The 234,676-nt window shown below is 38.5% G+C and overlaps 7 protein-coding genes across 7 annotated transcripts; 4 read left to right on the plus strand and 3 right to left on the minus strand.

Moving 5' to 3' along the window:
- Positions 1-5,674: 5,674 nt before the first annotated feature.
- Positions 5,675-9,306, minus strand: LOC139724929 (dual specificity tyrosine-phosphorylation-regulated kinase 2-like). Its single transcript, XM_071636050.1, has one exon. It carries the CDS (start codon positions 9,172-9,174, stop codon positions 7,471-7,473), a length of 1,704 nt encoding a protein of 567 aa, XP_071492151.1. The 5' UTR covers positions 9,175-9,306; the 3' UTR covers positions 5,675-7,470.
- Positions 9,307-23,157: 13,851 nt separating this feature from the next.
- On the minus strand, positions 23,158-51,282 carry LOC139724927 (glutamine--tRNA ligase-like). Its single transcript, XM_071636048.1, has 20 exons — positions 51,135-51,282; positions 46,722-46,872; positions 45,633-45,742; positions 44,728-44,803; positions 44,099-44,217; positions 43,456-43,624; positions 42,775-42,860; positions 41,612-41,698; positions 40,245-40,423; positions 39,173-39,281; positions 37,237-37,367; positions 36,539-36,631; positions 32,767-32,904; positions 32,029-32,116; positions 31,444-31,584; positions 29,408-29,512; positions 27,911-28,131; positions 26,449-26,515; positions 24,606-24,731; positions 23,158-23,208 (listed from the first exon to the last, which is right to left on the minus strand). The coding sequence occupies exons 1-20, from the start codon at positions 51,246-51,248 to the stop codon at positions 23,158-23,160; spliced, it is 2,361 nt and encodes a 786-aa protein (XP_071492149.1). The 5' UTR covers positions 51,249-51,282.
- Positions 51,283-62,116: 10,834 nt separating this feature from the next.
- LOC139724933 (ras-related protein Rap-1b) lies at positions 62,117-105,237 on the plus strand. The gene is made up of 7 exons (XM_071636053.1): positions 62,117-62,224; positions 76,318-76,414; positions 87,300-87,368; positions 96,413-96,469; positions 97,479-97,619; positions 98,310-98,407; positions 104,351-105,237. Exons 2-7 carry the CDS (start codon positions 76,358-76,360, stop codon positions 104,499-104,501), a joined length of 573 nt encoding a protein of 190 aa, XP_071492154.1. The 5' UTR covers positions 62,117-62,224; positions 76,318-76,357; the 3' UTR covers positions 104,502-105,237.
- On the plus strand, positions 99,533-102,924 carry LOC139724921 (uncharacterized). Its single transcript, XM_071636042.1, has 2 exons — positions 99,533-100,869; positions 102,789-102,924. The coding sequence occupies exon 1, from the start codon at positions 99,533-99,535 to the stop codon at positions 100,862-100,864; it is 1,332 nt and encodes a 443-aa protein (XP_071492143.1). The 3' UTR covers positions 100,865-100,869; positions 102,789-102,924.
- Positions 102,116-104,191, plus strand: LOC139724931 (uncharacterized). Its single transcript, XM_071636052.1, has one exon. The coding sequence runs from the start codon at positions 102,780-102,782 to the stop codon at positions 103,788-103,790; it is 1,011 nt and encodes a 336-aa protein (XP_071492153.1). The 5' UTR covers positions 102,116-102,779; the 3' UTR covers positions 103,791-104,191.
- Positions 105,238-118,295: 13,058 nt separating the features above from the next.
- LOC139724923 (intraflagellar transport protein 122 homolog) lies at positions 118,296-161,279 on the minus strand. The gene is made up of 25 exons (XM_071636043.1): positions 161,207-161,279; positions 158,573-158,639; positions 156,753-156,916; positions 155,878-155,954; positions 153,327-153,460; positions 151,705-151,784; positions 141,456-141,531; positions 140,371-140,562; positions 138,791-138,988; positions 137,562-137,705; positions 136,584-136,721; positions 134,380-134,544; positions 133,786-134,024; positions 130,160-130,313; positions 129,187-129,348; positions 128,839-129,005; positions 127,406-127,613; positions 126,416-126,482; positions 125,552-125,692; positions 123,318-123,516; positions 122,518-122,683; positions 121,353-121,464; positions 120,425-120,645; positions 118,761-118,925; positions 118,296-118,524 (listed from the first exon to the last, which is right to left on the minus strand). The coding sequence occupies exons 1-25, from the start codon at positions 161,263-161,265 to the stop codon at positions 118,441-118,443; spliced, it is 3,579 nt and encodes a 1,192-aa protein (XP_071492144.1). The 5' UTR covers positions 161,266-161,279; the 3' UTR covers positions 118,296-118,440.
- Positions 161,280-170,659: 9,380 nt separating this feature from the next.
- LOC139724924 (protein phosphatase 1H-like) lies at positions 170,660-207,786 on the plus strand. Its single transcript, XM_071636044.1, has 9 exons — positions 170,660-170,743; positions 194,855-195,226; positions 197,028-197,151; positions 198,511-198,777; positions 199,463-199,575; positions 201,089-201,292; positions 202,580-202,751; positions 204,931-205,082; positions 205,395-207,786. Exons 2-9 carry the CDS (start codon positions 194,979-194,981, stop codon positions 205,591-205,593), a joined length of 1,479 nt encoding a protein of 492 aa, XP_071492145.1. The 5' UTR covers positions 170,660-170,743; positions 194,855-194,978; the 3' UTR covers positions 205,594-207,786.
- The last annotated feature ends 26,890 nt before the right edge of the window (positions 207,787-234,676 follow it).

The raw sequence follows: 234,676 nt of genomic DNA on the forward strand, positions 1-234,676 counted from the left end.
AAACATGTCAAATCTAAAACACAATATCTAGTTGAATATTCTCTGTCTGATTTTGATGAAACTTCTACCCTGTTTGTCTGATTTTACTATTCCTATTCAAGTCAACAGGAAGAATGTGAAATTGCAGTTTAAAGGACAAGTTCACCTTCAAAGACATGTGGGTGGAGTGAATGCAGCAATATTAGTAGAACACATCTGTGATAGTTTGAGGAAAATCGGACAATCCTTTCAAAAGTTATGAATTTTTGAAGTTTCTGCTCACTCAAGGCTGGATGAAAAGACTACTATAGCTTGTGATGTCACATGTGTATACAACGATATAAAGAAAGGATAAAGAAAATTCAACATATTTTCACTTTTCTCGCGTAACAAGAGAACACTTGACTTCTCTCTTTCAGAAGGCAGGGGGAATAATATCACCCTTAACATAATATGTCAGTAACAAGTCGAAGAAATGTGTACTTTATTCAAAAAGTGAAATTTTGTGAAATTCTCTTTTTATTTTCTTTATATCGTTGTACGCATATGACATCATACACTGTAGTAGTCTTCTCATCCAACAGTGACTGCGCAGATACTTTAAAAATTCATAACTTTTGAACGGATTGTCCGATTTTCCCCAAACTTTCACCGATGTGTTCTACCAATATTGTTGCATTCACACAATCCACATGTATATGAAGGTGGACTTGTCCTTTAAGATTACAGCGAGTTCTTGTTTCTACACAGTGTACTAATTTAAGTATTTTGTACCAGGTAAAAAAAAATCTAATAAAAATTGTACTTGCGCCTTCTTGCACTCCCAGCCTCTTGTTTTCAGCACATGATACAAAGGATATCGCTTGTTACAAAAATGGGCTCCAGAATCTCTGCAATCTGATTGGTCAATTGTCATGCATTGATTTTTACTGATCTACACTGAGCCATGCATCCGGTAAAATATGAACGCATGGCTCAAGTCTTGTATAGTGCCGTAGGTGTACCGGATGCATAATGGGGAAAATGGTTGCATTTCATTAATTTATGGGCCCATTTTATACCACAAATGATCAACAGGACTATTTCGTGGATCAGTGAGAATTGGATGCTCTCGTTTAACTTTGGAACAGTCTAAAACCCACGAGCTGCGCTTGTGGGTTTAAACAGTTCCAAAGTTAAACTTGCGCATCCAATTCTCACCAATCCACTGTGTCCTGTGCATCATTTATATACTATACCTCCCATCTCTTCCTCTCTGTCAACATCAAATGTGACATGTCCCATCACGTCAGCTTTGTCAACATGTGTCTCCACTCAGTCTTCCATGCAAGACAATGTGACCAAAATCCCCTACACACACATATACACATCATGTACAATATACACTCTCTAAAGCTAATCAAACATTTTGCAGGAATCACACACAAAATGATTACAATGCACAGTTTCTTATTTAGTGACATTTTTTTTCTCCTTTTAATATTGAAGATCTTCAAAAGATCTGGAGTCCAAACAAGAGTGCAGGAGCTGCATATAGATATCAGAGCGGCACCTGCAAGTCCATTCTTTCAGTACAAAATAAGTTTTATAGAAGTCACAACAATGCTCTTTACAATAGTGATATAATGGGTGTGTAAGGATTAAAAGATGTACTGTCAACACAGTAATCAGTTTACTTTGCATGAATACACACGACACTGAAATTATGACACTCTGCTTCATATACACACGTAATGTTCCATACTGTACAAAGGCCACTAATTCAATGTAAAACGAGGATCTGTACAATTCACTGTAAGTGGGTCTCGATCACTAGAAAATGCTGAAATATTCTTTGGATTTGCATGCATGCAAATAACAATGCTTGTTTGAAATCAAACTCGTCTTTCTACATTCTGAACTCCAGCCAGCTACATGTTTACCAAAGTCATGCCACATGTGGGTAAATTAATTCACCTTACATTAAATAAAAATAGCAAATAAATATGATGATACTCATCCAATCAAGTGCTCTATGATATTAAAAGAGAAGGGCTGCCATGTTGCTCATATCAGCTAAAATTGGACTAGATGTGGTTATTCCAAATAGTGTGTACACAATGTGTGCTTGATACAGAGTGTGGTGTAGTGAAATAATTAACCGGGGCACATATTATTCACCCCATTGCTGACAGATCACAGACAGGTGCACAAGTGAATGAGTACACTACAACCAGCAGGGACTGCTTTGTGCACAATGATCACTATTGTTTTGCCACTTACTTCTTAACCATACATTACTGCACCAAGGCAACTGGCCCTTACACATTTGGTTCAAGTATAAATGCCAATTACAGTGTACCCACATAATATGCACATACAATGTACATGTATGATGTAGAAACACTTATGAATGTCAGGCACAAATCACTTGATGTGGATGCAAATATAGCTTTTCCCTACTGTATTAAACTCACACACACACACACACACACACATACACACACAACACACACACTATCTGATGCAACAGTTTGGGGGTTCCTATCGACAGAATAGCTCTACATGTACAAGAATCTGTACACTACTGTACTCTGAAATCATCTAATTAACTATGCCTCCTCCACTGTGTGGTAACACTAGATAATGGCATGAAGATTTCAGGACACTCTTACATGTTAAGTTTGCTGTGATATTCAGCCATTGTAATCTTTGTTTTCTCAACTATACCACAGAAAATGACATGTGTAAGGCAATGCATATGAAGGCAGCAGACAATGTCACATGTTGATACTGGAATAATACTAGTAAACCATGGCAAGTCCTGATTAACTGCACAATACATGACTCAGGACATATATTTTACATACACTTCCTCAAACAGAGTTCACTTCAAATGGCAGTTCTAACAAAAGTGTTGTGGGTGATGTAGTTTCCCACTCTGTGATCCCTGAAACTGGATACCATTATCAATGGCAAATAGCGCATGATGCCTTATGTTCGGTACAACAGAATCTAGGACTGAAATCCAAACTAATAAAAATATTGTGCCTTAGTATACAAGTGATATTTCATAGGAACATCACATTGTGTGAAAATGCATGTGGTGCCTGTACTTGTACAATACAAATTTTGCTTGGAAATGGTGTTGTCCCTTATAAAAAATGATTGGCTGTCCAGCAGCTGCCTTTACATTGCTCATTTCCATAAAAATTTAAATGAGTGAGTCTATTCCTCTTTCTACAATTCACTAAAACAGCACAGTATAAAAGATTAAAAACATAATGTGTTGCCCAATACAAACAAGTATCAGAAGCATGTCAATAAAGCACACATTGACAGTTCATTCACATGTTGTCTCAGACCTGACTGCTTGCAGCTCAAATGGATGCCATTTCACATACTTGCACCCATGCAAAACAGCTATAAAATTTATGAAACTGCACCTTCATTTAAAAAAAAAAAGATAATACTTACAACTACAAGAATGACATTGAACATTAACATATACTTCAAGGTGACCATAGTGACAGTATCATACATTGTACATACTTGTTTCAATGGAAATTAAAGTGAAGGGTGATGATACAATTCTGCAGAAGCATGAAGCTACGGAATTTCATCTTCATACAAATACCAAGACCACAGCAGATAATTTCTACATGTATGGATGAAATGAATCACAATGAATAAGCACACCTGTGATATATGCATACATATGTAACTCCATCACAGGGTTCACATATTAGGAGCAAATATGGAGCTCATTACAGTGTCACACATGTGAAGTGCATGACTCGCCTTCATACATTTACTCACACAGAGGACCACACTCCTCACGTACAGCACACGTACATATGTATGCTCATTAAGCCAGCAAATGTGGAGCCACTGGAATCCTCCAAGCTAATATCATTCACCGAGAATGCCAGAAAGTGATGTCACACACTGAACACACTGTGACTTATCTGTGGCAGATGCATTATCTCCTCCAGGCGAATAAAAATGTGTCATCAATGACTTGTTCCAAAGTCTTAGGCAGAGTTATCCAACCTTCGATACATTTCGTTTATATCTAAGTAATATGTCCATTACATTTACCAGGTACACTGTACATGTATTGGAAACATCATTTGCTGAATAACTTGTGATGTACAGGACGTATGGTTCAATTTGTAGACTATTAAAATTCACATCAGGAAATTTCTATACTTTCGTTATAAATTCACCTGTGATCCACATGTTCGGCATCATAATTTATGTATGCTATCTATTTAATATTCAAGACAATTTGTTGCTTTTCCTCTCCATTTTGGACAAGTACCTAGCTGTAGTGTACTTTGTTGACATCAATGAAAGTATTGTGTTACCACATGGAGCAGAGCCAGAATATTGTAGGCAAATTCTGGCCAATTGCTTCTCTGGCACACGTTAGTTGACAAACCACAAATGTGGAGAAGTGCATTGTATCAAACACTCATATCAAAGACTTGTCTTGCACTGAGGTCACATTTTGTGCATACAATAGAGATTTCAAGGGGAAAAGGATACTTGTGGGGCCAAACACTGGAATACTCTTTCACTTTTTGTGCAATGGGTATGGCACTGCCTGTTCACAGGCTACATGTAATTTAACATGCTTGGTCGATAATGTCCTTCAGTATCTAGATGGATATGTTTATTGTTATACAGTACTAGTATACAGGGACTTGTTAAGCCAGTACAGAAAACCAAATACAGCTTGAAACTGCTTATACACTGTAAATTTGCACCTTAGACTTACATTGTTAATCAGCACTGTGTAGGCTCTTTACAACAGTAAACTTACAGAGTACATTAATATGGGGAAACACTGGGAATACAATTCATTTTAACTCAGAAACAGCCCAGTGCCAAAATATTACACTTGATTCAGTGAGTTCTCTACAGCTGCACATGCACATTGTAGTTTACATTCTAAAGCCCCTGTCACTCTTTGCCAGATAGGCCCACTGTAAAAGAAACAGGTGAGGTTTTGCTCATTGGTTGTTCAAATCGTCAATCCGGTGGACAAAACGTAAATTTTCCATTTTAGAGTGAGCGTACACACACGGTCTAGCAGCCGAACAAAACGCACCTTGAGCGAATGTGTACAGGATAGTGGAACACGCGCAAACGCATGAGAAACGAATAAGAACTGCATGCCAACAGGACAGAATGCACGAGAAACAAATGAGTGACGCATGAGACATACATCGAACGTCAGAGAACAATGCGTACACATTTGATGTGCCCTTCCATCCATTCCTAGCAGATGGAAACGCGTGGAAAACAAAAAAGTACCAGTACAGTACAGATACAGGAGAAAACGTACAACTATCGGACAAAGGTCAGATCGCGCTATCCATCTTTGGCGAGAAAAAAACTGCGTGCATGCAAAAAGATTTCTGGCCGCTCTGACAGAAATCACCAGAAGATAAACGTCCATCCAAAGGATAAAAAGGACATGAAACGCATCTGAACGGATATCAACGGATGCCAAAAGTCGATATTTGTTTTTAATGCGTTTGCCATATCCGGCAAAGTGTGATAGGGGCATTAGGGATGTACTGGAACTCCATGGGACATAACCTACACATAATGCATTACCAAGGCTCAAAGGAGTCACTATATATCATTCAACTGTATTATTAAAAAAAAAAAAAAAAAAAAAAAAATCATAGGAAAGGCTGACAGACATGGTTTTCTTACTCATGTAAGGAAAGGGGGTAGGGATTAAAGTTGGCTTGAGTCAGTTCAAAACAGCCTGATAGCATACATCAATATTAAAACCAGGATCTACACTCTAGCCAGTACTGTTAGCCAGTACTTAAATACATACCACCTAATTGTAGAATGACACCAGCAGCAACAGGCATAATTTTGGCTTCTTTACTTATGGAAGAAAATTAAGGTTAAAGATTTGGAAGATGATTCACTTCAGGGAGTACATGTAGTACCGTTGGAAAATTTCAAAGAAAAAATCTGGACAAAAGCATTCATGTGTATGTGTATCTTGTCAAGTGAGCTTTGCAAGGCTGGATAGGGACATTCTTCTTCCTGAAGTACATCCATCTCAGAAGAATATTAATCAGACCTGAATCAAATCTAATTCAGTTACCAAACGATAAAAAAAGAATACTTGTATAAACGTCTATGTTATCTCTCAGCATGTCTTGCCTTTCCATATTAACTAATAAACAATCTTGTCAAAGCATAGGGAGTAACTAGCCTACTTAAAAGGTTAAATCAGTTTGCATAACACCCTACACAACAGATTACAAGCAGGTATCAAATTACAATCATATACCTGAATATCAATGAAATGGTTTGACATTTTGACAGAAAACAGTTGAACTATTCCATGCATTCGGATACTTGCCCCCTTGAGCGAAGAACTACAATGCATACTTTAACATTGGTTACAGCACTGCTGATATTACAGGCAGTTGCATATACTGTAACAATTACTTTGACAAGGAATTTCTTATTGATCTTATTGTGATGCATATCTTTTTTTGATGTTGTATATGTATGTAGGCCTAATGTATTTGTAACCTCAAAATCAAGCAACTTGTAGAAGCATACATTGATGTATTTATCTGCAAAGTAACAGTATGCATAATACAGTGTCTCAACTATCAAGCCATGTAATAAGGATAATACACTGCAACCAAAGCACTGAATATCATAAAGTAATAAACTCAAGGCAAGTACACTGTATGCATTATACATCATTCATATAATATACATGCGCATTTTGCATTGAAGTCAGGTGAGCAGAACCAGCATGAAGAGATTCAGACTGTGCAATGTCCAGTTCAAACATGTGTATGGTGTGCCACAAATAACTATAAATGGACGGATATGTTGTGACTCTGCTTCACTCTTGACATGAATGTACATTTTAATTACCAACTGCACAGTATACACTATGTTGAGAAAGGAAAAAACAAAAGTGGAATGCATGGAATGCATGCTCATACCCAAATCAACATACATGTACCAACCAGTACACACACATCCAAACTGGTGCAGAGATTGAAATTGATAAACTGGATTGAGGTAACGACTGGATAGAACTACAAATACAAGTGTATGCGACTGTTGGGCTCCCTGTTTACTTTCAATGTACATTTTTGAAAAACCGAACATTCCACAATACAGGAATAATGTAATGTGAGAATAAGCAGTTTGGCACCATATCTGTCATCTAAAAAATAGATCTATTTCACCACATTGCTTATCAAATATGGTAAATTCTAGCTATGATTTCCGAATAATCTCATATGATCAGTCTTTACAAAGTGTAAATACTGAAACTTTGCAATGTGACACATGTGATGGATGCACTTTGACTGATGTGGCACTGTGGTAATACACACACTTCATTGATATACCAGAATTCATCATCTTAAATTGAAAATAAAGCCCATACTAGGCCTTCCCTTTCATCAAAATTGCTCTAGTACTTCAATGCTGACAAACAATGATTTATGTCACAATTTTTGGTAGTACAGTGCGTTGTGACACATCCTGTCGTCCCTTTTCATTTCCCGTTGGGGGGAGCTTAGAAACAGCAGATGAACCATGGCGTTTGTTCTTTGCAGAGGTGGTGTTGCCATGGCTGTCAGAAGGTGGTTTTGGGAGACGGCGACGCAGCCAGGAATGACGAAGAGCTTGACTGGGAGACATGCGACTAGATGGGTCCCACTCCAAACACCGCTTCAGGAAATCAAGAAAGTGTGGGTCATCACAGCCTTTCAGAGCTTTAACAAGATCCTTGCTCCCAGGTGGGCCACGCACTTTCCCTCTTCGAGATCGACCACCATTGAGCACAGTTGTTCCATCTGGAAGTGTAGTCACTGTACAGTACCGTGGCTGGCCTTTGGAGTTGATAAAATTCTTGGACCGCTTTGAAGTATCAATCAGATTCTGAGGAGGCATGCCCATCAGCTCAATCATGCAAGCCAGTTGGTCACCTTCATCTTCCCCAGGGAGGAGAGGGTAACCTGTCAGTAGCTCTGCAAGAATACATCCCAAGCTCCACATGTCAATGGGCATGCCATACTTCCCTCCGAGGATTACTTCTGGTGCTCGGTAGAAACGGCTTTGGATATAGGTGTAGATTCGCTGGTGCTCGTAACAACTGGAACCAAAGTCGATCACTTTGATGCCACTCCTACCCTGTTGTTTCAGGAGGATATTCTCTGGCTTCAGATCACAATGGATTATCTTGTTTCGATGCAACGAATCCAGGCACTGTAATAGTGAATGTGCGAACTTCCTCACAAGCTGCAAGCTGAAGCCCTGGAATTTGTTTTTCTTGATGAGCTCATACAAATTCATGCTCAGCAGTTCAAAGGTGATGCATATGTGATTCCGAAATGTGAAACTCTCAAACATGTGAATGAGGTTCATGTTGTTGTCTTTGTCCTGCTTTCGTAAGTGTTCCAAGATTCGGATCTCTTCCTGAGCTTGACGATGAAAGCGCTTCTCATTACGCACCATTTTCACTGCAACATGCTGATTCGTTTTGTGATCATACACCTTTACAACTTGCCCAAAGCTGCCTTTTCCTAGAATTTTCAACACTTCATATCTGTAGCCTATGTGATCATGCTGAACATGAATGTATGATCCTTGATCATCATCATAGCCACAATTGTTAGGTCCACCAATCACGCCTTGTCGCTTCTTAGCATTCGGTCCTACAAAATATATATGAGGATAGTTGAATATTTCATGATGCTCGTATGAAGTGAGTTTATGCATGTAGAGTTTCATGCTTTCTTCAGGGGTCATTGGCAAATTACGTCCTTTTGCAGATCCGTTTTTCGATCCATCACTCGACGGTCTCCTCACATCCGGCAAGGCATTTCCATCATGAGATAAATGGCCATTGGCGATTACCTTATTTTGCACCTGCCTCTTGTAATTGTGGTTATCATCCGTTTCAAACAGCTGCGTAACCTGCAATCCGGTGGGAACATTTTCGTTGGTTTTCTTCGTAGCCCCAATCGCGTGGTTCTTGATCGGGGGCAGCTCGACATGCGAGCCATGGTTGGCCCGTGCTGTCGAGTCCGAAAGGTGTGGGTACAGCGTCGTAGTAGGTGCATCTCCCTGCGTGAGAGATCGCGTACGAGACGCCTGTAGATTAGGCTTTCTTGCAATTGCGTCCACCATCTGATCAATCATTTCGCTATATCTTGAGAGAAATGCAAAATATTACTTCACTGCTAGCATAAAATCCATCCTTCTTATTTTTTGTGAGGCGGCAGCTTTCCTTTCGTGCTAATTCCAATATGGCTGCACCGCGGCTCTGCAATCTGCACCATGGAATTCGCCCTTTGTTGCTATAGTGACACGCTGGAGGTGAGCTTGTTTACAACGTCATTGATATGACGTTTCTTACCAACTACAGTAGACACGTGACCTCAAGCAGCCAATAAGAGAGCCCGCCTCCAGCAATTTTGCATCACAAAAGAACATTGCAGCCAGCTTTTCTGTTGGTAGATACCGCTAAGTACAAGTGGAGATGAGAAAGTTCATGTCAGCCTTGGGCGTCTTTGAAAGCATACCCATCAAGAACTCATACTGAATTTTTAAAGAAAGAAGCTTCAAGGGCTAAGGCGATTCTGACTTAAATGAATACTGTAAAAACAACAGAGATGTTTAAATTAAGAAAACAGATATCCACAGTGTATATCACACTGCAAAGTCGAAATACGAGAGAGTGTGTACTGTATATGTATTAGACATAATGGGCCTAGAAGAGAGAAAGAGATGTGCGAATGTTAAGCGCTATTTTTGTATATATAAATATTTTATGATAATTTGAATATAGTATATGGTTATATTATTCAGAGATCCGATCTAATGTGTTGTGTGCAGATTGAATGTGTTTTGATAAGAAAGTTAATGTTTATTTAATAAGAGAAGATGGTTAGAATATACTGTATATACATGTATATATATATATATATATATATATATATATATATATATATATATATATATATATAAGTAACAAAGCTGCAACAAAGTTCATGCTGTATTCACCAACGGTTTATTTCTTCACACAAATTTTCGAGCAGCCCTTTCTCAACACTTGAGAAAGGGCGGCGAGACGCTCGAAAATTTGTGTGAAGAAATAAACCGTTGGTGAATACAGCATGAACTTTGTTGCAGCTTTGTTACTTATCTTTTTATCTTGCCAACACGTGGACTACCTTATCAACATATATATATATATATATATATATATATAATCAAACTAATTATTTTTGTAAAATCATTGTGCTGATTTGAGGAAGTGACTGGCATACACAACTCCCACATACTCAACTTATTCATAATAATGAGAATCGTGGTATTAGAAATTGTGATTTCAATAGTTGTGTTTGTTTTGTCATGCAGGTTAATTTCATTGTGCAATAGTCAAAATGAATATTTCATTTTTTATTTTTTCATTATTCCATCACTATGTATTTTTTCCTTCTTTTACATATTTTAATGTATTCATAGTCTTTTTTGTACAATGTCGGCAATTCAGTCTGCGGGCTGCGATAGATATTACTCAATAAAATACCTTTTAAATTCAATTAAAAATAACCCTGTCAAAAGTGATAACAGTGATTTCTTATACTGGAAGTTTGCATTATGTATATGGCGAAAGAAGAACAAATTATTTTTTTTCCAGCAACTTTTTATTCTTTAGTTTGAACGAAACATACATCAGTTGGCGTTGACGTTGCATTTCATTTGTACAGTGATACCAAAAAAGGATGCAATTTTCATTTTCCATGCTATCATGTTTGGTGTTTGCTACGTTCCATATACTGCATAAGCTTAAGAGCATTAATGATGCCTTCATTTCATGAACTAAAAGAGAGGGAGAGAGAGAAAAAAAGAAAGAAAGAAAGAGAGAAAAAGACAGAAGAATTTAGCTCCAAGAAAGGCATTACAGCTTTATCATTAGAGAAATATCGGCATCTGCTTCTTTGAGGTATATGCATAACGTTTTGGGCTGTTCCTGCTCGTAACCTGCATGATCAAAGCTTTGTAGTGCCGCGGTCAGGAATGAAAATTAATTTCATATAATAATTATATGTGCCAGTTGACTACATCATTGAAGCTGTTACATCTACTCTTTCCCATAAGCAACTCCCAAAACTTAATTGATTGTAGCACTTTGTTTTGTCTTTGATAACTTGGACGTATTCAGTCATCAACCGCACCTCATTTACTTTATACAAGGTAAACTGTTTGTCTTGCTATTTCTTCCTCATTGCTTAGAGGTATGTGGCTGGTTACTAAGTTTAACGCTGATTAGAGGTAAAATATTATCGGCAATATAGGCCTAAATGCTATGCTTACCTACCCGTATTCAAGAATCCGTGTCTGTTTCATCTTAAAAACAAACAAACTATACATTCAATCATAAAACTAACTTGAAAGATACAGTAAAATGAGCGGGGGACTTTCATGTTTGTATACCTCAGTCGTAAAAACAACAACAACAACAACAAATCTCTTCCACAGCATATCAGCTAGTGTTGTTTGTGCATGTTCTCGATCGACTGCCTACAAACTTTCTGCAGCCGTACGCACCATATCTGTGTTGTCCAATAGCTTTCTTTTGAGGGGATCAATATCGAGCAACAGTGCTGCCCACTTTCACACAATGTCACGATTTTACGCACCAGCGGACGATGGTAATAGCAACAACTTGACTTCGCACCTTGCGTGGCATGAATTAAACAGACTATAGGTGTAAAGCGCTTGAGTCTATTGTTTGAGCATTAATAAAGGAGTCCGTCTTAGTTCTACCACATCCGGTATCTACTGTTTTGAAATAAGTGCTTAGCAAAGGTACTAAATGAAGGAGGTATTAGCTTAGTACCTCCATGCCGATACACGGTCACCTCGAAAATGGACAGGTGGCCCCCTATACACTGCAGCTGGATGCCCGGTTCGATTAAATGTCATTAAAGGGATGGTACAGTATTGGTGGAGATGAGAATTGGACTTTTAACTTTTTGCGAGATACCAAGAAAACACTTATGATATAGTACAGAGCACAGCATTTTAAGAGGAATTCAAAGTATATTTGATGAAAATCGGCGTATCCGGGCAATTACCCCCAGAGGGCAATTACCCCCCGGCCAAATACTGGTTAGTGGTAAGGTTAGAGCATAAAGATTAGGGTTAGGGTTAGGGTTAGGTTTAGGGTTAGGAGTTTGGGTTAGGGTTAGGGTTAGGTTCAGGATTAGGATTAGGATAAGGGCCAGGGGAAGGGTTCGGGGTAATTGCCCAGGGGGTAATTGCCCTAGACCCGAAAATCGGGTTTGGAATGATTGAAACATTCAAAAACAAAGTAAAACAAAGCGATCGTAATAAAGTGTGGGTCTTAGAATCGCTCTTGTTTGGATATCTCAGCCATTTCAAAACCAATTTTCATCAAATAAATGATGGATTCCTCATAGAATTACATGCTCTTTCATATTTCATAAGAGGTTTCTCATTAGCTCACCAAGAAATGTGAGAAACCTAATATCAGGTCTCAACCAAAACTGTACAATCCCTTTAACCTGTCGTTCACCCTTTATCGTGGAGGATTTAATTATTGTGTTGTATTTCAATTGAATAATAACAGACACAGATATCCACTTGTATGAATTTGAGATATTTGAGATTAAAGCTGCTGAAAAAAGAAAATAATTGAAATATGTAATAATAAGGTCTTCTTTACCCAGGGTAGCCTCTTCAGTGTTGCCACTGCTCTACCAGAGGGCCCTGCCATTATTATTACCCTAGCATTGCCAGGCACCCATTAACACCTGGGTCGAGTGGGACATAGTGGGTAAAAACATCTTGTCCAAGGACGTAAGCACTGGGCGGGATTCGAACTCGGGTCCTCCGATCGGGAGTCGGGAGTCGGGAGTCTTATCCACTATGCCACAGCGCCCCTGTGATAGATTTAATATTTTCAAAGTATTTATGTAACGCGTGCAGTATCATTGACAAGATTTTATTTTCCAACATAAATGATAATAATAATAATAATAATGATAATAATAATAATAATAATAATAATAATAATAGTGATAATGATAATAATAATAATAATAATAACAATTGCATATATATATATATATATATATATATATATATTCATATAGTGCGAGAAGAAGCGCAATCGTGGACGTATAGCTAGTGGTCAACGTGCGTGTTTATTGCCGAGCTTTCGGTCCCTTTAGGACCTTCATCAGGGCTGTAATGATACAAAAATGACTCACTCGTATGGTTACACTAATAAATAAATACATATATATATATATATATACTAGTATAAATCTAACTGGCGTGAGTCTATAATGACTATGTAATAAATCAATCCGTAATTATATAACAGAATCCAATAATAATATACATAATCAATTGCATATTATTGAATACATTTCATATCAAACTCGTGTTATTAATTGAGATGAAAGTATATAACAAAAACACCAATTCAATATCTTCATATTGTGTGCTGTATAACAGAAGACTATAATAATATCAAACTAGACATTTTTATGTTGTCGACATAATGTTTATGTTGCTCTTCTTCTCGCACTGAATATAAATAATGAAGGAGCCACACTGGTGCTGTAAATGGTCGAGACCCCTTCTCGCAGTCTCTCTCTCTCTCTCTCTCTCTCTCTCTCTCTCTATATATATATATATATATATATATATATATATATATATATACATAGATATATACATACATACATATATATATAGGGCCTACGTATATACATACATATTGGACATAATTATATGCAACGACTGTGGACAGGTCTCAAGAATAAAGAAACTAAATCACTGCCAGGAATGATGAAAACGAACAGGCAGTCATCACGACGGGAATTAAAGGGTATAGCGTGTATTCAGACATCTCATATAGGCCTACTGAACCAAATTCATAAACTTTGATGCACAACCACACATACAATATTACACACAACTATGCACAGGTACAGTGGTTATACAAGCGCATTCACAGTCACACATACACACACACACACGCGCACACACACACACACACACACACACACACACACACTCACGCACGCATGCACGCACACTCCGACTGGACACTTCAAATTGGCACACGGTCATTTATATTTAAAGGTTTGGACCAATCTCTTTGATTTGGACATTGTGTGCACTATCATCAATTAACTAGAAGCATAGAGCGCCGTCATTTTGTCTGCCACTGTCAAAGTGCTCTGCATACTCTATATTGCTTTGTGGCTGGGTGCCAGGGACATTCTGCTGCAGGATCGAAAATACAATTATTTTAGCAGCTGTACCAACAGAAATAAAAATCCTATTCTTGACGGTCTTTTCAGCTCATCCACCAAAAGTTCTAGGCGGCTGTAGATTCTTGAAAATACTACACACCTCCGTATTTCGAGTTTGAATGAAATCGTCAAGAAACTTGGTAAGTGTTGTACACACAAAACACAACGTTCCAAAGGCGACGGTGGCGTAACATTGCTGAATCCATATCTTCCGGTTATCACAAAGGTTTGTTAAACCGAAAACGAAACAAGGGGCCTGTTGCATAAAATTTACTATTGTGTGGTAACTTTGCCATCCAATGGTAACTACCATGGCAACAATACTCAACAGCCAATCAAAAGCAAGAATTCCATGGAAGTTACCATTGGATGGCGAAGTTACCACAACAGTATAACTTTTATGCAACGAGCCCAAGGTTTGTTATTCCGAAGGTTATGATAAGGTCATATTTATCCAGGGTAGCCTCTTCAGTGTTGCCACTGTCTATCAGAGGGTCCTGTCATTATTATTATTACCCCAGCGTATACTCATTCATGTATGCACCTGGGTCGAGAGGGACATAGTGGGTAAAACATCTTTTCCAAGGACGTAAGCACTGGGCGGGAAGGAATCGAACTCGAATCCTCCGATTGGGAGTTGGGAGTCTTCATCCACTATGCCACAGGGCCCCAAAGGTTCCCAGGTAAATTTGAAAATGATCTAAGGTTCGTTATTCCAAAGGTTATCCATTAATCCGAAATTGAAATAACCTTCATTCAGTGACAAACTATGGTTTTGTAATAAAAAAAAAAAGCATGATATAATGTAAGGAAAATTGAATGAAAATATGCACACACATTGTAAAGTTTGTTGTACTGATAAACGTGCAAGAAATATTTCTTCTCTTCCTCCTCCTCCGTATGCCACCCACCCCCTCTCCTCGATATACATCATCATCAGGATGAGCCATGCACGACGTAAGTAAAAACAGGTCACTCAAAGGCAAGAAAACAAGCAAACAAACAAACACCGAAATACAGTAATCATGCCTGTATACGGATCATCCCCTTTGAAAGGATCCTGACCGGAGATCCTGCGTGCTCCCCTGGCCATGCTATAGATCAGCCCTTTCGCACAATATTAGTACTCGATAGGAACAATATTGATTCCCCCCCCCCCCCCCCCACCTGTCATCGCCACAGATTATTCAGTTTTTGGAATAATGAACCTTATTTCATTTTTCGGATCAACGAACCTTATATACCGTTTTCGGATTGAGACACCCTCGGAATAACGAACATTTAAATAGCGACCCGTAATATTTCATTTTCGGATTAACAAACCTCCGTAAAATGGACCTTTTTCCATTTTCGGTTGAACGGACCTTCGGAAGAATGCCACGGTGTTTGGATTAACGGCCCCTTTTCCATATTTGGATAAATAAACTTCTAGGTTATTGGGAATTTGTGTGTTTTTGTATAACGAACCTTCGGAACAACGAACTTTGCTTTCATTTTTAGATTAACGAACCTTCGGAATAACGAACACCACCCCATACCGGGAGATATAGACAAGTTAGTAAAATTGTAAAGTTTGCAAACATATCATGTAGGAAATGATTGATTTGGCCTGTTATGCTGGGAAATATCAATTTTCACCAAAAAAATGTGGGTTTTCTGCAATTCAGTCAGACATATTATATTCCATTGACAGCATAAACATTGTGCCAACATAAAGAGGCTGCACAACACTATAATTCTATCCTTTATCATTATGGTATGGTGACATGGGGTAACTCTAAAAACGCAGTTAAATTGATGGTTTATTTTTGTTAAAAAAAGAGCTTTAAGAATTATCTGTAATGTTGATTTTAGGGACAACACATCAATAATCTTCCAACAGCAGAAATTGAAAGTGGAAGACTAATTCAATAGTTCACTAATGTACAGGCGGATATTTGCCCGTGGTGCTTTCAAACTATATGTTTACCAAAAATGCCAAATACATCGCTATGCCACCAGAAGTGCGAGTACTCTTCATTTATCTCATGCAAACACACTAATTTGTACAGGACCAACATTTGGGAATTCACTTGACTCTGCGGTTACCGGTTCTTTTAGTATTTCTGTTTTAAGCATAAATTGAAATGGTGTCTCGAACATAAGTATTTAGATTAATAGCGGTTATATTCTTTGTATTCATCAGTGAAATTTCCTATATTTGTTCAAGATTATACCTGCTAGAATTCTCAAAATATATAATTTCGTTGCACTCTGAGTAGTCATCTTGTAAAGCCTTTTTTTCTGTACCCTTTATGCTAACATCCATTCTCTGTCTCTCTTCTTCCGAGCTGTTTTACTATCTAAGTAAATCATGATGCATCATTATTTCACTTGACTGTGTTTCAATAGTTAACAACTCTCAGAATTGCTGGTAGTTGCAGTTAACAATATTTGTTCGTAAGCCATTTTTTTTCCCCTGCGGGACCTTCTTTACAAGCCATGCTTCTCAAGGTCTCTTCATCATCATGTTTGTGTTTTTTTAATGTACTTAACCATGTGATTGTTATACATATTTGTATTTGAGAAAAGGAAGGCAAATAAAGTTTAATTCAAGTTCAATTTCAGTTTCACTGAGAAGACGTCACTTCCTACAGAAACAAGAGACCCGGGGGGTATCGCGCTCACCTGAGTATCCAAAGTTCACCTTCTATGCATTCTTGCAGACTATTGTATACCTGAGAACATAACAAACTTGGGGGCAGGGGGCAGTTTAGAGGGCTTTCATGGGGGCATGGTGTCCATTTGCATATCATTGGTAAACATACATACCAAGTACACAGTATTTAGAAAATTGACTGTGCAGTTAAAAAAAAGAAGAAGAAAAGATAAAAATGCAAAGACTGCATGACCACCATTTTGATCTCCGCCCAACCTCTGGATCTATACCGTAAATAACCTTAGAAGTATATTCACTATGTAGAAGAAGAAGAAGAAGAAGAAGAAGAAGAAGAAGAAGAAGAAGGAGAAGAAGAGGAAGAAGAAAAAGAAGAAGAAGAAGGAGAAGAAGAGGAAGAAGAAGAAGAAGAAGAAGAAGAAGAAGAAGAAGAAGAAGAAGAAGAAGAAGAAGAAAGAAAATGAGTTGACATCCCCCAGCTCTATCCCTGGAACTGCCATGAAGATACTTAAAATGGCAGTTACCAATCTACCTACTCATAGCACTAACTCAGCTTATTGCTTCTGGTTCTGAAAACGAAGACTTCACTTGTAAGTGAAGAATTGTACTCATTTTTACAAAAATATGTTCCACACTCTAGTGATGATACCTGTCAAGTTTTTAGAAAATCCGACCATGTCAAGAAGATGAAGATTATGTGAAAATTGGGCCTCTACTTGAACCCCCCCCCCCCCCCCCAGCCCACCCCTGGATCTGTCATGAACAAACTAGAAACTACTCACCAATCTGTTTACTCAATCACTAACTTAGCTTTATCTCTTCCGGTTCTAGATAGATTTGTAAAGATTTCTCCTTTTTTTTTGGGGGGGGGGGGGGGGGGGGGTGCTGTGCCCCTTGGAGCCCCCAAGTAGTAAGGAATTTGCACAGATACATATTCTATCACCTGAGCAATAATCCCTGGTCTGGGTCTGGGGGAAAAAATGAGAAAAAAATTGGGGGGGGGGGGGGGGATCACATCACACCACCCATATTTTCCGAAGGTTCCGTCCTTCCGTCCTACAAATTTCACGATGAAGTAGGTTTAAATTAGGCTTGACAAAATCCTTCAAGGAATGCAGATGAATGGCGGAGCACAAACAAGAAATAAGATGGTAGTGGCCTTTGGCCCAATGAATGAAATCCATCAAGAAATGTGGCCAGTAAAGTGCATATACAAGGAAACCCTAAAAAAATACTTCGTATAAAAACAAGGGCACTACAAGACAGTTATAACTGTCTTCTTTTGCTTTTGTGTCTGTGTGAATAGAATTAAGATCTAGTTTCATGTTTCTTCATGAAATGCAGCCCATAGGCCACATAAGGTATCAACCAAAATATGACCTTTGATCCTATAAAGGCAGAATACTGGGGGTAGCATCACAAAAAACAAGGATGGGTTTCACCATGATGCTCCTATACAAGTTTTGAAGAAAATTGATCTAAAAATGTATGTGGTAGAGTGCACACAAGAAGTACATTGTATAATATATCTGCCTCTAATTCTTTAAAAGGTAGAACATTGGGAGCAGCACCACTAAAAATAACAGAAGTTCAGATTAACTTTGATAAGACACTGTACAAAAATTGAACAAAATTCAATGAGAAATGTGGCTAGTAGAGGGCACACAAACAGATACTCAACATTTTCATTTATAAAGAGGAACAAGCAAGGGTACTTTCACCAAGAGTTATAGGTGGCTATTTTTTTATATTTTTTTTAAACGATACACCTCCATAATAAATTTGAATAAACTCTGTCCAGAAATGTGACCTGCATTGCGCACACAAAATGTAACAATGCTGTGGCCTAACACTGCTGAATATGAAGTATCCTCCAATATATGCACCAGGGATACACTACAGCAAAATTTGCAAACATATCAAATAGGCAATGGATAATTTGGCATGGGGCAATAATTAACTATTGAAAAAAATGCATGTTTTCTGTAATCATGAATCAGATAACACCTTTCCCACTGACAGCATAAATACCAACATAAGCCACGAAGACATCACTTGGATTTACATGCCCTACTTTATTTTATAAATCTGAAAGTGAAATTGCTCTCATTTCAATCAAATTTGTGCTACATGTATGAAGTGTCAGGCAAGTCACAAGTAACCTCTTATTTTTTTTTTAACAATTTTCCTTACTGAAGCAAGAGTCCTTCTGACTTGTACCCTGCATTACTTTACCTTACAGTACATCCAAAAAACAAAAAAAAACAAAAAAATTACAGTCACATTTTCGCATTCATAACTTTCAAAATGATTAAACAATCTGAATGCTATTTCAGGCAATGAAACTATAACTTCTTACCTACATTTTGCAGAAAACCCCATTCAATTTGGTTAAGTGGTCACAGAGAAACGTGGAAAGTTGTAAAGCATGTCATGGGTCCGTCTCTTCCATGTTCAGCACTTGGATGCTCTTGGAACTGTGAAATCAATGGACGAAACTTGGAGGGAAGGGATTCCTCACATGTTCTTTTTTACCACTGAAGCAGATTGGATGGGGTTTGCTGTAAGATGTGGGTAATAAGTTGTAGTTTCATACCCTAAAATTGTATTTGGATTGATTCACAATTTTTAAAGTTATCGTTGCGGAAGTTCCTGTTGTAAATTTTTTTGGACATACGGTATAAACTGTTATTTTTGCGTACAGATATTTTCGCAAATTAGGAGGTCACAGACATTTTTGCGAGATGTTGTTTTTGCAAATTGACACCGATGCTATCTTAAATACATCATTACACAAGCACATGGCGACATTTTCGTGTTATTAAATTCGCAATTCAACTGTGATTTGTGAAATTAGAGAAAAATAACAGCTTATACAGTATACAGTACCTGTATCACATTTTAATTTACAAATCAACAGTCTTGACACATTCATATTTCATCTTTAGGCAGGGTGGGAGACACTTTCTGTACTCTATATCTAAGCCACAAAGATGACATGACTTCAAACACAAGAATCACACGAACATACTTTCAAGGCTTTTTTTTAAAAAGAATGCATAACCAGTTGTGCTTTATTAATATTCATGATGTGGCATATTACAATGGTACTGCCAAGGTATTGAAACACTCTTTTGTGAAATCATGGCAAACTCCATCCTCTTCATTTCTATGACTGATAAGAAATTATGTGTGATATTTTCAATACATCATATTCCTCTGTATCAAGACATTGACAAGACTACCAAGACATTGACAAGACTACCAAAATAAATGCACACAGTGTAAACATGTCTCATAAGGTTGCTGAGAATGAAAGAAATATCAGGTTTTATATCTATCTGCAGGACTGTCTTCTTTTTTCTTTCGTTCGCAGCTGTATGAAAACATATAAGATCTGGCCTTATATGTTTTCTTCACTAAATACCAGAGCAAGTAAAATGAGAAATGAATACAAAACACAGAAATTAGAATAGGTGGTGTCAAGGTTTGTCTTGATGCATGTAGAGCTCCTTACACAGATCTAGAAACCACACAACTTCAATGGTCTCTGCCAGCTGCTATACATATTACAAGTACCAATTGTGCCAACACAGTGTTCATTATGACAGTCTTTATCAAGACACAAACCTATTATGCAGGGGATTGCAAAGAAAAGAGAACTATTTGCCATACTTAGGCACAGAACTGAAAGTAGCAAAATGCAAACAAATTGAAAATGTACTGCAATATCAGTTAACATAACATCTTTCAAAGATAGAATGAATAAGTCTTTGGGACATGATTTTACTACCTATTGTTTTTTGAAGGACACACATGTACAGCAACAACCAAGCTTGTCTGCAAATGTTGTCTGATTTTACTTCAGCTGTTCAGAAAATTTCATTACATAAGTTGTCGCATATGAGGTACACGTTTTCATTTATTTTCACAAGTGATAATTTTCCAAATGGTCAATGTATATGGTCAATGTATAAATGTGGATAACTCAAATTCACGGCATCAGGCAAGACTAACTTTAATCTGCCAGAAACATGGACATTCTTAGCTAAATTTGCAATATGGCTCCCATACGGTTGGCTTGGCAAATAATCAGAAATATTCTAATGAATCGATAACATATGAAGAGTTTCTTTCTAAAATGTGCTTAAGCCACTTTTGATGGTATGGAAATGGGGGAAATATGGAAAAAACCTGGATTTTTATTTCACATGCTTGTAAGTGTTTTCATGCAATAACTTCATGTCCCATAAGAGTACACCATTATGAGATAAATGAGATAGAGGTAATGTGCCTTGGAAAGGCAAAATCTATGTGTCTAGAATGATCTTTAAAGAATCAATACAGTATTTGAGGGGATTTTGTGGATTTAGCACCTTTAGGAACAAATATTTTAGCACAGTAATGTACAGCATCTAAATATTGTTTTAGTGACAATTTTCTAGGTTGATATGTTATCTCTTCACATTCTCCTCCAGTTTTCTAAATCTCTCTAAATAATCTATAAGTATATGCTTGGAAATGAAACATCTCATATCTGATAATCAAGTAATAAGCTATGCAGCTGGGAGAGCTAGCCAGCCTGGCTTTACTCTGGGGTAAACATGCAGTCAAGCATGCATGCTGGTTTCTGATTGTATCCAGTTGGATTTAGCACCTTTTGGAACAAAAGTCATTTTCATTGCCTGATTTCTTCATTTCCTGACAAAAATTTCAATACATGTACTTTGAAACGTTTGCTGTATGGGAGTAATAAAAATAAATACATTTGTGTACGAAAGTCCAATTTGATGAAAAATGGATTTAGCAGGTTTTGAAAAGGAACTCTTCATATACAAGATGATTGAATCAAATCTACATGATTATTGGAAAAGGCTGTGCAACCTTCTACAACTATACAAGATAGTTTCTGGGTCTTACTACAATGCTTTATAAACGCAGGCTAGTTCCTCAAACAACAAAGCAAAGAAATATTGCGTGAGACGTTGCCTCAACACGAAAATGAAATGTATCCCAAATAGAAATGAGTCATCTATGCTTTTACTTTGGAAGTGATTGAACTAAACAACTGTTTTCATCACTTTTACAGAAAGCAAGAACAGAAAAATGGTGATTAAACTAAACTGGATTGACATGGAAAATATAATGTAAGATTTAATCAAGCAATATGGAGATTACCAATCCACTGATATAAATTCACATGACCATTTCAAATATCCGAATTTCAAATGTCACCACAAATGTACATGTGCCCAATGTTTGGATGCATACCTGCATTTCTTTAGACAATTTAGGGTTTTACTTGCCTATGACAGGGAATGCTGGAAGAATCAGACAGAAAATTATTTACTTGTTTTATTACAAACAAGTAATCAAGGAAACATCTCTTTTTGCATATCAATTGTCGTGTAAATTAAATGCATTTGGTCATCTGAAGACTTACTTTTTTTATGTCAAACACAAATGAGCAATTCGTGGTAAAAACATATTTTTTTCTCCTACCTAACAAATTTTAGAATATGAGCAATTGATGCGTTGGTGAGCCAATATCCCTCGGTAATTACTGAGCACAATACAACAGCACACCAGAAAAAAAAATAAAACAACAAATACCTACACAAGAGGTTAGTCAATGACAATTTAAAGAGAGAAAAAAAAGAAATATTGCCAGCCTGGTTGCTACAGGCATGTCAGCAGCCATTTTGAACTATCCATAGTGCTCTTAAGATCACTCTGCTTTCATCACACAAAATGTGGAACATTCATTCAACAGATACCAGTAATATCTTATGACACAACTTTCATAACTTTTGGCCTCTGGTCACAAGACATTGTCACCATCATCATTCCTACACTATACTCTGCACTGTATGTTTCTCTCAATTTTTAAACATACACAAACTAATCTATTAAAGACCCTAACATCGGCTAAGACAGCTAACAGAAAAATATATGAGCACATCTGCTTAGAAACTGTTAGTAAACATCTCATTACGATGTTCCATAATTTGTAAACGGAAAATGTGACACTTCTAAGTCAGAGAGGTGGATTGAGAAGGAAAATAAAACAACAGTGTATTTTCAGATTATCAAAAAGGGAATATTGTATCTTAAAGAAAAAAACAGCCGACAGCTTCAACATGAATACTTGTATGGCAGCTGTTCATGTCAATTCTTTCCAGAGTCTTCTTTGAGAGCGACAGTCTTATTGAAGACCAGCTGAAAGATACAAAAGACATCATAATCACACTAATGGACCTGAATATGATTTCAAATATCCAAAATCAAAACAATCTACAACCAAAGGCACACATCTGTACCAAGTTTCATGGAAATTGGGCGAAAACTGAGGAAGTAGTTTGCAACACAAAATTTTCCATCATTTTGGCTCATAATATGTGAGCTGTTACCATGGCAACATACTTTTTTGTCACTGTCAAGAAATGTGTCATGCTGACCTATATCCTAAGAAAAACATTCAATATGAATTCCATGAGAATTGGAAGAACACTGATGAAGCAGTTTTGCCATGAAGCATTTTGCCCTATATTTTACCAATAACATGCCGTTACCATGGCAACGCACTTTTTGCCACTGCGGAAATATGTGTCTTGCACATTAACATATTCAGATGAACATCTGTACCTAATTTCATAAAAATTGATCAAAAACTGGGGGAGGAGTTCGCGACGCAAGATTTGTACCCATTTTTGCCCATAATATGCCGTTACCATGGCAACGTACTTTTGGGTACTGTCAAAAAATACGTCTTGCACATCTACAACCCAAGGCACACATCTGTGCCAAGTTTTATGGGAATCGGTTGAAAACTGAGGAAGTAGTTCGCGACGCAAGATTTGCAACGGACCGACCGCCCGACCGCCCGACCGCCCGACCGACCGCCCGACCGACCGTTCGCTGATTCCTATATACCCCCTTCAAACTTCGTTTGGTGGGGGTATAAAAATGCTACAAATCAATGCTACAATTTTTGAAGGTGTTGAACAATCAGATAGGTGCTGATATCACCAATTAATTGCATCACTTTAAATCTGACAGCATCAAGAGTACTCTCTGTTATTCATCTCATCAGTAGATGAGCCTGGTTTGTTGCTATCATACATAGTGTCAAGTAGTAGCCTAGTTTCACAAAATGTTTGTTATGTCAAATCCAGCATTGGCCCTGTATATCTAGTGTTTTTTTTTTCAGTGGTATTGGAATGGCTGGACTTAAACAAAAAGGGTTTATCAGAATAACTTTACAGTACAATTATAAAGGTAGAAGACCTCATTTTCATAGCATAGCGTTTGACCATAAAAGGTTCATAACAGCTCATCAAAACACCTTCTGTAATATCCACATCACAACGTTCTAGCTTACAACATGGCGCATACTTCTTTGATGATTGGTCTTAAAGCATGCGTTCAAGAGGCTTTCTATTTTCGCAGATAACAAAGTCATTGTGTGTTTCTAGCTTTCTGCTCAACCCATTTGAATATTTCCTAGAATACAATCACATGAGACTGTGATATGAAGTGTTATCTACAGATGACATGAAAGGTATTTCACGGGAGCTTCTTAAAGAGAGTTACTACAATTTAAGGCATTTTCTCACCTTTTTGTCTGAGGCATCTGTGTCCACAGAGAAGTAACCAATTCTTTCAAACTGGAACTTGTCAAAGACCTTGGCTCCTGACACTGATTGATCAACTAGGGCACATGGGATCACTGTGAGGGAATTCTGTTAAGAATATAAATATAGATACATGCAAAACCAAAAGAAATAATGTTAAATCATGTTACCCAGGTTATACCCATCACAAAACATATTTCAGGCATCAAGTTTGGTGTACATGCAACAAGTATTATCTGTAATATTCCAATGCATTGTGCATGGCACAACTGTGATGCAGACACACGACTATATAACCCTAACAATGTCAATACCCCAGCAAAACATAGTACGAACTATTCAATTTCACCTCAACAAAAACATGACAAGCTGGGTTATGTACTTTGTGTTTATATATTTGGAGTTCACCTCATCAACAATCCCTACCATTGAGGATCCTCACAATTACTGCATCGAAAATAAACCCGGGAAGTTTGGCTAAAATAAATGACAAGGTTTCCTCCATTGAGGCACCAATAGGTAGGCATTCAAATCAGGGAAAGAAAGAAGATAAAATGTAATTTAAATTCATTCAGATGTATCTCTTTCCTCACAAATATATTTAGCATAATTGATAGTCATCGTAACCCTAACTAGGCCAGGCTATTTAGGTACATGACAAAGCGGGGGGGCTCCCAAGCCCCCATCCAGATCTTGGCCATCACCCGCGCAATCCCAACAAATTGCCTGTGATGCAATTCACAAAACTGTTGAGTTGAATTTTCAAAAAATTATCATTTATGCTAATTTATGCATAATGCATGCATGAAATCACACTTTTTGCTCTAAATCATTGAATAAAGCTCCAAAAAGACGTATTTTGTCTGTACAAATTCTTTCTAGTATTTTTAGCAAATGTAGTGAAAAAACTATGCTGTCAAAAATAATTTCTAAAGCATTTATGGTTTTCTTAATTTCTTGTGTATTTTTTTTTTTTTAGGTTTTTTTTAAATGAAATTTGTCGGCGACACTGCACGAAGCAAGAAAATATGTTAAGTGAATTTAATATAAAAAGGCAAAAATAATCATGCTTTCATGAAATTTGACTAAAAGTACAATATGCATTGAAATTGTATATGAATTCATGCTTTGGAGCAAGTTTTCGTCTGACATGCATGTATCTACCGGTATTTATGTGCAATTTTAAAATCGCATGCCCAGGGATCACAAATTTGGTCTCATGAGATGAGGGAGACTAAAACGTAAAAAGTCCTGAAACATTGCAGTGATAGCTTTTGGCGATAGTGACATATCATGCAGAATATCAAGGGGGACCTCCCAGGCCCCCCTGGCCTAGTTAGAGTTAAAGCTATTTCAAAACTATTCATACATTGAAAACAAATTTTAAAAGATTACAAACAAAAATCATGTACAAGAATTCTGCACTCTTGTATGCAATAGATTTCTGAGTACATAAGACTGATAAATGACTTTACACTGGAAATAAACAGTTAAATTTAATTGCAAACATCTTCAGCTTGCTTATGAGCAGTATCATTTATGAAATTTATAAGATTGTACTTTGAGCAGCGATTTGAGTGTCTTGAATAAAATTAGTAACAGACTGTAACATGCAGAAGCATTCCCCTCAACAGAAGACATACAAGATGTTTGTTGATCACAAATGGAGCCTGTGGTGACACTGAATCTGGGTCATCCATAGCATGAGAGAGATATGTGAATGAGTAAATAACAAATATATGAAAACTATGAAACCTCTTGTTGACATCAATTTGTCAAGACACAGGTGACATATCTCAAGTTATTCCCCACTGTATGACCTTACCTTGTTACAATCTGTGATAAATCCTCCAGGAACTTCTTCAGGGTCTTCTGGGTTCTTGTGCTTGAAGCTGCAAATGGGAAACAACAACAAAATAATAATGATACTAAATGAAGGAATGAATATATACAAAAATGATCAAATCATGACACCGCCCCCAGATTAAAAGGGTCAAAGGGGGATGAAACCCAAATATACATGTGCATTGAATGAAAGCAGTAATATTATTGGAACAGATCAGTGAAAGTTTGACTAAAATGTGATAATCCACTCAAAAGTTATGCATTTTTATAGTTTTTGGTGCAGTCACTGCTGGATGAGAAGACTGATAATTCATAACGTCTTATAAGGAAAAAGATGTAAAGAAAAGGTAATTAAAAATTTCGGAAAAGTTCACATTTTATGAGAAGTTCCAATTTCTTTGACTTGTTGCTGATATCTGTCAAGGGTAATATCATTCCCCCTACTTTTTGTGAAAAAGGTTAGTCAAGTATTCTTTTATCAAGCTAGACACCGAGTAGGTGAAAATACTACCAAAAGTTATAGGCGGCTAGATTTCATCTTACTACAATTGCACCTCCATACTGAATTTGAATGAATTCTGTCAAGAAAAGAGGCCAGAATGTGCACACAAAATGAGACACTGCAGCAGCGTAACACTGCTGAATCCAAAGTATCCTCAAACTGGTGAGTACAATGATATTATTACTTGACATACACTTCTAAATTTCATGGCCAGAAATGACATGCAAAAAATATCTAAGTAACCTTTGACATATCATTACTATCATTTTCATAATTAAATAATAATTGTTATGTCATTTGTACTTTGTCAACCAACTTGACCTGTTGACCTTGATGAAGTTGCCCATAATCTACCCAGTGTATCTACACTTCATGTAGTGTACTTGGGTCAGGTACGAAGAAAGTTCATATGGCAGTTTTTCTGATATTGCTAAAACAACATGTGGGACAGGGGGACACATAATATTGTTGGCACACTTTGGGCAGAGGCACACTAAACACACAAACTAAAAACAAATATACAAGATCTCCTTTCCTCTCGCTTGGCTACATTTAAAATCTATTCTAGTATCCAACCATTTATATGACAAGGAGAATAACAAGAACAAACTAAAAGAATAAAGGAAAGACACTCTTATAACGCTGTTTATCTTGCACAAGTAAGTTCACATGTGTCCTATCATGTCCTTAGTTTTACACTCATTAAATAACTGGGCTAACCAATAACTTTTCACTTGGATGTTGTGATACATTCTACCATTGCTACTAGCATGGTTGTCACTTCACTTTCAAACGGAATCACAGGACTCTTTGGAATATACTGTGTGGCAAACAGAAGCCTGAAATTTTAGTTGGAAGTAGGGAAATGTAGTACAGAAAGATAGAGAGAGAAGTACAGACTCTCATACACAAGTGACCATAGAAACCAATTATAACTCACAGTCTCTCATAGATTCGGACTTCACATTCCAGAGGATCTGATACCCAGTGGATGAATGCCTTTGGCTTGGTTGTCTCTTCCAAAGGTGTAATTCTAGCCTTCAGTTCAGTCACTTGTCCCTTGTTGTCTGTTAAGACTGATTCCACACTGAGAACTTTGCCAGTGTATTTCAAACCAACAGGCTGGGCAGGAGTCAATCTCCTATATCCCTTCTCTGCTTTCTGAGAAGATACAATCACACATACTAATTAATACATGTATATCAAGTGAATACATGCAACTACAGTGTCATCAAATTTCTTAAAAAAGGATATGTATGACACCCAAATTTGTATTAGATTGAGTGAATGCAGAAGTATTAGTCTAACACATGGATGAAATGTGAGGAAAATTGGACAATCCTTTCAGAAGTTATGAATTTTTCAAAGTTTTGGTACTGTAATTGCTGGATAAGAAGACTACAACAAATTGTAATGTCACAGCAGGACAATGATATAAAAAAACATAAAGAAAATCCCACAAAATTTGATATTTTATGAAAAGTAAATATGCCTAATCTCTCACAACAAAACAATTTTCCTTCATTCACACAGTATTTCATAAACACAAACAGAAAAAACCGATGGAATCCCAATTTCTTTGCTCATTTTTCCTCCAATAGTATTTCATAAAGTTAACAAAGCAATGAAAGCACTGATAAAATAGATCTAGGTCAAAATACATACCACTTGGGCAAAGGAAAAGTATTCTTCAAGCAATGCTTGCTTCACTGCTGACAGATACACATTGACTAATGTAGTACAGTTTCAAATTTCCTCCCTATGGGTGCATTCGAGCACTCTCCTAAAGCAAACTGAACTCTACCATACCCACTCCAGAGGAGTGTTTGAATGCTCGTAACGTGTACCGTACCGAGCCAATAGTGGACCACGTCCAATGTGCTCCAAAAGTGTACCAAAACTGTACCAGAAGTTGGCATGTGTAGAATGTGTGTAATATGCACATACGTCATAATGCAAAGAGTTCATTCTCTTTGTTCATAACATCTGTAAGTGGCTTAAGCATGCAAGGTGAATGGCCCTGTTGCTACAAAATGTTTTACTCCTCTAAAGATAACTAATGAGGTGCGCTTTCTCACAAAGCACTAGAACGCTCCAAATCTGGCACTGCACGGTACAGTTCGCTTTGGTTCACTTTTGAGTGCTTGAATGCACCCTATGTGTGAGTATACATGCATAACTAAACCAGGGCTTGTAACAATCCATTTTGAATCCCAGTTGTCTAATCAGGCTACCATAAGATAACCTTTTTGAAATGTGATCTGACATCAATTTTTAGTGGTCCCAGGACACTGGGCCTCCACTATTGTCAAGTCCTGGATAAATATGAATTTCTGTCAACCATGTCACGTTGATATGGCTAGACACTCAATTGTTCTTGCTTTCTGCTACAGACAAAAACCCCATACTGGAAGCACTTGCTGCTCACTAAACTGACCTGCTGGAAGTCGTCTCTCTCGATGTACACCACAGAACCAAAGCCGACGGTGTGCGTGCCCTGCTTGGCATCGTGGGGGATATTGGGCACCTCCAATGTGCAAACCTGTGACATATGATTAGTTCAGCATTAACAATAGTATTCTAACATGAATTTGAAGTCTTTTGTCAGTGTATCCTATTTAGCAACCAGCCATTGATGCCAGCACTCATTTACATTACAATTAGGCCCCCCCCCCCTCAAAAAAAAAAAAAAATTGTTGCATTGGCGTAACCCGCCCGACCCTAAAATTTCCGCCGACCCCATGTTTTTTTTTGGGTTTTTTGCTATCGATATCAAGTATCTTGCTGATTGCAATCGCGATCGCAAAAACCCGGTGGTGGAAACGGCTCTGCCGGGGATGCGTACCTCGAGGGAGAGCTAGCTATAGCGCGTACCCTCGCTTGATCAGTACGTCGTCTGTTTCCAACACGGACGCGTACTCTATCAAGATTTATACAGTGTACATGTATTGCATTTAGACTGCATTGTGTTGTGTACAGTTTTGCCATAGGTTTCTTGTGTGGAAAACGTACATGAATCTGTATATGTGGGACTGTATTACAGATCGCCGTGTGCGATGAAAAGATCGTACACATGCGTCAATTTGCATCTATCATATCTAAGTCAAAATAGTAAAATATGAAGTGAAAACATTCAGGATAGGGATTTCAACATCTTTAAATTCTGTGAAGGGGTATAGTTCCAGTAATATCGGCCTTATAAATGATTTGTAGAATAGATGAACGCAGCACATTCAGTGCAGCAGTTGTACTGTTAAACTGTTTATTGTTTAGCAGTGCAATGAGTCTCTAGTTAGCCAAGGCCGGCCAGCGGGATAGGTGTAAGGATCTACGGAGCAATAGGGTTACAGTAGCCTCCTGCTGGCTGCCTGAAATGAAGCTGTACACAGTCTTGATTTTGGTGTAGTATGTTGACTGTTTATTATTATTACACAGGAACCATCACTAAGCGAAACTTTAAGTCAATGCAGGGTGATCATGGAGTTATCATGTTTAAAAAAAAAATCAAATAAAGAGTCTTCATATGGGATTTCCTGGCATTTGACAATAGAATTTACACATCTTAGAGCTGTTGTAAAAACTACAGTCAACCTTGCCTATTAAAGCCGAATCTTTCATAGGACTGAAGAAATAGCTTAGATTTAAAGAAGATTTGTCTTTAAAACAATAGAATATAAAGAGAAGAGAACTTTATAAGACCTTTGACTTAATAGGCGATTATTCGACTTATGAAGGTTTACTGAACTAGTTTTTTTGTTTGTTTGTTTGTTTTTTGTGTTTTTTTTTTTGGGGGGGGGGGGTGGGTGCAGTCGCTGAAGGGGGGTACTCGATCTGGGGGAAATTTTGGGAGGGATTTTTTTTTTTTTTTAAATCCCTACCTACCTACCCTATTTTTCAGTGACCCGTTACTCCAATGCAACATTTTTTTTTTTTTTTTTTGGCTTAAAACACAGGCAGTAAAAAAAAAAAAAATCCGACCGCCCGACCCTATTTTAAAATCTCATGTTACGCCAATACAACCTTTTTTTTTTTTTTTTGGCCTTACTTGAGGCATCACCTTCATTTTATATTTTTTATTTTCAAAAGATCACATCATAGCCTATTCAAGGTCAACTATGAGAAGGAATTATTGATTAGACTATCTAGCATGACAACTGTCAATGCGGGGAATGTTATACTGTATCTCATATCTACTATCATTTGGGGATTTGGGGATTTTTCACTACAAGCAAAGTTGCTAAAGATCAAATGAAGAAGAAGAAATAAGAAGAAAGAGAGTGAGAAAAAAAACACCAGTCCACTTGCTAAAGATATACCTTAGCTAACATGAAGATGGGTGCATCATAGGCTACACTTTCCTTCTCAAGCTGAAATTACACCACTTGTGCCGCAACAATGAATGAGTAATTAATTAATTGAAAAATACCATAACACCTGGGGTCTTTGTGCATCGAGACAGCACTGGTATCTTACCTTTGACTCAAAGTTGGATATTGAGACCTTGATGGGATCAAGTACAGCCATGACCCGCTTGGCTGTATTGTTGAGGACATCTCGCACACATGACTCCAGCATGGACGGGTCAAAAGCCACTCTGGACATGGTTACACCGATCTGGGCAAGATACATGGAACAATCATTTGATTACATATTTCATAGGATTTCATCTTTTCATCTGGCTTTCCAGGAAAGGAAGCCATTGAATGCTTCACCATATCCCTCATTGGAAAGGCTGGCAATCTTTACTTCCATGAATCTTTGCTTTTAGTCTGTGAAATCAAGATCAGCCTCCCGCTTCAATGCAGTCTGGAGTCTAAGAATTCTACATGAGTTTCTGATGGTACAAAACATGACAGCAATTTACATCAAGCAAGATATACAACAAAGAACTGATTGCATGGGTGGAGAAGTGAAACATTGAAAATGTATTTAGAGTAGTGCTATCTAGAGTGAAGTATACGATGGAAAAAGGATTTTTAATGTCCCTTCCACTCCTTTCCAGCTATGAACGCCACACTTCAAAAGTTCAACACAAGAGCAACACATGCTGGAACTTACCTTTGCACAAAACATGTTGATGGCTTCAGATGGAAAACCTCTTCTTCTCAGGGCTGTCAGTGTAAACAGTCTTGGATCGTCCCAATCCCTGAATAGGAAATCAAACAAAGGTGCTCATATCAGAGACTCCAACCCCGAACACCTTCTGATCTGGAGATTTTCCTGCCTGAAACCCCTAGCAAACAGGAGACTCAAACTTGATGTGGGCAAAGCGCACGTCACGAGCGCAATGCACCAAGTACCTTGCGGCCAGGGTCCATGCAGGGCCTGCTTAAAGGGCCCTGGAAGCTCTAAGGATCTAGATGCTCTCTCGTGCTATCTCGATAAAGACTTATTTTTCAACATACTATGGCAATAAGTAAGAAATCATTTCAAGAGGGAGACACAGAGCCAGGGCAGGAGAAATTAAATCTCAAATGGGAAAACGGGAGATTTTGCAAAAATGGACTTTCAGCGGGAGATCTCACGTCGAAAGCGGGAGAGTTGGAGTCTCTGTCATATCTATGTGTAACTTTGTATCAAAGTTTGAGACAAAGTGAATTAATGAAAATCATGGAGACATAACTTTTCCTTGAGAAAACAAGCGTACACAGGACATTACAATAATTCCAATTTTATCTATAATCTTATATAATACATCTAGCTTCATTTCCAGAGAGATGGATTGAAGAAACTGTTTGCCACTGCCACTGGAAAAGTTATTTTAGTTATTTTAAGCAAGAAGATGACAACACTCACCTGACAATGCCTGCTGTGATAAGTTTGCCTATCTTCCTCTTGGAGACCACTGTGTAGTGCATGTTAAGCCTGCCATACTCCCACTGAACAGGGCAGTACACATCCAATGCATTGCATAGCCAGTAGTAGGAGGACCGTCTGTACCCACACAGGAGAGGACACAAAATAATAGAAAGCACTCGTCAGTTTGGGGTAGTATAATCACCTGACAAATGATTTTTGCCTGGCACATAGAAATGAAATTAAACACAAATGCTTTCAAAAGCCTGCTAAGCATATCAACCTATCACAATCAATTCATACAAAACTTTGGCATTTCAAGAAAGTAGTTGAAAAAGTTTGTTCTGACATTTGTACATCTAGATTGTGTTTTTTGCTTTTGTTTTTTGATGTGTTTGTGAATATACTCCAAGTAATACTGTGATTAGAAGTTTACGAAAATCACATGCAGAGTAGCAAATATTCCTTTAGATCCTAAAGCTTGTAGAGAAATCTGTTTTCAATCAGACATTCTTCCTTTCTTGGGTATAAGACATCAAGATGCATCATGCAGACACACATACAATTTTGGCATCATTATGAGGTTAAAGGAAAGAGCAGACCAAAACCTGACTCTTTTCAGCAAAAATCTGTAATATGGGTATTCGAACAATCATGAAAAGTTGCTATAAACTCAAGAGACCCTAGATTCTAAATGCAAAAAATAAATTATGGCACATTGCAAACAATATGGTCATCACAAGTAAGCTGTAAATTATGCAGATAGATTTGTAAAAGATCCTAACATACCAACTACATACTTGATGGAAAGTAGCTTGAAAAGATGTGCCACGTACAAACTTGGCGTTGTATGAAACAGAAACTGAGATGGCTGTATGTAGAAGGGTACACTCTCAAGCAGTTACCTGCATGTTCAGTTTTGTTTTTGTTTTTGTTGTTGTTCTTGGTAAACAGTATAATTTCTGCGTATGAAACCCTTGATACCCTACTATCATCATCTCATCGTGGGGTGACAAGACCTTTTATCTCACATTTTGGTGAAAATCACTCTTTTGGATTAATTCTCAAATAATATGTAAAGAGAGGTCCTGTCAAAATCCTAGCTGTCTTACCCCAAATATGAAGCCACCAGGGCCTGTCAAAGGAAAGGCAATCCCAACTGGTATAGTTCTTCGGCTGCCATGATTTTTTCACTCTCCTGAACATTTGACATTTTCAAGATACACAAAGTGGCCATTGCTGACATTTTTTGTATTTTGTGTGGGAAGAATCATTTACCTTTTGTTATAAAATATGAAAGATGTATGCACAGGACACAAAAAGGCTGGCATATAGGGTGAGAGTTATTGATAAGCATTGACAGTTAGATACATGAGGAATATCTCATTTCAATATTGCCATGTCTATTCATGATCCAATTGGAACCAGTGCATTTCATTCATTGTCTTGTTTACATCTGTGCAGAGGATTCATATTATTGGCAGTTATAAAATATGCAATGGATAATTCAGGTATATGCAACATTTGCCATAGCCTGTAGCTCGTCACATATTTTCATACTCACTGTTGCCTCTCTGTTAGACTACAATATCTCCCTCTGAGGCATATCTCATTTCAATATTGCCATGGGAACTATTATTATGTTTTTGTTGTTTTTTGTGTTTGTGTTTGTGATGTAATGTATTTTGTAAGGCAGCTCACCACAAGCTCTGCTTTTTTGAGATTCTGCCTTCCTGTACAATAATTTCATGCATGTGATTTCCTACATGAAAAAGATGGAAAATAAATGTTTCACAAACTTGAAAACTTGAACTTGAACTTGAACATGTACCACACTTTGCTGGCCAAGATTGCCTATAGTATGAGCTGCTGTTGATGTTTCTTAGTGATGGCCCATGAGTAACCAATCAGAGGTGACAGTACATAATAGGGACCAAAATCATGGTTAGTAAAGAGAAATACACGTCCTGATACGGTGAGAAAATTTGGTTAAACAACAAGAGACCCGGGGGTCACGCGCTCACCTGAGTATCGCAAGTTCACCTTCCACGCATTCCTGGAGACTCTTACCTGAGAACATTGGAAACTTATTTAATATTCATTGAATTAGGAGGTTTGGACCCCCTGGGGCCCCCAAGGAAAGCATGGTGCCCATTCAAACACTTTGGTAATGCTACTTGATAAGTTTGGTGAAAATCCATTATGTTGTTTTCTGCAAGAAGATGAAAATTTAGGTCCGCATTTGGACCACCCCCCCCCCCCCCATCCCATCCCGCTTCCTTGGGTTCCAAGGGGGTGGGGGGGGGGGCACCCCTGATTCTCCCGTGAACAAACTTGAAACAACAGTCATCAATATACTGACTCATTGTATTAACTTAGCTCAATCACTTCCAGTTCTAGAGAAAATCTGTAAAGATTCCTTACAGGAGGGGGGAGGGGGGTCCCCTGGGGCCCCCCAGGTGGAGCATGGTGCCCATTTGATGGAATTGAGATTCTATCCCCCTAGGGATGCTACCTGCCAAGTTTGGTGAAAATTCATTATGGCATTTTCAAGAAAAAGATGAAAATGTACAATTTGGGCCCCATTAGGACCCCTCTAAACCCCCCTCCCCTGGGTCCCAAGAGGGGCACCTACGATTCCGCCATGAACAAACTTGAAACTACAGTCATCAATGTACTAATTCATAGTATTAACTTAGCTCTATCACTTCTGGTTCTAGAGAAGAAGATTTTTTAAGATTCCTTAATTTTGGGGGGGTTTGGGCCCCTTTGGGGGCCCCCAGGTGGGGTATGGTGCCCACTTGAACAAATTGAGATCCTATCCCCCTAGGGATGCTACCTGCCAAGTTTGGTGAAAATCGGTCAAGGGGTTCTCAAGAAGAAGATGAAAATGTAAAAGTTTATGCACGACGGACGACGGACGCCGGACGAAGAGCGATCGCAATAGCTCACTTGAGCCTTCGGCTCAGGTGAGCTAAAAAAGATAAGCCTGAAAGCAGTAACAAAGCAGTGCTGTCGATATAACAGCAAGGATATTGTCAGTTTATTTTCCCAAACACAGTCAGGAGATTTCTTGAAGCACAAAATGGCCCTAGTTTGAATTCATTCTCCCTGTGTTTGATATGAGACTTTTCATTAACAGCTCAAGCTGTTGCACGGAAACCAAGTACTTCTTGACATCAGGATTCTTGCCACGTAGCTGAGCATTGCCTGCCCTCGACCTCGTGCACCGAGAGCTAAGCCACCAGGGACATTCCCTTGCCTGCGTGAATTTTCCAGGCAACTTGGAGTCCTCCTGGCAGTGAATGGAGGCTTCGCCATGACTTCCCGACAAACTCCACCAAGACTTTTGTGTGGTTTTCAAACGGGTGCTGTTCAAGGTTGCAAAGGTGCTGTACTCCATGACAGCCACTAGCTTAGCTTCATCGTGAAAACCATGGAAAACACCCCAGCTTCAAATATAGTGAGGACAAATCCTGCGGGCTTTGCTTACATGTCTACCATAAAGCAAGCTGGCAACTTTCACCTGAAAATCAACAGGTCCTGTTATAAAATGACCCGTCATCTCAAAGTTCAAAATCTACTGACCTCAATGTAACAAGACACTTCATGTGTAAAACAAAGTACTTCTTTTCTACAAAATATATGAAAAAGTACAAACAAAAAACTATCATAGCTATCATGGAAATCATAAACAAGCTCTATGGATATAAATGTCATTAAATCAACAAAGCAAAATCTTTAGGTATCGCTGGTCAAAGAGTTAACATACCTTGACTGAAACTCCTTGGTACAGAGCGAGTGTGTGATGTGCTCAATAGAATCACAAAGACAGTGTGTGTAGTCATATGTAGGGTAGATACACCTAGACAAGTATGCACAGAAAGAGCACAAATATTGGCAAGGGTAGTGTTAAAATGACATAAGAATAATTCTACTTCTACTAAGAACAAAGTTGCATACATGGAAAATTTATTTTATTTGCAATGTTCTCTACTTAAAACTACAAATCATTTCCATCAATTCTCAAATACAACAACTTTCACTAACTATGCACAATATGAACATGTGAGATCTATTACTGAAACTGCACTAGTCTTACACTCGAGACACAGTGAACAGTTCCAGCACGTTTATTTTCATATTTCACTTCACATCTGTACATGTACTTTAAACGAAAAAGAAACAAAAATACAAACAAGCAGTTAGCAAAATACAAAATATGATATAAAGTTGGTTATGACAAGAAAGTGTGTCAGCATATGTACATAAAAGACAATTCCCTATAACATGTGAAATATGAAGGAACCGCAAAAGCAAAGCTTGTGAAAGCGTGTTCCAATTGTGCTAGCGATTGTAAGAAATCTGGTGTTAAAATATTTCTTGTCAGCATGCACGTTCACAGTTTCTGTTGTAGATCATTGAGAAAAACTGTTGAGGACCTTGAGGCTTAGGTGGCATGGTACATACCATTGGTCCTTGCTGCGGTGGTGGGGGGTATACTTGATGCGGTAGGCTACCGGGTCTTTCTTGCCTTCCTCCAAAGTGGTCTTCATCCTCAATGTGACCTCCCCTTCCTCAAACTTCCCTTTCCTCATATCCTGAGACGGGAGAAACAATAAAACAAAACAAAACAAAACCAGCATAAGCAAGTATTTCATGCTGAAGAAATATTAATCCTGTGAAATTTTACTAGAGCAAACATCTGTAAAAACAAGACTATTTACTGTCATTGCTGTTTTCAGCCTTAGATATAATGATAATAATATATTTTGGTGAAAAGCTTCTTGGACCATACATTCTGGTATGATGGGAATGGTGTAGGCTTATCAGAAGACCTCAAGCTCTCTGGATGGTGTCTCACTGACAGCAATTCTGCAGAACATCTTTGACACGTTTGCCCCAATTCTCCCAAATGTACTTAATGAGCATGTTTTGCCGCAAAGCATGTCGGGCTGACATTCTTTTTGCAAGACAGTTTGCCACACGCGCTGCACATACATGTACATCATGCTGCTTGTACGTACGCTAGCAGGCTTCACTTCCAAAAGCTCATAATAGGGGGTCAAAATCCTAACCCATTTCCATCCTTATAGAGAGTATCTTTAAGCATCTGGAACAAACATTGGTCTATGGTTGACTGCCCAAGTTTTTTTTTTTTTTTTTTTTGGGGGGGGGGTTCATGTCAGCAACTAGGCAGTAATTACGAGTGAATTTACATGCCTTTATACTGTCCAGTATATCAACAACAAAGCACCAATTACTATCTAAAGAGTGAGTAAAGCCTGATGATTTTACAGGAGCCTTATCACTGTAATTCTTATGTGATCTTCATACTTACGTTGTTAAAATAGCTTTAAAAGTGTAATCACAAGAAGACAATATGCAAGGGACACAATATTTAACCCTAAAAAGGCGGGGGGGGGGGGGGGTTGAATCAACCCCCCCTCGACATTTTTCGCGACTACTCCACCGCACGAAATTTTTTGACCGCGCTGTTCGCTGACTTTTTACTTTCAAGTCTCGCGCATCTTTTGACACCATTTTCGCGACAATCGTGCATACCGTTACTACGCTGCATAACGTTTTATACATGCCTGTCAGACCAATAATGGCTCAAAAACGTGATTTTGTGTGTACAGTCTATGCAAATTGAGTTTTCTCTTCTTATTCATAAAGATATGATTATTTTCACTTTTATCGGCTGAAACTAATTAATTTTAGCGTAATTATGCTTGATATAGTTTCTGTCATAAATTTTGCGGTAAAAAAATTGTAAAACAAAAGGTCGAAAAAACAGAGAAATACATAAGAAATTCATAAAACAATAAAATACATAAGAAATTGATTTTGATACCAATTTTTTTTTTCAAGTACATTGTTAGGAAAGCTACAAAGAATGTTTTCACCAAAAATTAGGGTTCTAGGAGCTTTAATTTCTGATTTAGAGCAAAATGTATGATTTTATGCATATATTAACATAATTAATTATTATGACGAAAATTTCCATTTCTTTTTGTATAGCTTGGTAGATTACGCCACAGGTAATGCACGTGCCAAATTTCATGGCGATTGCGCGATCGACGGCCGAGATCTCGGGGGGGGGGGGGGGGGGGGGGTTGAATCATTTTTCAATCAATTTTGACACTTGGTCTGTTTCACTGGGTTACCTAAGTGGACACCTTTCCCTTCTCAGCCTATCCTAACAAGCTCTGATGCACTAACAAAAAATCCCTCCAATTTGCCTCAAATGTACTTCAGAATGACAGGAAATATTCTACTCTATAGTAGGCTTTTAATGCAAAACTCTTTTATTATGAACTCTCAATCATGACTCATTGTTCGACCTTATAACATACAAAGGATCAAGGTACAACGACAATTCCAAGTCAGTGAAGTGGTCTACCTCAAAGAGGCGAAGGCTCTCCTCAATGGGGCGGTCTCTCCAGGGCGAGTCTGGAACATTGAAACCCTTCAGGTCCTCTGACTTCATATGGCAAACATAAGCATGGCCCCTGTTTGAAAGATAATACATACTTCCATTATCACAAACATGTTAGTAATATTGACTCTGTCTTAAGTAAATACTTCTACTATGTATCGTACACTGAAGTCATTTTTTTTTTTTTTTTTTTTTGGTGGGGGGGTAAAACCAGAACTGTTCGCATGCATTCTTATCTTGCAAATTTCCCAGAAGCCAAAATTTGCTAAATTAAAATGCACACAAAAGTTCTTGTCTACACTATATGCATTGAATGCCAGTGGCAATTCACAAAATATTTATGACACAAAAAAATGCTGTTGGCTCTCATTTGCGAAAGTTTCATGCCGTAAACATTTCTTGCTTTACAGTAGGTAAAATCTGCCAAATGGAATGGCAATCTAGGTTTCATTAAAACTTGACCTAATATAAGGAAGTTAGGGAATTTAGAAGTTTCACAAGAGTGATGTTAGGTGCAACTACACAGGTCTCCTATTGACCTGTACACAAACGAATTCCTTGTTTTTTGGCATTTAATCAACATTAGTGAGTTGTAACAATCTTTCACACCAAATCATTGCAGTTTTGTTATAAACTAGTAAGGGTGAATTTCAAGAGGAAAGGGGGTTTAGTTGCTAAATTGTTAACCAAAAACATTTTTATATTTCTGTGTACAAGCCAAGAGGAAATTGTGACGTAATGACATTATCGCCTCTTCTAATTAGTTTGTGCGTGTCATTTAAACCAATATCAATTTTGGGTGAAAATATGTGACATTAAAATTACATACCATTTGTATTTCATATGTATGTGACCTCTATCATTCTGTTTGTTTGATTTATTCCTTTTGTTAAAGTATACTTGAACACTGTACGTAATTTTGATTCAAGTTTTTGGCTCAGGTGAGCTGAAAACAGGAAGAGGAACAATGGTAATACTTGCAGCTGTGCTTTGACTATTAAAATCTATGTGCATAAACCTCACAAGAAGTACTTACCTCTTGATAAGTCTTACAGCCAAGTCATAGAGCTGCTGGAAGTTGTCGGAAGCATGTGTGACCTTATATGGGGTATATCCGAGCCAAGTGACCATGTCATAGATACCCCTGAAGAACTTCTCCTCCTCCTTTTCTGGATTTGTGTCATCGTACCTCAGGAAGGTAATCCCATCCATTGCCTAAAGTATCATTGCACATGATGATGAATTAAAGATATGGAAGAAAATATCACATCAAATTCCTGCGGCAATCAAGTGACTGGGACATACCACAAACATTTACATTTATCTCGAAGCAATTCATGAGTATCTCATTTTCTTCAGTGCTGAATGAGATATTGTATTTTAAGATATACAGTTGAACCTCTCGTATCCGGACAAGTCGGGACCGGGGCTCATCCGGGTAAGGGATTTGGCCGGATACGGGAGACTCAATGCTTTATACATGTAAATATACATACACATGTACTGATGTAGCCCATTGTAGTACCACATGTAGTAATGTGTATACTGCAACCTTTTCATTGTTACATTTGGGGATGTTTGGGGATGTTAAAATGTCTGAGGGTAAGCAATTTGGAAGGAAATTTGATGTAATGTATGTTAATCATGTTGGAAGTAATATGTAATTCATGTGTGTTTGTGTAGGAGTTCTCAAGGAGTTGGGAATCCCCCTTTCCTCCCGTAATTATTTTTAAAAAAAAATCACGGCGAGATTGCGTCCGTATAATAGAGAGATCCGGATAAAGGGAGGCCGGATAATGGAGGTTCAACTGTACATGTATGTATATTTTGTTTTCTTACTCTTGCAATTGAGACAACTTTAAGTTTTGACAACATGAATGATTATAAGCAAGGCTCGTATGAAAGATGCTACCTCTGCTTGGATGACAGCAGATGGAATAGAGACTGACTGAAAACAGTTCTCTTTTAATCAAAATGTCAACTTTATTTGCCTATTTTACCTTGGCAATGACATTCACATTCCTGCTACAAATAAATGTGTTATAAGCAGGTAACAAATAAGCACTGAACTACCTTCACAACACTTTCCTGGTTTGACTTGCTTTAGCAGCAGTCCAGCAGTGATTCACACTTCACAGAAATTTTCCAGTTCTTTCAGGGTTCATTTGGCATTAGGAATGCAGAAAAATTATTTAAAAATCTGAACTTTTATAAATTTCATATACTTAACTACTAAAAGATATTTTCAAAAATCAGAACACACTGAAATTGATGCATTTTCTTTCAGTGAAAAATCTGAATATTCAGACTAAATCTGAACAGTTGGCAGGTATGGGAATGAGCCACCTGAACTGACACATTTCACTGACAAAGAACTTTCTGACTCTACTCATTTAGACTCACCCTTGCATAGCCAAAGTTGAAGTTGATGGCTTTGGCATGACCAATGTGCAAGATGCCATTAGGTTCAGGCGGAAATCGTGTTCGCACCTACATGAACATCAGCAAAGGAAAGATCATGACAACAACACATCGCAATTCAAATCAAAGCTTCATTCACAAATATCTATAAACCTAGATTTATACAAATGCACAAACACGCACAACCAAAAAACATCAGTGCACTGTGCCACTAACATTATGCATGAAGCCAAAGAAACATGTTTTGTTATGCAGCAGATCTTAGAGATAGAATTTTCTCCACAGCCACTATATCGAAATATGGGCCTGTCTACACATCCCTCCAACACTGAAGCACCATGACTGCCTCCTTTTATAAGGTCACAAGAACTGTAACAATATGGAATTTTGCTAGTTTCTTTACACAGATACTGCTATCATTTGGGTATCAGTGCATCAGTATCTTTGTAGCTCATAATGACACAGCAAAGCAGTAATTCATGCAATTCTTCAGCCTGAAGGTGACTATCTTTTAGCCCTTTCAAGGTTCTGCCCATGGAGATGATATTGAAGTCCATGCCAGGACATACTGATGTCATGTGCTATACTGTAAAACATTATATATTCGCGGCATGAATTTTTCGCGAATTGGAGCTGACAGCCTTTTTCGTGGCATGAAATTTTCGCGAAGTGCCACTGGCGTTCAATGCATATGGTGTTAACAAGGACTTTCGCGTGCATTTTAATTTCGCGAATCTTGGCGCTCGCGAAATTCGTGAAATTAAAGTGCAAGCGAAAATTCCTCGTTTTACAGTAAACAAAATTACACAGGTACACCTTGCAAGCTTGCCAGTATTACAAATGAAGAGCTTCATTTGAAACAGAGCTCTGTGCTGGGTTGAGCACCAGCGAGACAGTGTGCTGGTTTGAGCAGTGTGCGGGAAGCACATGGAAGGTAGTTTTCTCCCTTCTTAACACATTTCAACAAGCAGTGTCTACTGTGAAAGTGTTATGATAAAATCATTACCGGTACATTAAATCTTTATCGTGCAGCTGTCTAGTATATAGACTCAACATGAGAATTACCAGTGTTGCATAACTAGTTGCTTTGTGATTTCATGTACAGCAATTCATTAACAAATTGCAAACCGTTCATTCCAAATTACCTGGCCTCCTGTTAATTTCAAATGTTCTTGCAAGAGTTGCATGGTATTCGGGGTAGTGACGTATCCATCAGTCTTGTAGTTTTCTCCTACAAATAATCATGAAAACATTGGAAAGCATGAATAATGTTGATATACCTTTTTTTTTTCAAATGAAGACTTTTATCTGGAAAGTGGAAAGATATATCTTTATCTTTAAAAGTTTTCATATCACATCCTAAAACAAAACTTTACCTGTCACTTTTGGATCAACATCTACTGGCTACTGGAATTTTGGTGGCTTACTCAAATCTGTCGATTTGCAAAATTTAACCATCAAAAAAACTGTCATAATCTACACAAAACTACATTAATCTTGTGGTCAGCTACCAAGTTCAGAACAACAGTGAAGGCCATTTTACAGCCTCCCTAATCCCTAATTCTCACATCTACAAACAACATATTATTAAGATATCACCGCACATTAAGGTTGAATTTGAAATTCAATGAAATGGTTGGTTGGTTGTAACTACATACCACAAATTTTAGGTCTAAATGTTGATCCATGACCCTTCAATCTCATGACTAATATTACACCCACATTTAAAATCTTGGTTTCATTATGTGCCTGCATTGATTCATGCTTCATTTGGATACAACATTCCACTGACTTTATCACTGTTCATCATGACATGTGTAACACACCTGGCTTGTGGAACTTGACTGCTTCCCCCATAAGTTGGTTGATGGACAGTGGTGCCTTAGGTTCTGCTGGTGACTCCAGGTCCTTCTCTGGCTCAGCCCTCTTCAGTTCCTCCTTGGACTGCTTGGACTTGTTCTTGGCTTCACCACTTGACTTTTCCTTCCTGCCATCCTAAAAAGAATGAAGACACCATGCAAAGATGAACATCCAGCTATTCAGCTTTTAACTTTGACCCACAACATTTCAGTTAATCAGCTCCGCTATGCTTCTCATATAAACATGCTAGTTATAAGTCAGGACTCTCTTCAGAAGGCTCCACAGATATCAAGTTTGGGAGGGGGCTGTCTCAGCCAGGTAAGACAGTCTTAATGAATTTTATGCCCCTCATTCTTCATAGCAAATGCATGAAATAGTAGAATACATTAACATATCTAGTTTGAAATGTAAAAAAGAAAAGAAATATAAAATGCAAGAATGCAAGAGGGCAGTGTCTATGTGTGTATTCTATCAGACTGGCAAAAATACCAGCCAGGTTCGCATTGAGGTCAACAAGTCAGCAATGAGCACAACGTCAATATTTATGATTCATTGTTTCAAAACTGTGTACACAAACAGACCAAAGGATGTTCTGCATCCATTCTGTACCTTGCCAGGTTTTGTCATGTCTGCTTCTGTCTTGGGGCCAAGTAAGATGAGAACCTGCATGTCCACCTCATTCTTGATGGCTTTCCCATCGGCCCACTTGAGTTTCTGACGTACTTCACCTGCAAAACAGTGGCCAAATTATCATGAAAATGAACTGGATGACAACATTTGAGAAAATGTTTTCAGTTCATTGTTGAAAACAAACACATAAACTACAAATGGCAGCACATTCTGTAGCGATATCAAAACCAGCTCAACTATACAAGTGTAATACAATTTGTAGAGTATGCTGCAATCTTGCTATGATAGCACTAGTTGAATAAAATGGTAGCATTTTGATTCTTGCATATGATGTCATGTAATATGAATTAGGTAATCATTAAATAAAGTTGCATCCTCATGCCACTCTTTCAACAAGGACTTTGTGAATGACAAAGGAACTAATGAACAACCCCCCCCCCCCCCATGATACAAAGCGAGTTTGTACACCAAAATATTAAAGTTTTAAATGTTAAAGTGCACCTGATCTTTGAAAATGTGGGGTTTCAATATCAAAAATGTTCTCCTCATCCTCAGTTTTGCTTACTAGAAGTGACACAGAACTGATTTCACTGATGTAACATACTTACTGATGAGAAGTCCCATGTTATATTGGTACCTCTTTTCCAGCAGACCATCCTTGTGCTTACTAATTGCCCTCTCCACCTAGGGAAGCATAACAGAAACATTCTAAATTCGAGTACTCTTCCTCATGGATTAAATCTTTACCATGGTGAATAAATAGGACAAATCTATATCATGAAAACTGCATAATAGCACGAATCATGTCTTTAGTTAAAAAACAGAGTACATCTTGTGGCAATTGGGAGTCACAGCGTGAAATCATAGAAAATAACATCAGGAACAATACTGACACAAATGGAGCTGCACAGTTGCAACATTCACGATATCAGGAGTACATCAAGCAGGATGATGAAATATAGCAGAAGGATGATGAAATATAGCAAAATATGCAGGAACCTCCATTGTACTTTAAACCGTATAAACTACAACAAAGAGAAGGCTTAGCATGTTACAGCAAGATACACTAAATCATATGATGCACATACATATGCATGTAAGAGGTGTCTTTTCAATCACTAGATCCTTTGCACAAGTTTCATCTTTTAGTAAGGAAAAATATCAACTGATTTCTAGGTGATTCACAAGAATATATAGGCAAGGCACACTTATTTATTTTTTTTTTTTACAGTATCAATGTAAAGGCAGCATTCAATATCAAGAGATTAGGCCATTATCAAGTATCTAAATTTGACAACATATTTCGTAAATCCTAAGACACAGAAATTGTTATTGGTAATTACAACCTGCAACAGTCAAATTTCCTGCTGTGTGCTATGTTTGGCTTGGGGGGGGGGGCTCTTTAGATTTAAACAAAGATCTCTTTTGGCCACCAAAAATTATTAAACTTCATAGATACTTCAGCTTGGTAAGCATTTGTAAGTTATAAATTGTACATCCTACTCAACCTTACCTCATCTTCAATGTCTTCAGGGTCCACTGATACCCCAATACCACATGCCTTTTCAAATTCTGGCATGCTGATGGGATCTACTGGATGTGACTTGATGTACTCAAGGGCAGCTGTAAAAATGAAGCCCGGACAAACACACAGAAATACATGGATGGAATATGGTATAAACTGAGATGATAGTGTAATGGACCTTGAGACTAGTATAGCTGGCAGCCTCTGCATACAAGTTCAGGTTGCCATTCTGCTGAGCTTGTATATAAAGCATATCCTCTCCCCTTTTTGCTTTTGTTTTGCTCTGTTTGGTTTGGTTTTGTTTTTTACTCACAAGCATTTTTGTTATATAGGATATACAATGTAATGCTCACTGCTACCAACTATTTGATAATCAACTTCTTGGTCTTCCTAAATTTCATGTGTACGCCTTGAATGATCAACTCTTTGTATTACTGTAAAACATTTTCAATATAATTCAGTCAAAAGAGAAAGAAACCCAATTAATTGTCGATTGAGTGAATGCACAGCTCTACATTAGTCGGACAAGTCAATGAAAGTTTGAGAAAAATCAGACAATCTGTTCCAAAGTTATGCATTTTTTTTCAAGTTTTAGTGTTGCCATCGTTGGATGAGAAGACTATGTGTAAGATCATATACGATACAAGGATAATATATGAAGGAAATATTAAGAAAATTCAACACATTTTCATTCTTCGTGCACAATGAAAGAACACTTGCCTTACCTCTTTCAGAAAGCAGGAGGAGTAACATTACTCAGAACATATAATCCATAATGAGTCAAAGGAATGCATACTTTTATACAAATATGAAATTTTGTAGATTATCTTGATTATATAGGTAAAATTAAGTTTTTCAGCTGTGAAATAATCAATAATGGGGTTATTTTGTTCGTCATTCTATTGTTACATCTTGACAAAACATCTACTAGCAAAATAAATCCTAAACACAATCTCCTTTTTCTGGATAGTTGTTGATATCAAGAAAACAGAAAAGGATTGTCCTTAGAACTTGATAATGAAAGTTGCTGGTAACAATGAAATTCACGCTGTCTGCACTCTGATGGTGGGTGCTGACCTGCAAGCTGAGGCTCAGTGGCTATCTTCTTGGAGGTGATATATCTGATGAGAAAGTCTGCTCTTTTCTTGTCCTTCAGTCTGGTGCTGAGATGGTACAGCAAGTTGCCAACAGCCTTGCCAAGATCACCGCCTCCATTGTTTTGCTTTGCCTTCGATAAATATTTTGACATTATCAAGAACTGATATTAGACAGGATTGTAGCTTGCCAGATAAGGCAGGAGATGGCACAGTGACTCAAAATTAATATTAACTAAAGCAGCGTGCCAAAATATTAATATTTCACAAGAAGTACACTTGTGCACTAACAAAGTCTTCTATATTCCTCCTGAACCATGGGACAAAATTGACTTTAGTCAAAGTGTTTAAAATCAAGTAGAAAACTTCAGTTTGGCTTCTGACCTTGGCTCTTGTGGCCCAATTCATTATAGTTTCACATTCATCTCTGTACACTGACCATACTCCCACTAGTACTGTAAAAGTGGAAATTTTTGTGCAAGTAATTTTTTGCACTTGGCCAGGTAAGATGAATTTTGCGTACTTTAATTTAGCAGACCATCACAAACAAGAGACCCGGGGGTCACGCGCTCATCTGAGTATCGCAAGTTCACCTTCCATGCATTCTTGCAGACTCTTACCTGAGAACATTGGAAACTTATGGTGGGGGTAGCTTTGAGAGTGGGGGCATGGTGTCCATTTACATCTTCCATCACACTGGTAAAAAATATCTACCAAGTACACTGTACTTTATAGAATGTTGGATTATGCAGCTTGGGAAAAAAAAAAGACTTAAAGCCCTATCACTTTTGATTAGAATTAGAGAAAAATATTATTGAATATTCATTAATGTAGGAGGTTTGGACCCCCTGGGGCCCCCAGGGAAAGCATGGTGCCCATTCAAACACTTTGAAATCTTATCCCCATGGGAATGCTACTTGACAAGTTTGATGAAAATCCATTATGTTGTTTTCAGCAAGATAAAAATTTAGGCCCGCATTTGGACCCCCCCCCCCCCATCCCATCAACCTTCCTTGGGTCCCAAGGGGGTGGGGGGGGGGGGGGGGAGGGGTAGGGCACCCCTGATTTTTTCCATGAACAAACTTAATATACTTAAAATCAATATACTGACTCATTGTATCAACTTAGCTCAATCACTTCTGGTTCCAGAGAAAATCTGTAAAAGATTGGGAGGGGGGGGGGATTGGGACCCCTGGGGCCCCCAGGTAGGGCATGGTGACCATTTGATGGAATTGAGATTCTATTCCCCTAGGGATGCTACCTGCCAAGTTTGGTGAAAATTTATGATAGGGTTTTCAAGAGAAGATGAAAATTTACAATTTTGGTCCAAATTTAGGCCCCCTGGGGCCCCCAGGTTGGGCATGGTGCCCATTTGATGGGAATGAGATTCTTTCCCCCTAGGGATGCTACCTGCCAACTTCGGTGAAAATTCATAATGGCATTTTCAAGAAAAAGATGAAAATGTACAATTTGGGCCCCATTGGGACCCTTCCCCACCCCCTCCCCTGGGTCCCAAGGGGGGCACCCCTGATTCCGCCATGAACAAACTTGAAACTACAGTCGTCAATGTACTAATTCATAGTATTAACTTAGCTCTATCACTTCTGGTTCTAGAGAAGAAGATTTTTTAAGATTCCTTAATTTTTTGGGGGGGGGTTTGGGCCCCTCTGGGGGCCCCCAGGTGGGGTATGGTGCCCAGTTCAACAAATTCAGATCCTATCCCCCTAGGGATGCTACCTGCCAAGTTTGGTGAAAATCGGTCAAGGGGTTCTCAAGAAGAAGATGAAAATGTAAAAAGTTTACGCACGACGCACGACGCACGACGCACGACGCAAGACACACGACGCACGCCGGACGAAGAGCGATCGCAATAGCTCACTTGAGCCTTCGGCTCAGGTGAGCTAAAAAGCTCACCACTTCAGCTTTGGCAGCACAAAAAGGTAATTGGTCTGCACTACAAACATTTAGCACATTCAATAATATACTACAGGACTAGCAAACAAAGAAAACTACATATAACAGAACAGTGATTCCCCTTCAATATGCCAATCTCGAGATCAAAGATACATAACATTACATATAATATATAACAAGCAAAAGAATAGCTTGTTTCTATTTTTCATGCTAGTTTCATGTTATGAGAAATGTGCAAAAAATTTCCACTTATTCAGTACAAGTTTATACAACAGGATATATGTTGTACTTGTTTTGGGGGCTGATAAGCAATTATTTTGCAAAGATGGAGGCAGTCAAATAATTGGAGTAATGCTTTCTTGTGAATGTCATGTGTACCATTGCTGACTACAGCGAGTCGACCCACACAAAGAACATACGAGTTAACGCAATCAATACAGATGTTCCAACCATCATGGGCAAACAAATAGTCGAATGAACTTTGCTGATTTTGTAAGACATATGCCAAACATTCTCCAAACTGTCTGGATCTATCTCGGGTTCTACTAACATTTTTCAAACATTATGCACATCCTGATACATTTTAGAAAACAAATCATGAGCAAGTCCTGACCCAAGATTCTAGAAACATTCACAAGAAATTAAAAATTGGTTGAAACTCTCACTGAACTCAGGGCTCAAAATAAAATTTTTAAAAGGGCACTTTCAGCTTGGGGCAAAGTGGTCTTGGATACCCCACAATTTCATGAGGCATCAAGGCCATTCGAAAGTGCATTGAGGCCAGTTTTAAAGGGCACCTAATTCTGGTCAAAAGGGCACCAAGGCCACTATTTTTCTAAAATGACAAGTAGCACAATGTAAGGCACTTCGGTACCAGAATGGCAATATAACACACGCACACACACACTATTTCTTTTTTCTTTTTCTTTTTCTTTTGCATTGGTGGATAATTCAGAAAAGAAATATGGACAGGAGCAGTGATCAATGGGGGATAATTCAGAAAAAAATAATATAGAATGGAGGAGAAATAGTTAGAGCAAAATTGGTCACTATGAGTTTGACATCGTTAACTTACTTTTTTATCGGGCAGTGGGAGATAATCCAGAAAAGAAATGAAGAAAAGAGGAGAAATAGCCTTACTTGAGGCCAATTAAATAAAAGCACTATAGAATCATAACATTTGATACCCTGTCAGTGGTCTTGCCCGGAGTCTTCGACTTGAGCTAGCTCAAAACATTCTCTCCCTGTTCATTCCCCAAACCCCAGACGGTTTATGACCTCCAGGAATGTGCCTGTGCACAGTTTCTGGTCTCCTACTTTACCCCCTCCCACTTCCCCAAGTCTGGCACCTTGCCATCATGGGGTTTTTGTTCTTTCTTCTTTTTATTAATTTTTTGTCAAGATGGGTTCACATGCAGTCAAACTACCTTCTTCTGACTGCACTTTTTGTTTAGTTTTGTTTTTTGTGCAGGTTTTTTCTTTTTGTGTGTGTTTTTTCATGAATCCTCACTGTGCTTTACATGTGGAGCACGCACCAGTCACCTGCAGGTAGCTTACAGCAAGCAAAAAATGGCAGACAGTTTTTTCTGCTACAGCTACCTTTACTGCCTAAAATACTTGGCTTTGTCACTATGACACCCCAAAACAAGATAATAAAGAGATCCGCCCCTGGCGGGTTTGTGCGTTTGAGCAGAATATGCGAAGTTGGCGCGCCGTCGACTGAGTCGGACATGCGAACGTGGCACATAAAGAGTTAAAGGGAACGCAAACCCAAAGAGCAAGGTGGATTGAGTGAAAGCAGCAACATTAGTAGAACATATCATTAAAAATTTGAGGAAAATTGGACAATCGATGCAATAGTTATGAATTTTTAAAGTTTTGGTGTTGGAACCGCTGGATGAGGAGACTAGAATTTCTACTAGAGGCTATAGGTATGAGTGGGCAACAATACTAGGACCTAAAGAAAATATAAAGAAAATTCCACAAAAGTTCATTTTTCATGAAAATTACAAATTCTATCAACTTGATACTGACATATGTTAAGGGTAGCAATATTCCCTCTGAAATTTTCTGAAAGCGGTTAGAATCTAACGTTAGTCAAGTGCTCTTTCATAATGCTAGAAAAGTTAATTTTTGTTGAATTTTCTTTATATTTTCTTTGTATTGTTGTCTACAGAGGAGAGTGATAACGTCAAAAAAATAAAAGACTACTCCGGACAGACGGATCTTTCTGTCTAGACCTAGATCTATAACACAACATAAACATGATGCAATAACTGGACACGACAGCAGCCAGATTCGTAACAATACCATAGTACTGTGCGCAGTTTGCAACAAATCATAACTCATTTATAAGGCAATGCCGAATTTCCAGCGGTGCGGGATACTATCGACGACACATGTACAGGTACGTGCGTGCATAAATGCGGTCAAATTTTGGAATTCTCGCACTAAATTAACTCGATCAAATATATAAACGTACCTTTTCAATGACTGTTTTGAAGTTACTGGCTAAAACCTCGTTCTTAGCCGTTTCTTTCGCTTTTTGTTCACTCAGTCCCGCACTAACAAATAAACTTATGAGTGCTTCAGCCATTGTCGCCGTTCTCTTTCAGGAGCATGTGCGGAATAGAACGAATATTTGTACACTGCTGCTACGTTACATACAGTGCAGTGTACATGAATGCTAACTGTGGATGGACCGGAGAGGATGGGGGTGCGCTCGCGCCCTAAGCGATGTCTCGCCAGTGCAGTCCGCGTAACATACATTTTCAACATTCATTCTGAAATCATTCAATTCGGTTTCTTATATCACTCATCAAAAAAGTCCAATAGTGTGAGTTTACATAAAACTGACATAGAAATGAATTCAAAGAGTGAAATTCACAACAGAATTGCAAAGTTATAAAACATATAAAACATATGTACAAATCTATACAATTAGAAATCACATCAAAACACATTAAAAATGAGGCCTATACATTAAAAAGTAGCACCTATAGAGCCTATAATGATAGAAAGGAGACGTTTTACGATGAAAAAAAAATAGCAAAGGAAAAATGAACATAAAGAGGGAGAGGGAGAGATCAGAGAGAGAGAAGGGAGGGGAAAGAAAGTTGGTGCAACAAAAGAAATAAGAGCACTATAAGAATTGTGATAAGATTGCTTTCAAGATTCCTGTGAGTAGGCCTACGGAAAAAACGCTAAATCCATATGCAAAGAGAGAGAGAGAGGAGGGAAGGGAGGGAGATGAAAGAAAAGCAGAGAGAAAATAGAAGAGCAAGGAAGAGGAGCCTTATTAGAGAGAGAGAGGGGGGGGGGGGAAGAGGGTGATCATGTGGAAGAATATCCTGTGTACATGTTGCATGAATTAAGAAAGTGGTTGCACAATAAAGTGTAAATCAATAGTTCATTAACCTTTTGACCTTTGACCTAGTCCGACTTGACCAAAATTCGAACTTGACAGACGTATTTAAGTATTTTGTATAGTTCTAAGCTATGGAAAGTTATTGAAGGTACACAATACGCTTAAATCAGGGATAGTTCATTAACATTTGACCTTTGACCTTGTCGGAATTAACCGATATTCGACCTTGACTGGAATCTGTAGATGATGTTTATAGGCCTACCGGCGGGTGCGAGTGTTTGGTGGTCATTATAGCTCTAAGAAGTTTAAAGGCCTACACCACAACTAACATGCGGCCTAAAGTCTAAATCGGGTAAAGTTCAAAGACCATTTGACCTTTGACCTTTTTGGAATTCACAGACATTCGAACTTGACCGGCATATAGCAGTGATGCATGCAGGACCATGTCTGTGGCATGAATTTGGTCATGGTCATATAGCTCAAAACTGTGGAATGTTATTAAGATTACACCACCGTTAGTAATCCATCGCTGTAAAAGCCAAGAACAGTTCGCCTATACAAGCGTGGGGCATCCGTGTTCAATAATGTTCCCTTGGATAAAATATCCTCACCATCGTGTAATTCATTTACTATAGTCTATAAGGCAATAAATAACTATGTTTTGCACTGGATGTTATGATTATGTGATCGGGTATCCTTATGTAGGCCTACAATGTTATTGTTATATGGGGAGGGTTGTGGGTGGGGAGAGAATATTGGCAATCGGGATGGGAAGGGTAACGTGATTTTTCACGGGCTTCTTGTAATGTTGTTTTAGTTGATGTACCGATGTATCAGGACTGTGTTTGTATGATATCTTGTGTAGGTATAAATGCGTATGTGTGTGTACAGTACCCTGTGTGTATAACTGAACATTTTACATCTACATGAAATTGTGCGCCGTCAATATCTGATGGGAATGGACACTTTCATGTGGAATTTGGATCTCTGCCTCCCACATTGCAGGTGTGCATACTATGGCCAATGGTTTGTCTCGTATATTATAGAAATTAATGAATAGGAAATTCAATCTCAGCCTAGAATATTCGTTGCAATTCAACTTTCAACTTTCAACTTTATTTTCACCTCCATCAAAATGAACAAAGAACTTTGTGTACATTGCGTATACACGGGATATTTGTGATACAGAACAAAACTTGAAAAGGTACATAAGAAAATTATGACAATGAAAAGTAGATGTGATTACATCTTTGTTAAATACATAAAGCGTATAATACAAGTCAACTAAGGATGAGGATGGAAGTGGAGGGTCCCACTAAGAAGCAAAGCTTGTACGATATGGGACCCTCAGAAAAATACACAAAACATCAATATAAAACACAATAAACGAACCGATGTCAACTGACATCAAAATGATTGGTAAGAGGAAAAAGAGAGAAAAGGAAAGGAAAAAGAAGAGGAAAAAAAGAGAGGAAAAAAAGGGAGAAAAAAGAGGGAACTACAGCATGTGCCATCGTGGACGCAAGCAATCTGGATTTCATAATGTAAAATAAGTGATAAAATACAAGCTGGATTGAATGTAATGCAAAACATTTTTTATACGTAGTTATGTTGGTAAGAATGCAGGAGAAAAGAAAAACACATCGTTATATTTAGAACACAGAGAGGGACATAGTTTAATAGGACGACTTATGTAAAAAAAAAATGATGACTTGACTGAGATGATAAAGGGAAACTAACTCTGTTGGATGTTGTAAAGTTTCAATATCATGTCCAGTTGTTATCCATGGACTTATTTGCATCTAATTATAGTGCCCAACTGCACGGCTTCCTTTGCCTTCTGTATACCCCTGACAGGGACAGCTGTTGATGTCTTTGCTATTGCAGGTCAAATTGTATCCCACACATGCATTATTCCCCTATTTTGTCTCATTTATAGATTCCTCAACAAACTATACATAGAGCCGTATACGGTTATCATTGTCCCATTATTATGGCGTATCAAAATAATAACCTTGGTTTCGGGCTACACCCATACGGACCTTGGTTAGTTTCGGGCGTGCTTTAATATCTATCTATGCAGCTCCTCACAGCCACGCCCTCGTACAAACACTGTCTTCTCCCATCGATGACAGGGCCGGTGGAGCGTTTTCAAAAGTGTGTGTGTGTGTGGGGGGGGGGGGGGGGGGCACTTCCGAGTTTCATGAGCTAACAAGCAAAAAAAAAACAAAAAGTCCTCAGCTCATCTCTCCCCTAGTTTGCAGGCACAAACCCTTGTTGGTCGTATAGGAGTCTGCATGCGCCAAGACTAATACACGCACCACTACACTGCAGCCTCTCCCAACAAGGCACAAACCCTTGTTGGTCGTATAGGAGTCTGCATGCGCCAAGACTAATACACGCACCACTACACTGCAGCCTCTCCCAACAAGTTGTTGGGAGAAGCTTCAACACAGGGCCTATGGGACAGTGCCAAAGTGGTGCATGTAGTAGTCTTGGCGCAGACTCCTTTACGACCAACAAGGGTTTGTGCCTGCAAACTATCTCTCCCCTACCATATAGGGTTTCTTCAGCTGACTAGCAAAAAAAAAAAAAAAAAAAAAGGTCTTCACTGGAAAAAAACACACACACAAACATAACCTTACCGCGTTCACACTTCAAGATCTCTATCTATTTCTGGTTAGTGCCACTATTGCGTACTTCGTATTCTTTAAATACGTACCACCAAAACTCGATCCCCAACAAGCATCGACTAATTTCAAGCTCCTCCTCGTCGCCTGTGTCATTTCGTCGAAAGATGGCGCTCAGAAGGTATTTCGGAGGAAACTCCAGGGCTCACACCTGTAAATGTAATAGAATGTCCCTGACCGCATAACAAAAATAAATGGAGAAAAAAATAATTAAAAATCAGAAATGCAGTTTGGCAAAAAAAAAAAAAAACACTGAATAGCTGCAGATATTAAGTATGAATTTCTCTACAAACTGCATTTCGGTTGGAAGGTGAAAGCTTTTGTAATGGAATTTGAAGGGACTATACTTAGTATTTGATTGGGTGCATGTACAGAAAGAGAACTCGTAGTCTGGCTTTGCGAACCCTTGGACAGAGGTTAAGCTGAAGAACCCCCCTTGGAAATTTGATGGATGAAAGGATATATCTCACTTTTTTAAGTTACTGAAGATGAAACACCTCATATTTTTCCAAGCTATTTTACAGAATTTGTTGAATTTTGAATTTTAACACACGTCTCTATGGGGAAATATTTACCCGTTTTTTTTTGTTTTTTTTTGTGAGCGCTATGCCGAACTCCAGGTAGACCTCTCGAGGTCAGAGAGATCTGACCAGTAAACAATATGAATCAGCGTGGTAACACTGGCTTGTTTGCTGCAAAACAATCGGTTAATCCATTATGCACCGTCTTAAATTTTCTAGTTCATGAATCTTCTGTCGCTTAATCTCATTCAAAGATAAACTATTTTGTTCCACACTTACTTGTGCGAAAACATCCTTTCTGTGCATGATATGCCTTAAAGAGGAAATCCACCCTAAAAACGAATAAACCTTAAAAGAAAGAGAAATACATTCCTTACAGAACAATACAAAAATTACAAAAATCGGGCAAGAAATAAGGAAGACATGACATTTTGAAATTTCTTTTTTGGCGGAAAACATGTCTTGACCAGTCCTTATGAATATTCAAATGAGCGAATTGATGATGTCATACCCTCACAATTTTTCATGTATGTTATTAAATATAATTGCCGTATCGAAATTCTGAAGAAATTTTATTTTCAGCTAAAGCAAAAGCATGCAATGTTCTCATATCAAGATATATCAGAGTCTGTTCTTTTTTATATTAGGTTGTTGTTGTTTTTTAAGGCAAGTTTTTATACAGCTGAAATATGAGATTTTTGTCGTTATTTCTGTATTATGAAATGAATAAGAAATTGTGAGAGAATGAAATCGTCAACTTGCTCATTTGAATATTCATAAGGACTGGTCAAGAATGTTTTTCCGAAAAAATGTGAAATTCAAAAATGTCATATCTTCCTTATTTCCCATCCGATTTTGTCACTTGTATCTTTCTGTAGGGAATATTTTCTCTTTCTTTTGAAGTTCATTTATTTTTTGGGGTGGATTTCCTCTTCAAGGGTGAATTGACATCCGCCTATTACATCAAAATATACTGAACCATACATAGGACATTCCATACGCAAGTTTTGAACTATATACATCTTTTCTTCCCTTGGGGAAATCAAGAATAATATGGCCTTAATTCGTTTAAGTCAGAAGCTTAGCAGTGCATGTCTTTGATTGTTATCACGACTGAGCAGTCTCTTAGAGCAGTTTTTAGACCTGTCCGATTGTAATTTCTCGGAAAATACTGTCACCTTTCATTCACTTCCAGAACCCCCTCAAACAGCATCCCCTATAAGGAATTCTTATACACTGAACGCTATTCACTCGGCAAGTATAGTGGCCTGTGTATTATTTATTGTCGTTAACGAGTACGTTATAGTCTCAAACGGCAGTTATCCATGCAGTGAAAAAGGCGAAACCAGGATTTTCATATCCACTGTATGTAGGATACAACCACATGCACTTTGGTCCGCTGGCTAAAAGAAGTTTCAGCAGCATCTGGTATCGATGCTTCAGTCTTTATACAACTCATATAGCTTTTAGGAATATAGCCGTATTCTTATCTGGTGCCTCTATAATATTGTATGACATTTTGCTCTCGATCAACAGGGCTCTCTCTAAAAAAAATCGAGTGAAAATTTTCACTCTTAATGGAGTGAATACAAAAAAGAGTGAATTTAGAGTGAAATTGGAGTGAATTTTGAGTGAAAATGTTCATTTTCACTCGTTTTAGCGTGACATCAGGGATCACTCCAAAATCTTCGAGTGATCCCTGAGGTCACTCCAAAATGAGTGAATATATTAGAACATTTTCACTTGAAATTCACTCCAATTTCACTCTAAATTCACTCTTTTTTTGTATTCACTCCTTTAAGAGTGAATATTTTCACTCGATTTTTTTAGAGAGTATACAATCAATGACAATAAAAACTGGAAACTGGGCTAATACGTGAATGTTGAATTCATAAAGAATTAGAATTAGCCAGTGGCAAACAATAACCTGCCTCTAGTCACGTTCTCAGCTTAATTCGTTAGATTCATTCGATTAATATCGACGCGGCTATTATACAGCCCGATGAAACTGGAAACTCAATTTCAGTGTTCTTGGGGAAAGCGTATCACCTGCATGATAACATAGTGAGATATGAAATGATAATTATGACGATAGTATACCTAATTATACATTACGATCATGTCTTTAATTTTGCAGACACCTGACGGCAATAGGCTTGTCTGAACCGATTGCATGATGACCCCCCCCCCAAAAAAAAAAAAATAAAATAAAATGTATTAATGCCATCTTTTATAGCCATTAGTTTTTGTCTCGTTATAAACGACGTACAGCGGCCATTATCCAAGGAGGCAACATTGATTCGCATGGCCAATATACAATCATGACACGTATAATAGACCCGGATATGATGCGTGGTAATAACTTCGCTAATATAGCTTCCACCGTATTATTTCCTAATAACTTGCTACACGTTTTTGGATAACCGATGTTGGTTAAAGATAAAATTATGAACCTTGTGTTTCAAGTGGTTTGGTATGACACTAACTGAAGATGAAAGTTCTCTCTGACTTATTCCTTCCGTTGAATTTCACTTACCAAGTCGGGTCATTTTATAATGATAATGATGATGATGATGATAATAGTTATAATAATAATAATCATAAATAATAATAATAATAACAATAGTAATAACAATAATAATAATAAAACAATGATAATGATAATAATAGTAATATTTTGAACGGGCAAACCCAAGTTGAGACTTGGAAGAAGGTTAACATAATTAGAATTCCGAAATTATGCATATAGAATTCTATTACAATGTGGATTACATAAGTGGATAAAGGGCCCTTTCAAGTTCCGGTTTCGCTCCCAAAAATACTAAATTGGACATGATGCCTATAGATATAGAAATATCTCTTAATACGCAGGATCTGTGTCGTAGTCCTATTATACCATGAGGTCACTCTAAAACGAGTGAAAATGAACATTTTCACTCAAAATTCACTCCAATTTCACTCTAAATTCGCTCTCTTTTTGTATTCACTCCTTTAAGAGTGAATATTTTCACTCGATTTTTTTTTTAGTGAGTAAATTGCTCGGTAAATATGAGAATTTTGAATACTGGGAGGGGAATAGGCCTACCGAGAAGAACTGCACATGGTACATACATAATTATTTTACACGAACTAACAAGGATAATATAGGATTTCCCGGCCAATTTCGCACTTTTGTCAGTCCAATTCCTAATATTGCTGCATTCAATTTAGCAAAATTTAGCATAGATGACAATCACCATGTTCGGTAGTTCAATTTTATGATCTCTTCATTCAAATTCATTTTGGAGCATTCAAATTACCTTTAGCCTCATTCTAGTTAACACTTTTTCAATTGAAATTCGTAAAACAAGCACCATTTCGTTATTCGTTCATTCAATTTAGAATGATATAGTCTCGTGATCACGGACATGCTGCACTCGTTCATTCAAATTCATTTTTGGGCATCCAATTTAACATCTTTTGCAGTCAATTTAGCACGCATATTTATGCTTTGGTTCTTTCTTAATTTTTTTTTTCTCTTCAACATAGTTATTGTTTTGCAAGCGTCATTACATTTCATATTTTCGTACTCATTTTAGAGATTTTGGCAACAGTTTTTTTTTCTTCAATGTGCTTAGTGAGTCTTCCAATCCGAAGATAGTACATCATGATTATTGTACCACAACTTATCTGGCCGTTGAGTGCTTTATTCCGAGTGTGTCGGCCAGTTCTAGAAAGTCAAGGTTATGATCATCAATGTTCCTATAGTTCTTTTTCTGTCTTCTTGAGAAATACGTCTGTATCTAACTTGTGCTGTCATGACTGTAAAGAAGATGAAGTTAATCTGTAGTATTGGTACATGTAGGCCTAAAAATAAAAATGACATGCGTGAAAGAAAAGGGGCGTTACAGCACAACAAATTCGAGTTTATAGGGTCAAAAATATGATACTTTTGCTGCTTAACAGTGCGTGGATGAAACAAAAAGTCACATAGAAATACGCGTTTAATGTTATCACCTTTTCAAAATAGAAATAACATGACGTTAATTTGAATGAACATGTTTAGAATTTGACTGCCCATACGCGAAATTGAATGACTGAAATACCCCTTTCGGCCAGTGCTGGCGAATTTGAATGACTGAAGAGCACGTGCCAATTTGAATGCCCGTTTTACGAATTCGAAAGGCACAAGTGCAAATTTCATTGATCGAAATGCTAAATTGAACGACCAACTTGCAATTTTGAATGACAGAATGTGCAGTGAGGAGGATTTTCGCCAAATTGAATGAACCTTTTATCAAATGGACTGCATGACAAAAGTGCGAAATTGGCCGGGAAAACCTAATAAGTCTCACCTCCAGTTCCTCCCTCTCTCTCCCTCCTCCCTCTCTCTTACCAAATTGTGTACAATTCAATCATGCTATTTTTTTCATCCCCATATCTGCATGTATCAAATTAGAATTACCCATATTAATCATTCGAATGTTGAAAAATATTTTATATATAATGCTTGACATAATGCAAATGTACATTTTTAACAATACAATAAAATGATAACGTTAAACTTAAAGCGTTATACCTGCAAAACCCACAATAATAATATAAAGTGTTTGAAAATCAATGCTGTCGTCCTGGAAAGTCGATAACATCACGATCTTATCACTTTTCCGCGCAATTCCGACGAATAAAACTCGAAATGGTACAATCTTCAAAAATAGTTATTTACAGATCAATGTGTCATTTAGTGCCCGGACGCCCGCCCTATTAAGATTTTTTTTTTTTTTTTAATGCGCAATTTCTACTCCCACATCCACTTTCTTTACCATTGTATAGACCCTATTGCTCATGAAGGATAGCGAAAAGTAATACCATCACAAAACATTAGTATTATATTATTTTCTTTGAGAGTGGCTGTGGTCATTGTATTGGATCGATGGTTATGCAATGATATGAATCCATTGTCTTCCTATCTGTGGGGCAGATCCACTCTGGTATAGGCCTACATAGGCCGTACACCCGTACTAAATTTTTGAGCGATGGCATCGGACTCTATGGGATCAAAGGATATCGGCTTATAAATACTGACAATATATCTTGAACCAGGGAGGTGTTACAAAAGGAGAGACAACTCCTGCTCTCCTTTGAAGTCATGCGCGGCACCGCCGAGAAGTTATGCGCTTATGTAAACAGGTGCTTTGACAAAAGAGAGCATCAATAATCGGGACTAGCGCTCTCACATCTAGAAATACTTGCCCCTACTGCATTTCGCTCTCTCTATTTCAATGTGATGGCAACAATGAATTTGTGTACCATGAATTGGAGCAGCGAATCGAAATGCAGTGTAAAACTGACAATTTTAACAGCAAATAGTTTAAAAGCACGCTAGTGCACGCTTTAGGGGAGTACTTTATTTGAAAGATCAAAATATCCCAGATTAAAGGATGGAAAACTAACATGCGGAAATGTGCGCATTTTATATAGAAAAAATATTAGGTTTTTAAGATGGCCTAATTTTCATTTCATTTCAATTTGCGCATTACGAAGAAACTAGAAATACATGTTTATAATATTGAATTCTTTCCTAAACTACTCTTAATCAATTCGAGTATTTCATTTAAAATTTCACGGGGAAATACGAAAGCTTGTAATTCAACAAAAGGTGAAATGCGTTCTTCTTCTCCGAACTTCGCCTTGCAACTAGAGCGGTGCAGAGCATGACTTCAAAGCGTATAGTACATGGAATGCTAGACATCCCATTGTAACGCTTTGAACCAAAACATGTGTTTGCATGAATTACGAAGAGTTGCAGGTCTCTCCTTTTCCAACACCTCCCTGCTTGAACCCCCTGGGACATGCAAAACCTTATCGACTTGTAATACTTCATTATGAATAGAATTCCAATCATACTTCATGTTATTCGCATAATCTAGGATTTCATATTCTCTGAATATTCTTTGTTAAAAAGCAATGATGACATTCAAGGGGCCGAGGGTATAATCTGCTATTGGAAATCGTCGACCAAAGTATAGGTAGGCAACCTATATATACCGCAATTCATGACTGTCCCGAGTATATTGAGTCAATCGGAGAATTGCCCGATGATAAAAATGACAGTGGTTGCGATCAATATCACCGATTCTTTAAAATCTAATATGCATGTAATTGAATATTCCAGAACTCGTTTTCGGTCCACTTTCTCTCTTGTTACCGCACGCTGGTAATGATAATCAAAGAGCAGTGCCATGATGAACTTGAGGTCACGTACTGTCATGGTTGTGTGACATTCAGGGGGGCATTTCATCAACAAGTTCGTCGGAGGTTTTCACCGACAAATTTGAAAAGCTACTGAAATCCTTGCGTCTGATTGGCTGATTGCAAATTTGTCGGTGAAAACCTCAGACGAACTCGTTGATGAAACGCCCCCCAGATGAAGAACTTTTCCACTTGCAGTGGCAAAACTGAAGGTCCAACATTTTATGTAATGCACATGGACGAATACTGTCCAGATATTCTAATGATTATTAGAGTCCCGTCAAAGGGACTCTACATGCTATCAAAGTTAGTAGTTTCTTTCTTTTTAATTATCTATCAAATTTAAATCGCCGACAATTTGACTGAGTGATGACGTCATCCCTGTTTCACCGGCCACCAATGTACCAGACCTCGCCCAGACCTTCACGGGGCTTGATGTACGTTTGCGCTTGTGTGGGCGTCGCGGGCGGCGGAAGAGTATGTTGTCCCAAATGGGATGGTGTGTTGTCCAAAATCCGTACTGGTACATGCAGCGTGTGTATGGGATCTACGGATATGCCGGTTGGGTGTACGCACACGCACGCGTACGCGCTACGCAGATGGACCATGTACACCCGGTACCCAACGTACAAGTAGGACGTGCGCGTGCGACAACACAGAAGTAGCTGTATGTTGGTGCCGCGCCGAGTATCACAGGTTGGAGTGGAGATCACCTGAATAATTGGCCGAGTCTTTCACTTCGGAACGTCGTTTTCGGTGACGAGTAAGTATGAAAAAAGATGAATTTCCCCAGTTTACCTATACGCTTCTGCATGATTTGAATTGACACCATGGTGTGGGTATTTTGTCACTGTTGATTGCAATGTAGGACGTCTCCTATTGTCCTCGTAATGTAAGTTGTAATACTAGATGTAACGTCGTAGGCCCTACAATGCAATGTATGCCGATTTTTGGCCGCTCCTTACTGTACTAGACCTGTGCTATGCCTATTCTATTGCCTATAGCGTCCTCCTGTCAGATCCGATCTTCGATCTTTCTCATTGCATTGATGAATGATGGGCAAGCAGTCGAAGTGGAGCTTGTTGGTAGCTGTTGATCTTGCTAGACCGAAAAATCAGTCTGTATCGTCGGGGATATGTTCCGCGGAAACTACGTGACGTCTGCCTTCAAGGAATAAGGATCACCGTCAAAGTATTCAAAAAAAGTGTTGTAAAACTCATCCAAACAGGCGAACTTTTCTGTGTCTCGGTCTAGCTAGACAGACTAACTAAACAGTTAACTGTAGACCCCATAAATTTGTTAGAACCTAGTAGTACTAGTAGGGTGTCTGGAGTATTTTTCTTACTTTCCAAATTCTTTCAAAAGCCGATTATGAACAATTTCATATGAAAGAGAATTCTGTCAGCATTTTTGGTCAGTAGGAGACATATTTCAAATTTCATTGACGAAATGATGTTCCTATCTCAAAAAATTAAGCTTTGAAATCACGCCAATATTACAACGTTTTCTCGCCGAGAACAAGCAAAACACAGTCCAAATCATGTTCGGAATTAGTGCTGAAAAGCTGCATGAGCGTGCGGATCTCCAGCAACCAGTTAATGAGCGCACAGCGGTTAGCTAAAATGCGTAACTAGCGCAGAAGCCACTCCCCCTAATTGTGTTGTCATACCCGTGTGCGCTGCGTGCGTACGTACGTGCTCGCTACTAGACATTCGATTTGCAGTAGTTTGAGCGCCCTACGTAACCTCGCATATCGCAGGCGTAGCCCCCGCCGGTAAAATGGGAGGAGAGGAGAGAGCATCGCGATTGTCAGCCAGGGCAGCCGGTGTGGCAAGCATGGTTCAAAGAAAATGCAGTCGATTGTTGAGAGCAGGTGCAAGTAGCTCGCGTGAAATATGCAAGCTACTAGTAGTACTACTGTAAAAGTGGAAATTTTCGTGGTGGTGAAATTTTCGCACATTTTGCGCAACCAGAAACTACCCGAAAATAAAAGCACGCAAATATTTTTGCTTGTCATATGTTCCAGTAGTTGACGTTTTGATTCCGCGATTAAGAACACGCTAAACTCTTCTAACCCCGCCGAGTGCGAAAAATTGGTCGCACGAAAATATCCTCTTTTACAGTAGTACAACCTCTACAGGCTTGGAATTAATGCACTTGTCAATGTAATGACGCACCCCACTACCCCCGGACATGGATGCGTCATGGTCATTTTTTGACTGACCACACAGGGTTTTTGACGGACACCACAGTCACTTTTTTGACGGACATAACGCTGCAAGTGACGAACACCACAGTCACTTTTTTGACAGACAACACGTTGAAAGTGACGCACACCTCGGTCACTTTTTTGACGGACATCCTCGGTACATTTGACGCACCCCCGTAAATACTGAAACGATTTTTGCATACGTTTTATTCAAGCAATTTCATTTTCTTTTGGTTCGTACACATAATTTGTAAAGGTTTCGGCAAGTTTCCCTTACCATGTAAGCACCGTATTATCATTCACCGTACATCACGCTGCTGCTACGATATTCCGTACAGTAGTATGTATTCTGTGCATGCAATCCATACATGACAATCACATGCGTGCAGAATGCGCTGTGTGTGCGCGGCCATTGCTAGTGCGGTGGATGCATACTACTGCAGCGCAGGTAGGTACACACCACGCCACGGCATTCATATTCCCGCTCGAGTACTGCGTAACTATAGCCTAGTCGCGGTACGTAGAGATTCGCACAGCTAACAGCGTCGCGCGCGCGTCTGGCCAGCTGGTCGGGCTATCCCGCAAGCAGAAAATGGCATGCGGCAGGCAGTTCTTCTGCTGCCGTTTCGACAGGAAAGATTGAACTAAGTTGTTACATCGCTGAGCAGTCCCTGGTTTGAGATTGAGTATGCATGATTTCATGGGTTTGTTGGAGGGAAAATGTAAGGAGAAAGGATGGCTTTTAAATACTTTGCTTGCCAGATTCTGGCAAGCATTTTTTCCTCTTATTCCAAAACGCTTCCCAACTTTGATTTTCACTTGCCGCGGGAAAGCGCTCACTGTAATTTCACTCGCGGTACGTGTATCCGGGACCGGTAGCGTGCAAAAATGCGTGCAGTTTTCCATAGCCAAGTAACGTACCATGACGCACCCCTCGGTTCAAAATAATGCGTGTTATAAAATGGGTTCAAGAATGTAGCCAATTGGAAGCGCTGAAATGAGTCACGTGTGCGTGCATTATTTTCTTCAGGTATGCACTAAGAAGAGTCTCTCTTCCACCTCCCTGGCCTGACGTACGTCACAATGTTTACACTAGCAGTGCGCACTCAATCAGTTGTTACAAGTGCGTCACGCGCTACTATACGCGCTGTCAATCCTGTAAACAACTTCTAGTTCAGGCCGCGGGCTGCCACAACAGCCGGCGGCCTTTCTTGTGCATAACAGTACGTGGCGTACGTATACTCTTATACGTACGTCACGTACAGTACTTATGTGCGGGATTTCCGAGTGCGACGTGCGTAAATGTTTGGGACGAACATCTTCGGACATCTTGACTTTTGAGCGAGTGCAACATGTAGCTGACTGGTATTGACCCACAAAGGTACGTGAATAATTCTGTTAGTTTTCGACCCATTTTATAAAACAAATGATGCACAGGATTATTTCGTGGCGTTAGTGAAGGTGCGGCTCACTCTCGAGTATTGACAACGGTTGCAAACATGCACTCGGCTGCGCCTCGTGCATGTCGCACCATTGTCAATACTCTCAAGCGCCGCACCTTCACTAACACACTCTATCCTGTGCATCATTTGTATATTATTTTCCATAGCCAAGTGACGTACCATGACGCACCCCTCGGTCAAAATTTTGACCGACAATGATGGGATTTTGATGCACCCCTCGGTCAAAAATTTGACGGACAAAGCTGGTAAAATGACGAACACCTGGGTCACAAATTTGACGGACCAAACGAGGAAATGACGCACCCATGTCCGGGGGTAGTGGGGTGAGTCATTACATTGACAAGTGCATAATGCCACATTACCACTATTCGTACGTGCATAAATGACCAAGTAAGAGTCTTCCGAAATTTTCTGCACGCCCTTTTTGTCGATCGGGTATTCGTAATACAAATTTGCAGAAGTACCACAACCACACAGTACGCCTACTTCTTACTTGGCAAGCGGACATTCACAATCGACTTCTCAGTGCCAGTGACTCGAGCATCGCGAGTGCACTTTCGAAATATAAATAAACAACGATAAGATCATTACCAATCCACATGTAAACTAATACTAGTAGATAGAACTTTAGTGGAGTCTAGAGCTAGATGTTCTCCGTTTTCAAACCACGACGTACATGATTTGTGAGCGTGGCTGTATCCAAATTACAGAGTGCTACATACTGTACGTGTGATATGTGTTGTAGAGCTATCGCAAGCGACAGCTCAGTATTCTGCAGCTGCTCACTGATCGGACACACAGACACACACACACACACACACAGATAGCTCGCTGCATTGTTTGCGCTGCATGCACACGTGATCCGCACACCGCAGAGGCCATGTAGACGGCAATGCGTTTTGAATTTACATATATATGCATGAGTGCCTTCGCGTGAAGTTACTTTGGATTCTTGCATATGAAGCCACGCCTAAAACGTTCGCTGTGACCAAAAAATTATTGCAAGGGGTATCTTCAAGGCGATATCCCCACACCAAGACATGGAGCTAGCGAAAAACTAACCGCACCATCGGATTCAGCATATCCTCAACTACTAGCATGTCTCACGGTGATATAAGTACCGAAGCAGACGCTGTATGGGGATAGATGTGCTTCTATCGATGTTTACATCAATTTATCGTCGGATTCATGTACCGCCGTTCTGATAAGATGTGGAGAAAAACTTCCTCTTTCATATGGTACCAAATTTGTCAGGATTCGTTAATGGCATGGTCTGGGGATTTGGCAATAAAGGCGAATTTGGCACAAAAATGCTGGGTCAAAACAGCATAGGCTCGTGGCTCCATTATGTTCTGTGGGACTTGCGTGTTATAAGATAGGGGCATGTTTTGTCTGAAGGTTGGCAGTGTGCGATCAGACACTCTACTAGTAGTAGTAGTACTACTACTACTACTAGTGGAAGTGCAATGCAACCCTTATCCTTCCCACTGCTGCAGTGCACTGCCACTGGCCACTTGCACTGCCACTGGCCACTTGCACTGCCACTGGCCACTTGCACTGCCACTAGTCTTTGCTGGACTTATAGATAGTGCATCCAGTGCACCATAGCAGACTCGGATGTTTACTGTGCAGACAGCAGGCAAGTAATTGTGCAGGCAGTGTTGTCTCAGCTTACACAAGGTTCTAATGTGTATGGAGAGAACTTCATTGCAATCTCTAATTCTATCAAGACCTCTTTTCCCCATACATCAGTCAAACATGAAAGTAAAGGATTCTTTCATTCTTTCATAAATAAACAAAAAAAATTACCACTTTTGTAATAAAGCACTCCCAAGGGTCGAATCCAAATTAACCCAAATTTCCCCTTTGTCCTTGATTCCAGTTGAGCTGGACCAGAGTAGAGGTGATCTGCTGGGCCCCATTTCATAACAGATGTTAGGATAGCAATTCTTGCTGGAATGGCACTTCCAATAGCAACAGCCAATCAGGAAGCTGGATTCTTGCTGTTACCATGACAATTGCCATCCCAGCAAGAAGTGCTATCATATCAACTTTTTATGAAACGGGGCCCTGGTGCAAGCTATATGTGCGGGTGGCGCAACTGGGGTTTGGGGGGGGGGGGGAATGAAAAAAAAGCTCTCACACTAGCTCGCGTATGGCAGCGACTCAACCAGTAAAGGGCTAATTTCACGGAGCACGCAAATGATTTGCAAAGGATGCGAAGGGCAAAATCCAACATTCAGAAAAGTTTTTCTCCTTATGTGTTCCGACAAAGAACTTTAGCCTAGAGACTATGAAAACTGATCAAATTTTATGACTTTTCCCTGCTTACAGAATCACTGCCAGCAATAGTAAGTTCAGGCACATCTCTGTTATGGAAAAACCACTGCTGGAGTGGTGAAACCAAATTACATTACAGAAAAAAGGATTGCATGTGAATCCATACTTCACTTGTAATAGCTTGCTGTGCAACAACTGAGGTGATTTTGTGGTAAGCCGTGCGTAAAAAATAATGGACATGTGCATACTGTATGCTAGTGCTACGCTGGCCATGACTACCTGTATTTACCTACACTGTATATTGTCTTTGCTTGAAAAGTTTGGCCTTTCTTAGACCGAGCTCCACCTTTCAAAAGAGAGCAGAATTCAGAAATTAAAAGTGAATCAGAAGTAATTGATGACACGTGTAGCCCAGTATTGGTTTGCAAGAATCTTTGTGGCATTTACAAAACTTGAATGCATAGACCTGCTTTACAAGAATAAATAGCACTAGAGGAGTAAAGAGGTGGGTAGTGAGATGCTGATTGGTACATTAATGATATTGTAATTCTCAGGCTTTTGGTGGGATGCTGCACATGTTTTTCATGTGACTCAAACACTGAATTAACTAATGTGTAATATTATGCAGCATATATCCACAAGTTCGAACAAAAGGCAAACACGAAAGGTTGAAATGTAGCCTACACTGTATACTTCTCAGGACAGTAGTACATGTACTAGAAAGCTCAGAGAATTCAATACTGATGGTAATCTCAGGGTCTAGGATCCTTTTGACATTTTTGATAGCTATTAATATTTTGAGATTGTAAAATGGTCTTCATAATTTTTTTTTTTTTCACACACGGCTTACCACACAATCACCTCAGTTGTTGCACAGCAAGCTATTACAAATGAAGTGTGGATTCACATCCATTTTTCTGTAATGTAAGGTCAGAGAGCGTCAAGGAGTGAGATTTTGCAACACTATAAAGCTATAAATTGTGCAATCTAGTGCGTACTTAATTTAGAGACATCTGGATATACAGTCTTGGTAGATGTACAGTAATTCTGCGGGTGTGCCACCTTTTGTGTGCTTCCCTACAGTGTATTGAACATGGTCTGGTACAAAGTCTATAAAATGGTTTCTGGTCAAGAAAGGATTTTCTTTGAGTTATGAGGAAAAGCGTGTCAGATGTGTTTATAGTGTGAGAAAAATCCATGGGGCATGACTGTCACCACTATATGATGCTTGGGACACGTTGCGTCCAGTTTCAGCTTCTGTACGATTCAAATGTGATCTTACTTTGGCCATAAATTATGAAATTGAATTTGCCTACGGCCGAAAAAAATTGTACACTGCTCAGTCACTACTTCATGTGTACAAATGTGTATGTTCTCGTAAAATTAGCGTGTGTGGTGACTTGCGGTGACATGAATGTTGGCCTATATAAATCTTGAATGATTCATTAATGCAGGAATTTCACTTACCGTTTTTCTTGTTTGTTCTTGCTCCAAAGGAAAGATATACAGTAGACATTGCTGAAGTCAACTTCGCTTGAGTCAACACAGTGTAAATGTTGTTAGGTGATCCGAGTATCCTTCGGATCACCTTCTGTATCTGTACGGATTCTTTCTTCTTCTTTGTTTCTTTATTTCTCCGCAAAAGTTGTGCAGAGGTTAGCTCAGAAAGTCCGCTGCCTATCAAGTTCAAAATTATACCATGTATGCATCATGTCCCAAAGACGACAAATCTAATGTATCACTGTGATCAGTCGACCGTGACGCCACTATGACGTCATTATATGAAAACACATTCTCAATCATATCTCATTAATGGAATGAAATTTTTCAATGAAATTTACGTCACATATATTTCAAATTATGCGCATTCTACTCATGTTCTCAAAATTCATATTTTCTCTTAAAACGTGCGCGTACGCGCGCGTTGAAATATTTGTATGCTCCAATCGAGCTCAAATTTTTTTTGCACACGTTTCAGACCATTTGGAGCATTTTTTGAAAAATTGAAAAAATCGGACGGACGCGTACGCGCGCGCGCATATACGCACGCACAGCTCATGTGCAATTGAAATTTCCAGTTTTTTCACTTTGATCGGATGTCTGAAATGTTAAGGAATATTTATACCAAGTTTCAAATCAATGCGACTCAATATGACGTCATACGGGCCCGTCAAAGTTGAAATTCCGCGCGCGCGTCAATGGCGATATACAGTGCAACTATGCCAAAAAACTGCTAATTTTAAATTCGATTTTACTCGTCAGGATGGACGGTGACCCCCATTTTTCTTTACATATTTCAAAACCTGATGAGTTGTACATGTCATTTCATGGGGTGGCAATGCTGACAAAATGATCAAAAGATAGCAAATTTCTTAATAAAGTAAAAAAAGTAAATTTTCAAAATGACGTCATCAAATTTCAAGTTCATTCGAGCATATCTCACTAGTCCTTTGTCAATTTTCATCCAGATTTCAGTATGTTGTAGCTTATTTAATGTTCTTTCAAACACAATATTACAAAATTTTGATTGGATAACGGTATCACCTCGTAAAAATGGATTGAAAGTAACCTTGTCAAATTTGACCAGTTTACGTGTTATCTCTATGGGAGTGCAGTTTTTCTGGAAATGAAAATTGACATGACTATCTTTATCGAGCACTAGCTCACTTACCCTTTAGTAAATTTCTCCCAGATTTCGATATGTTGTAGCTGAGACTTTACGGTACCGTAAGTGTGCCCTTCGTTTTTTCATATGATGTCGGGATCACGTCAAAAATTTTGGTTGAAATTCAGGCTTATCTTCGATGTATTGAGATATTTCTTTCTTTCTGCAACTTTCTTTGCAATAACTCAAGAAAAACACGCCCTATCACTTCTATATTTTGCACATGTTTAGTTCATGTCACGTACATTATTTCATAAAATAACAACTACTTGATCGGACAACATCTTGGGTATGTAAATTAGGGTCAAAGGTCATACGTGTTTCATCCTGTATCTTAGTGAATACATGTCCTATCTTTCCCATATTTTGCAAACGCAAAGACCATGTTACAAGGATCATTTCACAAAATAACCACTTTTTACTCAGATGCCATCTTGTCTGTGCAAATTGAGGTTAAAGGTCATATGTACTTCTTTTTGTATCTTCGTTATGACGTGTTATCTCTATGGGAGGGAATTTTTTTAAATGTGAAAATTGACATGATTGTCTTTATCGAGCACTAGCTCACATACCCTTCGGTGAATTTCTCCCAGATTTTAATATGTTGTAGCTGAGACTTTGCGCTATCGTAGAATTAGGTGATCCGAGTATCCTCTCGGATCACCTTCTGTATCTGTACTGATTCTTTATTCTTCTTTCTTTGTTTCTTTCTTTATTTCTCCTCAAAAGTTGTGCAGAGGTTAGCTCAGAAAGTGCTATGCCTATCAAGTTCAAACTTATACCATGTATGTATCGTGTCCCAAAGACGACAGATCAAGTAAAATCATTGTGATCAGTTGACCGTGACGTCACTATGACGTCATTATATGAAAACACATTCTCAATCATATCTCATTAATGGGATGGAATTTTTAAATGAAATTTACGTCACATATATTTCAAGTCAAGCGAATTCTATTCATATTGTCAAAATTTATATTTTCTCTTAAAACGTGCGCGTACGCGCGCGTTGAAATATTTGTATGCTCCAATCAAGCCCAAAATTTTTTTGCACACGTTTCAGACCATTTAGAGCATTTTTTGAAAAAATGAAAAAATCGGACGGACGCGTACGCGCGCGCGCATATACGCACGCACAGCTCATATGCAATCGAAATTTCCCATTTTTTTCACTGTGATCAGATGTCTGAAATGTGAAGGAATATTTCTACCAAGTTTCAAGTCAATCCGACTCAATATGACGTCATACGGGCCCGTCAAAGTTGAAATTCCGCGCGCGCGTCAATGGCGATAGACAGTGCAACTATGCCAAAAAACCGCAAATCTTAAATCCGATTTTACTCGTCAGGATGGACGGTGACCCCCCATTTCCTTTACATATTCTGAAAGCTGATGAGTTGTATATGTCATTTCATGGGTTGGCGATGCTGAAAAAATGATTAAAAGATATCAAATTTCTTAATAAAGTAAAAAAAGTAAATTTTCAAAATGACGTCATCAAATTTCAAGTTTACTCGAGCGTATCTCACTTATCCTTTGCCAATTTTCACCCAAATTTCAATATGTTGTAGCTTATGAAATGCTCTTTCATAAATTAAATACACAATTTTCATTAGATGACGACATCACCTCGAAAAAATGGATTGAAGGTAACCTTGTCAAATTTGACCAGTTTACGTGTAATCTCTATGGGAGTGCAATTTTTATGGAAATGAAAATTGACATGACTATCTTTATCGAGCACTAGCTCACTTATGCTTTAGTGAATTTCTCTAAGATTTTAATATGTTGTAGCTGAGACGTAGGGCTATCGTAAGTGTGCCCTTTGTTTTTTCATACGTTGTCGGGATCACGTGAAAAAACTTGGTTGAAATTAAAGTTTATCTTCGATGTATTGAGATATTCCTTTCTTTTTGCAACTTTATGTGCAATAACTCAAGAAAAACATACCCTATCACCACCATATTTTGCACATGTTTAGTTCATGTCACGAACATTATTTCATAAAATAACAACTACTTGATCAGACGCCATCTTGGGTATGTAAATTAGGGTCAAAGGTCATAAATGTTTCATCCTGTATCTTGGTGAATACATGACCTATCTTTCCCATATTTTGCACACGTAAAATCCATGTTACAGGGATCATTTCATAAAATAACCACTTTTTGCTCAGATGCCATCTTGTCTGTGCAAAGTGGGGTCAAAGGTCATATGTACTTCTTTTTCTATGTTCGCTATGACGTGTTATCTCTATGGGAGGGAATTTTTTAGATGTGAAAATTGACATGACTCTCTTTATCGAGCACTATCTTACTTATGCTTCGGTGAATTTCTCTCAGATTTTGATATGTTGTAGCTGAGACTTTGCAGTATCAGGACTCGAATCATTGATAAAAAAAATCGGATCACCTTAATTTGTCAGTGATGACAAATTACAATCTCTAGTTCTTCTTCTTCTTCTTTCTTTATTTCTCCCCAAAAGTTGTGCAGAGGTTAGCTCAGAAAGTACTCTGCCTATCAATTTCAAACTTATACCATGTATGTATCGTGTCCCAAAGACGGCAATCGAACTAAAATCAAAGTGATCAGTCGACCGTGACGTCACTATGACGTCATTATATGAAAACACATTTTCAGTCATATCTCATTAATGGAATGAAGTTTTTCAATGAAATTTACGTCACATATATTTCAAGTTATGCGCATTCTACTCATATTCTCAAAATTCACATTTTCTCTTGGTACGTGCGCGTACGCGCGCGTTGAAATATTTGTATGCTCAAATCGAGCTCAAATTTTTTTGCACACGTTTCAGACCATTTGGAGCATTTTTTGAAAAATTGAAAAAATCGGACGGACGCGTACGCGCGCGCGCATATACGCACGCACAGCTTATATGCAATAGAAATTTCCCGTTTTTTCACACGTATCGGCTGCCTGAAATGTCAAGGAATATTTCTACCAAGTTTCAAGTCAATCCGACTCAATATGACGTCATACGGGCCCGTCAAAGTTGAAATTCCGCGCGCGCGTCAATGGCGATATACAGTACAACTATGCCAAAAAACTGCCAATTTTAAATCCGATTTTACTCGTCAGGATGGACGGTGACCCCCCATTTTCTATACATATTTTGAAAACTGATGAGTTGTACATGTCATTTCATGGGTTGGCAACGCTGACAAAATGATTAAAAGATATCAAATTTCTTAATAAAGTAAAAAAAGTAAATTTTCAAAATGACGTCATCAAATTTCAAGTTCATTCGAGCGTATCTCACTAGTCCTTTGTCAATTTTCACCCAGATTTCAGTATGATGTAGCTTATTTAATGTTCTTTCAAACATAAAATTACAGTGTTCTGATTGGATAACGGTATCACCTCGTAAAAATGGATTAAAAGTAATCTTGTCAAATTTGACCAGTTTACGTGTTATCTCTATGGGAGTGCAGTTTTTCTGGAAATGAAAATTGACATGACTATCTTTATCGAGCACTAGCTCACTTAAGCTTCGGTAAATTTCTCCCAGATTTTAATATGTTGTAGCTGAGACTTTACGCTACCGTGAATGTGCCCTTTGTTTTTTCATACGATGTCAAAATCACGTCAAAAAATTGGGTTGAAATTCAGGCTTATCTTCGATGTATTGAGATATTTCTTTCTTTCTGCAACTTTCTTTGCAATAACTCAAGAAAAACGGCCTCTATCACTTCTATATTTTGCACATGTTTAGTTCATGTCACGTGAATTATTTCATAAAATAACAGCTACTTGATCGGACACCATCTTGGGTATGTAAATTAGGGTCAAAGGTCATAGGTGTTTCACCCTGTATCTTAGTGAATACATGTCCTATCTTTCCCATATTTTGCACACGCAAAGACCATGTTACAAGGATCATTTCACAAAATAATCACTTTTTACTCAGATGCCATCTTGTCTGTGCAAATTGAGGTCAAAGGTCATATGTACTTCTTTTTGTATCTTCGTTATGACGTGTTATCTCTATGGGAGGGAATTTTCTTTAATGTGAAAATTGACATGATTGTCTTTATCGAGCACTAGCTCACTTACCCTTCGGTGAATTTCTCCCAGATTTTAATATATTGTAGCTGAGACTTTGCGCTATCGTTTTATTTCCTTCGTTTTTTCATACGATGTCGGAATTACGATAAAAAATTGGTTGAAATTAAAGCTTATCTTCCATGTATTGAGATATTTCTTTCTTTCTGCAACTTTCTTTGCAATAACTCAAGAAAAACACGCCCTATCACCCCCATATTTTGCACATGTTTAGTTCATGTCTCGTACATTATTTCATAAAATAACAACTACTAGATCGGACAACATCTTGGGTATGTAAATTAGGGTCAAAGGTCATAAATGTTTCATCTTGTATCTTAGTGAATACCTGTCCTATCTTTCCCATATTTTTCACACGTATAGACGATGTCGCGAGAATCATTTCACAAAATAACCACTATTTCATCAGATGCAATCTTGGGAGTGCAAAGGTGGGTCAAAGGTCATATGTATTCGTTGCTGTATCTTCGTTATTCAGTGTATACAGAATTTGGTACCAAAGATGGCAGATATGACTCCCTTTTCTAAATGAGAATGCAAACATCACACGGCCAATGTCTCTAAACACAGATGAAACTTGTATGGTCATGCCTATTGCGATCAGGACTCGAATCATTGATAAAAAAAAATCGGATCACCTTAATTTGTCAGTGATGACAAATTACAATCTCTAGTTTTTTGTTGTTGTTGCTACTCATGGAATTTTCTGGCAATTGAACATTTACAAATCAACAATTTGCTTACATGAACGTAATTTCTTGGTTCCAATCGGGGAAATCCTGTGTTGATTGCCTCTAGGAAATCGACTACTGGTAGTACGTTTGTATAAACTATGCCTTGATAAACAAAGAAAGACACCAACAATGCTCGGTGATTGGTAATGTGGTTGCCTGGTGCCCACTTACAAACACGTAGACGTGTATTTTAATAGTTGCAGATACTGAAGGTAGTTATGATTGTGTGTGATCTTGTAACAAACCCATGATGTGTGCCTGTGTGTGTCTCATGTTCCATAAATGTATCAACTGCAATCATAGGTAAACTGGAATTCTTTTTTTTTTTCTTTGTCTCTATCAATACCAGCAATGGTAATACTGTTGATTCATAACATGCAAGCATTGACAATGGGAGAGTATATTATTGAAGAGATCAGATTATAAATTTCCTTGCCACACAGTCTGCCATAAACTTACCACAGAAATCAATGATATAATCATATAACTCTTCATAAAACAGGGCCCAGGAATAACAGTACCAGTAGCTCTAGGAGCCTGTTGTGACCTTACTGTGGAACATGAGGGTGAAGTGCATTGTCATTTGCATTCAAGATAATATAAAGTTTTGGTGCCTCAAAAGTTTCCCTGAGTTTCCTTGTCTTACATGTAGTTTGTGTTTCAGGTTAAAGTACCTTTCATATAACTAACACTGTGAGACTTACTCGCCCCAAAGTGCTCTCATGTCTTAGTAATCATGCAATAATGGTTTCGTACAATACGTGTATACTGATTGTCGCGGTACCGTGTCGAGTCAAACTAACGGCTCGTTTGAATTTTTCAGAGCCCGCTCTGCTCTGGTACGAAACCATTATTGCATGATTACTAAGACATGAGTGCACTTTGGGGCGAGTAAGTCTCACAGTGTTAGTTATATGAAAGGTACTTTAACCTGAAACACAAACTAAGGCAAGGAAACTCAGGGAAACTTTTGAGGTACCAAAACTTTATATTATCTTTAATTTTCCACAGTATTTTTTGTGCTTCAAAGGCCCACAAACATGGTATTGTATAATCATAGATTCTCAGTTATAATACTTTTCTTATTTGTAAAATGATTTAATGATCCTACTGAATTGTATTAGAAGATAAAAACTAAGGAATTATATCCTTAACAAAGTAATGGAGATGATCATTTGATTTGTTGTATTTCATGTTTACAGTGCTGTCCCATTTTAAAGGAATGAGACATTGTAGATAAAATTTGCCTACAGCTGCTAGTAAAAATATTGCTAGTAAGTAGTGCCATCTTCAAACCATCTCAGACGAGTAAATATTTCAGTTATTTTGCAGTATTAGTTTTACTTCCCATGTGAAACTCTGATGGAATGATTATATAAATACCTTAATATTGTCATATCCTTTTTTTTTTCTCTACAGATCTATCTTTGGACGTGGCTGTTGACCAACACTTCACAAAATGCGAGAATACAAGCTTGTGGTTCTTGGATCAGGTGGTGTAGGCAAGAGTGCTTTGGTGAGTAAAAATTGACTATAATTGCATGATCAATTAATTGATTATTAGACAGCATTGTCTGGTTAGTCAGCAAGATATTTGTCCTTTTCACTAGGGCATTCCTACTGGGTATTTCTGCTATTGGGAGGAGAAGGAAATCTACAGTATATTGGATTGAACATAAGTTTAAACAATTAGTCATGAAGAGCAACAGGCAGTCTCTTTGGCAGCATTGTGCTAATCTCTGTCTATTGATAGCATTGTGACTTGTCAACTTCCTGTCAATGAAACTCTGCCTCCCATACCAGCTGTTTGGACTGTGCCTTGAAAAGAGTTAGGTCTTTGCATACTCTTGCGACATGTTGCCAGCAACTTTTTTTTTCCCCCCTGTCCCAATAGAGGGAGTGGTTTTACATAATATGCTATAAAGAGGCTCTCCTATTTAGGAGCCTCTTAAACTCTTGCCGTGCTCCTTCCTGTTTTGTCAACCCAATGCTTTTGCCATGTATCCACCAGCACAAAGTACTGGAGTCCAATATTCTTGCTTTCCAGAGTCAACTGCATGGTATTTCTTTGTTAGACACATAAATGGTGTTTGGGAGTTACAAGTTAGCCAACACTGATCCAGGTGTGGCGATATGGTATTGTTAACTCTTGGAAAGCTTTGCCAGTGCTGCGTAATTTGCATAAAGGAACATGTTGTTTATGCCAAACCACTATAGAAGTGTTGCACGACAATTACAGAACCACTGAAAGAAAGAACTTGAACATCAAATTGGAAGGGGAAATTCTCTCATTTGCAGTATGAGTAATTTTGGTTTCAATAGAGGTGAACCTATACAAATAATACTGAAATTTAGCTCAATAAAACCCTGTTTTAACAGACCTTATCCAGACAATGTCTGGACAATGTTGAAGAAAAAAATTCCTCGCTTTGGGCGATAAAAACTGCAGGAGAGAGCAAGGGGTAGTGTTTTTAACAGACACACACCGAAAACCCTCTCTGGGTAAGTTTCGTAGCAACCTACTCATTCATGCGCAGAGGGGGTGTGGTTACAATCTAGTTTATTCTAAATCTCACAAGTTTTTAGACTTAGAATAGAGTGGCATCCACAGGGCACATATTTATTTGATGTCTCACCGTAAAGAACACTATCTGAATGCCAACACTGTAAGTTTTCTGACATTGTTTGCCAATTTTGCACAGAAATCAAAATCCAGCTCAGTGTTTAGCCTTTGCTGTCAGGAGTGGCCTCATTGTTATGTCACAATAGAGCACTGCATCATCTCTGTTTGCAAGTGTGATTACTCATGTGCATGTATATATGTAGGTGGCTGATGCAGATTGTGTACATACAGTAATACACTCAGACTGTAGTAGCAGACCTTATGAGTAGGAGGGACCTTCTATCTGAATAAAAGGCATTAACTGGCACACATGGTAATACATGATGATACATGTACCTGTACATAAGTAATTTAAGTGGCAGAGTCAGTCATAAATCTTCGTTTGTAACATTTTGTGCATGCCAATCGTTATGGTACACAGTGTGGTTATTTTTTAGACAAAATTGTTGGGCACAGTTTATGCTAGGATCTCAGCATGGATAGTCACCAATGCTCAAGACAAAAATTCTTCATAACTACTGATCATTATGGATGAAGATGGTAACTGCAAGAATGTTAATCGTGATGAACACTTGAGCAGCATGCAGTACATTGTAGCATCAGCATTAACTTATAAAGGATTGGTTTGGATGATTTTGTAGCAATTCTATTACAGTGCTCAAAGCTTAATCAGGAGGGGTTGGGAGACAAGTTTTTCTCCTGTTTAAGCGGTGCTCCCGCTTAAGCGGTGGCTGATATTGGCCCATGCAAACCACACAACATGAAGCCCAGTATGTGGGCATTACACTAAAACCATGCACAGTTATCAAACCTGCCGATAACCACAGCAACAACCACTGTACATGCGTGCTACGACACGCAGACACAAAACAGCGACAAGAAAAGGATGCAACAGTCTCATAATTTTGGCAAATGCATGATAAGAACAAACCTTTATTCATTTGATCCACAAAATAACCCTTTTTGTGAGGTAGGCATGTTACATTTAATGCAACTACCTGGTTAAAAATTGTGAATATACTGGAAATTAGCAATAAATATTGAAAAATACTAACATTAAAAATTCAATTACCAATCAGTCAGATGAATCAGTCACATTTGTGAAGTATGAATATGAATATTAATTGTCGCCCATTTTGCTTGTAAACAGTGTGTGGGTTATCATGCTGATCAATAGAGCTTTCATTAATTGCCTCAAGGAAGGTGTTACAATTTCCCAGGAGAACTGGCACATATTGGTATCAAACACAATACAAAGTTCATAGGAAAGTTATGCTGTTGTGAACACTTCTGTTTTGATTCTGTTTTCAGAGGCATCAGAACCTTGTCAATCTTGGCTAGTTGCCAGGAGTAATATTTTTGCAAATGAAGGCAAGGAACATTTCCTTCACTGGATAGACTGCCTTTGCTTCAGTGCTATTGCTGTAGTGGAGGATACTTTGGATGTGCACACAGCAGCATGTACATGTGTTTCATGTAAACATTTCTTGTGTGTGCACTACTTACTACATTCTTCAGCAAATTTCATTCATATTTGCTGTGGAGTATCATGGAAATACATGGTACAAAATGTAGTACATACGACGTTTGTACAAAAGGGTGAGTTTTGTAAGACTAAGATAAACTTTTGTGTCCGCTTCAAATTACTAAATCAAATGCTTGCTCTGTGAGTCCTCTTCAATTTTGAATGAAAAAGTATAGAAGATACAATGGGTGATTTCAAGTTCGGTGCTAGTGCTAGTGCTAATGCTATCTTATTACTAGCACCAGCGATAAAACCGAACTTAGAATCAGTCGGTGTTGGGAGGTTGACCTCAAAATCATGACATATTTCCGGTTGCTGGTGCTGGGCTTGGTGTTGAATGTTGTCTGTTGAACCGGGCTCCACTGTTTATGCAGGGCTACACACTAAACTTATTTTTTCTACCGGACCGACCTGTCTCTGTCAGATCAGTAAATACCTAGATGTACTATTTTTTTACTGATCCAATCAGAAAGTTTACTGGTCAACAACAGCAACAACAAAAATCACTAAAAAGACTTGCAAACTTATTTTCATGTTTACTGTCGACTACTGTTAACCCCCCCCCCCCAAAAAAAGATGCACATTTTACAGATAAATATTTTGTTATCATGCCTTGTTTATTCAACAAGAAAGCCTTGTGGATCATTTCATTAAGATTCAGAAAGAATAAAAAGTCAATCATTTGCGAATTGATACGAAAAGGAAGAAGAAAAAAAAAGGGGGTTGAAATGCAGTCTTTAATTTTCTTCTGAAAATCTCTTCGCATATCTTGTATGCGTTCTTGAAGGTACACAGCAGGGTCGAGTTTGTGATGCTTTTTACACAGGCTCTATCTCTTCCTCGTGTATAGAACCATTCTAAAAGAAATGAATTTTTGTTTGTGAATTAAAGCGTAAAATGATAATGAATAAGATCAGATTGTATCAAATGAGTTGGTTACTTTTTCTAAACATTAGCGCAAGTAGAGTAATATGCGTTACTTAAAGGACAAGTTCACCTTCATAAACATAAGGATTGAGAAAATGCAACAATATTAGTAGAACACATCAGTGAAAGTTTGAGGAAAATTGGACAATCGATGCAAAAGTTATGAATTTTTTTAATTTTTGTGTTGGAACCGCTGGATGAGGAGACTACTACAGCTTGTGAGTCATATGCGTACAACAGTATAAAGAAATATAAAAGAAAATTCAACATATTTTCACTTTTTTTGCATAATAAAAGAGCAATTGACTTGCCTCTTTCTAAAGGTAGGGGGAATAATATTACCCATAACATTTATCGGTTACGAGTCAGGGGAATGTGTACTTTTTTCGAAAGATGGAATTTTGTGAAATTCTCTTTATATTTTCCTCATATTGTTGTACGCATGTGACATCTAAGTTATTCATACACTGCAGTAGTCTTCTCATCCAGCGGGTACTGCACAAAAACTTCAAAAATTCATAACTTTTGAACGGAATGTCTGATTTTCCTCAAACTTTCAATGATGTGCTCTACTAATATTGCTACATTCTCTCAATCCTTATGTTTATGAAGGTGAACTTGTCCTTTAACTTGCTGCATATTTCTCGCTCTTAGTGCTCAGCTGGATTGCGATGATTTCATTAATTGTTTCGGCTGTAATTTTTTATGATGCATGCGCCAGAAGGGGTTGAAAATGCATTCTTCATTTTTCTCCTGATAGTCTCTTCGCATTTCATATGCGTTCTTGAAAGGTATACGACACTGCCGAGTTCATGATCCTTTTTGTGGCTATTTCTACCTCAAATATCAGTGGGATTGCGATGATTTCATGAATTATTTGGAATGTAATCTTTTGTGATGCATGCGCCAGAAGGGATCGAAAATGCATTCTTTATTTTTCTCTCGATAATCTCTTTGCATTTTGTATCTCATATATGCATTCTTGAAATGCACACGACTCGACAACATGACTGAATTCATGATCCTCTTTGCGCCTTTTTTTCCTCAAATATCAGTGGGATTGCAATGACTTCATGAATGATTTTGGCTGTAATCTTCTTGTGATGCTCTCATCAGAAGGGGTTGAAAATGCTTTCTTTATTTTTCTCCCGATAATCTCTTCGCATTTTGTATATCTCATGTGTTCTTGAAAGGTATACGACGTGGCTGAATTCATGATCCTTTTTGGGCTGATTTCTACCTCAAATATCAGCGGGATTGTGATGATTTCATGAATTATTTTGGCTGTAATCTGTTGTGATGCATTCGCCAGAAGGGGTTGAAAATGTGTTCTTTATTTTTCTCAGATAATCTCTTCGCATTTTGTACATTATGCGTTCTTGAAAGGTATACGAAGTGGCCAAATTCACAATCCTTGTTGGGCCGATTTCTACCTCAAATATCAGTGGTGCATGATTGTGATGATTTCATGAATCCCCCCCCCCCATAATCTCTTCACATTTTGTGCATGCTCTCTTGAAAGGTACATGGCAGGGCGGAATTCGTGATCCTTTTTGCATCTATTTTTTCCTCAAATTTCAGCGGGATTGCGATGATTTCATGAATTATCTTGGCTGTAATCTTTTATGTTGCATGTGCCAAAAGGGGTTGAAAATATGTTCTTTATTTTTCTCATGATAATCTCTTCGCATTTCGTACATGCGCTCTTGAAAGGTATACGATGCAGCTGAATTCATGATCCTCTTTGCACCTATTTTTTCCTCAAATATCAGCGGGATTAAGATGATTTCATAAATTATTTTGGCTGTAATCTTTTGTGACGCACCAGAAGGGGTTGAAAATGTGTTCTTTATTTTTCTCAGATAATCTCTTCGCATTTTGTACAGTATGCGTTCTTGAAAGGTATATGAAGCGGCCGAATTCACGATCCTGCTTGGGCCAATTTCTACCTCAAATATCAGCGGTGCCTGATTGCAATGATTTCATGAATTATTTTTTCTCCCAATAGTCTTTTCACATTTTGTGCATGCGTGCATGGCAGGGCCGAATTCGTGATCCTTTTTGTGCATATCTCCACTATGAGACCATTCTGAAAGAATGAAAATATTCCTTTGTGAAAATAATGTGTAAAATGAAAATGAATGCAATCAGATCTATTTGACACTGTTGAATATGTTCTTACTTTTTCTAAACATCGGTACAAGTAACTTGTCCACTGCCACGCTGCTGCGAAGCCAGGATCAGATCTTGCATTTAAGAATGACCACAGAGTACAAAATGCGTGCGCTTCTATACTCTTTGGCTGGCATGACTGCCGATCGCAAGCAAACGAAACGAACGAACGAACGAGGGTCAGGAAATTACATGCATTTCAGCCGTTACATTGTACTTTGTATACATTGTACTTTGCATGTATTGCATGGCAGTGCGTGAGCAATGCCAATGCACATGGGGTTATGAATGATGAAGCGAGCGTGAATTTGAGTAACCATGTCGTCGACTGCTCATTCTCAACATGCGCGTGTGCAAATCAATGAAAACTTGCGTAAAACTTGTTAAAAGATGCGATTGCATTCTATTTCTCCCTGATTGGGGCTGCTTTTTTTCTCTCAACTGACTCCGCCAATGCTATTTTTTACTGGTCGTGTCGGACCAGTAACTTTGGCAATTTCTGAAAAGTTACTGGCCTGACAGTGACTTTTACCGTTCTGGGGCCGCTGGACCGGCGCCAGTGTGCAGCATTGGTTTATGCTAGCGATCTACGTACTTTTTGCCCATTGGCTAACACTAGCCCCTAGGGATTATCATTTTCGAGTTTTCATCATGCAATTCCTGCGGACTTTGCGGTAGTGTGATGCTAGCACCTACAATGTAGTGTTGGGATCGATAATTTTGATCAGTATTGCCTCATTAAAGGGAAGCAGTCCTGAGATTTTCACTGTACTGATAATTAAGAAGAGTAAAAAATATAAACTTTCACCAATTTATACTCTTGGACATCAAAAATTGTCTCCGTACGCGATTTTTGAAAAATAATTCCTGCAAGCGATCGTGAAAGAGCCGGCAAAAAGATGCTACGTAGTGCATGCCCTACTCACCAAGTTGACAGCCGTGCCTCTAAAAACCAATTTAAGTGTTCAAATGATTAGTTGCAATTTTATCATATAATGTGAAAGTTTGTGGTTTTATAATTTCAAACAAAATATTTCAAGCTTAGATATATATAATTTACGAAAAATTAATATTGTAAACATAAATTTGTATGTATTTTTAAACCAAATATACCATGAACTTGACATCAAATAGGCACGGTCGTTTTCTAGCTTCCGTCCGTGTTGCATACTTCTTAGCGTAGAAACCACTCTCGCGCGCAAATCCTTACCATACCAATGTATACATACACAGTACACTCGACTCCGTCCAGTCGATTTTGGCATTCAAACCGAAGATAACCTGTGCATGAGAGAGTCGAATTCTTCAAAGAAAATATTGTTTGTATCTCAATATTTCTGTAAGTAGTCAGATAATCGCCTTTCCTCGAAAAAAAAAAATATGACGTGAGCCGGGAAGGGTAAACACAGGGGGTCGTAGGGATATGATTTCGCTCCACTTTGCCGTGCATGTCCAGTCGGCACTGGCAGCAGCTAGCTCAGTGGCACTGTACTGCAGTCCAACCCCGGCTGCAGGCCCAGGGTAAATTAAACATAGCTAGCCACTTTCCTTACCTCTCTACGCTTTTTTCCCTCGGTTCTCTTCGAAGTCGATGCTCGAGGTGTTTCTGTTTTATAACTCATGTGAGCAAATGGTCAGGATTGCATCTGGTTTCAGGAGTTTTCTCGGTTTATAACCGAGGGCCACAGCCTGCCGGTCCACGTAAAAACATCGCTTCACAAATTGTCCACGCACAGGTAGGTCACAACACGATTTCGAGATTTTGTAGGCCCTAAGTTTCTTGTGTTCGGCATCGTTGTACCGATATTTCCCAGCCATACAGCTCACCTTTCACGATACTTTTGTTGGTCTGGGACGGAAAAAAGGATTTTCCTGGGAAATTTTCTGCACGATTCGAGCAAAACTACTGATGTAAGATAGCCTGACCAGACGACGCTGAATGCGGTCGCCCCTGTAGTGTACTAGCAGGCCTGTGTAAAATCGTTTCTACCTACAAATATGTACACTCTGTACGTACTATAGAACATGCATGAGCGGCGACAGGTAGGGCTGCAGCTGCGCTTGAGACTGGAAAAGTGCGAAGGGCAAACCGCGTACGGGATGCGTACGCGTATCTACCGTAGATCTATCATCTAGTTGTACCGTCCACACGTGCGAATATAATACACAATACAAACACACACACACACACACACACAACGTAGAAACAATGTCAAATACGAGTCGGAGTAGCCACCGACGTCTTCATGCATCCGGGTAAACTAGGGAGCGTACGGATAACGAGCAGAACACGGCTGGAAAGAGTTGTGCATCGACGACGTATGACTCTCCGCCAAGACTTGCTCATTAGCATATTCACCATGCAGAGTCACACTTTTTCAACCAAAATGTACGAGCTTATTTGGTGATTTTAAAGTTTGTTTTTGGCGAAAGTAGTTCATTGGAGGTACCAACAACAACATATTTTTTTAAATTTCGTGAGGACTGTGTCCCTTTAATCTTACCGTCGGTGTTGGACCAGTACCACGTGAAGGTGTACCCTCTTAAATGTGGTGATCTGACCTGTACAGGGTGCTACATAAGCACTTGCCCGATTACCCGGGGCAAGTAAAAATCAAAGTCGGGCAAGTGTTTTGGAACAATGAGAAAAAATGCTTGCCCGAATTGGGCAAGCAAAAAGTTTTGAACCCATCTTTACTTCCCAATACTTATGTGAAAAAGTCCCAACAATCCGACACCAACACTCTATCGAACCAAGTATGTAACTCCCCACATGTGCTGTTTATGCAAATGATTGGGTTTTATCAAGCCCTTGGCTTTACAAGTGATTTTCTATATCATTTTCTTATATTTTGGAACTTTCTTTTTGGGCAAGTAAAATTCATGTTCGGGCAAGTGTTCTACAACAATATGAAAATCTGCTTGCCCGATCGGGCAAGTGGTAACAAAAAGTTATGTAGCACCCTGCTGTAGTCCCCAGATGATGTATTATGCCTCAGATATTTCGTTATAATGTGAAGAGAATAATCAATATCATACACTAATCGAATTGATGTTGGTCAGGTACAAACAATTTGCATTGTTTAGGAATGTACATTTCTAGATTTTACCATGAACTGATGTTTGGGTCACTTTCGATTATTGAGTTTCATTATTTTCTGGCCTTTCCCTTTCATACAATGGAGTAGCATGTACATGTTATATGCTAAAGGAAGTTTTGCTGGACTGATGTTGATGCCACTTGCTATACAAGTACTTCACTTTGGTTTTGAAATGCACTTGTGCTTTGCAAAGTGCTCATCATGCTTCCTCTTTCGTAGGGAGAAAACAATAGCTGTCTTTGATATTAGATATGTTCAGTACATTATAAACTTTATGACATGATTGTTCATCACATTCCCAGTGCTCAGTGAAAAGTAGTGACAGTAATGATACATGTGACTGATGCCTTTCTGAGCATTTGTGTGGAAGCAGTATGTACTGTACTTCTTTCCATAAGCAACTGAAAAACATCAAAATTTTTAAATGTAGTGCTCATGATATGTTTTTCTTGGCTCTTGGTTAGGCAGCCTAAATCATAATTTGTGTTACTTGATTACCCCCTGAATACTGAAATATAGACAACCGCTTTTACAGTGCTCACTTTGAGCATATAGATTAATTTATTTATCAGCTCACCTGAGCTGAAGTGAGCTACAGATTTATTGCGATCACCTTTAGTCTGTCATCCGTTGTGCATCGTTCGTCGTGCATTGTGCGTTGTGTGTAAACAATTGACATTTTCATCTTCTTCTTGAGAGCCCCATGACCGATTTTCACCAAACTTGGCAGGTATTATCCCTAGGGGGAGAGGATCTCAATTTGTTCAAATGGGCACCATGTCCCACCTGGGGGCCCCAGGGGGGCCCAAACCCCACAAAATTAAGGAATCTTAAAAAATCTTCTTTTCTAGAACCAGAAGTGATAGAGTGGTGGGGAGGGGTCCTTATGGGGCCTAAATTGTACATTTCCATCTTCTTCTTGAAAACCCAATGATGAATTTTCACCAAACTTAGTGGGTAGGATGCCAGGGGGTTAAAATCTCAATTTGATCAACTGGGCACCATGCTCCCCTTGGGGGCCCCCAAGGGGCCCCAATCCCCCTCCCAACATTAGGGAATGTTTCCAAATCTGAGCTAGAACCAGAAGTGACAAGCAAAGTTAAAGGGAAGGTAAACCCAAAGAGCAATGTGGATTGAGTGAAAGCAGCAACATTAGTAGATTACATCAGTGAAAGTTTGAGGAAAATCGGACAATCGATGCAAAAGTTATGACTTTTTAAAGTTTTGGTGATGGAACCGCTGGATGAGGAGACTACTAGAGGAAATGACGTATGAGTGGACAACGATACAAAGAAAATATAAAGGAAATTCAACAAAAATTCACTTTTCTAGAATTATGAAAGAGCAGTGGACCAACCGCTTTCAGAAAGCAGGGGGAGTAATTGCTACCCTTAACATATGTCAATATCAAGTTGATGGAATTTGTAATTTTCATGAAAAATGAATTTTTGTAGTATTTTCTTTATATTTTCTTGGTATTGTTGTCCACTCATACGTCATAACCTCTAGTAGTCTCCTCATCCAGCGGTTCCAACACCAAAACTTTAAAAATTCATAACTCTTGCATCGATTGTCCGATTTTCTTCAAACTTTCACTGATGTGTTCTACTAATGTTGCTGCTTTCACTCAATCCACATTGTTCTTGGGGTTTATCTTCCCTTTAATTCTATGAGTTTGTACAGTGATGACTTAAATTTCAAGTTTGTTCATTACAGATCCCGGGCGGGCTGCCTCCCTCCCTTTTAACTTGAAATTTTGATTTCTGGTCAGGTGCACAAAATGTTGCATAATGAGTTATTAACTATCAGATGGTAGTTTTGGTCGCCCCACACTTCTGCCAGCTTGAAGCTGTGTTAACACAATAAATTTTATGTCTGAAAAAGGAATGTATTAGCATTCTGTGTCAAATCCCAGTTCAATTTGCAAATGAATGATGATAATTCATAAAATCAAAATTTAATTTTGCTGTATTATGATGATCACATGTTGTGATGTTGTAGTATCCATCACCTTTTGCTTATGAATTTCTTTCTTTTCTTTTTCATATTGCAGACGGTACAGTTTGTACAAGGGATCTTCGTTGAGAAGTATGACCCCACAATTGAAGACAGCTACAGGAAGGTTAGTTTTAATAGAAGGAGACTCTTGATGAAAACAACAAACCATCGCCCCTCATTGATTACAGTATACATTACAAAGGATACAACTTTGGTCTCTTGCAGCTTTGAGACATGATAACACCAAAAATATGGGACATTAAAAATCTATAGACCTACAAGTATTACAGATCAATTTATTTGGTGATATGGGAACAACAAAGCCCAATTACCTACGTGTAGTTAGACACTCAGTGGTATCGCCAGTATAAAAGGTTAGTATTTCACTCTACTGATTGGTTTTCAGTAATGTTTCCTTGTAAGTCAGTGGATGTGATCTAAAACTAGAATGAAGCTTTAATACATCAGCTCCAAACTTTGCGAAAACTAAACTTGCATGGGATATGATACTTTTTTTTTCTGATAATAGTGTTTTAATAGTGTTCTTTATGACTAAAAAAAAAAAATGTCTATTCTATCTACTGTAGTTGACATGATGAAGCAAGTGAAATCACAGTTTGTTCAAGGTAGATGGCAAAATATCATTTCATGTTTGTGCAACATGTTTCTGGTCATGTTAAGCATTACAGGCTGCTCAGATGCTGAAACAGTCTCCTCAGTCCTCACTGAACTCAAACTACATATGACATTCCATTGAACTGCTGTGTCGCCAACATCATGGCCTGTCAGTCAAACATGCAACAATTCAAGGCAATTGTAAATTCATCCATGCGAACCTCCCAACCATTCTGAATTTGGAGGAAACAATTTATGGGAAACATGTTTCTGCACATACAAACATGTATTTCAATCAGTTCATTTAGCTATCAAAGAGAGAGAGAGAGAGAGAGAAAGAAAGAGGGAAAAAAAGAATCAAAGATAACAGTGGAAATTTCATTCAAAACAGATACATATTAAGGAATATATGGCATTGGTGATACACTGTAAAAGATCTTTCATGTGAACACAGAAATTATTTTTTCAGATGTTGCGAGATGGTATGGGCTTGTGGCAAGAAGAAATTATTTATTAAAAGCCTCTGGGAAACAGAGGAATACAGACCTTACTACAGGCTGTGGTTCAAGACCACAGTATCACATTACACCAAAGTGGTTATGACAGACAAAGTACTGCATGTCTTGAGAAGGCCATGGAGGAAAATGAATGACCCACCCCTCAAACTGAGGAGAATGTACGTATACTTTGGCGGTAACACTTCATTTACCCGAGTAATATTACCCAAAGATACAGATTCATGACAGAGACAGCTCTTCTGCCATGTTGATTAGATTCTTCTATCCCAATTTAACAATATTTGATAGTTATGGCTTTCCTATGAATGGTATAATTTTGCTCCGATTTCACCATTGATGCTTTCTTATTTATTATCCTATTGATAAAGGCTTCTTAAAGCACACAAGCTGAAAAGTGAAATTAACATTTTGGATGTCTGTGACTGTGTACTCTGCATTTTAATAACTGTTACTAGAGGGCAGCACTGTTAATGTAGTACTAGTATGTGGCAATTCCATGAAAAGTGATGCTTTTCCTAGAAATCATAAATCTGCAATAATTTGAACAAGCTACTTGTGCAGAGACAAATTTAGTATCAAGTGCAAGAAATCAAGTTTTAGCATTTGAGTGATATTTTGATACAATTGAAGTACATTTAGGCATTTAAAAACACAAACAAACTGCATTTTGGGGCAATATTTTTGATTTTTTTTTTTTTGTGTGAAAACACACAATCTTTGATTTTCATTATTCCATATTCATCAACACTTCAGAATTTATTTCAAAGTAGTTATGGACCCAAAATACTATTATTATCCTTGTCTTAGATAAGAGCTGTGTCGAAGTATGAATATTCAGAATTTGAAAAGTGGACAAAGTTAAATGTCTGTAACACTAAAAATGTAATGTTCATAACGCTACATTTGTGAACCTTTTGAGTAAATGCCAAATCTGTTGTACATACACAATTGTCAGTCTGCAACTTAAACAGGACCTGAGCACTCATTTCAGAAGAAAATTTCTTTTACTTAATGCTCCAATTCATACATTTTTCAGCACATCCACATGGAGGTTTAATAATCATGTCAAAAAAAAAATGTCTGTTAACAGCAAGCATTTTGTGTAATACTTAGCAACTGATTTATAGTTTAACTAATCAAAACTCAGATTGTTAACACTTCAGGATGAGCAGGTTAGAATAAACTATGAATGGTTTTAGACTGATCGTGCTGAGTTGGTGAAGTATGTAAAGCCCACATTATCTTACTGAATGTAATGTTCGTAACCCTGGAATTGAGTTTCTGTCATTTTCTGACATTTACAACCATATGGAAAAACATTCAAGGCTTGTCTGCTAAATGCTCACCTGCAAGTGTTCTAGAGCCAAGAGAAAGTATCCTCAAATTAAGCAGAATTTGGTCAGCAGAGGTTGAACTTAATGAGGCAAGTCTGACAAAAGCCCAAGGATGGTCTCATCAGTTTGGAGCAATTTGCAAGCTTTTTAAAATATTTAGTGTGTAAGCAGGTTCATGCAAATTCCCTCAGGCAATTTACTATACTTAGCAACTTTAACAAGAAGTGAAATTGTGCTGTACTAAAGGCAGAAGCCAAGAAGGGGGTAACAACAAGAACAGAAGTGTGGGCCTGCATGATTAGGTACCACTTTGTTGGGTTCTCAGCTTAATTGACGTACAAGCAGAACAAACAGTTCCATTGCATGTTGTAGTTGCCTGATGATCAAGTAGGCAATTTGGTTAAGTTGGTAGAAATTTTCCAAACAAACCTGGTTACTTTTCGTAGTTTTCCACAGAAAGCCATTAAAATGGGTTTAAACATACAGTAAATGTTGAAGAAACTGTAAGGTGCTTACAGACATTAGAGCGCTTCATAGGTTTGAGTTTTAATATGTTTGATGTGCAGTGTACGATCACCTCGCCATATCACTACAGGTAGACGCACAATGTAACAAGCATGCTGTGTGCAACCCTTTCAGCAATAAATACCACACACTCTACCCAAACTAAGTATTATAAAACAAGGAATATTCGCGTGCATTTTAATTTTGCAAATTTTGTGAGCGCCAAGATTCGCAAAATTAAAATGCACGTGAGAGTTCTTGTCTACAGTATATGCATTGAATGCCAGTGGCAATCCGCAAAAATTTCATGCTGCGAAAAAGGTCGTCAGCTCCAATTTGCGAAAATTTCATGCCGCGAATATATCTTGTTTCACAGTACACACACAGTAACACACTTTAAAGTTAATCACTACACATATCTATGAGCGTCTAGCTCTTGAGAAGAATGAAGGATAGGCTAGCTCTGCTGAGACTCTAGCCTTTTCTTCAGGCTGTTCATCAAAACTGAACATACAATTGCCATAAACTTATGGGGTCAGTTGAATTTATGGCAGCACGTGGCTTCATGCCAAGCATTGGAGTCTAGCTGCGCATGACGCATGTTTAGCAACACGTGCATGGGGCTTGATGGGGGTTGGTTTACACAATGTTGGGACTACATTGTACAATGTACATGCAGATTGTTTATAGAATTACCCTGCAGACACTAACTCTTGTGTGGGAAATGGGGGTTTCTGGGAAGACTGCCTTGCGACTTGAGTTGTTAAGTGTGAGACAGTAGCATACTGTGCTGTGTGTGTGATACAGATGGATGCATAGTTAATGTGTGGTATCTGTAATGTGAATGAAGTACATTGTATGCTGTCAGGTTAATCGGGTACACCGGTTACTGAATCAGTTAAGAAATGCCCTGCACGACAGTGCCCGATTATGCAGAGACTACTGCAGTATCATATTCTGTTATTGTCGTAGTCAATTCAGACAAATTATATAGACATTCTCAGTGTGTCACATCCAGAAGTGTTTGTAAATACATATTGAGACTTCAAAATAAAACTCCTATCATAATACGATATCAATACTTGCCTGGTGCGTCTAAAGTGATTTACAAGAAATAGGGAAAAGAGGCTGTGAATGTTCCCAATGTCACTGTACTTTAAAACCAGATTTGTTGTGTGTGTGTGTGTGTGTGTGTGTGTGTGGATGCAACTTTCACTTTCTGAAAGTACAATGCACATGAAAGTTGTAGGTTTTTTTTTTTTTTTGTCTACACAATGCATTGAGCGCCATGATAGTACAATATGAAAGTTTCATGCTGCAAAAAATGCCATTATCTCCAATTTGAAGAGTTGCATGCTGTGAGTATCTCTGGTTTTAATTTATGTTGTATATGTCTGAATAGTATTATTGGAGACAATCACAGGAAAAGATTACCTGAAAACTTCCCCCCCCCCCCCCCGACATTTTACATGCTCGAACAAAAATATTGCATAACATGTGTGCATGTAAGATTCAGACAAAATCTATTCAGGACAGACTTGTACAAACGGATCATGATATTATGTGTCATTCTGTCTGTCACGTCTTCCATACTATTTGTTTTGATAGCACTTTTTTTTTTTCTCTAATCTTTTTGAGAAGGGGATAATGGAGGAAATGGAGATATATGGTCAAATATATCACTCTGCTATTTTGATTCCATGCAGGCTGGTTCAATGCAGGCATATCCTGTTCACCAAGCCTACAAAGACTGATACATGTAGGCCTACATCGTTGCTCTCCGAGATGACCTCATGGAAAAAGTGCTGGTAGCCTTTCATTATGATGAAAGTCTCAGAAATGTGCATGGGAAAAAGGGGCCATGAAGGAAGCAATAACCCAGATCATTTTTTTATTTTTTATTTCATTTCTTTTAATGAAGATGCTTACATGATCCAGCAAGCACAGTATGATAGGATGGGCGGCTTTGGATGCCATGAGAAGTCGGATCCAGATCTAACTTTGAGGATGGCCCACAATTGATAATGCATTTCACAGTGCACATTAAAGCTTTTGATAAAAACTTTCAGAATTTCTTCATGAAAAAGTATATAATACTCATTCTAAATGTCCTAAAATGCTGAAGTTACTTCAGTGTACACTGAGTTTGTCATTAAAGCACTTCTGTGACATGTACATTATACATTGTACATGTGTGCAATTTCCCACTTTGAAAAAGGTGGACAAAGCATTCTGGCTACGCAAGGCAATATTTTTTGTGAGTTGTTAATTTTGTGTACTTGTACAATTGTACCATAGGTATTTAATCACTTGATTTGTGAAAATAAAAACACTGCAAAATATAGGTCTACTGCACATACAGAATTTCACTGTTAATTCACATCAAAGGATGCAGGGTTGAAAATTCATCAGTGTTGGTTCCTTACAAGAAAGGATGCTGTGGAACAGAAATTGAGTCGTAGCCTAATGAACATGGCATTTCTTTCTCTCTCTTTAAACTGCAATTTAATCAAATGCAGTACTGTATAGTTTGAAATAAAAAAAAAAAGAGGATAAATTGCAACTTTTAAATTTAATCAAGACTTGCTTACTTTCCTGGTCTGTTTGATTTTACTCATGAATCTAAAGTCAACTTGAACATGGAATGACATTTTTCTTTGAATACTGCTAGTGAGTTGAACATACCAGGTACATGTAATCTTACAGAAGCATTCTGACTGAGAGTGTACATGTACATGTACTTCTAGCTGGTCATCTTATTGTCAGTAGGCCTGTGTGTTAGCCTGGATGGGTCAGTGCGCATTCCATGAATGCCTTCACTCTGTCCAAGGAATAAATTGTGACTCGAATGGTTCAAGCAGATCTTTAGTGCTGGCGTGTGTGTCCTACAGATGTGAGCATGTGTTTTGTACATGATGTGAAGTCTGTGTTCTAGACTCTGAATTGCATAGGTACAGTATGACATAACTACTGTAAGTCCATTTCAAATGTTCAAGGTAATGCCAGGAATGTCTGTAAATCAACTGTGTCAATTACTTCAGCAAATGAAAGCCTATAAAAGAGGTATAAGCTATCTGGTATATTTGTAAGTGTATTAGTGACCTGTGTTGAATGTAGGCCTGTACATTTTACAAAACTTGTCAAGATATCAGTTTCTGCACTGTAAACCCATTTCTCATCCTACAGTCCCTGCCTATGAGGGCTACTGTCTTTATTAAAGGAAAACAGTTGATTTAACAGAAATAGGTGTTCAATTCATGATGTTCAGTGATTTGAACTATGGACGTATTTCAGTGCCATTCTCATTGCAAACATTTTGAAATTTGGGTCGGGATCAGTTGTGTCTTTTTATGCCTCCGCCACGAAGTGGTGCCGGAGGCATTATGTTTTCGGGTTGTCCGTCCGTCCGTCCTTCCGTCCGTCCGTCCGTCCTTCCGTCCGTCCGTCCGTCCTTCCGTCCGTCCGTAATGAATTTTGTGGACAAGGTAACTATCAAAACCTTTTGAGGTATCCTAATGAAACTTGGCATGTATGTGTATTAGGGAGTGAAGTTGTGCCTATCAACTTTTGAGTGCATATGCTCAAGGTCAAAGGTCAAAAGGTCAAGGTCAAAATACATAGAATTTCACTATTTCCATCATATCTTTGCAATGCCTGAAGATATTTTCTTGAAACTTAGTGTATACATGTATTAACCAATTAAGATTCTCTGGTGAAAGTTTAGGTCATGAGGTCAAAGGTCAAAAGGTCAAGCAAAAATATTAAAACTTTACCTTTTTTCCTCCTTGGAAATTGTTCAAGGTCTCTGCATGGAAGATAGTATATATACATGTACTGACTGGCAGTGATTTTCTAGAGAATTTAGGGTTCATGGGGTCAAAGGTCAGGGGTCAAAGGTCAAGGGCAACACTTCAAAATTTTACTATTTCCCTTATGTTTATGCAATGCCAGCAGGATTTTTTTTTTTACACTAGGTGTATGCATGTTTAACCTAATAGAGATTCTCTGGAAAGTTTTTTTTTTTCTTTTGTTTTTGCCTCTAAGGTCAAAAGGTCAAAGATCAAGTGAAAGTGCTGAACTAAGTTTTTCCTCCATATCTCGGAAGTGGCTCAAAGTTATCTTGAAACGTAATACATATCTATGCATCTTCTGCCTGACAGTGATTATCTTATGAATTTCAGGGTCAAAGGCCAGATGAAAATGGTAACGATTTACTATTCAATACAGAAATTGCACTTTTTCTCCATACCTTGAAAATTACTCCATGCATAAATGTATGAATGGGTCAAAGTCAAGTTAAAGTCTGTAAATCCCAAATACATGCTCTCCTATTCATCCAATTAAACCTAGGTCAAGGAAGGGTGAGCATTCAACACATTTGTGACAAACTTGTCATTTTAACATTTTGCCAATTTTGTGAAAATGTAGTCACACATTGTCGGCATGTACTATTTAGACCTATTAGGAGAATCATGCATTATGGCGGAGGCATACCAGTCGCCATAGCGAAATTTCTAGTTTATTCATCTTTCTCTCTGTGAAAAAAATTGTGAAACGTGGGTCACAATTATTTGCGAAGAGCTGACTTGCATATAAATATGAATAATGGCATGCTTTTTATGTCACAATGCCAATTCAATAACTGCAGCATGCGACAACTGGTAAAAATAGCAAGGAGCAACACATGTAGTGCAGTGTACATTGTACAATATAAATTTTCTTCGTTTCTGAAGTCGCCAGTCTCACTGTTCAACTTTGCATGTTATTTCCAAAAAATCCCACAAAGTATTGTGATTTGGATTGTGATTTGGAAATCTCCCAAAATAATGAGTTATTTCCCTCAATATTGTTTAAAAAAAATAATGAAGGCAATGAGAACAGTATTAGTAAGTTTTGGTACCTTATACACAAGAATATCTTATATCATTCTACCCAAGATGACGAGACTCTCTTTGATGAAGACAGAAGGGGAAATTTATGAAATATTTAACTTGAATTGAACTTTGCCAGGTGCTTTTGAGACAACAGGTGTACTTTACTTAACTCCAATTTTATGGACGTTGCTACATGTACTTCAACTGTGTAAATGATTGTTAGCGTAATTTTTCCTTAGGGCATTCCAGTTTGTATGTGTACTATGTAAGTTTCTCGGGCATTGGAGTGCCACGTTCACTGGAAACTTATGAAGCAACAAGAAAAGAAATCTGGTCATGGGGTGCCTGAAGGAAAGTTTTGAATGCATTGGAACTATGGAGAAAATGTTTGCAGGCAAAGATGGCATATTTCCTTTACCACACTCACTGCCTTGAACATACAAGAAAGAAAACATCATATTCCTTTCACATTGTTTCAGTTGCTGGCATATGAATTTCCTGTTACAAAGACTATTTAAAGGTCCTGTTTACCTTTGGGTGCAGTGATTTCAGAAATGTTCAAGATATCACTTTTGATGCATACAATGTACAATGTAGGTCAGTTGTGTCAGTGTAGGTTATACAGATGCCTTTCCTGGGCTTTGAAGGCAATTTTGAAATGATATAAAGAAAAGTTGGGGCTTACCTATTCATGGCTGTTGATCATGTTGATCTAAAAAGGGAGTCTGTTGCAATTTATCCAATTTGACATGTTATACAGATAACTGTTTTAAAACAGACTCGAAGTGGGGTCATATTCATAACAGTCTGAAATCGATAGTTTCCTTAAAGAAGGGGGCAGACCACATGATTTGCACATGCATGCCCACATGTTTTTGTAGTTTTACTGGTATGTCCATTCTGTTTTATTGTGGGTAATAAGGACATTCCATGATGTGTCTATCATTTGGCAAGTTTTAACATTGACTTGAACAGGATTTCCCTCCTGACTGCAGCCACAGTAATAAATGGTTACTTGCCAGCATACAGTATTACACCAGGAGTATGTGATGAAAATCTATCGCAAGTACATTTGTATTTGTACTCCTTTCCAACTAAACCCAAAATGTAAAATGATTACTTTTCAGCGTGTATGATAACATGTATTACTATTACAGTAGTCAACTTTGCATGTAAAAAAAAAGGAAACAATTTTTCTTTTTAATCCCTTTAATGTGATTTTAAGGTTTGCTTCCATGTATAAGAATTGAAGGTTTATAATGTGACAATTGAAACTAAACAATCTAAAATGTATTCATATTCTTGTTTTCTTTTGTTTGACAGCAAGTGGAAGTTGATGGACAGCAATGCATGCTGGAAATTCTTGATACAGCAGGCACAGTAAGTATGGTCTACATTAGCAATGAGCTCATCCTAAAGGCTGGGTTGTCCATATGTTTAAAAAAAAAAAGAAATCCCTTCTCGTATTTCTAAAACTGCTGTACAAATGCAATTATACCTCCGCTTAATACTGTCCTGGCAAGCATTACAACCAAACTGGACTGTTAAAAGTGTTGTTTAGAGCGGAAGTTACACTGGTGCTAACAGGAAGTAGAGGAAATGTGATATTCTTTATCGATGCTAGTGACATGTACGCATAATGCATATGATACACGCTGTTAAGCGTCAACTAGAGACATCGTATGGAAGCTCATGATCATTTATAGTATCAGCTTGGACTTCATTCCACAGATTTATTCTTTTTCCATTTTTGTCTTCTACAATTTGTACAATGGCATTGATTTATTTTTGTGGTTTTTTAATATACCGTCATTTCCTTGAGAAACTAACTTAATGCACCATCACACATGCTGATACACACATTAAAAGGAACTCATTGCAATAATATGGTCTGGTTGTTCACATCTGTTTGTAGAAATCTAATATAATTTCTTCTTAGTAATAAATGTGATTTTAACAATAGAATGTGTAAATAATATTTAGAGGTGCACATGTATGTACAATGTGTGTTTCATGGTAGTGGTCTGAATCTGATCTTTTCACTGCAATGTTCTGATATTTTCCATTAATTTGCTTGACACTGCTAGCGGGTCCCTCCATTTTTGGAAGTTTGCATATTATTTCATTTTTATCACTTCAGTTTTCATGACAACGTATTATTAGTGTACAGTACATTGCATTGCGGTGAGTATCTTATGAAGTGTTGAAAGTCACAGACCTGAATTTGTGTTCTGTTTATTGAAAGACTCTCGTTAGTGCCTATAAATGTGTTGACATTAAGTAATGATTTTGCTAACAGGATTAACAGGATTCATTGCAAATGGACAGCCACCATGTCAGTCATGAATCATATCTTCTGTACATTTTCATCTTCCCTTCTTGCCTACAGGAACAATTCACAGCCATGCGTGATCTGTACATGAAGAATGGCCAGGGCTTTGTGTTGGTTTACTCCATCACAGCACAATCCACATTTAATGACCTTCACGATTTACGAGAGCAGATTCTCAGAGTCAAAGACACAGAAGATGTAAGTCATGGGACATATGTGTTAGTGGAGCTCAGACTTTATACTGTGAAAGCTGATTCCACAAACTGAGAACCTACCCAAATGGAAATGCATTGGTTGATGACGGGAGAATGCACAGTGTGTGTTCAGTTTGAATGCCACGGGCTGGATGGTTTTGCACTGTTAAGTTATGCAAGTTTTAGATTGCTCATGAATGTAAATCTCATTCTGCTGGTAGCAAAGCTAAATTCAATTTGTGACATTGTGGCAAGACATGTTATATGTATACCATCAATTGCCATCAATGATTTAAAGAAAAAACAAAAACAAAAAACCCCAAACAACTTTGGAATACCAGCAGAAAAGAAATGAAAAAAGAAATAAATCAACTTCATGTCAGAGTATATTCACCAATTCACAGCAGTTTTACACAGCATGTTTTGATATTCTTAATGGTTTATCATAAAGTGATCTCTAAAGAGAATGTGAATTTATGAGTTCAAACTCGAGAGGTTGTTAGCGTGTTTAATGTTGCATCTAAAGATGTCATAGTCTTTTTCTTCTTTTTTTTTTAATAACAGCCATGCATTTATATAGTAGTGGTATCTACAGTTGTAGGTTTATGTATAGCAGATGCAGAAACTAATGGCTTTCTGTTCTTTATTGTGTGGTTAACTACTTTTTTTTTCCACTCATTCATTTGCTCTGAAGGTTCCCATGGTACTTGTAGGCAACAAGTGTGACTTGGAAGATGAGAGAGTGGTTGGCAAGGACCAGGGAGGGAGCCTTGCTAGGCAGTTCAGTGGCTGGTGAGTTTAAAGATATCATATCTGAGGTGTTTAGTAGTGAACATATTAAACCTTGGATATGAATTTGTAGACACTCCCTCTATAAATTTGTTATTCAAATCTTATTGGTGCTACCAAAACAAATATAATAATGCAAAAAGTTCAAGAAAATTGTTATATTCCATAGGACCTAGCACACAATAAAACCATGTGACAGTTTCTTTGTACATATATCTCATATATACATACAGTATATGAACAGTATGATGAAATTTCACCTTACCTTGGATTGGGTGAATGCAGCAGTATTAGTAGATCACATCACAAAGTTAGAGGAAAATTGGACAATCCATTTAAAAGTCTTAAATTCTTAAAATTCAGCATTCATTTTCCATTATTTCGATTTGATGTATCAAAAGGCTTCTCTGGCTGACATAATTTTCCAGTATAATGAGTTATTTTGGAGTATTTTGTGATCAAAAGTGTAAAATGATTTGGATCGTAGCATACAACTTTCTTTTCTGAGGAGCCCTCCCCATTCAGAAATAGGTAGGTAGAATGTTGAGTTACGATCCATCATGCCCTAGCAGTCATGTTTGCCCGACAAAAGTGCATGTGATTTACCCTCACACAGAAATTCAATAAATACTGCTATGGCCCAATGTGCCGATTATTGATAATTGATTATTAACCCCTTGAGGATGGTTTGATTTTGCTACATGCATTTCCCATAGACACCTTGCCCGAGTATACTCTGGATAAACATTACGTAGCAACCAAAATCATATTTGTTCTCAGATTGCAATACTGTTGGTATACCTTTTTGGCTCATATTTTGCATTTTTGTCATTACCCAACTAACATCATGTTTAGATACTAGTATTGAAGCATTATTTCACATATTTCTTATGCATTTTATCTCGTAATGTACGGTAGAGAATTCAGCCATTGGCTGCGCATTAGCCATTGGCTGAATTTGCGTAATATGAGAGGCCGTTCCGCGCGCAATCGCCATCTTCGTTCCAGCGCAATGTTCGATCGCGAAGCGATTTTTATCTGACCGAAAAATCGGAAAATATCATCGAAATCTGCGGAAATACGGAACTGAATTCGTGCTCTCTTACAAGCGTGATTATCGTTCTCAGCATGGATGAACCAGCTGACAAATCGGAGAAGGCAAAAGCCAAAAAAGATACCGAGCTGTGTGAGCCTAAGGCCAGCCCAGCTCCGGCAGCAAAGAAGAAGGCTGCAGGCAAAAGTCTGTCTAGCGGCGGGAGGCCTAAGGCATCCCGCCCCGCGGCTTCGGGGAAGGCACAGCCGAACCCGCCCGCACCAGCTGCTACCGCTCCCAACCCGACTGTGACTACAGCGGAAAATAGCACGGAGGTTATGTCCCGCATTGGGAAACTCGAGTCAATGTTCGAAAAAATGATCGAGACTTTGAGCACTCCTCATCATGGAGAACAACATGCCAACACGCCGCGGGATTGTTTTAGTGAATATGGCGACTGCGACACACAAAGGGGAAGCAGCTCACCACCCGTCATAGAATTGGCGGATAATCGCAGCGTGGCTGATTTCCTATCGGCAAACCGCGATGACGCGGTCAGCTTGTTTTCGGACGTAGGCCTACAGGAGGCAGATAAAGACAAACGGCCAGAATTCAAGATACCACGAATGGCTCAGAAATTCGTGGCTCCGTCCGGGATAGGGGAACCACTAGATGAGGATGTCGCGGACACCATTGTGTATATGATGGGACAAAAACTTGACCAGAAATCTCTCGACGAAGCAGCAACTCGCTACCCCTGCCCATCTAACTGCACATGTCTAGAAACCCCTAAAGTGAACAGCACTATCTGGGAGAACATCTCGACGGGGACGAGACACAGGGATCTGAAACTACAAATGATCCAATCATCCCTCTTGAAAGGGATAAACGCGTTTGCTCGTACCCTTCCAGCAACTTTGTCTGAAGCTCAGCAGGATGCTATGGCTTTTCTCTGCGATGCAAACTTCTCCCTCAACTGCATGAGAAAGGACAGCATAAAGCCTGACATGAACTCAAATTTCCACCACCTGTGCAAGCCCTCTCACAAAGTGACAAAGTACTTGTTTGGAGATGACCTGGGGCGCCAAGTGAAAGAGATCCAAGAACAAAGGAAAACAATGTCAGGCATGATGAAATCACGCTTCACACGAGAGCAATCACGGTTCCAGCCGTACAAGAAACCGGATGTGACATCTCGCCGTCAATACACGTCGACTGGGTTCACCCGCCCGTTGGGGAGGGGTTATGACCGCCGAACATCACATTCCAACCCCATGGCCGGTTCATCTGCACAGCCTTTTTTAGGGAAGGCTTGGAGGGGGAGACCTCGAGATCCTCCTCACACTTACACACCGACAGCAGCAAGGGAGGGTGGCAACAAGCAGCCAACCTACCACAGGCAGAGCCAAAGCCAGGGGAGGAAATAGAACAGGTAGGTGACTATGAACACAACATAGACAACGATCTAGTTACAACACCAGCTGTCGTCGGAGGTCGTCTGAAGCCATTTTTCCCTGCTTGGGAAAATATCACGAGAGACTCACACATTATTCAAGCAGTTCAAGGCTATACAATAGAATTTGACCCAGAAAAATTTCCCCCTTCTCGAGAAAAACCTCTGCGTTCTTACAAGCGGAATGCTGAAGAAACAGCCAAGATTGACCATGAGATTCTTGTTCTGGAAGAAAAACAGGTCATTGAAAAATGTGCCCATGAAGAAGGGGAATTTATTTCAGAGGTTTTCACGAGACCAAAAAAGAACGGAGGAGTTCGATTAATTCTTGACCTGTCCGAACTCAACAAAAGAGTTCAGTACCAACACTTTAAAATGGATAATATTCAATCTGGTATTCTACTCCTCTCAAAAGGGTGTTATATGGCTTCAGTAGACCTCCGTGATGCATACTACACAATTCCCATTCACTTAGACTCTCGTAAATATCTCCGCTTCGTATGGAGAAACCAATTGTGGCAGTTCAAAGCTTTGCCAAATGGCTTATCTTCCGCCCCAAGACTGTTCACCAAAATACTGAAACCAGTGCTTGCCTTACTAAGAAAACAGGGGCACACAGTTTTGTCGTACTTGGACGACACACTGATAATTGGGAACAATAAAGCAGACACTCGCTCAGCAGTGCAAGCCACCACTGACCTTTTGACTAGTCTAGGGTTCATTATTCACTCAGAGAAATCGGTACTTGAACCATCCCGTGAGATTGAATTTCTGGGTTTCCATTTAAATACATCTGAAATGAGAATCACCCTCCCAGCCAGTAAGAGCAATGACATTCAAGATGCATGTCGATCCTTACTTGCTAATAACAAACCTAGTATCCGGGAGGTAGCTAAAGTCATTGGGAAGATTGTGGCTGCCTTACCAGCATCTCAGTACGGCCCCTTGCATTACAGGCAGCTGGAAAGGGAAAAAATCAGAGCCCTGAGAAAACAGAAAGGACATTTCGATAGACATATGAGCCTATCAAATAGAGCCAAGGCGGAACTAGTTTGGTGGTCATCCCATGCACATCTCGTGTCAAAACCCCTGTACCCAGGGAAAGTATCAAAAGAAATAAGAACAGATGCTAGTGGACAAGGTTGGGGTGCCACAGACCTGCAATCCAAGACAGGGGGTAGATGGAATACTCAAGAATTAGCAAGAGCAGCAGGTAATGAAATAAACTATCTGGAAATGCTAGCAGCCGGTTTGGGACTCAAAAGCTTCTGTTCAAATGTCAGAGATGCACATATACTGTTGAGATTAGACAACACCACAGCGGTGACATACTTGAATAACATGGGCGGCGTCAAGTCTGAAGCATGTAACGAAATGGCGTTGCAAATTTGGGATTGGTGCAGTAGACGACAAATTTGGATAACAGCATCTCACTTAGCAGGCTCTAAGAACACAGAAGCTGATACGATGTCAAGGAAATTCAATGACAATATAGAATGGATGCTAGACAAGACAATATTCAATGAGATAGTGCAGAGGTATGGGTTACCAAATGTAGACCTTTTTGCCACCAGACTGAATGCCCAGCTCCCAACATACGTCTCCTGGAGACCAGATCCAGGGGCATGGGCAGTAGACGCATTCACTATTGACTGGGGACCCCTAGTATTTTATGCGTTTCCCCCATTTAGCTTGGTTGCAAAGTGTCTCCAAAAAATCAGACAAGATGGCGCTAGGGGAATTTTGATAGTGCCAAATTGGCCAACACAGCCCTGGTATACCGTACTACGTAACATGCTATTGGAGGAGCCCTGGGTATTGCGAAAACACCAGTTGTTAACCCAACCCATTACAGGTAGACCCCATCCACTTACACATCTCTCCCTCTTATGTTGCAGGGTTGGAGCAAACATTTCATAGCTCAAGGACTGACGGAGGAGACTGCTGATATAATGGCAGCGTCTTGGAGGAAATCCACCAAGGAGCAGTATATGGTGTATATTAGGAAGTGGCAAAGGTTTTGTCATGAGCGTCACTTATGTTGGACCCATACGAAGGTGGGAAATTTGTTTGCGTTTTTTAATTCTATGTACAAAAATGGAGCAAGCTACAGCACCTTGAATACATCAAGGAGTGCACTAGCATCAGTTGTTCTTCTACGGGAGGAGAAATACACCATTTCTACACATCCTTGGATTTGCCGGTACTTCAGGGGCATTTTTAATCTCCGACCACCCACTCCGAGATACAGCTTCATATGGGATGTGGGCAAGGTGCTGAGCTACCTCAGACAAGTAACTCCAGCTCATAAGATTTCGCTGTGTCAACTGACACACAAAGTATGTTTTTTACTAGCGTTGACTTCTGCCCAAAGAGTGCAAACACTTTCATACCTAACCCTTGACAATGTGAAGGCGTCCAAAGATTGTGTGGAAATAGCAGTGGCTGATTTGATAAAGCAGAGTCAACCTGGGAATGTGGGAGTGAAAGTAACACTGAAAGCCTTTCCCGAGGATAAGAAACTCTGTGTTGTACACTATGTTAAAGAATACATTAACAGAACAAGCACATTGAGGAAGGAGGTGAATGCACTATTTGTCACCTACAAGCAACCCCATGGGAAGGCATCAAAGCAAACCATCGCTCGATGGATAAAAACTGTGTTGAGAGCATCAGGTATCGACACCGATCTCTTCAAAGCACATTCAACGAGATCGGCGGCAACCTCATCTGCCAAGAGGAATCATTTTCCAATAGCAGACATTCTCAAGCATGCTGGGTGGAAAAATGAATCCACGTTCAGGAATTTTTACCTGAAACCGGCATCCCAGGCAACATCCTTTGGACAAGCAGTTCTGGGACAACAGACCTCTAGGAAGGGACAAGATTCAGTCCTGTAAACATAGGTAAAGTTGCCCAAAAACTTTCTCTGACAATATATTCTGTGAAAAATGACTACTGTGAAAATCTTTGAAGTCTCATATTACGCAAATTCAGCCAATGGCTAATGCGCAGCCAATGGCTGAATTCTCTACCGTACATTACGAGATAAAATAGAAAATTAAATGAAAAACATTGAAATTTAATTTGTATTTTATGAGTAATGGGAGGATAGAGAATTCAGCACCCTCCGCTCCCTCCCTTACTCTGAACAGCCTTAAATGTGGCTTATACAAGATCTATTTTATCTCGAAATATTTTTTCACAGTAGTCATCAGCTTTTAAAGATGGCGATTGCGCGCGGAACGGCCTCTCATATTACGCAAATTCAGCCAATGGCTAATGCGCAGCCAATGGCTGAATTCTCTATCCTCCCATTACTCATAAAATACAAATTAAATTTCAATGTTTTTCATTTAATTTTCTATTATGTGTCCATTTTAGAGCAAAAATCAAGAGTTTCTGTAAGTGTGTGGAAACTGTGTTTACCTTTAACTGTTATTTTATACTTGTCTTGCAGCACATTTTTGGAAACATCGGCAAAGGCCAAAATAAATGTCAACGAAATCTTCTATGACCTGGTACGACAGATCAACCGACTGACACCAGAGACACGGAAGAACAAGGGCAAAGGCAAAAAGGATGGCAAGAGTAAATGTGTAATTGTTTAATGTGATCACTTTTCCAAAGGAATAATGAAGGGGGTCCATCTTATATTGACATGACAAGTGGTAATAGTAATGAAGTCAAGAGTTGGATTGGTGCTAGAGACTAGATGTGCAGAATTCTGGGAATCATAACTGTGTTTCACTTTTTAATATCACGGCTCACTTACAAACCCTGGCCATTATGAAGAGAATTTATAAATTCCTTGTGAATCTTTTCCAGACTGAGTTTATAGATTTCATGTGCAGATTTGATGAAATTGGAATTTAGGAATGTTGACGTGCTGAAGCAACATTCTTCTATTTCTGGGAATGAAAAGTAAGTAGATGGCTGCACCATCAAGTTTGTTAAATCAATTGTAATAGATGATATGAATGAACCAGGAATGCCATGTCCATCCTGTCATTCATTCACTCTACAAAGTGATCTAAAAAATTACAAGGAACTGTCCAAGCCATGCCATAAGATACAAAATTGAATTGATCAGGCACCATGAATTCTTGGAATGGAGTTGAACATGATGGGGCAGGCATTGTAATCAATAGGACTGGCAGTTATGCCTACTCAGTATGTGCATGCCAATGCTTTGTCTTATGTTGGGACCAGTATTGTTAGAAATGGAAAAAAAATAGTGTATTAAAGTCAACAAAAGCCTTCAACTCTGCAATGTTTTGTAAACTTGTGTACATCATGTCATGGTATTTCTTGCATGTTTGACAAATAGAGAAAATGGCAATCTCATGCATCGTAATGTTAAAATGAAATAGTTCACCAAATAAGTGGCAACAAACTTTGGTTATGTGTGGTATTTATGCTTTCACAACCTTCATGTCAGTGTCACATTTATCTTTCTTGATGTTCCTATTTGAGTGTTGTGTTCTGTACATTATTGCTCTAGATAATCAGGATCCACTCTACAACCCCCCCCCCCCCCCCCCCCCGCCCTTCCGCCCTTAATTCTTTGATATACAGTAGCACTTTGTATATATTTATCTGTAGCTTGGAGTACTAGTCTTCACTGCTAGTTACAGATTGTAAGATCTGTCAGGAGAAAATTTTTGGTTTTTATTTTTAAAGGTTTGCACTCCACATAATTTTTACAATTTAGCTGTAAACTCATGCATTTTGTTTTGTTTTATTACAGGTAACGACATGTAATCAGTATAAGCATGCATAGTTGGCTTTTATTTGATCTTATGTATGTGTGCATGCTCTTCCACATGTATAATCTCTTATCTTACTGTTATGTTATTACATTATGATTATTTCTTAATTTATATGGATAAGAATATAAATATATATAATATATATACTCATTGCTTGTTAATCATTGTGTTCGTGTGTTTTTGTAATAGTGCTATTTTAATTTGAAGGAATCAAACAATAGCTTGTCATTTTTTATTATGTTAACATAGATTTTTAATTCCTCCAAACAACACACACACAAAATGACTTTTCATGTGCAAACCACTGTAAAGCTGCCTTCACTGACAAGATACTGTAAAAGTGGAAATTGTAGTCTGAATAATTTTTCACGCTCTGCCGAGTAAGATATATTTTGCATGTTTTTAATTCCACGGAATCAAGACATTACATAGTGGTACATGTACATGTACCAGTAACAAGCAAAAGCATTTTTGTGCTTTTATTTTCACGCAGTTTCTGGTTGCGCAAAATCCGTGAAAATTCCACTTTTACAGTAATACTTGTTTCTCATGTGAAGCTTCAATGTGTGAATACAAGACATGGCATTTAATTGGTGGGGGGGGGGGGGGGGGGGGGGTGGGGGGAGGGAAGGAATGAAATGTAATTTCATTTATGGACACAATTTTTCTCCCCCCAATCTGCAGGCAACAGTAAACCTGTATCTAGTATAACGACAGGTTTTTACCATGGTTGCTAATCAGATGTGTATGGAAGAAAAATGAGAATGGTTGTAAAATGTGACTTTCATTATTGTAGTAAACGCAGTGAACCATGCTTGCCAGCTTCCTACACATGTAAGATGTAAACTTTAGCAATCAGGAAAATGTATTTGTACATGTACAATGTGTGAAAGTTGGTCTTGTTTCATTTAACTTGCAGGGAGGAAACCAGACATATTTTAGTGCTGTGAAATATGGCACCAAGATTTGTCAAAAAAGGAAAAAAATTGTGGATGAGTCAAATACTAGTACAGTTGAATTATTCAAGACTGGCTTTATGTACATTTCACTCTCTCTTTTTCTGTGATTTATTTTGTCATGCTTTTTTGTTTTTTGTGTCTATTATTAGAATCATGATTATCACTACGATCTTGATTATTTTTGTGTTGTTGTTATAATGATTGTCCTGCATTGGTTTTTAATTTAATTTATCAATTATTTCTTTGTAAATATTGGTGAGGTTCAAGGGTTCATTGCAAAACCAGAGCTGTTGCTTATTAGCAGCTGAAGTTGCGGAAAGGTTTTGTAGTTTAAGAAATCTTAGATAGTAATAGTTTTGTTTTTCAATCCTATATCCCTTACCTGCAGCAGGAATCTTGTGATGACAATGTGCTAGGCTAGTTCTGTGAGCTGAATATGACTCATTTATACTCAATAAAATGTTCTTATGTATCGTAACTTCAAATGTTGAGATACCAATTTTAAAATGGCATTTACTATGTTTGAATAAATTTGTTAAAACAGTGGGCCTTACTTTGATAAAGTGCTTTGCTTTACAGTTTTTGTAAACGTGAGATCAGTTCCTTCATAGACATTTGCACATCATTTTATCACCGTGCAGGTAAAAATACCTCCCAGAATACATTTGTGGTCATTTGTTTTAGTTCGTAAAGATCTGAATTTTATGACTGTGTAGAGCTGTCTAAAGGGAATGAAATATTTAGGGTTATTTCAAATTTGCTCCTCAGTTATCAGAACATATAGAAATATATGCCCTCTAATTCTTGTGGGCTCATTGCAATATACAACAGCTTATGCTTGGAATGAGTTGGTGCTATATGGCAAGTGAATTTATGCAGGAAGCTTTTTACTTGTTTCAACTTGCTGCTCCCCACAGAAACAATATCCTTGTTACAGGAATAAGAATGCATTGCTGATTGTTGATTTGCAGGGACAAGGGTAGGCTTTTAGCTGCAGTTATGTCCCGAATCATTTATCTAGCAAACAGCAGCTACTTTTATCCTGTCTGATTATCTGATTTAATCTCAGGAGCAACAACCCTGAGAACATGTGCAAATGTAATGAAAATATTCAGACATGTGCTTTATACTTTGTGTGCAGACTACAGAAATGTTCTGAAGAATTTTGTCAATTCACTTCAAGTATACTTCTTTTCCATCTAACTAAAAGTAATACATACAGGTTATACAAAGTATACATTTGGCAATTTATATTGTATAACAATTTGTAAGAAGTAAAAATCATATGGTATAACACAAAACTATATGTGCAAATAATCATATAATGAGAAAACAATGCATAAATACAAAAATGAAAAAATATATAATATGGCTTTTTTTTTGAAGCATCAGCACTTACACTCAATTTGAAGTGTCATTCATTCTTTGCACAATACACGAGGTTACTTCCATATTCAAATTTATGGATGTTTCTTCCGTCCGATGGAGTAACAAGCTATTGCATTAACCTGCACCTCAAATACACTATTATTACTTGGAATCCAGTTTGCATACATAAGTTGTTGCTACATCAGGCAAACCTTAGGCATGCTTTCAGGTTGTTGAGAAGAACCATAGTCAAAAAGGCATGGATGAACATTTTGAAATAATTTGTAAACTGGACTATTAAAACCTCACAGGTTTTACTTTCTATGAAGATTCTTTTTTTTTTTGACCAAAAAAAAAAAAAAAAAAAAAAGTGCGATATGTTCTCTCCAACAGAGAAGGAATAGTAAATAACAATCCAGAAACAATACATGCACTTTGTTGTAACTGGAGGAATATGAAGGTATAAGGGAAAAACATTTTTTTTTTCTGTCCAATTTCAGAATAATTGGAAAATGTGTAATGAATGCATTTGTAAGTCTGTAGATTGTGGGTTATTTCTTTGTTCAGTGTCAAGTAATGTGATGCTGTCTGTGTATATGAATTACGTCAGTCGCAAGGGCTTTTTTTTTTTCTCTCTCTCTTTTTTTTTTTTTTTTTAAATAGAAGCCTGAACATTTAATAAATGCTTTTCTGTACAGTCTACATATTGTCCTTCATTTTAATTCTATTTTACTTCTTGATCCTGTTTATATCATTCTTAATGACAAAGCATCAAGCACTCTACATACAGCTCCAATGTGTTCTTGTTTTCTGCATGAACACATGTCAGTAGTAACCCAGTGTGACCAGTCAGTCCTGATAGAAGCCAAAGGAGTACACATACTGTAAAACGAGGAATGTTCGCATGCAGTTTAATTTTGCGAATTTCGCGAGCGCCAAGATTCGTGAAATTAGAATGCATGCAAAAATTCTTGTCTACACTATATGCATAGAACGCCAGTGGCAATTCGCGAAAATTTCATGCCATGAGAAAGGCCGTCGGCTCCAATTCGCGAAAATTTTGTGCCGCAAATATATCATGTTTTACAGTGTGTATGTGTGTTAGTAGTGTGTGTTCATTTGCCACGGTGTAAATGGGTGGTGTAGATAAGTAAAGTCAGTGTAGCAACTGTAGTGCATTTGGTATTTTCCCTTGTGTTGACATGTAATTCTTTTACATGTTGTATTTTAATTGTGAAGACAATAAAATTTGGATGGTTGTGGTGATCGCTGGTGGATGATGAGGACTGGCTTGTTATGTTTAGCCCTGCTGTCTAAACCGAGTATTTGCTTGCGAAACAGCAATGATTAGCGATGGTACACACACAGAAAAATGCAGGACTTCAATTGTGTCAGCTGTTGCTGCGTGGAATATTAGTGCAGTGTATTTCCATGTAATATCCCATCAATCTAACTCAATGGGAAGTGTAATTATACAATTCAGGGACAAAATCCATACAGAAACATGCCTAAACAGCTATTACATACGCATGTGTACTTGTCAATAACAGTGCATACAAGCTGAAGAAAAAGTGAATATCTTGTGACTCAGAAAGACACTGACTCTCGTGCAAGTCAAAACTCCTACAAGTTCTGACACTTTCTTCAGTCCTGTTGACTGTGCTCCTTTCATAGTCAGAATACCACTCCAAGTACATGTGTTCAAAATGTTGGGGGAGGGGTGATTTAAATAGTGGGAGAGTTAGTCCTGCTTTTGTTAGCCACCATTTGCAGTAAAACTTTAGCTATATCTGTGAAATATGACTTGTAACATTTAGTGGCAACCATTCATCAAAGCATGATGAGCTCTTCTGTGGTGTGACAAATGGGTATTGTGATTTCATGACTGCATGATGTCTCCTTTTTACATGACAAAAACAAAGTGAAATGCAGACTTGAACTACTTTTTTCTTTTATCAATTTGAAGTAATGGCCTTTGTATTATGATTTATCACACATACAACTGTATTCATGAAGAAAATTCAGCTTCAGCCAAAATGACAGGCAAGCAGGGGGGATTTTCTGCAGATGGCACTATACAATGAACAATGCTACAATTTCAGTTGCCCACAGACTAACAACTGACCCAGTCATTCAACTGGTCTTACACAATGTGCCTTTGTACACCCCCCCCCCCCCCCTTGATTTCGAGGGTTATACTAGAGAATTTTCGAACAACCCAAGCTTTGTAATAATCATGTGGGTAAGGTCTGTCATGCAACATTTTAGTGCTTCTGTATCATTTATCTAGCTTCTATTTTCAGACTTGTGTGTCCTTCAGAGGCCCCAGTCACATAACAGGAAAGTGAAAAGTTATTTACAGTTTCAACTAGCATATTGGGATAACCAAAGTAAATGCATGCCTGTTCTTTATGTGTGTTGCACAGGGCTGTTCATGTTAGGTTGGCGACCTGTCATGTTTGACACAATCAGCAAGCTGTGATAAAGAAGCCAAATTAGGATAGTCACTGCACATTTTGTGTTATTTTCTTCTTGCTCAGGTTGAGATAGCCCCTTCCACAACCCATGGCTGCCACAAAGGAAGATACAATGTACTTTGTCATATGGGCAGGAAGCTTTGCACAATCACACAGTACACACATACTGTACAAACACACAGACTTCCCTACCTATAGCCCATAGAATTTAGTCAGCAACCAGCATCTTGTAACACTCAGAAATATGTGTGTGTGCCATGCAATGGCACTGTGTAAATCTCCTTGGTTACATGTCTCATATTACTTGTGTGTGATACCTCCTTGCTTGAGAGGAGAATTTTCAACAACAGGAAGTGGGTGCAAAAAGTGGTCTTGTAAAGGGAAAGGTCAGACTTTGTCTCAAGAAATATAAGAGAACATCATGATCGCGTGAAATAACCATAAAATAAACTTTGTATTATCAGCAAGACGTGGCGGTATTTTCAGATTACTGTTGTAAACTTCTGAGTTTTATTTGAATGCTCAGCCCTTTATTAACTGACAAGGAGAGATAAAAAGTTGCTGCAAGTGTTGCCCCCTGTTGTTCATGATTGAAAAATAAATAACCATGTGCATTTTCTCAGGTTCAGAAGACTCAAGGTGATCGAGAGTTGATGAAGTTTGCAACATCCTAATCAATCAAGAGTGCAGATCACACAAGACAGTAAGGTTACCTCATTTGCTCTGATACGTACCAGGGCCTTCATCATTTGCTGTGCGTGCATTGTAGTTGATGTCATAGCTCTACTGTAAACACAAACATTTTTGTGGTACATTAATTTTCACGTATTTTGCAGTACTTTTGGGTAGCACAAATTATAGAACCCACAAAAATATCTTTAAAATTTTTTCTGCACTTATTGTGATCGGGTTGAATCGTGGGCTTCATCACTTTTGCCTCCCTGGTACGAGTGTCTGTGTGTGTGTGCATGAGCACAACTTATTTATCTAAGTTAACAGTTAAGTGCGTGTGAATTACCATGCACCAGTATTTGTAGTTTCTGTGCAGGCTGTACATTTGAATGGTTCAGGCAGCACAACTTTTTCTGTGAATGGATGAAAATATACCAGTATAAAGCAATTGTGCAGCATGAATTGAAGAAACAGGAACATATATTTGAGCCGCTCAGCACGAAGAATTAATCACGCGAAAATTTTGATGTTTACAGTACCTGTACTCGTCATTTGCACTTAATGGAAAGCAGATGGGCGAAGGTAGTATGAAATTCAACTCCATGTAAAAGGTTACTAGTATTCTCATCAATTAAGGGAAGAAAATCCAACTGATAGGCATCAGAATCAGACAAGGAATAATTATAAGTACAGTGCCACACCACGTTCAGGGTGACTTAAAGTGTATCTTTGGCCAAAAAATTATTTTGAATATGTGACAGAGACACATTTCAGTAATCCATTGCACCATCTTTCAGAGAAAATGGGCCATTAATTAGTGAAATAATGCATCTCAAAGTTTCCAAACACACTGTGTCTGACAGATTCAGGAACTGCTGTGGTTCCCGTAACCCACTGCAAACAATAGGGTTTGCTGTAGTCTTGCCTCCCAGACCCATTGTGTTTAGAAACTTTCAGATGCATTATTTCACTAATTAATGACCCCTTTTCTCTGAAAGTTGGTGCAATGGACTACTGAAATGTGTCTCTTTCACATATCAATTTTGTTTTTTGGGAAAAGATACACTTTAAGTAAACAGAGAAAAAGCAAAGATACAGAATGGTTAGTTGTTTCGGGTCCTACTAATTGACGCAAACTAATGCAAACTGATACAAACTAATGCAAACTAGAATGCAAACTCCATGCAAACTCAATGCAAACTACTAATAAATGCAAACTAATGCAAAATACTAATTACAGTTCGACCTCGATTATCCGGCCTCCTTTTATCCGGAAATCTCTATTATGCGGATGCATTCATGCAGTAAAGGACTTTTTTTTTCATCCAAAAATTGAGAAAAAACAGTGACTTTAAACTCAATTAAAATTTCTACAAAACTCACACGATTTACCTACAATATTCCCGACAGAACTAACAAAATTCACACCACATTATCATCGTAAAAGTAAGCAGTCATCACCACCGTTGCGGGGTATGCTACCTGCCTAGCTGCCAGTGTACTGGGATGGCAGCTTGGACGGCAGCTACATACATTAACATTGTGTCTCCCATATCCGGCCAATTCGCTTATCCGGATGAGCGCCGGTCCCGACATGGCCGGGTAATCGAGGTGGAACTGAAATGCAAACTAATACAAACCGTTTGCGGTGAAAATTAGGGTGAATTACAGCACCTGGACCTGGCTCTTCCTAGGCCAGTTTCTAGTAGTCGTCTCGAAACAGTTATCGATCAAGTAAATCCATCCTTTGCAACTGATTGACAAATTGCCCTACATCGACGTAAATAAGCACTGAATTGATCAGTGTTTTAGTAGTAGCCATGATAAAAAATCATGGGCGTACATACTCGAGCAGGACTCGAACCTACGACCTCCTGATCACCGGACAGGCGTCATCTCCACTAGACCACCGAGCTTTTGCCCGAAAGCAAGTGTTGGTTCTAATCCTTATAGCATGCAGCGGGTACTGCTTTGTTATTCAAATTCATGATTTTCTTCCGTCGAGATGTTTTCATTGCAACTGATTGACAAATTGTGGCTACTACTAAAACACAGATCAATTCAGTGCTTATTTACGTCGATGTAGGGCAATTTGTCAATCAGTTGCAATGAAAACATCTCGACGGAAGAAAATCATGAATTTGAATAACAAAGCAGTACCCGCTGCATGCTATAAGGATTAGAACCAACACTTGCTTTTGGGCGAAAGCTCGGTGGTCTAGTGGAGATGACGCCTGTCCGGTGATCAGGAGGTCGTAGGTTCGAATCCTGCTGGAGTATGTACGGTATGCCCATGATTTTTTATCATGGCTACTACTAAAACACTGATCAATTCAGTGCTTACTTACGTTGATGTAGGGCAATTTGTCAATCAGTTGCAATGAAAACATCTCGATGGAAGAAAATCATGAATTTGAATAACAAAGCAGTACCCGCTGCATGCTATAAGGATTAGAACCAACACTTGCTTTCGGGCGAAAGCTCGGTGGTCTAGTGGAGATGACGCCTGTCCGGTGATCAGGAGGTCGTAGGTTCGAATCCTGCTCGAGTATGTACGCCCATGATTTTTTATCATGGCTACTACTAAAACACTGATCAATTCAGTGCTTATTTACGTCGATGTAGGGCAATTTGTCAATCAGTTGCAATGAAAACATCTCGACGGAAGAAAACCATGAATTTGAATAAATCCATCCTATATCGAAGAATGACTAACGTCACGTTTACTTCAGTACCGGTACTTCAAGCATCTCACCTCAACAGTCAACAAAAACTCGGAAAAATCATTTTATAGAAATATCATCAAATTCATATTTTTTGACCGAACAGATGTCGTGTAGATTTTATTTTGCATTCAAAATTCAGAAAATGTAGAATACAATGAAGCACAGTAATACGGATTTTAATGATTGATCATTAAAGGCCCAAATACTAATTAATGCAAACTCAACACAAACTCCAAGACACGACGCTATCCTATTGAAAACCACATATATCGATTACAAATGTCGGAAAATGACACCCCGAAATATTCCAGTAATGCAAACTCGAAGATCGATGTTACGTGGTTTTCACATAGGATAGCGTTGTGTCTTGGAGTTTGTGTTGAGTTTGCATTAATTAGTATTTCAGGGTGTCCTTTTCCAATATTTGTAATCGATATTACATGGTTTTCACATAGGATAGCCTTGTGTCTTGGAGATTGCGTTGAGTTTATTAGTATTTTGGATTTCAATGATCGATCATTGAAGTCCGAATTTCTGTGCTGCATTCTGTTCTACATTTTCTGCATTTTGAAAGCAAAACAAATCTAACCGACATCTATTTGGTCAAAAAAATGTTTCAATAAAATAATTTGTTTCCGAGTTTTTGTTGACTGTTGAGGTGAGATGCTTGAAGTACTGAAGTAAACGTGGCGTTAGTCATTCTTCGATAGGATGGATTTACTTGATCGATATCTGTTTCGAGACGACAAAGTGGCATAGGAAGAGCCAGGTCCATGTGCTGTAATTCTCCCTAATTTTCACCCCTAATGGTTTGTATTAGTTTGCATTAACTAGTATTTGCATTAGTTTGCATCAGTTTGCATCAGTTTGCGTAAATTAGTAGGACCAGTTGTTTCAATGAAATTGGAACATTGAAATCAAGTTATGACATTTTACACGGACTCATGTTTTCACTGCATAGTGATTCTGATCCTTTAATTAGCACAGTAGTTGGGGCAATGATGTCATTGTACGAATGTGTACGAATGAAGTAGATTGCATCCAGTGATGTACATTGTAGCTTGCCAATGGCACAATTTATTTCCAAGCTTTTGGCCTTTTAATTGGCCTTGTTCATGGCTGAAGACGTGCCTGTGCTTGGCTTTGGTGTCTGTCCTGTCCTGTGACTGAATTTGTATCACCTCACACTTTTCTTCATATACTTTTTGTTTTTGTCAATCTTTTCTTTTTCTTTCCCTTTTCATATAAACAATATACAAATTCATTTCTGACAAAATAACACAAATTACATTACAACAACATAAATTCCACATTGTCAATATTACGAATGAAAAGAGAGAATTTTGTATGTAAAAAAAGAAGAGACAAACACATCAAACAGATACACAATATACACACACACACAAGCGCGCGCACACACACACACTCACACTCACACTCACAAGACAGTGAGCTTCCCATCTACTGTATAAGTTGTTATTTTTGCATGGGTTCAACTTTCACAAATTTTGCAAATCACTGTTGGACCTCGAATATAACACACAAAAAAGTCCCCATGCCTTGGGGTATTACTGCACTCACGATAGCTTTGGTGTCAATTCCTGAAAACAACACTGCCCAAAACTGTCTGTGACCTTCTCATTTGCGAAAGTAACAGCTTACACAGAATACCAGCTCCCTGTTCCCATCACCTTATGACAATACATCCCTATTGCTCAGTGAATTTTTGCAGTAAGCTTTTGACACATTTTTATTTGCTACTCCCCACAAAAACAATACCCTTGTACCAGGAATATGAGTGTGTTGCTGATTGTTTGTTTGCAGAGACAATTGAACAACATGTTATTCCTCCTAAAACCCCTTGCCTCTGAAAAAGAAAACACACACTCGCTCTTGCAACAACCATGACCAGAAGGTTAATGGGGGTATCATGCATGACTTTAAGCAAAACAAAATCTTTCATTCCTTTTACATCAGAGGAGTTGAGGCATCTGATTTGAAAGTTGTTGTTGTTGTCATTTTAATAGCTGACTTGAAGACTGTATTGGAATTACATATTCAACTATCAGCTTAGTCACATTCTGTGTCTCAAAAATTAAGTGCTATGTACATATGGTCATGGGAGTGGTTTTCAGACTTTGTCATCACCTACCTTAAACTCTGATAGCAAATGTTCAGGACAAATCTAAAATTTCTCTCCATATACTGACTTTATATCAACATTCTACAAACTGATTAATAAAGATCTCTGTAAAAAATAATGTAAAGAATACATTCAAGGTGTCACTGATTTTATTTACAGGTAAATAAACAATTAGGCAATCTTGGCCATACAAATGTACAATCTTGGCCATACAAATGTACACACAGGTAAATTGACTGTCTGTACAACTGATCACAACATGAATACAATTGATGCCTATGTACCACTTTACAAGTGACAACATGCACTTACCAATATTGACCAGTGTTGCAGTGTGAATACAGAGAATGAATAGTGAAATCTGCTGATTGGGAACAATGCCTCTCTAGAAATTCAGAGAGGAGCAGTTGTCATTGCAGACTGAAGGCACTGCACTTGATTTTTGCAAAGGTACAGAGCTGGAGTGATAACAGACATTTTAAGAAGCTGTGTTTTTCCAAAAACAGTTTTTTGGACTTTTACTTGGGTTATTGTGCAATGCTCAGATTTGTAAGACAAATTAGCAACACAATACTGGTACCAATAAAATTGACAATTGTGATAGTAAATCACATTTTACAAACTCAAATCGACATAAGACTCATGTAGTAAAAAGCAAAACTGGAAAAAAAAATAGCAAGTTTAAAGTCCTTGTATAAGCATGCCTTGACGACATTGAAATTGTACACATCTTTCATTATATAGAATCCAAATCCACTGGAGCAGCATCAACATGCAGTGTCACATGGCTGTACAGTCGACTAGCAGTCAGCCATTTTGAGGAACTCATGTGATACAACATTTAGTATTATATCTATCAAATTTGCAAACTTTGATTTTTGCCCAAGCCACTCTAAGTTCCCCACTACAAGTAAAATGTCTGTAACAACTGGATGACTTGTTCTTCTTGATAATGAAAATGAGGTCTTCAGAGAAGAGAAAAAGGACAAATCAGACTGTTTTCAATGCCCACTCCAGAAGCCACAGTGCCTCAACAGTATGCTATTGTGCTGCCCAACTAAATTTTAAAAAAAAAAGAGAAAGAGATACTTGTTTACTTCTGTATCTCAGCTCTACTTTGTTATAAAGCCTTGATTCATGAGACTGTGCCACTTCTCAATTAACATGGGAAATCATTCTTTGCCCAAGTATGATTACTTGTTTCTTTCCCCGACAGCAGCAGTGTGCTTCTGTAAAGTGCAAGTTTAGAGCAATGAATAATCATTTACGAGAGTCCTTCACACATTTTTCTGATCATTACAGCAGAGAAATATTTTTGAATAGTCTACAAGTTTCTGTTGTGACATGTATGACTGATAGATATATAAACATGAAATAGAAAGGAGTGAATATCATTTGTTAAATCAATCCTTGATACATGACATTGATTATGACCTATTAAACTCATATAGCGGGTAGCTCCAGCATCTCACCAAAATAATGTCTCGAAGTTTTAGATTCCATCCAGAACTACATAAATGATGATACATTTTTATGTCTCTGTTGAGAGTGAGTGTTATGGCATGATACAGAGTGTAAAAACATGCACTTGTAGAACAGCCTTTTACTCATTTTATCATTAGAATTTCGTGGTATAATTTGATGTTATTACATTTGACATTCTGACAGGGTCTCACATCATTATGCATAAAAGCAACTGCAAAAATTTGCTTGGATAAATGAATCAAGTCATACATGTAGTGTAATGATTGGACCAAGTATATTGTGATTCAATAGTCATAGGTAGCATAGATTCATTTCTTCTAACAACAAGGTGAAGTATAGCTAAAGTCACCTTTTAAGCCCAATACATATCCTTAAGATAGAATATTGCGTGGCAGTAATTGCATCTGGGATCTATCCTAAAAGTATATCAAGGAAATCTCATGCAAGCTCTGCTCTTGTCATGGGAATCCTTGGTGGTACAAACATGCTACAAACTTGAATAAGTGGTGAAAACAGTCAACATAGTCTCTGCATTCACTACCAGACTATGTGAGGTTGTAGTACCTCTTAAAACGTGCAGAAATTGAAGATATCAAAAGATTCTTCAAATTGACAAAAAGAACTGCATACATCTGGCAGAGTGAATACTACACCAATAGAAAGCTACAAAACAATAGAATATCAAAAAAAAAAAATCTGTGTACTAAGTAATTTAATTGGAGATACGTATTTTGCTTTGATGATATTCATTTCACTTAACTTCAGACTTTAAACAATCCTTAATTGATGAACACACTCTTGTACTGGCTGACGAAGGGTCTTCTACACACATACGGCAGCAGAGTACATGTTAATAACATGATTGTCTCTGTACACAAGCTTACACAAAAAGCAGGTTACACTGTGGGAGCCATGCCATCAATCTTCATCTTGAATGTTGATGGATGTTCATGCTTCTGAGGATGTTTTGCGGCAGAAAGGGCAGTGATTCTTCTGAAGCACTTGAATTTCGTATTCATCAGTGTGAAACAACTGAAAACAAGAACAGACATTGAAATACACTGACAAATTTGAGTGTGATACTACAGCATCATGCATACACTGTTTCAATACTGACATCATTGCTGCATGTTCTGGGGACAATCACTTACCAGATCACCTGTAAATTTACACTCAAGTTAATCAATTTTAGACAATAAAAGGCAAACAATTGCAATAATTTTTATACATAAAAATTGCAACCATTACGAGTTTTAGTGGATTCTTACCTGGTTGCAAGAAGGACACACAGTGACTGATACATCAGGCATGATGGACTTGAAGTATTGGTAATGGAGAGGGGATGGCCATCTCTTGATCACAACATGACTCCTGTCCAGTGATTTCAAGACTGACCTGTTGACCACTACAGGGATGTACTCACTGCCTCCTTGCTGTGGTATTGACAAAGAGAGAAATATTTTATTGTCACATCCTCTACAGCAATGTCCTTTGTCATAATCTCAAAATGTGCATCTTAATCAGAAACAATTTTAAGTCATATGAATGGTTTTGAAGGAAACCCAAACCAAAGAGCAATGTGGATTGAGTGCAAGCAGCAACATTAGTAGCCTTTTGTCAAGGCCCTCTCGCTGTATGGTGAAGAGAGCCCAGCCGAGTGTGACAGCGCAAGAGTCTTTTGAGATCTGCATCGCATCCTTTTGTTAGCCCGACTTTTGCTCCTCAATTTCGGGAGAAAAAGTCGACCAATCACTGTGTCTGTCTGCCCGAGCCCGATTTGCATATGGTGAATTTACGCCACAGACCTCCACTGGTGGTCAGTAATGCATGTGAACAGGTCGGACAACACCAAGACGGAGAATGCGGGGAGCATGCCATCCCATTTGTTGACCGGAAACCGCTAATATGAATATTCAGTAGGGTTCATGTGACATGAATAATAATGTGTCAAGCCATCATGGCCGCGAGAGCGAGAGGGCCTTGACAAAAGGCTACAACATTAGTAGAACACATCAGTGAAAGTTTGAGGAAAATCGGACAATCGATGCAGAAGTTATGAAGTTTTGGTGTTGGAACCACTGGATCAGGAGACTACTACAGTTCATGCCGTCATGTTTGGACAGCAATACAAAGAAAATATACAGAAAATTATTTATTGCTGCTTTCACTCAATCCACATTGCTCTTTGGGTTTTGGTTTCCTTTAATTCAAGGACACAAGGACTATGCAGTAGGAATCTCAGTGATTTCACTAACATCATGATCAAGGAAAGGGAACAAACTGCAGGCTATATAAAAAGGCTTTGTGCAGTCTACCGCTTACTTCTGTTGTAAATTTCTTGATCTGATGATAATTTCTCATACAGGGACTTCAAACCTGTAGCTCACAGCGCTTGAAGACAATGTACCCAATATCTAATAATCTACTTACTCCTCACTGAAATTCTACAAAATGCAGATATTAGAATTGGATGTCATTGATTGAGTAAATATTTTTGTATAACTCATTCATGTGACAGCTGGACTGAATGGAGTTCAATATTTCTCTCGAGATAAACTTTAAATTTCCATGGTCTTTGATCAATGCAAGGTGTAGCATAAATCAAGTCACTGAATACCATGTCATGATTTGCTCCCTCATAATGCAATTGGACCTTGATCTGCAATCTTTGCTAGATGCATCATTAAATCACTTGCTGGTTGATTCAAAATTTATTCAAAAGAGTGACATATTTGAATTCATCTTCAAATTAAGTTGAAGTTCCCACGCAATACTGTTTGACCTACATTCAGGAGAGCAGAGTGAAATGGGTAAATGAGAGATATGAATTACTAACAAACACGTGAGCAAACTCTTGTGAATAATAATTGAGCTGATTGATGTCATGACTCACTGAATGAATGACTTGACGGTGAGAAACCATTTGACTTACCTCAAAACTCAGAAGCCGAGCCATGAAAGGGTCATCCTGCACATCATTATCATCTGTGCCATAGTCATCAAGTCTCATGGATTGGATGTTGCCCGAGTTGGACTCTCGCCACTTGTCTCCCTGGTTACGTCCCTTTTTCAGGGGCTCCATCTCAATGAGCTGTACTGCCTCCTCATCACTGATGCCTTCTTCCAAGTGGAACTCTACCAATGGCAGAACCTCTGGATTGACACAGTGTAATGGTGGAGTAGGTCAAGTAGTTAAAACATAGAACAATGAAAGTTGCAGCTGTGCTAAAATTCAGATACTCTTGTTCTATAGTGCAATAATTGCAGTGTATCACTTAATCCTATTTACATAGGTTCACTATTTGGTGACATGAGAATTGAACTTCTTTGGTCATATAGTGTTAACAGAAAATCTGAGGATCAAAGAAGTACAAATGAAATTTCTAGTCAGTTTTCATGTCTCCTTTCTAAACTGAAGAGAAGTGCACTCTGCATACCAACAACTACTGCACTGACGCCAAAGGCTATCTTTGGCAACAGTTCAAAAGAAACTGGACAGCCTTGTAAATCTGTTTAAACAATATTCTGAAAATGTGTAAATCCACAGTTCCTGTGCTACAGGTATCACAGCACTGAAGTCATGATCATTAGTAAACCATTATCTCATAGCTTAAGACAACTACATGATAAAGGAGCACACGTTAAAAAATAGAAGGCACAGAAACTGAAACTTCTTAAATGCTTCTTAATTACCAACTGCCAGTGATGGAATAAAGGGCTTATAGGCGTGATGCATAAGGTTAATCCAATTTGTTTGAACATCCATGTTCCATATGAGTGCATTTAATTTCATCATTATTATCAATAAAACTTACAAGGGCCATGTAATGCATGGTAAATATAAAGAGTTGAATACTCACCAAATGAGGCAAAAGAATGGACAAAAGGTTGACTGCAGTTGATACACTGATTGCCTTGGTTGTTGAGTAAGGGGTTTGTTGTGGAGCAGCGGTAGCACATTGGCAGTACATCCTGAATGAGACACAAAGAAATGGTTTTTAAAAGGGGCAGTGTTATAGGAGACAGTCCATTCAAGAGATTGGTACTGTATGTGTATTGTAAGCCACCTGAAAGCACATGGAGTATACAGAGACATTCTTACCATGCTTCATGATAATGACTTCTGTTTCTGGCAAGGTCAAATTCAGTGCTACAAGTGCAATACAATCATACTTACATCTGGTGTCATAAAGACGAAAATGCTGAGTAAGAGCTACAGTTGTATGTCTACTAAGACAAAATCTCTTCATGATCAAACCTCTTAAAGTCCTCCACTGCTAGTTGGAAGTATTATGTTTATTCTAGTTTTGAATACACACTCATATGGAGACTCTGGGCAATACAAAATTCACACACGCAAGATGCCGAAATGTTTCCATAAATGAGTATTTTTACCTGTAAATACAACTGTCATTTTTTTTTTTTCAAACTGGTATTCTTATGCATACTTGTTACAATGGCTTAATTCAAGATCCTCTTCAGCATTATTTTGAACTGAATTAAAATGTCCACTCTTATAACACAAGGAGTACAAGTACTTGTATTTTCCATCCACCTCTTCTGAAAACAGTAATTTTTAAAGCATCAATTTTTTTACCAGGGTAATGGTACAATGGAACAATGGAACAATTTATCATTGATTTTAAAACTGAAATCAAAGAAACAACTCAAAATTCATTTAAAGTCTCATCTTTTGTAGCGGTAAGCCTTAGTCTGAGCATTCAGTTGTGTACACAATTTTTGCTTCGTTTTCTTCTTTCAATTCATCTTTCTCTCTCTCTCATCAACCATGCTTCCTCTAAATGACCATTATCATATTATACTTGCACGGTATGTTTTATTATATGCTTATTCATGTGTATTCTGTAAATCAGAGCATTTTGGGGGACATTGTATAGGAGTCTTTTTAAACAAGCCTCCTGGCTTCTATTGGTCCCTCACTGTACCCACTGTAAATTTTACTACGTATTTGATGTATTTTTTTTTTTATGTGGAAATAAATGAAATGAAATGTGTGAGGCTGACCTCAGCATCATGGAAGGGCTTGGACCTGATGGTGATGCTGCCCAGGTCAATGGACTCCTGGAACCTGGGTGGGATGCGCAGAGACTGGAGCTTCTCAAAAGCAAAGCGAGCTAGCTTGTAAGCTCCCAGATTGCGGCTCTGTTTGGCCAGGGCATACAGGGTGTTACTGTGTGGCAGAATTCACTCCATTAAGGAACAGAATGACAACACAGGGGAACATACATTTCATTCCTACAGACATTGTGATGAAAACTACCATGTGTATGCATGAAAGCAAATGAGTGACAACACATAATTGCTTCCTTTATAGGAAACTTACTGAACTAAATCATATTGGGTTCTTCAAAGGTAATCACTGAACCATCATAATGGCTTTTAGAATATTTGCCAGTGTTCAAGATTTAGCATGATTTATTTCACTTAAACAATAATTTCTATTCTATATAGATGTATGCTACAAGCTACACTTGTATTTCCAAGATTTTCTTGAGCTTGTAGATAGATTTGAAATAGCAACCAAGTCTCGAGTATCATTCAAGATATTAATCACATGTTGACCAGTCATGTTAGTAACCAGCATTTGCAATTTCACCTTTGCAAAGCCTAATAATCTGAAATGAATTTACAATGCTGGTCAAAAAAGTGGACTGTACTGCCAACAGAACAGGAATATCCTTCAAAGTTTCTAGCTGATACAATGTACTTGCTGCATTTTCTGTTTCATTCATGCAATTTCTTTTACTCCAAACTTTCAAAACTTGAGAATCAATAAAGAAATTCCTTTTTGTTGTAAAGGATACACTTTGCTGATACCATAAGGAATGTCATTCAGGATGGTATGCCAAAGGTACCGGGCCATGTTAAACAAGGCATCTGGAAGATGTGAGGTGAATGGCTCATCAGTGTAGCGCTGAATGGAGTGGTAGACATAGTACATTTCAGCCTTGGCTTGGAACTCCTGAAACTTGCGCAACATCTCTTCACTTTTATCACGGTCATCTTCAAGGAATGTGAGAGAAATATGTATTGAGCAGAAAAATAGAACATAGAAAAGAGACATGATAAGCAGGAATGACAGCAGGTTAGTTAGCCTAAACACTGATTGGAAGTTTTATGTAACAGCTTCTGTACTGCTACTGAAACAAATCTGTAGACCATGTATATGATCATTCTCCTCTGTCTTCTACTCTATCCCAAACATGAACATTGATATTACATATTAATAATGGATACCATCTGCCTTACCTCTCATAAGTTACCATGATCTGTTTTCAAACCAGAAATGTCGCTATGGCGACTGATGCCTCCGCCATAATGCATGATTCTCCCAATAGGTGTATAGTACAATATCTTCACAATGTGTGATGACAGTTTCACATAACTGGTGAAATACTGAAATGACAGGTTTGTCCGAAATATCTTGAATTTTCACTTTCCTTGAACTAGGTCTGCTATAATTGTCTGAGAGTGCAGGTACAAGTATTAGGGGAATTGAGGATTTTTACTTGACTCCTGACCGTCCCTTTTATAAGTTTATGCATTGAGTAATTTTCAAGGTATGAAGAAAGAGTGTAATTATAGTATAAAATAGAATTTTTTGTTGCATTTAAACCTGGCCTTTGACCCTTAACCTTTGACCTTCTGGCTGGAAATTTCCACGAAAATCTCCATTAGGTAATACATGCATATATTAAGTTTTAAAAATAATAATGCAAGCTTTGCATCTATATACTAGTATATGAGGGAAACAGTAAAATTTCGAGGAGCTGACCTTGACCTTTGACCCCCCTGACTATTGACCCATGACCCCTAAATTTCCTAGATAATCCCTGCCAGTCAGTATATATATGCGTATGTACCAAGTTCCACGAAGATACATTGAACCATTTGCGAGAAAAGTGAAATTGTAACATTTTCACCTAACCTTTGACCTTATGACATGAAACTCTATCTGGAGAATCTTTACGCAGTAGTACATGTCTACCCTAAGTTTCAAGAAAAAACCTTTGGGCATTGCATGGATATAGGGGAAATAGCACCGTTTTTAGCATTTGACCTTGACCTTTTGACCTTTGACCTCTTGCCAATGTCACTAAAATCTACTCAACTAATTGCCCCATCATACATCATCCTTGGACCAAGTTTGGTGAAAGCAGCTTCACCCAGTTTTGAGTTATCACGTAAACAGATAAATTCTAGGATTTGACCTTGATCTTTGACCTTTGACCTCCGTCCGATTTCACTCAAAAATTAATCAAGTAATTGTCCTATCATACATCATCCTCGGACAAAGTTTGGTGAAATTTGCTTGATCCACTCTTGAGTTATAGCGTAAACGGATACAATTTCATGATTGACCTTGACCTATGACCTTTGGCCGATTTCACTAAAAAAATCTAATCAAGTAATTGCCCTACCATACTTTATACTCGGACCAAGTTTGGTAAAATTCCAGTCAATATTACTCAAGTTATCGCGTAAACGAATGCGGACGGACATACGTACAGACGTACCTACAGACGGACAGACAACCCGAAAACATAATGCCTCCTGGCGGAGGCATAAAAATATTGCCCTCCTCTGGACGAGACTGTTTTCTCTCTACCCTTGTATTCCCTTCCTTATGAAACATGGCTTTATGTTCACCTCTTGGCAAGCAAATATGATGTGAACATTGTCCTTCTGATTGTCTGTGTCTCACAAAGTTAGAATGAACTGGACTTTCTTTGAAAGATGCAAAATCAAAATTTTATTTTCTTGCAATAGGCATTATGACAACAGAACAGGACAAGGAGTTTAGAGCAATCACATTTTCCCTGACTCATGTGTAAGTCTGTCATCAAATTCCTCTTTGTACATACATAGTACTTGATTCACAACTGCATGAGAATGTCTCATGTACTTTCTATATTTTCCTCTTCTATATTTGTAATACATCTATCATCTGTTATCACGTAAAGAATAATAAAAAATCAAGAATGTTCAGGTTGATTGACTACACAACAGACGATTCACTCCTTCAACGATAACATACCTCCCGCTATCTCAAGACACTGCATGGACAGCATCCAGAAGTAATAGCCAGCATCATTGAAGCGACTCTCTAGCACAGCATTGTGGGTGAGCTGCTCTAGTACCCTCACAGCTTCATCTTGCCTTCCTGCCTTGTGGAATGCTGGGTAGAGTATAATAGTTTGTGTGTTTGTGTGAGTGTGCCAGTATACAATACATGACTAAGTATAACATGGATTGTATAGTCAATGTCAAGACATTCTGACTCTTGCAGAATTATTGACTTAGGGAATCCAGTTTTTGCAAACAATTACTAATGTCTGTACAAAATTCAAACAATTGTGTCAAAATCCAAACTCCTGTGTTCAAGGGCATGCTTACCAACAATATCTGTCATACAAACACCCCTTACTTACTCTCAGTTTTTGCATCGACAGTGTTAGCTGTTGATATCAATTCATCCCTCTCAAAGGCTGTCATCATAGTACAGACAGACAATACTTGTGAGAGGTATTCAGGTGTTCTAAATAATGCCCATAGCTCAGAGAATGTAACAATTTCTAAAAGAATTATCCAAAATATCTACATCAATATAATTTTTACAAGAATTATCCAAAGTATCTACATCAATATAATTTCAACAAGAACTATCCAAAATAATACTTGTTTTAGTAGTTGTGTACCACCATACATTTCTCTGCATAAAAAAAAGAAAAAAAAAGCAAGCAAACAAGTGTGTCAATATTAGAGGGCAGGTGTCAGTGAGAATGCATGAGACATTGCAAAATAACAGATCTGTGTGCAGACATAAATTATAGGTAGTTCTAGAGGTTTTGAAATCAGCAACCACTTGCTATCATTACATTCATAGTAGCAGCATGTTTACCTCTCTGAGCTTCCTCAAATCTGTCATTCTCAGCCAACCACTGGGCATAAGGAACATAGACATCATCCTGAAGAATAAACAGTAAAATGAACAAAACAAACATTAACATATCAATTTAATTACATATTCAGTAGCATACAGTATGTAGGTGCACAATTTGAGTACAGTTGTATTACTTCCCCATCATTAGTGTGCAGCAACATGCCAAGGTAGTGGGTCTATGATGACAAACATTCTGCATGAAATATTTACAACTTAAGTCTTTGCTACTTTATATTCAATCTGAATTTAAATAGTTATCTGGTAATTTAAGACTGGAATTAGGAGTGAATATGGCTGGAGACCAAGAGGAGCAATACACAATATGATTATACAATACTTTTCTCTCTTTGAGGTATGGTAATCCAATCCATCACTGATATACTAAAGATATGACTGTGCATGTAAAACTACATACAGGAGCTACATATAGGTATTTCCCCCAGCAGGAAATGATACACTCATAAACTACCTATTTCAAAGCAAGGACATGTCTCAACTCTTTTACCTTACCCAGTGTATCACCATAACAATGCTTTGGCATGAAGGGGCACAAGCATAAAGTTTCACCCAAAATGTTATTCAGAACATCAGAATGTCTGGAGCATGATGGTGACACATTCTAAGTTTGCCTCCTTTGCATTTCTTTGCAATTACAAATTCATACATGCATTAGACCACACTAGAAAAGACCACTGTCACAACTTATCCTACAAGTCCAGTCAAACTCGTGTGCAAGCTGTGGCTCACATAGTATGCAAGGGAGAAGGCCTTATTGTCTAACAGTCACACCAATACACACACACACACAGTCAGAACAGTCTCACTTCTTGCGTATCACCTTTGCTCTTTCACCACTATGAAGACTGAGTGACGGTGCATTCATAAACATACCCAGCGATTGCATTGGGGCTTAACAAAGTGTATGTATGCTATGAAACATGATCTCACCTTGAAATCTGGATGTTTCTCCACCAGTGTGAATGCAGCATCCCAATGTCTGGATTCTACATGAAGAAGGATAAGAGCCTTGGTGTCCCCCATCTTGGTGTAGGTCTCAGCAGCATAGGCAAACTGTTCCATTTTCTTGAAGTACTGAGCACACTTTGCCAGAGGCTCCCTTTCTGCTTTGTCCAACTTTCGTGCAACATCAATCAACCTGGGAGATACCAATATGAAAAGAATTGTTAAATGTAAACACTATTCCTGACATTGAATGCCCTCTTACTAGTAGTGTGATTATCATAATCACTCAGAGAGAGGCATCTTAGAGACAATGTTTGATACCAAAGCTTTCATGATGTGTATTTGCACTTACATTTCTGCACTTGTCACAACATGAAGTATCTTTTACATTCTTGAGCTACGAGATATACCATGGTGCACTCACTAAAAGTGCATTTTTATATTCAATACTCCAATACTGATGCTCAAGTTACAGCTAACAGTAGCAACAATGTACTAATGGTGAGTTTCAATGAGTATCAATGAATGATAATCTAGTGCCATGGAGACCCACACTGTATTTGACTTTCCCCATGAATTGGTTCCAGGACGTTGACAAAGTGTTAATAAAAGAGAGTACTTTCTGCAGAGAATCTAACTCTCCTGCTTTGAGGAAATTTTCTCAACTTCTCTCGCTCTACCACTTGCCTTTACATTTCTCCTCCTCTAGCTGTGTGCCTCCTGCCTAAGATGTATTTTCTCCCACTTAAGATTTAGCTTTCTCCTGCTCGACTTGTTTTGTCATACGTGTTCAAATATAAGGCTAAGATAGAACTATCTAACGATCTCAATGGAAAAGCACTTTCAATTATCTCAATGAATTTGCAGATTAACGCTGGACATATTTTACGAAAATGTGTTGTTTGTGAACACTTTCAACAAAATTCTGTTGGTGTGTTTCTGCCCAACGGAATTCCATAACTTCTGTCAAGCATTTTTCTTTGAGAACTGTATATAACTTAATTATTGACACACATCACAGATTCCTTGTGTGTTCTAATTCTTGATCTAGGCTGCATTTCTTTGTAACTGTCTGTCTCAGCTGTGCATACTGTGTAAGTTGAATAAAACCTGACAGCTCATATCTGCATTGCCCTGTTTCTTCAATACAAGAACCTGGAAGGATGTCTCCAAAAACACAACTAAAATTCCTTACATATTTGTGATCTTTATGCATGTATATATTCATAATTTGCAGGGAATTGCCTTGTTGCTAGTTTGTTGCATGACCAACAATTGCCACTTTTGAATAACACACATATTTTTTTCTTCTTTTTAAACTTTACCTCTTGGTGATTAGTCTCATATCAAACCTGGTGTAGGAAGAATGGTAGACTGTCTAACACTCAAAGCCACATCAATCACAGTACATTACTCACATGTCTGCCCAGCCATGGTCACCAATGATCTCAATGGCCTTGAGGTGCTCACCAGCTGACAGGTACATTTCAGCTGCTGCCCTGGGCTCATTGATATTTTTGGCCCAGTCTGCCTGCTTTGTGATGAGAAGTTTCTTGTCTTGAGGATCACCTGAACCAATGAATTCCTGATGAAGGATGAAAGAAGTACGCCATGAAAGCAAACTGTTTCTATTTTACTCTTTCTACTGACACTATGCATACAAATGTTTCAGTACTGTGCCACAAATATCAAAATATCATTGAGATGAGCATCAATAGGACTACCTTAGCACTCATGAGGATACATGTGAGCTGAAAGTGTCTTACCTTAGCATGGTCAAACATACGAAGGTCTGTATACATATTCATGGCTCTCTGCTCTTGCCCAGCCCTCTTGTACAGCTTTGCTGCCTCTCCAAATTTGCCCTGGTAAGCATAGATGTCAGCCAGGAACAGTTGGTCATCCACCTCACCTCGACGCTTCCTCTCCTGTGACAAAGACATACAAACATAGATTACTGGCAATTATAAATCATCCAAAATCCAATTCTTCTTGACCTGATATAGAAAGTGTCACTTGAATCAATAAAGAGATCCCAGGGATAATGGAGTATCACTGACAACATTTCAAAAGTCAATACTGAAAACTTATTTCTTATTTAGAATTCATAGTATATTGTCCAGTTTGGAGAATAAAACACTTTCAAATTTTGTCCCTCAAAAACAAATTCCTTCAGATTAGCATGATCTGAGCACGCAGCAAGTGCCTACAATTCAATGTACCTGCCAGACAACCTTCAGTCTACTCCAGCACGGTATTTTAGTTGTTCTTGAGTAAGCATACAAGTGTCACTTGTGATAGTATGTACCTTGTAAATGTTTCAGCATTATCAAAGCACAACATGGCACACCTCTAACATGCATGTGAACAGTGTATGGCATTCAGCCAATACGCAATGTGTGCGCAGGCATGCCCACATTACAACAAATCAATTTAGTGTGGCCTACAAGGAACCAATTTCAATGTTTGTTAAAGTCAATAGCCCATCCCTCATTTCTGATCACAGATAGCCTTCAGTCACTTCTCAAGCCACGATGTATTCACATGATGAATTTGTCAAATGACATACTATTCACTGCATGAAAAGAGTAACTTAACTTCACAAGTTCTTATGGGGGGGGGGGGGGGGGACAAAACAAAACAAAACAAAACAAATTGTCACTTCAACATCAAACACTGAAGAACAATAGCATATGAGTCATGACTGTTTACAGACAAACTTATGCAAGTAAGGTTTACCTCGATACTGTGAATGAGCTCTAGATATCTGAGATCTCTGACTCTTGTGAAGGCCTTCTTGGATGTATCAAAGTCAAGACCCTGGAGTGCCTCATGAGCTAGAGCTGTCCAGTCCTTCTCCGTTACCCCAAGACATGAAACTTTGTATGCATCCCTAAAATTGCCAGTGGAAAAAAAAAATGTGGCTTAAATAACAATTACACTAACAAACTGCTACAATCAATTTTTAGGAGATGTATAGATCATGAAGTCATATAACTACACAATATAGCAAAATGTATGCATCAGTGTTACAGATATGACCTATTGGTTTACAACAGCAACTAGAAATATCACTTAAGGTGATTAATACCCCCGTCCCGTGACGACAGTCTTACCCAAGGAATGATCTTTCCTTGATCTTCTGCCATTTAAATGCCGTTACCATGGCAACGCAGCTTCCGACACGTCCGAAAAATATGTCTTGCACATCTTCCCACCAAGACTATTGTGTGTGCCACATTTCATAAGCTTTTGTCAAAAACTGAGGAAGTAGTTCAATCCACAAGATCTTTCCTTGATCTTCCACCATTAATATGCCATTACCATGGCAACGCAGCTTCTGACATGTCCAAAAAATATGTCTTGCACATCTTCCCACCAAGACCAATGTGTGTGCCACATTTCATGAGCTTCAGTCGAATACAGAGGAAGTAGTTCAATCCGCAAGATCTTTCCTTGATCTTCTGCCATTTATATGCCGTTACCATGGCAACGCAGCTTCCGACACGTCCGAAAAATATGTCTTGCACATCTTCCCACCAAGATCAAGGTGTGTGCCACATTTCATAAGCTTTGGTCAAAAAACTGAGGAAGTAGTTAAATCCGCAAGATCTTTCCTTGATCTTCTGCCATTAATATGCCGTTACCATGGCAACGTACTTTCGGGTACTGTCAAAAAATGCGTCTTGCACATCTACAACCAAAGGCACACATCTGTACCAAGTTTCATGGAAATTGGGCAAAAACTGAGGAAGTAGTTTGCAACACAAAATTTTCCATCATTTTGGCTCATAATATGTGAGCTGTTACCATGGCAACATACTTTTTGTCACTGTCAAGAAATGTGTCATGCTGACCTATATCCTAAGACAAACATTCAATATGAATTCCATGAGAATTGGAAGAACACTGATGAAGCAGTTTTGCCATGAAACATTTTGCCCTATATTTTACCAATAACATGCCGTTACCATGGCAATGCACTTTTTGCCACTGCGGAAATATGTGTCTTGCACATTAACATATTCAGATGAACATCTGTACCTAATTTCATAAAAATTGATCAAAAACTGTGGGAGGAGTTCGCGACGCAAGATTTGTACCCATTTTTGCCCATAATATGCCGTTACCATGGCAACGCACTTTTGGGTACTGTCAAACAATACGTCTTGCACATCTACAACCCAAGGCACACATCTGTGCCAAGTTTTATGGGAATCGGTTGAAAACTGAGGAAGTAGTTCGCGACGCAAGATTTGCAACGGACCGACCGCCCGACCGCCCGACCGTCCGACCGTCCGCTGATTCCTATATACCCCCTTCAAACTTCGTTTGGCGGGGGTATAACTAGACAAAACATGTTCTGCCATTTCTTACTGCAAATAGATGAACCTATAACAAGTTTATGTTTTGCCATTTCTTACTACAAAACAGATGAACTTGTAACAGCTTTATGTGCAAAACAGGAATACCTGTTTTTATGTTGTGCATTTCACATGCAATTACCACCACATAATTACTGTCTGGCATAACAATAGCAGAGAAACAAGAAACAGAAGAAATGAATAACTCGGCAATATGTGGCACACCATCAGAAAAAAAACAAGGAAAAGTAGAAATTACGCGGTGCGTAACATATGTCCCCGCCGGAAGTAGCATTTTGTAACAAAATGTGCAATATAGGTAAAAAATCAAGGTCAAAGGTCAAAGAAGTCAAAGGTCAAAATTCTGTGTAGAAGTTTTGAAGCCCTCACCTAGTGCCATCACATAAAGCAAATGGAATCGAAATTGGGTTAGAAATGGCGAAGGAGTAGCATTTTGTAGCCAATGTACAATATAGGTCAAAAATCAAGGTCAAAGGTCAAAGAAGACAAAGGTCAAAATTCTGTGTAGAAGTTTTGAAGCCCTCACCTAGTGCTATCACATAAAGCAAACGGAATCGAAATCGGGTTAGAAATGGCGCAGGAGTAGCATTCTGTAGCAAAATGCACAATATAGGTCAAAAATCAAGGTCAAAGGTCAAAGAAGTCAAAGGTCAAAATTCTGTGTAGAAGTTTTGAAGCCCTCAACTAGTGCCATCATATAAAGCAAATGGAATCGAAATCGGGTCAAAAATGGCGAAGGAGTAGCATTTCGTAGCAAAATGTACAATATAGGTAAAAAATCAAGGTCAAAGGTCAAAGAAGTCAAAGGTCAAAATTCTGTGTAGAAGTTTTGAAGCCCTCACCTAGTGCCATCACATAAAGCAAACGGAATCGAAATCGGGTTAGAAATGGCGAAGGAGTAGCATTTTGTAGCAAAATGTACAATATAGGTCAAAAAATCAAGGTCAAAGGTCAAAATTCTGTGTAGAAGTTTTGAAGCCCTCACCTAGTGCCATCACATAAAGCAAACGGAATCGAAATCGGGTTAGAAATGGCGAAGGAGTAGCATTTTGTAGCAAAATGTACAATATAGGTCAAAGGTCAAGGTCAAAGGTCACGACTGAAATTCTGTGTAGAAGTTTCAAAGCTCCCATGTAGTGCTATCATATAAAGCAAACAGAATCAAAATTGGCTCATAAATGACAGAGAAGTAGCAAATTGAAGATTTTGATCACACACGGACGCACACACGGACACACGGACACACGGACGGACGGACAGACGGACGGACGGACACACGGACACACACACGTACGGAGCCCGTTTCATAGTCCCCTGCTCGAACTCGTTCGGCGGGGACAAAAATTCAATGCCAGGCCAGTAAATCTTCTCTTACATCATTCAAAATATCAGTCTCATCACCTTCGCATAATAGAGCTTCTGCATATGCTCGTAATTTGTATACAAGCTGTCATGCCAATCACAGCATATAGAATAAAGAAAATACAAGATTCATCTCAGAAAGTCTTGTCATCTTTAACAATATTTTCACTGAAATACTACAAATATCACTGGTATGAATACTGCCTTTACTCATCAACCGATAAAAAAGATGTCAATCACAGCATACAAAATAGAGAAAATACAGATTCATCTGAGTAAAAATTGTAAGCTTTCTTCTATTGAATCTTAACCCGTTGAGGACGGTTTGATTTTGCTACAACACGCATTTCCCATTGACACCTGCCCGAGTATACTCGGGACTCGTCCTCAACGGGTTAAGAGCAGCAAAATGCTACTTATCTCTACACTTGTATTACTTGATCAAGTGTATGAAAGGTAATTGAAATAAACACAAATTTCAGAGATTAACCATGGATGCATATACTGAGTCATATTATGTTCATAGTTGTAACTTTGAAAAGTAGGTGGAAATCATGTATTGTCATTTCACAATCAGGTGTTTAAACTGCATTGAATCTGATCATGCTATAAGCTCACTTAAACTGCTTTCGTTCCAGGTACTGATACATGGCTGCTGACTGGGGTACTTCCACTGTAGTCATAGCATAGATGTGGAGACAAAAGATCTTGGAGCCAGTGAATCCAACAACAAAGCCCTGCAGCTTCTGCTGCTTCACTGGAAAGTTGCTGGCCTTGATGTTCAGTGTGCCATTACCAGAGAAGCATAACATGTCCTCATACTGTGTGTTCCATGCCACGCTGTTGGCATTTGGCTCCTGTTGAGGGAGAAACATATATATTTATATATATATATATATATGTTTATTGATATTCAGAGTTGTCAGACACTATGGCAGTTTATCTGGTAGGCACTCTACTACTGTTTGTCAGAGACCTTCACCAAGATCATATTTGATATTTTACTCAAATGACTCAGAACACACTTTCCTAAAATTGACAGAACATCAGAATTTAGTCTTGCCTAAGTATGTATGTCATTGCTCTGTCATACTTTATGAAAACAACATATTTTATGAGATTCTGATAAACAAATCTCCAGCATTCACATAAACACTACCATTGTGATATAGTTGATAAATATAGTTGAAAATCATAAACAGCATTTGGTACCTGAAACAGAAGTTCTTTGGTGTTGATGTCATAGACAAGGCATGTGTTGTGTTCATCTACTACAGCTAGTTTCTTCCTTGAGGCACTTATATCCAGACACCTCACTGATGTTTGCTGCTTCAGGATCAGGATAGGGAATGGGTTGTCCACAAACACCTTGAAAATCTGCAGGGCCAAACAATGAAGTTTAGAAATCGTATAACATATGGATAGATCTGCAACTTTGCCCCGGTCTATCATGTAACATATCAAATGTTTCACCATACTAGCACTATCAATATTGGAAATACAAAAGAGCATTTATATCTATTTTCATAGAGTGAAAACAGAAATTTTAACAAGTGAAAATGAACAAAAAATGAATGAATAAATGAACGAACGAACGAACGAACGAACGAACGAACGAATGAACGAATGAATGAATAAAATAATAACATCCAGCCCCACCACAAACATCTACACACCTAAACTGCTCACAAGACAATTTGGGAATTTGCTATGCAAGTCTACATAAAATCATACACAGGTCCCTCCACATTGCACTCATTTCACCTTTACCCATTCAACCAGCTTTATGCATTGCCAAATGGTAGCAAGTGTAGTCAAATATGACATAACAAGAGACCCGCGGGTCTAGCGCTCACCTGAGTATCGCAAGTTCACCTTTCACGCAGTCACTAATCTAAATTATTCACAGCTCTACCAAAATTTGACGAGGCATTCTCAAGTGGAAGACGAAAATGTACAATAAGGGCCCAATTTTTTCAAGATTCCTTGATTTGGGGGAATTGGGCCCCCCTGGGGCCCTCTGGGTGGGGCATGGTGCCCAGTTTGATAAATTGAGATCCTGACCACCTAGGGATGCTACCTGCCAAGTTTGACAAAAATCCATCATGAGGTTTTCAGGAAGAAGATGAAAATGTACAATTCAGGCCCCCATTTGGACCCTTCCAACCACCCCCCTCCCCCTACCCCCAAGAGGGGCACCCCTGGATCTCCTATGAACAAACTTGAAACTACAGTCATTAATGTACTCACTCATAGTATTATCTCAGCTCTATAACTTCTGATTCTAGAGAAGATTTTTAAAGATTCCTTCATTTGGGGGGTTTGGGCCCCCTGGGGGCCCCCTGGGCGGGGCATGGTGCCCATTTTGACAAATTGAGATCCTAACCCCCTAGGAATGCTACCTGCCAAGTTTGGTGAAAATGGGTCATGGGGTTCTCAAGAAGAAGATAAAAATGTACAATTTAGGCCCCATTAGGACCCCTCCTCACCCCCACCCCCCCCCCCCCCCCTGGGTCCCAAGGGGGGCACCCCTGATTCTGCCATGAACAAACTTGAAACTACAGTCATCAATGTGCTAACTCATAGTATTAACCTAGCTCTATCACTTCTGGTTCTAGAGAAGAAGGTTTTTGCGGATTCCTTAATTTTGGGGGGTTTGGGCCCCCTGGGGGCCCCCTGGGTGGGTCATGGTGCCCATTTTAATAAATGGAGTTCCTAACCCCCTAGGGATGCTACCTGCCAAGTTTGGTGAAAATGGGTCATGGAGTTCTCAAGAAGAAGATGAAAATGTACAATTTAGGCCCCATTAGAACCCTTTCCCACCCCCCTCCCCTGGGTCCCAAGGGGGGGCACCCCTGATTCTGCCATGAACAAACTTGAAACTACAGTCATCAATGTACTAACTCATAGTATTAACTTCGCTCTATCACTTCTGGTTCTAGAGAAGAAGATTTTTACAGATTCCTTAATTTTGGGGGGTTTGGGCCCCCCTGGGGGCCCCCTGGGTGGGGCATGGTGCCCATTTTAACAAATTGAGTTCCTAACCCCCTAGGGATGCTACCTGCCAAGTTTGATGAAAATGGGTCATGGGGTTTTCAAGAAGAAGATGAAAATGTAAAAAGTTTACGCACGACGCACGACGGACGACGGACGACGGACGACGGACGACGCACGACGCACGACGCACGACGCACGACGCACGACGGACGAAGGGCGATCGCAATAGCTCACTTGAGCCTTTGGCTCAGGTGAGCTAAAAATGGAACAATAACTGCCCTCCGAAATCATTCAAGGCAATGCCATAAGTCACTGAATAAACTTGAATAGCTTTCCCACTGGTCTACAAGGAAGATATAACCCCATAAATATTGAGAATGATATAAATATGAGCTGCTGGGAATGGTATCTCTTCTCACCTGGCCATTCTTGAGACCAACAAGCAGTCCCTCCCTGCCACCAGCTCCTCCAATCACTTTGATGTATCTGATCAGAGCTTCCATCACCCACTCACGATCTTTGACTCCAGAGAAGGTCAGGCTCGTCAGACGACGCTCCTGGTAAGCAAAGAGAGGTTAAGGCTTGGTTTTATTACTCTTTAATGCTTACAAGCAGATGCACAAGGTTATCACAGCACAGCTTTAATTTGTTTGAAGTTTGTTTAAAATGTACACACCTTTTTTGCCTGTGCTTCCATTTTTTGCTCTGACAAGTAAACAATTAACAGGATAAGAAGAAATTGTTCAACTCATAATCTCATTTATGCTTTTGGTGATATCCATGACAATCATGGTAACAAAATGCATGGTAATAATCTAAGTAATATCAATGATCACAGTCAGCTTGAGTCCTGACTACTAACTATCATTAAAATCTGAGATAAGACATACGATGCATGGGTATAGATAAACTGAAAACATTTACTCCTAAACGGCAAATATTACAATATTCCTCTTTCAAACTAAAGAATCTCCTCTAGCTACCCAAGGAAACTTCAGACTAATTCATCACACAACTTTCATGCTCAAGAAATTGCTGAAACCTCACATCATGATAGCAGCAGCTGACATAATATCTCTTGTCTATAAGAATGAAGATTTTCAAGTACTGTAAAATCCAAAATGAAAAAAACTATAGCAGTGACATTATGAACGGTTTTGAGAGTGTTCTTGTTATGTACAGTCACTGTTCCGTGGTACTTGGATATCTAGCTTTATATGCAAATATCACATTCATTTGAGCCTGTGTTGACCAGCTACAGATGGTGAACAATAGACAGAATGATCATCATTGTAAAACCAGATTTGGGATGGTGCACTGTCAGCAGATCATGATGTGTCCAGTGGGGCTGATTCTAGAGCAAAGAAATGACAGAAATGACACTAAGTCAAACCTACCTGACACAAGATGATGTGGTCTGCACAGACTACCAGCAGGTTGCAGTCAAACTTTTTGTTGATCTTCTCCTTCACCCTGTAATGCATGTCAGAGGCATCATCTGAGTACAGCTCATACACCACAATCTTGTCTGAGAGTTGAACCTGGATGTGGGAAATGACAGAAATTACTGACTTGCCATGCATGCTCCTCAGTTAGGACTGACTGTGAGATTAGTTCAGATCAATTCCTACACATAAATGGGGAAGTTAATATGCTCAGATGATTTAATATTGGAGAATTTAATGTTTGTTTGTTTTTTATTATAATTGAATAAATGATTTTCATTTTTTTTTTCTTTCAATAAACTGACTTGTAAATATCAACATGAGTAGTACACGTTCTACATTCAAGATCGGTGGCAAAACTTCTTTGATCCATGTTTAGACCGTAGCCCTTGTCCTCTGAAACAAAAGAAAGATTACACTTGGTCACAAAATACTGAAGAAGAAGCCTTTTACAAACTTCTGACAGACAACATAAGACAATGTAACATTAAAGTAGTTTAGAGTAATATGTGATAGTATTTATGGTTAAACTATACTACCTGAGGTATTATGAAAGCATGTATCAATGAAGTCCACTTATCACTTACATTTGACTTGAAGAGTAAATGTCAATGGCAGTCTCCACATATAAATATTAAGACTAAGAGAGAATGTAATCATTATCAAGCACCATGATTCAGTTACTGTCTCTGACTGCACATCTGTCACAGCAAAGAGATTCAAGAAATGCAGTAAAGACACAAAATGAGGGAAATTTTCCACATCTACATCATCATAATAGTTGCAGCATATGAATTAAAAGATAGTAACATTATTCTTAACTGCCTTTTAAACTTGGTAAATTTAGCATATACGTGAATTTGCACAAAATTGCAATGAAAACATGTGATATTTTTGGTGCAGTCCATGTTCAATTGACACATGTTCATCACATAACTTTGTGTGAGAAGTAACCTTGAGTTGATGCTATATTCACTGTACTAAAAGATGATAAAATCTCATATTAAACTTTTCAAAATTTGTACATGCAGAGGCTAAAACTAAAGTCCAGATATCTTTTACAGAGCATTGTACCCCATACACAATCAAGAGATGCAAAAGTACCTAATCACCAATCCAGAGAGCCAAGGCAGCATATGACATAACAATGAGAAATGGCACATCAATTCCTGTTTACTCACAGCCAAGCGATGCTTGAATATAGCAATCTTCTTGACAAGGTCCCGGCATTTGATGCGGACCTTCTGATCTGTCAGCAAGTGTTGGATAATGACGTCAGTCATATTCTCACGGAAGGCATACCGATCCCGGTAGAGGCCATGGACAGTGCTGAAGATGAGTTGATAGTGTGCAATGGTACCGTCTTGACAGCCCACAGCCTACGTGCAGAAAAAAAAAGAAGCATAACAAAACAAAACAAGGAAAAGTAGAAATTACGCGGTGCGTAATATATGTCCCCGCCGGAAGTAGCATTTTGTAACAAAATGTACAATACAGGTCAAAAAATCAAGGTCAAAGGTCAAAGAAGTCAAAGGTCAAAATTCTGTGTAGAAGTGTTGAAGCCCTCACCTAGTGCCATCACATAAAGCAAACGGAATCGAAATCGGGTTAGAAATGGCGAAGGAGTAGCATTTTGTAGCAAAATGTACAATATAGGTCAAAAAATCAAGGTCAAAGGTCAAAGAAGTCAAAGGTCAAAATTCTGTGTAGAAGTGTTGAAGCCCTCACCTAGTGCCATCACATAAAGCAAACGGAATCGAAATCGGGTTAGAAATGGCGAAGGAGTAGCATTTTGTAGCAAAATGTACAATATAGGTCAAAAAATCAAGGTCAAAGGTCAAAGAAGTCAAAGGTCAAAATTCTGTGTAGAAGTTTTGAAGCCCTCACCTAGTGCCATCACATAAAGCAAACGGAATCGAAATCGGGTTAGAAATGGCGAAGGAGTAGCATTTTGTAGCCAAATGTACAATACAGGTCAAAAATCAAGGTCAAAGGTCAAAGAAGTCAAAGGTCAAAATTCTGTGTAGAAGTTTTGAAGCCCTCACCTAGTGCCATCACATAAAGCAAACGGAATTGAAATCGGGTTAGAAATGGCGAAGGAGTAGCATTTTGTAGCCAAATGTACAATACAGGTCAAAAATCAAGGTCAAAGGTCAAAGAAGTCAAAGGTCAAAATTCTGTGTAGAAGTTTTGAAGCCCTCACCTAGTGCCATCACATAAAGCAAACGGAATTGAAATCGGGTTAGAAATGGCGAAGGAGTAGCATTTTGTAGCAAAATGTACAGTATAGGTCAAAGGTCAAGGTCAAAGGTCACGACTGAAATTCTGTGTAGCAGTTTCAAAGCTCCCATGTAGTGCTATCATATAAAGCAAACAGAATCAAAATTGGCTCATAAATGACAGAGAAGTAGCAAATTGAAGATTTTGATCACACACGGACGCACACACGGACACACGGACGGACGGACGGACGAACACACGGACACACACACGTACGGAGCCCGTTTCATAGTCCCCTGCTCGAACTCGTTCGGCGGGGACAATAAAAAAGATTACAAAAATCTTTAGTACAACATTTATCCTAAAGTTCTATCCTCAGCATAGATTCAACACTTATAAGTAGCAATGTGATAATTTGAATCATGTTAGTAGGCACTGGATTTGCAGTTTATTTCAAAATAGTAAACATGGCAACATTTGGTCAGTAATCAGAGTAACCTAAAATTATCTTAAACCTTGCAAGATTGCACAGATGACTTACAACATGGTTTTGATCAGGCCTGACTTTGGCACACCACACCCATGAGTTCTGCTCTCCCACCACTCCAAGCTGCACACCATCCTTTGTATGCAATGTCACCTGCTTGTTGGCCCCTCCTATGATCAGGTACTCCCCACGGGAGAAGTAGGACAGGCAGCAGGGGTCATAGTTCAGGTTGCGCTCTTTGCCAACCTTGAAAAAACAATAACAAAATCACAGTTGAGAACAACGAAAAGCAAAGGGAAAGGATAAAGAAAAGATGACAGGCAAGAGCTTTGTGCCTAAGAATATCACAAACACAAGCATTCACTCACATACAAACACACATATAAGAAAAAAGTAAAATCCTCGTTTATTTACATTAAAAACCGGTAATGTGCTTTTGAATATCTGCATTCACAAACAAGACATCTATCCTGAATTACTGACAGTGTTACATAACTTTTGGTGGCTTATGACCTTTACCTTTGAACCTGCACCACTGCCACTTCAAGCAACAAATTGATTATTCATATATACACTTCCAACTGAATAATATCATCAATAGACATTTTTAGCTAAAGATATGGCTGAAGAACAACATTTAACAAGTTTATAAAGCTCATTGACTTTAACCTTGACCTTTGACCTATCATCACTATGTTCACGCAGATAATTGTCAATTTACTTCTGCTCTGTTCAAACATTTACACCATCACATGACATTCATATTAACATGTAGAACTACTGATAATAACTATGAAAATGAGAAGTAGAAACACTACTTGATACGTACCTCAGTACTGCACACATTGTATCTACAATATCCAATATTAATGGCCATGAGATGCCATAACATTTAAAATCCAAAATTATTACATGTCATTTCACAGCTTTCATGCACATATACAAAACGGCACTCAATGGGACATTAAATCATTTGTTCTCAACTTATGTAAGCAGTAAATATTGACCCAAAAGTCTTGGAAATACCTCATCCATATACTGGTACAAATATTTCATCCACTATATACAGTTTAGAAGAACTTGATTATCATTGAGTACCACAACGAGGTGGGTTCAACTCAAGTCTTCATTGTACATACCTGCTTTCCACTGAGATAGTAGAAGGATAATTTCTGTCCCCAGTCTAGTACAGCCAGGATATCAAAGGCTTCCTCCCTGTACAAGAAGATAACAAATACTCTGTTATGTGATAACAATTTTTCCTGGAGCACTCAGGTTTGCCCAAGAGAATTACAACATGATGATGCAACACTGTGACATCCAAATAGTGGAGCGGCATAGCCGAACAATTGTGCATTTTGTGATAAAAGCATCAAATTTCGTACACAGGTTGACAATCATGTTCAGATTAAATTTAGATATTGGGCCATCGTACGCGCGCCCTCAACGTCCATGGCAGCCATTTTTCAAAATGGCTGCCATAAATGCCATTTTTTCGTAAATTTTACTAATGTTAGGAGGCAAAAGTCACTAAGATTTTGCTTACATATGGGAAATTACATTCAAAATAAATCTAGATATTTGGCCATCGAAAATAGCGCCCTCAACGGCCATGGCAGCCATTTTTTAAAATGGCCGCTATAAACGCCATTTTTGTCAAAAGATTTGCTAACATCAGATGGGAAAGCCAGTAAGATTGCAAACAAGTGGGAAATTGCATTTCAGAATGAATTTAAATAATATTTAGTCATTGTTGATTGCGCCCTCAACGTCCATAACAGCCATTTTTCAAAATGGCTGTCATATGTGCCACTTCTACAATAACTTTGCAAATTTCAGAGGAGAAAAGTTAATAAGATTTTGCCAGCAAATGTTGATTACATTCAAAATAAATCTAGATATTGGGGCATCGGAAATTGCGCCCTCAACGGCCATGGGAGCCACTTTTCAAAATGGCTGCCAAAAATGCCATTTTTTGTAAAAAATTTCAAATTTCAGAAGGGAAAGCCAATAATTTTTTGCAAACAAGCCGCAATGGGAAATTACATCCCAAAATAAATCCAGATATTGGGCCATTGGAAATTGCGCCCGCAATGGCTATGGCAGCCATTTTTTTTTTTTTATAATGGGCACCATATAAGTGCCACTTTTTCATTAAAAAAAAAAACCGGCTAATTTCAGAAGGAAAAGTTAATGAAATTCTGCATATATTTGGGAAATGACATTCAAAATAAATCTCAATATTGGGCAATCGGAAATTGCGCCCTCAACGGTCCTTGCAGCCATTTTTCAAAAACAATGCTATTTTTGTTTTACATTTTGCAGATGTCAATAAGAATTTCCACAAATTATAGAATTACATTCAAAATGAATTTGACAATAGGCCATCCAAAATTGCACCCTCTTCGGTGGGTTAGTTCTAAATTCATTTTTTCAGTTTATTTCTAATTACAGTATTTCGCGTGTGTCGGCTAACAATATAGTTATCAAAAGTATGTGTTTTTTATGGAAACATAGAAAGCACAATCACTTTTATCGTAAATTGAAAGGCCATCGTATCTGTCGTAAGAAGTTACATGTTACATTAAATATAAGTCTATAGTCCAATGTATTGAATGATATGGTGTTGCTGTCAAACTTAATACATGACACCATTGTCCCTGCAGGGTTCTCGCCAGGAATTTGTTCACGCTTGTCGGCATTTATGCGCGCTGTTCTGGGGGTGGGTACGGGAGGGGGGTTCCCCCTCCCACGCGAAGCGCGGAAGCCTTCGCTAATGCTCAATACAACACAGATAAATCGCCGCTAAAATGCCACTAAATGCGACATTTTCACGGAGATGTAATGAACGTTGTGAGGGGCATATTCTCACAGAAACAATGCAGAAACTCCATACCTTTTGTTAGCGGCAGTTCCTAAATAATAAATGAAAGAGAAGTAGGTGCCGATGGTGGAGGTTCCGATTTCTTTTAGGCCTTTCCTGTTTCACTGTTGCAATAATTAGCCGCCTCTGCATCGCAACAACGCGCGCCGTGTTGCTTTCTCGCCGTCTGCTCGACCACGTGGTAGGCCTATTGCATGCAGATGCGCGAGAAGCGATCGAGAACTTTCGGGACATCGTTGCACTTTCCTTTCTGGGTATACTGCGGTAGTTTGGCCGCGACATCAAAGAGATATCATACAAAAATGTAATGATGGTCATTATTCCGAAGGTTTGTTTAATCATAAAATGAAACGATTCATTACTGAGTACTTCGAAGGTTTGTAATCGAAAACAACAACAACACCAAAGGTCGGTACTACAGATGAATGTTCAAAATAAAACTGATTTCGTTCGAAGATTAACAATCATTTTTTCTTTATTATTTTCCGATCAACGAACCTTCAGAAAGGAATCTATCATCAATCATCGTTATTGTTTCAGAATAACAAACCTTCAGAATAAGAAAACGCCCTTTTGGGGCCGTTGTTGTATTCCGAAATTATACTGGCAGAACATTCGAAATAACAAAACTGATTTCGTTTGGATATAAACGAATATTTTCTCCTTTATAATTTTTCTATTAACGATCATTCAGAATTAAGAATGTAGAGTATTATTTTGCCATTATTCTTTCGGAGTAACGAACCCTGAGGGTAAGAAAACTGTTAACCGTTTTCATTTCTTCTTTATCGTTTTCCGATTAACGATCGTTCAGAATTAAGAATCTAAAGTATTATATCGTTATTCTTTCGCAGTAACGAACCTTCAGAGTAAAAGAAAACTGTAACCGTTTTGGGGCCGTCGTTTTATTCTGAAATTTCAATGACGGAAACGTTCGAAATAACAAAACTGATTTCATTGTGAAATGAGCGGACATTTTTTAAAATCATTTTTGGATTAACGAACCTTCAGAATAAGGAATATAGCATTATTTTTTCATTAATCTGTCGGAGTAACGAACCCTAAGAGTAAGAAAAGTGCAACTGTTTTTTGGGCAGTTTTATTCCAAATTTCACTGGCAAAACGTTCGAAATGACGCACTGATTTCGTTTTGAAATTTACGGACATTTTTCTTTATTCAATTTTCGGTTAACGAACCTTCAGAATAAAGAATCTATTATTATTTCATCATTACTACTTCTGTCGGAATAACAGACCCTTATAGAGTACGAAAACACGCTGTTTTGTGCCGTCGTTTTATTCCGAAATTTCACTGACAGAAACGTTCGAAATAACAAAACTGATTTCATTGTGAAATGAACGGACATTTTTTCTTAATCATTTTTTGGATTAACGAACCTTCAGAATAGGGAATCTAGCATTATTTTATCATTAATCTGTCGGAGTAGCGAACCCTCAGATTAAGAAAACTGCAACTGTTTTGGGGCAGTCGTTTTATTCCAAAATTTCACTGGCAAAACGTTTGAAATGACGCACTGATTTCGTTTTGAAATTTACGGACATTTTTCTTTATTCAATTTTCGGCTAACGAACCTTCAGAATAAAGAATCTACAATTTGTTATTTCATCATTACTACTTCTGTCGGAATAACAGACCCTTAGAGTACGAAAACACGCTGTTTTGTGCCGTCGTTTTATTCAGAAATTTCACTGGCAGAACGTTCGAAATAACAAAACTGATTTCGTCGTGAAATGAACGGACATTTTTTCTTAATCATTCTTGGATTAACGAACCTTCAGAATAAAGAATCTAGCATCATTTTATCATTAATCTGTCGGAGTAACGAAAAAAAAAAGAATCTTGGTGGCGATAACTGATGCTGGTGTAGAGAAAAACAAAGACAGCTCGCTCAAAAGATGCTTCCTTCTTCGCAGTTTATTTTCTCCCCAGTCATTCCTATCGTTCTCCTCCCATGAACCCCTGCCATGCACGGACGATGAACAAAACAAAATGTTACCGATGCTGCAATGAAAAAAAAAGAAAAGAAAGAAACACTCCCTCAAAGCAAATTATCTACACTTTTCAAGTTGAACAAATTGATGTTCGTGATGAAGAATATAAAAAAAAGCACGACCTCAAGAAGTGGGGAAACTTGATATCATGGCTTGTGGAAATTTCCATGATATTTCCACGAAAGCCAGGTGTCAGATAAAGAATGTCGCGCGTACGTACTGCCACCTTGCTTCAGTGGTCGTAAACAGCGTGTACATGCATAGCATGTAAACCAACTGGGAACATTGATGAATGATCATCAATGTTCACTTAGTTAAGCCTAGTGATGTACATGAACATCATACAAGGCTAATAGACAGTGGAAATCTATGTGTGCCAAGATTTCGCTCTGATTGTCACAAGTGCAGCCCAATCGTATCCTCTGTACTTGAATGGAACAGGCTAGATCATTCAATTAGATCAGCTTCTTCCATATATTCATTTAAGAGATTGTTTAAGCAAAGTTGCTATTTGTAAGTAACACACGAAATTCATTCTGGGCTTTATCATTCCTGTATAATAGCGTTTTTAATTGTTATTTCGGCATTCTGGTGAACTCTTGCTGTGGCATGTACTTTTTATGTTACTTTGCAATGTACAGTATGCTGGTATGTATCTACACTGTATTATGTCATCTTCTGTATATACGTTTTGCTATCTAATGTACATATGTTCATCAATATTATTCAGGGCTCCATGGAAGACCACTATTTATTGGTGAATGGACTACCCTGACAAAAGATTAGAAATAAATAAATAAATAAATAAAATAAATAAATAAATTTATTTTCTGCCCATGAAGGCCCCTAACCCACCTTTTAACAAACCAAGCCAGAAGCACGTGGAGCATTACGTATACGTTGAACTTGAAAGACCATCATGACAGAATTACTATAAATTTCGGCCCGGAGAAGGAAAATGGAATATTCACGAATGACGTTTACAAATCCATAGAAATTGGAAAGGCTAAAAGGGAACGCATGGCTTTTTAGATTAAAAAAAAAATAACCAACTGAAACTACCAAAACCTAGATAACAATTTGCATTTGCTTACTCCATCGCACGTTCTTTTTTCTTTTCTTTTTTTTAACGAAAAATTGAGTTAATTTTCTCTCTGCGGCAATGCTTTGAACGCATCTAATTTTGCGTCATTTTGCCGATGGCCAGCTTCCTAAAGAATTGATACGAATCCTTTCAAATATACGAAACAAAGTCTAAAGATCCTGGATCCTGGCGGTGAATTTCGGTGGTATTATAAATTCTGCTCACTATCAAAATTTAATCATCTGTTCCTTGCGCCATTTTACCAACCAACTGTTCCTGAAAATTTCATCCTAATCTGTTCCCAAATTGTGACTTATTTTGCGAGTAGAGAGACAGACAGGCAGACAAGCTAACAAACAAACCAAAGCAGCCAAAAAAAAAATACAACCTTTGGCGGAGGGGGGCATGCATTTCATATCGTTTGTTTTGCGTAACCCGACAACAAGCGTGACAACAAGCGAGCACGTGTCAGCCTTCCTCAGCCTCCCTCGGCCTCCGACCCTCTCTTCCCGTCCTCTCTCTCCCTCTCACAATACTAGTACACTATAGCGTTGTACACGCAGGCGGCTGGATAAGTGGCCGGCTGGGTGCTTGTGCATGTGTGTGTGGATCCCAAATCAGAGCGCATGTGAGTGAGCAAGTGTGTGATGTGGTGTGTATCAGCAGGGAGGTGAGACCTCCCTGGTATCAGCTAGTACGTCGCTCTGTTGAGCCGCGTTGTTGTGATCGGTGCAGTGACTGCGTGGGTAAATTTTTGCGCTTGTATAAGTATGTAAACTGCTGCTGCTTTCAACATCTAGCTTCTTTTCTAGCCAGATAATAAAGACTGAAAAAGGCGAGAAATCGGTCCGAACTTAGCTCGTCAAGCAAGTTACCCTTGTCGGCAAGTTCACGCGTGGTGTTACCCTTGTCGGTAAGTTTTACCCTTGTCGGCAATTGCTTCTTCAAACCGCACGCTTGTCGGGGCCGACAAGGGTGATATACGCTGGCGAGATCCCTGCCCTGGATATTCATATTACTCTTTTTCGGAACTTTCTCATGTTTGCCACCTGAAATTTGCATTAAATCGCTGAATTTTAATCAAAAAGTGTAAAAGCTCCCTTGTTTGGGAGAGAGAAGCCCCTTTCCCACGGTCTCTTTCAGTACATCTCTGTGGACTTTTAAGTACATAGTAAAAAGGTACAAGTGCGGAACACTATGTACAATGTAGCACAAAAATGATGTAGCCGTTTACATTGTCCCTGTGTATTCGATTTTGTATTTTTATTTTAAACATGCAGAATAAGAGGTGACAGATCCCGCATTTCATCCATTGATATTGTCTATGAATATCGAGTTTTCTTACTTTTTAGATTGATAATTTGCAAATATTCCACAAAAGTGTGGACCAGATTGTTAGATTTCACTAAAGATTCAAAAGCTCCATCGTGTGGTGGTGGGGGGGGGGGGGGGGGGGGGCTTCATTATTGATGGGATATAATTGCTAAGCATTTGCCTTGTTTATTTTCATTGTTCCTCAAATGATTCCTTTAACACCACAATACAGATTACTAACATAATGTCTATGTATGTATTCTACTGCCTTCTCCTTTTGAAATTAAGCAAATTTTCAAGACAAAAAAGAAAAGTGTATTGTTACCATTTTGACAAATGGGTGAAATGGTCATTGAGAACACAGCTTATGATGCCACCATGTCTAAACTTCTTTGTATTTAATTGTCAACTTGCGCAAAAAGTTGTATTGCCTTCATCCAGCATTAGCACGCCTTTATTGAAGGAAAATGCCATCTATGACAGCCATTTTTGGAAAATGGTTGCCATTAACGATGTGAGCGGGTTTTTTTTCTTGAAAATTTGCGAAGGGACAATATCTAGAATTAATATAATCAAAATTTTTAATATTGTCAACCTGTATACAAAATTACATTGTCGTCGTTTTAGAAAAAAACAAAAACATCGACGGCAGCCATTCTTAAATATAAAGTTACCCTAGCTAGCTCCTGAGGACGCAATTCACCGATGGCCTAAATAATCTCTTTATATTTTGACACAGTTATCAACTTGTATGCAAAATCCTGTTGGCTTTTCCTTTTATGAATTTGCATTGTCTAGACATTTGAAATAATAATACATGTTATCTACGGTTATTGTAGTCATTTTGAAAAAATGGCTTCTATGGCCGATGAGGACCCCTATTAAGATGGCTTGACATATTGTTTGATTTTTAACATGATTTTCAATTTATGTACACATTTTGTTCACTTTTCTTTCTGAAATTGCCATTTTTTAAACAAAATAATTTTAACAATGGCAGCCATTTTAGAATATGGCGGCCAAGGCCGTTGAGGGCACTAATCTAATGCAAATATTCATTTCGATCATAATCTTCAAATTGTCTGCAAAACCTAATTGACTCTTTCTTTGTGAAATCAGGAAATCAAAAAAAAAATGAATCCACGGGGCCATTTTGAAAAATGGCTGCCATGGCCATTGAGGGCGCTATTTACAATAATGTAATACATAGGCCCTAGATGTATTTTAAACAAATTTTTAAATTGAGGGCAAGATCTTATTGATTTTCCTCCTGGATTAGCAAATTCAAAACAAAATGGTGGTATTTATGAGAGCCATTTTTAAAAATGGCTGCCATGGCCATTGATGGCGCTATTTACAATAATGTAATACATATGCAATAGATGTATTTCAAACGAAATTTTTAAATTGAGTGCAAGATCTTGTCGATTTTCCTCCTGGAATTAGCAAATTCAGAAAAAAAAAAGTGTTGTTTATGGCAGCCATTTTTAAAACTGGCCGCCATTGCCGCTGAGGGCGCAATTTGCGATGGCCCGATATCTAAATCTATTTCGAATGTTATATTCCACTCGTTTTCAAACTCTTTTTGATTTTCCCTTCTGAAATCTTATAATTTTTACGAAAAATGGCATTTATGCGGCCATTTTGAAAAATGGCTGCCATTCCCGTTGAGGGCGCAATTTGCAATGGCCCAATATCTAAATTTATTTTGAAAGTTATTTCCCACTCAGTTGCAAAATCTTATAGATTTACCCCTCTGAAATTTGTCAATTTTTACGAAAAACAGCATTCATGGCGGCCATTTTAAAAAATGGCTGCCATAGCCATTGAGGGCGCAATTTGCGATGGCCCAATATCTAAATTTATTTTAAATGTTATTTCCCACTCCTTTGCTAAATCTTATAGATTTTCCCGTCTGAAATTTGTATCTTTTTTACAAAAAAATGGCATTTCTGGCGGCCATTTTGAAATACGGCTGTCATGGACGTTGAGGGCGCTATTTACGATGGCCCAATATCTGAATTTATTTCAAATGTTATTGTCAACATGTGTACGAAATTTGGTGCTTTTATCATAAAATGCACAATTTCTCTCATTTTTCAAGCTATGCCGCTCCACTAAAAGGAAACCTTGGCACATACTTATTATAAAACATAAAGGTGTACTACATTAGCATGTTTCATAAGTCTTTCTGGACAGAGATTTCTCTAACAATTAGGGAATAATTCTACTTCTTCAAGTTGGATACCAATTTCAGTCCATGAAAAAATGTGTGATACAACATTCTCTACAATAACATGCAAGAATTTGCTTCACAAATATATTTTATATAGCAGCATACTAAAACATTTACCACGTCGCCTGTAACTGTTTTACAGATAAATGGCTCTATAAAAATGCTATTCTTCATCATCATCATCATCATCATCACCATCATCGTCATCATCATGTCAAATTGCTGTGTAATATATGGGTTGAGTAGGTGCTACATGTAATTTAGTATCCAGAACTGACTGGTTTCAATCAAATTTTGTTGTTGGGTATAGCTTCTTTGTCCTTATTTTGCTATTGCATGTATCAGAAGCGGTTTCAGCATGACAGCAAAAGAGCTATGATAATTCTTAAGTCTTTGAATGTTGGGGGAAATGATTACTCAGCTGATTAATTAGAAAGCAGCTATTGCAGTAATCATGAGTGCTGATATTGCAAGTTGAAGTTTGTGCTGAATGATGCCAGCGATATTTGCAAGTCTGTTTGAGTAAGAAACACTGTCCTTGTTTGCTAGGCTGCAAATACACACATTTTAAAGCATACAAAGCAAATATTAATCTTTCTTCATGCTTTAAGCACATGCTATTGGACTACTGATGTAATGATACTGAGGCAGGCCGCTGTTTTCAACTGTTTGTGATTGAAAATGTGCCCCTTTTTACACTATTACATCACACATCTTGTTCTCCGTCGCAAACGCAATTATCTATTCATTTGAAGTAGAAACAGACTTTGTGTTCAATTTTGTTGTCATTGTTTAAATTTCATAATAATGAAGACTCTTGTATTAAATAGAAACATTACCTTCACAAACACACAAGAATGGAAAGGATTTATTAACTGCTTGGGGTCAAAAGGCTATCAATGTGAGTTCACATAATGTAGTAGTACATAATTATGTTTGATATCTTTAAGCATGCATATATAACAGGTTATACTTGCACAATGCTTGTGTTTTTAGTGCCTACTATACTATTTGCTGCAAAGCTCCTCAGGAAGGAATATTAAGAAATAAATGATTCTATATGTGACAAACTAAACTGATTTTGTATACCAATAAAAACCATGGTAGCTTGAGGCACATCTGCGCTTCAGATCCAATAATTCACCCTTTATGAAACTTCCCTGATATGCCCCTTAATGGTATGCCATTACCTAAATCATTGTTGTACATCTCCAAGGTAATAAAAACAATGACTATGTATCATCCTTCACCTTAAGGGTTTGTACACAAAACACAATTCACATGTTCTACTGGACTGAGATATCATGATTGAACTTAAAGTTTTGGCACTAAATAGCCCTGCCCCACGAGGACCACATGTACACTTTTAACTTTGCACTTCTTACCCCTAAAGGCGATTCCTGCCAAAGCTTATCAGAATGTACTTTTGAGAAAATGATGATAGTGCTAATTGCATCAATGGAAATACCCCAGAAACTAACATCTATACCTTTTCCACATCCACACACAATACCCACAAGAGTGGGCATTGAGTGGCTGTTGTGGCCGAACAAAAACAACAACAAAGAATGGGGGATATCGGCCAGAGTCTTCAGGATTAAAAGAGGCAGATTACCCCCAGAAGAAGTGTCCTATTTTGATCTGAAGAACATCTCATCATTAGCCATCACTGCTTTGGAACTTTGCGGTAATGTTTTGTGGCCATGCTGCTGTGCTAAACTGTAAATAATAATATTTAAAAAAAAACACACACCAAAAAACAAAAACCTACAGACAGGCAATAAGAGAGAGAGAGAGAGAGAGAGAGAGAGAGAGATCCTATAGCATAAATTCAAGCACCCGCTTGTTCTTACTCACTTTGATGGATTCCATTGTACACTCCAGATTGGGCTAAGGCCACCACCAGGTCTTTCAATCTTTACTTTCTCTTCTCCATTCTGTGTAAATCAATCACAAAACAATAAACCATAATTTGGTCACACAAAAATATGACTTAATATGAATATATGACTTATGACTATATGAACAAATTTTGGTACTGTATATGGAAATTGATGGGAGGTTAAAGGGACTGTACAGTTCTGGTTGAGGTAAGGATTTAGCTTTCAATGTTTTGCGAGATATTCAGAAACCACTCTATAAGATGTCAAAGAGCATGCAATTCTAAGGGGAATCAAAAGTTTATTTGATGAAAATCGGTTTTGAAATGGCCGAGATATCCAAAAACAAGGTGAAACAAAGAGATCCTAATAAAAGTTGTGCCCTGTCGCCTTTTATTATTATCACTTTTTTTGATATCTCAGCCATTTGAAAACCAATTTTCATCAAATAAATGTTGAATCCTTTTTAAAAGTACATGCTCTTTCATATTTCATAAGAGGTTTCTCATTATCTCACTTAGGAATGTTATAGACCTGAATCCTCACCTCAACTAGTACTGTACAGTCCCTTTAAGGCAAGGAAAAGATTATTGATATCTTTATGCTGACTCTTGTATTTATTGATGGCACAACATTGTTCAAGGAAGCGTATTTTGCAACTTCTCAAACATGTTTGTAGATGGGTCTATACAGTTTGATTCACTTCTCAAGTCATAATAGCAGAATCACAACAAATCAGGTATCTTTGTAGACAGAAACAAGATCCCACAGTCCCTGTTGGCCCAACTGAGATTAATCGATTCTACCTTGATATAACCTTCCTGTTGTGCCCTTTCCCATGAACTAGACAATACCTATACACAGGACAATACAAATAACCATGAGTGTGCATAAAAAGGGTCTCTGAAACAATACAATACCTAAACTAAACTGACAGATAATGAGAAATACTGACCACAGTACCCTTTCAAAAAACTGAATGCTTGCACCACCTGCTCAGATTTTGACAAAGCAGGCCTCGACTGGCTACATTTTATGGTAACAGAATTCACCTTCAATAAATGGAGCATACTTTTGACTACCACTTGTTACACAGTCACAAACTGATGAGTGTGAAAATGTGCACATTGTGTAATGTTTATCGGTGGTAGTTGGTCGAGTTGGTTGGTTTGTTTACGTTAGCAGGCAATGACCTGCAGTGATATCGTCCGGGTCTGCAAAAGAGTTGTTTCTAGTTCATAACCTGTAGCATTCATACTGTACCTGAACCACCCCCAGTAGGTAGTTTCAGAACCTGATTGGATCAGATCGCCTTTGCTGTATTCTGTCTACTTATAAATTCTGAGCTAAAAGGCTGCTGAAGGAGGTTTTAAGAACACAACTTCTGCTCAATAGTGTAAATGGGTTGATGGTTGATAAGTCTCGTATTGGTGTTCTAACTCTACAGAGTGAAGGTAATAATTCTCTGACAGTAAAGTGTGATCCACATTGTTGGACCTTTTATTCCCCCTTCCTTCCCCCTCCCCACAGACACAAAAGCAGAAAGACCCCCCAAAGAATGGAGGTTATGGTGATGCAAATGACCATGGTTCATCATACCTTGGTCCTGATGCTAATGCAGCCATTGTACATTCCAAGTGCCAGGTATTGACCATCATTGGTCCAGGAACAGCAGGTGATGCGGCTGGCCATCTTGTGTTTAGATACAGATTTCTGTTCCATGGACCACAGACCTGTTCCAAAAGCATATTAAATGATAACAGCTAAAAACTAGAAATGTCGCTATGGCGACTGGTATGCCTCCACCTTAATGCATGGTTCTGCTAATAGGTCTATAGTACAATGTCTTGACAATGTGTGATGAGTTTCAAATAATTGGCAAAATATTTAAATGATAGGTTTGTCACATATGTGTTGAATGTTCACTTTCCTTGAACTAGGTATAATTGGATGGATGGGCTATACTGCCTAAGAGTGCAGGAATTTGGGAATTATTTTCAAGGTTATGGAGAAAAAAGTGTAATTTCACTATCAAATAGTAAAATATATTTGCATTTTTAACTTGGGCCTTTGACCCTGGAACTTTGACCCTTTGACCCTAAAATTCCCAAGAGAATCACTGTCAGGTAGAAACATGCACAGATATATGTACTAAAGTTTTATGATGATACATTGAGTCACTTCGAGATATGGACCAAGAAATGAAATTTTTGCCCTCTTTTCACTTGACCTTTGACCTTTGGGCAAGAAACTTCCAAGAGAATATCTATTGGGTTATACAATGTATATATCAAGTTTCAAGAAATATCTGCGCAAGTATTGCATTTAAATATGAGAGGAAAAAGTGAAATTATGAGGAGTTGACCTTGACCTTTGACCAATGACCTTTCCATTGACTCCACATTCCCCAGATAATCACTGCTAGTCAGTACATAGCATATGTACTAAGTTCCATGAAGATAGCTTGAACCATTTCCAAGATATGGAGAAAAAAGTGAAATTTTAACATTGTATACACCAAGTTTCCAGAAAAAACTTCCAGGCATTGCATAGATATGGGGGAAATAGTGAAATTTTGAGCATTTGACCTTGACCTTTTGACCTTTGACCTCGAGCATGTGCCCCCAAAAGTTGATAGGCACAACTTCGTCCACTCATGCATATACATACCAAGTCTCATTAGGATACCTTAAACGTTTATTTAGTTCCGCTGTCCACAAAATTCATTACGGACGGACGGAAGGACGGACAACCCGAAAACATAATGCCTCCTGCGACACTTCGTGGCGGAGGCATAAAAATCATATTAGAAATAGCACTAGTGCATACATCATATATTTTGTTAGTATAATTCTTCATGAATTTGGACTAGTAAAACTATTTTGGAAGGGTTAAATTTGCTATCTAGAACCACAATGTCATATCAAGCAACTAATTGCTTTTTCACTTCTACCCTTCTTACCAGCTGATATATGAGAGCTGGAAAATACTGTATTAGCTGTTATTTTTGCGAGGGGTTAATTTTTGCGAATTTCGCAAATCACAGTTGGATCGCGAATTGAACAACACGCAAAAATGTCTACATTCACAAGGGTAATAGTGCATTTACATGAGCGTCGGCGTCAGTTCGCGAAAACAACATCTCGCGAAAATGTCTATGACCTCCTCATTTGCAAAAATATCTGTACACGAAAATAACAGCATGTACAGTAGAAAGAGTCTAATCACCATGTATAGATTTGTACTGCCACAATAGAAGGCCATTGAAGTTTTATGGCATGAAAGGAACAGTACACGTTTTCTTGAGAAGACGGGAAACTATACGGCCCATGTATAATATCAAATGTCAATGAATGAGGCAAACAATATCTCAATGATGTCATCACACTGCACAGTGATTGCAGGGCTGCCAACTCTCACGCATTGAGGGTGAGACTCACTCATTTTGGTCCTTTCTCACTCTAAAACTTTATTTCATTTGCATGCATTTCTATTGATCTCACTCATTTTGACTCCTAAATTATAGCAAACATTCAGGGGCGGATCCAGGAATTCCGTAAAGAGGGGGCTCGTTTACAAAATTAAAGGGGGGGGGGGCGCACGCACCCCTCCCCCCATTTTTTTTAAATTTCTTTTGTTTCAACAAGAAATAAAGGGGGGGGGGGGCGTGCGCCGGTTGCGGTCCTCCCTGGATCCGCCCCTGAACATTGGCCTATGGGAGTCTCACTCTAAACTAGTTTCCAGTGTTGGCAGCCCTGTGACTGTGACTGCCATAAGCAGTCTAGACCAGCACAGCCAACATATGATGCAGGAAGTCAATATCTTTGGCAGTACAATCACCAATACAAATGACAACTACCCTAAGGCTACCAAGCATAAAGAAGTTTACACACACACACACACACACACACACACACACACACACACACATCTAACTAAGGATAAAGAAAGCCTTTCATTTTCAGATCTATCAATGATATAGTGTGTCCCTTTTTTCTTTTTCATTATTTGATGGACACAAGACACTTCTACACTGTTGTAGGTATCTGATGATATTTGCAGCACTTTTGAGCATAAGTTATGCATAATAGCAATAGGCAGTAACTACACTCAGAAAATATGTCTGGCTGATGCACTTGATATTACTCACCAAAGTCACTGAACGCACAGCTTGCCAGTTGATGTGTGATGGGGTTGAATGACAAACACTGGATGGGATCATTGTGACTGATTTGGAGAAAAACAAAACAAACCAACAAAAATATGACATTTAAACTGACTTCTAAAATAAGGGATATGAATACAAGTTAAAGATTATTTCTGACAAACATCTAAATTCAACATTGGTATTGACATAGATAGCAAAAAGGCTGATTCTTATGAGAAGAAAAAAAAAATAACTGTGAACGAACAAAAGTTTTGCAAACATTTGTAGGTAATTGAGACATAATTGTCAAACAGTCACTGTATAAATATCTCATAGTCATCCTTCATATTATTGTACCAAGTCAACAAAACAGCCTACTGCAGCTTGCAAAACATGAAGTTATCAGTACATCTCTTTGTAAGATAACATAATGCACTGCGCTGACAAGGCAAGGGAATTGAATGGAACCATGATATTTGCTTATATCAAGTTATTTCTCTTTCAGTACTGCTAGCAGAAAATATCCGACTTGTCACTGGAGGAGAGAAGTTAAAGATTAAAGACAAATGGCTCTGACAGTACACAAGGTGCATGAAAGCTACATATGATTACTAAGGTAAGTGTTTCGTTTCCTGCAATAGGAAATACTATGTAGTGATGTACAGTAAAAGTACTGTAAAATAGGCTGCCGGCCACCTCTTCCTGTAGGCAATTAGGCAGGGCTCGACACTAACGGTGGCCCGGTGGCCCAGGGCCGCCAAAAACGCACGTCGGGCCACCAAAATTTCAGAAATGAACAATTTGTTCGGATGGTCAGATGTTTGCCTTTGGGCCACCAAAAATAAAAGTTAGTGTGGAGCCCTGAATTAGGTACTCACGTATATTTGAGTATACCCTCCAGCTTTGAGGTCCAAATGATGACACTCTTGTCTGCTGAGCCTGAAGCAAATCTCTTGCCATCTTTTGCATAGCTGACACAGTACACTGTGTCCTTGTGTCCCTTCAGGGGCTGGATGAGGGTTCCATCATTTGTGTCATACACCTGTCACATAAGGTAAACATAAATTCTATATTACAACACATCTTTTGAAAAGACAGGTCATTTATATCAATCATATCAACCCAGAAGCAAATGAATATTTATTCAATGGCAACTTCCCAAAGGGCACCACATTGGCAACTTACTGAGCTTTATGAAGTTGCAACTTTCTGCATACCACAATTACTTGCCACAATAGCACTCATACTTACATTGCTCTTTGCAAAGCCAAAATGAACAGCACAACTAAACTGGGAAGCTTCCCCATATTTGTTCAGGCAGTGTGGCATCAATGTGAAAATTGACTATGGGCAGCCAAAGTAATACATAAGACATGCATGTTTCCACATTAGACAACAAACAGAAAATCCACTCCTTTGCTAAAATTGATTTTAACAGATAAAGCGTAATCAAACAGATCAGTAAAGGTTTCATTAGGATCAGACCAAGAAAAAAAAAAGTGAGTTATGGAATCTTCCTTTCTGCATAATTCACACAGAAAATAATGCTCAATTACAGTCATAATGTAACAGATCTTAAACACACTCTCACACATAAATCTTTACTTTTCTTTTGGCAAGAATTGAAGGTGGCATCATCCCTCAAATCAAATTTGTCCTGGATTAGCAATAATTTAGTAAAGATGATCTTGTGAAGGGGAAAAAATGTGACCTGCTGAATTACTGACTAAGCATTTTATTATTTTACGTAGTTCCATCGACAACTATAACACCAGCAATGCCCAGCTCTCACTAAATTGCACATCTTTTAGGCAATCTTCTGTATTTCATATGTAAAGGTCCAGTTTTGTGGAATAATTTGAACAATTCTCACAAGACTAGTGAGACCGGTTAAGGCAATCTAAATGATCATTAAACACTTCTTTGATACATGTAATCAAGTTACAAATTGATGAATAGCCTGAAGGAGAGTTTCCCTTTCTTTTCTCTTGTCTTTTATTATGAATTCAATACTCCTACTGTATATCTAATTTATGCTTCTTTCACAATAATTACAAAATCACCATCATTGATTTCATGCTTTTACATTATGGTATTTGTCTGCATATCATTTTTCAATAAGCCTATTGTGCTTTTCATGGTTATGGCACAATCATACATGACACTGTGTACTCTATGTAATTTTTTGTAAATCTGATCACGTTTTAAAGTGGACATAAATGAACTACACGTAAGGGAGAGTTTGAGGAAATAATATCACAGACGTGTTTATTTGTATATCTTGATGGATTGAATATCACTGTTCTCAACAAAACATGTTCAATATCAAAAGCACATTCCTCTTCATTGTTTGTCTGATTCTAATCCAGTTTTTGGTGTTTACTTTCTTTGACTTGGTTCTTGTTCTACATGTATAAGACAAGGTCAACATAAATTGTCAGAGCTCCCCTTTTTTACATTTCACCATGTCACCCTCATTGAGTTTCAGAACTTATGAATGTTCTAACACATACCTTGTGTGACTCACATTTTGGAAAATCAAAGATAAAGGCATCTATTACAGTATACTGTCACTTAGGTATAATTAAGTATTAAAAGTAAATATTGTAATATCAAATGGTCTGTTCTATAATATCACACAGCAGCTATGTGAGCTCAAATAACATAGAAAATTGAGCAGATTACAATGCTGACTTACTAGTACTCTGTTTCCTGCTGCAACAATCAACTGTGAGCCATCAGGTCTAAATGCGAGGTCATATATACTGTGAAAGGAAAAGACCAGTATTGATTATGATTATATGCCAAAAGTGGCAATCCTTTTTTACACATTCATATATTGTATATATGCATGAAGTTGAAACCTAACAAGTGTGAATCAATTGAATAGTATTTAAGATCGTTTCGAAATTATTCCAAATCATGATTTTGTCCTGTACACAGAAAATTCACATTAACTCTGAAAACTTATGTGATTTGCCAATGATTAACAACCGATCAGTTATCAGATAAAATAAACGAAAAACAAAAAACTGGTTCTCTTCGAACATTGTTTCTGCAGCTTCCCTTTACCTGCACCTCCTTTAATCCTCCTCCTCCAAAACAATATGAGTCAACCTCCAGGCACTATGTCTTTGGAGCAACATGTAGGTATTTCCACAGTAAAAGATTACATTTCAGGGACGTCACTTTATTTTTTGTTTCCAATGTGCATTACCCCCAATACATGTACAATACCATCTTTTAGAACAGTTTAATGAAGGACAATTTTGCCCAAAAATGGCTCCAAAGATGCAATTTTATCGAACATATTGCTTTCAACTAAGCAAGAAACACTAATTGTTGCCAATTGTGTGTAAATAATGTGATTCTGATTTGATTTGATAAAACATACATTAGAAAAAAATGTTCAATATAGGTAGTTGGAATTCTAGAAATGAAATAAAAAAGTATCAGTAAGTCTTAAAAAATAAGTAAGAAAGCTGAAATAGATGGTACATTTTTGGTTAAGTTATGATGTCACAGTATCTTTTTTTTTCATTTGTGCATGCACATGTGTGTGTATGCCACATAATGTCTTTTAGCAGCAAAGAAATATCATGTGATCATTTCAATCATCAGAATATAACAGTCATGTTGCCAAAAAAAAAAGAAAAAAAAGAAAGAAATACACACACAAGGCATGCCTTTTGCATGTCAGCACACACACAGCTGGCATGTATGGATTACACAGAACATGGATTATTGTTGTCATTGTGGCAGAATGACTTATTGCAGTACATGCAGGGCATTAAGGGAAACTGGAACTTTAACAAATTAAGTTTAATAATAATAACAATAATAATTAATAACACTTTATGGCGCTTAATACTGACGTTTCTATGTGCATTTATACAGAAAAAAATATTAAATTAAAATACTGCATTATGTACATACAAAATAACAAAAAAAAAATAGGATTGAGCAAATAGGTAAGTTTTCAGTCTTAATGATTTAAGCTTAATAGGTACCTACACTTTCAGCATTTCAGATAAAAGAGGGAGTTATGTGTGTTACTAGCCAAAAGAAAGTGAGTATGCTTGAATGAAACGCATGCAAACATCGTTTCCCTATTTACAGATAATGTGCATCAAAATTTTGACTCTAGTGTGCATCAATTACCAAGGATGTCCTTCATATTTGAGACTGAGGTGTGCAGCACTTTCAATGTTTTGTCCATCAAAAAAGTAAGTGAGGCCCGAGGGGTGTGCATCAAAAACCATGTATGGTCGTCCAAAAAACAACCATGACACATCCATGTCCACGGATAGTGGGGTGGAACTTTAGTCTAAATGTAAAAATTCAATGAATAGATTTTTTTAAAATGGATGATTCCTGGGACTAATTTTCCTGGTATGGTATTGCATCGCAATTTGCTATGCATTTTTCACCACTGTAGTCATGTACGTGTGTACTGTAGGTGCATGCTATTGCTACGTACACAATCACAAACTAACTTTTAAGTTTTGTGTAGCAATCTAGCATGCAGTTTTCTTCCATAGAAGTGTACACGATACCATTTGAAATACTGTTCATCAGCTGAAATTGCTAATCAGATCTGAGTTGGAAAATTATTCCCTGAGATTCTATGCGCTTTAATATGCGATTCCATCTGCATTATTTTAACTATGCAATGACAATGACAATGACAATGAATTTTATTCTTGAACGGCCCCGCCAGCAGGGGGCATGGAAGAATAACAAACAAGTAAATGTTTTATGGCTAAACAAAGCCATAAATAAAGATGTAATACAGAAAGCATATATATACTATGTACATATAATGAACTTCATAAAGCAAACAACGACAGTTAACAAAAAAAAAAAAAAAAACCCGATCGAATAAGTAAGACAATCGGTACTTAATGGCAAACAGTGGCAGTAGTATCTTACAATAATGTAAAACTAAAAGGAAAGTAATGACGAGACATCAAAATCTGGCCATTATGATCTGACAGACGCGTGACAATTTCTTTAAAACTCTTATGTTCTTTGAATTAAAAAGCTGCTTCATTTTCAAAACATTCGGTCGGCGAGCATAATAGGTCTTAATTAAAACTTTGCGATCCGTTTCAAAGAATGGACATTTAAACAAATGCATCAATGTACAAACTGAGTGAAATTTCATCTCACAGTTTTCAATATATGGGACTATTAGAAATGTCACTTGGTAGAGTCAAGGCAATTTCATTATTTGGGTCTACAGCGTACATGATTCATTGTAAAAGCAGAAATAGACTGACGCATATTCATTCGATAGTATCCAACAAATGTATATAGAGATAATATTTACCACTGCTCGACTCTGTCCCTATCCTGGACTTTATCTACCCACGTCGGTATAGCCCTCATCTTGGTTTGCCTTTTGCTGGGCCAAATATTCGCACAAGACGCATGCGCAGTCCGTCGTCGTCAGACGGTTAGTTTGCCCAAGCAACCAACCTGCGACGATCCTGCGTGCATCCTCTCTCGTGATCTCATGCATTCAACGGTGTATTGTAGTTTCTCTCTTTTTTTTTCTCTCTCTCTCTCTCTCTCTCTCTCTCTCTCTCTCCCTCCCTCTTTCTCACCATATCTCCCCGTCGGAATCTTTTTCTCTCACATCCTCTATTCACTTTTATTCTTAATGAGATCGTACATGAGCTTCCAACTAAGCATTCTGCTTGAGACCTCTCTTTTTCACATTTTCCTTCAAATTCAGATAGGAGTGTTAATTAACTTAAAAGGACGTGTACACGAAAGAAAAATTCAGTTGAACGCAATGAAACAATAACAAAATGATAGTAAATCGTGTATTTTAAACAATATTTATGATTGATAGGATGGTACCACGTGACATTCAAATATATTGTGCTTCTGTTAATTATGACCGTGGACTATATACTTTTCGATTCTCGCACGGGAAATTCCGTTTTATTAACAAACGTAGAATCTATGTCATAAATCAAAGTTATAGATACACTGAGAGAGGAGATGAAGAGGGAAGAGATAGGGAGGGAGAGAGAGGGAAGGAAAGAGAAAAGAAGAGAAGAATTAAGAAGAAAAAAGCGAGGGGGAGAAGAAAAAGAAGACAATAAAGTATACTAGAGCAGAAGAAATGAAAAGATAAAAGAGATAAACAAGAAAGAAGACAACAAAAAGAGAAAAAGTTAAAAAGAGGAGCGTACAATTAGTAATCCGAGCATGATGTAGACAGTCACTTATTGCACTATTGCATTGTTTTAAATACATATATCTAGCCTAAATCAAAACAAAGAAGAGATGTCATTCAAACATAATGGAGACTCTGAGTTATTGCATCATTGCATTAAGAGAAGTACAGACACGTCAGTCTAACATAATGTTGAATCTTAGTTATGTCACTATTAGGCCTACCATGATTACATTAAGTTAAATACATCCTATTAGACATCAAACAGGCATACTTATGATGGAACAACATTGTACTTCATCCGTTTTATAAACGAAGTCAGGATTTTTTTTCGGGAATGTGTTAAAAGCCTTTTATTACTTGGGTTCTGCGCAATAGAAGCTTTTGAACTGTTCAGTATCGTTCTTTTTTTTTTCTCCTGTAAATGTCGAACACGACTTCCTTCTTTCCTCCAGGGTGATCAATTCTAATTGCGTAAGTACATCAATGTAAGAGGGTATATATATATATATATATATATATATATATATATATATATATATATATATATTTATCTTTTCAATGTTTACACATTTCTTCTGCGTATAATGCAACGCTGTTCCTCATTGGTATACTGAGGCTTCGGATTCGAGGAACCTTCATTGTGGTCAACAATTCCCGTGATGGTAAACGGTGACTCTTTATAAAACTGCTTTCCACCAGCGTCATAACATCAGCATACTTGTAGGACTGGATAGTTGTGGAAGTTTTACATCATTAACCATGGCAAGCAATACGATAGGACGATGAGACTCAAACGTGCACCTGATGGGAACACCCGTTGTGAGGGCCGGATGCCTATAAAGTGGCACGTATAGCCTTTGAAACGCACACATTGCTGGCTCCCATCTGGACTCTCAGAGCCCCGTGAACATTGATGATGTAATGTGATGTTGATACATGCAGATTCTTTCTCTTATCAATTGCCGTGTGACTCATAACCCATTTCGCTTTAAGGCCATCGCACACTATACGACTTTCGGTCGCACGACTAGCGACTTTGGATCTGAAATTAACAAGCGTGTCTATTTTCAGGTTAATGTGATTTATTTCGGATCCAAAGTGTGTCAGTCGTGCGACCGAAAGTCGTATAGTGCGCGGTGGCCGTATATTCACCAACGGTGAATCGTAAAAACAAAACAAAACACAACAACAACAACAACAACGGCTAGACTTCCATATGTACCCCCGCTAAAATTGAAAAAAAAAGAAGAAAATATATTTAGTCATTATTCATTATTCATTCATTACGTCATTACTCATGAAACTTCTGCCCAATCATAATCTTATGAGTTGATCTACCGACCGAAGGGACATATTGCGCTCGTTGGCATCGGTCCTATTGAAGACAGCCCTTGTATAATGTTGGATCTCAACTGGGAAACTTTCGGCATCTACAACGCAGCATGACCTGATAGCCCAACTGCCCCGACTGAAGTTGCACACTGTTGTACAAGTTGCCGATGATGCTTATGATTTCATCCATGATTGTACGATCACCTTTCGTTGGGCTATCCACAATCTAGTCTGAAGCTATGAGGTTGCAGATCTATAGTTGATTAAAGTCACCAAGTATACGATATAACTGGCATCTGGAAAAATCATTCTGATTTTTTTTTTTCAATTCGATTCAATTGGTTTATTCATTTCATTTTCTGATAAAACAATACAACAGGATTGAATTTTACAATACGGTACAAAAGGATAAGCAATCATTTACATGTATCTGTGAAAATGAAAAAAGAGAACTTGAATAAAGCCGAAATGGCCTTGTAAGGTATAAATTCACTCATGTACGAGTATGCACAAAATAATTGCTTTTTAAAGTACAAAGTGTAGACATGGACAGAAAACCAACAAACACATCAAAACATAATAAAACAAGACAAAACAAAACTTATGACAAATGGTATGATAGATTGACTATGTGTGATTGCTGAAAGGTATATTTTAAAAAAAATTCTTAAATGAGGACAGGCTATTGCGTGAACAAATATCTCTAGGAATGGAATATCAGATTAATGGAAATTGGTGACGTACGTCACCAATTGATCCTGTGGGTCGATTTTATAGATTAAAGATGGTCTAATAGTAGAATGGATTATTTTTCCGTTTTTTAAGTTTTCCGGTTTAGAATGATAGACGACTGCGCAAAAGATCCATATATTATAACTTTAAGGTTGTCAGGAACTGAAACGTCCTCTGGACCTCAATGGATGAAGATTGCATTTAACCTACAGGGCCATGACTCCGTCAGCACAATTGCCCCTTGCTTTGAGGCAATATCCGGTGATGGAAACATGCTCTAGGGAGAAGTCATGTTTGACCATGCATGTCACTAAAAAAATATACCTAAATTTGGTATTTTCGTATTACAAATCTGAATTCCCGGTCATTTGTCAAGAGTCATATCTCCTCCATCTAATAATGACCTTATAATCACGAGTTTGATGTTAAAAAAAAAAATCACTGAGTAATTGCAAATTCCACGGCCACCAAAATTGTGATATTGATTTTTTTTCCTGCGACTGATTTAGAATCGATAGCAAACATTCCAGATTTGCGATCACTTCAGTCAGCACTTCAGTGCGAGTTACACTGTTCTTAATGTTGAAGCAGCTAAACAATAGCAGACGGAACTGCACAGTGTAATCAGTCTTTTTTCTTTCAGATTCTCGTTAAGTTAAATGTGTGAAGTGGAAAGAGTTTTTCTTTTCCCTTTCCTTTGTAATATTAATAACAATAATAGGTTTGGCGGGATATTGGGTCAGCAGGGAGACCTCGAGGAGTATGTTTGCATTATTACTTTAGATTTCGGTCTAGTTAGTAGGAGTGGTTTTTGGAGTGAAAATATTTTTCGTCTCCTTTCGAAAGTGTCATGTACATCCTTACAAGCCATGCATTGTAAGTGCAAAGTTTGTGACGTACGCATGATTATTCAGTATAAAAAGATGGACTTCGGTATGTTTGTTGGGATAGTGCACATCATTGTATATAATCAGGTGATGGTCACTTCTAATGATATTTCAAGTCAGTGCCTCCGGGTTGGAATGTGTTTGTGCCGCAAAAGACTTTCACTTCATGAGCTATTTGACCTGTGCGTTTAACTGCGTCATTTATTTTATGTTTGAGGAAGTATATGATGCATGCAGGGAGGTGTTACAGAGATGGAGTGGCAACTCTTCGTAATTCATGCAAACACATATTTGGGTTCAAGACGTTACAATGGGATGTCTTGCATTCCACTACCCTTTTAAGTCATGCTCGGCACTGCTCTAGCTGCAAGACGAAGTTCGGAGACGAAGAACGCATTTCACCTTTCGTTGAATTACAAGCTCTATTTCACCGTAAAATTTTACATAAAATACTCAAATTGATTTATAATAGTTTAGGAAAGAATTCAATATTATAAACATGTATTTCTAGTTTTTTCGTAATGCGCAAATCGAAATGAAATGAAAATTAGGCCCTCTCAAAAACCTAATATTTTTCTAATGCGCACATTTCCGCATATTAGTTTTCTGTCTTTTAATCTGGGATATTTTGATCTTTCAAATAAAGTACTCCGCTAAAGCGTGTTCCAGCGTGCTTTTAAACTATTTGCTGTTAAAATTGTCAGTTTTACACTGCATTTTGATTCGCTACTCCAATTCAAGGTACACACATTCATTGTTGCCATCACATTGAAAGAGAGAGCGAATTGCAATAGGGGCAAGTATATTTCTAGATGTGAGAGTGCTAGTCCCTATTATTGATGCTCTCTTTTGTCAAAGCACATAAGTAACACCTGTAGTTGAACGCATAACTTCTCGGCGGTGTCGCGCATGACTTCAAAGGAGAGCAGTAGTTGTCTCTCCTTCTCTAGGTGCTCACCTCTCTGGTTTAATTATCGACTTTTCATGCTACTGCCTATACTGTCTTGGAATGTGTGTGCTCGGGTGGAGACCTTATGGAGGAAACCTGTTTTAATGAGGTCAAGTGCTGACTTTTTGGGAGGCGTGGTTTTTATGAACTGGAGAAAGGTTTTTTTTTTTTTTTTTTTTTTTTTTTTGGTATTATGACGTGTAAGGAGGTGTGAAGCCTGTATAATATACACACGGTGTTTACAGGGATGCGTTAACTCCCATTTTGGTGTCACGCCTGCACGTGCTCATTTTAATGATGCGTGCACGTTACTATACAGAGTGTTATTTGAATAGAGTGTTCGTACGTTGATTGGTCAGTATGTTGATTAAAAATAAAAGGGTTGGGGTTTATTTGGGCGGGGTAGGGAGACTTCAAGGAGGGGAAATGGGCATTTATTATTTCCATATCTTGGGAGGAGTGGTATTTATGTTCGGGAGCCCGGTTTGCGTAAAAGGGTCAGGTTATATCAAGGTTTTATTCATGGATTTCCAACTGGCTGTAATAATATTATTCAAACAGTTGTCACATTTCTATTGATGTACAAAATAATTCCGCAGGTGCACTTGTGCATTTGATGATCGATGTTCGACGCCGCCGTTTTGCTGAGCAATCTGAAGATTCATTTTGAACGTTATCATAATGTTGCGCGTAATGGCCATATTTTGCTTATCTATCTATCAAATGAAATGAAATTTCACTTAATGATAAAGCATGCAAAACAAAAGTCAATCCCGTCCAGAAATTTTTGCAAAAGTGTAAATCAGAGCTGTATCATGTGAAAATGTGCAAAACTGTACCATCCTGGAAAGCTGGTTTTATCACTTTTCCGCTTAATTTTCACAAATGAAACTAATATGGAATAATCTTCAAGTATAATTCTTTATTGATAGATATATCACATTAGTACTCGGGCATGCCCAGTTGAGTAATTTTCATCTTTACTTCAGCATTTTTGCTCAATTTCTTTTCGCGCATCCTCGTGTCTGTTTATACCATAGTTTTTATAAGTAAGGGATAGCAAAAAGTAATTACCATCGCAAGGACATAATCTTCCTTTGAAAGTGGCTTTGCATGAAGGAGGAGAAAGAGATGTGAGATATTTTACGCAATCAATAGAGTCAAATAGAGGAACGACTAATATATAAAAATTGATGAGTGTAAAAGAGGATATCATTTATAATGAAACTGGTATAATTAATGAAATTAAGGATTTTCATAGTAAACTATATGCAAAATCAGATGTGATTTTGAATTCAGATATTGTTTTTTTTTCTGAGGAATTACCCAGGTTATCTGAGTAGTATAAGGATTACTATGGAGGGTTATAGTAGAAAGGGAGTGTATACAGGTTTTGAGGAAAATGAAATTGAATAGATTACCAGGGAATGACCGGTTGACAGTTGAATTCTATAGAACATTTTGGCCGGTTGTAGGACAATTAGTAGTAGATGCTTTAAATGAAGCGTATCAATATGGGGAATTATCGACTTCTCAAAGACAACCAATTATTATTTTAATCGCGAATGAATAAGATGATCTGCAGAATAATAATCATAGACATATTTCTTTCGGTGGATTATAAAATTCTTTCTTCAGGTTTAGCAATGAGAATTACAGAAGTTTTAGAGAAAATTGTAATTGAAGATCAATTATCATTAGGGTGTATGAAAGGTAGATAATTATTATAGGTAGAGCAATACGTATCGTTGATGATAAATGATTTTCCATACTTCCCATTTTGAGCTACCAGTTTATTTAGTTGCAATTGATTTCGAAAAAGCCTTTGATTCAGTTGCTCACAGTTTTGTTTTGTGTGTGTGTGTGTGTGTGTTTTTTTTTTTTTACAACAGGCCCTGTTACATTTTGGTTTTGGATCAGTATTTCGAAACCAGATTTCTACTCTTTATAATAATGCTCTTATTTATGTTTTAAAGGGGGTAAATCGACAGGGTATTTTAAGGTTGAAAAGGGAGTTCGACAAGGTGACCCACTGTCACCCTATCTGTTTATTTCATGGATAGAAGTGTTAGCACACTCGATAAGAAAAGATAATGAGATTTGCAGGGTCATTTTTGGAGAGAATGAAGTCAGACAGGTGCTTTATGCGGATGATATTACATTAAGCGTTTTCACATCAGCCCGATAAAAATCCAAGCTCGAGATATTTTCCAATTTCCCAAGTCAGAAAATAGCGCGCTATTTCGAAACATCGGGCTGATGTGAAAACGCCTGTCATTAGTAAAAATGTTGAGTCAATAAATAGGAGAATTGAATTGATTTTTGATTGTTTTCAACAGGTTTCTGGACTTAAACTTAATAAAGATAAGAGTGTTATACAACTGGGAAGTAGTAAAGATAGCGTTTATCATTTTTCTTTTGGACAAAAAGTGAGGGAGTTATAGATTTTAGGGGTAAACTTTCCTTTGGATCCAGATGCGAAAGAAAAATGGAATTATAAAGAAATACTTAGTAAAATAAAGAAATTATTGATATAATGGAAGCAACGAGATTTGACATTGGTAAAATTCAGTCATTGAAGAGTTTTATTTATTCTAAGTTGATATATATATATATATATATATATATATATATATATATGGGGTCTCTTACTCCTTTGCCAGAATGGGTTTATAACGAATTGGAAATGGATGTTTGGAAATTCATTTGGCGAGGAGGAAAAAAAAGACTGTGCTGGTATTAGATCATGGGCAAGGGGGGAGTAAAACTGATGTATTATCCATCATTGATAAATGCTCAAAGAGTATAATGTTGTTTAGATAATATGATTTGTAAAGTAATGAATGAATGCAATTAAAAAGAGAATGCGTGTTTAGTAGTAAAAAAAAGTAGTAAAAAAAGGTATTGCGGTATATTGAATGTGTTTTATGTTTGGTGAAAAAATGCATCAGAGTGTAAGGATTACGAAATTGATGTGAAGATTTGGTTTAATTTTGTGTGTACAATATGTTTCCATTGATGAAGAATGAAATATTCTTTAAAACAAAAATAAGAGTCCTAAAAGTTACGATTATGAGCGATCATATAACTTTTTTTTTTCAAGATGGATTTGAAATCAATCCCAAGGTTTCGATTGATCGCAACTCCTTTAAGACATGGCCCCGGAAATATCTATGCAATGTATTTTGGATCAAAAGTGTATCCTCTGGTGATCGAATGGTTCAAAGAGCTTTGAAACGTGATTAAGGGTATTTTCAATCATATTTTGGATTTTTTAAATGGTTTAAAGAGCTTCACGTGATTATATGCACAGGGGCGGATCGAGGGGGGGGGGGGCGTAAAGCAGGTTCTGGTGTCACTTCTGGGTTTAATCAGCTAACAAGCAAAAAAAAAAACAAACAAACAAACAAACAAAACAAAACAAAACAAAAACCCGTAACAGGAATTTTCTCGTACTTCCGGGGTTAATCAGCTGACAAGCAAAATAAAAATGCTGATTTTTTTTTCCTTTAGGGAAAGAGGGCGCACACCGCCCTTTCATTTTTTTTCTTTAAATTTTGCATAAATGATGTCATAAAAAAGAAAGAAACTATGCACAATTTTATTTCTTTCATTGAAAAACAAACAAAAGAAGTTTATTTATTTTGTTAAAAAACAAACGAAATAAAATCAAAATCAAAGGGGGAGGGGCGCCCGGTGTGCCCCGCCTCATGGATCCGCCACTAACGTATTTTAAACTGTAATAGTTTTACTCACGTCGGGACTGCACCCCTCAGTAGTTCTATTTTGGAGTCACCTTTGCCCAGTTTTAAAGAAGCTCTCAAGGGAAATTTTTAGGTCCTACTATCTTAGAATGTTGGCAAGTTCGACACTCCGTGGTATGCTATTTGGAAAGTGATATCACTTTTCATGACGACATTTTCCAAATAGTAGGCCTACACTATTTGTGAAATGACGCCCCAAAATGAATTTCCCACAGAAGATTTTAACATTTCGTGCAGTTTGGCGTCTTGCGTGCGATTTTATAATATTTGTTTGCATGAATAAACTTTGATTCAGTTTTGTTTTAATTTTTGATCCAAATAAAACAGACATATCCTGTCAATAATTTAGAGTTTCTGGTTAAAACTACAATGGACTTTGTCCGTGCCTCTATAATACATGTAGTAGGGACTCATTTCGAGGCTGCGATCCTCAGCATTACTTTTTTTTTTTAGTCACCGCCTACCCATGGTTTTAAACAGAAACTCTCAAAGCGAAATATATTATTTGTATATTAATTCGAATGGACACAATAATAAAACTGTGTCCAGGATCGGTGCGCGGCTGCGATGTTCAAGTTGTGAATTGCTGAACGCTTTGTTCGAGTTCCACACCCCTTTGAAGTGGAGTTCCGATTGCGTTGAGTACCCTCTCCAACACAGTTTCGACGGTAATTTATGCAGAATAACTTCAATTTCAAGAACGTTAATCACCGCCAGTCGTCAGAGTCCTTGTATTAGAGAAGAGAGATAGTACTGGTAGTATCGTCATTCAGAGCCAACACGAGACCAAGCCGTCATCTCAATCTAGTGTAGCGCCATCTTTCGACAACTGTCATTATATCGGCATCCGAAATGTCAACAAACTCGGCTCGCCCCAAAGGAGTCATTGCGGTGCAGCAACTGTGGTGTGTGGGTCAGCAGGTACACAGGTAAATATAGGGCCGGGCCTCGGCTCGGGTATTCTTCCAAGGCTACGCTGTAGTCGGATTTCGCGAACGCCACTCACTGAGATGTAAGTCAGCCAGATTTCTACAGCTTAAATGCGCATGAAGCCAGTAGAGTATGCAGCAGCTTTATACCTGATTACTGGACAAGTAGAGATTTTATGTAAAGTCTAGGTCCTGCAGTCTCAGCAAAGTAAAAGATGTCTAACGTTACTGTTGTTAGTGCTGTCCACTTCCTGTAAATCACAAATAGAGTCTAGCGTTAGTATAGAAATCTGCGATCTGCGGAATGCTTGCTGGGATGGCCGTGGCCTAAACAAGACCTCACTAAGAGTAAGACCTCGACCCTCATGCGACCTGATCAACAAATCGATTTGTGCAGTAATTTCTTGTCCACGGCGACAGCGCTTCATGAACTCGTTGGTAAGATCGTTTACAGATAATATAATATAGTGCTAGCACACTAGCTGTGACAATCTGCATACCGGTAATATTGCCAATGCCAATGGATGGCTATAATTATAGTATATTGAGTGATTGACATGCCCATCTAAAAAAAAAAACAAAAAAAAAAAGGGGTGGGGGGGGGGGGGGGGGGTTGAGGCATTACTATTTACATGCATGTAGAACCCCCGACATAATAATTTACAAAGATAGGTACCGGTATTGTTAGTTGTAGTAGGATATCTTGATTTGTCCCCAACATCAACCCAAACCCTGCCTGCTGCTGGCCCTGCTAGTGAGTGTTACTGTTAATTAGACACTGGAATCCAGTAAAGGTTTCTCGCCATAATGATTCAAAAGCAATACCGGTACACTGTAGTGTAAACTTAATCTATAAATGCATTTCTTGTAATAGTGCTGTACATGGTTGGAATTGTATTTCCAGCTGTGTAAAACAGGTACTGGTATGGTTTTACTGGACAGCATGGTAATTCCTGAGTGATGTGCACATTTTTGCATACTATGACATTCAATACGTGCGGGACTTTGTAATTGTAGATTAGCCTCACAGAGCGTTATATGGACATAAAAATGTAAAAGTTCGACATTTTAAAGTAAAATAAGAAATTTGAGCCTCGATCATTCGCCGATTTTTTCTCTGTCGACCTCTCGTGTAGAATGTGTACAGTGAATCGTGGATATGAATTTTGATTCTGGTGCAAGGACAAGGTGCGAAAAGCTTCGATTATTCCATTACGAAAATCATGTCTGGAATTATAATGTGATTTAACACTCTGCAAAAAGACAACTTTTTGGAGAGGGGTATATTAAAATTCTATTTTCCAAAAATTGGAGTGAATAATTTTTATAATTGTGCCAAGTTCGTAATTTTCAAGACTTTGTGAATAACTGGTGCCATTTTTAGCCAAAATTTCATCCCCTCGAGTACAGAATTCAGAACCACGAAAAAATAGCGTCCGGTAATGCGATCCACTCTCCTATGATATTACATTGTATAAACTAAACACAGCACTGTCGCTGTACAAAAGTCGCAACATCCGCAGGGCTATTCCACTACAGTTTGCCTGCCATATGCCATATATTGGAATACACAGTTTAAGCAGCGCCTCGGTCAACACAGCGCAAGCACAGATCCCTGACATGCATAATTCATGTCGCCGCAGAACCCACTGAGAATGCCCGCTGTTCCACCACTCACTCCCGATTGCTCACAGAATATTGATATCTAGACTATCGCTGTGTGATCGCAGCGATGAGAGAGCTACAAAATATCTTGACATTTCCTCCCCTCGGGCTCTCAATATCTTGGCATCTTCTCTCTCAGGCACTCTCCACTCTGCTGTGCACTAGGTCGTACCTCGTTGCTGATTGGCTGAGCCACGGCACTGCATTAGTGTGTGTCTCGCTCGTTTTCCTGCCAGCACATGCACAGCGCGTATAGGCACTGCACCCTACTGTATCTCACTCTTGTAACCCATTTATACATTTATGTACCCTCACAGCCTCACTGCACATCGCAGAAGTATCGGGTAGGTTGTTTGCCACCAAAATCTAACATTTTGAACATTGATCTATAGGTGCACTTCAAGTTCAAACATCCTTGCACGTACATTGCACACACTCGCACATGTTAAAAGTATCAAAACACAGATAAATTGAAATCACTTGAGAATTCATAAAAATAAGAACATTGATCTATGCACTTCAAACACTCTTGCACATACATTGCACACACTCGCACATGTTTAAAAAGTATCAAAACACAGATAAATCACTTGAGAATCATGAAATTAATACCACAAGAATGAAAAAAAAAATTGCATGGACGCCCAAAACTACTTGTTTGATGACATATTCCTGGCACAGATTGCCTGAAAATTCCATTATGAAGGGCAAAATGACATGGAAAATTTACATCGTTTTCCAAAAAGCCAGGGAGGAGTGTGATAGGTGTCCAACACATCGACACTGTACATTGAAACCGACACGCCTCTATTTATAGCATTGTGCATAAAGAACGAAACTTTCATGCATGTGACTATGCACAGTGCACATAGGAAGAGCATTATGTGCATTTCACAGGTATTATCAATGGAAGGTAGGGGTGTTGGTTTCAAAACACGGCACAACTGAGTGCATCAAAATAACAACCAACGCGTTCGAAGCAGTTATCTTGGAGCCTGTACCACAAATCGCATATTTAATGTGTGCTTGTGAATGCAGAGTACCGGTATTGGTAGCTTGCATTCATATGGTGCAGAAATGGTCATGAGTGTAGGTACTCATCTTGGCATCAAATAAACGACAACATTGGAGTACAATGTACCTGCGATAACTGCAATGCAGGTGTTTACTGTGCCATATAGTTCCATTCCCTCAAACGCAGATATTGGTTACATCCGTCACCACTCTATTAGTCCATGGGCCAGGCCTGATATTGGTACCACCTTTGATGGCAAAACCTTTTGGTGTCATTTTGTTTGTCGGGCATAGATATGCTTATCAAGCTATGATAGCATTTCCAAATGAGTAGCTTAGTCATAATAAATGAATGTTTAACCAATTTGTTTCGTTGTTATATCCCCATACTTCTGAATTGAAACTAACCGCTATACTAAGAAGAGCACTGTCTTCTGTATGTTCACAGATGTTCTGTTGTTGTTGTTGTTGTTGTTGTTTTTATATTTAAGGCGCGTCATTCAAATATGAATATTTACGCCTTTATCTTTATGATATCATTATTTTACATATAACTAATTACTCACAAATAATATACTTTTTGCAATTATTTTTATGTGTGCTATATGTCTGTTGTTATACGGATGGGGCGAATAAGTTCTGGTGCATGCTGATGGCAAACTCTGATCAGCCCGGCTAGTTACATTGAGCAGGCTTCTCGGTCGCGCACACAGACCTAGATCCCTCATTTGCCGCACTCAGGACCCTCTGCCCAATGCTATATATATGGTGCACAAGCAGACTCCCGAATGCGATATATGGACATTAAAAATAATTATTCCATATTTACTTTCCAATAAATAAACATAAATTACAATTAATTCACAATTTTACTTTATGTAATAAGCAAACATCCGGTTGTGCAGTGTGCAAATCTAAATTAAACAAAACCTAAAAAAAAAAAAAAAAAAAAAATATATATATATATATATATATATATATATATATATATATAATAATAATAATAATGTAATTACCTGCATAACTCACAGTATCAGACTTATGTAAGTCTTTTGGAAAACCTTCTTGTTCTCTTCACATATAAAATTAAAGCCTTCAAATGGTTAATATTGTTTGTGGATAATACTTACGGATTCTTATATCCGTTGATCTTGTGATTGTAAATGCGGTGCGCTTAGTCCTTATTCAAGGCAGCGAAGGGAATATCCAAAGGTTATGATGTCCACAGCGCTTAGTCTTTATTCAAGACGGCGAAGGGAATATCCAAAGCTTATAATACAGTGTCTATCCCTGATCTAAAAACAACAACAACAAAAAAAAAACAATTCCTCGTGAATTTTACCGTATTTTTCCATTATTTATAATTTTCCGGTGAAAACTCTACGGTGAAAATGCTAATACCACACCAGTGTCGCTTTATTTTCCATCCAGCAATGAAAGATAATGCAAAAACAATGTACCGGTACACTACAATACATTATAATACAATTGTAAACGATATTGCAAATGAACAGAGTGATTTTTGTTTAAAACTGATGTATTTGTTGAGAGGGTAGCATAAAAACAGTATAGATAATCCCTTTCATTATGAACTTTAGATATGATAACGGTACATTGTTCTAGATAAAGACTAAGCGCACCGCGTGACAGCTGTGGACATCATAACCCTTTGGATATTCCCTTCGCTGCCTTGAATAAAGACTAAGTGCACCGCATTTACAACAGAGCACCTGTGGACATACAGAAGACAGTGCTCTTCTTTGTATAGCGGTTAGTTTCGATTCAGAAGTATAGAGATATAAAAACGAGACCAAATTGGTTAAAAATTCATTTATCAAGCTATCATAGCTTGATAAGCATATCTATGCCCGGCAAACAAAATGACACCAAAAAGGTTTTGCCGCCTCAGGTGGTACCAATGACCCATTTTTCTGGTCTTGGCCCATGGACTATATAGCCCATCTTTACAGGCCACAAAATGCAGGGTAGCCTCGGGGTAGCCTTGGGTGAAGAATCTTTCCATGAGAAGATTGTGTCTAGCTGTTAAAGCCCTTTTTACACTTGTGTTTCTTAACCCCGGACTTTCTCTGACCCAGGACTATCGTTAGTCCCGTACCGATTTTTTTCAGCTTTTTACACTGGCCAATTAGTCCCGTACTATCTCTTGTGCGGGGCTAAGGAGAAAACTGACCTTTTTACACTCGTATTTCTTAGCCCCGGACTTTCCAAACCACATGAATATTCATGATTACGCTGTTTACTGTACACGTACACGCACGCACCGGCAGCACTTGATTACCTCGTTTCTGATTGGTCAGTGAGGGTTGGACTTCGTCTCCGTCGCTTAGCCCAGGATTATTTTTTCGTTCTGTTTACACTCACTTGCTTGGCACCGCAATTGCGGTGCTAACCCTGCTATTTTGCAGGGCCAGATAGTACCCGACTATCGGTGGGGCTAGCCCATTTTGGCAAAAACGAGTGTAAACAGAAAGTGGGCTAAGGATAGTCCCGTACCAATGGTGGGGCTAAGGCCCCCCCTTAGCCCCACCATTGGTACGGGATTTAGCAAAAATTCACAAGTGTAAAAAGCCCTTAAGATGCAACACAGTGGACTGCCTCGGGGTAGCCGTGGGGCAACCTCGGGGTAGCCTTGGGCAAAATCTTACCCTGCGATCGATCAGGGTAGATATGTGGGGTAGCCTCAGGTGGTTCCTACCCAGGGATGGTGTCTGTTAAGATGCTTGCGGGGTGAATCTTCCCCCGAGGTGTCATTTGACCAGTGCTGCACCACACAAATCCTACGAACTCTCCCTATGTATTAGCGTGACCAGACGCTGTGCAAAGCATGATGACTTCTGCACAGCGTGTATTGGGCTGTGTGTATTGTACCTATATAGTCGTCACACTCATCGAGTACTGTGGGTTGATTGGTATGGTAATTGTAATGGACGTGCTCTGATTGAACATGTGGCTGATTTCATTACTTTATTTCTTTTTGAAAGATCCTTAACTCTTTATGTGCCATGTTCGCACGTCCGACTCAGTCAATGGCGTGCCAACTTCGCACATTCTGCTCAAACCCACAAACCTCACGTGCATGTGAAATGCTTCAAGGTTTTATGACATACAAATGCATAATAGTCATTAGTGTTGATTTATGATACCCTCAATTTGATTTTATTGTTTGTTTCTGTATATTTATTTTGTTTGCATGCATACACGTTACCAACATCAATTCATACATAATTACACAAAGCACATGTATAACATAGATAGACATGAAAGATTCATAAGAAATATACAGCAATACAAAATCAATGTCATTGTGAAAAATACATAACATTAAAAGAAATATTAATCTTTATGAGTCAACATTGTGTTGCATGTGACGTGCATATAACATGTATGGTTGAGTAAATATGTATCAAATTAATAATAACTATATAAGAGTTTTAAAAAATACAAATGAATGCATGTTTATGTCTAATAAAGGATTGTTTAAAAATCTTGAAGGTTATACCGGGTGTCCCAAAAAAAGCGGAACGGTGGATTTTCAGTACCTTACGTTTTAAAAGTGATATATTTTTTGACAGCATTAGAAAGAGCATCTTCCGCAGAGACAATGACATCAAAATCATTAAATTTGGTTCGGTACTTTTAATTCTACGCCAATTTCTGTAGATGCAGTCATTTTCAAATTTTTGTGACGTATGAGATAATAATTGAGGTGCGACACGCGTTCCATACGGTGAATTGTGTAAGTTCATTGATCCATGTCAAGAAAAGATACAGCTTTCACATTGGGCGCGTACACATACACAGGGACACAGAGAGAGAGAGAGTGACACACACACTGTTTTTATCCTGGCCCGTGCCCAATGTGAAAGCTGTATCTTTTGTTGACACGGATCACCAAGCTTACACAATATCCACCGTATCGGTATGGATCGCATGTGGCGCCCAAATTATTATCTCATAAGTCGCAAAAATCTGGCGAAATTTGAAAATGACTGCATTTACAGAAATTGGCGTAGAATAAAAAGTACCCACCCAAATTTAATGATTTTGGTATCATTGTCTTTTGCAGAAGATGCTCTTTCTAATGATGTCAAAAAATATATCACATTCAGAAGGCAAGGTATTGAAAATCCACCGTTCCGCTTTTTTTGGGACACCCGGTAATCGTGCGTGTGTGTGCGTGTATGTGTGTGAACGTACAAAAATACTTTTGCGGTGAAACAAATATATCTAGAAACAATCTGTATATTTTTGAATAATTTTTCTTCTATTTTTCTTCAGATTACTTGGATACGCCCACAAAAAACCTTCCAAACCAAGATTCTGGTACCTCATCTGTCCATCAATGCTGAAGTACTATATGATTAACAAAAGACATTGGAATGCACCCTCCCCAAGACTGAGCATAACTTAGCTTTTGTTAGTCTTTTGTCTTTTGAATAGTCATATTAATATCACAGAAACATGCAAGTTATGCTGAGTCGAGGGGAAGGTGCATTCCAATCCCTTTTGTTAAACATATCAATACTTTAGCAATGATTGACAGATGAGGTCACAACCAGAATCTTGGTTTGGAAGGTCTTTTTGTGGGCGTATCCAAAGTAATTAGAAGAAAAATAGAAGAAAAATCATTTAAGAATATATAGATTGTTTCTAGGTATTCGTTTAACTGCAAAAGTGATGTGGAGGGTATCAGGAATCGACACAAATCAACATGCATTTGTATGTCATAAAACCTTTCATCTTCAGAGTATCTGTAATCTAATTGGCCAAGAAGAGCGTATCCTCCCCGCAGAAGGTTTTCGAGCAATGCCTGTTGAAACGGGGCACCCAGCGTTTAAAGATAATATAAAGTTTTGGTACCCCAAAAGTTTCCCTGAATTTCCTTTTCTTAGTTTGTGTGTCAGGTTAAAATACCTTTCATATAACTAACACTGTGAGACTTACTCGCCCCAAAGTGCTCTCATATACGTAGTAATCATGCAATTAACTGCGACCAGCAGCCCCATACGCATAGCGTAATGGGGCTTCGCATTGTAGCATTCAGGATCATGACAGATTTAGTATCGCGGGTAAATATCAACTTAAAATCTAAAAATTTCTTCAATTTGAAGACTTACCAATTAAGTTGAAGTATTGAAAACAGGCTTCGGGCAACGTTTGGTTCTGCCAATAGTCCCTTTCTGTTCGAATTGATGACTGAATGTGACTCGGTCGAGAGGACCTTGGGAGAGCTACATACACTGAATACTACGGCCAGCGCATGCGTACACATCACATGCGCACAAATTTCAAATCCATGAACGGATAAGATGTTTGTGTGCGCATGCGCTGGCCGTAGTATTCAGTGTATGTAGCTCTCCCAAGGTCCTCTCGACCGAGTCACATTCAGTCATCAATTCGAACAGAAAGGGACTATTTGCAGAACCAAACGTTGCCCGAAGCCTGTTTTCAATACTTCAACTTAATTGGTAAATCTTCAAATTGAAGAATTTTCTGGATTTTAAGTTGATATTTACCGGCGATACTAAATCTGTCATGATCCTGAATGCTACAATGCGAAGCCCCATTACGCTATGCGTATGGAGCTGCTGGTCGCAGATAGCTATGCGTATGGGGCTGCACGCTGCTGGTCGCAGTTATCATGCAATAATAGTTTCGTACAATACGTGTACTACCTTGCCGCCATACGGCGGCGGCTCTGGTACGAAACCATTATTGCATGATTACTAAGACATGAGAGCACTTTGGGGCGAGTAAGTCTCACAGTGTTAGTTATATGAAAGGTACTTTAACCTGAAACACAAACTAAGACGAGGAAATTCTGGGAAACTTTTGAGGTACCAAAACTTATTATCTTTAACCCGTGTTTTATGAAATCTGTGGAAAGTAATCTTTTTGCCGGCGAACACCGGAGAAGGTCTATTTAGACAGGGCTTAATACTCAATAAAACTTGACTGGTGTATATAAATGCAGTCAGTATGTTACAAGTAATTTCTCCCTGATATTTGTTCGTATTCATAATGCGTAGCCACGAAGGTTGTTTTCATGAAGTCAGCATATGTTGTTGTTATTGTCTCTATAAGGCACATAGAGTTGTGAATGATTAGCATTTTTCTATGTTAGCACTTGGCTCCTCCAGCTCAGTGCTGCTCTTCACTGGCAGCTTGGCATTTCAGTATTTCAGCAATGTGTTGTTGCTACTCTAGATTTCTATACACCGGCATGTTTCTATCCAGGTGAAGATAACTCCCTTTTGTCTGTCAGTAGTAGCTCAGGATTTTTGAGAAGGGCGTAACAGTAGTAGTAGGAAAATTTTGTCACTTGAAGCTGAGATCTTGGAGAGGCAAGACCGTTCATATGGGGTCTGTACCAGCTGCAGCAGCTAGACTGCTAGGGTCGGCAGGTAACGGCTTGAGCCGACGCGATGAGGTTGGGGAAACAGCAGCTTCTTGTCATCAGTTAAAACTGTAAGTGAATAATTTTATTATATCCCTTGTGTCGTTATGCAGAGTTATTATTTGAAACTGTACTCCGCTAAGGAAAAGTGGTTCTGGTAAAATGACGAGATATTTTATGTAAACCGCCTCTCATTGTATAACGCAAGCTATTTGAGAACAGCTTGAATTATGTACAGTGTATGCATTGTAAAATTATGTGATAACTTGTAATGCAGAGAAGTTATCCCCTTGCACTGTTTTAGTAAACTAGCAGGGGTCGCACTTAACTTTTTTTTTTTAACTAGCCAGGCGGACTACTTAGAATCAATTTTGACACTGAAGCAATATATTTTGGCTAGCCAGATGGGACTAGTAACTTCAGAATTTTGTGATTTTGGGTGGCCAATGGCCAGCGGACCATCGCCAATTTTGAACCCTGGTAAGGCGGTTGAATTTGTTGGAAGACAGAGTGTATGGTGGTTATTGGCATTATGATTAAATTTTCAGGCCAAGCGCTGAAGGGCTTGTATCGATATTGTAACACTGTAGGGAGCATTATCAAGCAAGGTAAATGCTCAACTGGAGTCAGAATGGTTTTGTATCAGTAGAGACTGTAGTGTAAGCATGTGAAAAAATTTCTTCTGTAGACATCAAAATGATAGCTACACTAGTAACCTTGAATCATTTTGAATTTGTGACCGTGCATCACAAAACGAACAAAAAGTCGCACACACTGATTTTGTGTGAGGATTGAAAATAGATGAAATGGGTCAACCTAGCCGATCTTGACTTTTTCATATTTTCTAAAAGAGCAAGTCTTCTTCTCCATTATACTAAAATTTGGGATCATAAAATGGGCAGGAAAGTGTGTTTTTAGCAGTTTATCTCGAACATTTTTTGGTAGAATAGTGTGATTAGGTGTGTCTTTAGAGTCCACTTTTCATTTCTTAAAAACCTTGTACACACTCCTCACTTTCAACTCTAATAACTTTTGAAAGAATGATGCTACTGCTTTGAAAGTTGGGATTACTTATGAACAGAATGTGTTAATAAGGCATGCTCAAATTCAGTTCAATCTGATAATTCCTTCATTGTTGTTACTCCTGCGGTTTACATCCTGTTTTTTGTCCCATTCATCTCACAGCCAGCACGGCTTGGTGAAGATTAAGCGCTTGAATAGACACTGTACTTCAGAGCCTCTTTTCTCAGTCCACACCTTTCCTGAGTGTGTGCTTTCTTTCCAATACATAGATAGGTTAGGTGAGTCCATTGGATTTGAGTTACACGTCATTTTAAAGCTTAGAGTCTGCTCTTTCATAATATGCCTTTAACTAAAATTTCACATCTGGCGACTTTCTGTTTTGTGATGCAGGGTCACATTTGTGTCTACTGATAATGAATGGTATAGTATGGAGGGTAGGTAGAGTTTTTATGCCGTGGTGATTTCGTTAATATATGACGTTAACGTGGGTCAACTGTGTGTAAATCTTGAAACCCATGTAAGCAGCTGTGTGTATTAAAGGCAACTCCAGCCTGCGAGGATGAAACCTCGAGCCACTTCGGACATGGAAGTCCAACCGCCATAACTGCACATCGGTAAATTGTCACCTCAACGAGAGGTTGAGACACTGTTGTAGTTTGTCATTTTGCTGTGAATAGTAATTTCCCACCCTGTTTGCCTCACCTGTATTTTACAACCTTCTTTTAATAATGGCAAGCCCACACTTGATTTATCCGTCTATGACTCATGAATTCATTCTCATGCTGATCTCTGACCCCTTGTGTAAATTTTACATTGTAGATCTCAGTCAGGAGTCTGCTCCAGGGAGCCTGAATGGGAAGTATAGAGACACATAATATTCAATGATCGACTGTCTCAGGTGACAAAAATGCCTCTGTGAGGCATGCTTGTTTGCATTTTCACATTCAGTGCATACGGGCAGATAACTACAGGTCATAGAAATGAATGGGGGTTAATTGCTTTTCGGAACAAAGTTAGAAATGGCACATAATGGGTATGCTCAAGACCTTGCAATACAGTATGTACATAGTATTGCATTGACATTTCAGAAAACTGAACAGTTATTAATGAAATGTTAGACACTCTTGAGGAAAATTAATACTTCTGAAAATTTGTCAGACCCTACTTTGAGTGCATGGCACTCCTGCTATAGAAAAGCCATGTCATATTCTATTGTGAGGTTTTTAGATTGCATTTCATTTTGTGAGCTTGTGTGGATTTGAAGCCTGGGGAAAACTGAACAGGCCCTAGGGTTGTCAAGAATCTTTTGAGTGAAAGTAAGATAAACTTATTTAAAGATGTCAGATATTGGGCTTTAAATTATCAATGAAGTAATGTGACCTATTCCCAGATAATGTGTAATTGAATAATTAACCTATCATGTCCCCTCTATCTGATTAGCATTTTGACTAGAGCATGAGCCAACCTGCCGTGTTCATTAATTACCTAGTTTTCAGCTTGGCATGACATATTTGGGTAGCCATAGATACAGATGTATCAGTGTACAACAGAAGTGAGTACACCCCATGTGAACATTTAAAAATTTGAATGTAATTCTTTAAATTGTTTGTTTTATCTCACAAGTCTCACAGAGATTGTAAAAATGACATGGAATGATATGACTTGAGACAGAAAACTAGTATTTATATTTATAACCTTAATTTTGAAATATTATGCATACTTGAGAAAATAATAGCAACAGAAGTGAGTACACCCTGTGTAATATTTGCATGGAAACATGGTTAAATCTGGAGTTTTATGGTCAGCAGCACGGGTCATAATTTTCCTCAGCACAAAAAACATGTTGATATGACATGGCACTGCCTTATAATGCCCCTCTGCATTCTTTTATCTGTGTTTCACTCAGGACTGTTTGATGACTTCTTGGAGTGGTCAGGGTTTGACTCGCTTTAATTCTTGTATTCTTCTGTGCATTACAGGGAGTGGCCCAATGTTCGACATCATAAGCAGCGGAAGCAAAATAGCGTGCATGATCCGAACGCTTGCGCTGCAACCATCGTTCAGCCCCCTGTACTCATTGTTCGGCCCCATATGTCCGTGCATCGACATGCGCGACGTACCGCGCCGTGCGCTCGCCGTGCGCTCGCCCTGCCTATGTGAAACTGAATGTATTAGCGCGCGTGCTATGCACGGGCGAAACTGTATATATACTGTAGTACATCGCACTACGAGAGCGCGGTACCATCCATGTATTCGCACGCTGTGTGAGAGATTCAATGCATTTACAACACGTTGCGATCGAACACTGGTGATACAGCAAATTCTGACACGGGTGGCATGCAAAATATAGATATCGAGTAAACGCTCAAGTTATCTCAGAAACGGTTGCAATCATGGCTGTAAGTGTACTTGCTGTATAGATTCAATGCAGATAAATGGACTAGTAACTTCAAAACTTGGAATGAAACGAGTCTATATGTGTTGCTGTTGTGTCCTTAAACTAAATACGTGACATTTACACCAGAGAATGACTCGGCGGACGTAGTGTAATCTTTCATAGTTGCTCCTCACTCTTTATTAACACAGGTGGCGCTATACCACATCTCCTCTCCTTCCTCACAAAAATTTGGTTGTTGTTGTTGGGTGTTTTTTTTTTTTTTTCATGAATACACTGGTCATGTACATTGTATTATTCCAAATGTCATACAAACTTACAACAACTGTGTTATCCTATTCAATCTAACAAAATTACTGTATTTACCAGTAATGTGCTTTAACAGAACCACTGTTTGGTTATACATTGTACTACAAACAACTCTACACAAAAATGCTGACATGTCTATATAACACTATCAATCATTCAGTTGAAAAACACTGAATATATGACAACTTAACAAATGACACAATAAAACATGTTAACCTGTGCAAATAACTGGTTAACTTTAAATAATGTCTTTAGTATCTCATCAAATCCCTAACAAATGTCTTTGACCTATAAGGTCTGTATACACATGTGATGAATTTGCATATTGAAACGTACACTGTCTTGTCCTATGCTCAGTACCTAAAACATTTTGCAAAGTTATGATGGTTTTGATACGGTATAATCACAATATGAAGCCAGAAATAAACAACCACCAAATAGGAATGTGTTCCTGTATACTTTTACATATACATATCATCCTATCTAACAATTCCAATACCATTGTCATCTAAAAACAACATATATAACATGAAATAAAAGGAATATCAAAACATCATACAGTCTTATGTATGTGTTTGTTTCCATAAAATCTTTAGTCCTGCTTACAAAAACATACATAATTTGTAATCTTTTCCAACAATGTGACGTACCTGTTTATCACAATAAATTATCCTTCTTTATCATCATAAACTCATACTTGGGTTAACCACATTTGTTAATATGTAAAATACAACAAATGGTTTTGGCATGCAAATATACTCTGGTCTTATTCTCATTTCTAAATAAAAAATGTTGACATGTAGCAACAGTTATAAGCATACCAACATCCTGTTTCTACATACATGCATATTTGTTGATTCGTTTACAAACTTAACCTGTCTGGTTTTTTGATATGTTGCTTTGACCTACGGAGTGCAGGCTGAACTGGTTTGTTTTCTGAGGTGTTTGTGGTGTGTTGCTCTGAATTTTTTTCTGTCTCTGGTGACTGAGATGTAGGTACAGGTATATCTGGATTGGTATTTGTAGTGATTGTGAGGTGTTCAGGTATCTGTCTGGTGAGCACATTTTGTTCCAGTAGTGTGTTTGGACTTGTTTGCTTTGGTGCCTCTTCATTAACATCTTCAAACTGCGACATAGCCCGGATCTGATCTACATGTCTCTTCCAGAACAAACCATCTACCATGACTTGGTAAGTCACTGGACCTAGAACCCTAGTCACAACACCTTCTGACCATCTTTGTGAATGGATCCGAAAATCCAGCACCCTCACTCTTTCACCAACAACAAAACTCCGAACTCGTTCCTTCTTGGGAGCTCGTTTCTGTTGAAGTTTCAGCCCTAGGTCTGGTCTGACCTGACTCAAGCGTGTTCTCAATTCTCTTCCCATGAACATCTTAGCCGGAGTTTCCTGAGTCACCACATGAGGAGTTGTCCGATAGCTCAAAAGGAACTTGGCCAACTTGTGATGTATATCACCCACTTCTGACTTTGCCTTCTTCATGGCCTTTTTGAAGGTCTGAACAAAGCGTTCCACCTCGCCATTTGAATCTGGGTGTTTGACTGCTGATTTGATGTGCCTGATGCCATTCTTTTTCAGGTATTCAGCAAACTCCTCTGCCACAAATTGCGGTCCGTTGTCCGATACCACTTCATGGGGTAGACCATACTTGGAGAAAAGACTGCGCAACACTCGTATGGTGTTTGATGCTGTGGTTGACTTCATCGGGATGACCTCTGGCCATTTACTGTGGGCGTCGACAACCAGCAGGAACATCTGATCAAGAAACGGTCCGGCAAAATCGACATGAATGCGATGCCAAGGTTGAGATGGCCATGCCCATGGATTCACTTGGGCTTGGGCTGGCAGTGGCTGAACAACCTGGCATGATGAACACTCCTGAACTACCTGCTCAATGTGTTGGTCTAGACCTGGCCAGTATACATGCATCCTAGCCAGACTTTTCATTCTGACAATCCCTTGGTGTCCACAATGAAGCTCGTCCAAGATTCGCTGTTGCAGTTTCTCTGGGATGACTACACGGATACCCCATAACAGACAACCACTCTCCACTGTCAACTCATCCTTTCGCTTTACCCATGGACGGAACTCGCTGGAGACCTCATGGTTTCCTGGCCACCCACTCTGTACCCAGAACCGGACTTTGGACAATACTTTGTCCTTGTCTGTTGCCTGTTTTACCATCACTGCATCAACTGGGAGAGAGTTCAGCTGTACATGATTCAACTCTGTAGCCTCACTGGTCCACATTACTACAAACTCATCCTGACTGTCCTCCACTGTATCCGAACCTGGCAGACGTGACAAAAAGTCAGCATTTGCATTCTGTTTGGAGGTACGGTACTGAATGTCGTACACATAGCCAGAAAGTAGAATGGCCCAGCGTTGAAGTCTGGATGCTGCTAGGACTGGAATCCCTCTCTTTGGTCCTAAGAGGTAGGTCAAAGGCTTGTGGTCCGTAAGAAGTGTGAACTTCTTTCCACATAGGTACTGATGGAATATGCGTACCCCATACACAATAGCAAGTGCCTCTTTTTCTAGCTGGGAGTAGTTGCTCTCTGTCTTGGTCAATTTCCGTGATGCATAAGCAATGGGTTTGTCTCCTTCAGGTGTGACGTGGGATATGACTGCACCAATGCCATATGGTGAGGCATCTACGGCTAGCGTAATGTCCTTTTGGGGGTCAAAATACACCAACACTGCACCTGAACTGAGAATTGTTTTGACCTCTTGAAATGCCCTTTGGCATTGTGGTGTCCACTTGAAGTCATCTGTCTTCTTGAGTGCATCAATGGGTTCCAAGATGGTAGCCAGGTTAGGAATGAACTTCCTGTAATAGTTGATTAGCCCTATGAAGGACTGAACCTCAGATGCATCCTGGGGGGCACGTGCTGACGCGATAGCTTCTACTCTCGATGGGGATGGGTGTAATCCCTCTGCATCTACTTTGTACCCCAAGTACTCAACTGAACTCTGCATGAACACACATTTGGACTTCTTCAAGCGGAGTCCGAACTGGCTCAACCTAGTCAACACTCGTTCAAGGTTAGCAAGATGCTCATCGTCACTAGATCCCGTCACAATGATATCGTCGAGATAGCATCCCACACCATCTAAGCCATGGAGAATCTTATCCATACACTCCTGAAAGATAGCCGGGGCAGAGCTAACTCCGAAGGGTAATCTGGTATATGTGTAGAGACCTAGGTGGGTATTAATTGTGACATATTTCCGAGAGTTCTCATCGAGCTCTACCTGCTGGTAGGCATTTCTCAAGTCTAGTTTTGTGAACTTTGTTCCTCCTTGCAAACTGGCAAAGAGCTCTTCTGGTCTAGGTAGTGGATACTCCTTAACCTCCAGCTGGGGGTTCACGGTGACTTTATAATCCCCACATAATCTGATTGAGCCATCAGGCTTTCGTACGGGGACTACTGGAGCAGCCCAGTCTGAATATTCAACAGGCTCAAGAACCCCTTCCTTTACTAACCTGTTTATCTCCTCACCAACTTTGTCTTTCATAGCAAAGGGTATTGCCCTAGGTTTGAAGAACTTTGGTTGTGCATCACCTTTTACTTTCAACTGTGCCTGCACCCCTTTCACTTTACCTGCACTGGTTTCAAACACTTCACTGTCTCCTATCAACTTCTCAAGCCTATCTGTCAGCATTTCACGTGCTGCAACCTGTTTGACTTTGATCTCTTCCCATCTCAGGGGAATTTTCATCAACCAATCTCTGCCAAACAGAGCCGGCCCCTCATTTTTCACAATGATCAAAGGTAACCTCTCTGTTTTACCTTGGTATGTCACATTCACCTGACATTTCCCTACGACTGGTATTACCTCTCCTGTAAATGTCTTGAGTCTAATTTCAGTTCTTTCTGCCTTTACCTTGCTCTTTAACTCCCTGTCAAAGAATGATTTACTTACAATTGAGACTCCACAACCAGTATCTACTTCCATCTGAAGTGATGTATCTTCTATCTCTACATCAGCCATGATAGGTTTCACCCCTTTACCTACTCTATGTACACCAATATAGTACATTTGTTCATCTATCTCAGAACCCGAGTCTGACTCTGAACTATCTGTACAACTTGAATGAGATTCACCCTCGACATGACTCACACCTACCCTAGACTTTCTTCTACTCTTGTGTCTTTGTTCATGACCTCTACTACTTTTCTTGTGACTTCTACCTTTTTCTGTTCTGTGTTTACTACTAGCAGAACTACTATGGCTACTTTGCCTCTCATTGTTTCTACACACCTGTTTCAAGTGTCCCTTACGGTGACATAGGTCACAACTATAGTCTTTATAGCGACATTGTCTTTTGGAATGGCCTTTTTTGCCACAGCAGAAGCATTCGATTGTCCCAGAGGCATAGTGTATGTTTGTGCTTGTTTTCAGTGCTTCTGCATTTTGGCTGGCAGCCTCCATGCTTAGGGCTAACTTGATCGCTTTGTCAATCGTCAGGCTGTCCTCTGACAGAAGACGCTTCTGGATATTCTTGTCCAGGAGTCCGCAAACTAGGCGATCCCGCAGGGCCTCACTCCTGAATGTGTCGAAATCACACGACTCTGCCATTTTCTTCAGTTCAGCAAAACATGTTGAAATTGTCTCATCTGATCGCTGATTTCGTTGATAGAACTTGAACCTTTCCAGCATCACTGGGGGCTTTGGGTTGTAGTGCTGTTTTAACACTTCGTCAATTTCGGAAAGTTTCAGTTCCGACACCTTTTTTGGAGCTACCAGGCTTTTCAACAATCCATACTCCCTTGCGCCCATCACTGATAAAATCACTGTAACTTTCTTTCTATCATCAGTTATGTCATTTGCAATGAAATATTGATCCATTCGTTCTCTGTATGACTCATATTGTTCCACTTCCGGATCATAAGTGTCCGCTTTACCTGTAGTTGACGCCATTTTCACTTTTCTACAGCCCGTTTACAGTCACTGATACTGACATGAAGATCACTACGTGGGACCACACTTTATAACACTGTCACTGTCCACGTATTTGACTGCCGATTTTAACCGTTATCTGCAGTCTGGGAGCACTTTCACAAATATTCACTTCACTACTCACATTTTCGGTATGTAGTGCACGGATATCCCATTTCTCGTCGCCACTTGTTGTGTCCTTAACCTAAATACGTGACATTTACACCAGAGAATGACTCGGCGGACGTAGTGTAATCTTTCATAGTTGCTCCTCACTCTTTATTAACACAGGTGGCGCTATACCACAGTTGCTATGCAACTTAACTTACCTGTTACTTACCCGTTGAACTGCTTGTGCGAGTTGACCCGGGAGGGTTCGACAATGATTTCGGGGGTTCGACAATGATTTCGGGGGTCCGGCAACGTGGCCCACTGTTGTGCTCTTCGGAACACGTGTGGAAATAGTTGCATAGTTTGAATTTTGCACTTGATATGCGCCATTTTTTATTGATGAATTTCAGTGAATTTTCATTTGTAAGAGTGGTTGATTCATGGAACCCTGTCGAATCATTGGCCACTTGCTTTACTACTGGTGTGACTAGTGTGGTCAGGAGCAATCATCGAACATGCAACTGACTCCCTTGCTAACTTTTCAGAAAAGCAGTTACATGCATGGAACACAAACTCGAGGTCACTACCATGTAATATCAACATGTTTTTCATGCTAAGGAAAATTATGGCGAATTCTGGGACCATAAAACTCCAGATTTGATCATATTTCAATGCAAATATTGCACATGGTGTACTCACTTTTGTTGCCACTATTTTCATGAAATATGCATGTAATATTTCATAATTGTAAGGTTATGAATACTAGTTTTTGCCTCAATTCCTATCACGCCAGGTCCTTTTTACAATCTCTGTGAGACTTGTTATTCAAAATCAACAACTTGAAGAATTACATTCGAATTTTCAAGTGCTCATGTGGGGTGTACTCACTTCTGTTGCATACTGTGGTTAGCCTTGACTGTATGTATGCATGTGCTATTCCAATAAAACCAGATGGTTCCTGTAAAAGTGGATATTCTGTGCGCGACCAATTTTTCGCACTCGGCGGGGTTGGAAGAGTTTCACATGTTTTTAATTCCACGGAATCAAGACACCAACTACGGTACTGAAAGATATGGCAAGCAAAAATATTCACATGCTTTTATTTTCGCGCTAGTTTTCTGGCTGCGCGAAATGCGTGCAAAATTTCCAGTTTTACAGTAATTGTAACAAGAGTATGGCTATGAAAGCTTCCAATTAATGATGATCCACCAAAACCACTGAAAGAAGAATGCCCATTGCATGTTTGTCTTGGCTCTGTCTCACAGTAGGCTTACTTCGTTCCATCGGGTGATCGCGTTCGCGTTGGGTGGTCGCGTTACACGACCTTTTTGTAGATTATATGCCCAAATATACGAAGGGTCGGCTGGAGTGTTTGAGAATTAGACTCCTATTATTTACGAAGTATCGGCTCTGGCTTACCCGAATCTTTGCGACAAAGCCAGTGCAAATTCATGAACGTTTGCTCGTTTCATGCGATAGTATTATGCTTTTACTCTGAAAAAATATCACAAGACTTTGTACACAAGGCTAGCAGCACAGTACAGTTCAAATGCTTGCCGTGAATATGACAATAGCGTAGCGATGTGCTCGCGTGCGATAAAGTGATATGCAGGTATAATGTGTGTGATGAAGGTATACTGTAAGTTGATTCGTGGATTACAACGATCTTGTCCTCCTTGTTACATCTGAAGCTATTGACAACATTGTTGTCAACCTTGAAGTGTGAGCGCGGTAAGGCCTTTGTTTTTGCGCTGAAGACCTTTTTATGCCTCCGCCACGAAGTGGTGCCGGAGGCATTATGTTTTCAGGTTGTCCGTCCGTCCGTACGTCCGTCCGTACGTCCGTCCGTACGTCCGTCCGCTTTCGTTTACGCGATAACTTGAGTAATATTTACTGGAATTTTACCAAACTTGGTCCAAGTATGAAGTATGATGGGGCAATTAGTTGATAAGATTTTTGGTGAAATCGGCTTGAGGTCAAAGGTCAAAGGTCAAGGTCAAATCATGAAATTTTATCCGTTTACGCGATAACTCAAGACTGGATGTAGCAAATTTCACCAAACTGTATTGGAGGATGATGTATGATGGGACAATTACTTGATTAGTTTTTCAGTGAAATCGGACAGAGGTCAAAGGTCAAAGATCAAGGTCAAATCCTAAAATTTATCTGTTTACATGATAACCCAAAACTGGATGAAGCAGCTTTCACCAAACTTGGTCCAAGGATGATGTATGATGGGACAATTAGTTGAGTAGATTTTAGTGACATTGGCAAGAGGTCAAAGGTCAAAAGGTCAAGGTCAAATTCTACAAATGTTGCAATTTCCCCCATATCTATGCAATGCCCAAATGTATTTTCTTGAAACTTGGTGTGGACATGTACTACTGCATAAAGATTCTCCAATGAGAGTTTCATGTCATAAGGTCAAAGGTCAAAAGGTCAAAGGTTAGGTGAAAATGTTGCAATATCACTTTTCTCGCAAATGGTTCAATGTATTTTCATGGAACTTGGTACATACGCATGTACTGTCTGGCAGGGATTCTCTAGGGAATTTAGGGGTCATGGGTCAATAGTCAGGGGTCAAGGTCAACTCCTCAAAATTTTACTATTTCCCTCATCATACTAGTATATGCAATGCTTGCATTATTAGTTTCAAAACTTAGTACATGCATTACCTAATGGAGATTCTCCAGGAAATTTCCAGCCTGAAGGTCAAAGGTCAAAGGTTAAGGGTCAAAGACCAGGTTTCAATGCCCCCCCCCCCAAAAAAAAAAAAAATATATATATATATATATATATATATCTTGTACCGTTATCACACTCTTTCTCCATACCTTTGAAATTACTCAATGCATAAACTTCCCCCAAATTCCCCAAATATGTATACCTGCACTCTTAGAAAATTATGGCAAACCCAGTTCAAGACATTTCTGACAAACCTGTCATTTCAATATTTTGCCAGTTATGTGAAAATGTCATGGATCACACATTGTGAAGACATTGTACTATACGCCTATTGGGAGAATCATGCATTATGGCGGAGGCATCAGTCGCCATAGCGACATTTCTAGTTTCTTTTTTTTTCTTTTTTTGCTTGTCAGCTTAAAAAACCCGGAAGTGCGCAAAAAGTTGTGCTGAAGATCTTTTTTTTTTCTTTTTTTTTCTTTTTTGTTGTTTGTTTGCTGATTGAACTCAGAAGTGGACAAAATGAGTGAAAACAGAAACCATGATAATGCCGATAACAACTCAAAAGACTCACTTAAAGGCTTAGTTCTACTTACTAGTAAAATATAGCTTTGTGTGAAACATCACCCTGGACCCTTTTTATGTCATAGGAATGATGACCACTGGACCAATATTTCAGAGATGTCTCAAGGCCGATACAATTAAGCCGCACATGAATTGTTGACATGGTTGTAAGATATGAGGCAGCTGAAGTGATGCTCTCCACCCGTTTGTCACAAGAAAGCTTTTAGTGGGGCAGATATGTGAAAAAGATGCTCACATCCGGCGGAAAGTATGAAATTTTGCATATAGGGGTATTTTGAGGCGCTGATTTCAAAAATTGCCGGATCCGAGAGGTCTGACGACGGGGTCGGCCGCCATTTTGAATTCCAATATGGCCACCGTCAAAGATCCCTATCTTCAGTTCTGAATGACATTAGCCATTGGAATTTGATTAAAGCATGGTGATATGATGACTTCAATAACAGACTTATTTGATTTGTCTGACAAGCTGCATGGCAGCCAATTTGAATTTTTATACATATTTGCCATGTTGGAGTGTTGAAAATCTCTAACTCGGGTTTGTAAATTAGGCTACCTGATTGAGCACGCGTTTGTAACTGATAGAGTGCGCGCTGCTGTATTTACATTGTGACGTCAGTGAAAGGTGCATTATGCTTCCTTTTTGCTGCACTTTTTGACATGCCCGTGAATATTAGTCATGATGTTTGTCTTCGTAGTCACATTGGAATTCAAAATAGCAGGCATTGCGTTTGTCAGACACATCACATCAGTTAATATTTTAACTCAGTATTTTAAAATACTTGCTTACTTTGTAAGGGAGATAGAGTGAATAAAGAAGATATCCTTCATACAAAGTGGATCAAAGGTTAATCCGTATGATTCAAGACCAAGATTGATGAACTTTATGTGCATGTCATGAGGACCCATACATGTACTTTGGAGAAATGTGAATTCATGCTAAGGCAGAAGCAATCAAGTAGATTGTGTGGCACTTGCATTTCTCCAGTTTGTCAGCGAATGAAAACTTAACCTCTGCTGGCCGTAGGATTCCCCTACTGGCAGAGGTAATCAATCAACACAAGACAATCAATGTTTCCATTTGTGCTAAATATTCCTGATCAAAAGCTGCTGACTTTCTGTCTCGTCGTAAAGAATAAATCTGGACTGGTAGAAAGTTAGTCTGAAGAGAAAGAGTAAAATTTTCTGAGGAAAACAATTAAAAATTGGTCAAATTCAGATGAAAATGAAATAAGTCATGAAATTGTTAATTTTCGGTAATTTTCACAAAACAGTTCTTGAGCATTCAGCATGAATGTACAAATAGTGAAACAATGTTGTCATCCCCTCACGACTTGCCATTTGTTTGTATATAAAATTGTGAAATATTTTATTCAGTTATTTTTGGTCTAAATGCAAATATTGCCCAGTTTCAAATCCTGACCTCACCTGAATCTCACGATCACTATTTTGAAGTTACTCAACCAGGAATGATATTATTTCTTTGCACTTTCATAGCAGAAAATTGAATTTTGCAAATGTTTTATCTATGATCAATTTGATGCTCAACTTTTAATTTGACTTGTATTCCCCTTCAAGCATGATGTGCCATTCCCAAACTGAAATAATGCCACTTCTTTCGGTAAAAGTGTCCAAATACTGTCCTTGACAGAGCAGAAGGTCTGCCTCAGTAGTGATATATGCCTCAATGAGCTGGTCAAAATTCTCCTGAAGGCTTCAATGATGATAGTGAATTTACTGACATGTGACATGATCCTTGCCTACATTGTACTCTGTATGTTCACCCTGTTGCCATTGGTCCCCTCCCCTTGCACACCTCCTGGAGTGGGGCTCTACGTCAAGCACCCGTACCGAGGACAGTCTGTTGCTACTCCATGCCACAGATTGAGCTTAGTGTTCTTTGATAGTAATGCAGATATCAGTAGCAGCTAGTTAATGCTTCTTTAATAGATAATCCAGAGATAAAACTGTCCTTAAAAGAAAGAAAGATGATGTCTTCTCTAGTGTGATTGGTGAAAAGATCTGTTAGTAAAATGTTCAGATCAGATCATGTTCAGATTAAGTTCAGGGGCTCAGCCCCCCCCCCCCCCCCCCCCCACTATTTTTGCATTATACATAGGAATACATAAGGTCTAACCACTTGGGCCCCCACTTTTTTATCCCGGAAGTGACACCAGAAAAACATGGTTAAGCTTTTGTTGTTCTCTTCCAAGCTGATTATCCCCAGAAGTTGTACCAGAAGACTGCCACTGAAGGCCTTTTTTTTTTTCTTTTGCTTGTCAACTGATAAAATCCGGAAGTGGCATCAGAAAATTGTGCTTAAGGCCTTTTTGTTGTTGTTGTTGTTGTCAGTGACTTAAACGAAACCCAGAAGTGGTACCAGAAAAGTAAACAGAGCCCCCACTTTTAAAAACACTGTGCAGGCCCTGTTTTTTAAGTCTGATTTTTGACATGGGAGTATAAGAGAATTGTTCATGGTAGTCCTGCTAACATTTTGTCAGGAATGGATCTGATGTATGATACATATGTAGTACTACAAATATATTCAATGTAATTTAACCAATCTTGTTAGTTTCATTCCAGTAAAATGTTTGATTTTACATTAAATCTGTTGGGCCAAGTTTAGGAGGCGAGATTAAACTTTTTTGAAAAGTAAAGTACATACTTTTTACACAGTGCAAAGCACTGGATGCCAGTCAAGGAAATCAAGCAAATTAGCATAGAGTTGTATGAGTAGAATGAAGCACCGATAATGATAATAGTAAATAATTCATATTGTGCCAAATTCCCTTTGCAGAGTGCTCAAAAAAGGGCCAGGCCATAGTGACTGGATTGCAAAGGAAAGGAATGGTCGGAGGCTTCCTACTGACATCACAATAGAATTTGACGGTTAGAAACAAATTGCAGTGATTATGATGTGAGAGGAAAGTCATAAATTTGTGACAGTTGTGTCAAGATCAAGTGCAAGATAATAGAAACATACATGTATAATCAATGCTTTCTTATATTTCTATCTCCCTTTAAACCAGGTATTCTATGCTACACACCTGCCACCTCAGTCAGCCAGCCAGCCATCCAACTAGCCATTTAACCAACTGTCTGTGTCTTGCTGTGTCACTGCGGTGACATCTTCAAAACATCTTCCAAGCCGCAATGCACCGCTTTCGACAAGCTGTCAGCAATGTCATGGCAAATGTTGCCACCATTCAGCATGCGGGCAGATTGCACAATGAAAAGTCACCAGAAGACGATCCAGAGAAGGAGGAGAAATATGAATACTCCAGGGCAGAGTTTCTTCAGCTCAGCTCGGAAGAAGTTACCATAGCAACGGACATTGTGATCAGGCCCATAATGGTTCCTAGAGATCTGTCAAAGTTACCATGGTACTGTGGATATGCAGAGTAAGTCATCCTCGACAGTACTTGGAGTGCCGCATGACTGCAAATCATGTAACATACTATGTTTTACTTTGATGCACTTGTCAAGTGCATCAAATATGGATATTTTCCAGTTGTGAGTAACCCACATTCTAAACTTACAGGAAAAGTGCAAAATTACAAGGCATCTGAATGCAAGTATGTAGAAACTATTAACATAGTTGAAATGTAGTTTGTCTTCACTTCTTGTTTCATTACCCAGGAGGAATGTTGGTATTTGATTAGTTAATGAACATATCTTGATATTGTGTGATATCATGTATTAAAATGAATAAGAAAAATTAATTCATGCACCTTTGCTGAGAGTGTCAGATGCCACTTGATTCTTTGTATTTTATGGCCTTCATCGTGAACACTCAAAAAAGAAGTCTGCTATTAGAAATGAATGTATTTATTTACCACTTACTGGTTGTTTTAATAGGGATGTACACATTTTTGTAGATGGAGTATAGCTTTTTATTAGTTTTATGGTTGCTGTGGAAGTCTATCACATCCTATCTCTGCAGTTCTTGCTACAGTATAGGGATAAGCCTGTGGTTGTGCATATAGCATGCTTGTTAGAATCACCTTTTAGGGCAATGTCAATGATGTGCATATTTACGCCAGAGCAGCTGGTAGTGCATGCTGTCAAAGTTGGAAGATGCTGCATTCATTCTGGAAATTAGTGTTTCTCATTATATATTGTGTAGCCAAGCCATTGCAGTAATGTGTGTAGGAGGGACTTTCGGTGAAATTTTATGTTATTCTGTGTCGATGCATTCCTTTTCTGTGAAAATAGTGATGCTGCTTATACTTATCAACATTGTGTCTGTGAGTGACAATACTCGATTGTTTATGTTTACAAATAGAAATTTCAAGATATTTTTGAAAAAAACTAGTCGAAAGCATGGTGGGAAGTAAATACAAGCTGGGTCTGGATGTGTATAGCAGGGGCGAATCCAGGAATTCTGTTAAGAGGACGGTGCCTTTACAAAATTAAAGGGGGGGGGGGGGGAAGCGCACGCGCCCCCCATTTTTTTCTTTTTATTTCTTTTGTTTTAGCAAGAAATAAAGGTGGGGCATGCACCCGGTGCACTCCCCCTTGGATCCGCCACTGGTTATGGGTTAGAGATTATGTGGAATTATGGAAAGTTATAGTCATAAGAAATCTTTTAGAATCAATTAAATTACTGTAAAAGATGGAAATTTTCGCGGTGTTGAAATTTTCGCGCATTTCGCGCAACAAGAAACTAGTGTGAAAATAAAAGCATGCGAATATTTTTGCATGCCATATCTTCCTTTGGTTGATGTCTTGATTCCGCGGATTTAAAAACACGTGAAACTCTTCTCACCCGGCCAAGCGCGAAAAATTAGTGCCGTGAAAATATCCACTTTTACAGTTGTTAGTAATGAAATGTTATAAATTACTGCTGACATTGACAGTTTCCATATCATTCTGTTTCCCAGTGATTAGTAATCAGAATATGAAATTAAAGATTAAATTTTCTTTGACTTTGAAAAACTAACCTCGAAATTTTAAAGGGAATTTACGGATTACTGGATCTGTAATATTCTGTATTTCACATCTGTTTTGAAAAAGAGTCACAAATATTGCTAATCCTCCAGCTACAGGACCTTTTTTGCCACAAGATTTGTGGATATTGAAGAATGCAGTATATTTAGATCTACCGTAGAGAATTGTCACGTAGGTACATGTAATATGGGTGAATATACTGTGTGTGGCTCTCTTTTTTTCAGTTTCTCATTCTTTTTCTCTCACAATCAGGGTTGTGAATGCTGGGAAGAGTAAACGGAATGAAGACCAGGCAGCAGCCAGGCATATGGTGATTAGCCACAAAGACAGGGAGAAAACGCTGGACACAAGCCCAGGAAACGGGATTCAGAAAAAGGTTGAATTTTTGTACCATTTCAAGAAAGCCTTTTTGAGACAGTCTTGTGTGCATGTTTATTTCCTGATAGTTTGTCAGAGCAATTGAGTGTAACCTGAGCTCACCTTCAATAGGTACTTCACAGAAAACCACATCTACAAGTACATTGTAGCTTGTGTAATGGATTTGACACATTTACCTGACAATTTAGGACTCGGCATGAATGGTATGAAATGATCTACCAAAAAGGATGACATTAGAGGCCAGATAGATGCTCTAAAGTTGTGAGTCATGCTATAGAATTGGACAACCTGACAACATGACTGTACTTTGTTTGATATACAAGCTGTATGTAAAACTCACAAGTTCATGTGGGTGAAGTTGTAGCATGAAAGGGCATCACAGTGAAACGCTCGTGTTAAAAGCGAAGGTCAAATGTCTTGCATGCACCATAGCGTGTACTTACACACTGCAGATGCATGGGATATAGAAATCAAGTGGGAGATCATTTGCAAGGATGAAAGAAATTTCTCGCAAGTGTTCCCTGTTTGATTCCCCTTTGAAGCTCCTAGGTGATTACCTGAGAGTGACTAGCATGAAAGAAGCATAAGAGTTCATATTTCAGCATGTCCTTGACATAACTTATAAGTCATCTGTGTCATTTTTAAACATTGAGTAGAAGATGTCAGAATACTTGGGGGAATCAGAAGTATCCACTGTATGTGCATGCCACTAGAATGTTTTACTGATTTATACGTACTGTATCATCTCTAGTGCAGCATGAAATGCACAACATGATATGTAGATTCTGTGTTGTAGTCCTTGCAGAGTCAGATAACAGAAACACTTTGTCACAGTGTTCATGAATGTATAGCTACTTTTGTCAGTGTTGCAAATTATTACCAAATATTGTTTTCACAGGTAGGGTTTGAGGAATTCATAGGAAACAAGTGAATGGTTTCACTTAATGGTTGTCCATGTACGTTGTAGGTTGTATTGTTATATGGGATTATTATTTTCTGCAGTTCAAGGCGAAGTTGTTTGTCTTGGAAGGGCCGTGAAATGTCTTTTTTCAATGTCAGGGCTCTGGCCATGTGCTGAAAGACTTTCAAAGTACTGGTATTCATATTACTTTTATAGAATGACAATTTTGAGTTGTGTTAAAGTGCATCGCATGTAGCAGTCAGCTTTCTGCCAATTGGAATTGACATCATGTAGTATGAACTTTCATTTTCAATTTTTTTACTGCTTTTTTTTTTTTTTTTTTTTTTGCAGTTGACATTGTATTGTATGCAGAATTTTGTCTTGTTTTGTTTTGCAGTGTGAGCTTGGTTTTCTCAATGTATCAAAATGTGAATCATATCTCTTATATCTTTTCAGGAACTAGATCAAATTCCATTCACATACTTTGGTATTTTTGATGGCCATGCTGGATGTGGGGTGTCTGTCATGGCATCAAGGGTGCTGCATGATAAAATCCTGTCCAAGCTGGAGTCGGTATATGACCTCCTGGCCAGTAGTTCAGTTGAACAGCGGCAATTCACACGTTCTGGGGACCAGCGACCCAACAAGTGGCCCTTCAGTGAGAAGGAAGTATCTGTTGAGAGCCTCATTGTTGGTGCATTCGAGTCTGCATTTGTTGAAATGGTGAGTTATCTGTGCTGGAGATTGAACAAAGTTTATATAATGAGAAAAAAAGATTTAACTGTATCTTTCTTACTGGCAAAATAAACCAGGGGCAGTTTATGTAGAGTTGTTTGAGATCCAACACCAATGTGATAGGTAGTGTACTCCCTCTAGGCTGTGTTGGTCAATTAGCACTTTTGCGTGTGTGCTTCCAACTGCTAAAGAATTGGTGTGCTTCAGTTTTGTTTTTGTTTTTGTGTGTGTTCTGCCAGTCTCTTGCCAACAAAACTTGAAGTGGACTTTAACTCAACACGACACCGTCATAGCTGTCAGGGTTTGTAACTTGAAAATGGTACAACTTCTTTCAAATGAACCATCAGTTTATTGAGACATTGTCCACAAATGGACAAACAGTCATGCTTTTGAAGTCCATGGGTTGCCTTGTTGATGCACACTGGCTTGGGAATTTTTGAAGGAAAGGTTGTGGTTAGTTCATGTACTTGAGGAGAGAGGTTACATTTAATGCTGTGACTGAAAGAACTAAAATTATAGTGAATTTATTGTCCTTTTCGTCCGTTTTTTGTTCAACAAACTTGCAAAGCCAGTAGTCCTTTGATTAGTCATGTCTTTCTGGAAATGAATAACAACATGACATTCCTTCAGAGATTTCATTTCACTGCGTTAGTATCTTTTTTAATTTCCACAGGATGAACAGGTGCGCAAGGAAAAACTTGAGTATCATATACCTGGAGGTTGCACTGTGTTGGTAGCTGTCTTCATTCTAGGCAAACTGTATGTGGCCAATGCAGGTGACTCAAGGTAAGATATGCTTAAATTTGACATTACATACCTTAGCTTATGTTGAATAACATCATATGTTTCAGTCTCAGAATAAGGCACACAATATTATATTCTTGTAAACCTTTATTGTTAACCCTTCAACCCTGCGATCATTACCTTTCACCTCTCAGAGTTGTTTTGTTGCCATTTCTTTCTCAGAGTCTTTTTTTGATCTCTTCCTTTCTCAGAACCTTTGAGATACTTTATTCTTCTCACCTTCTTTTCCATAAGTCGTCCATTCTCAAAGCTTTTTAAACTTTGAATTTTTAAGAATATATTTATTATCCCTTCAAATCATAAGAACCATTTTGAAAACCTTTTCTTGTCAGAGCCTCTGAGAGCCTCATATTCATGGATTTTGTTTGTTTGTTTTTTTGGTCTGGCTTCCATGTTATGGATCATTTTTATTCACTCTGCCATTCTCACAACCATAAGAGGAGAATGAAACCCAAATATGCAGTCGTATGTGTGGATTGAGTGAATAATGCAGAAATATCAGTAGAACACATCAGTGAAATGCGAGGAAAATCAAGCACTCCATTAAAAGTTATGAATGTTAAAGTTTGGTACCATAGTTGCTGAACAAGAAGACTACAGCAATTTGTGATATCACAGTTAGGCAGTGATATAAAGAACACAGAATTCTGCAAATGTTCATTTTTTATGTAAAGTGCACATTTCCTTTCACTTGTTACTGACAAATGTGTAAGGTAATATTATTCTCCCTGCTATAGGAAAAAGGTAAGTCAAGTGCTCTTTTCATTATGCCAAAAAAGTTAAGATATATTGAATTTTCAACGTATTTTCTTTATATTGTCTTATCATTATCTTATTATACAGTGATGGCTGTGCCAAAACTTCACAAGTTCATAATCTTTGAACAAATATTCCTCAAACTTCACTGATGTATTCTACAAATATTTCTGCACACACTCAATCCACATATACAATGTATGTAGGTTTCATTCTCCTTTAAGATTCTTCAATCATCATTGCTCTCTTATATTCATGTTCTTGAGCCCCCAAGACATGTAGTATGTGCATACATGCTAGAACTTGACATGTTTTTTACCGTAGATCATATTTCTGTTGTGACAAGTTCCCAATTCTCCAGGCAGTAATATTTGATTGATCATAAGGTGGAATGAACAGCCGTTTCAATCACTCAGGCTTTCTTTGTGTAGAGACAATTTTGTCTTCCTGATGTATAGTGTCATCTACACTGAAGCATTGCATGTCAACTTTTTAAACTTAAAAAAAAAAATTAAATCTTGACATCCTTTTTCATCAAGTGCTTTAACAACACAAGCATGGAAGGTCTGCACTTCTGAAAGTTGGCTTGCGGTATGCAAGTTGTGAATCTTTTTAAGTAGTACACCATCCACATCATTTAATTAAGTTTGCAATCTGTTATAGCTTATGATATATTTAAGACAAATTTTGTATTTCTTTTGTGCATTTGTGTATTTCTATTTGTTGATCTGTGATATAGAGCAATCATCTGCCGGGGATACGACATCATCCCCATGTCAACAGACTTCACTCCCACCACTGAGAGACAGAGACTACAACAAGTAGCTAGCTGTAACCCCCACTTCCTTGGCAATGAGTTCTCCCACCTCGAGTTCCAGAAGCGGGTCCAAAGAAAGGACCTGGGCAAGAAACTAATGTATCGGGACCAGAACATGACAGGATGGTGAGTTGGGCATACAGTACAGTCCGACTTCTCCTATCCGGCCTCCTTTTTCGGCGTGATCGTTTTCTTTTTTCACTCTAATAATTACGGGGAAAGAGGAATTTCAAACTCGAACAAAATTCTTACACAAACTCACATGAATTACATATTATTCCCAACATAATTGGCATACATTCACATTAAATTTTCATCTAAATAACACGCATTCATACAGTCACTACCCAAAATTTGGGACCGATAGCAAAGAAAAAGTTTCAGTGTACACTACTTGCAATAGGTTACATGTACATTTTGTACATGTATAATGTACATAATGTAGCTACTACCATTTGGTAGGCAGCTGTGTGTATGAAACATCGAGTCTTCCATATATCCAAATCCCTTGTCCGGATGAGTGCCGGTCCGGATATATCCGGATAGGAGAGGTCAGACTGTACTGTACTTTGTAGTGACTATTTCTGTTTTACATTTTGTTTGTTTCCTTTGTCCTTTCTTGATAGTTCATATCTTGACCTGATGTCCACATGTTATTGAAACACAATATGCAATATTACTACACAATAATTCGTTCTTATGTGCTACTGGTTATTCAGGAAACATATAAAAATAAACACAGGGGTGCCATTTGCAAACGACCAAAGGGCCAAAAAATGATTTGGAGAGGTACATGTAGAATGAATGTGTGCAAAGTGCACAGTCCAAGCCCCAGTCCCTTTAGGTGCCCTTTGGCCCTTCTCTAATCACATAATAACTTCTTGGCTTTCTTTGTAATATCATAAATGATTTTCTTTGAAGCTAGATCTTTTTGCTCTTTTGTTTCGAGGCTGGAGCTTCCGAGCTTACGCCTGTCTGCATGGCTTCTTTTTGTTTGTGTGCTGTCTTTATGCAGTATGCACACTGTTTGCTACTGACTGATCAACAATTTGTTGTCATTGTGATGTTGATGTAATGTAACAAGTTAATGTGATTTAACATTTCACAGGAGTACTTTCATGTATCATTGGTATGTGTCATGTAAACCAACAATGTGATTAAACTTAGTGCAAAGTAACTCAGATAAGAATGTATAATTTGTTTATGTTGTTGGTATAGTTCACATAATATATGACTACCAGTCTGATTGTTATTCATCCAATTGGGAATTCATCTGTATGCATGTAAATACCAAGGTATGTCACTTTTTAGATATGCATTTTTGTGCTTTTATGTAACATACTCATTTGTTAATTTACAATGTATTCATCAATTTTTGTAAAAAGCCTTCCATCTACTTTTATCTGCCATCAGGGCATATAAGGAAGTGACAGAGGCTGACCTGAAATTTCCTCTCATTTATGGTGAGGGTAAGAAGGCCCGGGTACTAGCAACAATAGGTGTAACAAGAGGATTTGGAGACCATGAACTTAAAGTCCACAGCACTGACATCTACATCAAACCATTCCTCACACCTGTCCCTGAGGTGAGTGCATTCATCAAAAAGTGAAGTTTTTTTTCCATTTTATTTTTGTTTTAAGATATTGTACTTTATAGAATGGAGAGATTTTGTATTATATTACACAAGATGACTCGGTATGTCCTCTCACAATGATGATTTTTTTCCCCCCAGTGGTGTCATACTTGTGTGAGCTTGAGTTGTTTTTCACTTTGCTCTCTGATGAAATACACTCTCAGTTTAATTATCTTTGTTCTTGTGAGAAGAATATCACAAATAATTGTTATAAATGGCTTGACACTAACTTTTCTCATTGGTGGCCTATTCAGGCTGCTAAGATCTTTAAATATGAAATTTTGGTGGCCTGAAAAGGTATGTGGTGGCCCAAAACAAAAGCAAATGTAATGATCCATTTTGAATCTTAGTTGCCCAATCGGACTACCAAAAGAGAGCTTTTTCAAAAATTTGGTAGCCCCACATCAATTTTTAGTGGGCCTGGGTCACCGCTAATATTGAGGCCTGTACTGTGAAACCAGGAACATTTGCAGCATGAAACTTCTGCAAAGTACCAAATATTACTGGATTTACAAGTATAGTACATTTACATGTACTAGTAATGTAAGGATTTGTTGAATATGCACTCCTGACCGATATAAAACACAACAAAACTAAACTTACATTACCAAACGTGTAGTTAAAAAAACCCCTAAAAACAAAAAAGGAATGCACATATATACTACAGGTGCTCGTAGTTGATTTCGGAAGCTTATACAGCCTTGTACTGGCATTCAATACATTGTGTGGACAAAATCTTTCATGTACATTTTACTTTTGAGAATCTTTGCTCCAAGTAAAATTTCATGCACATGAAAATTTCTTGATTTAAAATATATTTATGATCGGTCAAATTAGTACCGTGTGACATCCCTTAAAGGACAAATTCACCTTCATATGCATGTGGACTGAGTGAATGCAACAATATCAGTAGAACACATCAGTGAAAGTTTGGGGAAAATCGGACAATCCGTTCAAAAGTTATGAATTTTTAAAGTATCTGCGCAGTTACTGCTGGATGAGCAGACTACTACAGTGTATGATATCATATGCGTACAACGACATAGAGCAAATAAAAAGAGAATTTCATAAAATTTTACTTTTTGAAAAAAGTGTACATTTCCTCAACTCGTCACGGACGTATGTTAAGGGTAATATTATTCCCCTTGCCTTCTGAAAGAGGGAAGTCAAAAGACCTTTCATTAAGCGAGGAAAGTGAAAATATGTTGAATTTTCTTTATATTTTCTTTATATCGTTGTACTCATGTGACATCACAAGCTGTAGTAGTCTTCTCATCCAGCCTTCAGTGAGCAGAAACTTCAAAAGTGCATAACTCTAGAACGAATTGTCTGATTTTCCTCAAACTTTCACTGATGTGTTTTGCTAATATTGCTGCATTCACTCAACCCACATGTCTGTGAAGGTGAACTTGTCCTTTAAAGGGACATTCCAGACGATTTTCATAATTTCACATCATGTAGTACATAAATCGACAACTCCATGTATAGATTTGTGGAATTTATTGTGGTTCTTGAGCAGAGAAACAATACTTTGAAAAACCTTCAACAAATTACACTGAACGAGGATGATGACATAGGAGGTTCACATATTTCAGAAATGTAGCAGTGTAATTTCATAACAATACCGCTTGCTTGCGAGTTCACCTGTGTATAATCTATGCATGCCTTCTTCTTTTGTTCTGCTTCCATGAGCCCCAACTCATGCATTCTTATGGGACTCTGCCATTTCATCATCCTTGTTCATTGCAATTTGTTCTAAATTTTGAAAATATTCTTATTCTTCATCCCAATTATCACAAATTCTGAAACTCTGTCCTCCGTATAACAATTTATAGTTGTTCAAATGTAAAAATCTGAAAATCATCCGAAGGTCTCCTTTAACTTTGTTATAGTTCAGTCGTGGTCTTAGTCTTAGTTATTCTGTATTAAAGAAATAGGAAAAATCAATTTTATTTTAGAGCAGTGGTAAATGCTCTTTCATGCTCTATTCTAGCCAATATTTCACTGGCCAAAGGCTGATGTGACATAAATTTGCAGATTTTCTTGCATTTGTCATTCATATTATCTAGTGTCGTGCATTCACAATTATATACTATCAAGTTACATCAACGTGTCCTTCTATTTTGTGCAGGTCAAAGTCTTTAATCTCTTTGACAAGGAGCTCACAGAGTCAGATGTCCTTATCATGGCATCAGATGGATTGTGGGATGTCCTGTCCAATGAAAGGGTGGCTGAAGTGGTGAATGAAGTCCTGGACAGCTTTCCACCAGATGACTATAAAAAGTAAGCTCTTCAAGCATTGTTTCTCATGTGATTGAGAAATTTAATCACATGTGATGTGTAACTGATACTTGATGAAACACTCAGTAGCATACACATGCAACATCTAACATTTGAAAACAGAAGATTCATAAGTGTTATGTTGGTTGATTTTGCTTTTTTTTTTTTTTTTAGATAGGCTCGTGCATCTGTGTTAGATACTGTAGTTTGGTAAATTGCTTTCAAAGACGATAAATTGAATGTTTGTTGAATAGGACTGAGGCCTCTTTTGATGATAAAAACCTGAAATGTGCATGTATTTTTTCTTTCCTCCAGGTATGCATCAGCAGCTCAGGAGCTGGTCATGGCTGCCCGAGGTGTGCTGAGGATTAATGGATGGAGAACATTGAAAGAGAACAAGCAGGGCTCAGGTGATGACATCACAGTTTTTGTCATTCCACTCAACAAGCACTATGGCTTGGACCGTCAGAGTAGCCTCACAGAATCCAACGACGCAAGCCCCATGAGTAGCTAGCGAGGCACCCTAGACTCTCTTGGCATCTCATACCAACCAGAATGAAAGACTAGAAGCAGATGCAGCTGTGGTCAATATGTTGTTACCTACCAACACCTGCAATATGCAGGAATGTTCCAGATTCTTAAGGATGAAGAAGTAAAGGTAATTATTTGGCATTGAAATGATGCAAAGCAATTCTCAAGGGCCATATATCTAGCCATATGTCTCTTGCAGAGTATAGCTTAAAACAGCTATGTATCATTTCTGTGACCGAGATCCTTGTGTTGTGTTTTTTAAGAGAGTTGGAATACTTGATACATAATGATAATTGCACCATCTATAGTAACAACCATTCAACTTTCTACAAGTTGCAGTGTTGCTGTAAATGATGCATTAAGTGTGTGTTACAGATACAAATCTTTGATGCTTTGTTGGCCAGCTTGATACTCGTGAATGAGTGATATGATGAGAGGAAAATGCTGCTGGTATGGGGAGAAATATTGTCATGGAATTCAAGTTGATTTGTGCATTAGTTGGAAAGTAAAGCAAGGTGTCAAATGCAGTGGACAAGCAAGTGACTTGCAAGAGGTGGTTAGTTACTGCCAGGAATTACCAGTATTGACTGTAGTAGGGAAAGTGTGTGATTAAAGTAAGACATGTCACTACCATGCTGACAGAGTCATGTGTCAGAGTGAACACCTTGTTCCTCAAAGTGTACAAACTGTGGTAACAATGTTCAGTTTCAGTGTATGGTCTCCTTTTTGAAATGTAGAATAATCCGCTGAACTGACCCTTTGCCCAGTAGTTGTAATGAGCCACTCTGTAGGGTGACCAATTTTTAGCTTGTCATAATGTACACACATGTCTGTTCCATGCCCTTATCATTCATCAGTTGCTAAGAATTATTGTTATAGTTTGATAGAAAGAAGCTGCCCTAGTCCCAAGGATCTATAGGCCATTTTTCATCCTTGGGGCCCGCTGTACCACATACATCAGGTTTTAAACAGTCTGCTAGAATGTAAGGTGGCCACTGATTGTAGAACTGCTGAACATTGTAAATCTTAAAGGTATGCAATTCAGGAATATCATCCAAGTACTGTTCAACTTCATACCTGCTGTAAGTGGTAAGCATCTATTATGCTGGAGAAAGGATATCAGTTGAATTTATTCTCTCTTTGAAAAACAAAACAAAACAAAAACCAACACTAGACTGGTAATTGTTAATACCTTTTCAGCTTCTTATGCAAAAACCAGGAAAAATTCTTGGCACATAGATATTATTGATGTTGATTATCTTGCCCATTGTCGAGAAGTGTAATGAATGTTCCATGCAACTCAAGCATTTTTTTTTGAAAGGCAATCATATTAGTTTTCCAGATTCCCTGTACTCCTGCACGTCTGCCATGATATGACACACCTTTATGCATTAGGAGTATAGGACATTCATGCTGTGACATTTTTGCATGGCATCTCAAATTTCAGATTATTTCTAAATCTTTGTGCCATCATTTTATTTGGCACTGTAAGTGTAGGCCTGCTGGCAGTGAGGCAACACAGGTGGGCATACGAGTTCTCATGTATTGGAGTGGCCTAGGCAGGTGGACAGCCAATCACAGCCCCCTCCTTGCCGAGAAGCCTGCTTAAGGTACCAAGCTGGGCTGGTTAGAAAATATGATCATCAACTGGGCAACTTCAAATGAGGCTAGTGAGGGAGATTGTTATTTGATATTCTTATGACAGATTATTTTTTGAATTATTTGAAAAAAATGAAAATGATGTAGGGTAAAATTTGGAATTCAAAGTAATTTCATAAGTAATGATTTGGCGTAAATATTCGTAGGGAAATGATAAACGCCAAATAAATTCAAATAACAACAACAAGAAGCTGCTTCACAGGCCAGTGTACATATTCTTATCCCCAAATTGATGAATGATCTCCATGTCACTAATAAGATGACGAGGCATTTGGCTATTTTATTATTTTTTTTTTGAATTCGCCATTTTGGAGAATCTCCCCTACTACTAGACACATACACATACTATACTAAACTATATCGCAACGCACGGTATCTTACGTGTGACATAAATGACCTCGGAGTCCTCCGGGCAAAGCTGGCCCTGAAGAAAAGAAAATACATTTAGTCTTACACTATTATCCCGGGAGCCACACAACGGAAGGAAGTAAGGAGTCGTGGACACAAGAAAGATAGGGAAAAGGGTAGAAGGAAAAAATGGAAGGCACCTCCCCAGAAGCTCTGCTGTCATCGACCCATGCCCAGCATGGGTACCCAGCATGGGTACCCAGTATGGGTACCCAGTATGGGTAGCTCTCTGCCATTGCTTGGGGTCTTGGTTGCATTCGATGTTCTGTTCTGTTCATATGGGTATCCAGAATCCCTGGTCCATGTTGAATTTCTCCACTTGACATTCAGAGCATTGGGCAGAAGTCACATTGCGTGGAGCGGACATCGCAAGGCTCTGTTTTAATTGGACAGTCGGATCTCCCTGGTTCGTGCCAGTTCTGAGTCAGTTGTTCAAATTCTTCACTCGACATCCAGAGCACTGGGCAGAAATCACATGGCGTCAATACCCTGTTGCGGACATCGCAATGCTCTGTTTTAATTAGACAGTCGGTTTCCCCCGGTCCACACCATTCCGAGTCAGTTGTTGGGCGTCGGCCGAAATGGACGATGGCTCGTCTACCGGGCGGACCCCGCGCCAGTCTGGACTCTCCCGACCCGCCACGCTGCGGTTCCAGCCAGGCCTTCCAGACGCGGCCCGACTGATGGGGAGATGCCAAAAGAGTATGGGTTAATTACAATTAAACCAGATATGTGAGTCTGTCGGTACTTCCATTGGGATTTTCTTTTCTTAGTCCCGCCCTGCTGGTCGGCCCAAGGGGCTGCAGGGCGGCATCGTGAGGTGGCGCTCGGGAGCCACTCCTCCAGCTTGCCCATCAAGAGGTCCTGAGCTCCCTATGGGGAGGGGACCCGAAGGCCCAACTCCCCAGAGATCCTCACAAAGGCCTCTTTAGGGGTCACCGGTGGAGTGGCTCCCTCACTCGAAGCACGCGTTGGGCTCGAGCTATCATCCGTATCGGCCGAGACCGCAGCGGCGGCCTCGACCGATGTCTCCACGGAAGAAGGAGGGCCAGAAGTTTCTTCCGTGGCTTGCTCAAGCCTGGGTTCGGCAGGGTTTGCTCCCACATCCGAACCCCCTTGGCATCTCATTTCCCTGAGGAGGGCTGAGTATCTGGCGTTTTTACGCCGCATGCCTTTTATGGCCTCGATGGTTCTGTGCGGCAGTACTTTCGCAATGATCTGATTTATGTTGTGTACAGAAGCGGGTGCGGAAATCTCCGCACTCGCGGCCAGTCTCAGCTCCTCCTCATCCCACCTCATCTTCGGGCGTGCCCTGATGGCGTTGGCCACACCCGAATGGTATTCGTCTGGGTGGGACTTCCGCTCGTGCTGACGTCGACCTGCGAATGACTTGAATTTCCGACAACATATTGGACAAATAGAATTGTCCTGGTCGACGTCAGCACCGTTCTCGAAACCGGTGCCGCTCATACTGTGGTTATAAACAAAACGGTTAGGAAACGAAACAACGGAAAGAAAAGAAAAGAAAAGTGTGTGCCCCTAATTGTAGTCCTAAATTTGTACTACAATAACAAAACAGAAAGAATTTGGAAAGGGCACACAAACACCAAACAAAATGGTTAAGGGAGATCTGCCGTCTACGCAAGTTAGACGTTGCCCGGCGGGGCCATGAGGAGGCTCTCCCTTAATAACTATGACTCAAAAACTCAGGTAACGAAAATAGAGTGCGTCAACAAAGAGAATTGGAAGCGAGCAAGGGACGCACTCGCAAATCATAAACTTAAGAGAGTCATAGTTACTCCCGCCAGATATGTGATAAATGCTCCCAGGATTGAGACACAACAGATGAGCGATCGCGGAGCAGTCAGTCACGCCCTGACTGTGCTTTGAACATGCGGTAGATTCTAGCCAAACCCTCGAAGTAGCTTGGTGTCCACCCGCGATAGCCCAACGCTCTGCAGCGTGCGCACAGAGGCCTCAGCAAGAAGCCCCCGCCAATTGATGGCGAGTGTGGAGAACTTGGGCTGATGGTCAAAGTGTTTTACAATGCAATCACTGATGCCCGAGTTCTCACGGTAGTAGGAGACCTTCCATGTATGTGCCGCAGCAAGCGACGACATGTTAGCATCACCCACAACCTGCACGTCCATCACCATTGCCCGACCGTCGCGCCCCGTGATAATATCGGGTCTGCGTATCCCAGCTGAGGTTGTTCGCGCTGGACGTTCCAACCATGCCCCCTCAGCTGGGTCACGAGAAGATCTACATGTAGAACCCGATCATGGCGCTTGGTCCGCCAGGGGGCGACCACCAGACAGGATTGGAGGATGTGGCCGAGGCTTTCAACCCGACCGCACCCCAGATCGCACACCACTGTCATAGTTTCATAGTTACTCCCACCGTTTACCAGCGCTTTGTTGAATTTCTTTACTTTGATATTCAGAGCACTGAGCAGAAATCACATTGCGTCAATGCCCCGGTTGCGGACATCTTTTTTTTTTCTCTCATTTTTTTAAAGTATTCGCCATTTTGAAGAATCTCCCCTACGACTACTCGCACTAACCAGCTCAAACACACTAAACCACTTACATATGACATGGGAGTTCTCTGGGCAAGGCTGGCCCTAAAAATGAAAAAGAAAAAATTTCATATGTAAAAAAAAAAGGAGACAAACACATCAAACAGAAGGGAACACCCCCCCCCCCCCCCCCCCCCGACCCAATATCCTGTGAATCTGCCCAAAATCTCACTTAAATGTTTAAGTTACATAATTACAATGCTTATACTGCCAGGGAAGCATTAATTATGGGTGTGTAAGAAAGTTAAAATAAAACAAACAAAAAAAACATACAAATAACACCAAACCTCCTAACAATTACTAAAACCAAGTACTACACTTAAATTCCTTAAATATCTAACTCCTCCCATTACAATAAATGTTACCCCCTTACCAGTTTTAATTGCTAATTCCTTTCCTTGATCTTTACAATCTATAATCATTAAAATTTCTCTCCCTTGAAGTAAAGGTTGCACTCCTTTTGATCAGGAAGAATTATATATTTTATGATGAAAATAATGGAATGGGATTCTATGAGAATTTCCTTGGATCCCCGTAAAAATCAAATTCCAGTCACTGATGTCTATTTTCCTCAATTCTCACCTATCCTTGCCAAGTTCTTTGATCTTGTTCACTAAACAGAAATACATGTGTAATATGTCTCCTCCTTTTTGCAAAGGGAACATAATTTATCAGATGCAAATCCAAATCTATAAAGATGCTCTTTAGTATTTGAGGCACCATGTTGTGACTTGTATTAAAATTCCCCATACTTGAGACAAATTACTGCACGTCTTTTTCTAAAAATATATATCCTTAATTTCTTCCTTACCAAACTTGTATTGATTGCACCCATCTCATATTTGTAAATTATAATCTTCCTGAAATTGTCCAGTAGAATAATCATGTCTTTTCTTCGAAATCAAATCAGACAGTGTGCGTATTCGATCCCCAATTTTTGATTTAATACCAAAATTATGAACATCAACCTGCATTATGTCTCTCATTTTTCAATCATATGGAAAAACTTTAAACATATCATTAACTATCAATAATCCTTTGCTTTCAATACCTAAATTCCAGTGCTTAACTGATGTACACATTCTCATCCTAAAACTGATGATTAATCTCAACTGTGTCAGCCAGTAGCAGACAAGAATAAACGACTAGGATAACATTGTGTAACAAATAGTAGACTATTGAAAGGTCATTGTAATGATTCAAGTTCACAAGGCATGTCCATTTTGGACGTTTGCTGATTAACCTGGTTTGCCTGATTGTAAAAGTAATCTTCATATCATTTCAGAAATGGAAGTATGTCTGCCGTAGTATACAAACTCTTGTCAAAGTTTATTTTCTTTTTGGATAACCTTCCAAAAAGGAAGTCGGATAAAGAGGAATATATATATATTGTCAAGCAAAACATCCTTGACGAATTTACTGTCCTCTAGATGTGAGATTGCAGGAGCGGAGTACAAATTGGGTGTATCATTGATGAAGTAGACCCAACAGCATTTAACTCACTGGTTGAATCATAAGCCAGTGACTCCCGCCACTCACATACTAAAGCCTTGTAAGAGGCTTTCTTCTGTTGGTACTTGATGGTCTCCAGATTTCTGCTGGGAAGGGGGGCCTGTCGGGCATAGTTAACGAACAGTGTATCTGGGGATAAATCCTGGAGAATCATGAAGTAGGAACATTTCTAGCTTTAATACTTTGACTATTTAAGAACATTGAAATTTCAAGAAACAATGCCTCGTGTAGGCAGATGAGACTCTAAAAAGAATACAGAGAGAAAAGCCATCCAATTAGAGACGCACAGATGGACAAGCGGGACCCCCACCGTCCCCATGGCCAGGGAACACAGCCAAGGGAGCAGGATAGTAAAATTCGGTCATAAAAATAAAAATTAAAACATGATAAAATCAGGGGGGAGCTTGACATTGTCATCAGTCATTGCGAGTAGATGACATTGGGTGAGTAATTATATCTATATGCATTTAAGATTAAAAAATGACCAGTGGCATTTTCATTGAAACTATTTAATCCATAATTTATTATTCCAGTAAAAAAATAATACCAAATATGACAGCAATAATACACATTGACCTTTATAAAAACACCAATGAAACTACTTAACAACAGAAGGGGAGTCGTTGTAACCATACTGTATGGGAAACGATTTGGTAACTGGTATATAAAAAGAAAGTGAAAAATGGAGAACACCCAACTAAAAGTAACTTAAATGAACGGATGGAAGAAACTCGGACAGCCGGTGGAAAAAAAAAAGGTACCCATGCGCTAGGAAGGTCATCATTCAAGTGAACGACATGGGGTGATTAATCAATGTACAGTTAAAACAGATAAAAACATCCCATTAGTGACCTTGTAATTGACCCTTTTAATTTCATAAAACCACTTAAATCCACAATTTATTCAACCAATAAAAAACAGAAACTATTAAATTTCATAACGATAATACACAAAACCTATATAAAACAATATTAAATTAAATAAAGGACAGTTAAAACCGTACTCAGTGGGAATTGATTATAACCGGCACAAGAAAGAATAATAAAGAATTGAGAACACCCAACGAAAAGTAACTTAAATGGACGGAAGGAAGTAAGCGGGACAGCCGGTGAAAATCATAAACCCATGCGCTGGGGCATGGTGACCATTTTTTTAACAGAAAGAGTGAGAGGGTGAACTCCAACAGAAAATAAAGGTGGAGAGTGATAAAATTCTACTATTATAGCACTAGGAAATCAGACCCCTTCCTCTTTGGGACTATCACTGGTCGCCCCGTCGAAGGACCGGTGGCCGTGGGGGCGAGCCCCACCGTCAGCTTCGCAATTTAAGGCATTAAGCCCGCGTGCCCAGAGTTCGCAGGTGAGCGACACTCAACCCCCGTAGAGACCACCGCCCCCTAAAGATCCCCAAGTAGAACGAGTGAGCGATGGTATTGTCAGGACCAGAAGTCCCCAAAGGCTGGTCATCTAACAAGTGTGTAGCCAGGTGGCATCTGTTCGTCTTAAAGAGTTCCTAGTGAACTCTGAAGAGGAGTCTCTTCCGTATTCCCTATTCCCTATTCCGGGTTGCACGAACTTGTCTGAGACTGATATGCTCCTGGACTCCATCATATATGAGGTCCTTTCCTGTGGAAATAGCAGCAGCTAATTCCCGAAGGTCTTTCGCAATGACCAAATCACGTTCATTGTCACAATTGAATTGAAGTAGGGAGGCGTTGATACTGTCAAGTAGGATATCTCTTGTATGTCAAGTTTCCTCCGACTCCGAAGTTCAGGAGAGCTCTTCAGTACCGGATGTACCTTCAGCATCATCATTCCGACCGAAGTCGTATCGCCGGGCGGCGAACTGTTAACCATTTCATCTTGTAATTGACGTACGAGCGCCTTGTAAGTGGGTTTCTTTCTCTGATATTTAATAGCTTCAAGGTTCCTCCCAGGGAGGAGGGATCCCAAGGCCTGGTTTACGAACCGAGTGCTGGAAGGAAGCTGGGCCTCCAAATTCGCTAATATGGAGATATCTTCGGTTGACTGGGTTGATTGGGTGCTTTTTCCGAGAGAAGAGAGGCGTCTTCTTCTTGAAATTCCTTGTAATGGGTACGCTTCATATGATCTCCTTAGTTTCTTCCTTACCAGAATTGTATTGATTGCACCCATCTGGTATTTGTAAAGTATAATCTCCCTGAAATTGTCCAGTAGTATAATCATGTCTTTTCTTAGAAATCAAATCGGACAGTGTGTGTATTCGATCCCCAATTTTGGATTTAATACCAAAATTATGAACATCAATCTGCATATTCTCTTTCATTTTTCAATCATATGGAATAACTTTAAACATATCATTAACTATCAGTAACCCTTTGCTTTCAATACCTAAATTGCGGTGCTTAAATGATGTACACATTCTCATCCTAAAAATGATGATTAATTTTAACTGTGTCAGCCAGTAGCAGACGAGAATATTAAACAACTGGGATAACATTGTGTAACGGATAGTAGACTATTGAAAGGTCATTGTAATGCTTCAAGTTCACAAGGCATGTCCATATTGGACGTTTGCTGATTAACCTGGTTTGCCTGAATGTTGTCGAAGTAATTTTCATTTCATTTCAGAAATGGGAGTGTCTCTGCCATAGTCAGGAAACTCTTGTCAAAGTTTATTTTCTTTTTGGATAACCTTCCAAAAAGAAAGTCAGATTGAGAGGAATATATATTGTCAAGCAAAACATCCTTGACAGATTTACTGTCCTACAGATGGGAGATTCCTGGAGAAACTGTACCACTGGGAGCGGAATACAAATCGGGTGTTTCTAATGAAGTAGACCCAACAATGTTGAACTCACTGGTTGAATTGAGAGCCAGTTCAACTCCCACCTCGCACATACTAAAGCCTTATAGGAGGCTTTCTTCCATTGATACTTGATGGCCTCCAGATTTCTGCCGCGAAGAAGGGCCTGTCGAGCCTGTTTTATGAACTGTGTATCTGGGGATAAATTTTGTAACAACATAAATTCCACATTGTCAATATTAAGAATGAAAAAAAAAATTGTATTTAAAAAAAGAAAAGAAGAGAGAGAAACACATCAAACAGAAGGGAACAACCCCCACCCTGACCCAATATCCTGTGAATTCACCAACAATCTCATTTAAATGTTTAAGTTACATAATTACAGTGCTGATACTGCCAGGGAAGCATTGGTTATGGGTGTGTAAGAAAGTAGAAAAAACAACAACATACAAATAACACCAAAAACCTATCCATTACAATAACAATAAAAACCAAGTACTACACTTAAATCCTTAGATATTTAACTCCTCCCATTTCAACAAATGTAACCACTGATTTACTGATTGATTGGCATCTGTCTGGTTTGGAAGAATTTGATGCAGTGGTAAAGAAGGAGTGAAAGTCCAGCCTTACTCTCGGCAGTGAGGACTAGATCATCCGCGAATGCCAACGTGGGATGCCAACAGCCATAAAGTTCTAAACAGATGTGCTTGGGAGAACTATCGATCAATTCATTGAGAACGAGGTTGTAAACCCCTGATGCGAGTCTTGATCCTCTTACTGGTATGGGTACTGTGATATAGATCATGGACAATCTCAAAGCCCAGCAGGAGGCCTTGGCGAGAAAGTGACCGCAGAATTGATGAATGGTGGACCGAGCTAAAAACCTTCAACATGTCCAAGAGTATCATGTACATATAGAAGCGTTTCTTGCTTTGATACTGACGTCAAAATAATCAAGGAGAGTAGTTTTCTCCAAGCCTCCGTCTACAGGAAAAAAATGCCTTTTGTTTGGGATTGATTAGAGTGGCCTTTGTTAGGCAAGTGTTTAGAACCTTGGTATGGACATGTAACAACATGGAATCAATAGTAATTAGCCGCCAACAAGAAATGTCTGATGGATCAGCATGTCCATTTGAAATGAGAATAGTGTTGTTGATTCTGAAGGTGTCTGGAAGATACCCCGAATCCAGCTATAAGTTGAACAAGGTAGCTAAGAGTTGAGGGTGAGTGTTGATAGTATTGGAGCATCGGATGCCATTAGGGCTGACAGCACTGTCCTTTTCATATTTCTCAGCTCCTTTATAACCTCATCTCGTGAGATGGGCATCAGTAGTTGGGCACGCTTGCCTCGAGACCCCGTTTCCTTGACCTTGACGAGGCAGGATTTGGAACAGAGCCTTGCCAAATCTCAGAATAGAATGAATAGGCAACGGACTTGTCAGGACCAGAGTATCTAGGGGTTGGTCATCCAACATATGGGTTCCCAGCTTATGTCTGTTGGTCTTGTAAAGCTCTTGATGGACCTTGTAAAGAAGCCTCTTTCATTTCCTGTTGAAAGCTGGAGGAGGAACCGATGGAAAAGAAGGCATTCTATTCTGTCCAACGCAAGACTTCTTAAGACCAATATGCTGCATATGTTTAAGTTTCATAATAACAGGGAAGCATTAATTATGGGTGTGTAAGAAAGTAGAAAAGACCTATACAAATAACATCAAAGTCCCTAACAAGTGCAATAATTATAAAAACCAAGTACTCCACTTAAATCCTTAAATATTTAAGTCCTCCCATTTCAATAAATGTAACTGCCGATTGACTGGCATTGATTGGCATCTGTCCGGCTTCAAAGAAGTTGATACAGTGGTCAAGAAGGAGTGAAAGTCCAGAGGTGGTCTCGGCAGTGAGGACTAGGTCATGCGCTAATGCAAACATGGCCTACCAACAACCATAGAATTCTAAACAGATGCGCTTGGGAGCAACATTGATCAATTCATTGAGAACAAGGTTGTACACACTGGATAGAGTCTTGATCCTCTTACTGGTACTGTCAGGTGTAGATCATGGACAATCTCGTTAAAGCCTGGTGGGAGGCCTTGGCCAGAAAGTGACCGCAGAATTGATGAATGGTGGACCGAGTCAAAAGCCTTCGACACGTCCAGGAGTATCATGAACGAGGATTGTTTCTGGCTTTGATACTCTGACATCAAATAATCAAGGAGAGTAGTATTCTCCAAGCCTCCATCTACAGGAATAAACGCCTTCTGTTTGGGATTGATGAGAGTGGCCTTTATTAGGCAAGTATTTAGAATCTTGGTGTGGACATGTAACAAAATGGAATCAATAGTAATCGGCCTTCAACAAGAAATGTCTGATGGACAGCATGCCCCTGTGGAATGACAATGGTGTTGTTCATTCTGAGGGCATCTGGAAGACCAGCATAATTATGATGATTATGGATTTACCTCATTGAGTTGATTTAAAGGGATAGTACAGTTTTGGTTGAGATGAGAAATAGGCTTTCGAATTTTTGCAAGATACCAAGAAAACACTTATGATATAGCACAGAGCATACCATTTTAAGAGGAATTCAAAGTTTATTTGATGAAAATCAGGTTTGGAATAACTGAAACATCCAAAAACAAAGTAAAACAAAGCGATGGTTACAAAGTGTGGGTCCCACACTTTATTAGAATCGTTCTTTTTTGGATATCTCAGCCATTTCAAAACCAATTTTTATCAAATAAACGTTGAATTCCTCATAAAATTGCATGCTCTTTCATATTTCATATGAGATTTCTCATTATCTCACCTAAAAATGTTAGAAACCTGAAATTAGGTGTCAACCAGAACTGTACGATCCCTTTAAACAATTGCATAACAGTACTGAATAGATAGTTAAAGATACTTTAAATTGTAGAGATTTAATGTTATTTAGTATTCAATATAAAGCGATATACAAATGTTAATTAGACAACAGGCATTGTCTAATTTGCGTATGACTGTCAATCGACTTCCCACAGCGTGGGCAGATGAACTGAGAGGTATCTCTTGAATGAAGCAGATGGATATCGAAATGGCCGCTCCATAACTCGCCAAAAACTACCAACTAATTACCAACCAACATGACTGAATAATGATAAAAGAAGAAAGAGTAAGGCCCACTTGAAAAAAAAAGTAAGTAAACCACGACTAATGCCCTTTACTAGCGCCAAAACGTGGCAAAGTGTGGATACAAGTAGGGGTTTCGATACCGCAAACACACAGTTGAAGTTGAAGAAAAGAGTAGAGAAGAGAAAGTCTAAACAGCTTTAGCCTGACAATATGAATTGTAAGTCACCAGGGCACACCACAGGGAGATACTGTTTACTTGGTGCCCCAAATTAAGTCACTGATGCTCATGAAGACTTCAGGACATGACACATTTTTATTTCCACAATAAACACTGCTTGAAAGAAGACCAGCATAATTATGATGATTATGGATTTACCTCATTCAGTTGATTTATAAACAATTGCATAACAGTACTGAATAGATAGTTAAAGATACTTTGAATTGTAGAGATTAAATGTTATTTAGTACTCGGTATAAAAGGATGGACAAATGTTTATACTGAGAGAAAGAGAAAGAGAAAGAGAGAGGGAGAGGGAGTGAGAGAAGAAAAGTAGCCAGGAATAGGTGCAGTGCATCTAGCACATCACTAAATAAAGGAAGGTGATATGTCATGTGTTCACTTTAAAGGAATTACCATATCTCTGAGGTGATGGACTGAATAAACTTGCCAAATTATTAATTAGTTTGTCATGGTCGTTTTGTAATATATATATGTTGATATTTTGTTGGAAGTGTTGTACATCAATCTTGCATGATTGATACTCATATTTTTGATGCAAGAAATGCTTTAAGCCAAGGATTAAGTGTATTTGTTAGACTGCCAAAGATAAACAGAGTTTAGTACACTAAATTGTCTCAGACTTAAGGTAAAGTTATGTCATCTTGTGTTGCCACTCTGCACATAGCTATCTTCTATGCCTTGAAGACTTACAATAGATGTAAAGAAGCCTTGATGAAGTATAGATATCATCTAAGATTGTAGCATCAGAACATTCTTGAAATGAGAATTGAGAAAACCAGGTGGAATGAAAGTTCATGAAGATAAAAGATATGTATTCCTATTGAAACTTCTAATGGTGTTTCAAAGTCATGCTGCATGTGCTGTTAAACCAACTCACATACTATTCAACTTTACATGCCACATTGAAGCAAATCTCACAATTGCCCTGTACCTTGAACAGTTTACATGCATGTATTTGCCCATTTGGTAATATTGCAACAAGGTATGAAATACATTTGTGTTTTGAGAGATAGAACTTTAAAAGGAGTCTAGACTTGCCAAATTTGGATTTATATGATTTAAAACTAACTGCAAAGTTGATATTGTAATTATTATAGAGAAATTATATCATCATACATACTGTATATTTTGGTAGCATTTTCAGAAGTATTTGGGTACTTTTTAAAGTGAAATTGAATGTAGTACACCAAAAGTTTGATCTGGTATTGTAAATTACCATTCACTGGTATTTATAGTCTCCTTTTCTGACTTCAAGCACCTTAGTGTCATGTGATATAGTCCCAAGTATAGCAAAGATTTCATTTCTGGAGAAAATCCTTATTGATAGTAGAAGAACTCTCTAGATAAGGTGCTGCAAAGTATCCTTTTGCTCTGTATGCATGTGTTTTTACCTAAATTCTATATGTTTTTCCTCCCATGGAAGAATCAAGACTCTACATAAAATATTTTTAGAGGTGTATTATTTTTTGAAATACATAATATATATAATGTCTAGTTCTGATTTTTGAAATTGTATAAAATGTATACATTTCATATGCAAAGAGAGTTTCCTTTTTTTCAATCATGTACTTTTTTGAAGATGTATGAGGCATTTTGTACTGGTTGGAATTTCTTATGAAATATATGAGTACTTAAAGATTTTAAAATATTCGCATCATAAATTCTTCCACTGAAATAGAATTGTTTCCTTGTTATGTAATTTTGGTGAGTACTTAATTTCTGGAATAGGCTGCTTGTTCCAGAGATACAGAATTAATTGTATAATGAAACCATGTCTGAGGGTAAAATAGCCGTCTGATATGACATTATGACTTGCACAAAAGTGTTTATCATTAGTGCCAGCTTTAGTCAGGATGTGGACACTTATTGTATAAACATACTATGTGTAAAGCCTTCAAAGTACACATATCTGTGTGCATGTTTATTGGACAATTTAAGATATTAGAGTAGTTCATGAGATTTCTTTTTTGATGAGTGCTGATGTATGCAGATTTTTATTTTGATATTGGGTAATTACAACGCTTTGATGCAGTGAGCAAGTAGAGATAACTTTGAAGATGGTCTCAGTATTTGGACAAGGAAGTTGGATGCTGTTACATGTCTCTACGAGCCCAGTTAATGAATAGTATATAAATTATAAATGTCTGCCAGTTGAAGTTAGAAAGCTATTATTCAGATATAGACTGCTTTTTGCAAGCTCCGAGGATCATAGCATGCAGTTCACACCCCTTTTGGCAATAATATCAACAGTGCCCTGAACGATAGCAGTCCATATCTTTTTGATGTACTGACTGAAATTGAATGAACTTTAACTTCATTGTAAAGTGTCATGTTGCAAATACAAGTGGCAATACTGGTATTTAAACTTCCAATTCCAAATTCTAATGGCAATGATGTCATGTTTTAAATTGAAGTGGCAATATTAAATCTTCCAATTCTAAATCAATGAAACTTTAAAAGTCCAAGTTTCAAAATAGTTTGTAACCGTAAAATTCAATATATCAACCCGCTCTGTGTTTGTCATTAGTTTTGATAGCATTACTTGAAATATCTTAATTGTCCTAGATAGTTATCACACAATTTTTGAAGGTAAATTTTGATGTGTTTTTAATGGTACTGGTAGAGGAAATATGTACTGGCAGTGAAACTTAACACCATAGAGGAAAAGTGCTTGTGAATTTGTGGGATGTGGATCCATAGTTTACTGGCATTGATAGATTTGATGCTTGATTGATGGTTGCTGCAGCTACCGCTTAGCTCATCTACTCTCTGGTTTTATGAGAAGTTTGAGCATGGTGCTTCAGGCTAGATCCTGAGTGATTGCCTGACATAGGCTTTAGTAAGGCATGGTCTTTAAATCCAGCATTTTGAAGCTTTTTTTTTTTATTGATGTTGCTGCCACACAATAGCTGGCACATGGTCTGGTTCGGCTTCCTGCTCTGGACAAACTGGATTTCATGTTGTCACCAATTGTCTTCTTCCTGAGTGGCACATCACAATTCCGTGCACTAGATTGGAGTGAATTCTGCTGCAGTGGTCATCACAATACCATAGATCAGATTTCAGTGAATTCTTCTTATCGAATCAGTGATCTTTTGTTAGAACCACTAACATTTGGATTACGGATTAAAGCCTATCTGTGCAGTGTACGAGGGAAGGTGAGGGGCATTGCTGTCCACCTGTGACAGCACAGTTATGTTGGGTAAGTGGACCTTTGAGAGTTTTGTATTGCTTTCCCCTTTTAATTCTCATGAATTTCAAAGCTATTCTGTGCAAATTCTCCCTGCCTTTGATTACAAAAGTACAACATCACATCAGTAAATACCTTGTCTTGGTGACCTTGTGGATCATCCAAGTCAAGTTTTGAGTAGCTTTCATGTCTTTTGGTGGTATGGCATCCTCATATTTCTCAACTCCTTTGCCTTGTTTCAGCATTGCCGAAATGGCCTTGAAACTTAACAGCAGTCCAAAGTCAGAATGATATACAACATCTAACTTTCTTTGTACAGTGTGTCTCTAAAAAAAGTAAACCCAACTTCAATAGCAAATTTTCAGAAAACTATGAAATATTTGCACATTATTTTTTCATGGTTAGATAGTCCAATAAGTCTTCTATCCAATGATACCACATAGGTTATGTAACTCTCATGCATGACTGAGCATGATTCAACTTAGTGAATGGGTGTGAAATCATCACTGTGGCAAGTTATTTCTTGCTATTGTCATGCATTCAGGGCATATTTGAAGTTAAATTTTTGTCAGCAAAGGTTGTTCCTGACACAGGCACACTTCACATGCTTTCCAAACATGGTACAATTGACAATTGAGCAGAGAGTATTCCTGGTAACTCAGATACCAGGAAACAAGAAGTTTCATGGAAGTTCAAGAGGCTTTTCGGGTGCAGTTCCCCGACAGGCAGCCTCCAACACAAAGAGCCATCTGGTACAATGTGAGAAAGTATGCTGATCACGGAACTTGCCACAGTGATGATTTCACACCCATTTACTAAGTTGAATCATGCTCAGTCATGCATGAGAGTTACATAACCTACGTGGTATCATTGGACAGAGGACTTATTGGACTATCTAACCATGAAAAAATAATGTGTAAATATTTTTTAATTTTCTGAAAATTTGCCTTTGAAGTTGGGTTTACTTTTTTTAGAGACACCCTGTAGTATTCAGGAAATAGTGCTGGTCTGATGGCCACCATGTTCTTTTTAGTGTAAGGAGATCCATTCTTCTGTCAGTGAATTTTCCCAGGAGAGTCATCCAATTTGGTATTCAACGGTGCTGCAACACTATCCGAGTCCATAATGATTGCACAGGCATAATCTTTGAAGAAGTTTTGCAGCATACTTCACATCATTTTTACTGTTTTTGCTGTCAGCTGCTAGAATTAGATCTTCTAGTTTGTAGTTTTCTAACGGCTTAAATCTTAAGATTTTCCCTTTGCCTTTATGATTACTGTTATGAGAGTTTTGTGGAAAAAATTATAGCTAAAAACATTGCGTTGTTAATTCGCTCTACTGATTTCAGTGGTTGCTTCATGTTACATTTGTACTTCTGCAAAAGTGAGAATAAATGACTCGATTTAGACACTGTTATAGTACAAAGAAATTGTTGTGTGCATCGACATAGATGTTTGTATTGCAATCAGATAAAACAAGGGTCACCTCTTTGTGCTATTGAAGCCAAGTGGTTACAGTACAATGTAATGTACATGGATACCCCTACTAACCAAAAATAAGTGATGTAGTACTATGGGACAGTTAAGTACAAAGGAGACAGTTTGGGTGCCACAGGGCAGACTAGAACTATTTTTGAACAGTTGAAGGTACTTGTAATTGTTGAATTTATTCCCCCAATTTCAAACAATCATAATTTAGGGTTCATCAAATGAGGTACATGATGCATGTAAATGAGTATAGCTATAAGCCATATTCATTGACATGAATGTTTGTGTTCCTCTTTAACACAGAAAAAGTTGTAATACATATAGATGTGTTGCATAGGACAGTGTCTTGGTATCTGCTACAGCAGTGCAGGTGGATACTGACTGTGAGCCCATCGTGATGTTTAGTTCTGGAGGAGTAGTTTTGGTGGTAAAACTGTATACATGTACTTGTGATAATGTTGATGTGTATTTAATTTTGTTTAGCTGATCAGATGAAAATGTATCCTATGGATTCTATCATGTAAAAGTAGAGGTTGTAGTATGTAGTAGAAAGGGGTTCCAGAATATTTATTTTCTTTGATATATGATCATTCTGGGATTTTGGTAATCTTGACTGTGATAGGAAAGGAGCCTGCCAACTACCCTTTCGATGTTTAATGTGATTTTCCTGCATATGCGAAGCTTTCATTGAATGTTTTCTTTTGTTCATATTTTTGTTTGGGTCCCTTTCATGAAGAGATGAATTACCAAAATGCTCACAGCCGATCAGTTAGGCCAAGTAGAAAAAGAAAGTAGTTTCTTGCCCTGATGTTTGGAGAAAGGTGTTGCAGAAGGTCCTTGCTTTTGATGTCGTACTGTTTTTCTGATATGCAGCTGCTGCATAATTGGACTGTTGCAATTAAGTGTTGTACCACCTCGCTTGATGATTTTCAAACATGCACAAACTTATTCGAAATATTTCACAACCTTGAATACTTGCATGGAGTTGCATCCGAGTCTCCAAAGTATGGTAGAAGTTGAATATTTGCTGTTAATTTTGACATGTTATACATCTTGGAATGTCTGTACTTTACTGCGCTGCTGTGTACGTGTAATTATCATACCGAACCGGCTGCACTGTTGTGTGTGTGTGTACCTGCTGTATAACAACCAACTACCCGAGTACAGCACAAAGCTTCAAATGAAGCAATTCGGTTATCGTTAAATGTGTAAAAGTGTCAAAGTGTCGCACTCTTTAATGTTTGACTTGTGCAGGACATTGGAGACTCAGATGTGAATGCTTTTAAGTTGAGGATGAGTTTGTAAATATTTGAAAATCATTTATATGAAGCAGTGCAAAAATACTTGCATCCTGATAGTAATACAATATTGGGCACGAGCACATAACCTTTGTGACCAAGTGTGCAAGGACAGCTTGTCTTTTACGATGTGTAAGTTGGATGCTTTCTCAACAGCACGCCACATCCTGGCCCAAAGTACAGTGGCTGGTTTGCAGATACTGTAAAAGTGGTTTCTTTTGCGGTGGTTTTATTTTCGCGCTTTTCGCGCTTTGAGGTTGAACCGTGAATTTAACATCACGCGAAAATGTTTTGAACTCATGGCTTGTTACAACGCTATCATTACCGACCGCGAATTTAAACACACGCGAAAAAGTCAGCACCGACGGAAACCGCGAAAGTTTCTGTACGCGAAAGAAACCTCTTTTACAGTACCTGATCTTGCCCAGAGGTACAATAGTGAATACGCACTAGATTACCTCGTATTTAGTTACTAGAAAGATTCTAATGCTGCACGTATGTGTGGATTTGTATGGATTTGGACAGGCACAACAAACAGATTTTTAATATTTTCATCAACATTTTAGAAAATAGTAAATAGTACAAAAAACCAAACAAAACAACAACAAAACCCCCAAATGATGCAGCACCAAATTTGATGTGCGTGACGATGAGAAAGTACTTTTTTTTTACTATTTACTTGGCCGTATTGCCTTGCTGTGGCTATGGTCATTACAGCTGTTATATGATGTAATTTTGTGAAGTGCTTCATAATACATCCCCTCATATCTGACACTATCTCCTGCCACTGTCCTGTTTGTTGTGATAGGAAATGAAGTGAGTAATCATGTGTGCACAAACTATGTCGTGTTCTTTAGTGATGTCATGGATGATCAATATTGTCATTTTAAAGCTGCTTCTTCAAACAATACAGAAACCCACATACAGCATGAGTGTAAATGTATGAGAATCACTTTCATCACAGGTAGCTAAATGTACTTGAGTATCACCTCAGCTAGGACCAGGGGGGCGTTTCATCAACGAGTTCGTCGGAGGTTTTCACCGACGAATTTGCTATCAGCCAATCAGACGCAAGGATTTACACTGACAACTGTTAAAAGCTAATGAAATCCTTGGTCTGATTGGCTGATAGCAAATTTGTCGGTGAAAACTCCGACGAACTCGTTGATGAAACGCCCCCCAGGAGATGCTACAGTTGTACAAATTGTACTTCCTCCCCAGCTCCATTACCACTGCCTGTACTCTGTCCTGCTTCACATACATGTATACATGTTAATGTATTATCATGCAGAATGCCATTTTCATAATGTTGTATATGAGATATATATATTCCTTTTGATGTTTATAATTTAATTTCAAGTGCCCAAAAGTGTTAATCTATCAGTACCTCCTGCGATGAGATGGCCCTGTATGCATTATGTCTAGAAAAGAGAAAAACTACCAGGTAAAGACTCTTTCAGAATTTGTATTCAAATCAAGACATTCAATGGGTGTGAGCTTAGACAAACTTTCTTGTGTTTTTGAAATATCAAAGCTTGTATTATCTAGATCAGGTCATGACTAACTTTATCTAAACAAAAGTGGAGCATAGCATCTATCTCGTGCAACTGATTGACAAATTGCCCTTTGTCAATGTATAATAACTGATTATTCAGGTTTTTATGGTACTATAGTAGCCATAGTAAAAAATCAGGGACACACGTACTCGGGTGAATGATTGGTGTTTATTTTCGTTGATGAAGGGCAATTTGTCAATCAGTTGTAAGAAAAACAACATGAAGCTGGAATTGTTAATTTGAATATAGCGTCTCTTTTTTACCATACTAAAGATTTTACTCTAATTATGATCTTGATTATTGATCACAATGGACAGTTGGCCTTGATTGGACATCTCTTGACAAGAAATAAATGATTACCCCCTAGAGTACAATGAAGATTTAAGTCGTATTCATATGTCCTGTGTGTTTGCAGCCCTACGCAGGTACATGAATAAGTAGAAAACCTGCTTTGTGAAATCTGCCTTAAATTTGGCCTGGAAAAAGACTTGTCATGTGTTCAACATGGAAGCTCATCATACCCAAACTATGCCATTTTTCATAATGGCCGTAGAGGCAGAAATTTTGTCTTTGCCATTTTCTTGAAGCAATGCTCTTTCAGCAAAGCCAGATAATGGATAGTGGATTCTTTGTGTGTGTGTGTGTGTATGTGTTGATTGTGATGTTTTATTTGGCATAAAAATTATGTTATTGTGATATATCAGCTAAATGGTTTTGATCATATCATATCCATATATAAAAATTGCCACAGCTGACCACTTAGAAAATGATCTTTTGTGGGAAGCATATTCTAATGTATTCACTTGTGAAATACCTCATGAATACTTTCTTTGAGGAAAAAGACTAACTACAAACTACAACAGTGCAATACACTGTGAGTGGCTGCACAGCAGATACCCTGGTGATGTACCTTTTCAACTTACAGAATTTTTAGATATTTCTTCGTATCATTTGTATCAGTCTGCAGTTCTTCTTGCCCTCTTGTATGCAGAATAATGATGAATTTTTATATGTTACAAAAAGTGCGGTAAATCTGGTTACAAGTTATGGGTTTACTGTAAAGTTTCCCAGTACATGCAGTCATTCATTTAAACACCCTTGTAAGGTGTTATGAGATACAATTGATCTCAAGATTACATGTCATAAATCAAGCAGTTAGAGTGATAGTATCCTTTAAGTGGTATTTTTCATAGTCTGGATGTTCAGTCACCCAGGTAAAGTAGATTGTATATCAGTAAATCTAGTCAACTGGATGGACTTGTATTTTTGGAGTAGCGACGTTTCACGTCCTCTCCGGGGCGATTCATGAGGCGGCAATTGATTATTGACCTGTGACAGGATCAGGGAATTTTGGAAAGCGCCAAAATACAAGTAAGTCCAGTTGACTAGATTTACTGATATAGTTCATGCTCATAGTGATAGCTTGTCAAGTGTATGCAACTTTATGTATAGCCTTCAGAAAGGTTGGTGATTTTATTTACATACAAATGGCCCACCACTTTCCTTGACATACAGACTGTATGATAACCTGTATTTATTGCATAACCATTGTCAAACCCAAGTCTTTTGAACTGGTTGAAAGCACTACCTCCCAAGAAAAGAACCCCAACCCCCCTGTGTGTCAATAGGAGTTCAAGAATTATGATTATTAGAATGCTTCATACGATTACGTCGAACCCCTGATGAAACAAGTCTGTTGGTTTATTTTTTTTGGTCATAAAGCAGTGTATTATACATTCCACATGACATCCATCTGGTTTGGGTTGATTTAAGAAAGAAAAAAAATGTCTTTATTGAAAGTGGTAGGCATCAAAGAAAAATCTTAGCACATGGAGATGGTGTGTACTAAGTATGCAGCTGAGAAACCTACACAATAAAGGGAAGACTGAGACTGAGTAGTTAAGTGATACTCCCTGGAGAAAATGTCGTGGAGAAAACCTACCTTTACTTCAGAATGGCTAGAAAGCTTATGAACGTAATATAATGTCAATTATATGGTTTCTTCTGGCCTTCTACTAGCTATTGAGATTCTGCAAATGAGCAAATCTGTCCTCATCAGCCCTTGTAGAATCTTGCAGTTTTTACCAAATGTAGTCGGAAAGTGGCAGTTGGTGTTTAGAAAGATGTATAAATGTGAATTATCAGCTGTACAAGGTGTATGTAACTATATGAGTTAGCAAGCAATACAGAAGACCGCAGTTCTTGAATTCCTCTTATTTGCAGCATCTTCCATTTGCCTTAGGGTTGTATTTTTTTGTTAATTGAAAATTATGGTGAGTAGTTGAGACTTGTGATGCATTCATCACAATCCATCATATCAAACCATGAAGACAGATGATTATGTTGAGACTGCCCCAAGGGTGTTGGAAATGAAGGCTGCTAATAGTATGAAAAGTAAACACAATACCATGGAAGTAATGTATATGGGTTTCCCAACACAAATGTAGGAAACTGGACTATGGTGGATAAATGGGTTTCTACAGCTACTAATTAAATCTCTTCACTTGCCTAGAACTGGTTCCATATTAAATTAGAGTGATGAATATCAAAATCATTGTTTTGTATCTTCCCTTCTTTTGTTGTAGGAATTTGTTGTGATTTCAGGGATTGCTGCAGATGATAAAATCTGTGTTGTGTACAAAGAATTATAGAAGTATATGTGCTGAAGATTTGCCATGGTAACGGCATATTATGGGCAAAAATGGGTACAAATCTTGCGTCGCGAACTCCTCCCACAGTTTTTGATCAATTTTTATGAAATTGGGTACAGATGTTCATCTGAATATGTTAATGTGCAAGACACATATTTCTGCAGTGGCAAAAAGTGCGTTGCCATGGTAACGGCATGTTATTGGTAAAATATAGGGCAAAATGCTTCATGGCAAAACTGCTTCATCAGTGTTCTTCCAATTCTCATGGAATTCATATTGAATGTTTGTCTTAGGATATAGGTCAGCATGACACATTTCTTGACAGTGACAAAAAGTATGTTGCCATGGTAACAGCTCACATATTATGAGCCAAAATGATGGAAAATTTTGTGTTGCAAACTACTTCCTCAGTTTTTGCCCAATTTCCATGAAACTTGGTACAGATGTGTGCCTTTGGTTGTAGATGTGCAAGACGCATTTTTTGACAGTACCCGAAAGTACGTTGCCATGGTAACGGCATATTAATGGCAGAAGATCAAGGAAAGATCTTGCGGATTTAACTACTTCCTCAGTTTTTTGACCAAAGCTTATGAAATGTGGCACACACCTTGATCTTGGTGGGAAGATGTGGAAGACATATTTTTCGGACGTGTCGGAAGCTGCGTTGCCATGGTAACGGCATATAAATGGCAGAAGATCAAGGAAAGATCTTGCGGATTGAACTACTTCCTCTATTCGACTGAAGCTCATGAAATGTGGCACACACATTGGTCTTGGTGGGAAGATGTGCAAGACATATTTTTGGGACGTGTCGGAAGCTGCGTTGCCATGGTAACGGCATATTAATGGCAGACGATCAAGGAAAGATCTTGTGGATTGAACTACTTCCTCAGTTTTTGACAAAAGCTTATGAAATGTGGCACACACAATAGTCTTGGTGGGAAGATGTGCAAGACATAATTTTCGGACGTGTCGGAAGCTGCGTTGCCATGGTAACGGCATTTAAATGGCAGAAGATCAATTTTTTTTGTGTGTGTTTGTCATACAATGTATCTGAATCATAAAGGAAAATCGATCCCAAGTTCTCGATCTGTGTGTGTGTGTGTGTGTGTGTGCGCGCGCGTGTGTGTGATGTGTATGTGTGTGCGCGCGCGCGCGCGTGTGTGTGTGTGTGTGTGTGTGTGTGTGTGCATGTGTGTGTGTGTTTGTGAGTGTAGGGGAACAGGCTTCAACCAAGGAGGTACCACACACACACACACACACACGTACACACACACACACACACGTATTGTGAGTTTGTCCTGCTTGTGTGAATACAGTCTGACTTCAATTATTCGAACTTTTCTATTATTCGGATGCCTCCAAGTAGTGAAAAAAAGTTATTTCAAACACAATTTACAGTGTGCCGATGATATTGCCTAAAGGAACATGATATGAAAATCTGTCTCAATTCATAATTATGATTTCAAGTAGGCTAGCATAAATTACACCACTGTTGCGTCGTACACTACCAAAGTAGCTACATGTACCACTGGGTTTGCAGCCTGCTTTTACTCATATGTAGATCCTACATAAACATTGTTTCTCCCATATGAGGCCATATTGTCTATCCAAACGGGAGCCTGTTCCAGACATGGCCAGATAACAGAGGTCGGACTGTAACTCATTTCTGTGGACATACTGTAGTCAAGCTATTTTCATATTGGTTTGAATGCTGATGCATACTATTTTACATACATATACCTGTATCTACCACACCACAAAACTTGCCAGAAGTCTTTCAAAGGTTATCTTATCTTTCAATAGGTATTCTGTGAAAACAAAACAGGAATAAACATAAGCAGCAAACTGACAAGGCATGTGAAAGATCACTTTCTACATCACTAGACGTATTATGCCAGAAATGTAGTACATGTTCACGAAAGCATCATATACCTACCCTCATTTCTTCCACTACATCCTTATCAGTGAAAGTGTGTTATTTGCTTTTTCATCCTAACATTGCAGTTGTCAAAACATGTACTGTAAGACCAGAAATTTTTGCATGAAGAAAATTTTGTGCTTTGAATGCTGTGGCAATTCGCAAAAGTTTCATGCAAGAAAAAGGCCGTCTGCTCCAATAGATTTGTGCAAGTTTCGTGCTGCCAATATTTCTGGTTTTACAGTATTTGCATTTGGTAATGGTTTATGATTACAGTAGTAATATTTATTTGCTCCATGAAGTTATCATTTACAGTATGTAGTGTAAATGATCATAAATGTTGATGAGGCATCTTAGTGGTATTGAAGTAATGATGTGTGTTTTGCTACCAACCCTCTCTGGTATATCATATGCGGTATATTTCATGGCTTTTTTTTTTTTTTTCAAATGTCCTAAGTTGGCAGGTATCAACAATATTAAATAACTCATAAATACAGTATTGCCTCCCTTGACACAAACAAATTTTGCTTTTTCTCCATGGTGGGAAATCGCAAACATTTTGTCTTTAAAAGAGGCACATTGTTTCAATTTGTCAATGCAGTCCTTGATTGCTCCGAAGGCAAAATTATCCTACAAGTCCCAATTTCACACTGAAGCAAATTATATAAAACAAATACATGTATATGGCACAGGTATGCAGTATGTGCAATCCATACCACATGACTTATCCCTCTTCAGGGAATATGAGTTACTTGTCTTAATACTGCCATGTATGGAAACAGGCAGCCATAATTCATCACTTTATGTTTATCGAAATCAGATGCAAGAAAATACTGAATGAGCTAGGGCTTCACACTGAAGTCGTGCAATATGTGATCCTAGCTTGGGCAATACATTTCCGTCTTCCCCTGAAGTCCTTGATATCATAGTCAAGGCGCAGGGACCCAGAAAAAATGACTTCGTTCAACCCACCCCGCAGAAAAGGTTTGACTGCATGGGGTGGTCGGTGGGACCCTCTGGAACACCCCTAGGTAGTATGTGATTCCAAATTGTGGTATCAATAAAATTTTACACGCCACTTTAGTTGCGACAAGACTTCACTGTTCGAAAAAGAGTCTTCGCACGCCAAGACTACTACTAGCATCACTAGCACTGCTACAGGCGCCAGTGCCAGTGGTGCACGTAGTCGTCTTCGAGCACGCAGACTTTTTCTTCGACAAACAAGGGTTTTTTTGCCTGCAAACTAATTTTTCACGCCAAGCTGGGGTCAGTGTAGTGTAGTTTCTAGCCGTTTTTATTTCGTCTTTATTTCCTTCGAGTTGCAACAAGCCAAGTGAGGGACCATACCCAGTGACTGCGACGCCCGAACCATGTTTTTTTTTTTTTTTTTTTCGGGCGTCGCAATCATTGGGTATGTGCCCTCACTCGGCTTAGCGTAATAAAGCCGGCTTCTCCACATACACAAGCTGCAACTCGGAGAAATAAAGACAAAATAAAAACGGCTAGAAACTAGACTAGGTTTGGTGACGTTTGGCACTGAAAATGACAAAATAATCACAGTTTTTTCATTTATTTCATGAATAATTCATCAAAACTCCATAAAACCATATATGTACATGTTGCTAGAGATGTCAGCAATACAATGGGATACATTGTAAGTTGATATAATATTGTGCATGGTTACCATGGTAACCAGATGCCTACAGGTGATTGGTAACTCCAAAAATGCCTCCTACTGCTGCAAACTTTTGTATTCTTTGTTCATTTTTTTTTTTGTAGATAGATGCAATTAAAAAAAAAAATTGTTATTGATTATTGTAAAAAAGTTTTCTCCTGTTGCCATGGCAACCAGTATTATCCAATCAGCATTCAGCTGTCAATAACTTAAAAACTAAAGCCCATAATTTCAAAAAGCTCAACAAGCATGTCCTTCTGCATAAGTGTACCACATATGGGAAGAAAATATTGAAGCATTCTCAAGTTACAGCAAAATTTGTAAACAAAGGCATCTAAAAACACATTTTGAGAAAACGGCCATTGAAAGGAAGATATCATTTGTGAATAGTAAAATGCATGACAAAGTTGCATCCGTCGTACTTTCAACACAAATTTGACTTCCAAGTACAGGCAAATGTAGTTTTTAGCAATGTATGGACACAAATTTCCCTTAAAAATATATGTGAATACAGAGAGCAAAGCTAATGATATTCTAATGTTAGCTCTTTCGAGTGTTTACAGAGCGATGGTTATTCAAAACAACCCTGGAAAAGAACAGAGGAAAGCAATAATATCTGTTGTTCGTGTTCTTAAAGGAAGTTTATTTAAGAATGCAAATAAATTCTTTTCTAAAGAAGGAATGGTACACGTATGCTGTATTATCCATCAAAGAATTAATATCGTACTTTTGTGCTCGTAAGCTATCGTAAAAAAAGTAATAGAATAGGATGAAAAATCATGATAAATACGTAAATTGGTATCAAAATGTGCAGTAATGAATTAATGCTAACGAGAGAACGATGGAAAAGTCTTGGGCATCCTTTCCCTTTTATCCAGGCTAATCTTATAGTGTTGAGGTAGGTAGTTTAAGATCCGATCTACAATGGGTGATGTGCACGAAAGGCAAAAGAAACAAACCTGTCTGGATTCCAGATATCTTTTTTTTTCCACTTTATCCTACTTTGCTGTCAGGCTGTGGCAAAATTATAAACGACTATGGTAAAGTAGAAAGTTGTCTGACCTTGAAATTATTGTAAAAGTAACATCATCATTTCTGCTTGAACACCAATAGAGTAACATTCACGGAAAAACAGTGAAGGGGATCCTCAACATGATTTTCATTAGTATAATATTGTTCGAATGTGTATGAACACAAAATTCATGAATAGACAGCAAAACTATTTCATAAAATGGTAATTTCATCAAATTATAGGTTGAGAATTAACTTTTACGTAACACATTAACCACAACTGTGATGAATGGCTACTATCTTAAATTTTTGTGTGGATGTTATTTTTGTCTTAAAATATGACATATCTCTTTTTAAAAGACACTTTCTGTTCAATCTTCCCATACATCTGCTTCCTAACAATCTACTTAAAATGATAGCGACCAGCGTCACCTATCACTTGGCATGAAAAGGAAAGACCGTACTATCACACATTTCCTGGCAAGCCTTGCGTGCGACTTGTGAAGAACAATAAGGTTTTATTTTTGCTAAACGGGAGTCCCCGCAGATAACCTGCACATGACAGTACCTAGTATGAATCTTGCCCGTAGTTACCCAGAGTTGCGCACTCAAGTCCTATTTACGCGCAGTCAAGTATAGGCCCTGACACACCTTTCCGGGCAAGCTACGCGGGCTTGTTACGTGTGGGGATTTTCCTGCAAGCGGGACAATAACTATTTTTGCAGGCGGACAAGTTTCGCGTGCGTCCTACATGGTGGACCCGTGCTACTTACGTTCATCTTAAGTGCATTCCATGTGACCTGCGTGTCAGTCGCATGGGTGGCGAATGAGGGCTGACAACTTGGTGAAGGAATCCTTCTAAAGGAATTTGATTTGCATAGATCCACTGGCAACTTACGTACTGCAAGCGGGTCAACTGCATGCGACTTGCGGCAGCTACGGGCCTCCTTCTAGTGTTCTGCGTGGACCTCTGCAGGTAATCTCCGCGACTCACTCGGAAAATGTTTTTGTCCTGCTCAAAACTTTGCTGCGGGTAAATGTATCGGACTAGCGTCCGCACCTCCGGGCAACTACGGGCGAGATAAAAACTGCCAGGTGCGGGCCAACTGCGGGGAGCTTCGGGTAGCTATTTTTTTGCCCGCAAGTCAACCCGCAAGGCTTCCCCAGGCACGGTTTGACAAAGCCTTGAGCATGTTCAAAACTTGTTCCGGGTAAGTCGCGGGGGTTTGCCCGCAGAGTTACACGCAGAACACAAGTAAGAGGCCCTTAGTGGCAGACCTCGCAGGCAACTCCCACGCAGGTACTTTGCAGTCCCCTTTATGTCGCTCGTAACTGAAAACGGGTCGGTTTCAAAGCTTTCACGCAGGTCACACAGAATGCATGCAAGTAATAGGAAAGTAGCAGGCGTCTAGCAGGTAAGACGCAGGTACGGAACTCGCCAACATCCTTGTCCACCCGCAGAAAATTCCCCTGCGTGCTGGAAAATCCCTACTCACTACAAGCCGGTGTAGCTTACCCGGAAAGGTGCGACAGCTCCGTTAGTTTGCAGGCACAATCCTTTTTTGGTCGAAAAAAGTCTGCATCAAGAGTACTACATGCGCCACTGACACTGTACGTCCCATAGAGCTTCCTGCAAGTGCCAGCGGTGCGTCTAGTAGTCTTGGTGTGCGCAGACTTTTTTACGTTTGTTCCAACAAATAATAATGAAAAGTGGCCTGTAAAATCTTATTGATACCACAATTTTGAATCACATACTACCTGGGGGGTATTCATGGAGGTCCCATCTACCACCCTGTGTGGTCAAACCTTTTCTGCGGGGTGGGTTGAACAAACTCCTTAATTAAGCCCCTTACAGGAATTAGCGCCTTGACTATCACACCAATATCCTTCTGTACCTTCACATGAAGGTACACACAATACAATTTATGTGTATTCACTAAAGGATAGAGGAAGATTATGCTTGAAAGTTAGTGTTTAGCCTGTC

The sequence above is a fragment of the Diadema antillarum genome, unplaced genomic scaffold (genome assembly GCF_040938485.1).
Source record: "Diadema antillarum isolate AM-2024a unplaced genomic scaffold, OU_Dant_1.0 seq00000005_RagTag, whole genome shotgun sequence".
NCBI lineage: Eukaryota > Metazoa > Echinodermata > Echinoidea > Diadematoida > Diadematidae > Diadema > Diadema antillarum.

Coding starts and splice junctions, on each gene's coding strand:
- LOC139724924 (XM_071636044.1), top strand. CDS start 194,979: ATGCACCGCTTTCGACAAGCTGTCAGCAATGTCATGGCAAATGTTGCC. Junction 195,227..197,027: donor TGGTACTGTGGATATGCAGA/GTAAGTCATCCT, acceptor TCTCACAATCAG/GGTTGTGAATGCTGGGAAGA. Junction 198,778..199,462: donor AGTCTGCATTTGTTGAAATG/GTGAGTTATCTG, acceptor TAATTTCCACAG/GATGAACAGGTGCGCAAGGA.
- LOC139724933 (XM_071636053.1), top strand. CDS start 76,358: ATGCGAGAATACAAGCTTGTGGTTCTTGGATCAGGTGGTGTAGGCAAG. Junction 96,470..97,478: donor TTCTTGATACAGCAGGCACA/GTAAGTATGGTC, acceptor TCTTGCCTACAG/GAACAATTCACAGCCATGCG. Junction 97,620..98,309: donor GAGTCAAAGACACAGAAGAT/GTAAGTCATGGG, acceptor TTTGCTCTGAAG/GTTCCCATGGTACTTGTAGG.
- LOC139724923 (XM_071636043.1), bottom strand. CDS start 161,265: ATGAGGGCTATACCGACGTGGGTAGATAAAGTCCAGGATAGGGACAGA. Junction 155,955..156,752: donor GAGGGTATACTCAAATATAC/GTGAGTACCTAA, acceptor TCTCCAAATCAG/TCACAATGATCCCATCCAGT. Junction 129,006..129,186: donor GTATGTTTGACCATGCTAAG/GTAAGACACTTT, acceptor ATCCTTCATCAG/GAATTCATTGGTTCAGGTGA.
- LOC139724921 (XM_071636042.1), top strand. CDS start 99,533: ATGGATGAACCAGCTGACAAATCGGAGAAGGCAAAAGCCAAAAAAGAT.
- LOC139724929 (XM_071636050.1), bottom strand. CDS start 9,174: ATGATTGATCAGATGGTGGACGCAATTGCAAGAAAGCCTAATCTACAG.
- LOC139724927 (XM_071636048.1), bottom strand. CDS start 51,248: ATGGCTGAAGCACTCATAAGTTTATTTGTTAGTGCGGGACTGAGTGAA. Junction 46,873..51,134: donor TCAAAACAGTCATTGAAAAG/GTACGTTTATAT, acceptor TATTTATCGAAG/GCAAAGCAAAACAATGGAGG. Junction 32,905..36,538: donor ACCAAGGAGTTTCAGTCAAG/GTATGTTAACTC, acceptor GTGTGGGTACAG/ACGGTCCTCCTACTACTGGC.
- LOC139724931 (XM_071636052.1), top strand. CDS start 102,780: ATGTTGCAGGGTTGGAGCAAACATTTCATAGCTCAAGGACTGACGGAG.